Genomic DNA, 288,358 nt, shown 5'->3' with positions numbered 1-288,358 from the left:
AAGGCCTAGTATTCGTAACTTTTTTAATTTGCTATTTTTCATTCATTCTAGTTTGTTAAAAAAATATATTAAAAATCCTTTATTCTAGAAACTTTTCTTGTTAGTTGAACTAGCAGTCTGCAAGCTGTTAATAGCACTATGTACACTATCTTGATGTCCATATGTAAAAAATATGGATTATTTAACTGACTGTCAACAGATTGTCAATTTATGGCATGTTAATAGGATTAGCTCAATGGGTCATCGTCATCCATGCCTCTGCAAATACAAGAATGAAATAATAATAATAATAATTATGAATTATGAACAATTTAATTATAGATATATCATCATAATTCTATTCATTTACATTAGGTGCATTATTTGCTACTAATCAGCACTTTGGTGTGTATAGACTGAATGTAGTTGCAAGGGCTTTCTTTCATATTTGTGTACGGTCCGTTTCAAGTTAGTGTTCACTAATGAACTATTGCGCTATCATCAAATGCAGGCATCAAAACATCAGCGCCCGCGTGTCTGTGTCTAGTTGCAGTATGTTTACATATAAATGGTTTATTTCATTTAGACACAATGTAGCAAGACTGCGATATCGTAGAATGTACCGTTTCTTAATGGGTTATGCGTAGTTGTATAAAACAGAGCTGATACACACTAACATGAAATGGGCTGTAATATGCAGTTGTTATTAATGTTTTGTATATTCAACACGTATTTGGTGAATAGTTAGTGCAGAGTTGTTTTATGTTGTGATGTGTAAATTAATAACAAAGCTTGTTAACTTGAGATGTTCCAACAGAAGAGTGCTAAAATACTGTATGTATATATGTATGTATGAATGAATGTATGTATGTATGTATGTATGTATGTATGTATGTATGTATGTATGTGTGTATGTATGTGTGAATGTATGTATGTATGTATGTATGTATGTATGTATGTATGTATGTATGTATGTATGTATGTATGTATGTATGTATGTATGTATGTATGTATGAATGTATGTATGTATGTATGTATGTATGTATGTATGTATGAATGTATGTATGTATGTATGTATGTATGTATGTATGTATGAATGAATGTATGTATGTATGTATGTATGTATGTATGTGTGTGTGTATGTGTGAATGTATGTATGTATGTATGTATGTATGTATGTATGTATGTATGTATGAATGTATGTATGTATGTATGTATGTATGTATGTATGTATGTATGTATGTATGTATGTATGTATGTATGTATGTATGTATGAATGAATGTATGAATGTATGTATGTATGTATGTATGTGTGTGTATGTGTGTATGTATGTACATGTATGTATGTATGTATGTATGTATGTATGTATGTATGTATGTATGTGTAGGTATGTATGTATGTATGTATGTATGTATGTATGTATGTATGTAAGTGTATGTGTGTATGTATGTATGTATGTAAGTGTGTGTGTATGTATGTATGTATGTATGTATGTATGTATGTATGCATGTATGTATGTATGTATGTATGTATGTATAAATGTACAGTTAAAGACTGTCGACAGTAAAAATGGGTTAATACAAACTGTTTCTAGTCCCCTAAAAATAAAATGGATAAGTAGGCAGGTAGGAAGGAAAACCTTCTCACCAATGCCATTGTAAGGATCTACCTAGTAAAAGAGGTGTGTTTATACCTAAAACTATTTGAAACAAACTAAACAGTCACGAATTTTGTTAGAAGAATAGTGTATACAACCTTATAAATTAAAATAATTTTGAAAAGTTGGCACATTTACACATGTAACTACATTTCTTGTAAACGTTTTGTACCGTCGTTCTGTAGTCATATTAAACAGTCAATTTCAAAGTACCATACAACCTTTAAACAATCACGCAGAAACCAATAAGAAACTGGACATGGGTACAGTTTCTTGCTACATTTGGTCAAAGTGAAATGAACTACACATGCCACCATACAGACATCAAATGAACACCGCAAAGGACATTTTACGCACCCTTCATCGGGTGTTTGATACTAAGAAAAACATTGACAAAAATTTGCAATTTCTTATTGGTTTCTGCGTGGTTGTATCAAACAGAAAAGCTGCATGGTATTTTGAAATTGACTTTAATATAAAGGATATGGTGTCAAGAGTGATTATTTGGATATAAGCTTGTGACAATGACACCATTGCAAATAGTTTCAACATTTCAACAAATTGCGTTTGTTACGAACAATAAGTCGTACGATGGTAATTGGCCTCATTACAAATGTCCTTGGAAATCGTCGGAGGTATAATTATTGACAACTATAGACTCTAGGAGTGACGTTAGATCAGAGGTGACTTGCATGTACTAGTGTTGACAAAACAAATGAGGTCTTTCTCCCTAACGACTCCGTAATACAGCTACAAACATGGGTGATTTAAATGGTGATTGATGTGCGTTGATATAGCAATTCGTCAATATTTTACATATTTTTCTTCAGTTTTGGCGATCACATCAAATCTAATATCATCTCTTTTAACCAAAGCTGTGCCAAATATATATTATCCCACACTAACAAATTATTCCGGAATTAAAACCACAGCTGTAACATCTTGTTTTTATATGTTTGCCCACTGGTCCATATTTTGTTGTTTCCAACTAATGTATCACTCGGTCAGATCTACACTGAATACCGTAAACACAAACTATAATACGTCGTGAATTTTAAGCGATTTCGACTCATACTCATACATGTACTGAATGTTACATTCCCATCTTGTATTTTGTTAATTCTCAATGAACTGTTAAAATGAGGAAGAAATTATTCTGACTCTTGTCCGAATTACTAGAGTTTGAATGTATGTTGAATACCTCAGATAACTAACATGCCCGTGTATACGTACGTATGCACGCACACGCACACGCACACGCATACATACATACATACATACATACATACATACATACATACATACATACATACATACATACATACATACATACACACATACACACACACACACACATACACACATACATACATACATACATACATACATACATACATACATACATACATACATAAATGTACATGCGTACGTACGTACGTACACACACACACACACACACACACACACACACACACACATACATACATACATACACAGTACAGAATACTGAACGTTGCCTTTTTGAAGAGCTGTACGATTGAAAGATTTTTTTCTGTTACAGGTTTACATCGGGTAGGGCGCAGAATTAAAAACTGCTATAGCATGCGTTATTGTTGTTAGACTTACTTCAAACACGTCACCATTTTCTAAAAATATGAAAACTGAGAACAAGAAATGCGTTACTCATCACCAATTGATTACGTGCTCATCCGGTTTACAATCTGACCCCCCTGTAAAATAAATAGTTTGGTCCAAGTAATTGCCGGAGCATAATTCATCATGACAAACTGAACAGAGCTTCAATTTCCTAATGGGGTAAACAGAAAGAACGAAATTTTGTTGTGAGCTGCACTGTAATTCGTTTATTCGTTCATATAACAACTGACTATGTCTATTCGATACGGATTGAGACTTCATAAAACGTAATAATGGTGATGACCGACTACATGTTCCACGACTCCGAAGCATCATCAGTCGTCAAGTAACAACACAAGTGTTCAATCTTCAACGGTAGCGACATAACCAAGGTTAGAATTTCCGGCGAATTTTAATGAAAAAAACCACATCAGTGATATGTGAATGCCCCTTTAAATAATAGAGCTCCTCGTGGGGTATCTGATCACATTTATTTACATCCCGAAGATTCGAGATTGTGCATTCAAGATGGCGAGGTCGTCCAGGAAACACGGGAAACAGAATCTCGATCTCAAAGCTATAGGTAAGGAAACGCACACGGAGTGCTAAATAATTGCTTCGCCTTGTATATAGCGCATTGTTGCCGATGCTTTATACATGAAAATAATTCATATGATTCGTACACAGTGTTAATTTCAAATGTTTGCTTTATTTTTGGTGATGTATATTAAACACATTGTGTATTATTTTGTGTGATTGCCATGCATGATCGTGACAATTCAGTATATGGAGGCGTATCTTCCATACCCAAGTAGTTACTGTCTCCATCGTACATTTAAACAAAATTTTCTACCAAGCATTGTTACACGGTTTGTAATCAATTTACCACGCTAGTATAGCCAGTGTGCTTGCAATAAACTATAATAACAACTAATCACAATCTTTAGCTTCAAAAACATTCATTCGATGGTATTATATTGACTATAACAGTGACTGAACCGACATTGGGAATATATCACACGCATGGCAATTATTGTTACTTGCTCAATACATTAGCCAAATTACGGGGAGCACGTCGTTGAATATTAATATCTAGAATAAATAGAACTCGTTATTGCCTTTGAATACGGCACGAAACAGTCTATTGAATACATAATGTATGTAAATACTGCCATGTATGTGTCTTATACAACCATAATTTGAAAGACACTGTGTGCATAATGTAACGTGAAGTCGTATTTTGAAATATATAGTCACTGTAGAACAAGGTTATTAATTTATGTGTAAATAGGTGTATACGTATATCCCCTATGAGTCTAGCTGAGCAGTGAAACCACCTGCTCGAATAACATATCTTACAATTGGAAAGGTCAACAAGTGAATGTATATATACGATGACTTTCCAAATCGATGTTTTAGCATAGACTGTGTGATCATAGCGGGCATCAATATATAATCAATAATGAAGGTCATTATGTCACCATCATTTTCACTTTCACACTTGCTGCTTGTGATGGCATAGTGGGATAATTGGGTGGCGTCATTCATCCACAACAAACCAAATATATGTGTTCTTGTATAACAGATCTTATGACAAGTAAAACGCTCAAGAGACTTTGGACTTAGAGTGACCGCCATTTTGTAAATGCAATATCTCATATTTGAAAGTCTGACGGATCATTGCTTGTTTTATACCAAAATTTTCGCATTTGCTGACAATCATGTCTTGTCGACATGGTATCCAAATCTGACTGAGGATTCGTGGTTAAAGGGTTCCTTATAGCTAATGAAGATTACAAGTTCGCATGGCCTTCTACTTCTAAACACAACTTGTCTATTTTTATAATATCATAAAGATATTGTAGAACGTAAGGGGGTAGCAAACATGTATCAAGGTTTAGGAGTATATATATATATATATATACCTTTCTTATGTAACAGTTCACACAGATGAGATCATTTGGCCTTGTGTGTTCACGAATAAGTACATACATACATACCTACATACATACATACCTACATACATACATACATACATACATACATACATACATACATACATACATACACACACACACACATACATACATACATACATACATACATACATACATACATACATACATACATACATTCATGTACGCATGCACACACACAAATAAGTAGACAGACAGACAGACAGACAGACAGACAGACAGGTAGGTAGGTAGGTAGGTAGGTAGGTAGGTAGGTAGGTAGGTAGGTAGGTAGATAGATAGATAGATAGATAGATAGATAGATAGATAGATAGATAGATAGATAGATAGATAGATAGATAGATAGATAGATAGAGATAGATAGATAGATAGATAGTTTTGTCAATGTGGACAGTCGTTATGTACGTGCATATTTCATCATAACCGTAACCCCATTTTATAATAACAGACCAAGGAAGAAACGTCATGCATCGACAACAGCTTTTGTTCCGTTGCTAAGGGATTTACAATGGAAGGAAAACGCTGACAGGCATAACCTGACAAACAATTGTCATGATAGATTAATCACAGTCTGTTACTGAAATTAATCAGTTTTACAAATATACCGTGAATCATACACTTATTAAATTACCACAGTTACCATGCTGTAGGTTCTAATGATTAAATTTGTTAATCAATATTCTGATGTTATTCAAACTACTAAAACACTTTAACCCAGTGTCTAGCAACTGATAAAGCTCATATACTAGTGATTTGGATGAAACACAAAAATTTACACCATGGAATTAATTCTTAGGTACGAAAATAACGCAAAAAAAGCCACAGGTTTGGTTACATATCCATTATTCACTCGGATGATGAGGCAACTCAAATGTGTTGTCAATAAAGTTAGTATGCATTGTGTGTTTGCATATTGTACATTTGATTTAAACGAAAAATGGAGCCCCGATTGAAAGACTATAATGGTACCTTTTAACAGCGACACGTGACAAAGAGGCGTCATGATCTTCAGGCTGTACATCACTGCCCAATGGGCCAACAAGCGTTTTCACTGATCAGTGAAATTAGGACAGTAATCTGAGGAGTGTGGATAACCTTCTGATCCAACGGTGTAAATTTATCGTATTTGTAAATATTTTTATTACTTTCCTATTTAATTAGGAATGAATATTGAATTTTATCATTGTCGATTTCATTCCATTAGGTCGCTAAATATATTAAATATGTTAGAAAATTCACAAATTTGATGTGGTACTACTTTTTTTGTCGTAAAGTGTCCATTGGCAAGAAAAGGAGAACTCCAGGAAGTGTGATTGTGTATTTTCATTAACCTTGGGTTCTGGGGAGTTATTTCATAATTTCATATCTCATAAAGTTTGCATGATTGCCAGGACACACCAAATTGAAACTCTATTTCACCTCTTTTGTTCTCATACTGGTCCACCATTGCATCATGGGACTTATTAGCAGACATACATATTTAGTAGATGCACACTTAATATTCACGACTTTATCTAGCTAAAGGTAATAAGCACTTACAAGGTAGCATATGTTTATGTATCAATCATAAGGTCATTTCAATGACATATTTTCTAAGGTCGTTGTTAGTGCACGTGTAGAAATGAGGTATAGTGCAATGACCGAGCAGCAAGATATTTTCACCTTCCGACTAATGCTTATAAGCTCAGACCACTAAAAGAATCTCTTGTAGTGGTCTGAGTTGTAAGAGAAGTATACCAGTATAATTCGGCCTTGGTCACGTGACAGTGAACGGGTCTCTACATAATGAAATGAAAAGTTTAACGAACGTAAATTAGTTATGACGTAATGCACTATGTACTCAGTTGGTGCAATATATATAAAGCCCGACCCAAGTTCATTAAGCAGCTTACACGTACACCACGTTCACACCATCGAATGTTTAAAAAATTGTCATTACAGATAATTAAAAAAAATTGGTCCAATATAGTTAAAAGCATCAAAGAGCTGAATCCTCAAGCAACTAAACGTGTTTGGGAGATTATGATTTTTTTTCGATGGACATCAAATACACCTGTGTGTGGTCACAAATTGGCCAATCGGTTTTGAGGATGTGTTCACAAATTAGCATGTCATTGCAAGCAACGTTCCAGTTATTGGCCAATTCCTTTTGACCATGTGGCACTAAAGAAACACGTGTTTTCATAAATTTTGCCATTGTGACCTTTCTAGCTGTAGTGATTGTAGCGTTTGCTGTGATTTTGAAGGTTTTTTTCTGCTGTTTTTATGCTTTTTTGTCGTTCCGACTGGAAGCAAACGCTAGAAATTCCTGTAACGTTTTATTACGCAAAAAGATGGAAGCTATTCACATATGAATTGCAAAGTTGGGTGAATTTTTCTGCTTAATTACGCCGTACCTGTCAATAAAATCGAGCATTTCCTAACTCAAACATTAATTACGGAGCCCTCAATACCCGAGAAATGTTCAGAGGTACCCCAATCCCATCAAAATCGGCAAAAGTAGCAACGCATGCAGCGGTAACTTACGCTGACATCTCGCTCACGTCTTCAGAGTGATCTCGTCTATAGGATTACATTGAATTCAAGTCGGAACAACAAAAAGCATAAAAACAGCAGAAAAATTCTTAAAAATCACAGCAAACGCTACAATTATTGCAGCTAGCTTACCTCAAGCCACAAGTCGGTAGGATTGTAGGTGTTTAGATGAAAAAATAGTGTCTTCGATTGTACTATAATAACGGTCATTATTTACAGGAAAAATATAACATTGTTATTTCTATATATATCGTGTTATTTTTAATTATCTTTGTTTTCATTCATCATATTACATTATCAATCAATCAACCAATCTACCAATCAATCAAGAATTAAGAAAGCTCCAGACCCCAGAACCAAAGTATTGATTATACCTGTACTTATGATTCTGACATGTTTATTGTTCTTGTAGATTGCTGCTTCTGTTGTTGTTGTTGTTGTTGTTGTTGTTGTTGTTGTTGTTGTTGTTGTTGTTGTTGTTGTTGTTGTAAAATGAATATAATGGTTTTATCATTTGTCAATATTGCCGCGGGCACAATCAAACGTTATATAGTGAACATTAGACTATGCAATACATAACACAATATACATGTAGTATAAATGAACCGACGACATTGGAAAATCAATATGACAAGGCGTATGTTTCGTCTCTACAAATTATTCAAAGTCTTTCATTCCCTGAATATTTAAGTAAGGTCTGAAGACGAACAATGTCGTTGTTTTTCCTGTCTATCCTTTTCAATTACAAATGGAGAATGCATGATTTAAAAATGATTTAGGCCACCCAAACAAGTTTAGAATCGATTTTGACATGATGAATATAGATCAATACGGCGGATTATGATGTTATTACTCCTCTGTCAAATGATTGCGTCGCCTTAAGCCATGTTGACAGCAGCAGTGCAACTTTCGTCAAGGCCTTTTATTCGCACTAAATTTAATACCATTGTAGCTTTTGTTCTATAGCTACTATTTATTTGATATAGAATCCAACTGAGTAGAAAAAATGGCTGTTTGGCTGAAAAATCTTACTAACATTGACACAAATTATTATCTGGCTAAGCAAATGTTTTAGTAACTGTTGCAATATCTTATGGTCTTGCACATTAAACTATGAAAAACAATTGTTGCATTTTAATCCATTAAGGTGCCTGAAAACAGGTTTATGTTGTTACAATGTATTTGATTTGATAACATCTACTAAGATCATGGTACCTCACTCAAAGAAAATTTAACAATGTTGGTAAGATTTTGGTAATGACAAGAGATAGCGTTAGTAAGATTTTTGTCGAGCAAATCGATAAATTATAGCAATGCTAGTAAAGAGATTTGTCAAGTCAGACGATAAAATGTAGCAATGTTAGTAAAATTTTTGACGAACAATAAATTGTAGCAATGCTATTCAGATTTTGTCAAGTTGATAAAATGTAGCAATTTTAGTAAGATTTTTGTCGAACCAGTGGCAGACGATATTTTGTTTCTATTATGGTGTTTTGCATTGTATCTGATTACACTACTAGAGTTTGACCTATTACTGTAATTCACAGGATTGAGTCGTAAGGTATATTTTCTTACGTTCTGTGTGATCGTAGATATATAACAAAAGAAAACTACGTACGGTTATTTAGCGACTTCGTTGACTCAAGAACACATGCAATATAATATTGAATGTAGTTTTCTCGGTAATTGTTAATTGATTGGCCGCACCTTTCTCCCTTTCCTTATCTGTATTCACCCTCAGAACTGCCGTATTTATATAATACGTCTATTGCAAAATTATTGCGTAATTGAAAGTGCACTTCGTTGGAACTGCTGATGTTTTCGTATTAATCCTAGTAATGTAAAAAGGCGATTTTGATTTTGCAACTTTACAAAAAGTGACATTTGGAGAGAAACATAGTTTAACAATTTAAATAGAACACATCAAAATGAATTACTAGAAGTGTATTTCAAATGTAAGTAGACCCCAAATACATCAAGACATGTTTATATTCCTTTACAGAGAAAATGATGTGAATACTCAACTAAGGGTCAGTTACCTATCACAAATGATTCATACAATATACACGCCTACATGAATGCCAACTGATTATTCCACACTAATCCTTGTAACACGTAACAGTATGCCTTCCTGACAACATTCTCAGAGCGTGGTGGTTATGGCAACGAATCAACATGTATAATATATAATCACGCAAGACTTAGTGTGTAGAAATTCTTTCTAGAGTCCTGTGGCATACTCACGTAACCAAGATTAGTGATGCGCCTACAGTATAGTTTACGAAGCATCGTTATATATATTGAACCAGGTCTCATTTTTTTTAAATCTTTGATTCTGTTGCCTGGTGGAAGCATCATTAAAAAAAGAATAGTATAAATTTATAAAAATTTATTTAAAAAATACTATGCTTCAAACAACTCGTTTTGCTATCTTCAAATTTGGAAATCCCTGTTGTTAAGATCAGAATGACTTTATTTGAAATTAAGCATGTTCGTGCACATCTCATTTGTTTGTGATTGGTTGGCGGCAACATTCTGTATATTCAATCTATACCTTAGCAAGTACTTCAGGCGAGACTGTCTGGTCTCTCTGAGGTCTCTCTAATCCAAGATAAACATGTGTTAAAATGAATTTATGAATATTAATTTGTAAATCGTTGACGAATTGCTCCGATTGCTCTTTCGCTCCACGGGTATAGGGACGTCCACTGCCAACTGTGAGGGTACATTTTGACAGAGCAAGGGCAGAGAGCCAGTGATTGGCCAATTTGAAACCATCTGGTACTTCTTGTGGAATACGTGATTCTATTATCAGTTTTGTCATTCAGGGATTTGATGTTGATATGAGAGCTCGAGGATCGTCATGCCGTGGGCGATACACGTTGATGGGCATTTGTAGATAGTAATCTAGTTTGGCTTCTCGATGATTTCAGGAACAGTAAAATTGAATCCTCGTGTCCTCTAGATTTGTACGTCACCTTTTGAATAGTTTGTTTTGTCCACAAGACTTGAAACCGGCTTTGCGTGCCTCAAAATCCTACGTTGATTTCACTGACCACTGAGTTATCACTATTGCCACAAAGTCCGATTGTTAGTTAATACAGTCTTTACTAATTTGGCCTACCTGTAGACACGCAGGACTACTGAAACACTATTTCCGATTTTTTTGAATTTTCGCTCGTCCAGTACCACTGATTATAATATTTACACAAATTTTACTTTATTCTCTTGTATGTAAAGGGGGTTGTTAAACCTCGGAGCAAATAATTTACGATGAGGTCGTGTCACAAAAAATCGTGTTTCATGTAAGATGAGACTGGGAGACAGACATTGTATCGCGGAATTCTACCACAAAGCCCCGTTTCATCTGAGAGCATGGCGATTACCGTCAGATTTGCCATTGTCTGAATGGCAATAAAAGAATGTAAAGATATCATTCTACTTTTCAATCTTAATATCTACGAATTCAATATGGCTTTAAAATAAGTTATAAGATGCAAATACTGCATGGAAACGCCATTGTAATCAGCAACATCGTTCTAGAAGAAATTGACAAATGTCTGTTATCTCGTTGATGAAATTGAATATAACGAAATCTCTGGACGAGCAGAGACTCAGGGATGATATTTGGGGCAGCACAGCTTCATGTAAGTCATGCCTTGCTTACGATTCAGACAGAGACATCCTCTGGCGACCTCCATTTTGTGTTTTCAAAGACAACTTCTGTAGTTCTCTTTTAAATGGGGTGTCTCACCTTGAATTCCAGGACAAGCAGCTGATCAGTCTTCCTAAGGATTCATTCGACTGAAGATGTTAATTCTGTAGAGTTTGTGTATAATAATCGTTTATAGTTAATTTTTGACGCAAGACACGCAAGGTCAGATATATTTATTCGTCGCATTAGTTTTACTCTTTGGAAAATACCACACAGTGACTATTGCTTCACCGATTCACTGATATATCTACAACATGTTCTTCAAAGCTCAATCACATAGCGATAATATTCCGCCAGATGTGCTATAAATATTTATGAACTTCACAAAGGTAAAGCAGTACATTAAGCAGACGCACAGTCATTCTTCGCACAATAAATGGCAGACGGGGCAGTGATAAAGGTATTTTTTTTAAATAAACTTTGGATTTTGGAGAGTCATTTCATGATTTCACATCACATAATTTTCGGTCGGTTGCCAAGAAACACTGAATTGAAACTCGCTTTCATCTCAATTGTTCTCAAGTGGATCACAATGGGTCACGTTGGTTAGTATACATAATATATCCCGGGGATTATTAAAGGTACAGTAAAATGAAAGAGAGAAAGGACAAATAAAAAACAGAATTAAGTTACACTACAAAAAATAGTCATTAATTACAAAGATTGAAAAAAAGAACATTTCAGACGTAATGTTGTATGTATTTAGATTTTGAGGCGGAGTTGACGTGTTAAATAATTTTTTTTTTGTTTATTTTATTTTTTATTTTTTATTTATTTATTTACCATCCAACAGGCAGTGCCCAATAACAGGAGGAAAGTTCAGTGTTAAATGTGTTTAATAAATTGGGCGAGAGAATCCGTGACAAATTGCGTTCACCCCTTCTCAAACCCCGAACCAAAAAGGGTGTTATTGCTTATGTCTCGTGCAGTGTCCGGGGGTTTGGAGAAGGGGGTGAACGCAATTTGTCACGGATTCTAGAATATGGAAATATGTTTATTAATCATGATTCTTTTTAACTTGCTTAAAAGATATGAATATTTATTAGATGCACACTGAATATTCATGACTCTTAATAGCAAATTGCCTTCAGATAGTTTATGAAAATAACTTTTATTTCCTGCAGTGGCGTTCACCTTGAAATACACAACCTCCACCCAATAATCTAATTGATGCCATCGACAACTTTAACAAATATACATAACTGACAAGTACTTTCACACCTGAATTTACATATATTGAAGCTAACCTTTTCACACCTCTGGTTACTCAACACCTGCAGCAAATTTGGACTATTCTGTCAGATCCACTTAGACACCGAAGGAGGACAAGGGATTTGTCCGAAACATGTCTGTTTCTCAATCAAAAATTGGAAGAAGAGAACTTGTGTATGAATAAAATAATTGCATTTTCCAATTTGACAACATTTAATTAGGGTTACATGATTAATCTCAGAAAAAAATACGACTATATCAAGATTGAAGGTATTTTTGTAGGATGAGAACTTAAATGGTTCAACCCCCCCCCCCCTCAATTAAGTGTTTATGTACCATTGAATTATTGACGTCGCCCGTTACAAGACATTCAGTTCACATCTGCTTATGTGAGGTGTTACCTTTACTATGCAATGAAGTTGGCCGCGTAACAGCACAAAAAAAAGTCATCAAAATGTAGTAATCCGTCGTTGTTTTATTAAGCTTAGACGTTTTTTTATCTACAAACAGAAAACGTAGCTTAGGAGGATGTAGCAGTTGTAAGGAGAAGTACTGACACTCTTTAGTACTACATGTCACCTTTGAACATGGTTTCATTATAATTATGCTTGATTGTTCCCCTGAATCAATCTAAAAAATACCTTGCTAGACGCTAGACGCTGACGCACAATTCACCACTCTTCAATGTGACCTCGTTATGGTTAACCCACCATGACAATACGTTTTGCCATTGCTGGTTTAAAGTTGAGCGCGCCTCGGGGCCTATTTTTACATAAAAACAAAGTTTAAACACTGTTACATTTTATCGTCTGCCTCAACAAAAATGCTGTTTACCAATACTGCTACATTTTATCGTCTGGCTCATCAAAAATATTACCAAGAGAGATATTTGTGGAGCCACTCGACAAAATGTAGGACTGTTGGTAAGATTTTTGTTGAGCCAGACGATAAATAAAAATGTAGCACTGTTGTTAATATTTTTGTTGAACCAGATAAAGTGTAGCAGTGTTAATAAGATTTTTGTTGAAGCAGACGATAGAATGTAGCACTATTGGTAAGATTGTTGTTGAGCCAGATAAAGTGTTGCAGTGATGGCAAGATTTTTGTGGAAGCAGACGATAAAATGTACCACTGTTGGTAGACACCGTTTTGTTTCAGGTTTCGTTATTTTCATTGTAGTATATATTATGTATATGTATCTGTATTCTGACTTTAGCTACAAACTAGGCACTATTTACAAATTAAGCCAAGTGAACGTACTATACTTTAGCATAACAATCTTACAATTTTGATGTAACTTTGTTCACAAAAAGTACTAGTTAAAAACAAGAACAAAATCATCGTTCCAGTTTTTAAAATAGATTTCCATTTTCCATTTTAGAATCCAATACGGATGCAGAATGTCGTGTTAACGATATGGGAAAATGTAAGATTGACTATTTCCATGGCAACAAAACGACGAACGTTCAATTAAAAAAAAATCAAAAAGACCAGGAATAAGATTTCGTAGTTGGTAAAATGTTTGTCGAGGAAGACATAAGTTTTGTTTCAGGTCTATTGATTTTAATTTTAACATGGATTTAGATCAAAATAAGTTCATACCACGTGACAGAAGTGGGTCGTATGTAAAAAGAGTTTTTTTTATCATGTCTGAATTTATGATAAATGTTCAGTAAATAAGTAATGCAAAGGAGATTATCAAATTTTGCAGGCAAATGTTAAATGGTGGTAGCAAGAAACAGTCTATATCAGTCAATAGCAGGTATTCATTTTGTATGTCAACGTATATTCGAAAACATGTTTTTGTTTATGTAGACACATTCGCTTTATCCTCCAGATAAAATATTCAAGCTCTGAGCAAATCACTTTCTGCCTACATCTTTCAATGACATCTAGGTATTGCCTCACACCCCAGTCTGTTTTATAGGCCTACGCCATGGTTAGAGATAAAAACGTTATATTTAGTAACCCTGCTGGCGATCTTGTATGGTCATAAAAATCAGCCATCTTTTCATCATTCAGCTGTACAACATTTCAATCATGGAATCCACAATTTTTCTCCCCACATAGCCGGCGTACTCCTCACACAGACAGCGTTCTCTCCACATAGCCAGCGTTCTCTCCACACAGCCTGCAAAGTCAGTAATTCAAATTTAGTATATTTTATGGATACCATGTGTAGAAATTGATTTATTGAATAAGTCACCTGATACCTGTTATTGTTATTACGTCATACGCTGCCCACATGTTAAGATGACTCTTTGTCAAATTTACAAATTTTGAATTGCTGATTTTGCCAGCTGTGTATAGGAAGAACGCTTGCCAGGGTCGACCATCCAAAATAACAATATAGTGACTATATTATTGTCAACTGTATTGCTAATTTCAAAATGGCAAATGTAAAAATATCCAAAAGGCTCTTCTTTGACAAAAGATTTGAAGATGACCCTTCCAAATGTCAAATTAAAAAGACTACTTTATTTTTTTCCTCCATCTTCACCCCATTGGCGGAGTTTTTCCTGTTTTATTCTACAAATAATTAGGCGACAGTTGTGGATCTCTCCGACGTCGTACTATACATCTGTTCTATGTATAAGGCGTAGAAACACATCACGACTCCAGATTGCCACCTGTCATTAACTATGTAGATGATAATGAAATATTCAGAGCGGTCCCATGTGCTTTTTTCCCAATCTGCTTGAGAACAGAACATCTCAAAAGAAAAAATGTAAACGTTTTCAAGAAGGTGAAACCCCAACTGGACAGGTATACGCTGTCTTGAATGTGTTTAACTGACGGTAAGGATCACCTCCATCTATAAAGTAAAATGTGCAAAGCTTATGAATCATGAATATTTTAAATCCTATTCGTTAACAAAGTGGTTTCCTTCATGTGACACAAGATAAAAAATACAGTCAAATTACATGTATGCACAGAAGACGTGTTGTGTGTAGACCAACGACATCTTGATATGTTTTTTTCATGAACATATAAATTATTCAAATTTAATATTACTTCAGAAAATTTTGTTGCAATCGTTTGTGTGATATAAAAATAATAAAAATACACTGAGAGAAGAAACACATCTTTATGAAGTTCTTTTACTCCTCGCTGTTAGACTCTGTGAAGGCTCAAATCATTGCCAAATAAGTGTTCATTGTTAAATCCAACGAATGGTCACGTGTTTGGTAACGTGAAAGGCGAATGTCTTGGAGCATTCGAGACAACAGTTTTTTCTTAAAGTGTTTGCTAACTAAAAAAATGCATCAAAATAACGTCAAGATGTCCAAATAGGACAAAGTTTCGAAACAGAGTTCAATTACAGAGCTTTATATGAAGTTCTAATGAAGGTCTGCATACTGATTAACTAAAGGGGGGTTGTTTAAATGGTTTCCAAGAACCCAAAGCTTAAGAAAATAATAATATGTCCTGAAATAGCGTTCCCTTTAAATTGTAGGAAGCAAGTGGATTCCTCATGCTGTTAGGTAAATAATATTTGGACTTTTTTATTTTGAACTGGTAAATGATTTTCAATTTACAGTGCTTGTTAAAATTCTAAACATCAATGAACACAGAGGATTTTAGGCCTTCACAATAAATACGTTAAGAGAAGACAAGGATTGTGTAAAAGCTGTACTCAGACACCTAGCGATTTCAAGGGTTGACAAATGAGATAAACAGATTAGGAAAGTCTTACCAGCAATACCTATTATCGACGGATAATTGTCTACGTTTCCACCTTTCACAAGGCCATGGAATTAGGCAAAATAGTCCAATTGGACTTGGAAACCGGATCCAATTGAACGCTTATCATGCATGATTGGGGTATTTTAGTGGCGCCTGTTCTATGCACGTGAAAGTCTTCATATCATATTCATACATATTTTACTATTTCACTATTGATTAGTTAAATTCAAATTAAGCATATATCATATTTTTAATCCGGGTGCTGAAATCACGTGACACCTTTGTATGACGTCATTGCTAGATGGCCAGTGGTATTCATGTCTACATGGATAGTTCATCATGGAAGCACTGTGCTTAATACACGAGTTCTATTCTTCTAGTTAGATTTAGAAACAGTATTCGAATAAATCACTTGTCATTCGCTGAGTATCAACGCAGATCTGATCCAAATCTCAGACCACTATTAAACGAATTTTTAGTGGTCTGAGTCCAAATGTAGTCACAGAATACAGGTAGGGGTGTTGAACAAACTCTAGGTGCCCACTCGTCTCATATCTCTCTGGTGTCAATCAACAACGTATTGCTCTTTCCACACCTGTAACTTGTAGTCTCTTCATCACCTTCAGCTCTTTTATGACGAAGCAAGCTTGGATCATTCTGTCAGATTTAGAGCGGACACTGAAGGACAAATGACTATATCGAAACATCTCATATTTCTAAAAACCCAGGTGGAAGATGTGTCACCCAAATAATAAAATACACACGTCATCATTCTATTTCTCATGAACATCTCTGATGCAATGGATAGTGAATTCTAGGAGGGTGATCGTTTAGGTATTGCACAGACCGCGTGCGGCGGAAGCGGAGAGCAGTTGAAAAACAAGTTAGTTAACGAACTTAAAACCAAAACGACGACGACGACGACGACGACGACGACGACAACAACAACAACAACAACAACAGCAACAACAACAACAACAACAATAACCCAAGAATGGCTTGGATTTCAAATCACAACTATTACACACTTCGATTTCCCACTGTGTCATGTGATCTAACACAGTGACTACAGCATCGTGCACTACGTGACATGGTTGGCTTATTTCTGGAGATTTCAAAATATAAATGATTTGTGATAACTTTGTTGCTGCCGTAAACTGTCGTAAAACAGCCTCTTTGTGGCAGCGGTAGAATACGTTCCCCCAAGTACCACCTCGTACTTTCTCGCGGAAAAATAAAACTGCTGTCTGCCGCGAATGCATCTCCCCCTATCAACTATGCTTGTGACCGAATGAATTAGTCCGTATATGCCTCCTTATACATATACTTACGAGTTACTAGTGTAGGCACACACTTCGAAGATGTGCACTCAAAGACTTGTTAAAACGCCGGGGTATTTTATTACTGAGATTTTCTCAGGGCAGATTTTGAATTTAATTTTAGGATGATGCGATTTACATTTCTGTAGTACCGATGGTTTATATCAGTTTTGTAAATTGACAATATAATATTATATGACGGGTTAGCAGATTTAATTTGACGGTAACAACGTAAATTAATGAGATAAAAATGTAATGTGAAACTTAAATATTAGATTGACAAACACTCGTCATCGGCAATTCGATCGCTAATTTCCGTTCCCATTCCTCATAAAGGGGTCGAAGTAGATTTGCCGACATGCGATAAAAACAGTTTCTGTGTGGAGAATATATGAAAAGTAGCTACTCTAAAACTCTTATTAGTTTAGGGCCGGGGGATGTTCTAATAAATATAAACTTCATTTCGTTGACGCAAACATCTGCTTCGCTGTCGAGAATAACATAACGTTAAAAGGAGTGAAAGACATCGAGGTGAACGCTTGGGCAACAGACTGCATAAGCTTAATATGAGTAAAGAATTACTCACAACACGAACAATTTGTTTCCACAACAACTAATTTATTCACGCCATGATGCATTTATATTCTTGCGCGAATGGGATTTCAGATAATTATTTTGTGCGAGATGGTTCTTATCTCTGTACTCTTTTTCTCATGGCTAGAAGTAATCTCTACTTTCTCTCCTTGGAGCCCGTCTTATTGAAGACTTTAGTACAGGGTTATTAATTGATTTCACCTCTAGGTTGTCGTACATCCCACTACGCCTACGCAACAACGATTTGCTAAACTATCCAATTTAGTAAAATAATACATGGCGCATATTACATGTTACGCATGCTACATGCATCCGTTGCAATGTGCCGCTTGTCACGTATGCAAGACAGTATTGATAAACACTGTACACTTAGGGTGACCTTCCTTCTATATCATAATGTGCTTTTTTTTGTTGATTTATACATTTCTTCACATATCATGAACAGTAATGATTCAAGTCGTGGAACTTTCCATAAAGTTCCGGAAGACAATGATCTGTCATTCTTAGAAATATCTAAAAATGAAAGTTGTCGCATTTTTGTAAGGTCTGATTTTAAAAAAAGATAGGTCGGTAGGTTGAAAAAAATATCTTTAAAAAGTAAGTAAGTGTACATTTTGGTCATGCTTTTAATCTATAATCATACTTTATTATGTCTGCATGACCTAGAAGTGACAAGTACAGTCGGACGGAAACTATGAAATTTTTTTTTTGAAATGTCCCGAATTTTACGGCCAGACACACGCTTGTGGGGTCGTCATCTTCCCAGCCCAGAAGTGACGTGATTTTTGCCTAATCCTGCCATAGTTGGCGTCAATTATTTTATTATTTCGCTTGATTTAAGAAATATAGGTTCAGACGGGTCATGAGAGAAACATAGGTTGAAATAAGTAAGGCCGCCCTTTTCTGTGTTTTTCCAGTATTCCGGCATACACAATAATAGTTGGCCTACAAACGTTTCACAAATGGTAACAATATAACAGGTCTCTTGATCAAGGCCCAGGAGGCCTGTGACGCTAGCATTAATAAAGATAACACAATGTTAAACCCGAGATCAGAAAGATATCAATCTATCCACCCATACTCTAACATGAAAAATACAAAATGTAAGAAAGCATGATTTATAAAGATTATATTTTATGAAATTCAAATATCTGTTACCTTCCTTTATTTCACAGTACAACGCGATGGAAAGAAATTGTGGCTGAAGATACAAGTTACCTCGATAGCAGTTTTTTACTACAGTATTTATATTCTCAGCTTTCTGTGCTATCTCAACATATTCCCGCATATCTATAATTTCTTCAAGTATTTTTTCAAACCAAGAAAGATCGTGTCTGCTAACTTCACCTACAAATGTACAGCGACATACAAACCTTCCTTCAGTGAAAGAATAATGCAAATGTTTCAAAGTGGTGAGTACTGCATAACCACCTGTTACTCCGTGTGTTCGTCTACTGTGTTGTGTTTGTGTTGTTGTTGTTGTTGTTGTTGTTGTTGTTGTTGTTGTTGTTGTTGTGGTGGTGGTGGTGGTGGTGGTGGTTTGTTATTTATGTGGTGAGTTGTAACATTGTTACCAGTTTTATTTATACGTGGTGAGGCTGTGAATTGTTATTTATTGTATATCATTTCCCGCATACCAAAACAGATCATTTGCATAATTTATTACTTTCAGGTACAGTCTCCATTTCCTTACACAATGCAACTACTGAAGACCTACTCACTTATGCATAGATTTGTAAGGGCTTACATTTTATATTTGCAAAAATCGAAGAGTTGGGCAAAATAAAGAAACTAATAATTATTAAGTAATACATGTCTAAGTAGTTGCGTGTGTATGATCGGTAAAATAGCTGTTGTCCCATAGGACTAATAGAAGAAAACTCATTTAAGTTGGGTTTTTTAGGGGGAGGGAGTCGTCAGAAATCACGCAAAATAATACTTCTATTTTTGTGTATATGATTGATCAACATTCTGGACGTAAAAGAAACTAGGAGTAAAAAGACTTCTCTCGATAGCAGACCTTTAACACGATTTACTGCCCACACACCATGTCAATTGTGAGTTGTGATTTGATATGTCGCTTTGGATCTCGATCAACCGATATGAACATCAGAGCGAACATTTATATGACATATGTTTCTCTTCATATTTCTAGAAACGTTGTACAGAATGAAATTATTAACTTGGACACAATTGAGAGTGCCTAATAGACATGTAATTAATTTTACAACATCGTGGATTGACGGTGTCACCTTGTGTGCTTTAATTGATGCTGTTATACCAGGATCGTGTCCACGTTATGATCTGTTAAACCCGACGCAACGTGTCAACAACTGTCGTCTTGGATTCAAATTAGGTGCTAAGAAACTAGGACTACAAGAGGTAGGTTGTCGTTTGCTTTATATCCCTGGATAAATATGGCTTTTGACATTTGTAGACAGTGCAAAACATTTGCAAAAGAGAACTAGAGAATGCACACACACACACACACGCACACACACACACACACACACACACACACACACGCACACGCACACGCACACGCGCATACACACGATTACATACACGCGCATATATTCATAGTGGATGTAGCGGGTTTAAAAACTAAAAATAATGAAATATTTTATATTTCCTTCTTGATTCATAACAATATAATACGCAAAATAATGTCCAAGTAAGTGCGATGCGCATGTGTTATCAACACTAGATAACTAAATAAGCTAACAGAGGCGTAGGGAGATAATACCACCTCGGTCTATTCAATTTTTTTAAACGCAAAACAGGACTGTTTACATTTGTAACTATTAAAGTGGCCGTATGGACAAGAATTGTTATTTTTATAGTGGACATCAACTTTTAATTTATAAAAACAAATTACTATATTTTTATAATTGAAAAAGCCTGTGAAACAACATATACCGAGAACACTTGTTTGTAACTCTATAAATTGCAAATAATTACATGTAAAAAGTTGTAAAATGTTTATAATTATACGTACAATAACAGCGTGTTTGCACATTTTTTAAATAGCTTTTTGCAATTTTCATTCAATGCAAACATAGACTTTGTCGATGTTGTTGTCACATTATAGTACAGTTGTTTTATAAATTAAAAAGCCAAAATGAATACTCATTTGTCAACCATACGGCCACTGTAAAACTAACTCTTGAAAATTCATTTAAAAGGAAAACATATTGGACTTGACAATTTATTTTAATTTCCAGAGTTGTTTAAATAGTTTCGTTTTGAGAAAGGTCCGATTCCGATGGTGATATTAATAGGTATACTGGGAACAACCACAAATTATTCTGTCAGCGTTCTACTGTAATAAACTTGACGTATGCTTTTCCTCACGATTGATTCTGTGTATTTTTTACTCAGCCGATGACACCCGAGGTGATGGCCGATCCTAGGTTGATACAGGAAGAGAAACTCCTAGCTTACATAGCTTGCTTACGCTATGCCAGCCAACTGCCTCTGGAGGAAGAACAAGATAAACGAACAGTGGTCGTAGGGGATGGCAAAATCGGGTACAAAGAAAAGTGTACAGCCGCAGGAAGTGGTTTGCACAACGCGATTCCTGGCAGGAGAGCTAAGTTCAACATCATGACCAAAAGTAATCAGCTACCGTCCTTGATCGTACAAATTGTTGGTCCAAAAGGAGAAAAATCCCGCCAGAAGATTGTCAATCAAAATTTAGGAAATGGGGGTCTCCGTGGGAATTCTTTGACAGAGGGGGAAACTCAGAGCAGGATACTATTGAAGGACAAAATACTTCTCGACTATCAGTGCATTAAAGATGGCCAGTTTCATGTTAGCTACGTCCCTTCCAACGAGGGTTTACATGAAATAAGTATTATTTGGGATGGTGACCACATTCAGAACAGCCCATATCAAGTAAATGTAACCAGTCAAGTGGAACAGACTCCGAGGGAAAAGAAGACCGTATCGTTTGAAGATGAACATCCACCGATTCATATAACAGACCCAACGAAGGCACGTCGACAGTCATTATTGAGGCAACACAAGGTTGCGATGAGTGACAGCACTGACTCCGATAGCCACCGTGGCCATAGCTCGACTCAACCAAGTAGCTTCGATTCGGTAAGCTCAAGAGGGCGGTATACATATTCTGCAAAGTGGCGAAGCGATTCTGTTGGGGGTAGAAAGCCAAGTTTTGAACGACAGGGAACAGTTCGTACTCGTAGGAAAGTAATACGTCGAATCATAACAGGTTGTTCGCAGGGTAGTAGCCTCGATAGGATTACCTCGTTTTCAAGTAATTCGGTTGAGAGCGTTGACTTAAAGGAGCAATGCAAACATTCAACATCGTCAACATCTGTAGACAATAAACAAAACAAAGTTCAAGTCATTACATCCAAAGTTGTTGACTCTTACGCCAATAAAATGTCCAAAACCATCCTTACTAGTGTAGAAAAATGTTTGGCAGAAAACGCAACTTTAAACGTAAGAGACACCGAGAAACAGAGTAATGAGAGTGGGAAGAAACGTTTGTCTAAGGGGAAACGAAGTCTATCAAAGGAAGAAATGATGGACGAAGCTGCAGATAAACTTCTGCATCGGAAAATGTCCGAGTATGAGATAGCTGTTCCAGAAAACCCCTTACCTCGCTGTAGCGAAAACAGCTTTGATGATGAAGTGCCGCTTTCTCTGACAGACGACGAGGACGAACCCGTTACGAACATTCTGCTTCGTAGGAAAATGGAACGCTACCCTTCCTCCCAAGATGAAGTTCTTCGTGGAAATAAAATTGCCGTATCTCGGGAACCGTCTGTCGAGGAGATAGCCGACAAACTTCTACAGCAAAAAGTAGCAGAGTACAAAATACATGCTCATGGAAAGACTGAAAACGTTGACAGTGATGGAACTAAAGAACATAAACCAAAGCATGTTCCTAAAAATTTGATACTGAGCAGTAACTCATCAAAATCACCAAGCCCTACAGAAAAAGGCTCAAGATCACCGCTAACAAAAATGAAAAGCTTTGGAAAGATTTTTGATAATGATGAAGATCCATCGCTTGAAAAGTCCGAGTCGACAGAACTGACTTCAACGAATTTACACGAAAAAACAGAACCCAACTCGCAGTTTGACCAAGATCCTATTGTTGAATCTGTAGACCCCTGTATAGACGAAACAGAAAAACGTCGTGGATGGCCAATGCCTCTTACGCCAATTCGAGAATCGAGCCAGGAGTTAGTCACACAGCATTCTATGGACAGTCCACGTGCAAAGTTTTTCCCGGGAGCCTCAAAGACAGACTTCAGAAGGATGAAACCTGATATCTTCTGTCCATGTGTGTGTAATAAACAAGAAAGTGAGTCCAAAATAAACAAGGAATCGACAGACATCCAACGATATCCTATTGACAATGTGCCCAAAGATGAAATTGACTTTGTCAATGGCATAAACAACAATTCTACAAGATCAAGTTCAGAAGAGTCAGACGTGAAAAAGGAGGGTCCAAGTCACTCTAAAGATACAGCGGTGAAATACTCAAAACCAAGTCGACTTGAAGACACTCACCAAGAAGTAGACTCTGGCTATCAAAGTGATCAGATAGTCACCTTAGTCAGAACACCGTCGTTAGAAAAAATCATCAGACCGACACCACAAAGGCCAGGACATGTACCAAACCAAGTTGCAAAGTCAAGAACTGGGGTGTCCCGCAAAGTGAAAGTTGATGTAGCAACTCAATGTAACGCACAAGAAATCAAAGACATAACCGGTTGGATGAGCCGAAGAAGTAACAGATTCGTCACCAAGGCAACTGTTTGTTTGCAAACAGACATGGATAATGAAAGACCGCTAACAAATGGATCTCCTAAGGAAGGATCGCGAGTCCAACAAGGACAGAATTCGGGTAAAGGCGCCAAAAAAGCAAGTCGACAAAAACCGAAAAGACAATCGACGTTTGACAGTGGCTTTTCTGATGAAAGTGGACAAGTTGCCAATGGCAACAATAATAATAGCAAGGCTAAACAAGATAAAGCAGAAACTAGTCCGAAGTTCGGCGGTTTAGAGGGATTTTTAGATAAATCAGGAAGTGGTGAAAATATGACATTGGCCTACATAGCAAGGATGTTTGAACTTGAAGCCGGAAGTGTGAACCATAGTAATGAAAAGCAGGACATTTATGATGGCGGGTTAAGGAGTGGGACAGAAGGGGTTAGAAGTCCTAACAGCAGTGTTCTTTCAGATACACCTAGCCTTAAATCACCAGGACAGTCTGAACATAAACAGACCGACTTTTCATTTAATGATAGTCTGAGAAATTTAAACAGTCATATCGCAGAGGGCGTACTTGCCTTGGATATACAAATTGATACTAGCCGGAGACAAGACACTTTCTCAAGAAACTCCGAGACGCAATCTCACACAATACAGGAAAGTGCTGAATTCATTGACCGCTTCTTAACCGAAAGAGGTTTTGAAAACAGATATGACGAATGGACGGAACTGTTTGCTTCCCTGCATGCCGACAGTAGTTTCTCATCATCAATCCCAATGGATGAAAGTGATGGCAGCAGTCGTCAACTGAGTTTGTCAGACGCCCAGGAGTTGGCACTCAATGCTAAAGTCCCAAAATCATCGCAGTGCAAAGCTTATGGAGCTGGGCTGAAATTTGGATATGTCGGAGCTAAGAACAATTTCCAGGTAAGATATTAGTCTTGTATAAAGTACATAGAAAAGACAAAGAGGTGAAGATTTTGATATTGAACAATCTGATTAAACTCCGGTGTCCTTCTTTTGCCTGCATTGTCATTTGTTTGATAAGTGTTGGTCTTGGTAGCTTCCCTTACCAAGACAAAAAAGTGAACATGTGATACAAATAACAATTAAAGCAAGAAAACTAAGGTAATGGCGAAAAAATGCCGATCGGATTTCAGTCAGATTTGATTCTGAGCAGCACATATTCACAATTATATATGATAACAGACCAGCGTGGTCGGAGATTTTGTGTTCAACACAGTCTGAATGAAAATCATGACAGTTTTACATAATTTATGATACCCAAGGGAAAACCGCATCGAAGGTTTCGGGAACAAAGCAAACAAGTCCAGCTGAGACGGTCTGTTTGTCTGTCTGTCTGTGTCTGTCTGTCTGTCTGTCTGTATGTCTGTCTGTCTGTCTGTCTTTCTTGATGTTCATGTAATTATTGATGATGTGGTCTTTGCTTTCATCGAAAGTGTTCTATACTGTCAAAACCTCGGTCTGTATTCAAGTCCCAAATGTTGTACAACTGATAGTAGCTGTATAGCAGTACTTGTATTCTTCAAAATAACTTTTAATTCTAGTTATTTTGTTCAAGAAGTATCATACATCCATCCATTCATCCATCCACCCGCCCACCCACCAACCGACCCACCCACCCACCCACCCATCCAAACAAGCCATCCACCTATCCATCCACCTATCCATCCATCCATCCATCCATCCATCCATCCATCCATCAACCAACCAACCACCCACCCACCCATCCACCCACCCACCCACCCATCCATCCATCCATCGAGTTTGGTGTGAAGTCCAATAATTGTTTACATTGCGAACTAAACATTAAACGCACTAAAAATAAATACAACACCTTGTGACTTCTGCACATTTTATCTTGCTGTAAGTCCATCAGTGTTTGTATATAACGTTGTAGTGAGTTTTCAAGTATTTCCCCATCTGTTCATCAACAGGTTAAAACTGAAAACGCAGGGAATGGTTCCCTGACTGTCGGCGTGGTTGGACCTCAGTCAAACAGCGTTATGGAAACTGCGGTGGTGTACACAGGAGATGACATGTATGAAGTTGTGTATGAAGTAACACTCCCTGGTTATTACATTATCACGGTTAAATGGGCTGACATGAACATTCCTTCTAGTCCCTTCGTCACTCACGTGACATACTGAAAAACTGCATAGCGCCATCTACGATCACATCAAGTACACCAGTCCATGGTCATCACTCCGATCCACGTTGTACATTTACAGTTGGTCAAGCTGGAATCAACTTTTTCAAACCAACTTAATTCAGAGAATTCTAAAGGGCACCAGACTAATCTTGAAAAAAAAAGTATTGTTGAAATGGCAAAAAATAACTTTATAGTTTTGTATGATATATAACACATAATGTAAGTTGTTCCTTTCTTTTCAAGGTTTCTATTTAGAACTGCAAATCGGTTGTACTGTTAATCCATGACATGAAAAATTTGACTGAAAAGTTATACTAGTGGGTAGCAATGTACATAAAATTTGTTCTAAGCATTGTTTGATATTTTGTAATTGCAAAAAAATATAACAGTGTGTATATACGTGCTCTTTATCATCCCGACCATAATTTTTCTAGGAAATATCATCAAAATGTAGACCACTGCTGAGTAACAAGAGTATCTAAATGACGAACCGAGAATACATAATTACAAGGGAATACATGTACGGTCTTTCACAGTTTGATGTGACATGTTCTGTTAGATGTAAAAATTTAATTCACATTCGTAAATGGTTTGTAAGACGCCATGTTGGTGCGCCCTCATCGGCCATACCCTTTCTAAAGAGGAGGGCGGAATGAAACAAAAAGGTTTACATATTATTATTTTTATACTACTTTTATACGAAAAGGTACTTAAATTATAAACCGGTAGATAACATTAAATATCACTAAACTTGACAACCAAAGTATGCAAAATTATTGTACGTTTTTATCCTGATCGACTCAAAAACGTAAACATGTACCACGAAGTTCAATTCAGGCAAAATAACGAAGGTAAAATAGCAATGAACGATTAGCCGAAATCTACATCGGATTTTAATCAGATTGCATCTCGCCAAGTTTCAGACTCATTGACGAAGTACTTTTTGAGATATAAGTTTTTGACCAAAAATGAACATTTTTACACCTAATTTGCATATCACTCATGGAATCATTGTATGCTTAATATTACATCCCTAGATGCATTCCCATTAAATTTCAGCCCAATCTGCTCAGTAGGACCATCATATCATGAACAATTCTTAGTAAAAACACACTGAAGAATGTTTCACCCAAATTTCAGCCCAATCTGCACAGTAGTTTTTGAGTTTAAGGTTTTTGACCAAAAATCACATTTTTTGACCCAAATCACAAACCGGTGGTAAGATCATTTTGATTTGAACAATTTCCCAACTAGACACCCAAGGTAATGGACCCACCAAATATCATGGCAATCGGTTCAGTGTTTTTTGACTTTAAGTTGTTTACACACACACACACACACACACACACACACACACACACACACACACACACACACACACACACACACACACACATCCACACACACAGACAGACAGACAGACAGACAGACAGACAGACAGACAGATGCCAGCGATCACTATAGCACCTAAGTTCAGTTGTGCTAAAAATGTCGTGACATAGTTATTTTTTTACTAATAAATTGAAAGACATGATCACAGTCTTGATTTCAAAGCGCCTTTGTACATACTTTAATCACCTTTTCTCACAATGTGTTGAATTGTCTTTGCTTCTAAATAGTGTATATCATACTTAGTGTATATTATACATGTGTGTTTTCTACATCTATTTTAATCAAATTGGGGTTTCAGGACAGACATTGCAACTCTAAAGGGGAATGCCACTCTAAGAAATTCTAGAGTTCGAGAGTAATTTCACATTACGTAAATTTTACACAAAACATCAAATTGAAACTATATTTCACCTCCACTGTTCTCACCACACTGGTCCATCCACCGCTGCATCATGGTACTTAGCAGACCTACATATGCATTAGATGCACACTGAATATTCATGACTCTTAAGGCAACAGTGGGTCATTGTGAGATAAATAGAGGTGGAAAGGAGTTTCAATAGGGAATTTGCAATCCTGACTGAGCATGCTCAGATGCAAAGGACTATGGGATTATTTGTGGTTATCGTAATACCTAATCTGCAGCTACTGATAAGTGTGAGTATTACTTTGTGGCTACCTTGAAAATGAGAGTTAAAATCAGAGGGATACTACAAACCCTTTGATTTATCGAAGGCCCAAATAAACAAGGATATTCAGCCAGAAACACCACCGTGGTGTCGACACCTTACCATCAGTGAGGTGATATTTCCTTATCTGACCATTGAGGGCATTATTTTATTTTTATTCTATAACTATAGGGTCAGACAGGCCATGAGAAACATAGCAATAAAAAGGTCACTTTAAGGTCAAAAGATTGAATAATATTTTTCAAGATATATGTTTGTGTACTTTGTTATTTTGTTAGCTTTTACAGTCATTGTAATATTAATAAGGTCATGTAAATATTTTCTCTAATCTTATTTAGAATATGTACATATTTTTGTTGTCATTTTTGCTGTAAGTTTTTGAATATTGTAAAAAATCTGAAAAGTATATGTACGATATAGAGTTATTCACTGATGACCCATGAAATAATATGGGTATCAACAATTGATGTTATAAATTTATCAAGGACTCTGTTGAACACACTGAGATTTATTGCCTATTTTACAAATAGAATTTATGGAAAAGTTTTTGATGTTTCTTGCAAACCATTGTATATATCACCTCACAATTTTCATATGTAGTATTTAATGACATCACCATTGTACTTTTAAACCCAAACATAATGCATAAGTTGTTGTGCATCGCTAGGATGGATTTTTCCTTTGATAGAGGAGAGGAAGTTTCTCAACCTCTTTTTTTTATTTACAGAAATACACCAGAAAGTAACACTTAGGTGCATTTATATGTATCCTTATAAAATACATACATGTATGTGCACATATATATAAGCACACATACATACATACATACATACATACATACATACATACATACATACATACATACAGACATACAGACATACAGACACTTTTGGTGCATACATACATACAGACATACAGACATACAGACACTTTTGGTGCGCATGATTTTTAGACCTTTCTTCACGCATTTTACCATTTATTACAGCTGGTAGTGTTTTGTTCTATGTCATAATACATAGATATAATGTCGGGTGGTGACTTATACTAGTATATTGTATATATATATATATATATATATATATATATATATATATATATATATATATATATATATATATATATATATATATATATATATATATATATATATATATATATATATATATATATATATATATATATATATATATATATATATATATATATATATATATATATATATATATATATAATCAAAGTGAGTTGGTTGGAACTTGAGGTGCTAAGTTGTAACTCCGAGTTTCACGCTCAATGCGTTCATCAGACAACTGTCAGCTACTCGTGTTACTGTATTTATATGTGTAAGGTGTGAAAGAATTTATATATATATATATATATATATATATATATATATATATATATATATATATATATATATATATAATAACCAAGTTTACTGTTCATATTGATAATGTATCCCATTAACAGCACTGCTAACACAATGACTGCAGATAAGCCATGGCAGGTGTTTAGGAAATCTGCATCAACGACTTCAAAGAAAGACCATGACAAAAAATAGCTCACTTTTAAATATTTTATTAGACAAAAGGAAATGTGTGTGATCACATGGCTTCACTTTCTCTAAACATGTATATGCCTTATTTATTACGTGTGCAAAAGTATACGAACCTCAATGTTGTAATACACAGTTTCTATTTCAATGAAAAAAACCCACAAATTTTCTAGACGACCTGGTACTTACTGGGGACAAACTTCAAAGTTCAATTTCAGATGTTTGATTCATTCAAACATTTGCAGAACATATTGTTTCTATGAAATATATAAAGTCAAATATTTGTTGTATACTGTATCACATAATGAGCTAACTTTTTTGCTAAGAATCACAAAGACTAATGCAGCGACGTCAATGTCACTAGAGGGCATACTTCACTCAATGGTGAATTCCTTATTTTTTTCAAAAGCAAATTGAAAGCAAGTTGGTATTTTTGTACCATATTCTATTCTGTGCTACACACGTAACTGATTCTTAATATAGGAAAGCACATGTATATTTTCCAACATTGTGTGACTGTTTAAATAAAGAAATAGTTGGTAAAAATATTTCCTTGGTATGAAGTCTTCGTGTGTGTGTGTGTGTGTGTGTGTGCATGTGTGATGTTTAAGAAACAGTTTACTCGTAACCCCTGCAAAGAAAAAAAACACGCAATATTTAGGAAGATCCTACAGGTTGTGGAAATAGAAGGCCTTCAATATAAAGAACTGGTCTATATCAATAAAACCAATCTATAGATTGTACGTTAGTATGTACAATCAATCAATCAATCAATCAATCAATCAATCAATAACACCATTTTGTTCAGAGATGCTAGATGATTTAACCATACTGTATACTTTGTGAACAAGTACAATTACAGTGTAGATTAAAATCAAAGATTGTGATCTGGTCATATCTTTGTGTACAAAGTTCCAGAGCATGGTCTTCAAAGTATTAAAAACTTGACAGCAACTTAGGGATGATCGCACAATGTCTCACAAACTCAATAAGCAAACATCGTTCGTTTAGGACAAATCCCCCTCCCCCTCCCCGTGCCCCTACACAAACTTTCGCAAGTGCGACATTACATGTTTACATATGATGTAAACCATAATGCAAAATGTAGCAGTCACATCACTACAATCAATGCAATGTAAAAACATATGGTAAACATGAATTTCCAACCTTATGAACCTGTTTACTGAGACGATGGTAAACACATCAAAATACGGCCATAAACCTCGCACTGCATGTCACATTAGAAATAAATTTTTATCAACTTAAACATCTAAGTCGTAAAGACAGAATCTGTTATCATTGAAAGCGTGCAAGTTTTAGAAATTTGGTTAGAAGTGCGAAAATGAAATTCAGCAATCACATTGATGCCAGACCCTACCCCCCCCCCCCATGAACGAGATTCGCTTATGACCTTGTGTGACATTGTGTGATTGTCCGTTAATGTTAACACTACAAAACATGCAATACGTGTATCAATTATATTCAAAATCAAAACAACAAACTAAATGGTCTCAACAAAACTAAACTCTATAGGTTTCTTAGAAACTCTGACAAGATTTCACCATGTTCACATATCATTATCACATCTGCAAATGTAGAAGAAAAATCACTAAGAAGAAGAAAGGAAAGACTAATTAATTCTTTCAAGATCAACTTACTTGACATAATGTGCTATTTCCCAGTTTGCATCTGCTGATATAGGTTCCTCTATAACGGGTCCATCTTTTGTGATGTATGCTATTTCAAACTGAAATGAAACACAAACCATTGACGTCAGTCATTTCCATACACAATAAATGGAATTTTGAAATGATAAGGATTCTACATCATATGGATAACATTGTAATTAGGATTTCACTATTGGATGATTTACCATCTCTACATGATAGAACTACCATGTGATATGCGCATTACAAATTTAACCAATACACATACCATAATTTGATAATTTGAGAGCTTTTTACAACAAACTGTCTGTTCACTCGATAATAGATGGTGCACAAAGTGATGGGATCACAGAGAATGTGCCTACAGATCTTAAGTGAGAAAATATCATCCTTCATCTCTGTTCTGGGCCAACTCTTGATGTAAACAGTCTCTTAGATGTCACACTTGTACCAGTTAAGTCTCTCTATCAATAACAGTAATCATATCCCTAGGATTTGATGTCCTTGTTTGATGATATGTTGGGCTACTGTCACTGTACTAACTGTATCGCTAGGTCTGCTGCAGTAATGTTCATGTTCTTTCAATCTCACTGACAAGGTGTATTCCGATTCACCGATGTATGCTGCACCACATAACCCACAAGGTAACTGATAGATGACACCACTCTTATCTACCATCATTTGATTTTCCTTTCATCTATATCAGTAGCTACATGTGATATGAGGTTGTAGGACTTAAAGTGGTCATATATGGATGAGGATTGGAGGTAGTTATTTTGGATTTTTAATTTATAAAACAGTTTTATTATGGTTTCCTACTTGAAAAATCAATGTGAAACAACATATGCCAAATCCTTGTCTGGAACTCAATAAATTGCAAAAGATTAATTAATGTGTAAAATCTTTAACTTTTTACACATAGTTTAGCTTTTAATAATGCATTGAGTTATAAACACAGACTTAGTAAAGGTTGCTTCACATTGACTTTTCAAGTAGGAAGCTATAATAAAATTGTTTTATAAATTAAAAATCCAAAATAACTACCTCCAATCCTCATCCATATGGCCACTTTAATCAATAATAAAACTTTATTCGTCCAAATAAATTCGGAAATTTTTTGAATGGTCGCCACAAGAGCAGCACCCTAGTGTTGAAAAGGCAGGAGGAAACTGGAGTACCCGGGGAAAACCTGCGTTATTCGACAGGGTCAAACTGAGCATCACCCTTCTTACATGCAGACCTGGTTGAATTTTTAATCAAACCCGGCCAACACCTGGCGGGTTCAAACTCAGACTGCAGAGGTAAGAGGTGTACGAGCTAATCGCTCGGCCACCGACAACCCTAAAGGGCTATGTTTCAATCAATTGCATAAGTGTTATCTCAATACAGATTACATAGGAGAATTTCTGTTCTGGACCAAGTTTTTCTATATCTCTGCCAAACACCTACATATTAAATCCTAACCTGAGGTGGGCCTGTAACACATATATTCCTACTTACCCTATTGTATGATCTAGCATCTCTGTAGAATAAAACTTTCATACATCTTGTTATCACTTCTTTGGCTTCCTCTAGGGTCATTTTGTTATTCTTTTCATAAGCATCTCTAAGCATTGGCTGAAAATAAATAGAAAATGTCTTGTAATAGTGGATATCCATGGCAACCGAAGGTCACTTTTGAGACATTATTTCATCATCATCATCACCCCCCCCCCTCCCCCCTATCCAACTGCATATTGAACATTTTGTTCAACTTTATGAGTGATTTTAAATGACTATTCATTTTGTTGTATAAATTTAATTATTGGCTCCCATATCCAAAATTAATCAAAAAATGGTAAGCCAGTTACACAAACAAACTACTTCATCATCATCATCATCATCATCGTCGTCGTCGTCATCATTGTCATTGTCATCAATCATCATTATCATCAATCATCACCACCCCCAACCACCCACCCACCCACCCATCCACACAGCCATCCTCCCACCCCCACATCTGCAATCAAGCCATTGTATGTACCCCATCCAAGGTTGAGAAGCAGGAACATGTCTCAAAATCTCAACAAAATCAGGTAGGGTTTTCTTCAAGACATGAGATACATTCAGTTTATGACTTCAAACAGCATACAAATTGATATACTTCATTTCACTTACCTGTGCTAAATAACCACCAAATCCAGTGGCAATTGTTGGAGCTTGGTAAGCAGTTCCTATCAGATTGACATAGCCTAGGAATCTGAAATACATCAACACAAATAGTTTAATTTAACTTTTTTACTTGTTATTCTTGCAAGTTCTAGTGAAAACTTTTCAATTCTCATCAAGAAACTGAGTATACCACTGTCAAGTCATTAAATAACACTCTCTACTACTCTATTGTTACCTAGGTTTAACTAAAATGGATGAATGGCAACTCCTTGAATACATGAAATTTAGACCGGGTCTAAGACCAGGTTATTTACAGTATTTGCTAATTTTTCACTGAAATCAATACACGCCCTTTCAACAGGAAAGACTCTTGGAGTCTGAAGAACATAGTGTATGGGCATAACAATGAAGTATATTGCTACATGGATTTTTATTGATTTCAAGGAATCATCCATCATTTTATAAAGGACTTGGGACAACCTGGAATTTCCTCACAAATCTAAATAATAGAGGGTGTTATCAGGACTGAGAGAGCTTGATCAAAATACCAATTGGAAGGGAACACTATAACTTGTGGGGATAACAAGTAGGCAAGTCTTGCAACTACTTCACCTGTACTGTACATAATGCAGTTAAAATTATCGTTTCTACTCACAGAGTTAGTATATTCTGGAAAAGAAAGCATTGCCTCGTGGGACCTGAGCTACATACTGATAGCAAGGCAGAATAAACAAAGTTTTGCAGTTTTCGCAAGTCTCATTGCAGCAGTGAATGTTTAAGATTTGTTTGCTAAAGTTTATTCACTCTGAACACAAACTGTGTTGACAATTGTGTCAACTTTTTGAGGAAAACACAAATTGTTACATACGGTTCATCACCCTGCATTCCGCCAACAACATAGACATTCCACAATGGGTTGAACTTTGACCTTCGGTTATAAAGAACTCTGGTTAACCATGAAAAGATAGATTTCGGTGTGTAACCATGACCATCATCCAAACAATCCTCATCAATCCTGGAAAGACAGATGTGTGATCATTATACCATGCATGTGACAGGTTCAACGAAAAATATGGAATATATATACGCTGGTCATTCTACATCACAACATATGTCTATATCACTCGTTCTGCTGTGCTTGAAATGAGTCAAAACGCTCAAAATTGCCATTATTTTCCCCAATTTTTCTTTGATATTACTGGCACTGGTACAATTATGTTATTTAAACAATAATGTACGCCCTCCCAGCCCATAATGGACGAAAGCAAACTTTGAACGACATAATGGGCGAGGCGACAGCCGAGCCCATTATGGAGTGCAAAGTTTGCTTGAGTCCATTATGGACTGGGAGGACGTACATTATTGTTATTATTTTATAGTTTTGCCAATTCCAGTGAATTTGTAGACCGAGAAACGCAAAACAACGTATAATATACACAGCGCTGAACGTCGTCTGCCATGTTCGGCCCGGAAGCTGAATACTAATCACAGCGACACACGTACGTACACGTACACACACATATACACTCCAATGAACTGCTGTGAACACAAATTTGTTTCATGAATGCGTTGTATTTTTAAACAGTGGAAATGACAATCATAAGTAACGACATACATTTCGAAAAAATACGGGCCTAGTCGTATGAAGAAACAGAACAAATAAGCTTGTATTGTTATGCTCGTTCCGGGGCCGCAATGCCCAATAACGGAGTACATTATCAGTAATAATGTACAGCGATGACGTCACAAAATTCACTGGAATTGGTAATGCTATAATATAATCTCCAATAATTTTCTTCATTCAGCTGGAAAGTACACGTGACCTAGGGTAGCAACTCGTAGTGACAAACGCCCTTTAGGTCACTCGTATTTTCCTTGGCTTTATGAAGAAAAATATTGGGGAATAACATCTAATTGTATACTGCACTTGCATAATAATTTTATTCTCCATCAATCATTGTAATTTGAGAAATTTATGCATGAAATAAGTTTGAATTAATTGAATTAAAAGGTACTTATAATATCATTATATATGTCCAATCTGTTATTTATGGCCATATAGTAGTCTGTCACTGAGGCCTTTAAGTTTACTTGACTAACTTAGTGTACACGTTTAGTCAGAAGCAAATTTCACTCAACAATATGCAAGATGTGGTAGAACATAAACAAAGAGGCATGAAAACTAGGTTTTCCAAATTTACAGGTAACCAAAAATTGTGCCATAATGTTGTTCACATTATTTCTTATATCAAGACATGTTTTTTCTTGTCCACAGATTAAGGGAGTATTCTTATAAATGAATGCAAAAACATTTCTGTATGTACATGTAGTTCACTTCAGATTGAATGAAACTGGTTTTAATGAGCTCTTCCAAATTAATACCTTGGATGGAAATAAGAATTATATCTATTCCAAAAAGAGTGTGTTTTTTTAAACAATATTCTAAACCCAAACCAAACCTTTCAATGAAAATACTTAAGTGAATATGGCACAGACATAAGAAATATACACAACTTACATCATTTGTTCAATCTTATTCTTTAGGAACTGAAAATCAGCAATATCTCCTGAACCTCCTATGATAGTATTGTTGTTGATAGAATATACCCTTGAAATCTGTCTAAACCTTGCTAGTGAACCGTATGATCCTAGTGTATCAGCTGCTATCATTACGCCGCCGTCAAACTTCAAACCAATGACTGATGTACCAGTTGTCATAGGATCACTGAAAGTAATCATAATACATGGAAATTGTAAGTATGAGTATAATGTTTGGCAAGTGTGTGGACTGGCTGTACAACAAATACGCGTTTGTATTCAAGCTAGGTAGTTCCGCTAATGTCAGTATTGTTATATTGCAGGCCGACAGGCTGAACTATGGGTTACTTTGGGGGTCATTCAAAACGAGTCTTCTTATGATACGAAATGCTTCCTTGCATAAGATTGTCCACAAAATATATGCAGTGTAAGAGGCCATCATTACTTTCATGAAGATCACAGGAATTCAGTGAGGATGTTGGTCAGAGCAGGTCTTGGAGTACACCACCGTCGGACATGCATAATTCACGCCATCCAGTCTCATCAATTGCTTCAAAATGTCGAAGATGTGGTACGTATTGATCGTGAATTTTGCACTTTACTCCTTGAAGTTCATGCAAATTATGTTGATTGTTATACATACATGTGTAGAACATACAAATTGTTGCATTTTAAATATGGTCTAGCTACATATCTTATTTGGGATTTAAATAAACAGATCATTTATTTTACGCAGTGACTGTTTATTTTATTTCATTCCATTTATTAGTTGTGCTCTTAGTTTTGGTCTATGACTGTCCTGAAATTTACAGACAACCTAAGTCCTTGTAGACTCAAACTACAACTAAAATGTAAACTTCTCAGTGGTATCGGCGCATGAGGCAAGTAATGCATAGCATAGTGACTGTTCATTGTTGATCATACAAACCAATTTTATCTCTGGGGTCTTAAAACTTATTCCTATCCCTAAACCTTAACTCCAACACCCCGGCGTGACCATACATTTATATTTCAACTGCAATAACATATTGCATATCAAATTTCAAAGTTAACAATAATATAATTATAATTTATATACTCTTTTAAAGATTATGCTACATTCATAAATTTTGTTTTGTGCACTATATTTTAAAGGTTAATGCGAAAATACTCAACCTAAGACTTGTCTCAATGAAGTTGTAAGGTTTGTACTTTCTTTTAGAAGGTGTTACAGTGCGAACTATTAAAAGGTATAATATCATCAAATATATCAAAGCAGTACATTGCTGCTGACTCACGTCCTCAGATGTAAATGACAACAGAATATGAAAATCACATGTTTTTCACTGAGGAATAGAATAAAACTTTGGCAACTTACAGAGTATGTTTTATTGGTCCGCTTTGTGAAGATGTAGTACCTCCGGGAAGGTTGTAAAATGACCCAGGCGCTGGTCCATTTTGCCAAAATTGATGGTTCATGAAACCACTGTAGTCCGCCATGATGTATTGATTGTGCTCTCGCGAGAAATAACGTGATCAGTGTTAGAAGACTAAATTTATAAAACCTTGATCACATGCTGAAGGTCACTTCTGATTAAGTATTGATACTGATAACTTTTTTAGGAAAAGCAAAGTAAAATCAAATGGAAATTATACAAAAAAAAAAACACCAGAAAAATGAGAGCGGTGGGTAAAATAGACCAATCATCGCCTGCCTAGTGAAATGTTTGGGATCTCACAGGTGACCAATCACAAGCTATGACATAGCGGTGTATTTTCAAAGCGAGGTTTGTTCTCCTGGTTACGAATCACCATAACAGTCACAGGTAGCCATCTTTCGTGTCACGACTGTTCAGCTGATCTGGAGAATTTTCATAATTTCTACACCAGCGAAGGGTTATATTAGAGATTTTCCACAATGGTAAGTAAAGTATGATGGTTTCCATCAGGTCTGTGAAAAATAATTGCATTAGCACTATTTATTTTTAAGAAACCACAGCAGTATTTGACCGACAGCAGCGCGACTTCTCCGTCACGTCAGCTCTGATCAGTCAGGGTTTATATTCATATCAGTACCGAACGACACGACCTTTACAGTCGATTTGTGTGTTTACTGAGTTTCCATGAGATCCGATCTGAATCAGTTAATTTCTCCAATCACCTCATGACAGAAATAGTTTAGTCATCATCAGCAAATATGACTATGTTTTCAAAACACGTGTGCGTTGTGACGGGTTAGAACAAGTCCGAGAAACAGATTGTTATGTTACCGTGTTTATGAAGTGTAATGTAAACTACAGTCCTGACGTTAGTCGTTACTGATTTCGAACAGAACAAGTTTGGTGACCTGAACCAGTTTACCTGGACGCTCAAGGATTATTTAATTAATAGAAGACATTGTTTCAATTTCAGTGGCTGATAATTACTTAAGTTGTTCAAGTTCTCAGACGTAAATATTTAAATGTTAAAAAGTATATATACCATAACCAAACGTCGATCACAACCAAGTCACAAGTGTGCCTTCATTGCTGAAGGGCCAAATTGTAATACGGGAAATGTTTAGTGTTTTCAAGAATTTGCTTTATGCATATCACTGTCAATGATTGTAAGAACAAAGAGCTTGATTGATAAATAAACAATGATCCACTGTCATTGCATATTGACACCCCCACCCCTACCCATTTCTTTTGATCATCATAAAAGTGTTTATAACATTCAACTGGGACACTCTCAATCAAATTTCATTAAGTTACATCTTTTGTCTCATTCTTTACATCACATTGCCAATGGTTTTCATTTTAAAGTAGTCAACCATAATTAAGAAATTACGAAATTCAACAATGTCACTTCATTCGTTCATATTAAAAGATTTATCTCTCTTCACAATAACAGGCAACTGTTCGGCGAACGTTAACACACTCGCAGCAGCAGAAAATGCTGACTGAAAGCCGTCGTAAGGAAATTGCCAGGGAAGATACTGTGAAACGCCTCAGTAATGAGAAGATGCTGGAAGCTAACATGGCCAGTGATGAGAGAGTGGAAACCAAAAGGTTAATCAGACGTATGCAACAAGAACAGCATGAAAGAGAAACTGAAGAAGCTATTATTAGGGTAAGTAGTTAGTATGTGTGTACTTGCTAGATGAATCTATCAATGTCCTGTACTCATCAGAGTAGTGGTTGATTCCTGTATCTGTCATACAAATGTAGGATGTGAATCTCTATTTTAGAATGATTAGGAAAAATCAGTGAAGAAATCTAAGAAACAACCACACACAATACATAATCAAGATTTCAACACTTCATGTTTGATTTCAGAATAACTAACAAACAAACATGACATACAAAAACTTGTTAAAATGTTCTCAGTCCAATAACTTTTTTTAAGTTAATAAAAATATCCTTGAACACATTCATGAGGTCGGTAAAATGTATTAATACGTAGTGATAAGTACATTCTTGGACCTGAATAGGCGAAACGTTACTCATAAGTAATAAGAACCCCTGGTCGAGGTACAAGAACGTATTATTACAAAGTTAAAAATAGTTGACATTTTGGGAGTAACCCTTCTAAGAAGACACATGTTTCCGCCCAGAAAGTATATTTTAATTTTTACATGTATCCTATAAATTATAGTTCAGCCCTTGGCACTTTATTGAAAGTTATAGTTTATGCATTGATTAAGAAACTTGAACAATAATAATACCAAGACCACATAATGTAACCTGGTGATATAACAGGCCCAAGAATCCAAGATATTTTTGTGTAGCTATATACTGTAATATAATATTATCCAAATGCCTACCCATGTCAGTTGCATGGTTTTGACGTAGATGTAATTGCCATCTTAGAGGTAAAGAAAATTAGTATTTGAGTTGGTAAACATTGTGATTATGTCAAAAGTCAAGTTGTTTAGTAGTCAGTCGGTTGTCAAAATGTTTTATATCACTATATTATCTTCCAATACAGTCAGAACAAATTAGAAGACAACGTGAACTTGAGCAAGAACAAGAGGAAAGACTTGGCAGGGAGTTGGAAAAACTCAAGCTGGAATCACTGAGAGATGAAAAAATGAGACAACAAATCAGAGAAAACAGTCTAGAGCTGAGAGAGTTAGAGGCCAAATTGAAAGCAGGTTATATGGCAAAAGAACGAGCTGCACAGATTGCCGAGAAGGATGCTGTCAAGTACGAGAAGACAGTAAGAAGGAATATTTTTTTTAAAATTTATATACACCATTTGTGATCCAAGAATCATGTGGTTGAAACCAACTATACTATAATAGTGAGGGAAGAAATTGGACGACTGCTTGTAGACATTAAAAAGGAGAGAGTTATGCATGAAAAGCATTTTGAAGAAAAATGACCCATTTTATAGCTTAGATAATTTGTTACTTCCTCAAAAACAACTACAGAAATATTGCTAACCAGTTACTTATACTTTTAATCATAGATGGAAATTTTGATTTCATTGCTTAATTTTCTCAGGCTCGTGATGCTGAGATCTCACGCATGATGAAAGAAGAATCAGAGAGGGCAGCAGATGAAGAACGTAAGAAGGAACTAGAAAGGTGGCAAGAAAGTGTACGCTATCAACAAGAACTGGAAACACAGTTGGAAGAACAAGAAAGAAAGAAACAAGAAGCTTATGAAGAATTCCTTAAGGAGAAACTTATGATAGATGAAATTGTCAGAAAGATTTACGAAGAAGATGAAAGGTGAGTTGTTGTTTTTTTAGAAATTTTGAATGGCATAGGAGTTCATTTCTGAAGGGTATGTATGAGTGATTTAATTATTAGTGGTTTAGGTGGGATTTTGTATGTCTTTGAAATAACTCATTGATTTTCAGTGTTTTTGGCAAGGTTTGGGAATCACGGTAACAGAAATGGGGAAAGCAGTAAAAGTACAATGGTTTGCTATAGAATCTAGCATTATTGTGGTAGAACCCTGGTAAAATGGCTAGTGAACTCAGGTAGATTTTACCTACTTACCACCCTTAGCAAAAACACTGTCTTCTTTTGATAAAAGTTTGTTGATACAATGTGGTAGTAAAGGGAGAAAGTGCCTTTGGGGACACAATGTAAAACAACCTCAAATGTCTATCTTTGTAGAGAGCGTCAGCGAGAAAGAGAAAAACAAGTAGCAACTCAGAGATACATAGAGGAATTCAAAACAGTCCGGGAAGACTGGAAGAGACAAGAAAAAGCACGTTTGGAAGAAGAAAACAGGAGAATCCTGGAATTTGCCAAAGTGCAACAACAAAGAGAGGAAGGACGTATGGAGGCTAAGAGAGCTAAAGAAGAAGCTATGTCCAGAGTACAAGATGCGGTAAGCTAACCTTTTTGTAATTCTGCAATGGCATCTGAACTCGTAGTATTTTTTATAAGATTTTCCCTATTGATGCATTTATACACCGAGTATAAAAGTGAGTATATTTTCAGAAGAAAAGTTCATTACATTGAAAAATATCATTTTTAATGAAAAAGTTCCTCACTTTGACTTAACCAAGAAATTAAGTGCTCTTGTTGAGACTTGAAGGTAAAATACATCAAAGATCTCGCAAAGTGATTCAGGAACTGTAAACTGTATATTCCTATTGATGGCTCCCTGATTGTTTAAAGTTGAAGATCCAGGACACAAAGTTGACAGAATGTTTGGAATGTTGGACAGTAATTTGGGTGGCCCACTATCTGCTAGTGAGATATACAATTCAATATCCTAAAGATTACTGTGGATTTTATTCAATTTAAAAGTCACCTCTGACTGGAGAAGACATCAAATAGGAATGATTTTGAATGCCTCGCTTTAAAGTTTGTACGATGTACAGCAACAATAAGACAAAATAAAAATACTAATAAATGTTACTCTTCATGTTTTTTTTTGTTTACAGCTGAGTGAAGATATTGCTAAAAAGAAAGCATTTGAAGAAGAGATGGACCGTATTCGCAATGAACTTTACATTGAGGAACAAGAAGAGGCAGAGAGACAGAGAGAGAAGGAAGAACTTGAGAGACGAATCAGACAGAGACTTGAGCTACGTAGAACACATGCTGAACAGCTACAATTCAAAGAAATGCGTAGACAAGCTGAGTTGGCAGAGGAGGAGGAATTCAGAAAACAGGTAAATTTTATATATGGCAATGAGATATCATGATGTACCATGATCTAGCCAGTGATACATGATGAAATGAGAGCACTAGTAGAAAACCTACATTGTCCAGTGAAATCAACCAAAATGGCACAGTTTTGCAGTAATTTTCACAAATGATCAGTATCTAGGGCAACACCTAACTGCATTGATTGAAGCATAAATTTTAGTCACATACAATCGTCAATGACGATGATAAAGTAACTGTTCTCAAATTTATATACAGTGACTGCTACGCTCTTTTGAGCTGTTTGTCGGTCATTCCTAGGTCCTTGTCATAATTGATTCAGTCTGTTCGTCACTGAATTTACATCGAGTCAATAAATGGAATTTCACATTGGGCTGGAATGCATCATACATATTTTTGCTACTAAAGACATATTTTTAAGATGTTAAAATATTTTGTGATGTGTATCTAAAGATGTGAATGTTGACAACATGAAGCAACCTACATGAAAGTGTATATAAAGATATGTACTCTTAGATACATTTTTGTAACATTCTTATATTTTGATGTCCTTTCATTTCAAGATGCTGGCTAAGTTTGCAGAGGATGATCGCATAGAACAAATGAATGCCCAGAAACGCCGCATGAAACAACAGGAACACAAACGAGCTGTGGAGCAATTATTGGAGGACAGAAGAGCTCAATTTGTAGCAGACAAACAAAGAGAATTGGCAGATCGCCAACATGATGAAGATCTCGAAAGACTACGTAGACAAATTATTGAAGAGGAAAGACAGAAGCTTCTCCGAGAACATGCAACTAAACTCTTGGGATATCTACCAAAGGTAAATAAAATTCAGAGGTCATAGTGCATAGGTTAAAGTTACAGATAGGAATTTAGCCCATGATAAACTATTTCGGAAATTCAACTTTTAAAGGCAAGACACATGCAGTGTACCTTTTGGATCATGGTGTACTGTGATTTGTGTACAACTGTGGCAAGATTAGTTTCGATAAGCCAAGACAGACACAAACCCCAACTGTAATTGTTGCATGTATTCAAGTATGTAAAGCAGTGATAGTGGCACCCTCAGTTAAAGTTAAACAATATAATTATACTGTCATTGAGAGTTGAAATCAATGAAAACATACTCTGGAAGTCAGCAAAAAATATAAACAAAGCATCGGTCTTCCCATAGTCTTAACCATTCCTTTACAGTTGTGTAGGTATATCTATAAGTTTAATAAGTATAAGTTTTGCAAGACTAGATTCATGTAATGTCCTATTAGAGATGTCACCCAACTGGGGGTGTGTAATTATAAGATATAATGCAGAATGAGAGCCAGTTACAACAACTATGGCTATGATAGGGAAGTTGCAAATCCACCATATTGAATGTTGCATCATGGGAAATATAATAATTATCAATCGATCAGTATTGTCAACAGTATTTTTACATAGTTTGATAAGTACAGATAATCCCACAGTCCTTTGCATCTGAGCATGCTCAGTATGGATTGCAAGTTCCCTTTTGAATTACCATGATCCTTTCTAAATGTTTGTTTATTATGTGTTTTCTCCAATAGGGTGTTATCCGTGATGACAAGGACCTTGAACTCTTTGATGACAGTTTTAAGAAGGCATTCACTGAAAGACAAAGAGATGTCTATGATAACTACTAACTTTTTTAAACTGGAACGATGACCAACTCTAAACACTGGACTATATACATATTTAAGAATTTCAGTTGTCTGGAAAAAAAAAAGTTTTCAGATTTCTGTTCTGAAAACAATTCTTGGGGGGAGTATGATACAAACACTGAACACAAATACTCCTGAAGTTGTAAATACCAGTTTGACAACACTCTTGCAGTGATTGGATTTCTATTTTTTTTTTCTGTTGTTTTGCAATTTAACCAATAATTTACACACATTAATTACACTGTGAGCAAAGCATGTTGTATATATATATATGACATCATTCATTATCGTAAGAATTTCACAAATGGAACTTGAAGAATAAATAAGTTACTTAACCGAAGACATCAAATCATGTTACATGTAGCTGGGAGAAATTTACAACACTGCCCATGCTAATATTCATAGTGCTAGCTAGCTAGTTCCTTTTCTGTAAAACGAATATTTGTACTTAGAAAAAAAGTTGTAATAAAATATAAAAGATTTGATTGAATTAAACACACAATTCACGTTCTTTCACTTGTAGTCAAGACAAAAGAACACTACAGCATATATTTCCCAATATTTGTTTTCATTCAAAATGGCAGTTACCTAAGGGACCTTGTTACTACAAGTCAAAAGACTAACCGTGGCAGAACCACAATTATTTCTGGCTGAATGAAGATAAATATCGGGGGAATAGTATAATTAGACCTCAAGCTTAATTTATAAAAAAAAAATTGGGATGATTTTGAATATTTTGAGCACCACAGAAATGAAATTCATTTCTGTATTGAATGCATTCAACTTGGCTTGTATGAGGTTAATGTCTGTTACATCCAAAGGGGACTGTGACATTAGAGTACATTCCAAAGGTGACAAAATTACTTTCTGTTGTAATTTTTAACATATAACTATAAAAGTTGGAAGGCTAGTCCCAATGTCTTCTGGGTAAAATTACCCATAATGCATGGTTGATGATTTATAGCCATCGCCGGTCAGGAAATTCTGACAGGGTCCACATATGTTTGTACACTATAGCCCATTTTGTAACTGAAATAAAACGAAGGGGACATGTTGGAGTATCAACCATGTAAAGACTTTTCAATACTCAAGGAATTTCAATGACACTACTGTTAATCTATCTCCTTGAAGTGTAGGTATTTATGGCTGTATGAACCTGTACACCCCAAAACTATCACCAGCTGGCATTATCTAGCTACAACTTGACCAATCATTATCCAGCTACAACTTGACCAATCACAGTGCTCCTTGTATACTATCCTCAACCTCTAATGTTGACTGTGATTTCCAACATGGCCGACTCTGACACCAGTTAATTTTTGAAGAAGTTTGAAGGTGCTTCAACATAGTGGTGTTGACACAGCTACTAAATCAAAGTATTCTAAATGTTGTCAGTGGGAAGAACTACAGTATAGTATGATTATATCTTGTACAAGATATGGGTTGTTGGAACAATATAATGGAAGATTCACGAGTTGAGCAGCTACAGACACCTGTAGACTTTGGTGGGGAGAATGAAATGAGAATTTGTTTATAAATCAAAATACAATCTGGCCGCACAGACAGACAGCACACACACACACACACACACACACACACACATATGCTCCAGTAACTCATAATCAGGTCAACCATAAGTAGTCATCAATTTTACAAATCACTATTTTGTTTGATAATAGTTATTTTCTGACACCTAAGCCCATCAGTGTCTGTGGTCCACTAGTAATAGAATAGTGATGACATTGACTTCTAGTTTTCCTAGAAATAGTCAAAGCACGTAAATTTCTTATTTTCACTGTAAACAAATTGACTTGGTATAATGCACAATGTGACCCCAGCCAAGATGTGGATATTGGCATACCAAAGGTTTACATTTATTTTATTTTTTAAATTATGGTCTTCTGTTTGATGTCACATAATTTGGGTTGGTTGGTAGATTAATTAAAGGTTCTTCAAATAGTAACTTTCAAGCAAAGTGTATTGTCAGAAAATGTCAACCCGTTTTGTAGAAAATGGCTTAGAAATTTGAGACTAACTTTTCCAACATGTTGATTCATATAAAAGTATGGGGAATAGTTACTGTTATATGCATTGGCTGATTTATGTTGTGTATTTTCTCTTCATGGGTTAGGGGAAAAACTAATTTATTGTGTAAAACCTTGTGATGTTGAGTCAGAGTTTACAAAGAACACTGATGACCCCCCCCCCCCCCCTTGATCATTACTTAGTCAGTGTAAACTCAATTTAACGAAAATCAGTGCCTTTCAAAGAAGTTCCCAAAGTGCACTGCCTTGCATGAGTACGTATGAAAGTCTAACAACTTAAGATGATATCTAGAAACAAGAGAGAAGTATGCAGTTTGTATATTTTCTTCATAATATAGAATTTCAAAATGAATGTGTATATTAATAATTTTTGCATTATGTATTATGAAAACAGAGTTGTTGAATAAAAACTATAAATATTGTTTCATGTTTTTGAAAAGTATCTTACAGCTGTTACATATGGCAACCTTTGTGTTGCACAAGAAGATAGATTGCAACATCTCACACTCACAAATAACGGACAATTATTCACATAAGTTGTAAATTGGTACGAGTGTAATAATGTGATATTTATTATGACGATCACTAGAAAAATAACAAAAAAAAGTTACATGAAAGTTTCACCTTTTCCTCAAAGAACACATTGGTTAATTTGATACGGCAATACTGAAAACTACTCAACTACGCACAACAGACCATTCTAAAAAATAAAAACAAAATAATCTCAAGAAATAAACAAAAGTACATCGTTGCAACGACACTGACCAACAGAGGGCGCTATACTGAAATCTAAACATATATCTCTCTGTATAATTCTTATTTTGGGTATAAAACAGTTGAGTCCAAAATATCTCATAGCTCCCTCTCTTTCTTAGAAATACAGCACACATACATTTAACCAGTGCTAATTATAAGGTATCTGAACAAAAAAGATAAAATATGCATCTCTCAAAATATTTCAACTATATGTGGTTTATGTCCTCTGTGACCTTTTTTGCTCATCAATCAAGGTTACTTCTTTTAATAGTGGTCTATAAGACAAAAATATAAAGTCAACCATCTTTTGATGATAACAAATATTTCCTTTTCTTTTCTTTGTATATAGCCAACATGTTTTTTGGATCAGTGAACTCAAAATATGAAGGGAAAAAAGTGTAACTTTAAAGTTGCAATTGCTGTAACTGGAAGGTGGGGGGGCAATTTTGATACCTGATCTAACACGTATCATGAATTACTCTTGATACGGTACAAACATGGCTCCCAAAATGTTCCAGTTACAGTGACTGGAACTTTAAAAGCAGCAGAGTATTTTACTTCAAAACAGGGATTCTGTCACTTCTCGTTTACCATATCCTGGCACTACCGGCCAATGCACATTGACAGAACATTATAACTTTTCCATCTTCATCTATTTCAGAGAGTAAGCATACAGATCTAAAAACAACATTTATAAAAAAATACGAGTGTAGACTGCTTTGATCAAAACTTTGCTAGACTTTTCAAAAACTGCTTGCAAGATTTCCATGATCGTAAGTCTAAAATCTTTGCGGACTGCTGCAAAAGTCTAATGTCAACACAGTCTGTATTGCTAAAACAACAGTTTGGATATATTGCCCTTTATTTGTATAAACAAAAGAAGCAATAGGCCATGACACTAGATGGCGCTACATTGTAGCCACTCCTTACAGCAAAGTCTTCGTTAAAATTTGTTATCTATAATCATAATCATAACTTTTGGTATCAATCCATGTATATACCCCAGTAGCACACTACTCCCATGATGCAATGTGAACTAGTGCATGCATGATTGCAAATGTTCCAGATAATGAAACCAATGCCTTCGACAACTCTAAAGTCACACTACTCATTACTGGTCATTGTTCCCTGCTGAAAGCCTATACCTTACTCCATACAGAGGAACTCCTATCTCAGAACTAACAGCTGTTTCTGCTGTTCGTGAGTCTTACAAACCAATTTTGTTACTTTACAAAATTATGAAAAAATATGTAGTGGAAACTTTTTTGTGTTATGTTTACATAACGAGCTACAATTACAAGGACAGGCATTTCAACCTGTGAGTCACCTTTAGACTAGCCTTTGTAGTACGATGGATGGTTGACCTGGTACGCAAGGAGAGAAAGCTTGCTACGATAACCACCCACCCTTTCGGAGGCAACCTTTTGAACCAATTTTGGTTTTATTTTCAGGCGTAAAAAAAAAATTGTGTGGTTCCGGTTACATTCAATATAAAATAGGTGGGGTAGGTAGATTTTTCATTTTATTGCATTATATTTTTTTTTTCATGTGTGAGTGTCTCTAGTTCAAGTTTTCCATTGTTTTCCAAATGGTCTCTGTGTTGTTTATTTCTTCCTATCAGATGTACAGACATTACAGATTGGAAGAATAGTTTTATATTGTCCTTTTAAGTTGATGTCAGTTTCGGCACCCACTATTTCTTGCGAGACTTTTATTATTTTTCTCAAAAAAGTTTTTTTTAAAAGTTTAGGGTCAGCATGAAAATCTAGGTGGGGTCGGGTAACCAGAACCAAACAACTTTTTTTATTTCAGTGGCCTCATCTGCATAGCAATATTTTGCATTAAAATGACAGCACACCAGTTTGAACCAAGAAAATGGTGGATGGTATATTCTGATGAAATTCGTAAAAAGCTGGCTGTTCGGTCAACCTGGCAAGACAACGCATTCCATGTTCACCACCCAGCTACTATGAAGGCAGTACACAAGGTGATTCTAAGGTGAAAACGTGCACGTTTGTGGCCACTTTTGTAAAAGTAAAAGACTCAGAGAGTTTTTCATGTATTCTATTCATCACAGTTGCCAGTCATGAGACATAATATAATAAAACCATTGCATTCTGTCTAATTCACTGTCTACAGAGATAGCTTAGCTGAGCGAGAGGAATTACGACCTATGACCTTGAAAACTAACATAGACCAGACATGACCAGGAATGATTTTTTTTTTCACACTGGAGAAATACCTTGTTTTCCTGAAGGAAACATTCCTGAGTTTCTTGTTATTATCGAAGATTCATCTCAATTATTCTCAACCCTAAAGACAACAACTTTTGGTAAAGATTAATATTCCTTCAAGTCTCCAAAGACATCTGGAGAGTTGACCTGACCTGGCTCCACACAGAACACTTGCCAGGTTGTCCCATCTAGCTTCCTACAGAGGCTACAACCCTTCCAATTTTCTCCACACATCTAAAATTGCTCTGATTCACCACACAATCCCATACTTTTCTTTTTTAAAACTGAACATTGCTTTGGCAGATACACACACAACACAGTTACATATTCATAGACGCTGACCAATCAAGCCAAGGCTTCTAGCAGCACAATACTATGCACAGGCTTTTTCTAAGAAGCCTGCTGATTGGATAAAAAAGGACAGGTGAAACTTTACAGACACATTGAAACTGTAATCTATCAAAAATATTAAACATGACGTCAGTTTCTCTGCATCTCATTACTGAGAAACAAATTCAAAATTCGAGTGAGACATTCCTCTTTCCCAAATGAAATGTTTGGACCAAATAATTCAAACTGTCTGATATTTAGTTCTTTCAAAAATGTCATGGACACTTGTCATACACACCGTCTTCACACATTATACACGAGAGATCACTGTAATGTAAAAACTGACAGACACTACAGTTAATATACAAAATTACAGGTCAAAGGTGACAAACGTACAAACTGTCGATATCACAACACATAATATTTTTACCCTGTTATAATGATCCATATCAACAAAACACTCAAGATAGCACAGAATTTTTTTTTATCAATTTGATACTGCTCTTAAGTAAGAAAGCCAACCCCAAACCTGAAAAATAACATTATAAACCTTTTCGGGGGGTGGGGGTGGAAAACAACTTTTCTGATAAATGATGCCCTCTAGTGGCAAAGTAGAGTAAGGATTCAAGTGATTTGCTTTAGTAATTGTGATTTTAGTACTGAAAAATCCAAGTCTCAATATATAGAGGATGTTTATGTAAATATGATTAGTAACCTCTGACCTGATTACATCACAGCTTTATTGTGCCTATAGAGGGCGTCATTTGCAAGAAAAAGTAATGAACTTTGCCAAAGCCAGGTGTTCACATATTATGTAGGTCAGGGTCATGACTTAAATAAATCCCTTGCTATAGATATAGAGTACATTACACTTCTCTCCATTCTCAGCAGAGGGATTATTCCAAAGTGCACAATGAATAGGGTAGGCATGAATTCGAACATTTCAAACTTCACACTTTGAATAATTTTGCACATTACAATTTCCACGAAGTACATTTCTAACATAACCCTTCCAAAACAGTTTTACCTCATGTAAAAAGTACATTTCTACCAATTATGACTTTTTCAAACAAAACAAAACATCTTTACCTCAAATAGAAGACAAGGTCAGAAAATGTACACAGCAAGAAGAGGTTAAAAGATCATAGTCTATGTTGCAAGTAAAGGTCAAAGGTTACGAAAGGACAGAAAACTAGTTTTTTAAGGTCAAAGGTCACAAGAATAAATACATTGTACATCAAGAGTATGAAATCGTCTCAATTATTGCCGTTGAACAGAAAAAAGGACAGCATGAACATGATTTCAGCCGTGTTATTATTACAGGCTAAAAATGATAAAAATGATAATGTTCTGACAGTATTGCAACTGTTTTGTTTTAATTTTGTATCACAACTATACTGGTCATAATTTTGATGTTATAAATGGAAGTCAAGTTTTGTTAAGATTCAAGCTTTTAAATGGCTCTCAACAGAGCTGAAAGGAATGACGCAGTTTTAATTTATTCATTGCTATGCAAATAATATGCAAATACGTTTCCATGTGATCACTATTAACCAATCACATATGATATGCTAATGCTACAGAATAGCAAACTCTATGAGCTATTTCAGTCCTTTGTTTCCCTCTTCAGTCATGGGGGTAAGAATGGATGATGTCGGTCGACCGAAAAGATCACTAGTCATAAATGAGTTAAAGAAACGGATAACAGGAGTGCCCAAAACGACAATTTTTTCAGTCTATCCAACACATAGTTCAAAGAATAAAAACACAAAATTTTTGAACCATTGAAATTTTCTCATTTTTCACATCATACTTGCTATCACTCTGGTAACATTGTGAGGAATGCTAAGTTTGATACCTGTTCAACATATTTGCTTTGTCAAATATGACAGTTTCCATGAAAATAATTTTGAAGATCATGTGATTCTTAATGTTGAGTAGACTGACAGAGTCATCGTTGCTGGTGTTCCGATTAAACATTAGTTAAACCCAAACACAAAAGCAGTGTACACAACAACAAATTTTTCAGTTTAGATTTTGAGGTGAAATTCATAAAAGCAGCAAACTGTACGAGGTAAAATACTACAAAATTGATCAGACGACACCGGGCATATGTTGTGCATTACACCAATTATTGTTAAACAGATGCCTAGCCTAAAAAAATTGGCAGCAACTGTTTGCATCAAAATATATTTTTTAACTTCAGCCATTTTGGTGGTGTTGTGAACACAAATCAAATTCAGGCTAGACCTATACAAGAATAATCGCATTGACAATATAAAAGAAAAGACATTTATTTTTTTGACAGAAATTGGATAGGAATGTGCCCATTTGTGTCATTTTTACTGTGGGATGGATTTTTTAAGCCATCAACTCCATAATACTTCCATTCATACGGAAGACAACTGTACAAATTGATATTTATTGGACTATAAATTTTTTTTTAAGCTAAAAACAAGAACATGCAACATTATCACAAGAAATGAATCAATATTTGATAATTTTGGAGTTGACAGTAGAACCACTCCTTGGAACTACCACATCTTTAGTCCAAATTAAAGATAAAATTTCTCATAATCAGCAAAAATTGCCAGTGCTACAAACATACTTGAATAAACCAAAAATGTGTCATAATGCAGCCTGTTGAGTTTGTTTTATTTAGTGTTGTAACTTTACAAAATTGTGTTCAAAATTCGGATTTCTAAAAATATGAATACTGACGTGTAACTGAAAGCAGCGCAGAGCAGCGATAATTTGTTAACATTTTAAAATCAAATGAAATGACTGATGCTTTCAAGCCCTGAGAGCAAAGTTGAAAATTAATTTTTTTTTATTTTTTATTTTTTATTTTTTGAAATAGGAATTCAGCTGCAGTTGATGGAAAGTAAAATCTTGAAACTTGCTAAATGATTCATTTGTGCATTTTTAGCCAGAGTCACATTTTTTTCTAGACCAAAATACTGGAATGAGTTCATTTTTTCATTTATTTTGTTTTCACTGAAGTGTGTATTTGTAGGTGGTTTGCTGCAGGTCCTGACTGCAGATAGACATGAAGGAATGTTATAAATTGCTGTTTCATACTGTGCACAAATACACCAGATGTACCGCCTGGATATTTCATTCAGCCAAAACTGACCGACTCTGATAATTTCTGTCAATGGACACATCACTGTATTTATTGCAGACTTTGTTTGACCACACACGTTGTGCAGAACAACTAATTCCACACTTCATGTAAAAAATGTAACTAAAATCAAATATATTTTGAGATTTACAGCAGTAAAACAATGTGTGTGTATCAGCACTCCGTTAGCAGACAAAAAATAGTATTTGAAAACTTACACCCCCATTTTAATGTACCCATGATTGATTGTGTTGTTAGAAAAAAAAAAAAATAATTGTCAGTGTGTCTGGCCAGCTACAAAGTCACTGGATCAACAATATTTGTAGCCTCAAAGTGGTGACATCACAGTGTTACCACAAAGCAGTGACAGTACAAGTTATGTTGCCACAAAGCAGTGACATCATCAGTTGAAGCAGACCAAATGTTATGACATCAACAGATTGAGTAGTAACTCTGCCATAGGATTCCCAGCATACACTGCTGAATTCTACCCACAAAGCAGTGACATCATCAGTTGACGCAGACCAAATGTGATGACATCAACAGATTGAGTAGTTACTCTGCCATAGGATTCCCAGCATACACTCCTGGAATTCTACACACAAAGGAGTGACATCATCAGCTGAAGCACACCAATGTGATGACATCAACAGATATGATTCCAAGTATACACTCTTCATGGACACCAAACATAGCATGGAGTAAAACCTACCCAAGACTTCGTGACACGGAACTCATCCACAACAATTTATTTTGTGAATTTTCTCTTTGGTAAACATCTCTGACACCTACTTTCCTCTTGCTTTAATCTGTTGCTATGGATATGAACTGGCTTGACACAATGCTGCCCAAGTTCCCATACTTCTTTGTATGCGTATGCATTTTCAATGTACAAAATTTGCACACAAAAATAAAATAAAATTGACTAAATAATAGTGTATATTTCACATCACTATGCTTTCTATTCCCTTCTTAGTATTGTGTGAAAATAATTATCAGCAGTGCAAAAAGAATCTGCAGAAGAGATGAAATGAAAACATAGCTCAGACAAGCCAAGGATGTTTAGTAACACACTACTGAATGCAAAACTGCACTTTGTCTCTGCAAGGCTCCAAACACTTATTTTTTTTCTTCAAAAGTTAAAGTTATTGTAACTGGTAAAAGTACTGGGTCCACATCTCTGGATGTATTTCTGACTTCATCATGGCATTATCCACGGGTTGCTTTCTCCAATTCTTGCCACAAATTCTCATTTCTGTTATTCTTACATTACAACACATAAACCAATGATTTTGTTTCAACTCTTCTCCAATCAGCTGAACACCAAACACTTTGTGAAGGTCAAGGGTTAGGGGTCATACTTCGTAAGGTCAAAGAATTTAAAACCTGGAACAAATGCAAACAAGTATTAGTGCTGTCAGCAAACTCATCAGGACTTTGATTACTGCATTTTGTCTTTATCTTTGTTTATGGTATCAAGAAGTTTTGACCATCCTGACAGAAATGTCAAGATTCCAGACTGTCTTCAATTTTTATTTGAATACATTTTAACATCTTTATGTGGACTTATTTTTCTAAATTTGCAAATTCTTGAAAATTTGTTTGTAGATATATACACTTGAATGGTGAATAATAAAGAGAGACAAAAACAAGAGACGGTGATACTATCATTTCCAAATACCCTTACACGCTTGAGACACCCATCTAGTTACATAACCATGGCAACTATTAAACATCTGTTGAAACTGTGCTCACGTTTGAAATTACTTGGCCACAACTGGCACAAGTTTTGTCCCTGTCATAAAGGAAGTTTTAGTCCAGGACTGAAGTTTGACCAGGTCAAATTGATGAGTGAGAATCTTCTTTGTTATGTGTGTTTGGATTTAAAGTGACATATAGTCTGTAACTGTGATCTGTGTAGTCTATGTGTGACATACCACATGCAAAATAAAACATAAAACAATACAATTTTTTCATCAGAATTCAGAATGTGTAAGCACAAATTGGCTTGAAAACCAAGAATTGGTCATTTTGTGGCCCCCCCAAAAATATGACATGTCTGTAAGTAGGAGGTGGGAACTCTACATGATCCCATTTATAAAACACTGTCTTCATGTCTTCAGTGATTGGCTTAGACTGTACCACATGGTATAGACTATTGACCCACAGTGACCTCAATTTGCATATAGGGGTTGTTTTTTCACATTCTACTTTCCCCAGGGCAATATTCATGCACCACTGAAGTCTTATTGATGATTTGCTTTAGGAAGAATCTGTGCCTGAGAATGTGATGTGTTATAAAACACTTATTGCCTTGCCGTATTTGGGCACTAGCAGATGTCATATTACCCCTTGTGCTGTTATGCAGCAATTATTTCTCATAGCTTTCAGCCTTGGGAAACAGTTGCTGCATAACAACTCTCATGGTAATATAGGTCTACTAGTGCCCAAATAAGGTCAGGAAATAAGTGTATAATAGTTCAGCAATAAGATATTTGAACATGAAACAAACATTACGATTACTTTCAGTTACAGACTATACCCCTTTAATGAATATCTAAACGTAAGATCTGTAATTTTCTGTAATTATTTTTTGAAAATAAAACTCATCATTCAGTCTTTAATTTGAGTGATAATTGCTATACATAGGTACTCAATAATTGCCATTTATGTAATTGTTACAGCCCGTTTCATGTTAGTGTTCACTGGCTCTGTTTGATACAACCACGTAGAAACCAATTTTTACACATGCTACACTTTAAGATAGCAAGATTGAATGACTATAGTTTCTTGAGACATTCTGTCTACATGAAGTGAATTAACGTGTCACCATGCCGACATCAAATACAGACATCAAAACATCGGCACCTGCATGTCTGGGTCTAGTTGCAAATATGTTCAAAAAATGGTTTATTTCATTTTAGACAAAATGTAGCAAGAAATTGCAATCTTGCTATCATGTACCATTTTTATTGGTTTCTGCAGGTTTGTATCAAACAGAGCCAGTGAACACTAATATGGAATGGGCAGTATGTAGACAATATCAGTGAACAATACCAGTATTTTTCTAGAAATAAAGTATATATCTCAAACTATTATCAAGCTTTCAAATCATAACACAGACTAAGTTTGGTTAATGTTGACAAAGACGGTTAGCCATTGGCAATAGCTGCAGTTTAGTTACTTTCATGCAGTGAGTGCAGGGTTATGAAGTGCAAATACAGGATTTGAAACTTTGACTAAAATTCCAGGGTATGATGTTACAATACAGAAGGCTGCGCAGATGAAGTTTAATACTTTAGTTAGAAGGAGAGAAAAAACCCGGAACTGTCAGTGATAAATGTTATTTCTTTTAATTTATACAAAAAGAATGATTTGAGAAATGACGAAGATGAGCTTGTTTGAAATGATAGACAGAAGTCTAATTGGGACGAGTGTATTTTCTTACTGCAGCGGGTATTTTTTTTTTTCAGCCACGGTATATATTCAGAGATCTGCCAAACCACGGGTGTTAACTATAGGCATTGTATGCAAAACCTCATCAAGAAGTTGCAGCGCTCTGTGCAAATGAATCTCTATCCAACATGGAGTCTGTTTGATGCTTTGTCGTGGGTAGTCAGGTCCCCAACCCTTGACGAAACTCATGCGAAGAATACACAAACGTCGCAGATCATCCACACCGATCCCTGCTGCAGCTGAGTATGCTGGAAAAAGATAAAAATAATAAATTATTAATTATTACAACGTGATATTTCATCTAGACAGTATTCTATTACGATGTGTTACTTCATCTAGACAGTGTTATGATCTGTAACGTTCTCCTTTGCAATAAGCATGAGTAGAACTCCAGAGAAACCTTGTAAGCCACATAAACGTAGCTTACCACTCTTAGCATAGCAGTATACTTAACTATCAATTCAATAGTTTACTGTAAAGCAGTGTGATTTGAAAACAGGCACAAAATTGCACTGGATTGTACGAGTAACTCTTGTGTCAGATGATGTCAGTAAGATGATGGGAATCAACAAGGAGAATGGAGCTTAGACTCTCTCACAGTCCTCAAAGCTTCGCATAAATAGCTAAAACTTGGGTTGTTTTGTATGTATCTACTGCATAATTGTACTCGTATACTAGTATCCCAGGATCCCTAGCCCTGTACTGTGTGCCCTCATCGATCACATAGGGCTAACCTTTTGTTGATGTGTTAGGCGAAACAACCCAAGTTTTAGCTATTTATGCAAAGCTTCAAGGACTGTGAGAGAGTCTAAATGGAGCTATGGTGTCAATCAATATATCAATCGATCATATTTACTGGTTGACTCAACTATGATTCAGCTCACAATACCACTGCAGTATCAAAGCACTGAGGTGGAACTGTTGCTGCTTAAAATAGTCAAATTTTCAATTGGAATACTGAACAGTAAGGGTGTACTGCTAAGTATGCACCAGGTGAAATGACAATCAAGATGCAACCAACAGCAAAGGTTCTAGGCTAACAACATGAGAACGCTACACTGAAACTTTGCCTTCTATGTTCATAGTTGCATAAATAGTTGCTTATTCTTTTGCAGTTATATATTGGAAACATTTGCATCAGTATATTCTTGAATCCAAAATGGCCGCCAAATCATCACGTCAGTGCAGTATTAAGGTCGTATCTGCTATGACACGACGAAATACTGTGTCAACATGATGGGAAAAAGAAATATTACTGATTTTCTTGAAAACAGGATCACAAATCAACAAATTTTTTATGTTATTTCAAAAAGTCCAGAAATAAGCTTTCACATGGCAAAGTCTGGAGAGATTTTAAAAAACTTTCAATTTTAGAGAAAATGTATTAGGCCATAGAATGACTAGGTTTCTATAGCCCTGTACTTGCATACTACATATAGTGTGTCATGATTTAATGGGTTACCATACACTAAATCTATAAAGAATGGCAAGCCATTTTTTCATCTTGTAAACGATAAAATATGCACATAAGAAGGTTACTATTATACTTACAAACAGCAGGAGCTATTCCTCCAACTGACTGTGGCCCCGGTACATTGCCTGCTACAGCTGCGGCTTGTGCTGCTGCTGCAGCTTGGGCAGTTGCTGCTTGCTGTCTCATTTGTTGATGGCATTGGTGGAGATCAAAGACCTGACAAGACAAGATATGAAATACCATTATTTTCTGAGTGTGGGGAGTGGCAGTACAGAAGAAAACACCACAAGCATCAGTGCAAATACCCCAAGTAACCACACTGGCACTTCTGTATACAGCCTGGAGTTATCCAAAACATCAAATTTTGTACAAGAAACACAACTGTGCCTTCACATGATTTCTTGTGTATGTGGAATGATTGCATATTCATTTGCACGCAGGTGTACAATAATGTTAGCAGGGGTGCAATCCTGTGCAAGTACCAACAGTATGTATGCCAGGAATGCCCACAGTGATTTACTCTTTCAGCCAAAACAAAACTTAAACTCTATCACTTACTTTGATGTAAGCATTTGGATAAATTTTGTGTACTGCATCGCCAGGTGCTCTTCCAGCCTCTCTGTCCAGATAATAACTTTGCACAAAGACAGCATGGTCGCTAAGACAACGCACCCAAACATCACCCTCACCTCGTAGGTCTAATTGCACTCCTCTACCAATATGTAACCTGTAAAGAATTAATACAACAGAAATGAAAACTACAGTAAAATGAAAATGATCATCTCTCCCTCTTGGTCCCTCTGTCTGTGTGTGTGTGTGTGTGTGTGTGTGTGTGTGTGTGTGTGTGTGTGTGTGTGTGTGTGTGTGTGTGTGTCTCTCTCTCTCTCTCTCTCTCTCTCTCTCTCTCTCTCTCTCTCTCTCTCTCTCTCTCTCTCTCTCTCTCTCTCTCTCTCTCTCTCTCTCTCTCTCTCTCTCTCTCTCTCTCTCTCTCTCTCTCTCTCTCTCTCTCTCTCTCTCTCTCTCTCTCTCTCTCTCTCTCTCTCTCTCTCTCTCTCTCTCCCTTTTTTGATGTTCCTCTTTCTTGTCATTTTGATGTCTAAAATCACACGTCTCATTTTACAAATTCCATTTTAACCCTACCTGGCTCTTTCACTAGCCTCTGTCCTGTGTACATTCGACAACTGTCCTAAACAGAATCTGTCACCGCCCGATGGGTCCACATAACCATCAACTGTCACTGTCGGACAACTTGACAAAACTTTGAAAATTTCTCCAACTTGTTGATCCAGTTCAAAATAGGCTATGGAACACCAATGCTCTGGACCTAAAAACAATATTAACATAATTAATTATAAATCTATTCATTTATTACAAATTAACTTTCTCACAAAAACATTGGAAAGTTGCCAACATTAAACGGTACTTTCACTACAGGCTTTTATAAAGACAATGTTGTAAAATTTGGTATCTGGCGAATCATTTCATGATTTTTACATCACATATATTATGCATGATTGCCGAGAAACAGAAACTTGAAATTTGTTCCTGATTGTAGAATAAGAATGGATACTGGACTCCATTAGATAGAATTAATGGAGCTCAAGTTACCTTTTCGAAATTTAGTCCTATTTGTTTGATTGGAAGTTAACAAGTAGTGTGGAGTCATGAATATTCATTTCCAGCTATTACATATGTATGTCGGTTGACTCCCATGGGGCAATGCAGGCCTATGGCAAGGACCAACACTGGACTAATGAACATTAGCTGTTTTTTATTTCATTTTTTGAATAAATTGAAGTGGTTTGGAGTAGTATCATTTTCATTTCAGCAAGAGGATGCTCAGAAATTACACAAAGGTTTGGTACTTTTCTTATTTTGTTCTGTGAGACACAGTTAACAATGACGACAACTACACAGAACTATGATTGTAATGGAGTGTTAAATATCTCATCTTAATCGCTTTTGCCTGACTCACTGATTCCAATAACCTATCTGTCTGTATGATAATTTACCACTCTTTTCCATTAACTCTGTCCATACACATACATCATTTCCTTTGTACGACAGACAAATTCATCATAAAATTTATATTTAATTATCCAGGGATTTTAATCCTGATGTCCTAATAAACATTCATATCAAGAGAATCAGGATATCGTAGGAGTTTTGAACAGTTTGAGAGGAGAGAAAGTGTGATTGGTGGCAACCAACAACACATTGCCCGATATGTCAAACTAAAAACGATGAAAATAATTACTTCAAGGTAGAGCCTCCTTTATTTTTTCAAATCCTGAAAGATTGAAAATCCAGTCACAAATATACTTTGACTTGAAAACATCACCACATCACCACACACACACACACACACACACACACACACACACACACACACACACACGCACATACACACACACACGCACGCGCGCACACACACACACACACACACACACACACACACACACACACACACACACACACACACACACACACACACACACACACACACACACACACAATCTATAAACACAAAATATAACACATACCTGGATGATTTGATAGTGCCTGACTAAGAGCTTCATTTTGTAATTGAGAACCTCCTTGCCAATATGGCGATGGTGGCACACTGCCACTGTGTGTTTCCATGGTACCCCTGTATGCTCGAGTGCTGTCACCTGTCCAAGTTGTGGTATTTCCTACAACACAATGGTGGAAAAGAGTGACAACATATACAACCGTTTGTTGTGTGTGTGTATATATATATATATATATATATATATATATATATACTCACCCAATAACGATAATAATGATAAATTAAGCTGTAACAGTAACACTAAATTATCAAGTAATCATAAAACACCCACACACTTAATAGGTCTGATGACAAATCCTTGAAAACAAAGCAATCATTTTCTCTTGTTAAAATTTTAATTTCATACAAAAAACAAAACAATTTGTCATGCCAGTTCAAACCCTGGTCAATTTTCTATTTCTTTTTCAGGCACAAAAATTTGGAATAACATCCTAACAATTTTTTTTAAAGGCCTTACAATGTTCTGCATCTGTTTTAAATATATTTAGTCCCCAATGGATACTGCCAAGAGAGGATTTATAAGTTTGGTTCCGTCCGTCTGCCTGTTCGTCCATCCATCGTACATCAGCACTTTAAAAAAGAAATCGAATCCAAACAAAAACATCACATTGAATACTTACCCCTGAATTGTTGATTTTGACTGACAGATGTCTGTGTTGGTGAGGTGGGTCCATGTCCACTTTGAGGAGGGGCTCCTGGTGGGGGAGGTGGGTGAGAGTGAGTCTGCGGTGGTGCTGGCGCTGGTGGCGGTGGTGGTGGGACTGTTGGTGGTACTGCTGGTGGTTGTGCTGTTATGTATGCTGGTCTCTCTGGTGGATGTCCAGTAGGTGGACCACCAATATGTCCAACCAGAGCACCTAAGAAATACGGGATATCAGAAGATCATTACTTTACCACTGAAAGTACAAAGCTGTTATCATATAATCATTACATATTTATACAGTAATAATGTTAATTTTTATATATTACATTATAGTGCTTTCCGACACTGTGCTCAAGTACTTTACAACTGGCATTTCCCCTGACACACACACACACACACACACACACACACACACACACATACACACACACATACATGTACATACATGCGTACGTACGTACATACATACACACACACACACACACACACACACACACACACACACACACACACATACATACATACATACATACATACATACATACATACATACAGATACAACTGTACTGTACACTACTTTCTAAAATGCCAGGAGAGCAAACAAATCTGTAAGCACATACACACTGGATTTTAACTTCACATCTTCCATATCTCTCCTTGAACATGAAAGCACAAATGAAGTGAATTGAATATAACATACAATGGTTAGTTGCTAAGGCTGAAATCATTTTACAGGGGATTCTAATTATCTTTCCATAAAATGGGTTACCATTTAGAATCATATTAAATACAGGGAATCCATACATCCACACTATATATATATATATATATATATATATATATATATATATATATATATATATATATATATATATATATATATATATATATATATATATATATATATATATATATATATATATATATATATATATATATATATATATATATATATATATATATATATATATATATATATATATATATATATATATATATATATATATATATATATATATATATATATATATATATATATATATATATATATATATATATAGTGGATGTATGGATTCACTGTATTTAATATGATTCTACACTGGTTGATTTTACCTACTTACCACCCTATTAAACTAAAACTGCAAAGAGGGAGGGTAAAATATTCAGAATTAAACAAAAATACAGAAAAACTATGAGAGAGAACAACGTGAGCAACATGCTTGTGAAAGACAGTTTGACAGTTCCATCACTGAAAGCACATGCAGAATTTATTGTTCTATATTGTAAGCTTGCAGTGGTGCTCTTAACACTACAAAGAGATATGGCAACACATCGTAAGCCATATTTTTATCAATTTTTGTTTTCAAAGTAAGAGGTGCCATTTTCATCACAATATTATTTAGTCGTGGTTTCCAACATAGCAGTCACTATGTTTTCATTTCAAATTTTTTATTTTCTGTTTGAATTAGAAATTTTTCATGTTTGGGATCTTCCAATTTCAATTTTTTTCCACTTTTTTTTTGGTTGACAAAGATTCCAGAGTTGAAAAAGTGTGCATGTACAGGGTGTCTATCATCAAAGACCAGTTGTATATGACACCATCGAAACAAAATATCTATGTATTACTAGATAAAGGACACCAAAGATGGAGTCGTGTGCAGACACCAACCAAGTTACAAAGTCAACCAAGTCGAGAAACACACAGAGAAGAAATATACAGTACTGACAATAGTTTGACTGGCGTTCGTAAGATGATGCAAGCCAGTAAACTCAGCCAAGTTGCATGCACACACACACACACACACACACACACACACACACACACACACACACACACACACACACACACACACACACACACACACACACACACACACAAACACAAACACACACAAATCTTCTGATGACAGTTTGACTGACATTTGTAATGTGACAACATAATCAGGTGTGAACTGCATGAAGTGGTTCTCGTATTTCAGGAAGCTAACTCGGAAGTAAGGAGACACCAAGCAATTGTCTGCCTTGCGGCCAGTTTGGCCAAGCTCTATGACATTTACAGCCAGGCTTACAATGACATTACATACATGCAGCCTACAGCAAAACATCTGATGCATACAATCAACAAATGTTATTGCAAAAGCTTTTAGGCGTCCTTTTGTTGGCCAATGAGCACTTACAAACTTTTATTGAAAGTTGTACATGCAACAACAACTTCTAAACGTAGCAGTAGCTGGCAGTAAGCGGAGCAAGCTCTAAGTTTTATAGTTTTATTTTTCTAATTTGACATTTTTACATACATTGTAAAAAGACAGGTGTTAGCACTATAAGACTAAGTGAAGCATTTAGCGAGGTCAGCACATCTAATCTATAAAGTTAACAAATATTTGGAGGGGTTTGCCTGATTTTTAGTCGGTATGATACACATGTAATGACAGTAAGCATTATCACATTAATTTTAAAACAAATTTAAAATATGAAATTCAAAATTTGGACATCAACTTTCATTTATCAAAACTTTTTCACTGAAAATGAAAGCCCTTCAATTTTCTCCAAACTGCCATTTAAAAGTTTTGATACCGGTTCTTTTGAAACAATACAAGAAAATTTGGGGTTCTGAATTCCAAAGTTATGGAGCAATACACAATTTTTTTTCCATATCTCATAACATTTCAAATTAGCAGTTTATCTTTTTCATATAAGAGAAAACAGTTCACCAACATTTACAAATTTTTTTTTTTTTAAATCAATTTCTCCCTTGAAATTCATAGTTTTTAATTTTGCACATAGAAAAATGTACACACAAAAAGTGTTGTTTTTTTTAAATTTGAATTCTGAAACTTAAATTTCTACTATAAAATTTGTAGTTTTTATACATAAGCATGCATCTTTATGATACAGACATTTTTTACTTTAAATTTAAAAAACAATTCATACAGGCAATTTTCAACTTTTTAGAAATTCATACAGGCAATTTTCAACTTAAGATTCCATAATTTCCACAGGCTGCAGTAACCTCTGAGATAAGGCAGATTTATTTATATAAAGCAATCTAGCCAACTATTCTACGGCAGATGGCAGCAAGCTGAGGCTAGAAATGTGCTTTCTACAAGTTCATAAATGCTCACTTTGTCTGTCAGGATCCGTATTTGGAGGAACAGACTCATTGCCAATAAAACCATTGGCTCCAGTTATACTAACTGGGACTGGTTGTCCCGGTGGGCTTCCAACATCTGAAGAGGGGAATAATAAGAGTTATTGTACAGTATCTGTCAATATCCCATTTTTGATTGGTCAGCATTTAGCTATGTTATATTCTCATTGGTCAGCATTTACCTATACTATATTCTTATTGGTCTGTGTGAGGTTTCATAGTTTGCATCTTTTGGTTTTACAGTTTGTATCCTGTCATCCCTTAAATTCTGCAGGGCTTGAATTTACTGAAACAGTATAGTCTTGGGCACATAGACTACTAAACATTGTATCTACACTACCAAATTAGCAGTAGCCCAGGACACATAGACTACTAAACATTGTATCTAGACTACCAAATTAGCAGTAGTCCAGGACATATCGACTACTAAACATTGTATCTAGACTACAAAATTAGCAGTAGTCCAGGACATATCGACTACTAAGCATTGAATCTAGACTACAAAATTAGCAGTAGTCCAGGACATATCGACTACTAAGCATTGAATCTAGACTACAAAATTAGCAGTAGTCCAGGACATATCGACTACTAAATATTGTACAAATGTATCTGGACTGCAAAATTCACAAGGTGGTAGTCTGTTAGAGCAATGGAAATTAACAGAAAACTGTAGCTGAAACAGTTCACTTGGCTATCTGACTACCAAGTGTAGAAGTTAAAATCAAGCTCTGTGACTCTGCATGTGGGTAGACATGAGAACTAAACAAAATTTCAGCTTAGAGAACTTAGAGAGGAAAGAGGCTTGTTCAAATTGAACCCCAATGTCATACAGATCTTACATGTGCACTTCAGAATTTACAACAACAACAAAACTATCTTCCTCTAGAAACCCACAGAAAAGTATCTGCGTATTGTGGTGCAAAGATTGCAATAATCAGTTAGCCTTTTTTCGGATACTCCTAGATGTACTTTTAAGGACAAACAAACTCAAAAAAAAGTTATATTTCTGAGAAGAAGTTGCCTGAAGTCGTTTACATTTAGTCATTATATGACCCATTGCAGATGTCACTGAGTGCCTCAAGAGAAATTTCTCCTTTAGTGATTAAATTTCAACCCAAAATATCTTATTTTAAGATTAGCTTATGGGCATCAAATTTATCAAATATTCCGTCCTCAATGTTATTGTCATATCTTTATTGACATAATCCTTTAACCAATGCTTTCCTGAAATTTTTCTATTTTACCATCAACTGGTCTGCGAAACCTAATCAATTTGGCATGGCAACGACAACTGTTGTCTCAGTGTTATGCTTTGTACATTTGTACATATTTAAACAGTCGTTCAACAAAGTCTTGCTTGAAATGAAACCTTTCTAGTTTAACCAAGTAAAAGTAATGAATCCGACACACAACTGTTGTGTGTTTCTATCTACTTCTATTCTATTCATTATCTGCATTTTGGAATATGCAACATTACACAATGCACAAGCCAGATTCAACAAAAAATATGGGATATATACTCTGGTCATTCTACATCACAACAACACATGTCTACGTCATTGGTTCTGCTATGTTCAAAATACAAGTCAAAACGCTCAAAATTGCTATTCATTACTTTCACAAATTTTAACACCGGTACTGGTGATGGTACAATTATATTATTCTCCAACATTTTTCTTCATTCAGCCGGAAAATACTTGTGACTTCAGGGTTGTCACTACGAGTTGCTAGACGAGTATTAACAAGGGCCCCTTAGGTCACTCATATTTTCCTTGGCTGAACAAAGAAAAATATTGAATCTAATTATACCATGTACAAGCCAAGTTATTGTCTTTGAACACAAAATATGGATTGTATACCCTGGTCGTTCTACGTCACAATAACCCATGTCTATGACATCTGTTCTGCAATGCTCAAAATAGGAGTCAAAACATTCCAAATCGCCATTATTTTCCAAGATTTTTCATAACTTATGCTTGAGGAGGTATAATTATATTAATCCCCAATATATTTTTTTCATTCACTCAGACAATACTCGTGACCCATCTCACGACTCGTAGTGACAAGGCCCCTTATAAAAAGAAAAAAAACTTTTCTATAGCTCTGCCAAACTGATTTTCATACCCACGTTTCAATCCTCATCCACACTGCGCTTTTAAAGGCCAAGGTTTCAATCCCAGGTTCTTAACATTAGCGTTATCCTATCAGTGGAGCCACAGGGCTTTAATAGGATTATTCTTTTGTTCTGGGCCAACTTTTTGTATAGCTCTGCCAGACTGCATTTTTCACACCTAAAGGTTAACGCTCATCCTAAGATCTTTCCCTTAATTCAAAGTATTAGCTACATCATGGCTCAATATATCAACAAAAAGTTTCGTCTTGCCACGAGTGGAAATTCAGCCTACTAAATTATGCATAACCTCAATCAAATCTACGATTTTTAAATGAACAATTTGAAATATTAATCATGTTATTCCATGTACAGCTCTTGGTTGCAATTTATGTATGCCATATGGTAGATGCACACACAAGACTGGTTGAACTCTACAAAGCTACTTAGAGAGAGAGGGGTACTTCCAAAGTAGTATCTTTGATGACATTATAAATTCACGCACTTCAAAAATGACAAATGGCTAACTGAGACAGTTTATGATAGCATTGATAAGGCTCATTAGTTTCAGACTTTCATTCTTAAAAAACTTCAACTAAATTAGTTATCTATCATTTCTTTGCAAATTTTACTGCAAAAAAAATGTTCATGTTCAAATGTAACATTGGTTTGGTTCTTTGGGTTCACACTTATCATGTTAAAATCTGAAATTAACTTTTACAAATTTAGCCATTTGTCATCTCTTTGACAAATTTTTAGCCAAAAAAATGTTCATGTTCACAAATAACATAAATTTGGCTCATTAGTTTTAGAATTTCCTTTTAAATCTGTCATAATTCTTTATTTAAATTTATTTGTCATCTTTTCCGCCAAAATTTTGCAAAATATTTTCATGTTCAAAGATTATAGATTTGGTTTAATAGTTTCAACCTTTCCATCAATCCATCCTAAATTTGATATAAATTTTGACTAAATTACTTATCCATCATCTTTTGACAAATTTTCACTAATGAGAAATTTTTATACTTCAAAAGTACACTAATAATCTACAGTTCAGCAGCTTCATACTTCCCAAAATCTCTTATCTGAATATTTGGCAAAAAAAAATTTCATTCTCATTTTGGACCTATCAGTGAGGTTTCTTTGTTGCAATGCTTGTACATTTCAGAACGTGTTCACAAATAAGATACTTCAAAAAGGACATTTTTTTTTCTTCTGAATGACTGTTGACATTGAATGAATTGTTGACATTCCTGTTACCCTTCACTGCTCTAAGTAATGAGTGATTAAGAGCATGTACAAAACACACACAAAACATTTCAGCTGAACATTTTTTTGACAATTTTTGAAACAATTTCATATTCATCTACAGCCAAAGCTCCTCCAAAATCAAACTGACAAGTCAAATTTGGTTGTCGGACACAAAAAGACTGAGTATTTTTTCAATATAATTTCTGATATTGAAGAATTTCATTATCTTTGTCTCAAATCTCTCTCAACAGTACATTTCAAACCCTACATATAGGGGTTCAAATCAGACTACCGCTGTTATTTACTTGGACAGCTGAATTTTTTTCAATTCCAGATTTAAAGTATATAGACTGTAACAAAGGCTACATTTTGGTTAAAGTCAGTAGATAATAACACATACATTCATAACATATTTAGGAACAAATCACCACGGATGGCAGCATGATAAAGTTGGTTGAATATACAAATACAGACTTAGTAATCAAAATTCTGTTGTTGTCCGAATATTTTTAGTAAAAATTATGTCACTGTATAATTTTCCTATCATATCTGAGTACATAGTCACACTTCTACCAGATGTTAGCCCGGATTAAAAATGTAGTTACATGTAGCAGCGTAATGAAATATGAAACAAAAGTAACCACACTCTCATAAAGTTGCAGACTGACTCCATTAAACTTTAAGCTTCTGCCAAGCAAGAAAGTTACAGTTGTGGTATGGTTACTTAGAACACAGATATAAATATTGATACATTCATACATAATATATACATATATTGAAATAATATCTCCATGTTTATGAAAATTTGGAGTTTGTTCACATTCAGCTTGGTCATGAATATTTCAAAAGAAATCAATATGATAAAAGCAAACTTGGCTGTCGAACAATTTCATATTAAAGAAACCTAACCTTCAGAAGACTCATGTTCAGAAATGTCCTCTGATTCACATCTGAAAGGTCAAAGGTCAATTATTGCCCAGTTTGATCATCGAATCACAAAAAAAAAAATGTGTGGTGTCCCAAATCCTGTCTTCCATCATTTTAAATAGCCATATGATGGTTTGGGAAAGATTTCATTTTAAATCAGGGGAGCTTCTCTGGTCATCAGAAACATATGTGAGTGATTCGAATGGAGCTAAATATTGCTAGTGATGCTACATTTTCAGTGCCCTTTGGAACTCAGTTTAGATTTTCAAGAGTACACAGTCGTGTACGAATTGCATTTTATTTCAATTCCACCTCACACCTCAAAATAAAACACTTTGAGTCTCAAAAAAAAATAATTACATGAATTCAGACACTTAAATTGAAGGAAAAAAACATAAACTCAAATAGCAGAATAAGGGATTCAAGATTTTTTGTCTCGTAGTTGAGATGTGTATAATTAATAAAAGTCTAACGGAAAAATTGTAACCTCAGATTTATTTGTATTTTTGGTTGGAAATACCAATATTGCAATATTTACCCATCTATCTTTTGGAAAAAATATTGGAAATAACGATTTGTACAAACAGTTCTGAAAGAAATGTTTAAAACAGATGTTTCAAACAGGATTCCCATTATTGATGTTTTACAATTAAAATCACCAAGTCCGAAACCAAACTTTGTCTCGCTCAACGAAAATCTTATTAACACTGCTACATTGTATTGTCAGGCTGAACAAAAATCTTACCAAAAGTGCTACACATTTTCTTCTGGCTCAAGAAATATCTCTGTTGGTAAGATTTTGGTTGAGCCAGACAATAAAATGCAGCACTTTTTGTCAGATTTTGGTTGAGCCAGACAATAAAATGTTGCATTTTAGTCAGATTTTGGTTGAGCCAGAAGATACAAGTCATTGAGAATGACATAGTCCCCGCTTTGATTGGGTTTTAAGGAATTATCACTACTCTGATCACGCAACAACAATTGTGAACCTAAATCAAACAGACTTAGATATGTTGTGTCTGCTTGTTGGACATGGAACATGCCTACAACAATAAAGGATTGGTTGGGTATGGGGGATCATATCATGATGAAAATGGATATGCACATGTATGTCATAGAACACTGTCCTGATACCAACTTTGAATGAGATCTGTTCAAGCATGTCTGAGTTATGGCTTTGGACATGGAAAATTCACAAACAAAATAGCTGCCAGGCAGCCATATTGGATCGTATCACGACAAAAATGGATATGCACATGTATGTTATAGAACACTGTCCTAATATCAACTTTGAATGAGATCTGTTCAAGCATGTCTGAGTTATGGCTTTGGACATGGAAAATTCACAAACAAAATAGCTGCCAGGCAGCCATATTGGATTGTATCACGACAAAAATGGATATGCACATGTATGTCATAGAACACTGTCCTAATGCCAACTTTGAATGAGATCTGTTTAAGCATGTCTGAGTTATGGCTTTGGACATGGAAAATTCACAAACAAAATGGCTGCCAGGCGGCCATATTGGATCGTATCACGACGAAAATGGATATGCACATGTATGTCATAGAACACTGTCCTAATGCCAACTTTGAATGAGATCTGTTCAAGCATGTCCGAGTTATGGCTTTAGACAGGGAAAATTTGCAAACAAAATGGCTGCTAGGCGGCCATATTGGATCGTATCATGAAACAAATTGACATGCATATGTATGCCACTGTATGTTGCCCCAGTGCCAAGTTTGAAAAAAATCAGTCCAGGCATCTCCAAAAAACGGCTGTGGACGGACGGACGGACAGACGGACGGACAGAACCCAATCCATAAGTCCCCGTCCCGGACTTTGTCCGGCGGGGACTAAAAATGTAGCACTTTTAGTCAGATTTTGGTTGAGCCAGACAATAAAATGTATCACTTTTAGTCACATTTTGGTTGAGCCAGATGACATAATATAGCACTTTTAGTCAGATTTTGATTGAGCCAGACAATAAAATGTATCACTTTTAGTCACATTTTGGTTGAGCCAGATGACATAATATAGCACTTTTAGTCAGATTTTGATTGAGCCAGACAATAAAATGTAGCACTTTTAGTCAGATTTTGGTTGAGCCAGACAATAAAATGTATCACTTTTAGTCAGATTTTGGTTGAGCCAGATGACATAATATAGCACTTTTAGTCAGATTTTGATTGAGCCAGACAATAAAATGTATCACTTTTAGTCACATTTTGGTTGAGCCAGATGACATAATATAGCACTTTTAGTCAGATTTTGATTGAGCCAGACAATAAAATGTAGCACTTTTAGTCAGATTTTGGTTGAGCCAGACAATAAAATGTATCACTTTTAGTCACATTTTGGTTGAGCCAGATGACATAATATAGCACTTTTAGTCAGATTTTGATTGAGCCAGACAATAAAATGTATCACTTTTAGTCACATTTTGGTTGAGCCAGATGACATAATATAGCACTTTTAGTCAGATTTTGATTGAGCCAGACAATAAAATGTATCACTTTTAGTCACATTTTGGTTGAGCCAGATGACATAATATAGCACTTTTAGTCAGATTTTGATTGAGCCAGACAATAAAATGTATCACTTTTAGTCACATTTTGGTTGAGCCAGATGACATAATATAGCACTTTTAGTCAGATTTTGATTGAGCCAGACAATAAAATGTATCACTTTTAGTCACATTTTGGTTGAGCCAGATGACATAATATAGCACTTTTAGTCAGATTTTGATTGAGCCAGACAATAAAATGTATCACTTTTAGTCACATTTTGGTTGAGCCAGATGACATAATATAGCACTTTTAGTCAGATTTTGATTGAGCCAGACAATAAAATGTATCACTTTTAGTCACATTTTGGTTGAGCCAGATGACATAATATAGCACTTTTAGTCAGATTTTGATTGAGCCAGTTTCATTAGAGGAACTCAAGGAATGTGACACTTCATCATTCTTGATCTGGTTGTATTTGTTATTTGTTTTTTCTTTGTTCTTTATTTCACAACTTTCCCATCAGAAAAAAATGGATGACTCTTACCTGTACTATGTGGTGGTGGTGGAGGTGGTGGTGGTGGTTGTTGAGGAGATATTATTGATAATCTATTTGGAAAAGCATCGGCCGGTGAGGATTGAGAGGCTGGGTGAGGTAGTGTCCCTGGTTGGGTGGTATGTTGTATTGTCTGTAAGGTGCCATTACTTGTACCAGGTTGGCCTCCTTCAACTTGTACACACTCATGAACAAATTCATCTTTTACCAGTCTGCTAGGTGGTCCTGTACAAAGAGATGTACAAATTACATGTATATATACTACACTGTGGAAATGGGGGTCGGTGTAGCATTTCACTTATGGGACAGGATATATTTGTCCATAAACATGCAACACCTTCAAATCCTCAACAATAAACCCATCATAAATGAAAACCACTGAAACATTTGAGTCTGGCTAGAAATGAACAAACTGTGATTGACAGGTAACAATACACGACTTGACTAGATCTCAAATATCAATATTACTGTACGTCACATATTAAGTTATAATATGAAATATTCATTATAACAGAGGGCTCTAGGGACAAGTCTAAGATTTCAGACGACACTGTAGGAGTTGGACTAGAAGGACATGTAACAAAAAGTTTACACTGACAGACTTAAAGTAACTTTCCACTTATAAAGCCACTATCAGATTAGGGTGAGAAAAAGTTATCTGGCAGAGCGATAGAAAATGTTGGTCCAGAACAAAAGAATGATGGTATTGCATCCCTGTGTGTCCACAGATAAGACAGTAGTTATCCAAGTGCTTGGGAGTGATTCAAACAGAAATTAGAAGCACATTCTTGCAAGCGAAAATTCACTTATTTGACACAACTAACAGGATTTCTAGTTATCAACCCCTGTATTAATCTGAAGGAGCATGGCAACAATTCTTAAAACTCGCCACAAAATAAAAAGTATTTACTTGATACCAGACATGTTAACCACTCAAAGGAAGCTGAAAAGCAGCTCACTCAATAAAACAGAAACATGTTTAACAGACAATACACACGAAAAACAAACAAAACCTGAATCTAAAATCATTTATGATTTAATCAAAACCAAAAATAAAATGATCCATTCCGCAAATTTGATATTATCATTATTATTGTCATCATTTTGAAAGGCAACACACTTTCATTTGTAACTTACTGTATAAATATCCCTGACAAGACAGACATCAGCAACAATTAGAGATAAACTTCCAAAAATTCTTTCAACTCTGAGAGTAGAAATTTCATTTGTGCTAAAGCAGCCACAAACATTTATTCTCACCATATATTATGAAAATGCAAATTCACACACAAAAGAATTATCATTCACAAAATATCTGTGACTTGACAATTTGTAACTTTGACTTTCCTCCTCCTTTTAGATCACATTACAGCTAAACTAGGGAATGCTCACCAGAAAACTGTACATAACACGATCAAATGTCGATCATTTGATAAGTTGAGGTGGTTGTTTTACTCACTACACAAGTTTTGATTACTTTCATTCTCAATAACAATCAAGCTGCATTCAGTTCTAAAAGTGTTGTTATCTATCAAGTAAAACAACAACCTAAACTTCCAAAATGATCAACTTTGATTGTAAATGTATATGTTACATATTTGTACAAGTAGTCTTCTGGAGAATACTGTCTGTTTTGGCTGTAAATGTAATTACTTCAAATGTCTTGTCCCACAAGCTATTGAGTTTTGGTTTGTTCGTGGGTTTTTGGTGGGTTTTTTGTTGTTGTTGGTTTTTCTTTCTTTTTTTCTTTTTTTTTTTTGGGGGGGGGGGGGGGAGGGAGGGGGGTTTGTTGTTATTTTTTGTGGGGTGGAAGAGGGGGAAAGCTTTAGCCTTACATCTCCTGTCTCCTTTGTGTGGAAACAAAAAATTGTTGATTGTGGTGATGAAATGGTAGAAACCTAAAAAGTGCAAACGAAGCCATAAAAATGTCTATATTACTGAATACTGCAAACAACATTTTGTCTACATCGAGCTGAATTACATCTACACACTAACATGTTATCCATACCCTTCGTACAACATATATTATAGTGTACAAACATTTTTCCCACTTTCAGGATTCACGAGTTTCTTCTGAAAGTCAAAACATGATATAATATAACACCCTAAAATATTACTGATTCCTTCACTTCTGTGTATTGAGTTTTCATATGCTTAGCAATAACACTCTATCATATCTGTTGATGGCTCAAAAGTAGCAATATGGCACATAGACATCTAGACTACCAAATAAACAGTAGTACAGGACACAGATTACTAAACATTGTATCTAGCCTACCAAATAAACAGTAGTACAGGACACAGATTACTAAACATTGTATCCAGCCTACCAAATAAACAGTAGTACAGGACACAGATTACTAAACATTGTATCTAGCCTACCAAATAAACAGTAGTACAGGACACAGATTACTAAACATTGTATCTAGACTACCAAATTAGCGGTAGTCCAGGACACATAGAGTACTAAACATTGTATCTACACTACCATATTAGCAGTAGTCCAGGACACATAGACTACTAAACATTGTATCTAGACTACCAAATTAGCAGTAGTCCAGGACACATAGACTACTAAATTAGTTTTAGCACTGCTATATGGAGCTAAAATTATATCTTTATCGGCCATTGTCACAAGCTTACAGTTAGTATATCATAAAAACATAACATGAAGCCCGAGATAGACAACAAAATTACAACCACCATATTGCCACATTACAACTACCGTTAAGAGTTAATTAATGGTGGTTTTGTTGGAATTGTTTTCATGATGATGTTTAACTTGGCACCTGAAAAAGACAACCAAAATCTAACCATCAAACTTGACAACATCTCTAGGAGCTGATAAGGAAATGGTGGCTTTGTTGGAACTACTTGCACGGCAAAGTGTAACTTTTCCAGCAACATTGATTCTCAAGTGTTATTTTAACATGGACCTATTGAGGCAGACTTGCGGTAGCTCTTTTGTGTGTACTTACAATGTTCTGCTTTCATTGCGAGGTGAAAGTGGTATTAGCTTATGACCTTAACAAATTGCCACCATTGTCAGAACTCAGTCAAGCCAAGCACCACGTCTTTCCATAACAGACAAAGACAGAATTGTTTCAGCAATAGCGAAAACTGATAATATTTTAGATAACCTCAGCCGAAAATCATTTGAAATATTTTGGCTTTGCAATTTTGTTTTGGCAATTTTTGGCTTAGAACACACTATGCTGATAATACACAGACTGACTCGATTCTTGGCATTTACCTGCAACTTCCTTGAAGTGCCAATAAGATCGGTGATGGTTACAGTAGAAAGCAGCAGACGACGACCCACTGCTATTGGATGTACCTTCGCCTCGTCGTTGTGGATGTATTTTCGCCATCTGCACGTATGGTGAATAACGTCTGTGAGCATGATTGGCCGCAGATGCTGATTCGCACATTTTTCCAGGGAGACGACTAATTCAGAACGAAAACGTCAACTATAATACGCTAGTTTTGTCGGGATGCAGCTCTAGCCTCGTCTCCATTCAGAAGCAATCAGCTGACATTTGGAGAGCAAAGAGGCATAGACATGCTCGGAGCTATATTGCAACCAGAGACTAGGGATTGGTTTAGAATGATGATTAGCCTCCATTGTACATCAACCATTGAGGTAATTGCTGATTGGGCTGTCCATGAAGCAACATATGGTCACTGTACAATACTTTCACTTCTGTTAACAAGACATACACAAAAAACATGCAGAGACTACTCTAAAGCTGTCAATTCTGGTTCACACCAATACAAGAGTTTTTGCTAAGATTTTAGGACTTCAGTTTGGGTGCCTTGTCTACATCTAACACCACCAATACAACAGTCAATGAGTCATGATTTAAGGACTTTGGTTACCCAATGGGTGCCTAGTCTAAAATTATCAGTTTTATTTATTTGAAGTTCACACCAATACAAGAGTTTTTGTGCAGATTAAAAAACTTGGTTCTATCAAAGAAGGTTTTGGATGCCTTATCTAAAACAATCAATACACCAATGTGATTTCATTTGGGTATCTCGTCTCAAACCATCATCAATTCTGATTATTCGTACTTCACACCAGAACAGATTTTTCACACCAGAACAGATTTTTCTCCAAAGATGTAGGGACTTCAGAATGACACAAAGTCTGGGGTAATTACTCTTTGATTGTCAATTCTAATTATTTGTAGTTCATGTCGTCACACTGTTTTTGTTCAGATTTTCGAAAGACTTAGGTGTAAAACAAGGCTGACTACTTCCTAAACCTTGCTACTGGATAATTGTAGTAGTTTTGCTAAGATTAAAAGAACTTTGCAATTAATCACACAAAGTTTGTGAAATCCAGGAAAACCTTTCACATTGTCATGAACATGTTACAAACACTTTGGTTAGGAATGCTAGGAAAAAGCACAGGGAAATTTTTACTGGAATTAGGCCCAATAAAAATGTGTTTGATTCCGGTTACCCGACCCAACCTAGTTTTTCACTGCTGACCCTAAACTTTTTTTTTTTTACATATTTGAGGAAAAAATAATAAAATCGCGAAAATTGTGAAGTCTCGCCAGAAATAGTGGATGAGGAAACTGACATCAAGTTAAAAAGAAAATATAAAACTGTTCTTCCATTCTTTAATGGCTGTACATCTGATGGGAAGAAACCAATAACACAGAGACCATTTGGAAAAACAATGGAAAACATAACTACCTGAACTAGACACTCGCACATTAAAGAAATATAAAAATAAAACAAAAAATCTACCTACCCCACCTATTAAAAAATTGAGCATAATCAGAACCACACAAATTGTTTTGTTAGGCCTTAGAGAACCTAAATAGTACATGTGGGTAGAGTCCAGTTGAGTGGGGATTTGGGGCTCTCTTCTTTCTCTACCCACCTACATGTAGTATTTGGTTGTCTTTTACCTAACAAAGCTTTACTGTAGCCAGAAAGCGGCAGTAAATCCTTATTAGGTTTTGAATTTCTCTGGCTGTGAGATGAAAATTTGAGTATTTAATAAATAGACATTACTAAACCTTCCACACTTTCCTAGACAGGAAGTGACGGTTTAACTCCTTGAATAAACTTTCAATAAAATAACAAGTCTACCTTTGGTATCATCCACACAAGCGACGAGATGTTCACAGTGTAATATTCGTCTTTCAACCAATGACTTCATGTCAATTTTTATCGACCATGTTGCTTTCCTTCTCAAATCAAAATTCTGGAAGTATTTATGCTTACATTTGGCATAGTTACTGCTTTCCTTTTTCATTCAAGGAATAATTTGGCATCATACTGTATACTTTGTCCATCAATTCGGTTTTTAGACACTTTATTTATCCAATTTTTGCGGCATCTCCACTAGATTCTATATTTCGCTGTTGGGTAAGCAACCCATAATTTCACTAAATTCAAACACAGAGCTTTGCATTTGAGAAAAAAATCCTTGTCAAAAGTTTTTGCTCTTCCAAAACATTCTGCTCCTTACAAGTTCGGGAAATCTCGTGATCTTTTGTTACATTGTACAATTGTGGCTTTGCCACTATGCTTGATAAACGATAATGTGTCTGGACATAAAGCAACCATTTTAAAATGTCTTACAAATTCTTTATCTCCACAGTTCAGTATTATATTGCCTGGATTTGACACTTGCACGCTAATGGACGTCCATAATTCCCTAAATATGGTAACAAGCAATTTTAAATGGGCTACCATCTGTTGCACACACTAGTACCACACACTTTCTTTTGATTGGTACGCAAGTCTTACGGACATACATCTACCCCTATCAATGTTTTGTACTTCGTTGTTATCCCGGACACACTGTACATGTATTTATTGAAGCATTTATTTAATGTCTAAGACTTGTACACAGTCACTCATGGGTTGAAATCACAATACTGGGTTACACTTCCATAGTAGTAGTACCAATCACAGTACTGAGTTACACCTCCACAATAGTAGTACCAATCACAGTATTAATACTAATAATACTGAGTTACACCATATTAGTAGTACTAGTACCAATCACAGTACTGAGTGACATCAACATAATAGTACACAGCTGAACCAATAGTTGATTCTCACAACCATTTGAACACAGGCTTTACTGTCTTGCTAGCATAAATATCTCTTGTCACATCATAATCATAACAATAGCCAACACATAATAGTATATCTGTATGTATACAAAGCGTCCAGCATGCTATTGGCCATAGATCTACAGACACACATACACATTACTGTCTTCTTAAATTCTCCGCACCACTACAGCAAAGGAGGATAAACATGTTACATTTCATAATTTTATTGTACCTTTAATACTTGAAACTGAAAGTATCTTTGTTCAACATAACCAGTCAAAACCAATAAATTATTCATGTAATTTGAGTAAGACAAAATCTCTTGATTGCGTTCTGGGGCATCATTTGGGAATAATGTGTTCCCCGATTTCAGTACCCCGGGGCGGTACATTCTTCCAGGAAAGCCACTCTCAACAGCATTGGATTTTGATCATTATTTCGGAAGTCGCTCATCATCGTTAAAATAATCTCCGTGTATTCATAGACACATTGTACTGCCCACAGAGTTGATTTGCTCTAAACTTCGAGATGCTTTAGCTGAAGATTAGTGTTAATGTCTACCAATCGTTGATGGCAGAGATAGATTTTTGTAGGGTTTCACAGTTTGATATTTCCCAACGGACTTCACTTGATATCTAATCCTGCACAATATATGCTTTTTGCACAACCATCACCATTCTGGCACCAGTCTCTTCTTGGCCCACAATACACACATCTCAGTAGCCTACAATCCAATTGAATGGGGATTTTGATTTCACTTTTTGCATACCACGCCTGGCATTTTGCTCTCACTTTTCGCGTACTACGCCTGGCATTTTGATTTCACGTTTTGCATACCACGCCTGGCATTTTGCTCTCACTTTTCGCGTACTACGCCTGGCATTTTGCTCTCACTTTACATGTACTACGCCTAGCATTTTGCTCTCACTTTTCGCATACCACGCCTAGCATTTTGCTTTCACTTCGCGTACTATGCCTGGCATTTTGCTCTCACTTTTCGCCCACCAAGCCTGGCATTTTGCTCACTTTTCGCGTACCACACCTGGCATTTTGAATTCATTTTTCGCGTACCACGCCTAGCATTTTGCTCTCACTTTTCGCATACATGCCTGGCATTTTGCTCTCACTTTTCGAGTATGATGTCTGATATTTTGCTAACAACCTATTGTTCCCATGAAGCCATAGCCAGAAAAGTGTCAAATTTTTTTTATCATGTTTTTAATGTCAAAAGCGTCGTCGCGAAATTAAAACCAAATCAGAGGGTTAAGCTGTATGACTTAAACATAATTACCATATTCAATGCCACTGTGGGAAATCATAATCTTATTTTAGGGTCTAGGTGCAGTTGGGGAATGATTGAAGCAAAGTCCACACCAATCTGATTAAAATCCGATGTAGATGTCGGCTAATCGTGCATTGCTATCTTACCATCGTTATTTAGCTTGAATTGACCTTCGTAGTACATGTTTACGTTTTTAGCCTGATCGCCTCCTCTACGATCAGGCTAAAAAATGTAAACATGTACCAAGGTGGTCAATTCAGGCAAAATAACGAAGGTAAAATAGCAATGAACGATTAGCCGACATCTACATCGGATTTTAATCAGATTGAGTCCACACATGCCTGGATTCCAGGCCAACACATATAAAGTGGCATCATTTCATCGTAGAAGCGCACATCAAATACACAAAGATTCAAGATAATTTCCAATCTGAATTTTCTTGTTTTCAACCTGACCCAAAGGATTTTAATTTCTATTTACTTTTCATATTTCTTTTGAAAGTCTTGCCTTATACAGGGAAAAAAAAAAAAAAAAAAAAAAATTATTTTTAAAATTTCAACGAAAACAAACCAACCCATTGATCTACATGTAGTCAAAATCCACGATGTTCATGAGATTATTTTGTTGAAAACTAAGCAGTGTGTATTCCCAAAACAATCAAATAACTTAGAAATTCTTGTGAACTGTTTCAGTGATTTTAGTAAGACTAAAACAAGTTTGTTATAGGTTTGCAAAATTAAATCCTGTTTTGCCCAACGAGAAATTGTTTGTGTACAAACAAATACCCCCTTGAGAGAAAGAGGATTACAGCCGAAGAAGCTATAGTATTGCTGTCATAATTTTTGTATTCCCATTTTTGATTTTAATAGTTAATGTTGTTTGACTCACTACAAGTACAACATGTATGAAAATCACATACAAGTATGTCAAACTGTAGTCAAATTTGCAATTTGGTGAAAAATAAGTAATCAGGTCTTATAACCACTGGATAGTTCTTTACAGAGATAAATGCTTATTTCCCAAGAAGTCCAGTGGGGCCTGGCCTTTGACAATGGGTACAGTGTTAGTGCAGGAGAGAAAACCAGAGTGCCCGGGGTAAACCTGTGTTGTTCAGTAGAGTCAAACTGAACAATATTTCTCTTTCTTAAAATATGGCGAATTTTATGGAACCCAAATTAGGGCTCAAACTCTGGCAACAGTGTCCACGATAAGAGGCAAGTGATTTAATCACACTTTACCATGGCAAACAACACTTGTTTACATAGGGACATCAATCCAGTGTAAACACAACCATTAACAACTAGTAAACAAGTCATGTCATCCATCTAATCAGAAGATTTGGTATATTTTTTCAATGGGTAAAAATTACTGGAAAGTTCCAGTTACTGTGAAGTGTGTACTACACTGATGCATATACAAAGTAACACCAACAACTAGAAGACTTGTAATTCACATAATCAGAAGGATTTGAACCATTCTGTGTAAAAAGATTTTGAGTATTTATTAAATTCACAGCAACTGGGGATTTCATAGTCTGTGCTGTTCCAGACAAGTCCATCACTGATACATAGATAGCAAAGTTAGCACACTTTCTGATCTCACCACATTATAGGTTTATGCCTTCAGGCAGTTTTCAAATAAAAGATCGATGCACTAAGAATCTGTATGCTAGCATTAATACCAGCTGTTCACAAGTTTCAGCTCATTATTCTAGATCAAAATCTCACAAAAATATCATTTATTTTTGGCGACTTCATTTGCTTCATGTGGTCAATCTTTTGTCAGTTGAATAGCAAATACAAAGACAGTAGCAGAGTTACTTTACGTCATACATACGCACATTTGATGTAACATGGTTTAAATTATTCAAAACGTGAGATTGATAGATGACAAATCTCTACACTACATTGGAGACAGGGACATGAAGAGGTGAAAGATTGCAGCTTGTGGATGTCTTACTGTATTTTAACTCTCTTTGAGTTTATCATTTGACATGGTGATATATCTTATTACACTATCGTTACTAATTAAAGGTGTATAAAGAGAAATTTGTACATTTTTATTTTTTTTGAGGGGGGGGGGGGGGGGGGGGGGTTTGCTGCATAGTCAACAACATCAGGAATATTCTATTTACTGAAATTTACTGAGCCATCGACTATCCTAAGCTTGCAAACACCACACTTGCAAATGCGAAGGACATGTGATATGGTGAAAATTTTTTGTAAGTTTTTTGCCGCAGTGGCAAGTCAAAATTCTCGCTAACCTTGGACAGTCAAAATATCATCTGCAAGCATTTGATTGCCAGGCCAATGCCATGTCTTTGTCTGTTTTTGATCTTGCGTGATATTGCTCATGTAAGTTATCATTTTGGTAACATCAAACCATGCAATGTAACTGTGGGTCTGTTAGCAAGATTATCGTAAATGCTGTAGTGAACATCAAGGCATCACTGACCAACATAAGTTCGAAATAGTTACACTATTTTGAAAGTTCAGTGTACAGGTCCATATGTGCGATATGAATGCCACAAGCATATGTGGACCTTACAGTTGAAGGACTAGTTTCGACATTTAAATTCTTGGTACCTGAACTAGAGTATTACTGCTAGGTGCAACATAAAAATAACAAACATTCAATTTCTTGGTCGACAACATAACTTTCGCTTCATATGCTTCACATGCATTACTATAGCCTATAGGGTGCGGGGAAACTAAGTTGATCTTCTTGTTCTATTATGATGCTCTGGGCATGAGGTAAAAAACTCCTGCAGGTATCGAGAATTGTCCAAAAGTATAAGAATATCAGATAATATATTATATTATAATACAATAATAAAAGACGAAAATACCTTAGATTCTAAGACATTCCTAAAACGATAGTGATTGTATTACAGCATGGAGCAATATATCTATTTAAATTTGCAATGTATAAGCGATGAACATGTTCAGCAATTCACAGCCCCAAATTTCTCATGATGTAAAATGTTTTCTTCCTCAATTTTTATTAGAATTCTCTTTAGGTAACGTGCACTACCACCACGCAGAAATATGGCGAGCACTTAGTAGACATGTGGCTAGCACTTAGCAGACATGTGGCTAGCACTCTGTAGACATGTGGTTAGCACTCCGTAAACATGTGGCTAGCACTTAGTAGACATGTGGCTAGCGCTTAGTAGACATGTGGCTAGCACTCTGTAGCACTCCGTAGACATGTGGCTAGCACTTAGTAGACATGTGGCTAGCACTTAGCAGACATGTGGCTAGCACTCTGTAGACATGTGGCTAGCACTCCGTAGACATGTGGCTAGCACTTAGTAGACATGTGGCTAGCACTCTGTAGCACTTAGTAGACATGTGGCTAGCACTCTGTAGACATGTGGCTAATTCTGTATGCAGACACTGGTTAATATTTTTGCTTGCATTCTTCTGGCACTTTGGCAAGGATTTGGTAGATCCATGGCTATCATTCAGATACAATATTATATAGTACTTTTGCTGGTACAGAGGGAGTACTTGGTAACACATATAACACTTTATTAATATGAAAAGACTAAGAGAGGAAGATAAACATTGCACACTGATTTGGTTCGTGTTGATATAAACTTTGCCCTATATTTCATACATAAAGAAATTACTTCCTTTTCTTTCAACAGAATATTTGTAAAAAAAAAAAAAATATTTAAAAAAATTAGAGAAAAGCTTCCGTGTCAGTATCATTTTTTCACATGCGACTAGTAACACAAAAAGCAGACAATCAACCTATGATGAAATCCTACATCAAGACTTTTAAAAACATGACAATTTACCATGTAAGCTGCCAGAAGCAGATGTGGTTTCCGATTGCATTTCTATATGATATAGATCCTAGCAAAATACAACAAACATCTCCTTAACAATCAAAGCAAACTGTCGTTTCCCCATTCTCATGTCAAATGTCATTTTTTAGCCGCCGGCAAATCACGAGCAGTTAATTCACAAAGATCAAGGTTTTCCTTCCTACAGATTTCTGCCATCAATGTTTTGTGTGTACTCTAGTTTTCTGTTTGTATGAAGGGATCTTTTTCATTGTTTTTTTTACAATAAAGATATTGTAAAAGAAGGGTGGGGTGGGGTGGGGAGGGGAAGGGGCATAGGGGAGTGGAAGGGAGGCTTTATTATCAATATACATGCCCATGTGAGCTGTAATGCATTGGTACACCTTTGTCTCTTATAAAGTGGTACACATCTTCATAGAAAACACAGTCACCTTGACCTAAAATACTTTACTTCTACATGTATGTGACTAATGGATGAATTGGATTTTTGTCGTTAAATTTTTACACAAAGTAAAGGTCAGAGTGAAATAGACGGACACTGACAGAAAATCAATACCTGGTAATATTGGGACAGATAAAGTACATAAAGTGTATGTTTTTGTTCTTACACTACATGTACACATATTGGATTTTTAACATGAAACATGACCATTCACTAAGAAGTGATATACATCATGTATGCAGCAAAATATCCATATGTGTATGTTCCTTGTTGTGTTTCACCTTTGGACAAGATTTGAAAGAAATTGATCACACTTTCATTCCACAAACTGGGGTACAGATAGCACAATAGGCAAGAAATGGTTTGATTAATGGTAACTGATCCTGAAGGTCACGGTCAAGGTCAAACATCAAGGTCGTGAAAGAAAGATCACACCTGATAATATGGGGTAGACACTTGGAATGGAATCTCTATGTATTTATTGTATTACATGCATTTAATAAATATTGATTTTAACACAGATATGGGCACCATTTGGGCATATTTGCATATGCTGTGGAACAAAGTGATGTGCATAAGTCCCATATGATATGTCAACTCACATCTGTGCCAGGTTTAAATGGCATTGGAAATTGTATGTCAGAGACCTGATGTCTTGCGAACAGACAAATGCACACATGCACAGATGGACTGATGGACACAGCCCATTCTAATAGCCCCCTCCCCCCTCCCCCTCCCCCAAGCTTAAAATTGAATACAGTCTTACAGAACTATACAAAAATACAAAACTGTAGTCTTAAAGTTAAAGACAGCCAATCAGACACCATTTTGACTGAAATATTATCTTGAGATTTCCATATATGCTGGTCAATATTATATTACATGTGGAATGAGAAATGTAATTACAAGTATTAATATTTAAACAAGTAATACATACAAATCAAGTTTTCATTTCATAAATCGCATATTTGATACATGCCATAATGAGTGTAAAGAAAAACTTGCTTGAGGCAAAAAAATAATTTCAAATGTCATCATATTTCATAATGTTTGCATTGAATGACAGGTAGTTGTTCTGTATATACATGATGTAGTTGTCAAAATAGTAGATTGATATTTGATTTGATGATAAACTGATTGCCAACCAATCCATCCCCGTCCTACCAGTGAGATGTATTTCCCTGTCACGATGTTTGAGTTATGCTGAAATGAGCCATTATTAACTGTTATAACACATCAAGATTAAATATTGTTTAATTAATTAACTAAAGGACACACTGTCAAAATGACCGCAAGATTTTTTATCTACTTGCCATCTTTAACAAAAATACTGGTAGGGAACCCTGGTAAAATGACTGGGAAAGTCAAGTAGATTTTACCTACATGTACTTACCATTCTTAACAAAAACACTGGTAGGGAACTTGGTAAAATGACTGGGGAACTCAGGTAGATTTTACCTACTTACCACCCTTAACAAAAATACTGGTACAATGTAGGGAACCCTGGTAAAATGACTAGAGAACTCAGGTAGATTTTATCGACTTACCACCCTTAACAAAAATACTGGTAGGGAACCCTGCAGAGAAACTAAAGTAGATTTGATCTAATTACCACCCTTAACAAAGACACTAGTAGGGAACGCTGGTAAAATGACTGGGGTTTCAAATAGATTTAACCAATTACCGAGTTAAAAAAAAACAATGGTTGGAACCCTGGTAAAGTCACTGGAGAACTGGACAAGTTGACCAACTGGAAGCCATAACAACTATGCCATATGGTTAATAAAAAGTCTCATATTTCTCTGAGTCTGTGTAAAGTTTTCTACGGCTGGTCCAATCTAGTCAGCAAATACGACATTCATGCTACGCTATCAGTCAGTCAGCACTCACAAGCCTGATATGGCTGAACAACATGACATATTTACAGTCTACATCAAATCATGACATGTATTAGTGTTAAAGAGTGCATTGTACTGGATTTTCCCTCATCTTTTGCCGAAACTTAGGCCAAAAAAACTTGATTCATCATAGCAGCACTAAACCGTGGGGGTCTGGGTTTTTTTAGAATTGTGTATACATCAGTATGTAGTCTGTTCTTTGTAATTCACATACCAATTTGTTCACATTTCAACATCCTGGTGTCTTACACTGTCTGTGTTGATTTACAGATCCTGAAGGCATATTGCATTTATGTTTTGTCACAGAGAGTTTTGTTTAGGTAGCCTGCAGAGAATGACATCACCAGTATAGGTGACTCTTTTGTAGTGTTTTTCTAAAGATGCAGAGAAGCATAAAATGGCATGGGTTTGGGTTTCCTATGTTGTTTTAGCAGAAATACACTCAAATTTCTTTTCAAGTCGAATCACAAACAGATAAACTTCTCAATAATATGTTTTTCAGCAGTACATTTGGGAATGCAGTCACATTTAGAGGAGGCAGCGGGTGAGGAATGGATGGGATATAGTCAGTGTGCCCTCTAAGCCACTTTGACATGCTACTGACGTACACAATTCTAGTGACGTACACAATTGTAGTGATGCACCAAAATTTGGTGTTCCCCTGTCTCTTACTATGTGGGGTGGTGACTCACAAGAAATGCAAGTTTTCATCATACTGACCCACAACAACAAAATTTGGCAATCATTAGAGGGCACACTGGATATAGTTGTGAAATTTAGTTACCTTCATATTAGGCAGTAAGACTCTTGGTAGTGGACACTGCTTCGTTTGACAAAATTTCAAGTTCATTTTCAATGAAATCAGCTGTGTGACTATTCCTTTTCTATCACAAAGACATATATTGTTTTTTATGATCTTGGATTTGTCTATTTTCAGAATATTTTGTCTTTGATGCACCATTTGTTAAAAAGTGCCTACTGAGCATTGCATGGTTAAAACTGGAACTTTGATGACATTAGTCAGGATGAACACAGTGGGGTCTGTCACTAAAAATATGTATCTATCAAACAACGTTGTCTAGAGGCTGCTACTCTAGTTCCTATACAGTATCGTTACCATTTACACCTCCAAACCATGTTGGCATCCAGACTGAGCGGCTACTGTAGTACCCAGATGAAATTTCAAATTCCCACACACTTGTTAACATCCCAATGTCTTTGTTAATCAATCACAGAATTCTGCCCAGTTACAAAATGTTTAAATATGGTACATTTGTCAGATCAGGATACACCGTTCACATCATTCTACCACTGTTGGGGGTTTACTCATTTGCATGAACAGATATCTGTTCATGATTTTTCATTGGGCTAGATGGAGTGAAGAGAGATCTTGAGATTCGAGTCACAGATAGCCTCTACACTATTAAAGTTATAACAATGTTACAGAAGAACAAAACTCTTGTCATCTGCAGTTGGAAAAACCATCAAAATTCGCCACATGAACACTACATTAAACTCGCAACATGACTGATTTTACCAACATTTTCTTTAAAATCATTAAAATACAAAATACATACCATTAGTTTCCTGTCTTTCTCATTTATACTTGAACTTTGGGCACTACAACGGTGACATTGACCTTTAACCTTTAACCTAAAGAGTTTATCATTTGGAAGTGGTCAAAATGGCACCTTCTTCCAATTTCAGTCACAGGGCTTGAAATGAACTTTTTTCTATGGTAATCCCAGTGGGCTACCAATTTCAGAAAGTGGTAGCCCAAGGATGGTGACCAATAGTCTCATATTCCTGAACTGAAAACAGAGTTCCGCTATTGGAAATATGTGTATTATTAAAATACTTTCATATCCATAAATCTTCCATCCTTTAAATCATTGCATAACCAATGGTACATTGTAGCCCGAGTGGGCTAACGGCTACAAATTATGGTAGCCCAATGACCAGAATTGGTAGTCTGTGGACATGGGACTACCGTTAATTTCGAGCCTTGACTCGATTTCATGATTATCTGCTTGACCAACTGTCAATACAAAGACATGATACACTATTACATACAATTCTTTACATATACATACACTTTAATCACCAAGTATATGGAACTCCTAATTTTATTTTCAATGAACTATTAAGATCTACATTTACCAGTATCACATAGTAAAACATGTGTTTACAAGCCAATGTTTGATTTGAATCCCATGTTATCATTTCAGTACTACTATTTTACCAGTGGAGACACATACAACCATAGACCCTACTCTATGATACTACACAAGATTATTCTCTTGTTCTTAACTAACTTTTTCTATAGCTCTGCCAGACAGCTGTTTGTCACACCTAAAGTTTTATCCTAGTCTGACATTGGCTCGTACAAAATCCTTCAGGGGACTATAGCAAAAGTCTAACATATACACACCATATACATGCATAAACCTGAAGAATGGTTATGTTATCACCTACCTGTTTGATGTAACGTCAACCCAGACAAATCTGAAACACAAACAGAGTATAAAGTGTGAGTTGATGAATTTCAAAGTCATATGTACGTCACATTGATTGTGCAGTTGCCCATAATGTAGAATTTATCTCAGCAATATTCTTTATACTTTTAGGGTTACTCTGTTCAAGAAAACAAATTATATGCTCAAAGTTCATGAATTCCCAACAATTTTCTACAAGATTTTGTTTCATCACTGAAAAATATTGCAAAAGTTGTAATAATTTCAAGATAAATTTTTCTGTTCGAATCACTTTGTAAAACTTTAGAATATCCATGGTCATCAAACCCATTCAAGAACTTTGATACTGCCCTCTATGTCAAAAGTGATGAATGCTGCTGTTTATGTTTAGATAACATCTGCTGAAATAGGTCAAGCTGTCTTGTTTAGCAAACATGATTTGTGCTTGTTTTGACATGTCTGGGTCATGACTGCATTACAAAGGTGACTGGCCTCTCGGTAAAGTCTATATCCTGCCAGTTCCCATTGTTGGAGTTCAGTTACCAAATACAAGCACAGAACACTCAGATCTGTTATTCAAACACTCTTTTGTTGTATTTGGCAGTGTGTCAACTTTGGCTGACTTTGTTGACTGTCCAAATATTACAACCCAGGAAAACCCAAAACATCGGTGTTCCTCCTTGAGCTGTATTTCAAGCATGAAACTAGCCTTGTGGAGAACTGTGGTGATTGATTTCAATTGACATAACTTTCACACACCTCCCTCCACTAATGGATCTACTTTGTGGTAATACAGTATGTACACGGTGTTCTAGAACTTTTTAGAGGAAAAGACCAGGCATATTTCTGCCTTGAGTATACTTGTATTGTTAGAAACTTATTTCTGTCTTTAGTACACTTGTATTGATTACTACTATCAACTTACATATGACTTTGGGTGCTTAAATTGCACCTTGGTAATTTACCCAACTTTGAAATCTAGCAAAGTAGGCCTACTGCACTTGACATGTGTTTGACCATTTTAGGGATTTCCTGCAAGGGTTTCAAATTAAATTATAGGTAAACCTCTAGTGATGATATCATAGCACAGAGGAAATCTGGATGCCAATGTGGTCTCTAATGTGTGAGTGGAGGTGTAAATCATAACGATACCATATAAAGCCAGCCTATCACTGAGTTAAGTCAAGGCGTGATACAATGCATTCTCATTGTGTCTAAAATGCAGACCTGATGGCTAATTTCCTTGAAAACTTCAGCATAAGTGCAAAGCTGGTCAGAAATTTCAGTTGTTTTTGTTCAAAATTAGAGGATTTTCAGCTTTTATGAACCTCTCACCCAAACTTGGTTTACGCAAATACTTACCAATGCCAGGAGAAACGACACGTTCATAGTGGTAAGGATTGACACATACACTGTCACACTTCAAGTCAAACGCATACTGGCAAAATTTCATATGTTTGAGTTCATTCTTGTGAAGGTCTGGCCATCGCCACAAGCGAGCGTAAATGACATGTGGGAAGCCCTTTCTACCAGCAACCTGTAAGAAGATGGAAAGGAACAGACACATCAAAATGAGAACTAAAGATATAGTCCATAAAAATGAAAATGTTGAATATGTCCAAACAGAATTAACTGCATTTATACCATGGTTGTTCTAGTCATGAAAACACACGTTTACATAATTGGCTTTGCAATGCTCAACAGTCTGCCCCCTTAGCCAATATCATATGCCACTGACGCACACATTTTCAAGTGACGCACCAAAATTTGATGTTCCCTTACTATTTCTTACTATGTGGTGACTCGAAATGCCAGTTTTTCTCATTTTGACTCACAACAACAAAATTTGGCTATGATTAAAGGGCACACTGATACTCAACATACAATCTATGGGTCAAAACATTCACAATTGCCATGATTTCCTGTATTCTTTTCTAAATTAACCTGGCACGTCTATAACAATGTTATTGTTCTCCAAGCTTTTTCTTCATTTAGTTGGGAATTGGGAATTAGTCATGACTTATGAATTTTGGACAGAAAACAAAAACAAATATGTCCGCTACAAACTAATTTGCATATCATCAAGGTATACCGTACAGATTAGACTACAGATATGCTACAGCTGTCACTATAACCAAAAATTACACCATGAACTAATGCTGTCACTCACAAAATGAAGTAACACTGTCACTCATATGCAATCCAAATACAACAATAGCACATAGTCTTCATCATGTCAATCCTATTTCAAGTCAAAATCTCTAACCCTACTCTACACACTTCCTATTACGAAAACCTTTCATTCTATTTCCTGTGATCACTTGTACTTTCCTAGGAATATTTCTCGACAATAAATACTTCACTAGCTCTGATTGACTGATCTACTCAAAGTCTATGAATCCCTGTGAATATAATCGCCGAGATTGAAAGGAGCTTATTAAACGGGAAAATCTTCTTATTCTGCAGTCACGAGTTTCTCCTCTTTCGCGAACACGTTTAGTGCGGTTTTGCAGAATAAACCCGTATAAATCTGTATAGAAGAGTTAACACTGTAGAGGAAGGCTGTATAAATGACCTCACAAAACATTATCATTTTTTGATCGTCTTCTTTCTGAGTAACAAAATTCTCATCCGACAAATGTGCTTTATACATGTAGTACAATTGTGCAACATAAACTACATGTAAAATACATTTGTACAGGAATGAATGTTTGGACTCTGGGTTCATAGTTACAAGTTAAAATTTCTATTCACAGAGTCAAAAAATTTATTGAAAGCAAATCCCAAAATTGAATTATTATTATTATTATTATTATTATTATTATTATTATTATTATTATTAGACTTTATTTAAACTCGATAGACTGTTGAGCCAAAGGCTCTTCTCACAGTGTTGAGATAAAAATATACAATATATACATTAAAAATACTAAACCATTAAAACAAATACAAGGGTGAGTAAAATGGCAAAAGCCAGAAGAACAGCCAGGCGACTACTAAACTAACTGTTTTCTAAAAGATGACATTTACATTTACGTTTAAAAGACTGAAGAGTGGAGCATGATTTGATATCAATACTTAAATCATTCCAGGTTTTAACACCATTATATAAAAAACTCTTCCTAAAAAACTGTGTTCCATGTTTTGGGATGTAAAGTTCATCTCTGTCTGCTGCACGTGTGTTACGAGTGTGCACTTCTCGAATGCCTCTAAAATCATTCAGATAATTTGGAGCCAGGCTATTCTGGACTTTGTACATTAAAACAGCTTCATTGTAAATGATACGTTTTCTGAAAGGAAGCCATTGAAGAGATTCAAATAAAAACCCATCGTACGTCAGTAAAAAATCGGGATTCACTTTCAACAAATCTTTTGACAGTCAATAGAAATTTCACTCGTGAACTTAAAATAATCTACACTGTTGGGAGGCTGGTACAAATGCATTGTAGTCACAAAACATCGACACTTAGCAATTATCCTGAAAATATTTTGAATTCACAACGTGTATTTCTTGTATAGCAACATGCCTAAACACCGGAACACAATTTGTACATATGTATGCTTCGGGCAAAAACTTCTCATGCATTGTTAAAATATGAAGGTGCATATACCGAGTCTCAAAATTATCATGCTTTCGCTTTGTTTCATATAAAATCCTCTTTCTCGACTCTAGAAATAAAAGTTTTTTTCTATTCATTGAATTAATCGATGATAAAACTTAGATTAACAGCAGAAAATGTTGCCAGTACCGATTGACAAAGATTGCCTGAATACATCAAATAAACACATAAATAGCTTTTTAGTATGCACGATTCCATCATTTCATAGACTGACATGTTCATATTATCTCAACATCTGCCACTTTTTTCTATTACTACTTACTAGTACAGGGATGGAGAATCACACACACACATAAACACAGACAGACAGACAGACAGACAGAGACAGACAGACAGACAGAGACAGACAGACAGACAGACACACACACACACACAGACACACGCATACACATACACATACACAGACACATAATATACATGATGTGTATATTGTATAGGATGGTAAACTATAATTTCATGAGATTTTGTACCTTTAATTGCAGAGATGGGGGGGGGGAGATGGTTTTTTGGGGTGGTTTTTTTTCGGGGGGGGGGGGGGGGGGTTAATTATCAAGGCAAGACATGTAAAAATGTTTGCAAAACCACAACTGAACAATCAGGAATTGAACACGAAGGTCATAGTAACCTGTGTAGTAAATCATCTTTCGACTAATCACCTGCCTGTGAATAATTTGTAGAGATTTTCATCGGTCAAGGTCCTCTGGAAGTGGACTGCCCATAAAGATTAATAAAGCAAACAAACGTAGATTACAAGAATTCATAAAGAATATATCACTGCCTATTCTCATTGAAATCCAGTAATTCTTAGACTCATATATATATTATATGTTACATGATGCGATCTCAAATATTTATGTTTGCCTGCAAAAAATGGCAGTACATGTTGATCATTATATACATGTATACACTGGATTAATCATCGCAGTCTATCGGGTACAGCTATTGATTTCCTGGCAAATTTTAAATACCATGTAACATTTTCTAAAGCCAAAAGTGAACCTGATAGTTATGTGATATGCTTTACAAGGTTTTCCTTCTGGGCATCAAATAATATCGTCTACGAAAAGTCTGACAAAAATTATCGTCTGTCGTGAAATCACGCTACAATCTGTCAATCTCTTTGCTTCAACTGAAATCTCTCTAGACTGATTCCAAAAGACAGTTGAAATTATCTCCCATCTTGAAGTCGCGTTGCAATCCATTACAACACCCTAATTCCTTACAACTAAAATCACTCTCTCTCGCTCTCTCTAAATATATTAATTCATCGAGATGACAAGGCATAATTGGCACATTGACAAAAGTATCATTTTCCACATTTTTTTTTTACAGCAATCACAGCTAAACGTTGTGATTCCAAAAATTCCACTCAATCAATACACAGTGATGAATACAAAACCTAAACATTTCAAATTGCCATGGAAATACATCAGAGATTGATGGAGGATGTGGGTGTTGCTAGGCAACTAAACACAAAGGAGAAACCTTTCTTCATCATGAGTAGACAAGTGTTCACAGCTTATTCTTTCTTATAGAGTAGCATGTACGATACATCTTGCTATTGTTGGATGTACACTTGGAAAGTAACAATCCTATGACCTTTCAACCCTTACACTATTGACCCTTGACCCAACATGTTTGAGATTCATCAACACAACTACCAGTTATACTTTTTATACTGAGATGCTATCTTATATACAATCATTTATTTTTTTTATGTTATTTCTTTAGACTTAGAGCAACACTAGCTGCAACTGGAATGTTTCTTAAAACTGTTGTGTTAGATAAATTTTGTTATTTCTGGTAATCATATTAATATCGTACACAATGAACAGTGGGTTAATTCATTTGTGCTGCTGTACACGTACGTGTATTGTGGTACAAAAAAATCCAACCAAATTGATTTTTGGGTCCGCATCCAAAACTCAGCACCCCTAATGCAATCATGATTTCAACATGTTACTGCACTATTTCAGGATACAATCAACCCCTTATTAACATGTACAATGTACATTATCTAATTATTGGTATTTTAACAATTTTCAGTGAATATATTGTTGGTTGTCTATACGAAAAAAAAATGACACTCTAGTTCCATGTATATAGTATATTATCTATGGATGCAAAAATTTGTAGATAGTACAGTCCCACATAAAATCACCAACATTTTGATTATTTTGTGTGGTTTTCTTTTAATGTATATGTTATCTGTGAAACTACATCAATTTCCATTGTAAACTTTTGCGATTATTTGTGGTAATAAACTTATTATTATTAATAAAAATTCTTTACAATATTTGGACAATAAGCATATCACACTATAAATGTGAAGTACATGCAATAAAATGGTACTATGAATACTGATATTTCTCGGCGTGATCACTGTGATAAAACATCAATGAAAACAGCTTACAACTATATTCTTGGGTTAAAATGACACAAACTGACAAGTGAATATCCAAGTCCTGAACATCACAGTGGTGTTTAATCACAGGCAATGACTCACCAGGCACTAATAAAACTAATTTTTGTTTATCCCATTCTCAAGTCCGGCATAGTGACTCAGTGTTCTGTATTTTCCGAATTCAAATCTAACAATTTTATCCAGTTTGACAGACACACACTTGAATGTTAAGCCAGCTATAGGAATGTAAAAATTTGATATAAACAGTTTTCTGCTGTGTAAAATAACACTGGATCAAAATTACAATGACGGTATATTGTAGTGACTCAGAGCTCATCAATACTGTGTTTTTCAAACGATAAAATAAGAATGACCGATTTTACCCAATTTTACCGATTCTTATATTTTCATGTGCTTTTCTCACCTCCGTGTAAATAGTAGATGCAAACACAACATATAAAAGTTGCATTTTCATTTGAAAACAACGTCATGTCAATTGTAAGTTACTGTTTTGACTTTCTACAGTAGAAATATGGAAGGGTTGCTGAAAGACTGTGTAAGTAAACATTATGTTTCCCAAGAACAATTTAGATAGCTAAGAAACATGCTTCCCACAGACCACTAATCTCAAATATAAACAATACCATCCCACTCCAACAGATACACAGGCACAGACACACACCTGCACAGCATCCTTGGAACAAGGAAGGTATTTTATGTCATCAAATAGCTGGCTCAGATTTTGACACATACAAATTAATGAGAGCAAGAATTTGAGATCTGTTTGCATGGTTCCCCATGGTGACGAGTGTGTGCACATACAGTGCCTGCTTGTCGGCAGGAGTGTGGTATTGTTTGTCTTTGTAATGAGTGGTCTGTGGGAAGCCAGTTTCTTATCTCTCTAAATTGTTCTTGGGGAAACATAAAATGTGTATAATACACACAGTTTTTTGGGTGACCCTTCAATGTTTCTGATGTATTTACAACCAACTATAATTTCACACTTAGTTTATTAAACACATCATGATGATGCTGGAAAGTCTCTTCTCAAGTATACGCATTCATAAATGGATATCACATGCTTACGGCGTCTGATTATTCATTTATGGAGATGCTGCCAGTTTTCCCGGTAATAAAATCATACATCAGATGGGTTTTCCCAGATAACGTGATGCACTTAATAAGGTTCATTAGAAAACAGAGGAAGCAAGCACATCTGTTGTCTGTATTGTTAATGAATGATAAAGTATATGTATTTTTTCCAATCAGTGGCAACCTTATAATAGCTTCACATCACCCCGGATTTTTTTCTTTTTTAATGTTGAGCGTATATTATTTTTATGACTTGCCCCACATATCAAAACTCAGTTTTAGTATCAAGGCTGTATCCTTTACCCATAGAAACAAAAAATTGAAACGACATACATGTCAAATATATACAGATTGGCATTTCATTTACTGTATCTTATTTATTCTTTGCATACTGTCTGAACATGAAAAGGCAAAGAATTCATTGCACTTCTTGTTCTCATTATTAGCCGTAGAATCTAAGCGTATATCAACTTCAATACTTTCCCATCATAGCTTGCCTGTTTTCGGCATTAGTGGTATGCCGTTTACATCTCTCATACTATGCTCCTGTGGAGAATGTGAAAACGTTGGAAATTACGGTTTGAAAATGTATGTCAAATAACTTGATTTACAACTGGGTTGTAATCAGGTTATATAGGATGCACAGAACTGTGACGATATTCAAATGAAGTCATTATGTAAATGTACACACACAGCAGAGATGAAGACAGGAGTTACAATGTAACACATGAAGTACATGTATGTGAAGTGAGCGTGTGATAATTTTTATGTAATTATGCAAATTATGTCATTTTTTATGTAATTATGCAAATTTAACATAACATAGCAGTGTTCGATAACGACTTCTAGGGGTGTGGCTTACTTGCACATTTTCAAATCATAACCAACATTCAAATCATAACCAACATTTTCTTATACAAGCGTGGTAGGACTTGAGATAAACGTAAAAGTAACATAACCTCCGTAAACATGCTACATTATAGAAGAAGGAAAGACGATCTCATTATAGCAGAGTCTTAAAACCTTGGCAAAAACAATATACATTCATTTCTTCCAGACCAATGGACATTGATTTCTTAGTTTCTAGTGTCCTGCCATGGTCCCAATCCTCATCAGAATAACCTTTCATATTATCTATTATCCCATTTTGTTACTTTTACTTCCGTTGAATACACTACAAGCATAGTACAGGTGTACAGGTCCACTAACGTATTCCTAATCAGTGCCTAGGGCTGCCTGCAAAAACTATGAAATATTAAAATAGTTTTTTTTTACTATCAGGATTTGTGATAACAAGGGCAGATGACTACGGATTTACACACAAGGGATAAGAAGTGAAGGTTACTTTATCTTACGATTTACAGGACAAGATGAGCATTCATTACTTAGTCTTGATCTGTATGTACATTGGATGTCAAAACCAATAATATTTTTAACAAAACAGCAACAGTATTTTTGTAAAGTGCAGTAAGCAGGTAATAAAATCTATCTGAGTTCCCCTGTCATTTTACCACGGTTCTCCACCAAAATGATGGTACAATATATTGGAAACTATATCAGTTTTACCATATGTCCCCTTTTTGTTACTGGGAATCCACAACCTTAGCACAAACACCGATCAATATTATCGGATACTTGAAAATGAGAGAGAAAAATTTTAAACTACACTTTTTTGCTTCATGTTATATGTATGCCACGACCCATTTCTGTGCTCCAACCAGTATATTTCCATTATGGGGGCAGATACATGTATACGAGTCTTGTTCCTAGATATTACTGCCTATTTTCACAGTTGACCTGTTACTTTTAAAATTAGCTACAACCCTGCATGAAGAGTAGATTTTATGTCAATCATCACAAAAAAAATTTAATCCACAATGTTTGCATTTATAATGGTACAAATATATATATATTCATGCGAAGAAAAATAGAACGACACAGAAATGTTAAAAACTTGTGTCTCCCCAGCGTAAAATTGGACCACCTTGGCTGTATGTCAATATCCATCATAGAATACTGAGAAATTGATATTGGACTCCATCAATAACCTTGAAATGATGGGTTCACATGAAGATAACATCAATATTTTTACAACCAATTTAATATTTGATGAAATATGATCAGTGTCTATGACAATAATATTTTTTGGAGTCAAACAACAATTGAGATTGACAGATGTTATGGTATCAATAGAATTCAACTTCCCATATACTGCATATTTTCTTTGTTTAAATCCCTTTAAATTTTAAAAGATTTTATGACGTTTGACTTCGATTAATCACAGACTGTATATCATCAATCAAACCATATACTGGATTGTTCATTGTTGTTCTCATCTGGGAAGAAACATTTCTTGTTCAACACACGCATAACACTTCATACAATGTATATTCCACAATTCTTATAGTACAAGTACTATAATCCCATCTAATATGTCAATATGCTATACCCATCCTCAAACCCCCCTCCCCCCCCCCACCCGCCACCAGCGTGCCCTTTATTGATAGCCACATTTTGTTGTTGTACTTGTAGGTCAGTATACTAAAAACTGGCATTTCTTGTGAGTCACCACATAGTAAGAGGTAGAGGAACACCAAATTTTGGTCCGTCACTAGAAATTGTGTGTGTCAGTGATGTGTCAAATTGGCTTAGAGGGCACAATGCCCCACCACCCCCACCCCCCACCCCCCACCCCCTTCTCTTGAACCACTGCTTGACCACCTACCAACTGTTCCCCTTCCTTCATCCCCCTCATTTCTTTTCAAACACATGACACTATTTGTATCAACATCATCAAGTCAATTGGTTGGTTGGCAATGATCACTGAACAGCAATGACAATGACAACTGTACTAGTCAAGTCACTCCCCTCCCCCCTCCTCTCCTGATATATAGCTTATCCACCCCTTCCCCTTCCCTCATCTCCACACCTTCCCCTCAGACCCTGACAATACTGTACCACCAAAATTACAACATCATCATGTCAACTGCTTTGTGATAATCACCAAACTCTTTACAAAGAAACATTGGTATCTGTCCTTCCATATCTGCCTGCCTGCCTCCCTTCTTCCCTCCCTCCTTCCTCCTGACACACTACGTGACCACCACCTCCTCCTCCCCTTCCCTCACCCCCATCCCTTCCAATTAACCCCTGACACTGTATTTTACCACCAAAATTACAACCAACATCATCGTGTTGATTGCTTTGCAATAACCAGCAAACTCCTCATAAAGAAGTACAGGTACTTGTAACTTAGCTTACACACCAAAGAAAATCAATACTCTACTCACAGGGGAACTACATGTAGTGCAGTAGTGTGAAGTGTCAAAATTTGCATACTGACTATGGCTCATAGAAAAGTAGTTTACTCAAGAAAGTAATCACACAAATACTCCTGTAGTGACAGTTAGTCTGTCTTGTTTTGACATTTAGATTACACCCTATTGTTATACCTTTACCTGGCAGTATATGCACACAGGTCGATGACCCTACTCTAATTCATGTTAATGTACTTGTGACCAATATTGGAGGAAATCCTCTAACCCAATAATGACTCGCACAATATCAGCTTCTAATTTTTTGACAATCTGTTTAAATATGACTTTACCAGGTCTTAGCAATTTCCTTTGATCCGAATACCCTGTTCATGTGACATACATGACACATATCCTATCTGAGAGGAAATTTCCTTTTTTTTTTTGAAATTTTGATGATTACATACACCTTTGTTTAATCAAAAATTTCTTTTTTGTGTGTCAGTATATGTGTGGTTTCATGAAGGGTCGCCAAAAATCAGGATTTCTTAAAATGCACACATCCTATCAATTGACACATGACCTTCTCAACATCATATACTGCTGAACTGTATTTTACCTCTCATGTGAATACTTGCCAAGCAATATATACAATTGGCAATGATTTGACCTCTTTGAGTCGATGTATTTCAGCAAACTTAATTTGCTGAGAAACAATTTTTTCCTGTGAATCTATGCATGTAGTGTTATCACTGTTAAACCCACACAGACCTTCATCCAACGCTCACTTTTTTGGAGAATTTTTCTTGAATTTATAAAATTTTCATCAATTCCGAACATCCTACACTTACATATCACTTTTCGTATAATTTTTCTTAAATTTATAAAATTTTCATCAACTCCAACATCCTACACTTACATGTACATATCACTTTTCGTAGAATTTTTCTTAAATTTATAAAATTTTCATCAATTCAAACATCCTTCACTTACATATCACTTTTCGTAGAATTTTTCTTAAATTGTATCAAATTTTCATCAACTCCAACATCCTATGCTTACATGTCACTTTTTGTAAAAATTTTCTTAAATTTATAAATTTTTCATCAATTCCAACGTCTATTTTTCCTTTTCTTTCATTATTTGTTCATATGAAATAAATTTCTGCTGAAATAAATGAAGTATAAAAACTTCACACTAAATATCAGATATTTTTTACACACTGCTTTAAAAAAACAAAATTCTGAATAGAACTTATGACATGACACAAAACGGACAACCTAACATATTTGTCACAACCTTTCGGCAGCCATGATTTACAAATCATTATTCATTGAAGCAAGACATTTTAAGAGCTCTATCTTGAAATTAATCAAAACTCCTTTGAGGCCTAAAGGTCAAAGGTTACACTACAAGCATGTCAGCTTCCCTACAGGTTAAATGAATGTATTAATATTCCCTGTCACTTGCTAATCAAATTGATTGCTTCCACAAGACTACTGCACACATTTCATATCCTTCCATCTTTCAAAATTCGGGATTACCCACACAAAACAGAAAAGTATGGCTTCTCCCATGGAAAAAGTAGGGGGGTTCATATAATACTTTAATTGCAGGAGTTTATTTATATGTTATTTATCTATTTATATTTTTTGAGGGGAGGGAGTGTAATTCAAAATTTTAATTTGGGAGTAACTCAAACCCCCCAAAAATGGTATGGCTTCTCCCATTGAAAACGTTGGGAGTTCTAAGATTCATTGCATTTTTTTTGTCCTTTTTCTTAAAATTCAAAAATGTGTAATTCAAGTTTACACCAGAGAACAGTTTTACACAAATGTACAAATGTACATGTAACTAGATTCAAATTGAACACTCACATCACCTGTCCTTACCAGTGAAATTGTGACCTTTTCTGCCATAAATTATTTAAAAAGTACATAAAACCACAATATCAATGCATTTATAGACACACATTTTCAGTTTTACTCATACGAGTCATACTACAGAACAATCCTCGGTGCAAAAGAGGTCATGGCTTATAGTAAAGTGCACACTTCACAGAAATGGTTATACCCAATGCCAGCTGATGGACATACACAGGGTCCAGTGTCCCCCCCCCCCCCCCCCCCCCCCATTTTCTAGTTTCTCAATTCTAGTTCCCCTGCTATATAAGCCTTAAATACCCAGTGAAATAATCAAGTTGACAGTTTTCTTGATCATTTTAAGTGCAATATTGTCATTAATCTAATGTGGGTATACTGTGTCAATGTACTTGAGGAAGATTCATATAGCTATTAGGGTTGTCTCTAAACTTTCAAACTCTAATAAATCAAGAAAAAGTCTGTTTATAGATCAAGAACTCTCTCTCTATTTCTCATTTCATTGATATTGAAACCCATACAATACAGGAAAATATTAAAACTATATGGATACAGTTACTGTTTTCACCAACACTATATCTTACTTCCGACAACTTTCATAATTTCCTGTTATATCACAAGATTGGTAAAAATAATCTCTCTCACTTTGATAAACATCTCTGTGAGTTGATACAACATAGATCTGACTGACCCCATTGTAGACCTAGTTACTATACATATACATATAGTCATTCTCGACTTCTCTTCCTAACAGACAAAATTTCCTGCTGGGGAAGGGATGAACAGCGCATGTCAGTTGAGATCCAACACACACACTGACAGGCGACTGTAATTGGTTTACTTCCTTCAGTATACTACAAAACTCAACCTCTAGTTTGAATGTACAAATGAATTTATAAGTGACGTGAGGATGCGATAGCGTCATTACGTTTATATCAATGCTCTAATAGCAGAGACTATGGTTGTTTGGTAGCAAAAACGGAATTCTGTGCAAGAGGAATCCATTTGACAACATGGGAGAGATGATTGCAATTCGTACAGAACTAGAGTCAAGCTGTTGAGGCAGTATAAAACTGAAGTGACAGCAGAGCTAACCATGATTTACCTATCCATGACATTTTTTTAAGTTTTTGGATTTAATCAAGTAATTTGGGTAATCATCTTTTCTTCATTTTGAAAAGTCTTTTCAGCTCTTAGATCTCGTTTTAAAATCCTACCCTATTCTGGAAATTGTGAACCACTCTGTTTTTATCTTCTGACCATACTGTTTGTAAAAGTGAGTTGTTTATGTTTTCAAAACCTACTTCTACTAATGTACTAACGATAATTTGCATAGCTGTTACTTGCACTTACATGTTATATTTATGTAAAGTCCGAATACTGTCCTTTTCTTTCGTTTGTGTCAGTTCTTATTACATTCTTGTTATCTTTTACTGTTTGTACATGTAATGTAATATTAATAATAGAAACAAAAGTCTATTTAGCAGTTATCTCAAGCAAGATACATGTGTGTATGGAATAGCATTGTTCCGTACAGAATCTCAATCTGAAAACAATACCTGAAAATGTTCCATATAAAATCTCAATCTGAAAACAATACCTGAGATATGTTTACTGTGCAATAAAACTGTTCTAAGTTTAATCTTTTCAGAAATAGACTGAATGTAAAAGTACTTTAACACCTCACAAAGCTTTTGCAAGGAATTCAATTCAATTTTTTGTAGTTTACACAAAAATTTCAACATGATCATGCAAATAAAATCGACAGTCAAAAGATGAAATCTGGCATTTGAGGTCAAAGGTCACACAATGATAGTGCGTATTAACCTGAAAATAATACGAACCGTGCCAGAGATCTAATTCTTGCCCTATTTCCTGCAATATGCAGTTTTATAGGGATTTATACAACTTCAAAGAGCCTTGACCTGTTTTATACACAATGTACAAATAGGAATGAAATATTCTGGTTACCACCAATCCATCATATTAGAAAGTACATGCATTAATATCTGGCTCAGATTACAGTGTTACGCTTGAATGGCTGTGTTGAAGAGCAAAAATGCACGGCTGTGGTTTTCAGCCTTTTGATGAAGGGAACTCGGCCTTTTGTTGGTGTGGTGTGGTGTGCAGAATAAATGAAATCTACCGACATACCATAGTTTCATAGCTATTTTACTGGGGTTTCCCACAAAATACAGCACAAAGTATAAAAATATATGCAAAATTCACCAAATTTTACTGTCACACAAACCTTATTAGCAAAAGCACTGCACTTCAGGTTCCATGAAATGATAAAAAAAAATAATTTAGTAGCATTTTCTTTTTTTTTAAGGACTTAGTTGTAGTCAGCAAAATCTATTAGGTTATTCTCCTTACACACCTTGAAATTCTTTCAAATATTTTCTTTAAATTATTCTGCGATAATCATGATTTATTAGATCTAGTGTTCCATTAAACATTATATCTAAACTAAACACTACTAAATACCTACATGTAGAAAGATGATCCCGAACAAATTAGTTTGCTTTCTTTAGTTTCAACGATTATAACATCTTGCCTTTTTGTTGTTTGTAAACGATTCTTCACATGACAATCTTCCTGAACAGAATTGATGGAACTGATGTGATCTGGAATGAGGTCAAAGGTCATATAGTCCGATGAGATTATGCGTGCCTACTGATGTTTTGATAGTATCAATACAGTACATCGTGTATTTTTACAGCAGATCGTGTATTTTTATAATTTTTTCATATCTACTATATGTGATGAAAAAGCACAGTTCAAATTAACACACACCGTCCTAGCCACCCAGGCCGCCATTCTAGGCAAGTTTCTGTCAATCTTCATAAGTATTCGACCAATCTAATCTTTGAATGACAATATTTTAATCACACATTCACATTGAAGAGAAATGACTGATCCCAATGTCCATGTTTCAACATTGAAAACATGCATATTATATGCTGATCATTATGAAAATCACTATGCTAATTATTTTGTTATTGATATGTAAATTGTATGCTAAACATTGTCATTGATATGTAAATTGTATGCTAAACATTGTCATTGATATGTAAATCATATACAGAATAGTTGCTATCCTTGTAGTTGAACTTGTAGTGCATTCTGGAGAGAACATTACATCACAGTAATAATGTTGTTTGTTCAAAAGTACCTTTACTCAAGTACATGTAGGTGACACCATGACTACTCTCCATAACTCGCAGCTCCACTGCTGTATCAATGATAAAAAAATATCTGGTACTGATGAGGCCAAAAAAAATGTTTGGTTCCGGTTACCCGACCCCCACATAGTTTTTCACTGCCGATCCTAAACTTTTTTTTACGCATTTGAGAAAAAATAAAATGAAATCACGAAAAATATGAAGTCTTGCAGGAAATAATGGATACAAAAACTGGCATCAACTTAAAAAGACAATATAAAACTTCTTGCAATCTACAATGGCTGTAACACAAAGACAATATGGAAAACAATGGAAAACATATTTACCTGAACGAGAAACTTACACATGAAAAAAATTAAAAGGCCTAATATCAGTACAATGTACCAGATTTTTTGGGGGGGTTTTTTGTTTGTTTGGGTTTTTGGGGGTTTTTTGTGGGGAATGCAAACAAATTTTGTGACCTCAGTACTTAAAATGATTAATAATATTTAGAGATAATATCACATGTGAAACAACAATTAAAATATAACTTAGCTGTCACTATTTCCACAGCTGTTACTTTTATACAAATTATACATGACATTATATTACATAAATCTACTATAGTTACTAAAAACACAACATCAAAAATTGTCGGTGTAATTCATCCATTTGTTTTCATACTACTACATAGTTTTCTTTCAAGTCTATCAACAGATGGCTGGACTCAAACAAACGGCTTTTTAGTAGGCCAACATGGAGTCACTGTAATGCCACATATATAATATATATATATTTCAGTCAAACATTTCTTTGAATATATCCGTTTCCTGCAACACCAATAATGAATTATCGACGAACAGAATCCTTTTCAAATTTTTTTAAAAAAAAAACAAGCCTTCATTGAACATATAACCCCTCTCCCCACCCGGTGTGTCATGTGGCAAAGTTATTGTGCAAATTTGAATGGTGTCTCTAGATACAAAACTAAAATTAAAAATCTGACATAAACATTCAATCCTCATTCATAATATGGCCACTTCAACTAAATAAGGTAAACGATGTTAGAGCTAAAATATATATATATATACATTTACAAGTATGCCACAAGTATATACATATCAGCAAAATACCAATTAGTATTTTTTTTACAAGCCAGATTTTTCATGAACGTTAATTAACGAACACGATATTTTCAGATTTTTTTTTTAATGGTTTTAAAGCCTATAAAGGCAGAAAATCTTAACAACCTAACAAGAAATATGTTTATTTTAATGAGATTTTTTTTTTAATTGGGCAAATATTAAGGTTCAGTGGTCTTAATAATCAGAGAAAGAAGACAAAAATCTTTAAATGTGTTTTTTTTTTAATGACACACAGCTGTATAATTTTTTGTAAAGTGGCCATATGGATGAGGATTGGGTTTCTATTTTGGATTTCTAAATTTACAAAACAATTTTATCATGGCGTCCTACTTGAAATCAATGTGGTATGCCAAGTCCTAGTTTGTAACTTAATAAACTGCAAAAGATTAATATATGTGTAAAATGTTTGTTATTGTATATACAATAAAAAACATTTTACACATTTTTGTAAAAAGCTTTAAAATTTTTTTTACACATTTTACACATTTTTTAAAAAAGCTTTAAAAAAATTCCTATAAATGAAAAATCCTCATCCACATGACCACTATAATGACACAATAGGATACAATGATGCACATTATCTCACAGAAGACTAAACATCTAGTCCTATCTATCAACGACTAAATGATGTTTTTTTTTGTATGCTATATATAATTATGTACAGTGATTATCACAGCGGGGATACATGTATAGTTGAATTTTACATACATGTCTTTTGTGAAATCATCTCTCTTTCGTTAGTCAATCAGTGCAGGGAACGAACATCTGCAGTAATGAATAGTATGCCATGTAGATGTGAAAGTCCTTTTTTTTCCGTGTCATATCTGGTCAAGGTCAGGCAATGCAAATTGTAATCATACAAAGCATGAATCCGCTATGGTGTATTTACTTTGCATGTTTTTACAACTTTGAATAAAATTCTTTTTGATTTAAATAAGGTATGTACTATGTTGTGCTGTGCTGTGCTAAAGTACAGTACTGGATTGCACTACACTGGACCACATTGTCATGTACTGTACTGGCACATGCTATGCTGTGCTTTACTATAGTGTACTGTAATTGCATACATGTATGCTGTGCTGTGCTGTGCGGTGCTGTGCTGTGCTGTGCTGTGCAGTGCTGCACTGCACTGCATTGTACTGTATTCCACTGTGGTGTGATTTACTATACATACATACTATCTCTAGAAATATCCAATTTTCACATATCTTATGTTACTGGTCTGTACGATATAGACATTCATGGCACACTGTCAAGAAGCTTGATTGGGCTGAACAACACGACATATCTTACAATCTAATATCTCACAAACAAACAGCATACTTTGCTTTCTCCCCTTGTGGCTTACACAAATAGAAAACATTAAAATCTTTCCTTCTTTTGGAAATACAAAAGGAAAATGAAACAATGTGAACAAAGGGTTGATCAAGACATCTTGTCTATTCCAGAGATGTTCCCTTTTTTTGTTTAAACCCTTCTGTCACACAAAAGCTGTGTGAATGGCTAGTGATCAGGTATGAATACGAATTGATTTTGTCAAGAAAAACAACCATAACGAAGAAAACTGAAGATGAACACTTGAAGTGTATGTACCGTATCAATCACATCCAACAATGAGGAACAGATTATGAAGTCTACCTCAAGGGAAATCTTCCAGCAGTATAAGAAAGTGCTGATAACCATAAAATCATACATTTTTTACTCCCTTATAAAAATTTCACAAGGGAGCCTTATGCATTTGTAAAAACAGACATTTTTTTTTACAAAGCAAGTTTTTGAAACGTAATTGCATTGATTAATATCACAATTTATAATTTTTCAGACATTTTCTGTACTGTCATTCCGATCCACTTTTGCATTTTGTTTTATACATTTATACATGCAAAAATCAGGCTTAATTTGACATTTATCCATTTGGTACTACAGTATGGTAGGCAGATTTTAATGCAGTGAAATGCTGCTGCTATAATTTTCTATTAATTTCCACTGATCTAACAGACTACCGCCACTAAATCGCTCAATAAATTTGATCATCTAGATATGATGTTTGGAAGCCCTGGATTATTGATAATTTTGAGCCCTGAAAAATTCTATTTTTAATCTAACAATTACTAATCAACTGCCAAATTAGCTGCATGAAGTACTGTGATCAAAATTATGCCCTGCTGATTTTTCAAATAATTTTTCTTTGTAATTTACATTTGAGAGTAAATATCAAAGACTAAAAGTTCTATCCAACTGTTCTATCCAACTGTTCTCAAAAACTAAACGAACAATGTTAAGCAGCCATTTTGCTTTTATGTCTCAACTATTTTTCATAAAGTTACAACAAATTATTTTTTTCAGTCAATCTCTCAAAAACATCAACCTGCACTTTACAAAAGCACAATGTCCTTATCCTAGATTTTTAAATGTTTTGAACATTTTTTCAATAGAGACTTCTTTGTATATCAAATTGTTGTATAATTTACGCATTAAATTAATGATTAAATTTGATTAGTGTGAATATCAATTTTCAAAGTCATTGACCTCCGAAATTCAGTACATTCAATATTAAGTAATACACCAGTCATGTGATTGGTGGTTGGATGTTCTAAAAACTAACAATCATATATCCAGTAATGATTTATTGACATTCCAATCAGATTAATTGAAAATAAAGATGGTCTTCAATTAGTTGTGATGCTGCAAAGTTAAGAAGGGCAATCTAACGTGATATTAAATACCATCCTCTTTCAAAGCTTTGCTTAGAAACAGATTCTGATGACAGATGAGATATATGTACAATCTACATTCTGGTCTAAGTATTGTCACTACACCATAGTGAATTTAGCAGAGTGTGGTGTTGTAGTTGTACCTGAGGAGTTTCGCTGAGTGCAACGCGGTAATGTCACAGTACAGGAGAGTTTAGCAAAGTACAGTGCTGTAAATGTATGGAAGAGTTTAACAGTACAGTGCTGTAAGTGTACAGGAGAGTTTAATCGTTTACAGTGCTGTATTAAAGTGTACTGAAGAGCACAGTGCTACATGTACTGGGGAGTTGAACAGAATACAAGTACATGTACATGTACGGTGCTGTAATTATAGTGGGGAGTTTAGCACAGTACTGTAATGTAACTGTACTTGGGACTAGCAGAGTACAGTGCTGTTAAACTTAAGTTAACTGCATTGGGGAGTTTAGCAGAATACAGTGCTGTAATTTTTAAAGCAAACTTGATACTAAATTAGCAATCAATTCCCATGTATCTCCTCTCCATACCCCACACCCCACCCATCCACTCCACACCCCATCCCATCCCACTTCTATACATCACCACAGTACTTCTCTGTCTCTGGTTGACTGGCTAAATAAATGTTTTACAATGTGAAAATTGTAGAACCTTTTCATCAAATCCAGACACATGGCTGGCATATGGCAAATAATGTCATTCCCAAATATTTGTTTTTTCCCACCTGAATATATTTGTCAGACAGGACATCTTATGTCAGTTGTATTTGTCTCGGCTGAATGAAGAAAAACACTGACAGAGTAATAATATCTATCAACTTAGTTACTTGAAGATTAAAAACAGCAGGGCTACTTGTAGTTGTAGGCCTGCCATTACGACCATATTATGAAGCTAAATCATCACTTCTTTTGGACTGCAAACAGTAACCACAGTATGTTGAATGATCAAGAACTCACAAGTAGTAAACTACATTACTGACTCGCAGAATAAACTGCCATTCTTGGTTTCTTTTTTTCAAAACTGAAATTAAACAACGCGCTGAGAACGAATTCATGTTGAGGGAACAAAACGATCAACATCCAAAATGGAAAAAAAAATTGTTTACATGATTTCTGAACAATATCAAACTATACATCAGAATGTGAATTGTCGATGTCCATGATCTATCCTTCAATGTAATTGAAAGACAGGCGGAGGACAAAGGATAGGAGGGAGGTGAAGGGGTGGGGGGTGGGGGTGGTAGCATCCTAGCCCCTATGAGCATTCTCAACAAGTATCTCAGTAATTACATATGGTGCCAAATGGATGCATGGATTACAACTTTAATTATTATCATTGTTAGCTGAAACAAAAGTGAGACACCCAGCAACCAATATTGGCATGTCTGTAAGACAGCTGTGACCACCTTTGAGCCCCTTTGCAACCTTCACAAACGAGGCATGATGGTCTTGTCAAATGACATGCGTTAAATGGATTAGAAAGCTTTCTGGATTAAATCGGGAAAGTTAATGCTTTGCATAATACCATTGTAGCGGAAAATTATCTACCCTAACAGTTCCCATAATGGGACAAGGACAAGCCCATTAGGGGTGTTTGTCAGCTGTCTTAACCTACAATAAAACGCTGTACTAAACTCATGTTAGCTATTTTTTGTTGTACATACAACACTACCCCTATACAGTATTATCAATATTATTATGCAACACAATGAAGAGTCCATCAAGTGAGAGCCTGGGATATTCCCATACGATGTAAGAATGCTCATTTCTTTATCCCCGGAATAAAGGAAAATTTCACCACTGGGCTAAATTTCCGACATAGACTGAACAGCCTATTGTGTGTGACTTGTAAAAACAGACATACCTTGTTATAGGTCTAGCTTAGGGCCTTCGTTGGTAGTTTTTGATAACATACTCTCAACTCCGTTGAGAGGACATAGTCAAAATCGACCAGCAAAGGTTCTAAGGGACAATCGCACCATGTCGCACAAGCTTGATAAGCGACCTTTGTTTGTCTAGGAAGGGGAAGGGGTTCTGGCATCAATGCGATTGCTGAACTTCATGTTTGCACTTCTAACAACATTTCGAAAACTATCGCGCCTTCAATGATAAAAGCTTCTGTATTTACATCTGAGATGTTGATACGGGGATAAAAAATTTACTTCTAATGTGAGATACAGTGCTGGGTTTCCGGTAGTATTTTGATGTGTTTACCATCATCTCATTAAACGGGTTCATAAGGTTGGAACTTCATGTTTACCATCATATTTAAATACAGCATCGATGGTAGTGGTGTGACTGCTAGTTTTCATCATGGTTTACACAGTATATAAACATGTGATGTCACACTTGTGAATGTTCATTTTGGGGGAGGGGGTTTTGTCGTACATGAACGATGTCCATTTATTGAGTTTGTGCGACATTGTGCTATCGTCCCTAAGCTATTATAGTATTAAGTAATCTACACAGAAATCCATGCCTGGGGGTAACAATTAAAAGCACTTTCAGCAGTGTGGAACAGCACTTCACAAAAAAAACGAAAAGTATAGGCACTCAAGTCTCCAAAAGCAATGTCTAGCTTCAACCTTTCACTGTACTGTAATGCTTTCTCAGCTAATACACCTATTGCATCATACTATTGAATTATGAATGTAAAAAAGTACACTGGTAACTGTAAAAATAGCAATCAACAACAGCGGGATGCCACCAACAGGATCATGCCCTTTTCCTTGCGCTATTCTTCAAACACACACAATTAGAGATGGTGTGCGTAGGGTTACAAACCTTGTGGTACCCTGTTACTGTTATTTTCAAGCTCCATGCACTCACAAATTGATATCCCCTGCATGTTCTACATTCTAGCTCCATGTCTGGGAAGCTTTTGTTAATTCCAAGGTAGATTTTGTTAATTCGTTACATTTTTCTAGAACTTAATCATACATTTTACAAGTTTGAAATATCATCAGTGAAAATATAACACGCTCAAAATATTTCTCAGAAGCAAATCCAAAATTTTCACCAATGTCATCATCAGCATAATCATGGATGTACTACAAAGGGCTGTTATCACTGCTGATGCTGCTGTTAAGACAGTAGCAACAAGCAGTCATCAGAGATGACTCAGTCCAGTGGGGGCTAAAAATTTGAGATTCACTTCCCAGAAATTTTCTGACTCTGTGAGTAGAAATTTTCCTTTAATACTATGTACCCAGAGTCCATGAATATTCATTCTCATATAAAAATTAACAGTTCTCTTTTGAATGAAATCCCATAAAATCAAAATAAATTTACATATCTCTTACAGGTATACAAATAAGTGCTTTGCTATGCAAATTTCACACGCCAATTTTTAATACCTTCCTGAGACAAACAAGAACTCTCGCATTTTAATATAATGTTTCTCTATCTAAAAATTTGTGATTGTATACACAGAATTTCCAATGTCAGGCACATGTTGGCCACAATTTTACGATAGCTATTGTCCATTTTTGGTTGGCTGCAATGCAGACCAGGTGGTCTGATCAATCACTTCCAAAAAAAAATTTTTTTTTTTTAATTTTTTTGGATGAACAAAAAATGAAATTATCACTCTACCACTTGCACTTTCACCGAACTATTACAGTCAGCCAATGAAAATATTCATCGTTGTTAACATGCCACACTTCTGTTGCTCTTATGTAAGTGACAGCAATATGGTGCACAAGCAGCGATGAATCATACAATGTCATCAACGATATGCATGTATAGCAGGTTGTTTTGAAGAAAGTGTAGAGGAATCCCAGACTTGACAAAAACGTTTACAAATACAGACAACTTATATAGCAAATATTCTGACAAGCAAAGTAGAAAATATGGGTGTAATGTTACAATCAAACGACTTCTGAACTCATATAGGTTACAGTTCTAATCAGAAACCCTTCAAGTCTCAGAGTGTCAAGTTTCATTCTTTCAAATTTTCCACTTTCTCCTCCTGTTAGAATTCCTTTATGGGCTATTTTTCAGTAACACTCATCTGTCAATATTTTCCCTAACACAGATGCACTCAACATCTAATCATTTCTCTTCCCCAAAAATGTTTTCAAAATTGTCACGTCATTCACGTCGTTTGTTAACTATGCGCTAATGTTTCAAAGAAAATCTTTGCTCTCATTAACTCCCTAGGGAGAACCCTCATGGGATCAAATTTTACAGTCCGTTTTTTTTTGCAGCTTGGTAAAATCATATCTGCCAACCAGCAGTGCTACATTCAGGTTGGGATTCTAATATCAATGGATGAAATAACGATGCCAATTGCACCCAGACATAACTCCAGATTACTCTCACATTTCAGTCCTTGTTGTATGCTATAATCTGAACCATATCTCAAAATGCTGCAGGGGAACTCTGGTCATCAAATATATTTTTTAAATTGGCACAAGCTGAGTTCATATGCTTTTTCACTTGGAAGAAAATACTGACATCTTAGATTCTTACCAGAGAGAGAAAACCTCACTAAAACTATTCTACTAGTATTTTGATATCATCAAGAATCGCCTTCTGCATTGTTAGCACAGTTTATCACATAAGGCCTAAAAAAATTGTGTGGTTCTGATTACACTCAATTTTAGGGTAGGTAGAATTTTTTTTTTTTTTTTCACGTGTGAGTGCCTAGTTCAGGTAGTTATGTTTTCCATAAGGTCTGTGTTATTGGTTTCTTCTCATCAGATGTACAGCCATTACAGATTGGAAGAACAGTTTCATATTGTCTTTTTTAAGTTGATGTCAGTTTCCACATCCACTATTTCTCCCACGACTTCATAAATTTTTGCAATTTTATTTTATTTTTAAGTTTAGGGTCGGCAGTGAAAAACTAGGTGGGGTCAGGTAACCAGAACGAAAGAATTTTTTTTTTAGGCCTAACCCAAGTTTCTGCCACATTTTAATACATCTATGCACAACTCATGCCTTTGCATTGTCTATATATAATGCCTACATACATGTATGCGCTTTGGGTTCTGCCAATAACACGGGATGGTTAAGTATGCTGCAGTAAGTAGAATCCAAGTATAATTTGTTATGGAGCAAAAAATAGCCCAAAAATGTATACCCTAAGTTTATGCCACTTTATGTTGAGCCAAAACTATTCTCAATTTGTATTGCTGCTCTATCACTAATAAATCCATATATAGTCAACTTTGATGTCCTGGTGATACAATATTGATGATAATTTACGAGGTAATAATATTAATCAGAACACCATTAAACTATTCATTCACTTGCTATCTTTATTCATACATGTATATGTTCTTGCAGAAACACGATTCTCACAAAACAACAACAGTTCAAATTCAATATTATGAGAAGCCAACATTTCAATTAAAAAAATTCTTTTACCTCAAGTAATTCTTAGTGTTTCCAAATTTGAACTTATACATGCGTGTATAAAATAAGTGAATTTCAATCAGTAAATCCTTTATTTCATAAGTTATTTTGACACAATTTTTCATGACAAAACTGTAAAGCCGATCACTTGTAAATCTGCATTCATCCATGTAATCATTATTATTATATTAATATTAGTATCAAAGTGGCACAAGCTGAGTTTATAAGCTTTTTGCTTACGTGAAAATACTTACAAAAATGTTGATTTACTCTTCTGGTATAACGTTACAACATACCTTTCATGACATTAAAATTTGTGTTATGGCATTCTTAACACTGTCGATTGCATAGTAGGGAGTTAGGATGAACATTTTTTACATGTATAGTAAATTATGTCATTGGGTCGTTTATAAGTTATATCCTAATACCAGGTTTGAGTTCAGTCGCAAGTGATGGTGAAGTATACATCAGAAAGTAGAATACTGTGAGTATCTTTTAATGTGCAGAAAAAATTACATCTCAAAAAATTATAAACCCAGCTTGTAACCTTCTAACATACAGAGTGACCAGAATAACATTCAGGTCAAATGTCTTGTATGTTATTAAAACTTGTCTTCTGGCATAGTTGATGGGATAATAGTTATCTTTGACCTTTTAATATATGTATACAATGACAAATATTATTCATTATACCTAAAATGCCATTCTTGTGTTTTGCCAATTTTATAGCGAGTGGCCATAAAGTATTCTTCCATAAGTAGAATTCTACTAAATGCATTTCAATGTGCAGGAAAGGTTACCCCAGACCACAGTCTCTCTGTCACTCACTGGTCTGGAAACGTTGACAACTCATAACAAATGGTGTTTCAAGACCGATGATAAACGGAACTGTGCCCCAAATCACCTTGACACAAACGGCCCATCTATCATTGGTCTGGAAACGTGGTAACACGAAAAAGGCGTTTCAAGACCAATGATAAACGGAACTGTGCCCAAATTCAGCTTCACACAGACAGTCCATCTATTATCACTAGCAGTCTGGAAATGCAAGTAACTAGAAAAAGGCGTTTCAAGACTGATGATAAACGGAACTGCGCCTAAAGTCAACTTGACACAAACAGTCAATCTATCATTGGTCTGGAAATGCAATAACTTCAAAAAGGCGTTTCAAGACGTAAACAGACTGTGTCCAAACTCAGGTTATGACCCTTTAACAACATGGACAAAAGACATGCCAACTTATCTATTCAAACTTAGGGACACCTATGCATTGGTTGGTACCTGCAGGAAATGATGTCGATTAAAATGACAGATCTTTAAACGTCAGATACACTGTATTAGGTGATCACCTCTCAACCTCTTTCCTTGAGCAGGACATCTATATAGATGGCACAGATGTCAACTCTAGTATTCTGTGTCAGTGATTCTATAATGATAAGGGAAAACCGTTCCTGTAATCACTCCCTACAGAGACCACCATCTAAAGATAGAACAAAAAAGAGGCCAACGCAGAACAAGATCATAACCTCTGAAGACATTCATTGAATCTTTAAACTCAACTATGAAACATGTTCCTGTACATGCATATATTTCGGGAACAGAGTTCTTCTTTTCAAATCTGACTCTACATACATTGTATCTCTATATTCACTAAGAATCTTCAAAAAGTATTCAGTTGTTTCAAAATTTGTCTTTCAAAAAGTGCAAATGAGGTCTAGTAATATACATGTAGCTGCAGCCCAATTGAATATATTTTTTATTTATTTACTACAAAGGCATAACTCAATTTACTAGCTAAATTCTCAGTACCTGAAATAGACTATTACTGCCTAAGCACATCATAAAATTAACGAACATTCAATTTCATGGTCAACACCATAACTTCTGCTCCAAGCGCTTCACATGCATTACTATAGGCTGCGGCATGTATGAAAATACATGTAAGTCAACCTTGTTCTATTTTGATCTTCTAGCATGAGGTAAAATACTATTGCAAGGTACATGATAATGTTGTTCACATTACAAGATCACATCTAGACACCTGAGGAACGTCACTACTAACTGTCATAATTAAACCCATCACTTTCAGAGTCTAAGATTTTGTGACAAAAAATTCTATTTATGCAAACTTAACATATCATTACAAGCAATGGGTCATTAAGCCAATAACAATTCTTCATCTACACATCCCTACAAGATTCACACTTGAACTATCTCCCCAATTGTTTCCTTCTACAATGACACTGAAGAAAGATTCCACAGCGACACACAAGAAAGATTCTACAACGACACTGGAGAAACATTCTACAATGACATGGAAGAAAGATAAACCCTACTCTTGAGATACATATCTCATTATGTATATAATCACAACGAACACCTGTGCCGCTCTATAAGAGAAGAAAAACAAGCACGACTTTACTCTTGAGATAAATACATCACTATGAATATAATCATAACATAATTTGAACAACTGTGCATCTCCACATTGACAAACAAGAAAAATAGACTCTTGAGCTACATGCACTATCTTGAATATAATCACACAGAACTCCTATATATCTCCACATTGACAAATAGGACAAATAAATTCTTGAGATACATATGCACCATTTCGAATATAATCATATTGAACACATCTGTCTATCTACATTGACAGTGGGAGAGAAACAAGTCACTCATGAGATACTGTGTACATCAACATCTTAAATATAATCACGCTGAACACCTGTGTCTCTCTACATTGACAATGCAGGAGAAATGGGTAAAATTAACAAACTCCACTCTTGCGAGACATATTATCGTACCAAACACCTGTGTATCTCCACATTGACATGGGAGGAGATACATTCTGAGAGTACCAAACTCTACTCCTCAGATACATGCATCATTATGAATATAATCAGAGTGAACACCTGTGTTTCTCTACACTGACAGTGACATGGGAGGAGAAATAGATGAAATTAACAAACTCTGCTCCTCAGATACATCATACATGCAAATATCACAATGATCACCTGGTCTCCATCTCTGCAATCAAGAAGTTGAGAATATATCAAACCCCTGAGATCAATACATCACTATCGCAATAATCATACAATGATCATAAATTACTTGGTTTTGATTAAATTGCCACATTATTCAAATTAGCAGATGCATTTTATAACACTGTGATTAATTTTGGTATATAAGGTTAAACACCTTGTACCAGGTAACCAGAAAGACTTACAAAGCTACAGAGAAAGATTTTAGAAGATTTCAGAAGTAACGCACCATGCCTTCAATGTTGACACATACAAGTACAATGTGTGTATGTATAACACATCCATAGATGATAGCTACTTAAAGCTTCACTATAGATGAAAATATTGTTTGAGTGATTATTTTAAATTTTATTCATCAGATGAAACTTAAAGACAACTTATTACAAGTATACATTGTATATTATTTTTATATGCTAAACAGAAATGGTAAGGAAATAAAACAATATGTATGTTTAGTTTTGAAGAAATTATCAAAATATAGCGAAAATATTGTATTTGTATTCGTACTTGAACTAAATGTGATTTACACTTGAACTTGTTTTTCCCGTACTGTAAAAAAAAAAAAATCCACTGGACTTGTCATTAAAATGAGAGCGGATGATGGTGAAACAGTACCTGACAAGAATGCATAGGTGGAGTGACCATACAAAAAGATGAACATTTGTATCAAAACTAGGGAGCTAGGATTACAGATTGGAATAGAGTTGGACCCCCTAACATACACCTGATTTGTATAGTCAACTGAAACAAGTCAGTGTTCTCCACTTTCCTTTGGACCCTGTCTTTTTTTCTTTTCTTTTCTTTTTTTTTTGGGGGGGGGGGGATGTTTTCAAACATATATTCCTCAGAGTAGAACTGCCACTTGCGTATACACTTGGCAGGTCAATTTAAAGTTCGAAGTATGTGTATCAAAATTAGTTCATAAAAACATGTACATGTATCAAGACAGACAACTTGTATTCAACATGTTCATTGTAGTTGACGGCCAAAATTCTATTTGGCTTCAAACAGACATTTATATTTGCACTAAGCAAAATTCTAACATTTTTATTACATTTTTGAATGAGCTGTCTTAATTGCACACTAATTAGCTGGCAAAATCGTTAAGTTGCTGTCTGGGGGAAATTACTGCGTTGACTATAAATAATTATTAGCCTACACTGCAGTTATTAAATAAAGTTTAAACATCGTCACAAATCGTATTTCAGGAAATCAAACATCTTAATTTGAGTCACGCAAGTTCAAAGTGTGTGTACAGCATGCAAGTATATCTCAGTAACAATTACATGCATGGCAGTACTATTCACGGTGGATAATATGATAAACCTAAATGAGAAATAACATACAGAAACAATTTGCTTCAGCTGAATACCATTTTCTTGGCACAACTGCTTTTTTTTAATTGCTTAACATCTTCGCAAAGCTCAGAGGAATATTGTTTTCCTTTAAATAGTAAAAGATGTCACCCTTGGGGACAACAACCGAGTTCTTGTCCTGCCGTTCAACTTTAGTTGTATCTGTTCTATGAATACAAAGAAGATGGCGATAAATAAATAACGGTGTCAGTCTGACCAACATTACCAAGGCGAAAAAAAAAGTTTGTTTCCGATAACATGACTTCAGAAAATTGGATATGTCGGTCGGCATTTTATTTTATTTGACATTTTTATTATTTTGAATTACTTCAAACTAAAGACGAGATACTCGGTCACGATACTTCCGTAGCAGTTGATGAGGTGTAGAAGAAGTAAATGAAGACAATTGTGTGATTCAGAAGTAGACAAACACAATATGCAGACTGTGCTGTTATAAGATGAAATGACATCGTTTCTCTTTGGAATGTGATTTCAAAAAAGTAACCAAAGATAACTTGGCATGAAAATCTACAATGTGCAGGGAAATAAGTAAATTGCCATAATTTCACCTTTTTGCATGCAAAATGGTTAGGTCAGAAGTCTAAACTACAATACAAGGTTGGCTGGGTTATTGGAAACACACATTTTTTTTATTTGGCCTCGGAACCAACTTCAAATCTTACATGACATGTTCATTTATGATTCATTTCTGTGCGGAATGGCTTTATTAAAAGTATGATGTACAATATCTACTTCATAAAATTAAAAAAATTTAAATTCAGGGTTGCATTATGCTGACAATGACTTCTCCTCTGGGAAACAATTTTTATGTGTTACAACTAAATGAGAAACTTGTCAATTAAAAATTGTGAAAATGCAGGTGTTAATTAGAACAGTCATTATGTTAATTGCATATATAATGACTTACTTACAGTGTCTAAAATTCTGAAGGTTGCAAACATCACTTTATAGACACTGACCTCCTATAGTATGTATTTCACAATGCTGAAATGCAAAATTCACCAAACAATTTTAGTTTTCGACTGCCACCACAAGAACGGCAAGACTTTTACAGGTACATGTAAATGTCCAATGATTACAATTTGGTTGTCAAAAACAAGTTTCTGACGGACCTCTTGACAAGTTTATCCTAGGCCTGATCCTAAATAATCGCTATGGCTCCTAGCCACTGATAAGATCTTAGTAAAATCAATGCCCATGGGATCAGAATATTGGGGTTTAAATGTTAAATAAGAATTGTATATATGAAGGCCTACATGTATTTCAATTAATTCTACGGTTTACAAAAGCTGATATTTACAGCCAGAAAAGTGACGAGCAAAAGGTTAAACACCACACAGAACAAATTTTATTTAAAGATCTTTAGCTCTATACACATGTACAATTGTAAGGGTAGTAATGGTTTACTATATAGTCCGCATACAATACACTGGTAGGTGTGTACACCATCATATTTATGAGCTCTCATCATGATTGGCAACATTAGAAGTGATGTGTAAGTTACACTGGCTGAGATCGACCAAAATACAGAAATTATGACTGATGTACAATGTAAGGAGAGCTGTCAGCATACATTTCAATGTAAACTCTGGCAACCTTCAACTCTTGTCCTTGCCCCTAAAGAAACAATACTTGGCATGTATCCACGACTTCTTTCAGCAAGGGAGGTGAATATCCTTTAGGCTATAAAGGGCCACTCCTTTTCATTCAATGAATCCATCCCCAAAATTTCAAAGAAATATCAAATTCTGTACGCCCATTTGTTCCTTTTGACAACAATATCTAACAAATTTCAGGAAATCCTATGTGTCGTCCTTTGTAAACATCCAGTTGTTCATATTTCTATCTTTTTTCCTGTAAAATATGGCTTATCCAGATGTTACTAAAAGTAAATTTGCTACATACAATGGTGTTATTCTGTGACTTTAAAATGGTTATATTTACATAAAACAAAACATCCTTTGTTATGTAAATTGCCTTGATCTAACCATTTCTTCCAATGAAAACTTGAGTATTTATGAATATTAAACAAGAGAATAATTCAGCTATAATTTTCAATTTTTAATGGCACTATTTATCAAAAAACGTGGATGTTTTCAAATAGTCACAAAAATTACAAAAACGTAGGTTTCTTTTCAAAATTTAAGTGACATCATTTATACTATAGTTGATATTGAACTTCTAGGCTTGGTAGTCAGATAACCAAATAAACTGTTTCAGCTACAGTTTTCTGTTGATTTCTATTTAGTCTATCAGTCTACCACCTTTTAAAATATGGTAGTACAAATACAGGTTTAATAGTAGTCTCTGTGCCCTGGACCACAGCTAATTTTGAGCCCAGTGAAATAGACAGCCCGTCACTAATTCTAACCAATCCTTCCAATATTCAACCCTTCCATAGATGTATGAAACCGGCATTATTTTTGTTTTCATATATTCTTTATTCTTATTTTTGCCTTATTCATATTGTTGCCTGTTGAAACATGTTCATGCTAGATCACCTAAGCTAGCATTCAACCACAATCACTGACCAAAATCCCACAAATTTCATCTTTGTTGACAAACATGTGCATGGTCTCGGCTATCTATCCAGACTGTTTACACACTGACACCAAGCCAGTGTACACTGAGTATACCAGTAATGATCAGGACACATCTATGTAATCTGAATTCGATAACGAAGCAAAATTACAAAAACTGGTTCCAAAATATCCGTTTAATCAAATTAATCCTATGCTTTATCAAAGTTCAAACCAGATCTGTCAAGCTCTGAGCTATTAGTTCAGTTAATTACAAGGGTTGGGCAATTTCCTGAAGATTTTATGACATTTTCAAACCATAGCACAGAATGAAAAAGCTACTGGGGCTTCCACATTAGCAGATACATACCTGATACAACCCTTTAATTCTTTGTCACAAGTACTCACGGTGTTAACTTAATAACTACTTTATTCCATTTATCACAAACCAATCTCCCATCAGTCGTAAAGTACTAATGTATAATAAAAAAAAATATTCCACAATGCTGGTTATACATCTCACTGGTCCTCAATCTACTAATATCAATATCCTGATTAAAAATATTTCACTAGTCTGTCCAGTAATAAATGGTGTGCATTCACCTAGCGCCGCGTCGTTTGATTGGATTTGCACAAGCGAAGATTCAATTTATTTAAACTAAAATATTGGCACTCGCTAACTAATAGCTGCATAGTATGACATGCAGTGACAGATTCTGCATGGCCTCAAGCGATTTGTGAAGCGTACGAAAAAGCAGTATGCACTTTGCTGCCAACAAAATGGATGTGCAATTTATTCATTGTACTCTAGCTTTATTTGGCCTTTGTTTTGCAAATTACTAGGCAAGGCTTGTTTGGGAAAGTGCTTTGTTGAGACAAAGACCAATTTCTAAGGTTCACTTGAAAGCTTTTTCTTTCATTTCCACATCAATGAGAAGATGTATTTTTGTAACAAAAAAAAAAGGTACCTACAAAATATCTACCAGAATACATCATACTAAATTCCTCTCAAAGAGAAATACAAGCAGCTCGAATATCAAGATAAAGAGACAGGTTTTCAAAGCAGTACCCTAACTATCTTGTCATACAAATACAAAATGAAAGATCCTTGTCAGTAATATGATATTAATGCATTTATGTTAAAATTTTTATGTATCATATCAATAATATTAATAAGGAAGCTAAATAAACAATTAATAGACACGAATGATGCCTTTGGCATGTTTTAAATACAATTGAGTTCAAATATGTCGCAGAAATCTAATAAATTTTAAAAAGGGTGTGGAACGCTTTGCTTACTGTATTTCACTTGCTTTTCTTTTTTGTAGAATAAACAACATCCAGAGTCACTATTTTACGAAAATATATTTATTAATATGTTTATTTATATTATTTTATTCCATTGATGTAAACTCTAATGAGTCTCGGCCTCTGCTAGGTTCTTCTAAGTTGCCTTTTTTTTTGTAAGCTACCGTAGATTCCATCTTGCACTACATAACACACAAAATACATTTATACAACCTATTTTAGGAAAACATGTTTATTTCAGGTGTCATTTTCACTCCACCAAAACAAACTCCAATGAATCTATTCTGTTGGAAGTTGCTACTTTAGTATGATACCACAAATTTGATCTTGAAATATGTAATATACAACCTAAACTCATTATCTTACAAAAATACATTTATTTCAGGTGTAACGTTCAATTCGTGGAAACAAAATTTAACCTCAATGAATGTATGTATTCTATTTTGCTTTTCTATGGAAGAAGGCTTTGACCTTGAACTACATATGTTTGCAACATGCAGTCACTATTTTACAAAAATATGTTTATTTCAGGCGTCGCTTTCATTTCAACGAAAGAAACATAAAGCAATGAGTCTATTACATTCTAAGTTGTCTTTCTGTATGATACCTGGTAACAGTGGTTTTGATCCCACATACTGTAACATTCAATATGCATAATCACTATTTTATAAAAAAATTAAAAATCTGTTTATTTCAAGTGTGCCTTTCATGTCAACAAAACAAATACCAATAGCTCATTGTATCGAAAATTCTTCTTTGCTTTCACACTCCTAACAACAATATCTCATAATAAACTGCAGTTGTTCGGTTTCAAAGGCTACCAATAATTAGGTAACGTATATATTGTGGATTGACAAAGAGAAGCCATGATGTAACTACATGTGGATCACATTTTATACATGCCTTGTAATAACCATTTGTGTTATTGGTGTAACTGGGTAACTTGGGGGGTTACACAAAATTTTAGTATGTCTGTCAGTGTTATGTATGTATTTCTTGTTTCTCTTCTCGTTTTGGTCCAGTTTGTCGTTGTCGTTGTCTTGTCATTTTCTTTTGAGTAAAAATAAAACATTATTATAAAGATTTTAAATTTAAAAAATTTGGCATGTCACAAGAAAGTGTTGTGCACCAGTGGAGCATCCAATTGACTCTGCAGCTTAACACACTGATCAAGACCACTATTGAACTTCAGGTCAACAACAACAACAACAACAACAACAACAACAACAACAACAACAACAACACACTGTAGTTGCTGAAGACCTTTTGATACCAATTATCCAGGTCAGTGAACCCATCTCCCCTAATACGTCCACAGTGAACCCCATCCAGTATCCCCCCTTCCACCACCATCATCACCACCACCACCACCACCATTCAATAACATTATCACCACATAAATACAATTCCTGTACTTCAAAACAAGTAGTCATATTCTGTTCTTGCCCATTTAAACTTTGACTCTTTTTCCTGAACTTGTTTTTGTTCATTTGACAATAATATCTCTGCAAAGCTTATAGAACACTTTCAATTACGTTACATTACGTTACATTACATTATATTACATTACATTCGTCTCAGCTGACAGGTATGCCTGCATGAAAAGTGAGTTCATAATTTTGATAAACATATGATGACAAGATATTCTACAAATAGTTTCATTATCTGGCTAACAGGAGGCACTTACAGATCAGCATTTTTTTTGTACATTTGAATTTGGATGTGCACTATGTGGTCAATGCATATGAAATATTCCCTTGTTGAAGAAAAATATTGCAGGACGTATTAACATTCTATAGTTTCATTTCTGTCATTTGGGTATGAGTGTGTTTGTGAAAGAGGGATGGATGGAGCGAGAAAAGAGAAAGGGAGGGCAAGGAGGGAGAATGTGAGAGAAAATGAATGAGTTAGAGAGGGGGGAGAGAGAGAGAGAGAGAGAGAGAGAGAGAGAGAGAGAGAGAGAGAGAGAGAGAGAGAGAGAGAGAGAGAGAGAGAGAGAGAGAGAGAGAGAGAGAGTGAATGAATGAATGAGCTACAACATGTAGCAAGAGAGAGTGATCGTATGCAGTATCATTGTGTAACTTACCACCGATACATGAAGACCTTGTTTGCTTTCAACAAAAGTCATCATCATAAAATAAAGGTGTTTAGAAGTTAAACAGCCCACCATACGTCAAACCTACCTGAAGACGTCCATCCAGAGTTCGTTGAATTGTTACACATTTACTGGGGTGTGCCCCATTGGTTGTAATAGCAGTAATCAAGCTATCGAGTTCATCCCGTTTCTCTTTCAGTTTTTTCACCAAGCTTTCAATAGCTCTTTTGGCAAAACTTTCCGACTCTCCGCCCTGTCTATGACACATAAGACTGTGTACGATGCTAAGACATGCATCGTTGCTTGTTACGGCGTTCGACATTGTCCGTAAAATTCCTCTTTTTTTCCGTATTCCGAAACACAAGAGGTCAAAGTCAAATGATGCTGTACGCCCTCGACTCGTAAATTCACCAGAGTGTTTACACGGTTCAAAGTAAAAGATCCATCCTTTTTGTGCTTCCCAGATTGCCTTTAGTTACCATAAATCTTGCTCGCTGAAATGTAATAGCAGAGAAATTACTACGGCACCTGATAATACAGCGTTTGGAGTGAAAGTTGACAACAAAGAGGCCTCGCTCGTCACCTTACCAAATGTCAACACTTCAATTGACGATCACACAGCGATCGATATGGGGTCATGAAACACATCAACGCGTCTTCTGCTCGAAACAGTGCCACAACTTCACACTATTCCTCGCACAACACACCTACAAGATCGTAGATAGATTAATGGATGTAGTAAAACAATTACCTACGAAGACTGAAACGTGGGATGTGTGTCGGAATGTCCAGGCAGAGATCTTCGAAGCAGTTATGAAAAGATTTGCACCGCGTGTCGTCGAATAGCCCCAGTCGTCCAGACATTCCAGGACTGGCAATGTGTCGATTTCACCGGCAAAGATTCTTTGGATATCGTTATCAACTGACAATGAAACTACGGAAGTTGAAAGATAATAACCTAAATTATTGGCGTCCGTTCTAAAAATAATGTTGAGGTCACTGAAAACTGAGTAATTGGGTCGATAATAATGACTTTCGTGCAATTCACCTTGGACTTACTTCACTGGCGCGACATAGCAAAACATTGAAATACGCATGCGCATTTAAAAGAATACCCAATCCGCAGCTGTGTTTCACAACACGACTGGTACTCCTTGTTCATTGACCAATCGATGCCCTGCTTTTACAGAAATCCCAATTTCCCTGAACTCGTAATGAACTTCGCTACTAAGTCTTGTCATGTATGTTGTTCTCTGTGTATAGCGAATAATGTACGTATATAGTCAGCCTGATCGATCATTCGATCACCAAAGGTGATTCATTTAAAGCGCCTACACTCCATTTTTGCTTTGCCTCGTTGTATGTTCAGTGAGTCACCATTTAGTTATACAAATCCCTTTCCGGTGTTATTTGAGCATGTAATAAATACACTTGATCTTTTTTTGTATGTCATCCAGGCCTTGTTGTTTTGTAGGCTTCACCGTCACGTGTGAGTACGTAGTCAGGGTCATTGGTGGGAGGAGGGGTGAAGAGAGAATGCGGAAACGAAGCTCGGAAATGAACGTGGTTTTATCAATACGTTAATAGCTATCCCCGGTAGCTATCGCGTTTCGGCGTCCGTGGCAACCTTGTTAAGGGTGGAGTAATTCAATGTTCTAAAAAGGGTGAATACAAGAATCAAACGTCAAATACCAATATTTTATATTAACATCTGGGCCTAAACATGCTGACGACCCTTTCGACCGTTAAAAAGATCACGATCGTTTCATTTTTTTTTTACAGATCGCAAGTCAGTAGTGGAGATTAGCAGCAAGTACATAGAAACCGGTATTAAATGGAAGAACGTCTCTGTGGATGATTACAGTCTGAGATAATGTATGAGTCCAGACCAGAGAAAAGGTCAAATGAACAACTATACAAACATGAAAGCAACATAAGTATAACAGATGAAAAAAAATAATTATTCTTATCAAATTATTGTGATAAATGTGGGTTTGTTTTCATGGTTGTTTTCATATACATACATATATATATATATATATATATATATATATATATATATATATATATATATATATATATATATATATATATATATATATATATATATATATATATATATATATATATATCCCTTCACATTATCATATATGTAGTGGTTTTTCGTTTGCCGTCATATTTTCAGAAACTCGCGTAGGCCTCGACCAAATCTAAAACCAGAAGCAAACTAAATGCCTTCCGCAAGGACAGAGGCCTTGTTCCTACACACAAGTTGTAATTGTTGGAATGCAAAATTCTGAGCTGTAGTTATCATACTTGATCTGTCCCGTATATGTAAATATACCAAACTATATGCACAATAAGCTTTAAAGGACATATGCACTCTGTTATTATCATCATGGTACCCGTATACATACGTTTTGAAGCTTACACTCTTGCCTAATTATTGAAAAGGCAAATTATTCAAACTACAAACCTTATTTATGTCTTGTTATGGTTGATGTATGTATCAAATTGTATGGAATTTGAAGTGTGCATTCTAAAGATATAGCCCAATTAATGAAAGTCAGTAATTATGGAAATTACACATAAATTACTCATTAGAAATGACAGCTCCTTCAAGCTTTTTTTGATATGTCCGCTTTATTATGGTTGCTGTATATACCAATGCAATTTTAGACATTCTTAAGATATTGCCTAATTACCATACATGATTAATATGCAAATAACTAATTAAAACTAACGTTTACTTAAATAAACTCTAAAGGACTTGTACTTTGATATTTTGCAATCAAAGTACCAAATTACATGAAATCTGAAGCTTTTTTTTATTCTTAAGATATAGCCGTTAATTATGCAAATGTATCAGTAATATTCATATGATGTTTACAAAAACCTAATTAGAAATTAGTTTTTAGATATCATGTCCAGACAGACATATTTCGAGTACCACCGTATAGATTATCTTTTCATGCAGTTAATTTATACACCGTCTTCGTTCTGAGTGCATAAAGGAATTGTCAAATCTTCTACATGTAAGACCTTGGGATTGCGAGTTATTTTTCGTTATTTCCATTCGTCTGTGATAGTCATTTTCACTATGTTAAACGTCACCACTACTGGTGGTCTGAGCAACTACACATTGAAAAAGGGGTTCTACGTATTTCTACATAACAACTATCGTGAAATATCAAACGAACACAGTTAGTGTATGAGGTCTTTGTTTTACTACATGTAGGCTTTCATTATTTCGAATTCACGCCCATTTACAGTATGAGTAATTATCTAATTACGTACCACTTTAATTATGTGTTTTTTTTCGTAACAAAGTTATCTAAACGTCACTTTAATTTAATTTATTAATAATTAGATAGACTGCATTATATCGTTCACACACACACACACACACACACACACATGCATACATACATACATACATACATACACACACACACACACACACACACATACATACATACATACATACATACATACATACATACATACATACATACATACATACATACATACATACATACATACATACATACATACATACATACATACATACATACAATTACAGAAAATTTGTTTAGGAGTAATGGTCACATTTTTTTCTTTCTGGTGACAAGTCGGGCCGTTAGCGCTGAGTTTTGAATGGTGTAGAGCGAATGAATTTCACATGCAGGATAGCATAACAGTAGCATAACCGGGAGAAATTCAAGAGAAAATTAACGTGTTCAAATTCAAAATGAGAAAACTATACTACGATCATAATCTGTATAAATTTTATAGTATACATATACGCCCCCTAACTATAAACGGTGTCCATGTTGCATGTACATTTCGAATAATAATGAAAGTAATAGACCCGACTTTATACCTGCAGGCTTCCAAGAAAAAAGGAGCAATATGCACAACATTTTGAATAATATTCATTATCTTCGTAGCTTCAGAAAGAAGACATGCTGCTACTAGTCGAATTTTAACTTATCTCCTACCAAGGTCTAATAACATCTTTATTGACTAGTATGTATGTATGTATGTATGTATGTATGTATGTATGTATGTATGTATGTATGTATGTATGTATGTATGTATGTATGTATGTATGTATGTATGTATGTATGTATGCATGTATGTATGTATGCAAGTATGTATGTATGTATGTATGTATGTATGTATGTATGTATGTATGTATGTATGTATGTATGTATGTATGTATGTATGTATGTATGCAAGTATGTATGTATGTATGTATGTATGTATGTATGTATGCAAGTATGTATGTATGTATGTATGTATGTATGTATGTATGTATGTATGTATGTATGTATGTATGTATGTATGTATGTATGTATGTATGTATGAAATGAGAGACTGGGATGTAGTGGTAATGATATCATCAAATCATCGTTACCAAGAGAGTCATAGTATTTCCTATACTATTTATCGCAAAATGTCAAATTTAAAGGAATTATCATTTATGGAATGCATAGACAAAATGCAAACGTAACTCAAAAAAAAAAAGATTTACCGTCGCGCGAATTTGCTGGTTTCTTTAGTTTGCATCAGATATTTGGTGAAGTTACTATTTTTTATTTATTCGTAAGAATTTTTCGAGTTCCATATATTCGGAAGTTGACAAGTTGATTCTTTCAATCCACGAGAGGTACTAATACATGTAATGTTCAAGTGAAGCAATAGTAGAAATATAGCACTGATGGCGCACTTGTTGAGAAGTCGAAGGGACTGTCGGCTACAAAATGACTGAGAAATATACGTACTGTCTGTGGGCACGAGTGAGAGACGAGGTCACTGTGAAGTCATTCTGCCACCTCTTGATTCGTTCCATCATACCAGAAACGAACATACAAAACAATTAAGGGGGGGGGGGGGTTATAGAATTTCAGGTACGTACGCAAGCTAGATCTTCGAATCTCAGTGTCGACAGTTTTCCATCTGTGAACCAATAGAGGCATCTATATGTTACTCACAATTTTGTAAAGTATCAATTTGAAAGTACTTTTTACGATGATATATAATTTCCCACGTAAACATTTGATAGTCTTATCAGTTTACCACTCATTGATAACTGTGATTTTAAGAACAATCTGGACTCACTGGAAATATTCTACGAACATTGACTTCTCACTACAGCCATAAGGACATGGCTTGACACTTTAATTTAATTTGTTTTGCTGACCAGCTTATAGGCTCTTAGCCTTACCCAGCTGATATGATGCGTGGGAATATACACAAAGAACTTGGTCGTTGCACAGGTTGATATCTATGTCACATGCGGGCGTACATGAGTAACAACAACATATAATAGGCAAACATCCTGGTTAGATATGATTTGATCCTAATCACACCAACATCCATACCAGACTTTTCGTTCAGAATCAGGAAATTTATATGCCTATAGAGGGCGCTCACCTCTCATGTCTGACTGTCGGCGATAACCGTGATCTGCCCAAGAAGTAAAACAACGGTTGTGTCCACCAAAGATGCTAATTCTCAAGCGTGTAAATCAGGTGTTTACATCTTGTTTTTTTGTGTGTATTTACAAATACCTCCTGGTAGAAAGACGATTATTTAATTACACTTTCCATTTTCAGAACCAACATATTTGATCACTGTATATCTGACAAAATTCACATCTTTTATGAATGTTTCCCAGCACAAAAAAATACTACGTAAAAAACCAAACAAACCCTCAAGTCATACAAACATGAAACAAATGTGCACATAAATGCTTCCTCCCCTCCACCCATGCCTTGTACCTGTCTTATTTAACTAACTCAGGTCACACACAATAGAGTACACACATTCAAGACTTGTTAGTTGGTAAAATATTGTACTTTTATGTCATAATCCATCCGCTATAGACCAAATATTGTGATTAAGTACAAAATAAAGATAAAATAACAGCTACTTGAGGAGTGTCTATACAACGTGTATCACCAACAAGGCCTTACAACAAAAAGACTAGACATACATAAAAGTACAAGGAACTACTCATATATTGCATAAAAAAGTTTGTCAAAGGACTGTAAATAATAAACTAGACTAACAATGAACTGAACATAGAATGAAATGTACCACATATGATCCTACAGGTTCACATTTCTAAAACGAAATTTTTTTTTTTTCAAAAGTACACTACAAAATATTAATAATAACAATAACTTTGTTGAGACTTTGCTTCCTCTTTTTGGCAATCTTTATGAAGGCCAAAGTAATGAATTCTTTGTTCAACGCATTTGCTAATTTAAGGAAGTTGTACGGATAAAAACGAATATAAATGCCCTTTCTCTTAAACAACAGGGTGATGGTAAAATGTTCTATATGTATGCACTCTTCCCGGTAACGTATGGAACAAGTGTGATTTTCATATTTCAGTTCCTTCAAGACAACCTCAGTGCCATCACAAAAAGGATTTTTTTTACCATTTATGTATTTGTATCTTTTGGACATTAAAATAACATGTAACTACAACGCTAAAGAAAGATCAATTACTTTGGCTTTCAGATTGCTTTAAAAACCTGAAAAAATGACAATCTAAGATCCAAAAATTTAAAATGCATATATAAAAACACCTGAAAGATATAAATAATAGCCACACAGCTCTGTACATGCATCAATAAGGCTAGGCAGGAGGTTATCTGTGGCTCTGAATCTGTCACCACGTCTAGAAAATGAGGTCATGATCCAAACGCTGTTCATGCATAGGAGTAAACCCAAAACTGTTGGAACGAGCGTCCTGAGCGAACATCACGTAAATGCCCACAATGAACACCAACTTATTGGGCAGAATTCTGTGATTGATATACGCAAGCATGATTTTAATTACTGTGTGGGGACTTTGATTTTGAAATTTCGTGCCAGTTCGTCATTCCTCTAGACATGGAGAAGGATTCAAAGCCAAGGATAGCCTCTAGACTAAAATAAGGCTAGCCTGCCTTTGTTACTGTTAACATACAACTGGTCTATCCTGGTCCTATGTACAGCATTACTCACATACTTGAAATGATACATCAGTGTTCCCTCAAAGCCATATTGGAAATAAACGCAGAGAATTTCCCCCTAATTTTAGCAATTTTCTCAGCGACAGCATGTGTTTCACAAATCAATTGCAATTAGCAATTTTCTAGCATTGCAATATTTCTAGCTATCAATTGGGAAAAAAATTTTCTTCAACATGATCAAAAGAAACCTATATATGACAACATAAATACATTGCCAAAGAAACTGCAGACTTGGCGTTTTGACGAGTTATGCCTTGCACAAAATTTCTCTGTACTTGACTATGTTATGTACTTGAAAATGAAAACTGGCCACATATTGGATTTTGATATATCCGGAATGGTTTGCAATGCACTTTTCATTTCAACTAGAGGGAGCTCAGATCCTTTACATGGCTTTATTGCCATTTTCATGGAGAACACTGCGATATCTTGACATTGTCATTTTACTGGCGAACACTGATTATGCAAATTGAGGTTTAGTTTTCTCTACACTTTAGCTACTGCATTTGCACAAGTTCCATTCTGCAAGTACACAAATACACCCGGATTTCAGTTTTGTAAAAAAAAATTTGTCTAAAATAATTATTTGCACTTTATTCATTGGAGAACCCCGTTTCAAAATAATGAACTATACATACCAGCATGAGATGCCTCAAATGGTGTGTAAAACTGGCTTGCATGTCATGTACAAAATACTAAAAGGTTGATTGACAGTACTCTACACTGGTAGAAACATACTGCGGGTTGTTTGTTTCAAGAGCTTTAGTTGCAAGTTGAATAAGTGCAACTGTTTCCACAAACAACTGACAGGTGGTGGTGTGATGTTTTTGACTCACTTTGACACAATTGACATTAGCCTTGAAATGTGACTGTACTACTCACTCAGTACAGCAAAACATGTAACATTTCAACCATTTGAGGTACCTCAGCTAGTTAATTTCTATCGGTATTATCTATCTACTCAGTGTTATCAGCCTCTGCCATATAGGCGTCTAACTCGGCATCTAGAAAACCTTTGGTCTTGGACATGTACTCATCTAACTCGGTATCGAGTGCTTCTTTGGACATAGGTTTACCACCCATTCCTCTACCACCACGCCCTCTTCCCCGGCCCCCTCGCCCACCACGACCTCCTCGTCCAACACGCCCACCCCTACCACCGACACCACCACCACCACGCCCCCTGAAACCTCCACGCCCCCCTCGGAACCCTTGGCCACGACCACCTGTAGATATAAAAACAAAGAATGACATTAATCAGACACTTACACTTGAACTGCACGTCTTTCTTCATATCCTGTCAACTTACTGTTAATAACATCATTTTGCTAATTACTTGGATACTTAGTAGTCTGTTGACATCACAATCTGTGATTTTACTTCACTGTCTCACTAACTGCTTGTAATGCTAACAAAGGCAACCAATTAATTTAGCCCCCCACCCCCGGCAGGTATCAGTATGCCTGTTTGTAGATATTTACATTTACATTGCTATATGTAAATTATGTCATTCAAGTGATCATTTGAATGAGGGCACATGTACACATTGAGACCAATCATTTTTAGTGGGTTTTTTTTCAAACCAATCAGTCGAGTGTATAATTTTCAAACCATATTAATCTGCTGCTGGCAATATAAGCGCTTTAGTGACAGTGTAGCAAAACCACAGATCACAATGTAAACTGGCTGATAAAACTCTCCCATCATCCCCAAACACAAAATTTACAAAGTTATCAATTTCTCCCATGGTTGAAATAAACATGAACTGTAACTATAGTGTATGATTGTAAAATGTAATCAATATCAACTTATCTCACATAAAGTACATTTATTTATCTCAGCTGTCTATTGAGAAATACTTGCAACATAAGGGGTCTTGTCACTATTATAAAGGAATAACAGGACTCCTTATATTGCTCATATTTCCTTCCATAGAACAAAGGAAAAAATATTTTGTATGCACTTTTAAGTCAACTGTGCCATATCAAAATGCCAATGCAATGTTCTCCCTGCAAGTTTTGTCACAGCAGGTCTTAGCAACCAATAAGTAACAATTCTATAGTTTTTGGTTGGAGACGAGTGTGGTCTTCCTGAATGGAGTATATGAAGCAATTGCAAAGGGAGTCTCGGTTACCCAGACTCTCACTGCTGGGGGTTCCACTATATGAACACCCCCCTTCCCCCACTCTCGTGAAGAATGGGTGTATGAAACCCATTCTTCATACTTCAGATGTATCACTTGCTTGAGACATGCAAACCTGTCACAAAGGAGCCTGCATCAACAAGCATGTAATATTGGATGTGAAGTAATCCCAGAATGCACTGCTTGGACGCAGAGCCAATGCGAAAAATGTAGGATGAAGTTTCCCCAGAATCTCATCTTTGGGGTGCCGTAGTGGAGCCCCAAACAGGTGGGAGTCTGGGTAACCGAGACTATCGTAAAGGGTCGATAACAACACTGCAACCTCTTTACAACAAATACTTTGGGATGTGCAATAACGATGTGTTCTTTAAAATGAAACATTTGCCATTTTTGAAATACATGTGTATAAGTTTAGGAGACATCCAGAGTTTGTTATCAAGAGATTACAGAGTATTATAATCATTACCAATAACAATAGCATGTCGTCTTTTCCCATTTTCTTACCCAATCAGAGTGAACCTTATACAATATTTCACGTTAAAAAACCGAATGTAAATCTTCTGTGAAATTTTAGAGATTGAAACCACAGTTCTTAACAATGGTTTTTTCGTTGTATCACGACAGCACTCATAAATTTCACAGAAATTTGACATCTTCCTGAACATGTTCAGGGAAAACATTGCAATGTACAGTGTAACATTCAAGTGAAAAAGAATAGTTGAAATTAATAGCAGGTGTTATATATAGCTGTGGTAGGACAAAGCAATAGGAGAATTGTTAAGACAAGGAAGGGATTGCAGGTAGTGCTTGACAGGTTCAAAACCGTGTGTTTCCCAAAGTATGTGACTGTAAGCGGTGTAAAGATTGGTGACAGTATAACTGTTGATTCATCAGCACACTCAAATCTCTATTTTTAGTTTCTAGCATTCTCAGTTTTAGTAATTCATACAGCTGATCAGTGCTATTACACAGCAAACAATTTGTGTTACTGTAAAAGTGTTTGTGAACGAAAGGTTTCCACTTCACATGCCTAAGTATGGTTATTTTGTTTGCACCTTTCACCAACCCAAAAAGTTACTTCATAATACCCGCAAGTGTATTTCAAGCCAATAGTAATAGTGAGCCATGGTGCATCAAAAACAGTGCGCTCGCTAATCAAGAAGAAATTCCAGCAACTGCATTGTGCTTAAATTTTTTGGAATCACAACTAATTCAGCATGGTTAACTACTTTACTGGTAACTTTTTTCGACAAATTCAAAGACAAATTTCATAGCAGCATATCCTTACAATGCATTTAAACTTTCTATTCAACTGACTTTACCAAAGTATCATAAAATCACTGAACCCCATGACATTCTGAGTCTGAGAGAATAGCCATGGACAAAACACAATACTGTTATTACTGGCATACTGCAGATAGAAATGTGTTGAAATGATAGATACAGCCATTGGAAACAGTATTAAATGCAACTAGAAATAGAGGGATGTCTCAACAGCACACACTAGGAATCTACAAAATATAATAGATTCAACGCACCCCTTCCTTGCCCAAATCCTCTTCCTCTTGCTGGTGACCCACCACCCCCATAAAAGCCACGTCCTCCTCCCCTACCTCCACGACCTCCTCGCTGCCTCATCATGCCACCCCGGCGCTGTCCCCTTCCTCTCATACCACCCCTCCCCCTGGGAGAACCTGCACCTCTCTGTGGAATTCCCAGTCGTCCTCTGATATTACTTCTGCCAAGTCTTTGCTGTAAGCTCCTCTGAAAAATAAATAACTCAACAGAGTTACGGCCCAGTCATCCAGTGGAAATACTTATCCCTCGTCTTTGCTGCAAACTTTTGAGACATCTTGTGTTCTGTCAGATAAACCTTTCTGAGCAAATTCTTTCTGTCCTGTCATAGAGTATGGGGTTCTAAATCCTTACCTCTTCCGATTCGAATGCGGCTAAGTGCCTGATGAAGTCTAAACCCCTTTTATACATGCCTTCCAGTGAATATATCACAATGTAATCATACAATGACATGGTGTATAAAATCTATATCTCCTTGCCCTTCTTTAATAATGTGATGAAAACTAATCAGACTTCAATTTTTAACCAATCTTTTTTTTATTTATTTATTTATTTTTGTTTTTGGTGGGGGTTACTAACCTGTTTACCTCCTCCTCCTCCAACACCACCTCCTCCAAGTGCAGCTGCTACTGTTGGTCTGTTTTCCATCTGTTGGGCAAGTCTCCTATTCTTGGCCGATGCAATTGCTTGTTGTTGCATAATTGCAGACCTCTGTTGTTGCGTCATCTGCGGTCTCTGCTTACTCAGTTTTGTAAATCTTTTAGTTGAAGGGAAAGGTGAGGGGTAACATGATTGTCAACAAATCTCTCAGAGGGTTTCATTGTTTTGTTTTGTCTTGTCTTTCAGTACAAAGAGTATGCAAGAAATTGTTGGTTGGTAAAGAGTAGGATAGGTGAAGATGCAGGAAGAGGAAGAAACAATGACGAGTTGATGGGTGGTGAAAAAAGAAGAAAAAGATTTCGATGGAAGGGAAATGAGATAGAAAATGGATGGATTGAAACAATTGAAGCAGACGCAGGAATAAGCATAAACAAACAACACTATGGTAGAGGAGTGAAAGAATGTAGAAAAGAAGCATGATTTTGAGAAAACGAAAGTCACTTCAAAGAGATAGGTATGGTACACAAAGATAGTACATTATCCTGGACTGTACATATGTATTAGTTCCAGATGCCTCTTACCGAGTACAAACCATGTACTGAGGACAAGGAACTGAAGATAGAGAGACCCAACTGCCACTTACTACTCTAGTCATGCCGACCACAGCACACTAAAGATGGACAGTGTGAAGTCTCAAATTGCTCTGATGTCAAAACCCTCTATATATCACAAGGTACACAAAAACCACACCACAAAACATTATATTGTACAAACTAAAAACACTGATTTTTTTTTTTTTGGCTGAAAATGAAGTATTGCATGAAAGTGGACGTTTGTGCATTGCAGTATGTCTCTGTTCACAACATGACATTGTTGAAACACATGAAAAACTCCACGGAGTTTCTTGTCACCCAAACTTACTGCACTTCAACCTACAGTAAACCAATTAAAACACAGTTTACTGAGGCTGAAGAGAAATCTGGGGCAGTGATATCTATTTCATAGTCACTCAACTCTAGTGTTGAGCGTACATAGCCCCATACTTTCCTTAACAGGGTTATCTTGAATAGGTACAACGATTATTTGCAACACCCCTCACCGTTCATTTAGAGATACTTTTGTTGTGCTTTTGAGCACAATTTTTGGTGCAGCTGCTTGATTCACAGATGTACTCCGTAGTAGTGACATGTTGATGTGCTGGATTGACAAATTACCACCGACTGTTTATGGACTGCAATAAAAACACAAGTTGTTATTGTAAACCAACCATGAATGTGTCACAGACTCTTCATACATCATTACATGTACCAGTTTCAATAAACCTGAATTAACAGTAAATCGATATTGGATAATAGTGTACAGATATAGTTTCATGCTGTATTTCCAGTAATTTTTGTCATATCTGTAAGTTTGGTGTCATCAGCAGTCAGTTGAGGCTGTGAGTATACCATGACAGGTATACTACTATGTACATGTATGTGCAGACTGGGTAGAGTTGACTTGTGGGTGTGACTCCCTGTGACGACATACCTTGTTCAAGTCATAGGAGGTACTCCTATCAAGTTATACTTGGAATCTCTGCATGCACATTTATTATCATTATCATTAACTACACTAGCATAGGCAATGTTGGGGTGATGGGGTGAGTTTGGAATTGAACTAATTCCAAAAGGCAACACCCTAAATTAACCAACTGGCAGTAGTAGTAGAGTACAAAACAATCGATTACCCGTGTAATTTGTAAACATGTAACTTCTCGGGTTGTAACTACAGGTCTGAAATTACTGTATACGGAGAAAAACTGTGCAGTATTCCAATCAAGTACTTAAACATATTTCATGAGCTAGGTAGATTGACTCAGAAGTACGTGTCAAATCATGAATTCGTAGAACAGCTGACCCAAGTTTTTTTTTCTCCACTACGAATTTCCACGGATAAACCACTATCGTCATCAAAAACTTAACAAATGTGCTTTAAATTATACATCAATATATAAGCTGTAAAAAAATTACCTGATATTTTAGTGTAAGGGTCGAAGTGTAGGTGGATTAGCCAGATATTTTCAGCAATCTCGAGGACCTAGTCACAACAGTAAATTAACGATGGCGTCTTTCTTTCTTGATCTCGTTAGAGGGCGAAATCTTTTCCACCTCGTTCTGTAAAGATCTATAACTGTTTTATTATCTGATCAATATTGTCTTATATAATATTCAATAACATCATATTTCTAGATTTAAGGAAAATATTGTATGAAATGTGCTAAATGAATCATTTTACAAAGATTTCATTCGATGTAATTTTCTTTAAAGTTTTAATTAGTTGCGATCGAGGTTTCATATTGATCTGTAATGGCGGCCTCCGTTCCTCTAGCACTCTATTGACTCAGTGCCATTTGTTGATTTGTCTCTGAATATAATTTCTTTTCGTCGAAGTTTAGACTTAATTAAGTGTATCGCTGTAACAGTGCGCAGAGATATCTCGAGATACGATATTCTGAAGATACTGAAAGACAACCAGGGCCTGGACAACTAGCAACGATTGTTTTCATATTATCATTGTCAGTGTCACCGAGATAAGTCATAACACGATGAGTGAGGATGGACTGGCAGTGGGCAGGGAGCGTCGTTTCAACGCGGGTAACCGTATGTCAAGGTTGTTAGACGAGGAACAAGACGAAGATGACGACTTTTACAAAACCACCTATGGTGGATTTGACGAGGTAATTGCGCCCATTTGTTTGTTTGATTTTGTTTATTTTGAAATCAGTTGTCAAAATTGAGAGAGAGAGAGAGAGAGAGAGAGAGAGAGAGAGAGAGAGAGAGAGAGAGAGAGAGAGAGAGAGAGAGAGAGAGAGAGAGAGAGAGAGCGAGCAGTAGTAGTGAATAATTATATTTGTTTACATTTTCACTGAAATCCAAGCATGTTTTTACATTTCAACAATTTATTTATTATGTATGAATAATATTCCTTGCCAGCATACAAAACAATGTAGAAATGCTTTATTTGATCATAGACCCTTGATTTGACACTGTTGAGTTAAATCACAGACAGGTAAGTGTGTAAATGTACAAATGAGTTCATTGATGTTATTCTAATATTGTCTTATCAGGAATCTGGAGATGATGAATATGAAAGTGATGAAGATGACAGTGAAGATATGGTGGACTCGGACTTCAGTGCTTCTGAAGATGATGAACCCACTAGTGACCAGGAGGAGGAAGGGACTAAGAGAAAAATGAGAGTAGTTACTAAGGCATATAAGGTAATGTGCTCAATATTTGTAGAGTTTTTGTTCGTGAGAATTCATATTTTCAAAATAGATGAATGGAAAAAGGGAAATGTAACTTTAGTGTTCTCTCCAGGAAGTATTGTAGAATTAGTGGAAATTTGTATATCAAAGCATACTGGATTTAACTTCTTATTGCACCAAAATTTTGCACCATACTGTTAATAGTATTGTATCTTACAAAAAGTCATACGGTCACCATGGAAACCATTGATCAAATAAAAATCAAGGGAAAGCCATGTTTGATGCAACTGCGACTGAGTGTAGAGTCAGGCATACTTGGTTGGTATAATTCAAATCTCAGTGAGAGATCTGAAGGCACAAAATGCTTATGATGTACCATGTGAATAGATATAAGGTATCATTTGAGTGCTCATTAACTGACTGAGTGAAAGTCCATCAAAATTGAAATTAATCATACCATTTCACCAAATCTGCAACAAAATTTGAATATTTTGAAAGCAAAAACTTGTTTTTAGTATGTGTATGAGATGAGATACAGTATCAAATTAAACTTTTGTCCCAAAATACAAACTTGAAAATTGTACCTGAAATTCTTTACTTCAACTTTCGAAATTTCAAGTTTGTGTTTTGAACAAAAGTTTAATTCGATGCAGTGGTTTACCAACACAGATGGATTTTCATTATATTTTTTTATTTGCCAGAGGTTGAAAAGAAATGAAAATTTACATATCAAGTGAGGAAAACGAATTAGTTAAGTAAACACATCAAAATATAAATAAAAAATAAAATTTCTGGTTGGACCACAAAAATGGTTTACTTTGAAGAGGTGAGATAGATAAGGGAATGTTATGTTAGTTAGGTGGATTAGTCATTAATGCAAGAACTTGGAATTAAGTCTTGGGGCTTTCCACTTTGGGAATAGATGTAGTAACTGAATACAGGGATACAGTTTTTATACAAAAGTTCATTTTTTCATATTATAGGAACCTAAAAAGGCATCCAAATCAGCAGCTCCCACAAGAAAGGCTAGTGAACCTAAAGCCAAAGTTAAACCTACTGGCACTGCACAACCAGTACATGTAGGAGGACCAGCTGAACCACATACCAAGGAAATTTCATGTATGTATACATTATGTAACTTGCACCTCATATGCACTCAATTCAGAGAACTTATTGTGATTCAAAGATGTGTGCAACTGTAAAAAGCAGTGTGCTTCATGTCGTGAGAAACCAGTACTTATCAGCAATTTGTAAAATACCCCGAAATACATCTTTTCCACTTTTAATCTTCAGTGCATCTTTTTGTGAAAAAAGGAATTGCCTTTGTAGAGTTTGATAGCCTTGGTGAATATTAGTGTGTGTCCAGTTTCAAGTCTTACCTAGAAGTACAAAACCTGACCCATTATACTTTCGTGTGTATTACTGTTTTGTACTGTATAAACATGTCCATTTGAATGTAATCAGTATAAAATACATTTTGTGAATGGATAACTGTTGCGAACTACATGTTATTCATTCTATGATTTGGACAAATGCAGTATATATTATAGGGTTAAGTATTAATTTCTGTTCTAGTATATATTATATTGTTATTATCTATTCCTATTAATAGTAAGGAAATCAACCAGACAGAGAACACAAGAAGCCTCCTTAAGACAAAAAGAAAGAGATGAAAGAAGTAAGAAACTTAAAGAAATGCAAGCAAACCGAAAACAGCCTGAAATGAGACGACTAACCCAAGAAGAATTGCTAGCAGAAGCTAAAGTTACAGAGGAACTTAATTTAGCATCTCTACGTAAGTTGATGGAAATAAAAGTCATAACTGTGATTTGTGTTGTTGAGGGTGGTAGAGCCTTCTTAAGTTTCATAGGCATTTGACCAGGTCTGTTTACATTTGGGTTTTTTATCTTTTGTTAAAAGGCTGATGATTGATATTGAAATTGTCAGTCTCTGATAGCTTGAAGGTTTTCTAGTTGGTTGATAGTCATTTGTATCCATTTCTAAACCCACTCAGTCCTTTTGTACTGTGACAGCACATATGTTATGCCATGCATGTCTTTAGCCCCTAACGGATTGAAGTCCAGTGGGGCTACTGAAATAGGTTCCAGCTGTGCATTTCTGCGTCTGTCCATCTGTGGCCAGCCAACACTGACATGGTGATGTACAAGTCATTTTCATATAACAGAAAGGTGACATACCATAGTGGGCATATGCACATCCCTTCCAGTGATCTCTTCCTGTCATGGCCTTGTCAAATTTGAATGAATGGCAGCTATGTCAAAATCAAAGCCCTTTCATGCATATCATACTCTTTGTAGTATTTGAGTATTTCTGCTGATTCTTCCATATCTTTTACAAAGGTGATAATAACATAGGACATACATGTATACACATATTTAACCTTTGTACCACATTTGACTCAATTTGCGGCCATATTTGTCTGAAAAAATGGTGGCCATATTTGGCTGAAAAAATAATGCAAGCCTAGATCTTTTCACCCTTTGGACATTTTGTGATTTTACAGTCTTCAACTTGTTCCCAAAGATTGATTTTAATGAATTATTATGCCTGGTGCCCTGTTTATGTATCAAGTGGCGTTTTAATCACTACTTATTTTCATGTTTTTGTTTTCCAACAAAAGAAGTGAAAATAAGTCTTTCGTGAAAATTTCCAGATTGACAGTGTACTGTTAAACAACAGGTTTGGGTGTTATGTCTTCAATAATGACTTGTTCATTTTGTAATGAAATCTTAGAATAAACATCAATCATAACGGTCTGAAACCCTTAACATCACAACATTGTCACTATTTACAGGAGCATATGAAAGATTGGAACTAGAAAAAAAGAAAAATAAACTTCAGAAGAAAGCATATAAAGGACCCATCATTAAATATCACTCTGTTACCATGCCGCTGATTGAAGAGTTGGCAGAAACATCACAACCATCATTACTACCAGAACAGATCAATGTGGTAGGCAATGGGTAAGTCATCCAATCTTAATTTCTATCATGAATAGATCTTTAAAAACAAAAGTAAATTTCATTTTGACCATAGAGGGCGCTAAAAAATCAAATTGCCCTGGCCTCATCTAGTAAATGTTGGTTATTTTACTCACAGGAACAGGAGTGTAACTATTAATGAAACATTTTAAATCAAAATGGATTATTTTTAAATTCATGTAAAATTACTCTTTTTTCAACTGTGTCTCATTTGCAGGGAGGTAGAAAAACCAAAATCAAACAAGAAATGTTCCAGAAATTTCATCACTTTCACAGATGAAGATACATTTGACAAATATTTCCCAAAGATCAAGAAAAAACATCCAACGAGACCCTACTGCCCAGTTACAAGACTACCAGCTAAATACCTAGATCCTATAACCAGTATTCCGTATGCGACATCACAGGCTTTCAAATGTATTCGGGAAACTTATGTACAGGAACAGGAAACAAAGTGTGATAAAAGACTATCAGAACTAAACTCTTGGCTTGAACAGAAGAAGCGACAAAAACTAGCACAGAGTTAAAACAAAAATAAAAGTTACTCAGCAAAAAATATATTTATTTGTGTTAAAAGGCAGGGGGGTTAAAGGCTAATGTTTGAGTCCCACAGTTGTGGATTAGTGCTGTCTTATCAGTGGAGCCTTAGGGATTACAAAGGATTGTTCTTTTGGGGGTTTTTTACCACTCTGACCGACATCTATTTTTTACACCTAAATGTTCAACCAAATCTGACTTTGGCAGTATCTGCCTCTTGGCAACAAAGAGTAGCACAGTGGCGTGAGAAAGCCAGCCCAGGTGGCAATATTTGTCAATAATTGCAAAGATAACTATGGCTGTGGAAAGATGTTGTATTTCACTTTGAAGCTTGGTATGCTGACTTCGATCAGACGTTCATTGAAAATAAATTTGTGATACACGTAAACCCCTGTCTAAGTTGCATTCCTTGACTCAATAAGTTGTGATTTGTACATGGATCCCATTGTCTATAGCTCGGTGAAGGTTAGGCCAATATGAGAAACTCTAATACAGAAATTTGTACCAGTTTTGGTTGTGGGGTGGGTGTTGGAGATACATCTGTCCATGGAAGCATGGAGGGACATCCATATTCCCAAATGGAAAAAGTCAAAAGTGGCAGCTGTGTTATGTCAATAGAGTGATTCAATGTAAATCCACACGTCTTTGTTATCTATTTTAGTATTAGTATCTGTGGATGGCATGAAAAAACATCACATGGCCAAAATTTTAATTGACCACTATTATTATAGCAATGCAGCTGGTGTATGTTGCATGGTTTTTTTTTTCAATAGGGAAGTTGCAAACCTGCCAGGTTGAATGTTGCATCATGGGAAATGTGATAATAAATGCTAATCAATTAGTATTATGAACAATATTGTTTGTAACCACAAATGATCAATTCATAGTCATCCTGACCATTGTGGGAGGTTTATTTTATCGGTAGCTCCAGATTAGGTAATACGATAACCTCAGATAATCCGATAGTCCTTTACGTCTGAGCATGCTCAGTCTGGATTACAAGTTCTCTATTGTGAGGCTTTCAGATCAGATCCTTCATATAACCACCACCATTACAAAAGAAGTTGGTTAACTTTTTGGCATACAGAATCGTTTCATCTACTGCACACATTAAAAATACACAAGTTCAACACAATAACATACGAGATTTGTGCTTTTATGTGATTCATGGCCATGGTATATTTCATTACATAGAAAAATAACAGCACTTTTTTTGGGGGATATACAGAACAAATTGACTGCAAAATGACTGAATACTGACTGAACATATACCCTAAAATGAAAAAAAAACTCTGTCTTGTTAGTATATTAGATACATCTTTGAAAACTTTTACATATTTAATGTTATATTTCTATTTATAAAATAACAGTTTTGTGATTCTGTGAGGACGCAATAATCAGAAATACACATAACAAATTCAATCAAACCAAGATAATGCAAATCGTAGGCGGGAGAAATATCTCAATGTTGCAGGAAACAAAGTCGGTTGAATATTTTGACTGGTTGAGAATGCAAAGAACTATTCTGGGAATGATTATTCTTTCAAAGGTGGTGAAAGTACTCAACTATCACTGCTTCTGAACAGCACACCCCTAGTGGCCAAATTATATAATCTTTTGTTTTTCTGATAAATGGAATATAGTGCTTTCACAACTACATTATCACACATCTAAAACAGAGACATAACAGACATGCTAAGAAGAAAGTTACTAGAGAGAAATTAAAATATGTAACTTGACATGTATAAAAGCAAGTTTACCTATTCTGGAAAGTTTATACCTTTTCTTTTTTTTCAATATATGTTGATCCATTTGTACAAAAAATTTATATCTTCAAATTATAACCTCAATGATATTCCAAATCAAAAGAGGAGTCACACAGAAAGGTGATGACCACTTTTTAATATTACATTTCAATGTATCATCTGTTTGCTGGGTTGGTGGGTGTATATGGTGGATTGCACTCAATGGTATCAACATACATGTGCCAGTAAAAATCCCTAGGTCTGAAAAAAGTTCACTATTTGAAACACCATGTCTCCTTCTTACATATAACTGTACACAGCTTGATTTATGTGACTAAACATGCAATAATTTAATGAACTTGGTACATGAAATATTGGTAATCATTTCAGACAATAAATCCGATATTCCAACCATCACATACATGGACATATTCATTATACTTAATCCATACACTTCACACTTAACAAAATGGCCGACTAGCTGAAGTGCGCCACCAATGGTATACACACATAATTCTTTTGTTACAACTCAAATACACAAGTTCGAGGTACCTCTCTTTGTATTAGGTAGTTTGGTCCTGATATGTGGTTAAGTGCAAACAAAAGGTTCAAGGCTAAGGAACAAATGAAATCTCTTTCAAGCCATCTTGATTTATCCAAGTTGGCATTCTTTACATTCTAAATGGTCAAAAAGATAATTTGTCTGTGTGCGTCTATTAGTGTCTACAATTCGATATACCTAAAATATTTCCAATTTTTCAAAACCTCCAAAACGTTTCAACATCTTTCAAAAGACAACACATAGGTAAAGATAAGTCCAGTTTTAGCGACAATGTCTATATTTTCAAATAGAATTCCTGTATATATATCTCTCTCTCTGAACTTGGAGCTGAATTTATGAATGGAATGATATAATTTACAATGTGGCAAATTAAAAAGTAATTTAAATCAAGTCTAATAACAAAGTTTGACAAAAAATAAGAGGACAATTCAACCTCAAATTTAGCACATAATTTTTGCTAAACCTAATATTTCCAGTTCATATATTTTGACATAAATAAGAGATATTGATATCACCAGAAAATACCTGTAGATCAAGATCAAGGTTGAATATTTCAACTATAAACACTCATTTTAAGACCATCATTGGATGTACAAGTACATGTAATTCTGTAATAAAATTTGTCCTTGAAAATATCAAACTCCATTTACTAAGTATAATACTTTCACTTAGGCTTATCTCATAGAAAGACAAGTTGTAATGCACAAAATCTGCCAAGATGTTCAAGTCAACGTACCTGAAATTTCTAGCTTTTTTTGGTCAATTGAAAACCCACCAACAGAATGTATTTTAATTCAAATATCTTGAAAAAGCCAACACATGGTTTGAAATTAGTTGGTGATTCAAACAGTTTTGGACTGAATAACTACTACAGTATCAAAGAACACTCTCAAGAGTTTATTTCCATGATTGTAGAATTACCACCCAGCAGTGTCCTGTACTATTGTTCCACACATGCTTTTATAGCTATGCCAGGCTGTGTATAATTTTCGAAATGCCCCATAAAGCAATTATAACAAGTTATACCATGCACGAGCCAAGTTGAACAAAAAATATGGAATATATATGCTGGTCGTTCTACATCACAGCGGCATGTATCTATGTCATGACAATGCACATCTACATCACTGGTTCTGCTGTGTTTGAAATATGAGTCAAAATGTTCAAAATTGCAATTATTTTCCCCGATTTTTCTTTGATATTACTGCGGCTGGTATAATTCTGTTATTCTCCAATATTTTTTCTTCATTCAGACAGAAAATACTTGTGACCTAAGGGGTTGTCAGATAAAGGGCCCTTAGGTCACTCATATACGAAGAAAAATACTGGGGAACAGTTTTGTTTTCATCGTGTGTTGAAATATGAGGTATGCCTATAGTTACTGCTTAACAGTTTCTAATATGAAATAATAATACAGGTAGTTTTCATCCCTAGTCTTTCTATTATAGTCTAGATGCTATCCATATGTTCTGAATCTAAAGTTCTCGCCACTCTCGTCTCGTCAAATGGATCTAATCAAGTGAAAATCTCGCTTGACCACATGCTGATAAACGTCTGAAGAGAGCATGTCAGTAGTAATCCATACATTGACGGACGCTTGTAATTGGGTAATTCATTCCCGAAAAACACAATCCTGATATGCAAATTATGTTTACATCGTAACGCCACCTTCAAGTTTGAATACAAGTCGCGTGTGGATGTGATAACACCATCGGGCTCAATTGGGTGTTACAGCTGTTAGTAATTTAAAACTTAGCAGGGAATTAATGATGTTCTACATGCATACATTTGACTAGACATAAGTGGCGAGATCCTCAGATTCAACACAAACGGATAGCATCTAGACTACTCTATTATGGAGGGACTGTTTTTACCGTAATATTACGACCTTAGACAGAATGAATATCACAAATCATACATATCTCAAACACTGTGTACCAATTACTGACAACTACTAAATTACTAGCTAATTTTTTTTAAAGATTTTTTTTCTGTCTTTAAATAGACATTAATTTTTAATACAACTATTTAATTTATGCTTAAAATAAATTACCTTTAAAGACAAAAGCTAAAAAAAAAAATTGACCCTCAAAGTCCCAATTTTAAAAGATGTACAATTTATACCCAGGCACAATACAATTAAATTAGGGGTTGTGAGGATGAATGGATGTAGTGGAAAATAATGCCAATGGCACCGAGGTACAACTGACATGTTTGTCAATTGATTAGAGTACCAGGGAAGGTTAAATTTGCATTTAAAGGGAAACTCCAGTCAGACTTATTTCTGCCTTGAGTACACTGGTATTTATTACTGCTATCAACTTACATGTGACTTTTGATGATAAAATAACTTAATCGACTTTGATAATCTGGTAATGAAGCTCTATTGCACTTGACATGTGTTCGGCCATTTTGGAATATCCTGCAAGGGTTTCTGGGAAACCTCTGGTGATGACATCACGAATACCCCAAATCTTTTTGTCATGACAACTACTGAGAAATAAGCCTGACTAGACTTTTCAAAGTGCAAGTACCAAGTTTAAGTTTGTCAACTGAAAAATGGAATCTGGAAAATCTAAATTTCAGTTATTGTTAGCAAGAGAGGACAGCAAAAAGATTTAGTAAGTTTTTGAAATTGTTATTGAAGAAAAGACAAGTATTTCAGAATGGGGAAGCGTTAGCTCTAAGCCGATTCATAAATATAAACATATCGAAATCACTGGGGCTCCTGTAGCAGCATGATGCAAAAAAAGTCACTTTTTATAAATGTATCCTTTTCTGTAACTTTAATGCTGGGGGTCAAAGGTTATGCTAGTAAGGAAATGTCTGATTTCTTATTCCTAAAAATTGATCTTCCTAGAAGAATTTCTTTGCATTTGCTTCTTGTTTATGCCTGAAACAGAAAAAAAGAAAAAAAATTAACTGTCAGAACGATAAATTGTACATATAAAGAAAACTGTCAAAGAATTTTTCGATAACATTTTTCTACAGTTCCTGTTACAGCTGGGAGTTTAACAGGGGCACAGTATGTTTTCAAACTGTTGACTGGGAAGTGTTTGAGCCAGAAGGCTGTGTACTAAATTCTTCTCACCCACAGAACATGAGGAATGCTGCAACAACTGGAGTTCAAGGTCCAGAAAGCTTGTACTACAGGTAATAAGATTTCAAGTATGACTACTTGCCCTCAAGAGTGAAGGAACACAGAGACTTTGTGTTTTCTGAGAATTAAACAATGTCATTTCTTGACACATGAAAATATTTATTTTCTTAGAAAAAATTTACACATATTAGTAAATAGAACAAGTCATTGAGAATGACATAGTCCCCGCTATAATTGGGTTTTAAGGAATTATCACTACTCTGATCACGCAACAACATTTGTGAACCTAAATCAAACAGACTTAGATATGTTGTGTGTGCTTGTTGGACATGGAATATGCCTCCAACAATAAAGGATTGGTTGGGTATGGGGGATCATATCACGATGAAAATGGAGTCTGAGTTATGGCTTTGGACATCGAAAATTCACAAACAAAATGGCTGCCAGGCAGCCATATTGGATCGTATCACAACGAAAATGGATATGCACATGTATGTCATAGAACGCTGTCCTAATACCAACTTTGAATGAGATCTGTTCAAGCATGTCTGAGTTATGGCTTTGGACATGAAAATTCGCAAACAAAATGGCTACCAGGCAGCCATATTGAATCGTATCACAATGAAAATGGATATGCACATGTATGTCATAGAACACTGTCCTAATACCAACTTTGAATGAGATCTGTTCAAGCATGTCTGAGTTATGGCTTTGGACATGAAAATTCACAAACAAAATGGCTGCTAGGCGGCCATATTGGATCGTATCATGACAACAATGAATATGCACATGTATGTCATAGAACACTGTCTTTATACCAACTTTGAATGAGATCTGTTAAAGCATGTCTGAGTTATGGCTTTAGACAGGGAAAATTCACAAACAAAATGGTTGCTAGGCAGCCATATTGGATCGTATCATAAAACAAATTGACGTGCATATGTATGCCATAGCATGTTGCCCCTGTACCAAGTTTGAAAAAAATCGGTCCACGCATCTCCAAGAAACAGCTGCGGACGGACGCACGGACGGACGCACGGACGGACGGACAGACGGAACCCAATCCATAAGTCCCCGTTCCGGACTTCGTCCGCGGGGACTAATTATATGTCCAAAAAATGTTCATCAACTTGGTAGATCAAATGATGTACACAGGTTAAAATGCACAAACAGTTTAAAAAAACTGTAAGTGTGGAGCTTTCTATATATCTTGGTCGACAATCCTCATCAGAATGACAAATTTCATAGTTACAGCTGACCACTAGGTGGCAGTATAATCAACCAATGATAAGATGTAGAAACAGAATGATACTTACTTATATGAAACGTATCCTATTACAACTACTACTTGTAATATCAATAAAACATAAAAATGTACAGGACTAACACATCCACTTTGTGCTGGTATCTCAGGACATTGTGGTGCTTGTGGCTGCAATACAAAAGGATACCATGGAATTAGCAGAGTTTTAGTACCAAGAAATTTACAAAAGAATAAATAAAATTCCAAAGTTTGTTTTGATATTCAAGTTCAAATTCACATGTGCATAAAATTAATGAGTGTCATCACACATAAAAGTGCCCTGACATAAGATATAGAACAGAAAACACTGTTTGTAAAACACCACATCCTCACTCATACACCAAAAATGTGCCCCCACTTTTGGTTCCAAATGTAGAATACCTTTGTCATATAAGAAACAGCGCCCTCACTCACTCAACACAAAAGTTTACTCACTTTTGTTTACAACTTATACCCACACACAATGTAATTTAGTGTACTTACCTCTGGCCTGCTTGAGAGATAAGAGACATCTCTCTTGACTGTTTTTAAATTATCTTGCAGCTCATGTACAATTAAATTCATATCAAGATTACCAGATTTTTGAGCAGCCTGGCCTTGATTTTGTTGAATATATGTAGCTTTTTGTTGTACATCACCAACTAAAGTTCTGGGGAGACAAGTATAAAGAAGACACATTATAACTGATACAGTTAACATTTACATACACTGACTTTCCTGATATAGTAACATTTACATATACTGAGTTTCCTCCACAAATATTTCTCAAATAATCCGATTTTAACATACTTATATTCAAGAATTCCTCAACAAATATGAGCAATGTTTAAGTAATACATGATCTAGTCCAGTTGCTAAATATTGGGTTCGATTTTCTACGATCTCTCTCTCTCTACGTATAGTCAAATGAACATAATCTGATCGAAAAAAAATACTCTAGGTAGAGCAGCTTTAAGATGCAAATACAAGTTATATGTAAAGGGGGTGACCTACCTAATTTCTCTAACACTATTTGAAATTTCTCTTTGTGTGTTAAGCACATTATCTACTTCATGACGTTTGATGGTATCTACAGGGGTGCCACCCCCTGCTTGAGGTGTTCCTCCACCCCCTCCGCCAGCCTGCAAGACTGACATTTGCGACAGCGTACGTTCTTGTCGTCCTACGATTTCATCTAATTTACGATGCAAATCTCTGCAAAAGAAAAGTAGAGAAATTGGTCAGGAATATTTCTGTATAGATGTTATTATTTGAGATATAGTCTTTGATTCAAGTGAGTAATACAGCATGGTTTCTGAATATTCTTCAAGCAAGATATCTAAGGTTGAAAAAGAATGAAACACTCACATTGAAAATTTCGGGTATTAACCCTGGTGTGTTTTATAGAACAAAAGTTGACATTTATACAATGCTTCACCAACACATTCATTTTGAATCCAACGTTACATCCAATATGAAAAAGGGGGTTAATCCTGGCTACAACTTAAAAGGGAGAAGATTCAATGCCACTTTTAATAATTCACAACTGATACAATATATATTCTGATCACACTTATATCTATCCAACAGTGATAATGGTTCTATTACACATAATTTTGTTTATGATATTATTATAACCAACTACTTACTTAATAGTTTTGTGGATGCCATGTTGACCTTCATAGATTAAACGAAGGTCACGTGTTCCAACATCTTCAAACTGTCACAAAAAAAAGGAAAAAAGTCACGTTTTCAAAGACGTCAAAATGGCAACATTGATCACTCAAACATCATAAGGAATTCTGAACCATACTGTTGCTAATTTGAATTGTCTTATTTGCATATATAAATGTATAACTAATTGCATATCTATTATTTTGAAACGTTTGATTAAATGTAGGAACTCAAATGTCAATCGCATACCAAATGTCTAGTGAACAGCGCCCTCTAGAGTCTCATTACATTGCAGTTGAAATAATGATGTGAAAATAAAACAGATGATGATTATGCTAGATTTTTTTCCTTTATAGTATAAGAGGTGTGATAAACCAGGACTATGAGTGGATTCAGAGAAGGGATTATAAAATTGACTTTTACACACATAATAAGTGTAATATATAAAAACAACTTACCTCGTCTAAATCTTTTCTGACTTTGTCGGGATGTTGTTTACGAAATCTGTTGAAAGCAAAATAAGAAATACATTGATAACGTTAACAGGCAAAATCAAAGACATCAGGAACTCAATAGAGTGCTTGTTACAATGGAAAGTAATCACTGAAGTAAATGCAGTCCCTCTGTTTATGAAGTCATAAAAATCTGTTTGTGTCGACAGAGCAAATGCCAAGCTCAGCATGCCAGCGCTGGCTGTACTTTCTTGTGAGTGAACAAAGGAACTACTACGGAATACTATCATGACTATGTTTCTAAATATCAATCTCTGTGTCACAGTCAACACAAAGTACTACAACCCTTGAAAGACATCGGCTAAAATTTTGGATATGCTTCCAAAAAAAAAAGTTTTAACTTTGAGTCAAAATTTTTTCACTTGTAACTATGAACCTGGCGTCCAGAAACATTCATTCTGACAAACATGTAGAAAACACGGATTTCTGTCTTTCTAAACATTAATCTCTGTATCAAAGTAAAGATATAGTTTTCATATTTTATGACTTACTCTTCTTTCTGTTTTTCTAATTTTTCATAATATTGGTCATATTCATCTGTGAATTTTTTTCTCTCTGCCTCTGAAATGTGACCATCCGGTTTGGGCTGTCAACGAAACAAAGACATGAAACACGAGTCACTTGGATGTTGTATGCACATTGCACATCAAAAGGTTCTCAATAGTTTTGAATGAAACATTTTTCATAATCGAACAAAAGTATACAAATAACCAATAAATACAATTAAAATCACAAAACCTGGAACAAAAGTTTGTTGTTGTTGTTGTTGTTGTTGTTGTAAATCCTATTTATTCGTTCATGCAAAGCATTATTTTGATAATTATTCTTATCACATTTTGTTTATTTTTCCGCTACCCGAGTTTTACCCAGTATTTTCGACTTAACTCATTCTGTAAGGGTTGTGGGCTTGACTAGTTCTGTAGAACTATTCCTACAACCCCCACCAGGTCCATGTAATTACTGATGTACATGTATTTGATTGAATATTCTTTGACTTAATTTAATTTATATATTTTGTTAAGTTATTTGTTATGTATGTTTTTTTCCTGGTGAAATCAATAAACCAAACCAAAACCAAACCAACCAAAGTAAAATGTAAGTGATAGTAAGATTTTTGTAGAGCGAGAGGGTGTTTGTTTCAGGTTTAGAGATATTCATTGTATTTGAAACACAGAAATAAGATAAAAGATTTTGACATCCACTTTCACGTGACTAAAGTCAAAACATTTTCTTTGAGACATGATAAATCACATTCAAGTTCATTTACACTTTGCATACGACTTGGTACATGCTTTCTTTTGACAAAAGTTTTGGAAAAAAAATTATTTTTTGAGAGTCATTTATTGACATTTTTTTTTTATGAAGTGTCTAAACTTTACTTTGGAAACTAGTGTTAGTACAATCAAAATCATTTGTCATTCATAAACTTGAGCAAAATTTATGATTTATTTAAAAATAAAATTGAAAATATTTTATAATAGGGAGAGTTTATGACTTACTAGTTCACTAGCTGGAGGGGTTAAACTGTGTGTCAAGAGCTTCAAAACATCATGATCATCTGAAAAAAGGATATGCAACACATTTTAGTACATGTATGGCCCAAAGCTAGTCTGTACGGTATGCCATGATGCCCACCTATGGAACTACACTGGTTGAAATGAAGAACTTCATCACAAGTTCCTGAAAAACACAGACGAAGTTCCTGAAAAACACAAGTTCCTGCAGACTGTACAAGAAAGATGATTACCTGCTAGACCTCCTGTAGCAGCTGAAATACCTAAATAACCATTCTTTGGCAGCATAACATTGTCAGCCCTCATACACATCTCATAGGCAGCGCCCTCTGTCATGCCACTATGGAACCATAGCTGAAACATAGCAAATTAATGTACAGTCAATTTTCCTGTTCCAAGATGTATTGCGCGAGAGGACATCGTTTATGTTGTGACGTTTAGTCTTGTTTTGTCTTTATTACATTTGAAATAACAGTTTGGTCAGGAAATGATGGAAATACATTTTGATGTCTTTGATTATGAGTGATTATATAGAGCAAGGGTGAAAGGCCATCAACGACAGACAGTGATTTTACAGGTGAACCTTGGGTACAGTCAAGTGACAACCAATGAACCATCCCTCTGAGTAGCGGGTGCAAACCCCTCAGCGCGTACATAATACATGGCATTGTATAGAGAGACGCACATTAGATCTTGGAACGGGCAACAGGTCTATTATCAATTCTGTCATGCCACTATGGAACCATAGCTGAAACACAGCAAATCAATGTATTATCAATTCTGTCATTTTTAAGTAGAAAACATCAATCAATCATCTGAACAAATGATGTGCTTTATAAAGATGCTACAGAACATAATTCAGGATAACACCATTTCAGAAAAAAGTGATACTTCGTTATTACCGGCACACTATTAAATCACTTGCTCATCCCAAATGATTACAGGAAAAGGTATTTTCATAAACTTTGGGTCCTGGAGAGTTGTGTTATTGTTTTACAACACCTACATTACATGCAATTTCTGAGAAACATCAAGTCGAAGTTGTCCCCTATTTGCAGAAATTTGCTGTGGGCAACATTGCATCATGGGAGTCAGCAGAAATGTTTATGCAGTGGTTGAACAATGAATATTCATGATTTCTGAGTGTTTATACCTTCAGTGCAAAGGTCTCTGAAATATGCATAATGAAGGTGACGTAAAAACTATGAAGTGACTCTCCAGAACTTAAAAGTTTATGAAAATGCCAGGATTTCCAGGAGTGACATGAACGCCAACAGCAAAAAATCATGAATAGAGAGATAATGAGTTTACTTACTGTAAGAGTGTTTTTATAATATTCAATCTTGGCGCGTACAGGATAAGGCTTGTTTCTGAAATCCCGAAGACAACCTCCTAATTGCTGTGACAGTCCATCACTGTTATGGTCATAGGATTTCATACCATCATTGACCATAGATAGAATATACGGGTTATTTCTTTGATTATCGTTATCAAATGAATCAAAGAATACACCGAGACCATTCCATCTATCTGTGCTACCATAAACTGGACCGGATTGACCTTTATCTACCCTGTACCAGAACGCCTGTATAGAGAGAAAAACATATATTTCAGTCAATGTATTTCACCAGTACTGATCAGCTACATTTTCTAGATTTCAATGTTATGTAGACATTTTAACTTTTGAGACACTATATACAATTGCTATTTTAATAGTGAAGGCAAACTGACGCTTTCATCCACACCTGTGGATTTGTCCACTAGTCTAATGTTCTGGGTTGGTCACATGACTCACCATTGGAATCATGTGACAAAAGAATAGAATCTCAGATGTGTGAGAGTTGATTTAAATATCGAAATTAATGGTAAATTTTTTACCATAAACCACGCACTGTATCTCACATTAAAAGTAAATTTTAATCAACATCTCAGTAGTAAATTCAGAACTTGTTGTCATTGAAGGCGTGAAAGTGTTTCGAAATTTGGTTAGAAGTGCAAAAATGAAGTTCAGCAATTGCATTGACACCAGACCATCCCCCCCCCCCCCCTTAAAGGAACAAAGTTCGCTTATTGAGCTTGTGTGACATTGTGTGATCGGCGCTAAGGATTTCTTTGTGTCACTATCTCACAGTTCAAGTGTAATGTTCTATGTGTGAGTAGATAGGGTCAATGATGGTTTGTTAGCCAGGAAAGTAAATGATAGCAGTATTTTAGTGTGTTTACCCCATCCTGTTTTCACATTCTATCGATAGTAGTGGTGGTGTGACCACTACAATTTTCATCATGGTTGACATCATATATAAATGTGTCAATGTCGCACTTGTACATGTTTGTTTTGGGGAGTGGGAGGGGGGTTTTGTCCTAAATTAACGAAGTACGGTTATTGAGCTTGTGCGACATTGTGCGATCATCCCTTACCAAGCCATCAGCTCCAACTCTACCCCTACCAGACACTCTGAAAACAATCTCAACTTCCCAGTTGTCAAAAGGAACTGTATTTTTAGTCCAAACATATCCTGAAAAATGAAACAAAGAGAAACAAAATTACTCTGACAGAAAATGATTTACACAAAATGATTTTTTTTTCTCGTTGTATAGTTAAAACTAAAATACAAGTAAACAACAAAACTGAATGTAGCAGTAGTGTGTAATAAATTTACCACAATATTCAGGGGTAGGTAACAAATATTAGTCTAGAGCACGATCGATTTAGTAACAAGTACAAAAATACAAGTTGCGGGAAAATTCTAGATAGTACCTGGTACAAGTCTAGTTACAAGCAAAGTCTATATTGCGACGAACACAAAGTCCTGATTTTCCCAGCGTCCAGTGCGTATTCAACATGGCGGTAAGTAACATTGACAATCCTGATGGTAAGAATCAGTCGATTTCTACTACTAAAAATCGAAAATACATATTCCTATAGCGTGCGTTCTGGGAAGAATTGGTTGGAGGAACAACAGGGAAAATTTCATTGATCGATTCCACCGCGTTTGTGGGAGGAGTTAGCGAAAAACTTTTTCTACCGACGGATGTCCTATTCTAAAACACACGTCGAATGCATGATATTCGTACCATAAAATATGTTTACACACAGATGATTCAACACTGTGCAACAGGGTGTACGTTAATATAATTAAGCTAATTATGTCTATTATTCAAAAGTTCCAAAAAATGTACATCTTGTGCAGCTTTAATGTACAAACTGTAAGATACAATGTATACAGCCAATAAAATTTGTAATTGCTGTGAAATCCAGTTACAAGAATATAACTGCTATATTTTCTTAATGTATTTTTCATTCAGCAGGAAAACACTCGTGATATAAGGATTGATGTCATAACTGGCTTGGAATAACAAGGCTCCCTAAGTCTTTCCTAATTCTTCGGCTGAATGATGACAATTATTATGGAACGGTACATATAAATCTGAGATTCAAATGTCTTAAAATCTAATCAACAAGTTATATGATACAGTTATACACAACAGATATATGCTAACGAATTCAAACTATAAATATACATAAGAAATAACAACAAATATGTGAATAAAGAGCAAACTAAGGGGTTCACTTAATGTCGTCTGCTAAAAGAGACAAATTAAATTCTCTTCTTTTTTTTCAAAAAAAAGGTCACACCACTCAAATACAAAAAATATTTTCCTAGATTTGATCTCTGTATTTATGACAGAAACAGCTATACTTTTATTCCTTTATAAACATAGATAGCATGTCTAGGATAGCTATGTTAAACAGGCATTCTACTTGTTACATTTTTCACGATATGCACAATTTAAATTCAGGGGAAGAACATAATACAACAGGAAACCTGAATTCATGCCAGAATAACAAACAGATGTGATCAGGTCATATGTCTACAGGCAAATAGCCATATATGTACATGTATTAGCCTATATACTAGTACCTATGCCCGATTACTAACTCATTTAGATTTTAGTAGCTTACCAAGTGATATACACCATATTCAGGGACGATAATATTTCATCTATTTTCGTATAAACTTTTGCATAATCAAATACATGAACAACTATACATGCACTGATTAATGTAAAAGCAAAATATCGGTTACACAGTGTTTCCGTTGATCAAATGTCACAGACAATTTATATTCAACACATAAAAAAATGGTTAGTGGCTAAAAACTAGAACAACCTTTACATCTCAAGTGGTAAGCCAAACTACATTCATAACTCCTCGTGCCCACACACAGGAAGTGAAAATGAAGTGAAAATGTACAAATTGAAAACAACGACACTCTGGTAAAAGGTGACGTAGATTACAGTCTTGTGGCATGTCATGCAATATACAGACTTTCAATCCGTCATGTTCTGAAGGAATATTTTCAGGTTTACCAGATTCATATCAATTTGACCTTCCTCAATAAGTAATTATAGATGAACTACTAGTAAATGTCAAGAAAATATCTTAAATATATTCGATTCTATCTCCATTTAAGAAAGCCTGTTCAGGTATAAAACTAGTCTGAAGTTCAACCCATCGTTTGTATTCAATACTGCAGACAAATGTACGAGTACAGACATCACTTCACAAAAAATTATCCATGCGAAAATCTTACGAATGAAAATTAAGCGAATTTTTTTAGAGAGAATTCATTTTATTTTCAATCACGATTAAAGATATTATACTTTCCCTTTTCAATAATTTAATCACTACTTTAAAATAAGACTTTTGTGAATATTTCTGGAAAAGCCATTTCATTTTTGTAACAATTTTCTCTGATAACTATCAGACAGAATACACTTCACCATTTTGTTAGGAATACAGGTCATTACTAGTTTTATGATCAACAGATAATGCTTCCATCTCAGTGAAAATCATTCCATCTAACGGTAATAATGTTGTATTCCCTCTGGCTTCCTGATACGTGTATAACTGATTTCTATTCAGTCCCTACGGATAATTGTACACAGTCATTGTAAGTAACCCATCAGACTAGTCTCGTTCTTACAATCTCACGATCTCCCCAGATATCACAGTATTGTACCTGGAAATTTTCGCTACAGACCTATTTTCGCTTATTTCACAGGAACGCAAAAATAAGAAGTGACTAAAATATCTTCTTGTACATGAAAACATGGACCAGTCTGGAAATTACTGGTAAAAATTAGTCTTTGAGAACTAGTTGAAGACTGCACAATTACAAAATTTTCTGGTGAAAAAATCTTGTTTTCCAGAATATCATCACTACAGCATTATATACAGTGAACGTGACAGGAAAGAGACAGCTCTGAATTTTCTCAGATATTGTGTCACTGAAAAAAAAATATGTTAAATTCATATCTGCTATAATTAAGCAAACAAATCTAATTCAACTGATATACGTTTCAGAATTAAAATTAATTTATTAACTGCATTTGTAATATCTTTTAGTAATTATTTCTATGAAAACAGATATTATGGACTACATGTAATTAAAGTCTATACAAAACAAATTAATCAATGCATTTTACATTTTGTGGAAATTACTGTGTCACTAAAAAATGGAATGCAGGTTTTTAATTACACTCAAGTTTAGCTTAATATACATATACTATTATTGGTAACATATTTTTATCTTATTTATTCAGCGTGAGCATTTTGTTCTGTAAATACTGCCCATTTCATGTTAGTGTTCACTGGCTCTGTTTGTTACAAGTACACACAAACCAATAAGAAACAACACATTCTACACTAAGATAACAAGATCTCTTGCTACATTTTCTCTACATAAAATAAACTATTTAAACATACTATAACTAGACACAGACAAGTGGGCACCAATGTTTTCATGTCCATGTTTCATTTTGACAAAATGTTGCAAAAAAAAACTGTATTCATTTAGTATTGCTATCTTAATCCTGTTTTTTAAAACTTGTACTTTTTTTAGATTGCAAACAAATACCCCCCACCCCCACCCGTACAAAGAGGATTAATTTGATTGGAGTGTAGCATACATGTATACAGTTTCTCATTGGTTTCCATATGTTTATATCGAACAAAGCCAGTGAACACTAACGTGAACGGAGTAGTATGTGTACGGTAAACAATATGAATGACACTGAAAATCACATACAAACTTTTCTATTCCCTTAAATGCTGTCCATGTTTCCCATATTTTCCAACACATATTAGTAAAATGAAGAAATCTCATTGTAACTGGGTGGTTTTGTTTCAGAAAAGCCGTGTAGGTTTCTGAACGTCATCATCCAGCCATTGCTGTTTTTCACAAAGAATCAACAAGTCACTAAGTTTTCTCTGTAGCCGTCTTGCAAATATCACATAAGCTATATAATTTATACTTTAAAAGTATTGCCAATCAATTTTTGATCAAGTAAAAATCGGTAGGTAGTTTAGCTGATTCAGTTGGTATAGTGGGACACTGCTTGAATTTCTTGGGTTTTCATTTCATAAATTTGTTGAAACTTGGAACACAACCTGTGTTATTACAATATCTAGGATGTGGTTAAAGTTGAAAATAATTTGATTGGACCATATCTTTTCAGAAAAATTTCAAAAGAAACTGAATATGAATTCATCTTGAAAACTTTCGTAAAGTAGTGTGAAACTAAAATATTGAGATTCAACAAAGAGAACTATGTTTTACAAGAAATCTTTTCAATATAAAACATCCTAACATCCTAGTATTATTAATTAGTTTTTTATTCAATTTCCTTTTGTACACGTTTTGTTGGAAACATGCATGCAAACTCATAATGATCTGAATTATCAATGATGAGACTTGGTTTCCTAGCAACCAACACATGTAGCTCTCATCAGTAGGATGTTTCATATCCTATCCTTGTTAATTGTTTGTCATTTTAAGACTGCAAGGATAACAGTTACGAATCAATCAATTTTCTGAATTCACTCAGCTGGCACCAATGGTGACAACAACCTCATTTGTGTACCTAGCTAGTATCTCGGTGTTCATGACTATCTACACAGTACATTGGAATATCTGAAATGCTAATGACCCGTTCTAGCAGTGAATTTTAACAAGCCATAGCAATTTCTTATGGAACTAAAATTTTACGGTTCCCTTATCTCTCAATGTATGGTGACTAAAAAGTGTATTTGACATATCCTAAATTGCTAGTCCGCCAAATTTTTACATCTGCCAAAATAAACACAACTACAGTATAACAGTAAGGCCTAGTAAAAAAAAAATTGTTTGGTTCCGGTTATCTGATCCCACCTAATGTTTCACTGCCAACCCTGAACATTTTTTATGTATTCAAGAAAATAGTAATAGAATCGCGAAAATTAGGAAGTCTTGCTAGAAATAGTGGATGCAGAAACTGACATCAAATTAAAAAGACAATATAAAACTGTTCTTCCAATCTGTAATGGCTGTACATCTGATGAGAAGAAACCAATAACGTAGAAACCATATGGAAAATAATGGAAAACGTAACTACCTGAACTAGGCACTCACATATGAAACCAGATGTAAACTGAATGTCTTCCGTAAGGGCTAAGTTTTGAGATTGTCATTCCTAAAAGCACACAGACAGACAGACAGACAGACACACAGCCTTCCACCCATAAACATATCTCTTCCTTACGGAAGAAAAAAATATATGTAAAAACAATAAAATAAAAAAATCTACCTACCCCATTTATTCTAAAATTGAGCGTAATCCAAAACATACAATTTTTTATATTAGGCCTAAATATATTCCTATCTGTAGCTCAAATGAACAGAACCATTCTTATAAAGGAGATAGGAAATATCTAATCTGTCTATCTACAGTATGCATGAAACAGTAAATGTCAACATAATCCCAGCCAAGTCACATGGGATTAGTGTGATCTATCATTTAAATAACAAAAGTGAATTTTAAATAACAAAAGGGATATAATTTGCATATATTTACATAATAAAAGAATACAGCTCTTAAGTTTTCTAAAAACCAGGGTTTTTTCTTTTCTAACACCAGGATCCCACTACAATGAATAAGCCAGGCTAGTATGCCATCTTATGAGGGGTGAACACCTTACATTTACCTTGTATATAAGCTGGTTTTTTTTTTGTCACATGACAGTGTTAGTACAGCTTATATGTAGTTATATACATTACTGCCCCAATATGGGTGTTTGCACTTGAGGGGCGGCATGTTAATCCACTAAAAAGTGAGGAGGGTAGATCAACTCCCGGCACAAACCTGTACTGACATATGTTATTTGTAAAACAAATTTTGCGAAAAAAGCTATTTCAAACAAAAATGAATAATCCCAGGTTACTGAAGATGTAAACTAATATCTGTAAAGATAAATCAAACTAATATTTTAGCCAAGCTATTAAATTTCATTCTTTTGTTGTTGGAAACAATTTATTTAATGAAATCTGATTACAGCCTAGTAGGATAGAAATTCAAAAAAATCTTTTATTTCACAAATGAGTTGAAAATGTAGGTATTCTTTGGAATTCACTTTTGACATTTCCAATTCCCTATCTAGTCTATAAGATGTGCAATGCCAATCTCAGTTCTGGCATTTTCAATTTCTTGTCCAATCTGTAAGATACAACATATAGTGCTGCCCTAATCTGCCAATACCCACAGCCTAACAAGGTTGGAATGATATGATGTATCTAGATTACAAATTTACTGTATATCCATGTCATAACCACATTTCAAATTGAATCGACAAAAACTACCTATGAATGACAATAATCCATGACAATAATCCCCATACATTTCCCTTCATGTAAATGTCAAATGTCACTGCGACAGACTTGCAAGACAGTCTGTACGAGTCCAGGATGAGATTTTCAAACATATACCTCCCTTTTGGACCAGTCACTGCCCTAGGGGGTCTTTACCAGAGTAGTGACCACTCCTAGCATATTCACAGATAGGGAGTACTGATTCATTACATTCATATTCTATTGATTGTGTTTAGAAAATCATAAAACATTGGATTGGCCCATCTGCAACTTCCCGTTTAACCGACAATCTTGACTTGATTCAAACTTCCTGTTGCCTTTAATATAAGTGTATTTCCATTATCAATGTACTGTGGGAATTAGATCAGCTGTCTGAATAGTGATAACATCTCCATCCACAGATAGCCATTCTAAATACTATCATGATATGCACAGTTAGTCTTAATCTACCATCGGGTGATGAAATGACATTGACAACATGAATTACTAATACTATAATTTATAATTGCAACATACATGTATTGGGAGCTGAGCATCATTGTTGGGGGCATACTGGAAATTCTACCTTCATTAATTATGATCAGCAAATGATCAATCTATCCCCATACTGTGGAAGACATTCTAATCATGTATCTTAAAACTATTATCACCTCCTAATAATTTCATATTTGTAATTCCTCAAGATTGTTTTCCATCCCATTAATAAAGATTCCACGATTATATCATTGCAGCGCTCTACGGAAATAAAGATACCACGATTATATCATTGCAGCGCTCTACGTAAAAGGACCCATATGTTGCGTGTTTTTTGCAAAATTGTTTGAATAAAAATTTCAATGCAAATATTATCACTGTATCTGTTCTCATGTTATATTCATATGACATTATAAAATGTACTATTTTCACATAAGGGTAATTATCAGAAACAAATAATCAGTCTGTTAGACAGATATTAAAATGGATCATTTTTCATTCCTTCATACAGTCAACTTCATTTAATTTTGGAGGCAACCAAGAGGTACTAAGGGGTCATGCAAAAAGGGGAATATGGTAAAAGGTGTGTGGAATATGGTAAAACTGGCATAGATTTCCATACATTGTCCCATAATTTTGATGGGGAACCCTGGTAAAATGAAATGGAAACTCAGTTTTGGAAAGCAACTATGACGACAATAAAGACGATTTTTCAAACTGTTTACTCATTTGCCCCCCCCCCCCCCCACCCACCCCAAATTTCCTAGCCCAATCTAGTCTCTTTAGATCATAACCTTTGACCTCATTTGCATATTAATGACTACAATTTCTTTGATGTCATCAGTTTGTAGGATGAAGGAAACTTCAGCTTTCCTCATGATATTAGTTATTAAGTTTCATTAGGAGAATACTATAGGTACTTCCTTATATGCAGCAAAGACCACTTCCAAAAAATATATCAACATGGCTTAAAGTTCCTTTAACATTCAAATGCAAATTACGCTATAAGCAAAAGTAAAATCAGTGTTTTTGCTAAGGTTGGCAAACCCCGGTAACAGAAAGAGGAGGAATGTGGTAAAACTGGTATTGATTCCCATACATTGTACTATACTTTTGATTGGGAACCATGGTAAAATGACGGGGCAACTCATGTAGATTTTACCTGCTTAAAAACACTGAAAATGTTGTGAGGCATAATACATTAGTTAGACAATCACAGTCAGTACTATATAACATAACATACGGAATATTCAATTAATCAGCTGAAAAAGGATCTCTATTGCTTTTTTTTAATCTTAATTTTTTTGGGTGAAATTATTTCAGGAAATTGAAATACAATAAACTGCCCCTACATAGAGTAGGCTCCATCTGCTGGTTTTACATCAACTCATACACACTCTACTACTGTGTATATCTACATACAACACTAATAGAAGCTAATGTTGACAAAAGCAACCATTCCCATGACCAGCTGGTATGAAGGTAATAACACTATCTCTGATTACTTCAGCAAATTCAAAAATAAATCTCACGAAAATAAAAAATGTCATCTTTTACAGTGATTGCAACTGCTGCTACATATTTTTTTTATGCCTGACAAGTGAGCAGTAGATATATTTTCTCATTATTAACATCCTGCTGTACTGTGGACTGTGTGCTATTGGATATAATATATTCATAACTGGGCTTGTGTCTATTATGAGAACATACAAATGTATTCATTACATACATGTATGTGTAAATGGCTCATTCAATACTCTCAATGGCGATGCCTCTTTTTTATTAAATAGGTAGTTATGAAATCAAATTCGTGAATATGCTGCATGTTTGAAAGACAATACCCAAGAGTTCTACTTTGCATTTGAGGATGGGCTGAAGTACTGTAAGCTGATAGTATACTTTGCCAGAGTGACTGACAGTTCTCAAAATGTTGTTTAAGAACAACATACTGGGTAATCATATACCAAATTGTTTTGCCAAATTCTAGTCTCTTGGCATATATTTTTTTTCTTTCAGAAATTATTTTCTCACAGATGAAAAGTAATATTTTCATTTAATATTTACTGTACACGGGCAGGGCTGAGAAAGACTGTCATCTACTAGTATTTAGTCAAACTTCGATTTAATTATTATGCAATTACTTTTAAGTTTCATCCCTGGCGACAGTTCTGTAATTTTAATGATATTTTTGTTACAGTACGTGAATAAAAGATATGAACTTATAACCGCCTGTCTATTCAGCGCGGTTCAAGGGTTACCACAGCTGCGAGAGCCAACTGTGCAGTGTTGTTGGTACACGTGTACTCTTTGGTTGAATTCTGATGCTGAGCCAACATACGTTTCCGCTCAAGTCTGAATGGCGATGCAAAATTAAAACCCAAACAGCAATAACTGTATATTTTTCTTCAAGCGCTGCTAACTTAGCTAAAGAAACACAAACTTTTTAAAAGACTGACATATGTAGTAAAACAGCGATAATTAGCCGTGGGCCTAACAGTAACACTTTAAAAGGCATGTTCCGGAAGCATATGGTACAAAAACACAGCCATTTTCTCGGACTTGCAGTGATACTCACCCCTTTTACTTCTTAGAGAAGGTGTAACTCGAACTTGTTCATCACTAGCAAGAGCACCTGGGAATGGCAAAGAAAGTAATATCAAAATGATGGCATAGTATATCCGTTCATTCATAGACATCGATCGATGTAATCCATATTCGTATGACAATAGGTACGTGATTTCAGATGGAGCAGAGGCGAACGATACTCACTTCCACCGTATTCCCAAAATGGAACACTATTATCTTTTTGCACCATATGAGGCCCCTTGAAACTGTACTTGTACTCAAATCGTCTAGTCGGTACGTCAGCTGTGGTATCGAAAATAAGAAGCGAAAGGATCACGAAGGAGGCCACACTCTTCATCGCCGGGGACGCCATGTTGGATTCTCTCTCTGCTACAGTTACCTCGTTCAGTGCTGGTTCTGTTACAGGCTCACCGTTTTTAAACTCGAAAAAAATATGATTTCACCCCAAAAGTAAATAGAATATGTCAAATTATTTTCTTTTAGATAATTTGGACAATTTTTACCCAGTCGATTCTCAGTCCAAGGGACAAAAGTCTTAAAAGAAGTGGATGTTTTTGATATTGAAGGGTACGTGGTAAACCGTTCATTGGAGAAGCGAATTTCCGAACTATAAGGAAGACGAAGATGCCAACTTGGCGATTTGTGATTGGTCAATGCTGTTTGTTATTTATGTATTACTTGTTGACATGACCTTTGAAGAGATACAACACCTTGATGAGGTCAAAGTTTGAACAAAAACAATAGACCAATCGAATCGGATCTTGACAGTGAAATACATGATGAAATCTGTATATGCATTTGTATATACTGTTTTGGAACATACCTGTCGAATCAAAGAATACGTCAAGGCAGAATTTCTTTATAAGATAAATATACAACATATATAAGTTCAAGGCCGTGTAAATTATTGTGTCTATGAAAGATGTCATTTGTTCTAATTTAATTTTTTAGATATCTCTATATCATATGATTTAAATGAATTTGCATTCTGAAGTTTTTATTCAATGTCGCCAGTGTACAGTACAATTAATGATCATGTTGATGACAAACAAAATTGTATTAATATGCAAATGAAGGTGTCAGAAACAATGATTATGAAGTAAATGTGTGAGGATTACATCATTGCTAAATGCAGTCTGCAAACTAAGTTTGACAATCAAATAATTTGATGTAAGGATAATGATAAATGTGTAAATGAAGCTAATTTATATGCATAGTTTCAAGAGAATGAGCAACACACAATATTAGCTCAGAGAGAGAAAGAGAGACAGACAGATAGAGAGAGACAGAGAGACAGAGAGACATAGACAGACAGACAGACAGACAGATAGATAGATAGATGGACGGATGGATAGATAGATAGACAGATAGATAGATAGACATAGATAGATAGATAGATAGATAGATAGATAGATAGATGGATGGATGGATATAGATAGATAGATGGATGGATGGATGGATAGATATAGATAGATAGATAGATAGACAGACAGACAGACAGACAGACAGATAGATAGATAGATAGATAGATAGATAGATAGATAGATAGATAGATAGATAGATAGATAGATAGATAGATAGATACAGAGATACAGAGATAGAGGGACAGAGAGGCACTGGCAAAAAGGAGCTGAGCAGTTACATTGTTGTGGTGTGCATGCACCTAATTAGCATACAACTATAACATACAATCACACTGGCATAAGATAAATTTTCCATTGAAGAAAGCAATTAATATTTAATTCACAATCTTGTGAAGATACAAATGTCTGAAAAAAAATCTATACTAAAAGAAAAGTGTAAAGTATACCAATAAATAGTATATTTTCACCACCAATTAACGTTTATCAAAAATTTCCAAATTGCACAATATTGCTTACCTTGGCCACCGAAACCACAATGTTTAATAAAACTCATTTGCATAAACAGAAGATTTAAGTAAGTTTAGCAACATAAAAAGTACCCTTTTTTTGAGAAATTGTAGCTACTCTTTGATAAAATTGAGATGTAATTAAGACTATTTGATTTTCTCTGCTTATTGATTGTACGGAATAATAAATTTCTATTATTAAAAGACTAGATTTTCACTTTCATAATCTTGTAAGATATTAAACATGAAAATGTTGTAACATCAAGTATGTATATATCCATGACTAAAATTAAAAGCTTGATCCCAACTGTCAATTCATTATAGCCATTTTTGTTTAACAACAATGTCAATCAATATGCAAATGAGACTAATTTTATGCAATGAGCTGTACATATTTGCATACTGTGCTGTTTTGATGTCTCTGTCACTAACAAAAAATCAATTGATCCGAAACAGGGTCAGATATTTATTTTATGAATCAATATGTAAATTAAACTAACATCGTGAAGAGTTTTCTCATGAATTTATGAATTAATGTATAAATTACACCAATCTCATACAAAGGTTGCAAATACTGAAATATTGTGCTGTTTTGATGTGTCTGTCATGGACAATGAATCAATTGAGCTGAAACATGGTCAGGTGATTATAAATTAATATGCAAATTACACTTATTTCATGCAGATATTGTGCTGTTTTGATGTCCCTACTCTGAAAAATGAATCAATATGCAAATGTACACTAATTGTATGCAAAGATTTACAAATATTTGGATATAGTGCTGTTTTGATGTCCCTGCTTTGAAAAATGAATCAATATGCAAATGTACACTAATTGTATGCAAAGATTTAGAAATATTTGGATACAGTGCTGTTTTGATATCTCTAATCAGATGGTTACAGTTACCATATTTCCATATTCCTTTATTGTAGAATTCAGAATGATACAAATCATATCCTTTGGATCCAATGTTAAATTAACTTAACTGATATTAAAAGTTTCTGATTGTAGGCACAAGAATTTTGTAATTATACCTTTTCTGAGCATATGATGTAATTGAAATTATCCCCTCTCACATATATTCATATTGATACATATAAGAATATTGTAATATATTACAAAAGTATGGAATTGTGGATACCATATTTTAATTTCAGCTGTCTTACAGGAAATGTTTCAGATATGCAGCCACTTGAAAGCAGAATTGTCACATCTGTACAGGGTGCTTAATATGCAAATTATTCAAATTACTCTAAAACCTAGACTGAAGTAATAATAAAGTACTGTTATTTGTCTTTGTTTTGGGCTATGTCTGCATAACTCTAAACTTGTTAAAAAAATTTCCATTTCATGAGTAAAATTAATAGATTTTTTTGTGTGAAAAAAATATGGCTGGAATCTAATTCCCCCCAAAAGAGCATGAAAATATCTTTCCCGATCTCTGTGAACTTTTTATATCTAAACACTTTGTAGGAAGACTACATTTAAAAACAAAGAAAAAGACCTTCCTGCTTCAAGTATGCTCAGGTCAGAGGTGAAACTAAATAAAATTTGCATAAATAAGCTCATTTGACAGCCAAAGAAAGTGACTGTCTCATTTGACAGCCAATGAAAGTGACTGTCTCATGCCTCCACGCAAGATAACCACAGTGATCCAATGTCATATTTCATTGGTTTGTTTGCAAGCCCAATAAAAAGAACATGATTTTGTATCAAGCAATACCCATATTTATTCAACCACTATTGTTATGAGTTTGCGTTTTGTTCTGATGTTTTTTCTTGTAGTTCTTTGGTAGGTCTGGCCATTAGCTGTCTCTCCTGTTCTAATTCTCTTTCTTTCTGTTGTTCCTTTTTTAGGTTTTCTTTCATCTTTTCATTTTGCAGTTTCAACGCTCTTTTCTGAAACGATACCAAGATATAAAAAAAATGATTATTATGCAGTATATCAAGACCACTATGTAATAATAATACAAGTGGTCATATTTATTTGGAGGAAAGTTGTTCCAAACCTATCATATACAAGCATTTAAATTTCCCCCTAAAGGGACCCAATAAACTATATCTTATCTGTTTACTTTATTCTTGTGTTTATCATATAAGAATTTGTCATGGTCTAACCTAAAATTGAAAAGGTCATAGTTCTGTAAACTTGACCTAATGGTTAACTGATGTGTCTGAATTGGAGGGGAACCTTGACTTGTTCGTGATGTTTACAGGCATTTTATTCTAGTATTTACCCATACAAAATTGGTCAAGGTAACAAAAATATGTCGTTATGAACAAAAATGATGATAATTGGTACAAACAAACAATACAAGACATGAAATTTGAACTACACCATTGCTGCCAATAAAATTCTAATTCAAAAGTACAAAAAGGGTATAAAATTGTATGTCAGTTCAAAACTGTAGCATCTCCTCATAGAATAAACTATCAATGTTGTGAAGATATTTTCAGGGATGGCAAAGACTGAAAATGAACACCAGCCAATATCTACCTCTTCAAATACCCCTTTAGTTAACAGAGGGAAACTAAAATGGATTCAAAAATACTTCTAACAATGTTTTGATTGAGTTTTCCAATGAGCACAAAATGTTGTTAAAGTGAAAATCTGTAAACATTGTACAGGAAGCTCCTTACCTTGAGTTTGGCAGTTTTATCATGTAGGTGGACCATTTCTTTTCTGATGCCTATTAACTTCTGGTGGTACCTCTTTGCCTCTGCAAACTGGAAAACAAATAATTTGTAGGACAAAATGTAACATAAATCGCTACCTTGCATTGCCACATTTTTACCAAAATCGATGACTGTTTCTCAGTTATACTAAACAAACAATGCTATGGATTTCTAGGAGCAGATATGGGTGACCAAAAATGAATGTGTCATTAAAAGTTGATAATTAAAAAACTACAACAACAATTTATAACTTTCAAACTAGAAAGTATAATGTGAGACATGAGAAGGACAACTAACTAATTCAAAGTTTGTTTTGATTTGCAAATGTGGAGCTGCATATGCAGGTAGAAACGCTATACATGTACCTCAGCTATACATGTAATCTTGACGAGCGCCCCCAAGCAGTCATAACTGAAATACTTTTGTTTATAGTTGTTGTCAATACCACACTTACCAGATCAATTAATTCTTTCATTGCATGGCATTCATTGAACTTAGCATTTTCTTGTTGAAGAGTTTCCAGCAAGATTGCTTGATGCCTCCTACAAAATCAAGAAGTAGAGAAAAAAATATGTCAACAGTGACAGCAGTAAACAAATAAATCAATTCACGACAGCTGTAGGACACACAGGGGCATATATTCAATGATAGTTGGCATTACAATCACAAGCAGAAACATCATTAAATGAACTTACACGGAACATTCATGAGAGAGTACAATATTTTTTTAAAATTCCATCCATCTGATAGATTTACCCCTGTTACGTGTATGTATAGTGTTTCATTAAAATGTTTTCACAAGAGGGTGCAGCGATCACTAACACCCTCTGTACTTACACGATAGAGAGAACCTCAAGTTTTGGGGATGTTTATCATGATATCATTTTTGCACAGAACTATGACAGTGGTTTGGAATATGTTTTCATTTTACCAACAGAGTGCTAAGACATTACAAGAGGGCTTGGCCTTCTTTTTTATTTTGCTCAGGAAGAACATTAATGTATAGTACAGCTAGATAAGAATTGCAAAGACTAGTTATGATTGATTGGTACAGTGTGAACATTTATATATTTTCTTGTCCTGGATAACCAATTCTTTTTTTTTTCATTTCCACTTTATAATTTGATTTAAACATTCTGTCATTCTTAAAATCAAAATTTAGGACAGTATACTTACGTTAATTCACTTAGTAACTGTTTTGTGCTGTTCATTTGAGGAACAAAGCAGCTCAACATTCCTTCCGTTAATTTTGCATTTGCTTCTGGATTATAATTAATCATACTCTCTGAAAACAAGAAATAATTGATTGTATCAGAAATCTGCTATGATATGGGACTTTCATCCGTGATCCCTACATTTTTTTTTTTTAGAATTCATCTGTCTTCAAAATAAGCTTGAACCTAGCAATAATTTTTGTCGTGGACACTCTCCATGTACATTTGTATTTTGACATTGGATAGGACACGTTTAAGACATCAAATCTAAAACTGAATGCTATTTTCAGAAGAAAACTAAGACTCACTAGCAAAGGACTTCCCTTCGATTGCGCCCCCACATGGTGAATCAGAGAAAACTAGTATGTGACTTATGGGTTTTTAGGAGATGATTCCTAGTTTTAGTATCTGATTTAATTGTTCCAATATTTGACTTCCGTCTCTGTCCTACCCCTGCAAATACAATGGTTGCCAGCTCAATACCTGTATGAATGAATGAGTGTGTGTGTGTGTGAGTGCGTGTGTGTGTGTGTGTGTGTGTGTGTGTGTGTGTGTGTGTGTGTGTGTGTGTGTGTGTGTGTGTTATAACCTACCTAATTCCTGTAAACTTATTGTAGCCACAGCATCATCACCAATTTCAATAGTAGCTTCAGGAAGTCCATTTCCAGATGATTCTCCTCCCTCTAAATCGGTCTCCTCCTTTTTCCCATCCTTTGTCTCTATGGCAACATCACTATTTGTTGAATCAGATGGCTTGTCTTGTGGAGCTGATGTTTCAACCTCTGTCCCTGCTGTTGCCATTGTTACAGACTTTAAGATATCTGTGAAAGTGAAAAATGCCCACAAAAGTTATTGAAAATGATGCTATAGTTGGAACAGTAATTGATAGTATCATAGACACCGAATCAATCATGTATGCGACAATTTTCAGATAAAGAGCGTCCTTACCATGTGATTGACATAAGATAAATTCAGTATTTCTATGGGAGCTAAAACAGCATATATTTAGTAAAACTCTAGATTCTCTATATGCACCGGAGAAAGCTAGTCTTTTTATACAGCTGTAAATGTATTCTTACAAAAGAAGGGTATAAACAAGAGAAATGAATCACAGTGAACCGATAATTTCCGACCCCTCCCACTTCTGTACATAACAATAACATACGCAACACCACAAGTGAAAACAAACATTAAAACTCTCGTAACACTTTTATATTTGTCTAACAATTACAATACACAGTTCCGTTATAAAAATCAATATAAAAAGTACAAACGGTCGTCAACTTCTCAAAGTGCGTATGCAGAGAATACCAGTAAACACATAAAGGTGTGCTACTTACCTTGACGGTGTCTCACGATCACTGAACTGAATCAGCTGACTTCCAGACGTAGAGGGGACAGACACACAGAGAGACTTGCCAAAATTGGTACCTGGATAATTCGGAATGGTATCGTGTTCCCAGATTATGAGACTTAGCTCAAGAATAACTTCCTAAGTTTCCTGTGTCATTATATTAACTCACACACCTCCAAAATACATTTGTACTTCACGACACTGTGAAATCGTATGAGAAACTTCTTTTTTGCCGACTTCCCCTTTTCACGTATGCAGGCAAGTTGACCTGACCTCATATGGGCGGAAGTTACCTCGAATGTCTGTACTCTTTCCCATGATTCTTGAAATAATGTTTAAAGTTATTTCGCTTGGTTTATTTATGTCTTAGGCTTGAAGAAAATTAACTTAGAAGATGACTGTGAAGTATATTTATCACGGTTTCAATAAAAATTTTCGGGGCAATATTTAGAGGAATTGTGGGAAATTTACGACAGCAATCGCCATCTTTGACCTCGGTTCATTTCAGTACAGTGTTGGAAGTTTACATTCCCATTGAAAGTTTTACAGCTGAGCATCGAAGCGGTTGTTTCAACTGTCTTTGTCAATTGCTCGGCGGTACACGGATAAATTATCATGTAAGTCGCAATTTTAATGCATATTTGTCCACTGTTTCGTGATTACTGATACAGCCAGAAGACACCCATGATGATATTTCACAACTTCGACTTTGATGTACGAGTTGATTAGATGACTCATGTTCCAGTCATACCCGGTGCATGACTTCCTATCCATTTTAAATGTCAATCTCACATTTGTCTGTAATTGAAGGATTTGGTGAATTATGGTAACGTGGGATATTTTCCCGTGTTTCATCGTTTCTGACAATTGGTACGGTACCTTTGTCCATAGTTTGATATAGTCTATATAGACAAAAAAATCCTCACTTTAAGACATGACAAATGTACACCTTCCTAGCAGCCGATCGACCTAAAATGTAGGCACTGCACAGCAAAGTGTATCTTGTTATTTATAGGGAATATTGACTATAAGCTAAGCCAACCTCCCTCCTCACCACTCCAAATGTATAAAAATGTCAAATACCCACGCCTTTTGTCTGGTACAGATTTCAGATCAAACTTTCTTTATAATCATATACTATACGTAACTAGTAGTAAAAATACACAGACAGTTGACTAAGCTGTATAGCATAATATATTTGCATAATCGACTATAAATCTTGAATTTAGGGAAAGTATATTTATTGTCGGTATCTTGAAAATTTGATATATTACAGCCACAAAATGATATCAAAAGTAAATACCCAGACCTTTGTTGTTTGGTGTGAATGATTGCAGTAAATTTCCAAATCCACCCTGTCATAAATCAAAAGTATGGCATTGTACTGATGAATCACATGATACAAAGCAACCTGTAGTTTGGACAGGTTTTTCTGGCTGTCTCATTGCAGGACTTACTCCATATACAAGCAGGACTGTCACTCAGGGTATTATTAAACCTTATAGACAAAAGAACATTCTATTTTTAACAGGACTTGAACTGACATGAGATTCAATATCTTCATTGTTTTTGGTAGTGTTGATAGAGAAGGTACATGTTGTGATGTCGTTGACAGACAACACACTTTATTTAATATCACAGTTGGACTTAATTGTACACAATTAGAAGGGATACTAAGGGGACAGAATTTCAGAATTAGAAACATTTAGTACTGTCTATGCAATGCTTAGCCTTTTTTTTTGAAAATTACTGAATCTATAATTACCTTTGTCAACTGTGGTTTAGTTTATAGTTTCAAAATTTTGTTGTCTATAAATACAAGTTTCCCTTATTGTTTACTCTTTGCCACTGCCTGTACAGAAAATCTAACAAAGATTACAGGATGGGCACTCATGTAGAAAACTATAGAGGCTGTGTTTTACGATGATGTAGATAGACATGAATAGCAAATAGCAGCCTGTGAATGATATGGACAAAATGGCACTTCTACTAATATCCAACCAACATCAAAACACCACTAAAAATGATCATTTATAGTGAAATTGGAATTCTAAAAAAATGAATAAAGGCATTGACGATTTTATGGTAAAATTAATTTTCATATATGATATGGGCACCTAGGATAACATTAAACTCTGTTTGACCAAAGCCCAGTGACAGAATTTCAAAAATAACAAATTGGGATATTGAACATTTATGAAACCCAAGATGGTGACTTCATCTCTAAGCCTCCTTTATCTTCCTATGTGTCATAACTTCATTAGCATATTGATTTATAGTCAGATGTAGATGTGTTATACTTGTATATATAAAGACAACAGATCATAATGGACATAAAAGTGAAATATTTTTTTCACAGGGAAGGCCTGGATTTCTTGGAAAGGTGATTAGCAATGTACACCAATAAATTGCTTCCCACACAGAGAATTCAGTTTGATTATAGAACGATACTTATTTACTTTGAAATTAAAATAAGTTGAGAAAGTATCATGTAAAGTAACAATGTGTCAGTTTTCAGTGATCAAATAAAAATATCATCATCAATGCATTTTTATGAACAAATATATATAAAATTTATATCTTTTCCTTCTAGATCGAAGTTTATGTTTTGAAGAAGACTGCAACTTTCCAATCAAAGGGAAATTGATAGAGACTTGTAATTGATAGCATAAATGCATATTGAAACTATGCCTTTGTAAAGTGTAATTTTTTGGAAGTATCAAGACTTACCATGGCAACAGGGCCAGGTATGCAAGCAGCCATGTCTGAACCAGGAGTATTTGAAGCACCAAAGTCATCTAACCCTACAAAGAAGTCTTGGCAAGAACTGAGAGCTGCGGTCAAAGAAACCCGGCGTATGCAAACATCGTTGGCAAATAAAGTACCGCTAGAATTTGTTTTTCGGAATATTGACACTGAGAATGGTCCAGTGGAACGTTTGTACTTCCTTGGGGTGTATTCATCTGGTAGAGAAAATACTTTACTGTATACTGACATACAGAATGCTAATTCCATGGAAACAGGGGATGGACAGTTGGCTTGGCATCCAATGCTGGAATCATTTCAAGCCACTCCTCATTTAGGAATGTTTTCCAAGGAAGAACAATTACTGAGGGAAAGGAAGAGGATGGGAGCATTTGGGATTACGTCGTATGATGTTGCATTGAAATCTGGTCGATTTGTCTTCCCAGCTTGTAGTAGTTTATTTACATGCACAGATCCAGGGTTAGAGGTCAGTCTTTATCTTTGCATATACTTCTAAATTGTTGACCATAGATATTCAAGGTTTTATTGACTTTATATTTATACTTTGCATGTAGATCATTGAAAGTGTTTGAAATTATGTCTCTTTCATTCTGACTTGTATTATTATAAGTAGTCTGCATATCTCTCTCTCTATCTCTCTCTCTCTCTGTCTCTGTCTCTGTCTCTGTCTCTGTCTCTGTCTCTGTCTCTCGCTCTCTCTCTCTCTCTCTCTCTCTCTTTCTCTCTCTCTCTCTCTCTCTCTCTCTCTCTCTCTCTCTCTCTCTCTCTCTCTCTCTCTCTCTCTCTCTCTCTCTCTCTCTCTCTCTCTCTCTCTCTCTCTCTCTCTCTCTCTCTCTCTCTCTCTCTCTACATTATTCAGTGCATCTTATCTGTTTTTCTCTGCATCTGCTTTTCTTTATTTCTGTCTTTGTTGTCCCTCATTTTTTATCTCCATCCCTCTTCCAAACCCACTTTCTCCTCTCAGTCATGTCACACCTCTATCTTCTTTTTTCCATGTCTCACCATATTTACATCTTCAAATTTATAGAACCAACCAGTTTTCCCAGATGAAATCGGAAGTCATTGTGATGGGCCTAGAATGGATGCAGAGCTGTGTCCTAGCAACAACAGCATCATAGCCTTCATCAATAATAACGATCTATGGATTGCAAACATTGACACTGGAGATGAGAAAAGACTAACCTACGTACACAAGGGCAATGGTAGGTGTGTCCTGATTGTGAATATGTGATTCTAACAGCTAGCTTGCAAGGATAATGTCTACTATATGCTGCAAGCAAAGTAGTATCAGCCACAGTTGTATGCAGTGAGTTAATACACAAATATCGATTACATTTATACAGCTAGTGTGGTCTCTGTTTGTCATGTTATATACTGTACAGATGTTAATCTTATCAAGTTATCTTTGGTGACAGCTGACATTAATTTATCTGTGCACACTCATTGTTATAATCTTGAATGGCAAAGTAAACAATATACAGCAGATTGAGAGCAATTTACCAAACCTAAAGTTCAGTCCAGTCTGTTTTTACTGAAACTTTGTGGTTCACCCATTCAGAACTCATCATACAGAGTAGGTTGTATGTATAGCTTAGTAATGAATGCTTTGTTTAGCAAAACTGGATTTTTGTAGAACCAACATACTAAAGCCATAGTTTTTTAAATATGTCTATTGCTTTATATACATTTAGGTAACACAACAACAAAAAATAGAAATACACAGAATACATACATACAAAGAAATTTGTTCATTAAATCAGTTTTGACCAAAATACAAAATGTAATCAGTTTACATAGTCAATAGATGGACACCACTTTCTGAGATGGACGTCCAACTTGTCATTAATTCTGGCAAGATACAATTTGTTTTCATATAATTTTTTAAGAATTAAAACAAGACCTGTGAAATATGGAAATTAATTAGAACATTTTGAAAATATATACATACAAAAGTCATACTTTTATAATCAAACTAAGGAGTGTTGGTTACACATTAGGTCCCCTTAAGTTAGATTTGATTTCTATTGCTGATAGACAGCAATTCATGATTGATTGCAGTCGGGAGAGTACACTTAGTCTTTCAGAACAGAAGTGTTCAAAACTGATGTTTGAGCTGTTGTTTATGTCATTTTTATAGAACTTTGATTGTTGTGCACTTCTGGAATAAGTCTGTTTTGGTCTCCAGATGTTTGCAGGTTGCAAATTGTGAACTGTCAAGCATGGAATTTTGCACCATATGGATCCTGTATATGAAAAAAATTATGATTTGCATAAAATTTGCATAAAGTTAATTATATCCATATTTGGGTATCCAGGTCAAACATGTTCAAACCTATTGTGAAAGCTTCTGTTTTCTAGTTATACATACATGATGTAGACATGTATGAACAGATTAGAGAAGGCTCTCAAACTTATTTATTCACTGAATTTTATCAAAAACTGCTAATATTTACATAAGATAAAAGTCTGTTCAATTCAAATGCCTTGAATCGTGGAATATGTTAAGAACAGGATACACGTCAATAAACTCAATAATAGTATTAATTGTAAGCGTTGAAACATTGTAAAAACTCCTCTATAACAATGCCAATTTCTCGTACTCTACATTTCAGAGAGAAAAAAACTATTCACAGCTAGTTTGGAAACATACTTGATGATTTACAACTACATTTGTTCCAGTGTATGGTTACTACAGCATCAGAGAATTATATAAGGCATTGTTTGCATTTTATACCAAGATGTATGTGTTCAAACATAAAATACAGAGTTTATTCTCTGGTCCCTTTATGTCACAATATTGAACATCTATGTCTTAAGTTCTGTGGTGTTCACAATACCAAGTACAATGTTCAAAATCACAACTTTTTCATGAGTTTTTCTTAGACGAGTCTTGCAAACCAGAATAAATAGATTGAATTGTATTAATTGTACAGGGCCTTACTAAATAGTATAAATTTTATTAATCATACAGGTGCCAAATTAGCAGAGGATCCCAAGAGTGCTGGAGTAGCATCCTATATAGTACAAGAAGAATTTGATAGGTACACTGGTTACTGGTGGCAACCAGGCTCAGTAACCAATGACGACGGATCACAGACTATCAGAATCCTTTATGAAGAAGTCGATGAGAGTGATGTAGAAATCTTACATATCACGTCACCAGGTGGTGGTGATAAAGATGTAGATGAATATAGGTATCCAAGAGCAGGTCAGTTACTAACATTTTGCTCCCAAAATTTAAACTTCAGGAGCAGATTGATCCTAAAAAAATTTTGCTCAAAAAGTTAACATCCTGGGCTGCAATGATGTTTGGATATTATGAGAGATTATTTAAAGATACAAGTATGATTATGTTTAGGAGTTTTGGTGTTTTATGCAATATTTTGATAATTTGTGCAAGTTATGTAAGGCCAAAAAAGGGTTGTTTCATATTTTTGTCAAAAGTGGTGCGATGACACAATTATTTTTTTTTTTTAATTCTCGACAAACCTGTCATTCAATTGACCCTTTATGGAAGATACTGGTCTTTTTATTTAGTACTTTAGAGCAAGTGTGTATGTTGGGCAGTTCTCATTTGCTTGTCCATGATTGGTTCTGCAATTGTCTTCACTGAAGTAGGGAGGGTTATTTTTGTGTTCCCCCACCCCCCAACCCCCACCCCAGATCTACAGACTGCATGGGCTAGACAAACAAGAATAAAAAGACCGACACAAGGGTATTTAAGTGATGCGCGTGATGACCAGAAACAGTTTCGTTCTTTCTTTTTTGCCTAATATTGATGGGTTTTTTTGTCTATTTGATCCAGGAACTAATAATGCAGTGTGTAGTCTGAAACTTCTTGAAATTACAATAGAACGAGATGGCAAGGTAAATCAAATATACATACACTTTATTCCCAGCTATGCCCTGATGAGCTATAACTAACAAGACTCATATCTAGTTAGAATGGATCTTATACAAGTTAGAGCTGAGTTGTAACAGGATCCTTGCATTACAATGATTTCCATGTGGAATGGAGAAAATGCATATTTCATGCAATACACCTGACAGAGCTGAGAGTCTTTATGAAAGTCCACAAAGTGCATTATTTAGAACGAAAAATTGGAAATCATGGAGTAATGCTTATAGATATACCAGAATATGATATTTCTAATTGTGTGTTATAAAATATTGAAACACTGTAATCGATATTGTAAAATTTAATATTTCTTGTTTTGACCAGATTGGTCCTGTTGTTGACAAATATTTACCTGAGCCACTTTATAGTGTGTTTCCATGGTTACCAGAATACACAGTAAGGTGTGGATGGACATGTGAAGGAAAATAGTAAGTTGTGATTTTAATTTTTTTTAAGTTTTGCTTTGATACTGGTACATTGACATAGAGGGCATTACAGTGTTTCATCCAATTGTTGAAATATATCCAAAAGTTCTTTGTTTTTGTGAAAACATTTAGTACTTTAAAGTTAAACCAAAAATTGTGTAAGTGCTGTTGATATGCCCTGTTAGCATACATCCCTGGAAGTGATCAGTCAAATGTACCATTAAGGACAAGCTAGGGAAGGTACTATGTAGAGTAATGAATGTTTCACTCATTTTGTGTCCTGCCACTCAATACTAATGAACTAAACAAAGATGAATCAAATATTGTTTCTCCATTTTCTTCCCCTCACAGTGTCTGGGCAGAGCTGCTGAGTAGAAACCAACAGAAGATGGTGTTAGCACTGATTCCTGTACAGTGTTTTGTACCTGTAGAGGGCGACATTGATATCAAAACTACTCCACTGACAGAGCACCAAATACAGGTCATTTATGAAGAAGAGTCTGATGTCTGGATCAATGTAAGTCAACATATATCAGGATTTTATCCACCCTTCCCTTGTACAAACACCCATTATTTGGGCAGTAATTCTTAGTACCTGTAATAGAATTCTACCACCTAGGTTTGTCATAAAGATAACACTATTTGTTTTCTTGGTTAACATCATAACTTCTGCTCCATGTGCTTCACATGCATTACTATAGGGGCGTGTATGAATAAATCGACCTTGTTCTATTTTGACCCCCTAGCTTGAGGTAAAATGCTATTGCAGGCAACAAGAATTAGAGATCATTTCCTAATATTTTTCTGAGTAGAAATTTTCAATACTCAGTATGAACCCAGAGTTCCATGAATATTCATTCTCGTATTAATCAATATCGCTTATTTAGTTAATAACATCATGGCTTTCTGACTGATACTGCTACAATCACAGAATTTGGTTCTAAAAGTTGTATTTTGTGTATTCTTTACCGAAAGGTCCATGATCACCTGCACTTCTTTCCCCAAACTACTGAGACTGAAATTAGTTTCATTTGGTCCAGTGAGAAGACTGGACACCAGCAGCTTTACTACGTCACCTCATCACTGCAGTCATCATATACTATCAATGGAGTACCTGACCCATTCATAGAAATCAGTGACAGACAGAATAGTAAGTAATGGGAAACATAATAGCGCCCTCTATCAGTTCAATGGGAACAGAAGTATAAGTCTGTGAAAAACAAAAATAGCGCATTCTGTCAGTTCAGTGGTGATAGAATCATTAATATTGAAAAACAGGTTATTCAGAACAAATGCTCTGTCTATCAGTTCAGTGGAGACAGAACCATAAGTAGTGTATAACAGATCATTTACAAGAATATCGCCCTCTATCAGTTCTCTAGGGACTATAAGTAGTGTATTAAAAAGAGGTGCATTCATTAGACAAAACATTTTCTTATTGTTTGGCCAGGGTGACCTGGCCCTTTTTTGGACAGTTTACACATGCTGCACATGGAAAACAAAACACAGCAGCTCATTCAAACAGAAAATCACTTGTTTTCTTTTGTCTCATTGCAGGTTTTTTACATGCCAGGGTATTGAAATGTCTAGCTGTCACACCAAACAACTCAGTGGTAGGAGGAAAAGAGGTACATTGTTCCATTCTGATATGTAGATGTTATTTCCCAAGTATTTTTTGTTTTGTTCATCTAATGATCATGATTACATGATGGTAACGTGACAGTTTATGTCTCATATATTGTGAAACTGGAAAGCATCATTTTGTCGGTGTTGAGAAGTTCCAGAATACAAACCTAAAACATAGTTGCATGTACGTTTGTTTTTTTAGTAGTCAGTACGTCCTTTGTGTGGTCAATTCTACAAGTTTCTCACTCTGTGTGTGACCTTTTTTTCACCATTATCAAAATGAGGGCCACGACAACTTTAAAGAGCCATAAGATAGGTTTATACCTGTTATGGAGTAGTTCTTCATATATATTAAAATATACTGTATTCAGGTGAAATTATAATGATACAAAAATTTGACAAGTTTTTATGAGCTGTTTAAATATTTTTTTTTTCTTCAGATTTGGGTGGATGAAGTGAAACAATTATTGTATTATATTGGACTACATGACACACCGCTAGAGGAACACTTGTAAGTACTAATAATATAAACAGTGGAGATTGATGTATATAATATTAGTAGTGCTGGAAATAGTAAAAACAAAAGATCAACCAATCTTGTCAAAGAGGGCGCTTTTTATCATTACAGAATTTACTCGCCTTTATTACACTTGGTTGTTGGTGTTTGCTGGAAAGCTGTATGTTTTTGTTTCCCTTTGAAAAGCTGCTGATCATTATCAAGAACTAGCCAAATTTGAAGTTTATTTGTTTATTTATTTACCATTTAACATTGTGTAACAGATACATGATGCATTAACATTTTGGCCATCGCCAACAATTATAACGACGACAGACTAACAAGGAAAAAAAATCATGTCTTGTAGCAACTGTAGAGTTGCTGTTTTTTGGTTTTCTTACGTATGAATAGTAAAAACTGTCCATGATCATTGTCTTCACAAGTTCAGTTTTTCACTTGGCGATGTCATTCATACACCTTTTGCATTATAGGTATGTGGTGTCCTACAGCAGGCCATCAAACCCAGTACGTTTGACAGAACCAGGCTACTCACATACCATTGAGATGAGTGGGGTAAGTCATATATGCATCCGATCAGGGGAAAAAGATATGAATACGTAAACATTGAATTGTCATAACAAAATACAATGTATAGATTCAGCAGTAAACTTTATGGTCTAGATACGGTTTTACTGACAAGGTGGTATGGTGGAAGGGTTCGACTTTAGGAGGGCCCGTGAGCCGTATACACGTACTACCAAAGTCTGAAAAACCCACAACTGGACTGTAAAGGTTTTCTCATATACCCCCATGGTGTGGCACAGAAACATCATTTAAATCACATAATCACATGATTTGAGTGTAAGACGTTATTTTATGCATAAAAATAAAGATGTTGACATGGAAAAAAAGCCAGAGTGAACAGATATTGACAAACACACCACTTGCCATATTTGGGCAAAGTTTACCAGGGCTTGATATGGAAAATTACTGCACAGGTTTGATGCATGCGCTCTGCATTGCATTACACAGGAAGTGATACAGGGGTATATGATAATAGTATATTTTACTCTGATAAAACTTGCATAGATTGCCATGATTTTGTTCAGTAACCCTGGTAACATACTTGAGGAACTCAAGTAGATTGTCGTAACAAAACTTTGGTACTGATACATTTAGTGAATGTTTCTCCATAGTTTCAATAATCATCTTTCTGAAACAAAACTCTGAGGTGATAACTACTGCTTTTATTTAGTATGTTTCTTTTGACCTTGATAATGAAAATTTTGATTTTTTTGTCCTTCTGCACAGGATTGTAATTCATTTGTTAGTGTATTTAGTAGTATATCCAGTCCACCAGCAGCTAAAGTTTACAAAATTATCCAGTTAGATGGTCAACTATCCGCACACACAGTGGGGACACTATTAGAACCGGCAGGTAAGACATACTGCCCTCTAGTGGCATATCTCTATCAGCACATACAGTGGGGACATTGTTAGAACCGGCAGGTAAGACATACTGCCCTCTAGTGGCATATCTCTATCAGCACATACAGTGGGGACATTGTTAGAACCGGCAGGTAAGAATACTGCCCTCTAGTGGCATACTTCTCTCAGCACATACAGTGGGGACACTATTAGAACCGGCAGGTGAGAATACTGCCCTCTAGTGGCATACTTCTCTCAGCACATACAGTGGGGACACTATTAGAACTGGCAGGTAAGACATACTGCCCTCTAGTGGCATATCTCTATCAGCACATACAGTGGGGACATTGTTAGAACCGGCAGGTAAGAATACTGCCCTCTAGTGGCATAGTTCTCTCAGCACACAAAGTGGGGACACTATTAGAACCGGCAGGTAAGAATACTGCCCTCTAGTGGTGTACTTCTCTCAGCACACACAGTGGGGACACTAGAACCGACAGGTAAGATGTAATGTCCTCTAGTGCTATATATGAGGTGAAAATACTTGCATAAAACCTTAATTTAGCTTTTCCAGTATAAAAATGTGTGCCTTCTGATGGTATTGAAAATTGTCTTCTGGTGCTGTTAGTACAGTTGATGGCATGATAGGGGTTTCCTCATTTTAGTACATTGTATATGTATGCAAAATTATGTCATTGAATTGTTTACGTATTTTACCAGAATCCCAGGTTTGAGTTCAGTCAATAGCAAGTGCTTTAGTAAATAGAATATTACCTTTTAGTATTTGGCAGAATTGCCACCAAACCATATAAAGTATGCCCTTCATGAGTAAATCTCAATATTTTTATACTTTAAGGGTCTTTCTCATTTTCTTACATCCACAGCTACATACAACCATTATCAACCTCCAGAAATCTTCCAGTATTTGAGTGAATCCAGTGGATATACAGTGTATGGTTTACTATACAAACCTCACCTCATAGAGCCAGGCAAGAAATACCCTACAGTGGTGTTTGTGTACGGTGGCCCACAAGTACAACTGGTTACCAATTCTTACAAAGGTATCAAGTTACTTCGGCTGCATACGTTGGCATCCTTAGGTTATGTCGTTGTCGTACTAGATGGCAGAGGGTCGTGCAATAGAGGACTAGAGTTTGAAGCGAGGTTAAAACACTGCATGGTAAGTATGAGTTTCAGTAGATTTGTTGAGGTTTGACTATGCTGTAGACTGTAAGATACGTCACTTGGAGTGTCCTTATTATCCCCCCCCCCCCTTACGACTGTATGTACACGGTAGATAGCGAAGTGCAAATCAAAGCAAAAGAGTCCCACCTACTGTTGCCAACAGATGGCTCATATATGTATATATAAATGTGTTGCTGATGTTTGTTAAATGTAAACGTCCACACATGTCTAGGAGCTATCTGCCATCTTCTCTAATTTTGATTTCACACACCATGTCCAGTGTGGGCGTGAACATGCAGGATGAAATTGTCAATAAACTGAAATTCAACATTTTGTTGTAGAACAGTTATCACACAGTTCCCCTTCACTTGTTTGCGGAGGGGTATGAGAAGCGCCCACAATGACTATCTTTCATTAAAAAAAATATCGGTACCATGCTGGGGTAGCTGTAGCTGCTTTTGCATTCCCTTTTGTCTTATTTTGCACTTTCATCGTATTTTGTGTAGGGTACAGTAGAGATAGCAGACCAAGTTGAAGGTCTACAGTGGATAGCTAACAATAAGGGATTCATAGATCTGAATCGTGTAGCTATCCATGGCTGGTCTTATGGTGGATACTTAGCACTCATGGGACTTGCTCAGAGACCTGATGTCTTCAAAGTAAGTAAGATCACAGTGTTGTCACTGTTTTGATGTAGACATGGAGACAATAAACTTCTTGTGGGTAGTGAGCAAATTTTTGCTATATTACATGTTCAATTTACTTGCAAGGATTCAAAAGTGTATTTATATCTAATTTGTGATTGAAACCACACATGCTGAGACCCAAAGGATGAGTTTGAACTGAACTAATATCTGAGGTGATCAGAAGGAGAGCTGTTTCTCAAGGGTCTGGTTAGCTCTGACTACGTTGTAAGAGGGGAGAGGGGTGCTCATTTGCCACATAATTCCTTAATACTCTTCAGAAATCATAATTGATGAAATTTGAATGCATCTCGCCACAATGACCACAAGTGTAACTTTGGCCTGCTTGCTGATTTCAGGTTGCAGTGGCAGGAGCTCCAGTGACATCATGGCATATTTATGACACCGGTTACACAGAGAGATACATGGATACACCACAGAATAACACACAGGGTTATAAAGAAGGATCTGTCATCAACTACATCAACAATTTTCCTAATGAGTAAGTATTGGTATTTTTGTCTTATGCATATATATAAAACTTGTGAAATATGCACACTTTGTGTGAAATACCTAGAATTTGTTCCCGTTATTTTTCCAGTACAGCATAAAAGTCCTGTTTTTCTTAACATGTAGTTTTTTATGTACAAACAAATAACCCCTTGGTAGAAAGAGGATTCTAATGGAAATGACTTTCTATAATGCCAGCATTTTCTGTGTATTTCTTTGTGGAAACCGTAACATGTGAAATGTAACCAGCAGTGTATCTGATGACTAATGTGTCTCTTTCGAGAAAACCTTGATCCCTCTGAAGTATTATGAAACTTATTACTCCATAATTTGTGTGTACTTTGTTGTGGACAAGATTTTATTTAGACACCATTTCTTGTTTCTTCAAAGGTGATTCTAAAAATACGAAATATTGCTTCTGATCTTTACTGCACTGTTGTTTGCACTCACTTACAGTTTGTGTATATGTGTGTACCTGTGTCATATTTGTTAGAGGTGATTATACTGTACAGCGAGATATTTTTTGCTACTAGAAAATTTTGCGATCTTACAGTCTTCGGCTACATTTAGTTGTCAAAGACTAATTTGTACTAATTACCAACCTGGTACAGTGTTCATGTACAAAAAGGCAATTTTAATCACTACTTAATTTTGCCGGGATTTTGTTCCAGCAAAGTTATTGAAAATTAGTCTTTAGCGAAATTTCCATGTTTACAGTGTCTTTGACTGTGTGATAGCTAGACTGAGGTATTTGTTGTTGTTTGCATTCCACGATGCTAGTTTATATGTAAATAATGAGAAATCGTTTAGTCTATGTGATAGCATGTAGAAGAGTTCAAATGGAACATGTTTGCAATTCTGTTGACGTAGCCACAATTTGAATGCTGTGTGTCATTGATTTCCTGAAGACAATTTTGATGAGTCAGTTGTGATAAAATTCGATGGGTATCCTGAGAATTTAGTTCACATATTTTAGATTAATTTTAGCAACCTGAACAGTACTCCAATGAGATGAAACTCCAAAAAGTAGATATATCCTGATTTAGTATCTGTAAGGTTTATCACATCATAAAATTGTCATGTCTACTATATAGTAAAATTAAAAATGGATAGTTTACATGGTTGTGGTATATTTTATTGAACAGTGCCCTCTTGTGAGCACATAACCCAAATCATGCGAGGGCAGTATACTGTGTATCAAGGGAAGAGTACTATATCAAAGAAAATAAACTTAGGACGATAATGATATGCTGTTTTCTGAACTGTAAGAAAATGGACTGAGTCATCTTGAACTGATTTTATTTATCATTCCCACATGTGGCACTGCCTGCAGTGATATATAGAAAACGATATTAGAAGCTCAAATCGTATTTCAATTTTAACCTCGTCTCTGACCTGTAATGATACATTTCCATAACATATTAATTTCTACTCACAAACAATATGATAAACAGCCATGTACAAAAGACAAGGGCAAGGAAAAAATTTGTCATAGTCCTGTGTTTTCTATCAACGAAGTGTTAAAGAGGGCCCCAGGCCCAAGCACTCATTTAATTTCGAAGAGTGCTCTTGATGAAATGCAGACTATAGTCCACTATACACCAAATTATTTCATTCAATGATAAAATGGTATCAAAACTCCCACCAGACCAAGATTTTCCTTTCCTGTAGCAAACTGCCAAAAAAACTTAAAGAAGGCGTTGACCAAAAATGTTTATCATCGATAGATCAAACTTACACATGTTAAAGAATGTGTTGCTGTTTTCTGAGCCCACATGTGAAAATTTTCAGGAGAACAGTGTATCCTTTTAGATCGCTTGCATGCATAAACAGACTATAGAAATGACTCATGTCTGTATATCAGTCAGTATGCAGCCATTTCTCTAACATGTGAGTCAGTATATCAATCAAACCTAGCATAAATGTTATGTAGTATAGGGGGAATATGCATATCACTTTTTTTAACGATCCTGATATTTTATGTCCTGAATTTAGGCTTTGTTTGCACACACACACACACACACACACACACACACACACACACACACACACACACACACACACACACACACACACACACACACACACACACACACACACACACACAATCACACACACACACACAATCACACACACCATGAGGGGTTGGGGTAAAAAATGCAAAAACAAAAATATAAATAAAAAATACTATACTAGAATTTAACACTGGCCAAAATGTAGACGAGTGCACAGACTATGCAATAGATACACTTTTGTGTCCAAGCTAGGGAGCCTGGTTTAGATGTAAAATACCAAATATTACTGTACTATACTGTGATAGCTATAAACGTACATCAAATTATGAATGGAAATAACACAGACACTTACCGGTATCATAAATCATGTACTCACAATTAATTTTTATCAGAAGTCGTAAAAAATTTGTAATGTACCGTCTGTAATGTGATCTCATATTGTATCATCTCTATGATATCTGTTGGATGATTTAAAATGCCTGACACTCGTAAAAGTTGTCCCTCCAGAAAAATCACAGAGGGGGCAGGGATAATATGTGTGAAATGAGCCAATGTGTAAAAATACTGCTGTAGGCAATTCTAGTATTTTACATATTTCATAGCAAAGAGTAGGCTAACTATATATATTATAAATTTGTAATTAAACTAGGGAGTCAGGTTTAGGGCTATGGATAGGGTTAGACTCCCTAGTATAAAACTGATTTGTATCATCTACAATTTGTGTACTCTTGTCTACATGTGTCCCCGATTTGTGCAAAGATTACAACTTAGTCTGTATGCCCATATTTCAAAGAAGAATTGAAAGGGACCATTTTTGCGAATATTAACTGTAATGTTCAAATGTTAGGTGTGTTGAAATCATGCAAGTACAGGATGTATTGAACGAAAAAAAATTTCTTGCTCATGGTAAAAATATGTTAATTTAATGCTATATTAAACCAAACTGTAATGTCCTAGTTTAGGCATGGCTTCATTAATTTGATGACAAATTAGTAATATTGCAGTGTGTCTGTTTACCAGCCGTAGCCAACACCATTTCTGTGTATGTTCACCCAGCCATACCCCCATCCCATCTATATGTTTGTTCACCAGCCATAACCCACCCCATTTCTATGTCTGTTCACCCGGCCATACCCCACCCTATCTCTGTCATCATCCAGCCAAATCCCACCCCATTTCTATGTCTATTCACCCAGCCATACCCTCACCCCATCTCTGTCTGTTCTCCCAGCCATACCCCACCCACCCTTTCTTGGTGTCAATTTTGAAAAAGAACTAATTCCAAAAATATTTTAAATGCCCCAAATGTTTTAAAAATCACACAACTATTAATTAAACATATACACAGAATATGGATAAAAACAGTTTTTCTAAATGCTACGTATTAAAGTGAACATTTCCCAAATTTGGCAGCAGTTTAGAGTTACTTCAACTAACACTAGGACATAGCTAGCATTTCCCAAAAGATCAACACATTACAAATTATTTTGATTAATATATATTACAAATGAAAGTTTTATCTAATTGTCACTTTGCTTCTAATCTAAGTTTGACACACTTTCTGAGGACGTCTAATTAATTGTCAAATAACTTTCCACACCATGTGTCTAATCCACCTTTCAAATACTACACTCCCATGAGACTAATGACGAGAAAATGTAATTAGTAAATGGAATGTAATAGTAAATTAAAATGCACTTTTATAGCAGGATCAATTTCATATATGATTAATTTATGGTGGTTGGCCTAATAGAGTTAATTAATTAATCTTTCTAGTAATTTCCTGCTGAAATTGACGATAAGTAAGTTTTCCATCATTTTCCAAATGTTATGTGAACCTGCAATCGTTGAGTTTTTGAAATTTTTGGATGAGGCTATTGGAATGACCCGTGTCCATATCTCTGTCTGTCTGTCTGTCTGTCTGTCTGTCTGTCTGTCTGTCTGTCTGTCTCTGTCTGTCTGTCTGTCCGTCCGTCCGTCCGTCCGTCCGTCCGTCCGTCCGTCCATCCGTCCGTCCGTCCGTCCGTCTGTCTGTCTGTCTGTCTCTGTCTGTTTCAGCATGTGACGTTGGACTATTCAATTGTAAACTTGTTATTGTCTATGTCCCAGCAACATAATCTATCAATGGACATTGAGTATAATTACACACAGTAGTGTATTGTCTCTGATGACAAGTTTTCCTCTGGTGGTAGAACTCCAACCTCATCCAGTGTTTACACTATATTGATCACAAGCTGACTGTATCCAAATAGCAAGGGACAGCTATCACCCACTTGTATAATCTATCACATGCAACAACAGTATTTCTAGTTTGTTTGTGTCTATCTTAGCTTGCCAATAGCTTGCTTTCCATGGTAATAGTACATTTAGCAAAATGTCAAATGTCAATTATGTCAAATGATGTATTAACAGTGTTTTATTTGAGAGGAGTAAATATAATCTACAAATTTCTCCAGACACTAAAACTATTCTTCCATCCACCACTATGACTGACTATATAGGACACCCTAAAATATGATTATTCTGAAATTCTGAAATTTATTTATTTTGCATTTATAGGCCATAATACATATACAAACAAATAAAGCAAGACAAAAAGTATAATGATCGTATACATACATGGAATGAAAAAATACAACTGAAAACGAGTCAGGAATAAACATAAAGTATGAAATGGAAAAGTTTTCTCTCAATCTAAATGCCTTATGAATATACATTGCAAGTTGTCTTAGCTGATATATACGTGAGGGACTGTTTTTACAAATTGTCTCTGCCAAATAACTAAGTATTACTGTCTTCCAATCTCTGATAGTAGAATTATAAAACCCATGCCAAAACACTTTAGGAAAGTAAGACTGACATTTTGCAGTCCAAAGCTCTCAGCTTATCAAATTACAAATTTAGTTCTAGTGATAATGATAGTTTTAGGTTCAGTTCTTCCAATACTTTGTTTCCAAGGTCAACATCGTTAAAAGTCAGTTCCAAATTGAAAGTGTATCGGACCATGACATTGACAGCTGATTTGTAATTCACACATGGAGCCATACTCTGTAATTGAGAGTAATCCAGATGTCAGGTGTTAAGGTTAGATTGAAAATTTGAAAATTACAATTTGGTTAGGTTTATGATGTGAGAGATAAACTGACCTTGAGATAAACTGTATGATGGAAAGGTTGTCCTCACAAGAACTAGATTGGAACACTTGACCTTGAAGTTTAATGTGATGGTATCTTAGTGACTTTGCGTTATACTTTATCAGTGTACCATGATAAAGTATACCATTATCAGAAGAGGGATATATCATTGTGAAATGCATTAAGTTGTCATGCTGTGGGGTACAAAGCGTGAATACATGTATCTTCAAGTTGGTCATGAGACAGGGTTGTTGCTTTCACAGTAAATTGATCTATGTCGTGAAGTAGCTGTGTGTCATTCTGGTGTCTGTATTGAAATGTGTGTGTGTGTGTGTGTGTGTGTGTGTGTGTGTGTGTGTGTGTGTGTGTGTGTGTGTGTGCATGCATGCATGTATGTATGTATGTATGTATGTATGTATGTATGTATGTATGTATGTATGTATGTGTGTGTGTGTGTATGTGTGCATGTGTGCATGTATGTATATGTGTGTGTGTGGTGTGTGTGTGTATGTGTGCGTGTGTGTAAGCAGCATTCATGTGTTTGCATGCTTGCAGGCAGGCAGGTGGGGAAGGTAGGTAAGTAGGTATAACTATACATAGTAAGATATTGAATGAAACTCACCCAGATATTTGAAATGACACTGTCTATTTGTTTGTTTGACAGAGAAAACCGTTTGTTGATAGTACATGGATTGATTGATGAAAATGTACACTTTCACCATACAACTGTTTTAATCAATGCTTTGGTGAAAGCCTGCAAACCGTATCAATTACAGGTAAGGGGGAGAATTATTGTCAACGTTCTGGTGGTGGGGGGGGGGTGACTGGGTGAGAATGAGGGGGGAGATGTCTACAGTGTAGATACTTAGTAATAGTACATCATAACTGTATATCTTTACCTATTGTGTTTCTACTCAAAATATACAAGTAGTTGACATGCAGGGACGTTCGAATACAAAGTTTGTACATTGAAAGTTTTCTTTGACATAAAATATATTATTTTCACATCAAAACCAGTATACTCCTAATGTTAGTATGAATTACCCCCCCCCCCACCCTTCCCTCACCCTCTTTTTTGGATCAAAAGATGGGGTGTTTTGCTTATACATGTATTGTGTATGGGGTGTATTCTTCTACAAACCCAGGAAAGTTAAAGAGAGTGATGAAAAAAAGCACAACTCAACTTCAATATTTTTGCAAATTCTTCCCAAATTTATTACCACAGACATTACCAAAGTTTTACTGTCAAAAAGGGATTATTGAATTTATTGAAAACCATACGTTTTGTCAGATTTCCGTCTTTTTATGATTTGGGTTCGAAAACGATGCAAAAATATTTAATGTGTTTCTGTTTTTGTTTTTGTTTGACAGGTTTATCCGATGGAAAGGCATGGAATTAGACAAGCAGAAGCAAGCGAACACTACGAGACTATGGTCCTCAGTTGGTTACAACAAAATCTGTAGATAGTTTAGATAGAGATGCAATAGATATAGGATAGTGAGCTGTAGTAAGTTTAGTATTTAGTGGCAATAAGGTAGAATAAGACTTATAGAATAAATGTAGTGCACTGTGTTTCCATCTAAGTAGGAAATTGAGAAAGAAAAATTTTATAGGAGTACAATAGATATCCCAGAGACTTCGCTATCTGGCTGGACAATATTGACGAACAATATTGTCAAGCCAGGCAACCAAGTCTGTGGCTTACACTTTAGAATGCTTTGGTTGATCATATACAAGGATCTAGAAGTTCAAGATGTCCAAAATTTAATGGTTTTGTGGTAATTTTAGTGTCCTGTGGAAAATTATTCATGTTCGAAGATGTATCTGTGGTTGTTACAACGTATGTGTCTCAAATAGGGAACTGCAGTGGCCATCTTGAATAATGCATCATGGGACATTGTCAGCCATCTTCAATGATGCACCGTGGGAATATGTAAATGAGGAGTGTGTAAATCAATTTTAAACTTGAACGAATCACTGTTGTAAACAGCCTGACAAGATAGTTCTTAGCCACAAATAATCAAATCTTAGTTACTCAGATCCTTGTAAGAGGACTGTCCTTTCAGTCGACCCAATATTCAAGAATTCATTATCAGAAATATCCATCAAAATAGCAGAGGTCAGTGTCAGTATTTAAAAGATGATTTAACATAAAACGAATTACAAAATTTAAAAACACTAGCATTGAAAATTAGTAGACTTCCATTACAATGCTGCAATAGATAAATCCAGGTTGAACCGGCCTCTTCTTGACCGATGTGTGAGGGCGCCCCGTCATGGCATACCTTACAGACTAGGTTGAATGTGACCTTAGGCAGGTATCTAATGTTTTGTTTGTTTAACAGTATAGGAAATGAAATACCTTGTACATAGCATGGATTACAAACTAATAAAGTACAACTTCAATTTTAGATGTGTAGATGATTGATGTATTGTAGTAAACCAGGGTAGGGTTCATTAGCGGTACAGTAGAAATATGTGTTTTCTGTTTGTTTTGTTTTATCCTGTAAACCTTCAAGTGAGATCCAAATTGTATAATGATTATTACTGTATGCTCACACAGATCTGAACTGACCGTCCCACATTTTAGTGGCGTAGATCGTCTGTATGCATTTGAAAATCTTATAAAGTAGGTCTTTTGTCATTAGTTGTTTCATTTTACCGTTTTTGTGTAGACACTAGATTGTAAGGTACATCGTGTTACTCCACCCTCACCGGCCTTCTCTCTCCTGGCTGTATCTAAATGCCTATCATTATGTACCTATCTGTGATTGGGTCTAACCAGCTCTGGTTGGAAATGGCAGGAAGGGTGGGTGGCCAGCTCGGTACAGACATGAGAGGGGTTGAACGATGTGTGAGGGTGTCCCGTCATGGCGTACCTTACAGTCTACTGTATGTAGATACTTGAAGAATTATGATGTAGTGAACAAACAAACAAACATGGTGGGTCAAGGGTCACACATTAAAGTTATGCATATATTTGAATAAATTACTCAAGCAGTTCTGTTTTTTCCTGGAGGAAATACCTTCAAATGCAAAGGAAGGATAATATCCATGAGTTGTGAATATGTATGCATTTTATCGATAAGAATTACTGAATGAAGGAAAGAAACATCAATTTTGAAAAAATGAAATTGATGTAATAATGTACCGCTCAAGCAGATTTAAAAAAGTAACAAAATTTCTTGTACTGTTTTTTCAGGCAAAGTATGAAATTAATATATGCAAACATGTGATAAGAAAAAAAAATCAAATTTTTGCCTTTTTTTTTCATTTGATTACCATTTTTAATTCTGCAAAGTTCTGCGATAGGTTTATTGCCTGAATGATTTCAAGGAATATTTTTTCTAACTTTGTAAAAATTGAAATTTTTTAGTTTGTTTGGACTTTGTTGTGAATAGTTGATGTATATCTCAATAACAGCTCACTCTTGTCATATCAGTGATTTGACATTTTTGAAGACAATGGAATCAAAGTCTCGGTACCTGAAATAGAATATGCCTATGCGCATCATAAAAAAACAAAAACATTTGATTTGTTGGTCGACACCATAACTTCTGCTCCATGTACTTCACATGCATTACTATAGGTGCATATAAGAATAATTTGACCTTCTTGTTCTATTTTGACCTTCTAGCATAGGTAAAATGATATTGAAGATACCAAGAATTGTAAACTTTTTTATGAGTTCAACTCAGTCATTTATAGATATCACTCAGTTTACTATTACTTCAAGTGCCAAAGTAATTATTACTAAGAAAAACATGCTATCGGCAAAACTAAGATCGACACAAACTAAAACCATTGTTATTGCATGTGGTAGATTACACAAGTGGGTGATTGCGGTGTCTTGATTATGTGTATACAATCACCCTGTAATCAAGATAGTGTAAACACCGTATGAGGTTGAATGTGTGGCCACTTGAGGGAAACTTGCTATTTTAGATACCGCCCTACTGTGAATGTAATTACGTCAACGTCCATTTGTAGCATAAGTTGTAGTTTTTGCCAATTGTTTGCCGATAGCTTGATTGCCGTAGTAGTAAAAGCTTCTCACACAATACACTTTCATTTTATCAGCAGTAATTTGTGAATGGAATGAAGCAATAAAATGCCAACTAATGAAAGCCAAACTGACAAAATGTTCTAGTTCAGAGGTAGTAGATTACAAGAGTTGTCATTGAGAGTACTCCTGTTATCACTTGCTACAAACACGGTTAGTGAAATATGAGTACCAACATTGACAAATTTTTTTGGTCTAGTTCGAAGAGTGCAACCATTCATCTCGGACGACCACTATAGGCAAATTTTTAAGTGGTTTGAGTATCCGTATCTGAGAAAGAGAGAATGGGAGAAATGTTGCCAAATGCAAAATTTTGTATGATTTTCAGTCAAACTTCAAATTATAGTAAAATTTATCTAACCTACAACTCAAGCTCACATTGATATACATTGTATCATGGTTTACACCAGACGGTTTCTCAGACTATGCAAACCTGACCCTTCCCTCCTTTCCTCCCCCACTCCCCTCTCTCACCTATTTTCTTCAACCAACATAATATGCAGTATTCTTCATTGACAGAAAGAAGTTATTGTGTGTGAAAATTTCTGTCATTTAAAACTGTCTTACAAATCTGTCACAGTGACCATTCTGAAAAAGAAGAAGAAAATTCTGTACCACCATAGCGACATTTTACCCAGGATGCAATATAATTATAAGTGGACCCCCTAGCTTTACATAAATTTTAATTTCAGGTAGTATGAATTTCCCCACTTGCTGACAAACATACCTTGTGTATTTGAACAGTTTTGATCATAAGAAAATTAATTCATTTTGCTTCCCTGCAAGTAAATTTTAAGATTATGTTTTGAGGAGTTTGTAACTCCATATTAGAAAAAAAAAACTTAATTGACTATCACAGCAGTGAATCTTCTCTATGTATTGTACAGATTCTTGAGATATTATCACAATTCTGTGTTAGTGCATAAATGCCTTCTTTTTTTAAAAAAAAAACATTGATGTAAAATTGTCCTGTAATGCTTAGTGTGACGAAGAATTGTATTTTGTGAAATTTACATAAAAAACTATTGAAATAATTGCTGTAATACATTGAAAAATAAAGTATTGAAATAACTGATATTTGTGTGTGTGTTCTGGTATGTTTGTTTGGCCTGTACTCCACTAGAAAGGTCAAAGGTCAAGCTGTAGGAATGGCAGATGGTACCATGTTGTTGAAGTCTATCTCAAATTAATTGCAGATTTATAGACTAATGGTAAAGCTATCAGAATTTTTATTGCTAGTTAAATGGTGTTTTATTATTACACAAAATAACATCTGTGACAGCTGACACATGACTCAGTTAAACTATATTTCAAGAAACACTTGAGATAAATGCAATATCTGTTATATAACTTCCTAAGCCAGATCTAACATTTAAAAAAGGGGGGGGGGGGGGGGTGAAATACAATATTTGTTCCTCTACACTGTCTGATGTTTAAAAAAAATTAGGATTAACATTTGAATATAAAAACAGTTGACTGGCAGTTATGGAAAAGTTGGTCTTAAACAAAGAATGATTCCATTGCTGTATCTGTATTTCCAGTGATAGATGATCGCCTAGTCCTGCTTGTAGATGGTGCATGGGTCTAGATTACTGGAATGACCCTCAACACCAGAAGAAGGGAGGGACAGTTGTTAGAATCGAGTCTCAAAGGACTCCATATGCAAGCACGACTAATGATCGCCCAGATACTTTTTTTATGCTTTCAGTATCACAATCTTGCCATTGGTGCTGTTTTTCACCCCCCCCCCCCCCCCAATATGGCCATAGAGGGTGTTATTATTCTGTTAAATTTGTTTATCAGAATCACTAAATACATGATTGGTTGAGTCATGAGAAACAGAAATAAAGAGGGCCATTCTTAAACATGGACAGTCACTGTAATACGAGTTATGTCCATATATATAAATCAGGTGTATACTAGGGAGTCTAACCCTATTCCTGTAACTAACTGTAACTCCCTAGCCTGACTACAACAAACTTGACTCTGCTACAGATTACTTGCACAGACATCAAATCATTGTAAACCACTGTCCTATTAAAGCTGCACTAGCTGTAACTGGGATATCAATTTTATGATCAGATAATTATTCATAGAAAATTTTAGAATACCAATAATTAGACATTGTACATGTAAATAAAAGGTCAGTTTTATCTATATGTAGTACAGTAACAAGTTGCAATCACCATTGCATTGGGGCACTGATTTTTAGGTGTGGACGCAAAAATAATTTAATCGGATTTCTTCCACTATATCAAGTGTACATAACCTCACAAATATGTCGAGGGGATTCTATACTGTTCATTATTATGAGTAGTCGATCATTATATCTAACAAAACAGTTTCAAAAAATGTTTCAGTAATGCAGCCAGTGCAGCTTTAATACAACAAGACTATCTCATGTACTGTATACTCCCTCTGTACAATAGTCTCTTGACTTCTGAGAATCAGACAATATGTTATCAGCAACCCATTACACAACTAAACTGCAACAAAATAGGATCTTATAATTAAGTCTCAACTCATGGCGGCATATTCCTTTGTTGAGGATTGCCATATCTGACCTTTTATCTGACATTAACAGTCATTTTGTTACGTTTAAGCTAAAGGCTATTTGGAATCATTTGCATTTAAATCATATAATTATATTTTCTCAAGAACATAAAACAGAAATTGACAATAAAATATGCCCATTGTGTTTTATTTATGTAGTAGAGTCCATAAAATAAAATTACTTGTAGTTTTAGACTAATTTAAAATAAATCGTGTTGAATATCTCAAATATTTCACTTACCTTTTAGACTATATATACCCAAAAGTCATATATAAATTACATAACTGTACACTTATTCCAACTTCTGTGCCTAACAGCGGTGATAGGATGGTGAAAACACATCTCTCCCCTTGCTCCCACCCCCACCCCCCTCTACCAGGTTTTTTCTACTTTATCATTCCTAGGGGAGATATTTTCTTCATGACAATCACTTTCAAAGCCTGCTGAATAACCCCTTCACCACAGATAATTTCTCTCTCTCTCTCTCTCTCTCTCTCTCTCTCTCTCTCTCTCTCTCTCTCTCTCTCTCTCTCTCTCTCTCTCCCCTTATTCCATGATTGAGATGATATATCTACATGTGATGTCACAACACAGCGAACATCTTACTGACCTTTGACCTTTGCACTGACTTTCACCTTTGCACACATTAAAAATTGACAAGTCTATAATTCACACTTTGTAGTTTTATTGTGTTACCCTGCAAATGATGCAGTCTCCAAAAACCATTTGTAAATGTTACAATAGAAAACTAGAGATATACATTATAATACAAAGTAGTCAAAACAGACAAGAAAAAAATTGATAAATCTTGCTTTGAAGTCATAATAATAATAATAGTGTGTAGACTAAAACAATTATACCCTGGCAAGGGTGTTTATACAGTTACACCAAGTCACAAATGAGGCAATCAGATTCCTGTTGGAAAATTTTCACCATTTTTCTGGGAAACAAACGGCATAACCTTCAACAACCTATGTTTCTGATTGAGACTCAACACTCTCTAAAATATATTCAGTAGCTCACAGTTCAGAATTAGTTTTCTGACAACAAACTAAAAAAATCTAATTTTTCCCCTTTTTTCAAGAAAAAGTAGCATATTATACCATCAACAACCAAAGCTCCTGATTTAGAATCTAAACTCTAAAAACATTGACTATAAGTGCAAAGTTACTGTACTTTTTACAGACTTTTTCATATAGAGTCAAAATTGTGCTCTCGCTCTCTTTTTAGCTTTACCCATAGTGGAAGAAATAGGTCAATTTTACTACTTATATACTCATCAAAGTCAAATATTTTTACGATGTTCATTTTTCAAGATGTGATGACCTGTTCTTTGAGTAAATAACACTTCTGTTTGCTCATTACTTCCATAAAATTCATTACTTATTTAATATATAAACAGAAATACAGAAAATAATTTCAAATCATAACTGAATGTCTCTTGGGTTCACTGTAACAAAGTTAATAACAAGATTGCATTGGTTAAATATTAAAAGCCAGGAACATCATAAAATCTGTCTCTTCAGCTCTGTATTCAATATGTCACACTATCCCCCCCCCCCTCCCCTTTACTTTGCTTGACGTCCACAAAAAACTTGGCTATCAAAGCAAAATGTACTTCAGACCCAAGTCCTGCCCAGACTCTACTTGCACACTCCATCTGATTGTTTCACATCTCTGTTGGATTAACATTCACTATTTTGCAAAATACACAATAACCTGGTAAACTGTGGACCCAGTATGTCAGCAATACTGGTAATAACAGACACTACAACATAGGATATCTTTTAGTTTGGATAAGCAAGACATCTTTAGGACCTGAGTCCTGCCCATACTACGCCTGCACCATCCATTTGTATGTTTGTTTCACATCTCTGCTGGAATGATTTCTTTATTTTTGTGGCAAATGATGCATCCATGCAGTTGTGCTCTTCATAGACATCAAAATAAAGATATCTCTAACACTGAACATCATAATATTTTTCATTCTGCATAATTTCCATGGTACATTTTATAGCATACTGCGCTCTCATTGTTGTAAAACCAAGAGACCTGTAGGCCACTTGTGGCAATTGTGTAATGCAGTTCCTTTTTTAGTAAAACTGAAAAATACTCTGGTTTAAAGTGCAAGAATGTGCACATTAGAACAAAGAGTTGGGTATAATTCTTGGCATATTGGGTCTATTGTTCTCAACTCAAGATCAGCTCAGCTTAATTATTTTGAAGTTAATTTGTAACCTTGCACTTCATTATTTATGCCAAGCTTTTAAAAATAATGAGTCTGACATTGTAACTAATAGTGTACAAAATACAAATTATCACAAATTCATATTTGACACAAACTTGAAAGAAGTAAACAATTTGGTAAAAGTTGCTAAGTAACTATTAATAGATTATTATGAGGTAAAAAAAGTGCATTGAAGTGAGAGTAGTTTTGTTGTGGTACAAGTATCATTATTAACTTTGGTTGTTGAAAGGATTTTGTACAAGTAATGACCTTATCTGAAAACTAATGCAGTGATTGGACGAAGAAAAACAGCCAATGAAAAGACAGCTAATAAATATGCAAATTACAATGTACATCTGGTTAAACACTAATCGGAAGAGTTTTTTAAGCATAATCATCTAGCATACTTTATGAAAATTGATTTTTTTTTGTTATAAACAAGGTGTTTTTCTCTGTACAGTGAAAGTGGAAAAAAAGAATTTTTTTTGGAAAATGTATCCAAAATGACAAAACTCTGAAAAACTTGAGATGATAAAATCAGTTTTCTCAAAAATTCATCAAATTATTGTATGTATAGTGTAATAAAAGTATGCTAGAAAGTGTTTTTTGGTGATCATGGAATATATTATAACATAAACACTGTGAAAGTAAATAGTAAATCGCAACCTGCAAACAGTACTGTACATCAGCTACCTGAGATATCATTTATAGTCCATAACCTGGTTTAATTGTTGATGATTATTCATGCAGACCATGTACAGACCAAAACGACAATTCTGAATGCAGTAAATGTGAGCTGCCACATGTAGTTAGAGAGAAAAATAACTTATACACTAGCCTGACGACAAAGTAACACTTCATTAGTTTAGGTCTATGATCCTTTACTTGAGCTACCCTGAATAAATGTCTGTCTTCTAAGAACAGCATTGAATTTACAATCGTCTAAAAAATAAGAGTTTTTCTGTATCCTTGAAAGCAGATATCATTAAACCAGATAACGGACTATTTCAAATTCTTCATCTCTGTCGTGAACATGCAACTCTACAAGAAAAAATGGAACACTAGATTTTTGTACAAAGAAAAAAAGATTATTTATTTGTAGTAAGTTTGTGTTTTTATTTACAGTGAATACAGTAGTAAACAAAATTGACGATATAAATAAATAGTTTTTTTTTTACTATTGTCAGCATTATTGAAATTATTGAAATACATTATTGGTTGTTGTTTTTATTCACATTATTTTTATGTTTATGTATTTGAGCATCAGGAAGTTTCCTTGTTTTGAGCGTTCCATTACATCTCAGATAATCTACACAAATTTCAAAGGTTTGGGGAGATACAGATGGAGTAATTTTTTTGATCGAGTAATTATATTTTGTTTCATTTTTGTTCTTCATAATCTTACTAGATTCAGCTTTGTAAAAAATACAAAAAAATTTCTTCAATTCACAACTTATCACCACAATGTATGGATGGAAGTGCAAATAAAAATATTGATAATTTTTGGAAACTCTGCACTTTCAACACAAAATTTCAGCACTAAAAAACTGATGAAATATAGATACATTTTTCTGATATGCAACAACCAGAAATTATGTCTCATTTTCTAGGTAAGTACACCCAAAACTTAGACAGCAGGTGTTATAACTGTGCAAAATAAATATTTCAGATCTCCATTCTAATAAAATATGTATTTGGGTGTTAAAGTGTGACAAAGAATCAACTGCCTATGAGTTACACAACTTACTTGGATATCTGTCAAAAAATAAAACTAATCCAAAATATATTTCATTTTTCAAGGCAATATTTTCATACATGATGTGAAAGCCAATGAAGACATCTTTTCTTTTTTTAGGTCTCCACAGGTTTTTGGTGGGTGTGAGTAAACAGCGCCCTCTATGGCCATTTGCTGTATATATGCTCAAATGAATTCAGCCTGAATTGTGCTTCCCCACTACTTTTCTATTTCAGTATTATTTGAGTTTGTTTTCTTTCACCTAACTGATAATTAACAACATCTTTTAATGAATATGTTTTATTTTTTCTGCTTTTCTCAGGTTAAAATAAATTTAGGAACATGATAAAAGTTCAAAATTCACTTTTCTATATAAGCTGCTCTCAGGAGATAAAAATATTCGGATTTTCCAGGAACACTCAGAATTGTTTGCATTTCGCCAATTTTCACGCATTTCAATCGTAGCTAAATAATACTCAATCAAATTTCTCTCTTTGGAGCTTTTCTCTCTCTTATGTTTCCAACTATTAAAGGCATAAGTTGAAAAAAAAAAAAGTATGTCACATGCATGCTTGGTCATTTTTGGTTCAGCCTCACTTTATGGCATTTTTGGTAACAGGTCGTCTGACTTGGCTGGTCTAACAGTTTATCGTACAAGGTAGTGAATTCGCTGTATAGGTCATTCCAGACTGCAAACAGGAAATCGAGAGTACAGTACCCTCATTCAAATTGGAGGTATCATCGCCTCATAGCTGTGTCCCTCAAGGTATTCTGTAGAAGTGTAAATCAGGGTATGTGTTTTGTGTTGTTCAGACATTCAGGGGAAAGCAGCAAAACTCTATCATTAACTGGGTAACCTACACCATGTATACCCCTCAAGGTACACACAGACAGGAAGTCAAGTGCCATCATGGCAAATTTTGGAAAGGCCTAGATTTTTTTAAGCTGTGGCCAAGTAATCAACAGCAAACCAATCATCATATTTATAGTTACTACTTCTGTCTTCACTTCTAGCAACACTTTCATTGTTTACTTCATTATGTGGTCACCCCTGTCTCTCCTAGAAATTGGTATGTCCCAATACTGTTCACTTCTGGAATATTCCATTCACTTGGAGTTATGGGTTCCACAGTGTGGTGTTTGTGAGCTTTCAAGTGTATACTTTCACTGATTTTCCCACGAAAATAATTTCGTTGTTACTTAGTTGTTGTCAATAGAGCTATACATATAAGTACACTGCAGTCATCACTGTTGGCAGCTCTTCATAAAAAATTGACATTTTTCCCAGATAAATCCATATGCTCAAGGAAGAAGAATGAGATTCTTTCCTTCCAGGATTTCCGACTGAACTTTATCCGTGGAAGTGGAGACATCAGCCTGTATGGAAAGAACGGAACAGATGAAGGCAAGACAGGTGGCACCAATGGCTGTATAGAAAGCCCAACCTGGATGACATTCCGCGATCTGGAAGGCTCCGGCTTCCAGTCCACACAGGTCTTTAATCCGTGGTGCTCCCCATCCGGCAGGATACAGAACGAGGCCAACTATAAGGAGGAGACCTGGAAATGAATAAAGAAAAGAAAGAAAGAATTAAGTTTGGTTTAAATTGGTGATAATGAGACAGCACTAAGAATTACAAAATTATGACAAGACTTTACTGAAATACCATTTACATAAATATTTTCACACTTTCAGGTAGTAACGTTGCAATTTCTTTCTTGCTACACTTTGTCTAAATGAAATAAACCATTTGATCACACTGTAACTAGACGCAGACACACATGTGCCAATGTTTTAATGTCTGTATTTGATGTCTGCATGGTGGTACATTAGTTCAATTGACAAAATGTCACAAGAAATTGCATTCATTCAATCTTGCAATCTTCCAGTGTAGCATGTGCTGTGTCTTCTTGGTTAACATTTCAGCATGGTTGTAAAACACAGCAGTGAACACTAACATGAAATGGGCTGTAGAAGTTGATTATATATGCAACTGTTGCAGTCTTGGTTAAAATGTGGGAAAGTTAATTGAACATTAGACATCTGCATCATACGATCTAACATGTAGGAAGCATACAGCATTGGAATACAAATACCGGTATATCACACATTATGCAGAAAAACAAGGCTAACAGTTTTCCTTACATCTGGTAAAAAATGGTGATCAGTTTGAGCTATCTATATTGAATGAGAAAATCATCAATAATTTCACATTTTATTTTATTGCTTTCCTTCATTAACCTACAAATTATTCATAATCGATAATTTCATTTTCCTATAATTACGCAAATTTGACACTTTTATTATGTGTGTACACTGACAGACTATGCAATTATATATATCAGCCTGACTTCTATAGTTCCATTGCCTGGCCGCAATCATACTGATTTCTATTCTAGTCAGTGATAAACTCACTATATTGATATTTTCAGCAAATTGAGATATTACGAACACATGCACGTTTACTTGTATGGGGGTGCATTACAAGTTGATTTAAACTGAGCGGAAATTTTCCACCCAAATACAGCTATAAATCCTGATCAGCGTACTACATGTTTGTTAGTTTGCTTCATTTCCTCTACTGTGAACATACACATTGAAGTCAACGCAAGCAGATTGCAATCATAACAGGCAAGTGAGTTCTAAGTTGTGTACACAATGCTGTTACAATAAATCCCTGGGGCATTGCATTGTCAGAAAACTGTCAATCAAATATGGAATTGTTCATTTTATTTTCCAAAGCTATTTTCCCGGAATCGATCAGTCTTCTCCAGGTTTTTAATGAAGAATATTGAATGTTCATTCCATTAGACCCGCTGGCACTCACTTAATAAGGTTTAATCTACACCTTGTTCCAAAAAAGGCAAGTTGTAGATGAAAAAAAAAAACGTGAATGGAATGAAATGTTTTATTAAAAGCATGTACTTCAAATACGACGAGTTGCTGATGAAAAAATGTGTACTGAACGAATTCTACTTCAATTCCAACCTTGTTCCTGAAACACTAGTAAGTTATCGGCGAAAACGGCAAAAACGTGTACAGAATAATATTAACCCGTACCTCAAATACATTTCATCGTAACTGACAACAAAAATGTGTGCATGTACGCTATATAAACCATCTATATCAAACACCGGCATGTTGTTAATGAAAGAGTGTGTACAGAATGACTCTATTTTCAATTTCAACCCTGTTCTTGAAACACAAGCTATAGTTTGCGGCAATAAAACGTGTACAGAATAATATTCACAGTATATCTAAAACACAGCAAATTGTAACTGACAACATAAATGTGTACAGAATGTTACTGTACTTCAAACCGTTTCAATCTAAAATACGATGAGATGCCGATGAAGAAATATGTAAAGATCAAACTCCTACTTCATTCAATTTCAAGATCCTTAAACAAAAGAAGTTGTTGACAAAAAGCATATACAGATTAAAATTAACAGCATCTGAAAAACAGCAAAATGTCAGTGATAAAATGTCTATAGAATTCATCGCTACGGTGATGATACACTTCGTTTAACCTTCTACCTCAAACAAGATGAGTTGTTGATCAAAAAACGTGTACAGAATCATACTTTTGTTAACGGTTAACTGAGGTTATGTGGAAATAATTCTATCATTCCAATGCATACCAATGAAGGCATATCAAATACTTTGTCATTCCAGAATATACTAGGCGAGGCAAAAATTTGGATTTTATATGAATTAATCAGTTGAGTCGTTAGAAGGATTAACCGAGGGATTTAAGTACGAATCCTACTAATCCTCGTAATAAATTGGCAACGTTAATCTTATATGGAACGAAATGAAAATTAATAGATGATGGGGGGGGGGGGGGGGGGGATAACAATTGTGTTAAAGCTTCATTTTGCTGTCAGTGTTTCACAGGAATTCCTGGGAAACCCTGGTTGAACATGCAAACAATCAAAACGTTACGAGTTAAGAATAGCTGAAATAGTGTACTAGCATTAGTTCTTCAACTTTCAAGACTAAAGGTAGGCTTAAAGGGACAAATACCAAATTTCACATACACATCAAAAATAAATTTTATAACAATATACAGTCTATTTTAATTTATAATTATGATCAATAAACTAAACTAGTATACAATTTTGACAGAGAACAACAAAATAAAATCATTGAATGAAAATATGGAAAAATTGTCTGCCAGTAATTGCTAGCGAGGTATAAATAGTTCTTTCAATTATTAGACTGTATGTTGACATTTGATGTAATCTAACACTTTAATACGTATGTATTTTTACATTTTACATACTTGTTGAACATGACCAGTATGTAATTATTGTAGGCAAGTGTCAGTATTGTTGGAAATTATAACCAAATGAATAAATTGCATATTGATGTCACTTAGAGTGAACAAGAATTCAAATTTCTTCAAAGTACCCCTTTGGCAGCCTTCAGGTACCAGAATAATTATTGTCATTTTGAGAAACAATTTGCAGATAAGAAATTGCAGCACAACCACTGTAGTCACTTGTTCAATTACAGCTAAAATGATATAGGCTTGGGTATGTCACTCATGTAACATGACATTTAATACACACACACCCTCAGACAACTTCTAATGTAAAAGAAACCATGACATAGGTGCCGGGCCGGCCGTGTACAGTGAGGATGTAAAAGTAGTCAAGTTGAAATGTTGATTATCAGTTACAAAATAAATACTTGCAGCCATTAAAATCATCAAATCCATGTGTAATGTTTTCATTTTTGGAAGCCTATTTTTACTGCACTGTGAAAGAATAGCAATGCTTATCAGTGTTCAATGTGATTGGGCAAAGGATCCTTCTGTGTTTATTGTGTCTCTGTTATTGTTAGTCTAGAGTTGAAATATGTCTAGCTCTGTGTCAAAAAAACGTAATGATTGACCCATGAGTGAAACACCAAGCCTACACCATTTTAGCTATACAAAATTATGGGAAACTTTTGTCGGGAAAACATCGACAAATAACAGAAAATGGTTGATATTCAGGGCTTGAAATAATCAGTAGTCCGGGCCGGGAGTCCAGGGTTACATGTAGGCTACCATATTCATAAAGTGTTGTCTGTTTTATAGCCCCATGGAAATGAATAGAAACCTGCAGCTGAATCTTTACTTGGTACAAGATGTGGAAGTTAAATTTGAGCACCAATGTGATTGTAGAGGTTACCATGGAAATTACAAACTAGAGTTACAAGAAAATCTTCATATGCCAGCTGCTATTTACAAATTGACAAGATAATTTACTATCTTTCTTATTTTCAGAATCTTATGCAACTTTACAGTTTATTGTATATTGGCTTGTCTTGTGACCTTTAACCTTTAAGGAGAAACCAAATCTCTGGAGAATTGTACAAATTGTGAGATATAATGGCTACATGAATTAATGTTTATTTAATATGAGAATGAAGATTTCAGATTGATGGGTTGATAGGAGAGTTTAACACGTCTGACCTAAAAACAGGCTTTCTTTTGAAGATTTGATTTGCCGCTTTCATTGTAGAAATATACATTTCATTACTGTCCCTGAATCATCAATTTGTTTGACTGTCAATCATTCAAGTCTTGCACTTTCCTTGTTTAAGACTCATACGAGGAAGAAAGGGTTGGTACATTAAAGCTTGTATGTGAAGATTGTATTGGAATGGATGAAGGGTGGATGGATGGACAGATGGACGGATGGATGGATGGATGGAGGGGGGGAGGGAGGGTGTGGGTGGGTGGGTGGATGGATGGATGGATAGATAGATGGATGGATGGATGAATGGGTGGATGGAATGGATGGATGGATGGATGGATGGACAGACGGATGGGTGGGTGGGTTAGTGGGTGGGTGGATGGATGGATAGATGGATGTATATATTGATGGCTGGATATATGTATGGATGGATGTGTATGTAAGTATGGATAGATGGATGTATTTATGGATGGGTGGATGGATAGATGTATGGGTGGATGGATGGATGGATGGATGGATGGATGGATGGATGGATAGATGGATGTATTTATGGATGGGTGGATGGATGTATGGGTGGATGGATGGATGGATGGGGAAGGAGGAAGGATAAGAGTGATGGAAGGGATGGGTAGATAGAAATAAGAAGAAATAAACTGAGTCAGAATCAAAGACTAAAAGGGATAAATGACTGATGGCAGGGAATGGTTGGATAACGACATGCATGGAGGAAGAGAAGGAAAACGATATAGACAGGAAACTTTGGAGATGACTAAATATGTAGGAAGATAGAGATAGAGATATATACTGTATATTGATGAAAGGATGCATGAATGAATAGTAGTGATATAATTATAATATTGGATGACTTGACATTTACACACCCATCAATTACAATGAAATCTTAAAAATAATCCTCATATCCATCACACCTGTCAGTCAATACCAAATGAATCATACCTATAACGTGTTACATACTTGATCTATCTGGCCTCTAGGAACGTCATCTTTATGCTTGTTGGTCAATTCCACATAGCTGTTTTTTTTTCAATTTTCAAACTTACATTGAAACATTACAAGCAAAAAGTACTGCAACAACCTATTATACATATATGTGTTATCAGAATATCTATGGATGCGTTACCTCGGAGAGTAGGATGGGTTTAGTTTATAGCCATGAAACATTTCATAATTTATCAGCGTTTATCAAAATGGACTAACTACAATGTAACATTGCCTCTAGGCTTATAATATCACCAAGAATTAATACTTCAATGAATCTGGTATTTATTAATGGCTATAATTTCAACCCTAGAGGATATGAGTTTATGAGGGGTTTTTTTGAGAAAATAGGCTTCATGAACTTTAGACTTGCTAATAATTGCCGACTATATTTGCAGTTATTTATCACACCACAACATAGGACACCATCAAAAGTCACATGATTGTTGCCATGGTAATGATGACACTTTCAATATGCAAAAACAAATGACATCAATTGTCACATGGTTGTTACCATGGTGACGATGACCTAAGACATGATCAATAGTACATCTTGAAAAGCTGTGTGTCAATAATTTATGGTGTGAACTACATTTTGTATTTCCTTGATTTGCGCAATTCATGCCATCTGAACAAACTTGATTGAAATATTGAAGCATCTACATTAAATATTGATTGGAAAAGCAATTAATTTTTTAAATAACATATAGTGTGTAACTTGCATGTACTACATGTTTTGTTTAGACTTATCAAGTTTTTAGACTGAAGTGAAATGTTCCAGTCCCAACATTCCAATTATAGAGTACAAATTTCACACTGGATTAAGTACTTAAAGACTCAATTAGTGTCAAATATTTTCTTATCTCTTGCCTACAACTTACAAAATTGTATTTTACACTCAAGTCATCTATTTGTTTACTACTCCTTGTCAAAGTGCACTTTCTTTTACTTTCTTTCTCCAGCTGTGGGAAGTCAAAATTCAAAATTTCATTTTACAGACAATTTTTTGACATTAGAGCAATATGTACTGGACATGCAAGCCACAATAGTGTAACAGTATATGGTACAAGACATTCAAACCACATACGCACACAGATGTATGTGACACTCAAACCAAATATTAAGCATATACATGTAGTGTTGGACATGCAAACCATATGCAGGGTACTGGAAACTCAAACCACATATTTTAGCATGTACCGTAGTGTTGGACACTTGAACCACATACCGAGTACTGGAAACTCAAACCACATATTTTAGCATGTACCATAGTGTTGGACACTTGAACCACATACAGAGTACTGGACACTCAAACCACATACGATATTAAGCATGTAGTGTTGAACACTTGAACCACACACAGCATACTGGACACTCAAACCACATATACATGTAAAAGCATATAGTGTTGGACACTTGAACCACATAGAACATACTGGACACTCCAACCACATATAAAAGCATGTAGTGTTGGACACTTGAACCACACAAAGCGTACTGGACAATCAAACCACATATAAAAGCATGTAGTGTTGGACACTTGAACCGCAGAGCATACTGGACAGTGGACACTCAAACCACGTACATGTACAGAGTACTAGACACTCAAAACACACGAACACATAGTGTTGGACACTTAGATCCCATTTTAAAGCTGCACTGTAGCTGCTACTATACTGGTTTTTAAAAACTTTTTTTAGATATATGAAATACTTATAAGTAACATTGTACACCCTGAACAGTATTGAATCACCTTTGAGTAAACATAGTGCGGTGCACTATATCCGACTGATTTCTGGTCCACACCCAAAAATCAGTGCCCACTATGAACCACAATTCCAATTTAATTATTATCATACTTACTTATTGATAAAACAGAGCTATAATTTATAACTTTATCAAATATCTAAATATTGGTATTTTAACAATTTTGGGTGAATACACTGTTGGTTGTCTGAGAAAAAAATAATATTCCAGTTACAGCTAAAAATTAGAGCCCAAAACCAGATATTGTCTACCTCTTCAAGCTTTGCTTACATGCATGTGGAGCTGAAAACTACAGAATGACGTAAACTAATCTCTTTCAGCTTTTGAAAAGTTGAAACCATTTAAGTTTCAATGAAGAATATTGTTTGTATAAACCCCATACAACCCGGGATGTTATTCCATACTTTAAATGGTGTAAGTTTACAAAGGGCACAGTTCCAGGTTTCTGAATATGAAGAATCCGGCTCATTTCACCACAAAAGTATGTGTAATTACTAGCAGGGGGCTGTCAAGTGTCTCAATCTTTCTCACATTACAAAGTGATCAGACCGCAAACATTTATGAAACCAGTGACAGAGGTACAGAACAAGGCGGCCATGCCTCTTGAGCACGAAGGTATTTGGTCCAATGAAAAAGCAAATAACAACTTCTCTTGAGAACTGCTTTTCACCAACTGTCGTTCACTGGTGAGCAAAGATTCAAAAAATTGTTCATCAGCATGACTACAAATGAAGATTTATCCTATTTTTTTTTTGAGTAGATGACTGTTTAAAAATCAAATTCTAAATAGTGGTCGTCTCCTATTTTACATAATTAATGTACTCTGCACATCAGCAGTAGAAGATGGGGGCTATTACTAATATGTTGCTCCTGACAACTGATCAATATGACCTGATTTATGTGAGAGTGCAGGTGTATATGTAAAAATAAGAGATGTCAGGATGCAGTACATTGTACAATGAATTAATCATCAAGTTATCAGCACAAAAAGAGCCATGGTATGAATGGTTCACATGTCCTGTCATACACTCTTTTACTTGACAATGTACAAGACTTTATATTACTGTCAGTATAAGTTACTTCCGATAAATTAGCAGAATACAAAAACAACTGACATTCTATACTTTTAATAACAACATAATACTCTCTCACAGTGTAGTTCTGGGATGTTTTTAAGTCACTAAAAGAGATATCTCATATCTATGGCATCTATGGGTGTCATTACGACATGACCACAAATGACATGACCACCTAGGTTATATACACCAGTAGTGCCCTGTAAGATAATTTGACGCGCCGCTGATCAGTCACGCACACAATTTCTAGTGATGCACCAAAATTTTGTGTTCCCTTATCTCTTACTATAATGTGGTGATTCACAAGAAATACCAGTTTTTCTCATTTTGATTCACAACAACGAAATTTGGCTATCATTAGAAGGCACACAAGCTATATACATGTATATATATGGAATACACATTAACACTGTCAGAAGTCAACTCTAAACCACGCCCCCATAATTTGTAAGTTTAATGACATCCTAACTGTGGTCAGCTAATTATATCACTAATTAAATGACATTAAATGAATTTAAATAGTTATTTACATCCAAGGGAGAGATAAACCCATTACACTTTGTGTTAATTATAGTCTACACCAGTATAGCAAAGTGCAGTACAACAGTTCCGTAATGGCTTACCTAAACAGGTTTCCATGGTAACATTACTACATGGAAATGCAACAAATCATATGAACATGCAATTCATGTTCACAAATTTATTGCTGAATTTTAGCTTCACTGCTATATTCAAAGCATCATGATTGTGAAGTAATTTTGCCTGTCTGTGTGTGAATTATTTGTTTCATCAAATCTTACATTGTGAACAGAAACTGTGTAAATTTAAATATACAAGCTCAGAGAACTTTACCCCAAAAATTTATCAAGTTGCTCAGTTTTTCTAAATGTTAAATTTCATTACAATTGGAATGAAATGTACACTTCAAAGGATTACCTTTAGAAAATATTTACAAATATATACACGTTTTTCAACATTTGTGAAGTAGTTATTTGAGTATATAACGACGTTGTAGTGTTGGTTATATGATATATTGGTTATACAGACAATCTAGTGTAGTGAAACACATAGATGAAGAAGCAAAGTAGACACGCTGTAATCGGAGACATTTTACAAAACGCCATTAAAAAGCTATCAGACTTGGGTATTGTGAAGTCCTGTAGTGTTTTTAGTGTGAGAAAACTCACAGTTCCAGCAGACGACTATTTATGTTAAAATACCGCAGCACAACAAGCGTTGCATATTACAGAAAGAAAACCGCTGACTGAAACGTGATTGAAATCCGTTCATACTGTTAAGTTTATTGACTCACCCATGGGACAATTTTCGTCAATCGTACCATGCATATCTGTATTCACAAATTTGTCCAATATTCTTTATTTCGTAGGGTTTTGCATATTTTACCGAATTGAATTTTGGAGACACAAGAATAACCAATCTCTTGAGAAACGCAGCAATTCAGCTCATTTGCACTTCAAAAGAATTTTCTCTTTTCACTGTGTAGAGGTAATTTTGTACGGTAATCATCATACCAACGTTGCAATGAAATGCTCAATTTCATTCGAGTGGTCGACTATCAAAATACACACTTCAACTAAACTTAATACGCCCATCTTTGTGTTGAACTTGTAAATCTGTATTGACTTGACCCACAGGCTGCCAACTGAGCTAACATTCATCACGATTTCTTGTTTACCCTGACATGTTATTTTAGGTTTTTTTTGTGAATTTAGCTGTAAGGAGGACTTTTTTCAATTTTTTGTGTCACATCATATGTGATTCCAACAGAATAAGTAGGTCAATTGAATGACAATTTTTGTTATTTGGTTTGTGAATATTCCCATCAGGAATGTTTCTCTAGATTTTGTGTCTTATACAAAACAAATATCTGGTGAGTCATGAAAGGCAAAAAAAATAGGATTATCTCTGATATACACATGTATATTTTCTTTGGAATTGTACTTATGAAATAATTATGTAAAGATTCCATAGCATTGAAAAAATATTTGGACACGATACAGAGAGATTTGAATATATATATATAGTTGATTTAATATCACTTTACAATCTAATTCTCAATTCTTTTCTCTGTCTCTGTCCTTCCCTCCATCCCTTCCCTCTCTCTCCGATCCTCTCTGTAGAATGTCTCTCTCTCTGTGTCTGTCTGTTTGATTGTGTAGATCTCTCTCCCTTTCTTTCTCTTTCCCTTTTCGTGTCTCTCTCCATTGTCTGTCTGTCTGTCTGTCTGTCTGTCTGTCTGTCTGTCTGTCTGTCTGTCTGTGTCTCTCTCTCTCCCTCCCTCCCTCTTTCTCATTAAACATATCATCCAGCTAATATCAATGGGTTTTCCTCCAGCACTTATCCAGTACACCAAAAATATCACTGATTAAATTAAAGTCCATAATTGAGTTTAACAAAAAACAGAAAATAGCAGTGCAATTCATTTGTTCTTTTTTTTTCCTAAAGCTATTACAATTTACGAAATCAATCTGCCAAAACTATTTTGCTAAACCAGAGTGATAATATAAATACACTTTCACTAATGCATCAAATTATCATTTATGCATTATTCACCTAAATCATATTATCTTGGGAAGTTTTATCAAATTTCTGTTTTTCCTGGAGTGCAATATTTCCATTTCAATCTTTACAAGTTGACATTGTTGTGACCTGGAATGGCTATAACTATAAACTAAAATCATTTTCCGATGAAAAATACGAACTACAATTCTTAGCCAAATTTATGGGCTCATTGAAAAGAAATTACGTGAAAATTACACATGAACTAAATATCTTTTGAATTATGATGAGTATCGCGATAATCACAGTAAAATTTTGAAGGCAATATAAATTACAAAGTGTAAAGCAACATTTTGTCCTAATGAGTGTCAGCGTTTTTGAAAGTCATTAATAGTAGTCACTTTTGGTTAAAGGGGCACAAGCTGAGTTAAATTTTCAACATTTTGGGATGTCATTTTTTGCTGTATTTTTAAAAGATATACTCACAGTATTCTGCTAAGGCCTAAAAAAATAATTGTTTGGTTCCGGTTACCCAACCCCACCTAGTTTTTCACTGCCGACCCTAAACATATCTTGTTATGTTTTCAAGAAAAAAATAATAAAATTGCAAAAATTGTGATATCTTACAAGAAATAATGGAAGCTGAAACTGATATCAACCTGAAAAGACAATATAAAACTATTCTTCCAATCTGTAATGGCTTTACATCTGATAGGAAGAAATAAAAAACACAGAGACCATTTAGAAAACAATGGAAAACCTGAACTAGACACTCACACATGAAAAAATATATAACAAAATAAAATAAAAAATCTACCTACCACACCTATTCTAAAATTGAGCGTAATAGGAACCACAAATTTTTTTCATTAGGCCTAACTAAAGCATACTTACCCATCACTTGCAATGGACTGAACCAAATCTGACATTAAAATAAAAGATCCGATGATGTAATTTATGGTACATACTAAAAATGTTGTGAAATTTCTATCATGTAATCAACTGTTCTAACCATGCTAGAAGACTATTGGGATGCAATACAAGGCATGCGATAATGTTAACATTATACTAGAAGAGTTTAATTGAAATTTTATACAAGTATTTTCACTCGTGTAAAAAGTTTGTAGATTCAGCCTGTGCCCCTTTAAGGTATACTAACTATATATACAGATAGGTACAATCTACAAGTTCCCTATATGTTTTCTACTGAGTTTCCCAATTGGAAACAAGTTATGCAAATCCATGTAAATTTTACCTGCTTAACCCCTCCCTGTCTGTTGTTATCGAGATTCCAAAATCCTTGGTAATTCCAATTTTACGTATTTTTTCTTTTTGAATAAATTTAATAAAATTACTGTCAAGTAAGCACTGCAAGTCAGTTACATGTAAGTTGAAGTTGCCTCCTAGGAGAATACACCACAGATTGTCAGCAAGAAGGCTGGGAGGGAAACACTTAGAAAGCTTTCAAGTGCAATACTGGACTTGATTTAATATTGGCTTCGAAATCTGATTAATTTCCTGTCAGTTGAAACGAGGCCAAGTTCAACAAAAGGACAGCCGATAAATTTTTCCACTTGACAAAATTGTCCTTGGTTGCCATAAACAGCAAATCAAAAACTCTCTTCAAAAAATCATTCCGATTATTATAAATTACCCTAAAAACCTAATTTTTATCAAAATTTGAAACTAAAATTAAAATTTCAAGAACATAGGGATATTAAATATTCTGTCGTAATACGATTTTCAATTTACGAATGTAAATAGTCAGTTTGTCACATCGCTTGCTAGAAACCTTGCTACCATTTCTCATTATCGCAGATAATTCTCCTAATTCTCAGTAAATTTTCTATTTTCATTGCAATTATCAACCTGTCATAACTTTCTGATGATGTGACCTATAGAAAATACATTCTAACCTTTCATATTAATTGGAGGAAAGTAATCTCCGCTTGCAATCAAACTTTGACCTTTTGACCTCAATCAGGTGAAGATCATACTTTATCATTTAGTGATCTCTCATTTATTAGAGAATTTATTAAATCAAAATTTGACAGCAAAGTGGTAGGTTTGTCATTTTTTTATTGAAAATTAACGAACTCACTTCGATCTATTTCAGAAAGTACGTCAAATGGAGAGTAGTCGTACCGCGAAATGCACTTTAGTCAAAATATGACACGGCTGATGAATGAATTGCAACGGTTTGATGAATTGTCAATTTGGATAGAAGCTTTTCAATCCTGTTGCTATGGTAACATGAATATTTCAAGAACCTGTGGAATTGGTACATATACATGTATATTAAATGAATGCGTTATAAAAATTTGACGTCAACGACTTTGTACGGATGAAAAATTTATACAGAGGAGCTCGCACAGAATATTAAATATTGGTAACATTTGAAAACTTGTTTTCAGAGATATAGTTCGTTATTTCTTTGTGACACTTGATGTTAATAACTTTTCAGATAAGGGGCACACCAAATATATCAGAGATAAGAAATAATGAAAAAAAATTACTTTTTGAAATATTGTTTTACCCCGGACCGAATTTTGGTCATATTCTTTAAACACTTATTGGGTATATCAATAAAATTCATATTGTACAAGTGGATGTTATCGGCACAAATAAAGATTCTCAAAAATGATGAAATTTGGAGATAGATCTAGATTCTCCTTGTGCTATCCTGTTCAAACTTATTTATTGAATAAAATGAAACATCTGTGAACTGAACTGTACACGGTAGTGGGACAGAATGCAATAGCAAACAACTTTATAATTAGAACGGCAAAAATTCACCCCAACAGCCAAAATAACTGTAAATGAATGGATTAATTTATTAATTCCCCCCTTGATCCAATATTTAGTTTCATAATTTCTCATATATGTCTATACTTAACTCAGATGTTGGGGGATGGTTTTATCTCAATCTTATCTTTTGAATGTTATCTTATCTCATATGGTCTTATCTTCTATCTTATCCCTTTAATCGATCGCTGACCTCATATGACCTCTTCATATCAGGGGGTCGTCCTCCATATAATTTGCACTGTACTTATTATTGTCTATTGCAGCATTTGAACAGAAAATGCTGCATATACATCACCAGTAATGTATATTAGACGTCTATGTTATCATTTCTGAGGTAGCAAAGTATACATTTAAGATAAGCAAAAGAATTTTTCAAAATTTAAAAACTTAAAGCATGTTCAGAGTTAATAGGTTTCATTTTAATACCCATACATGTACCCCAATATTTTTCCTTACAGCCAGTCTCCACCAACACATACATACACACACACACACACACCAGTATATAATACACCCATACATACATACATATATACATACATACATACATACATACATACACACATACACACACATACATACATACATACATACATACATACATACATACATACATACACACATACACACACATACATACATACATACATACATACATACATACATACATACATACACACATACACATACATACATACATACATACATACATACATACATACATACATACGATACATACATACATACATACATACATACACACATACACACACACACACACACACACACACACACACACACACACACACACACACACACACACATATATATATATACATATACACAAAATACAAGTGCTTACATTTCCTACATATATGTATTATGTATCTATATAGGAACTAAATGGTAAACTTATCATAGGTAGTAGAAGTTTGTGTAGAACATTGTTTCTAAATTTAGCAACAAATGAAACAAAGAAATCAATAAACTTACATGCTGATTATGATAATGTAAATTATAGCTACATCAGTATGAGACTAATGACACTTTAAATTAATAATTAGATATCGATTATAAAATCTTGTCCTCTTGTGTTTTAAATATAATTATGTAAATGATAGTATAATTAAACCATGTATAAAACTGAGTCTATATGTTCTAAAACCAATACCTGAATGCTAATCTGGTTGGAATTCCTCGACTGAATTCACATCAAAATGTTCTGATTTTTCAAATTTACTTTCGCTTGATAAATTCTGCGCAATCTTCTAATTTTACGTATTATGAGATCCTCAAATCTTAGCAAAAATGCTATGTACATGGACAGAAGAGTAGCTAAAACTGAACGTTTTTCTTTTTCTTTTTAATTTCAAATATTGTGACGTAACTGTATTTTCACTGGCATCATTTTTGTTCTTTTCACGATCAATTATTTGGGCGTAATTGTAAAACGCTTTGAGCATGGCATGGGAAAGCGCTATATAAGAACCCAACATTATTATTATTATTATTATTATTAAGTTTGGTTTATATGGATTGGGGGATAATTTTTGCTGCTTATTACTGTAAAAGTCACCTGTAGTATTCTGATAATACTGAAGTATATCTACTTTCCTTTCATGTTCCATAACTTGAACCTAGTATTCCGGCATAATAATACATAAACATTCAAAAGACATTCCGCCCTGTTCTCATTTGGAATTTTAAATTGGTTCAAACTTCAATCAAAATTGGTTCTCTTCTCCCTGCATGCCCTACAACGCATTTGAACCAATTTTATTGAATCGGATCGAAACCCAGGTGGTTTCGAACTGATTCAATGTAAATTGGTTTAGAACTGACATAATAGCAAAAGTGAATCAATTCAAATCCATTCCTCTGTTTTCTCTTGGGGACAGAAACTCAGGTTTCAGTTTGAACCAGTTTTAACCAGTATTAACCAGTTTTAACCAGTTTCATATTAATTCAAGTTGGGACAAGACTATATAATGAAGATCGAACACTTTGCATCAAAAAATAAAATTCAAACTCTATATAAACCCCATCAAAAGAGTCAAATTCTCCTTTCCCAGCCTGGGAAGACATGAAATGTCTTAGAATATAACGTGTACAGGTTCCACTATTACGTACACTTTCTTATTTATATGAAAATTGATTCCCTTGAAAGTGAAAATCTGGCATTAATTTCATTTGCTCTAGGTAATAGCTGAATCACTCTTTCTCTAGAATTCACTAGGTTATACTCTCCCAACTAACAAGTCTCGCATCTCTGACTCATTCTACCCGCTTACAGAACAAAGAGCGAATATTTAATGATAATCTTTGATTGTTCAATGTCTCATCTTTCACCTTTCTCTCTAAGACTTGTTCATATATCTAAAAAGTGCCGATCGACTCCAGACATTTAGTCGACACAATAATCTGTTATATAGTGCCAAAATATTTTACTAAACCCAAGAGATACATATCTACTGAATAATTTGAATTAATGGGAAGAATCATGTCATAATTATTCCTCAATTATCTTACAGATAAAAGAGAATCATCCCACAGAGTCGTCATTGTAAATAAATTTGTCCCTTGAAACCATGGCAACCTATCCATCATTGATACATACTACCTTTTTGGTAATATTTCAAAAACATTTCTTTTGAGTTTTGACGTAGTTTACAACCAACGTTATCAAAGCTTACATGACAAATTGAGCTGAATCGCTTCACTCTAAAAGATTACTCATATCTCCGGAAAATTATGTGAATTTTTTTTTTATCCTTTGTAAATTAGGTTGTTGAGGAATCATCATTCTTTGTAAAAATGCATGATGGGAAATCCTGAAACTGACTATTTCACAGCAAAAGAATACTGGCAAGCTATACTGCAATGACACATTGGGATACCTGTATGCAAATGCATGCGAATATTCACTGATGTACACGAAATTATGTAAAAGCACAATATTTGACAAAATTTGTTGTTTCGGATTAAAAAATGTAATATTAACAGAACCCCCATGATGTGCGAGTGTCAGTAGTGTAGGTACTCAGGGTATTTGTGTTCTTATCTTGCAGTGTTTTCCATAGTTCACTTGTGAAAGTGTGGCTGCCATGAACAAGACAAAAATTCATACATGAAAAAAAAATATTTGTTATACATGTACAAGAACTGTCCTGATGATTTTTTGGTTATGGCTATAAAAAATATACAGTTGTAACAGAGTTAATCATATTCACATTCTCATTTGAAAAAAGCATCACTCAAATGCTCATTTACATACTATTTGCATACCATGACAATTAGCATATTATTTGCATATTGTGATGATGACATTGAAACCTGTAAAACTGGGCCATCCTGACACAATAATCTGATTCTAGTCTGAGTACATGTGAATGAAGTCAGACTGCGTGAAATGATGCAGACTGGATAGTTTCCAGACTAAATTCCAGACTGCAGTCACCATGGAGACCTCTCTGAACTTTAAAAGAAAGAAAAATTCCCATCCATCCCTAAAGTACGAATCAATTGTGTCTAAAGGGAAAATATACCAATCAACAACTTGGATGTAGACTCAGTACGTGTTCTGCATTATGTTGTATTAAGACCAATAACAGTTACCTCACTTTTTTTTTTTACAAATTGGGCACAAATGTATAATCTTTCATGTGCAACCAAACATCTGGAACACATTTTAAGATGTTCTACTAGATTTCAGACACTCACACCGAAAAAAAATAAAAAAAAAATTTCCGAAACAGGTAATAGAGACGAACTACAAGTTGATAAAATCTCCTTTCCAATGTCTACAATTACTGTATTATTACTAGGATTTGTCTGGGAAAGGACAAGCAACTTGGGTGATACTACTCTAAAAGCAGACAAATGCGTGTACTTTCCCCACCATCTTGAATTTGTAAATAAAATATCAGTGGGCTTTTCTGAAGTTTAATTTTAATAACACTTTAGCCTCACAGTTAAATGCAATATCTAGTTTAATATATATCAAAATGCTATCAAAAGTTCATCTACATCACAATTATGAACACTTTAATCAATACATCGAAATCCTGTTTTTCCCAACTGATAGTTTTTTTGTTTGCTTACATTGTATACTGCCACCCATCCTCCCTACTGGTAGAAAGAGTTTTAAAAAATAACAAATTGTTAACATTCAAAGCCACAAAAAAGTGAGGTCGTTTTAACACTTTGACCAAAACTTTCCTATATATGTTACACATGATTTTTAACATTTGAGAACGTTCAAAGCCACAAAAAAGTGCGATTGTTTTCATTTGGACAGAATTATAACTTTAAAAAAACACCAGCTGGTGAGTACATGCTACCCAATTCTATTACACAGGAACTAATTACACCATCCTTGTTTCAAAACACTACAGCTTGGAATTTCTCTGTTCAATGAACATTTGGTATAAATTTGTGAGAATTGAAGCAGATGTCATGGGCTGTTCACTGAACGATGATACCAATCTCCATGTTTTAAAACTACAGGAGCTAACGATATTCATAAACGAACTGATAACAGACATTTCAATTCGAGACAAATATCCCCCTGAAGCTTTGCTTTGCCAAAAAATAACCTGATGCTGACATAATTAACAAACGTCATCCATGTTTGATTGACCCCAGAAAATGTTCAAATTGTACCATAAATTATTTAAAAGAGACCCACAGCATGCATAAATGTCCATCATCAGTTTTAAGGGTTGATTATGGTCGATCTACTCTTTTCTTTTCATTTCCTGAAGTAGCATTTGGAGTTTAATTACAGGGCAATGTAAGTTTATTAACTTGTATAAAAGGTAGTTGTGGGATATAAGATGAAACATCTGCTTTCTATCAATAAAATGGCATAAATTGTCGTGTAAATCTAAAAGTGACAGTTATCTTTAATATCTTTCAAGCGAAGAACAGACAACAGCGGCTATAGTCTGGATGCCAACAAGGTTCCTAACTATATAAAACCATGTGAGTGTAAATCGTAACGATACCGTATCGGAACTAGACTGCAACAGCTAGGACATTAATAGCATGAGAATTCTACGTAACACGGACCATCACGGTGCACACACATTATTCTACTGTGAAAAAGAAGCTTGTCAACTTATTATTCAGATAGACACAAACTAAAACTATTGTTGTTTCATGTGGTAGTTTATAGAAGTGGGTGATAGCATTGTCTTTTTTTGTGTGTGAATACAATCACCCTGTAATCGAGATAGTCGGAAGAGTTGAACACAATTTCCCCAAGACACACACTGTAAGATCACGACAGTCATCAGAAACGCCACCCTACTGTGAGTACAATAAAGCTAACATCCATTCAATAGCTTATATCAACTTGTTGCAAGAACAGTTTTAGTTAGCTGAGAGCTTTGTTTCCACTGTTGTAGATGATACGACACTGAACCAGTACTGTTCATATTTTGAGTCAAAACTTTTACTATTAAATGTAGAAGTCAATTAATGTAAAAGAAAAAGTTTCAATTATTTTTTTAAGTGAAGAGTATAGACAATGAGACCTTAGATAAAAGACAACCCTGACAATTCTGAATAATACAATGAAAAAGTTATTAACGACCAAAAAAAATTGTTTTTCTTTATGAGTAATTGCCATGTGGTATTAAAGGGATAGGGACATCAAATTTTGTCATGCCAATGAAATTGTTGTGTCAGCCTTGCACCATTTAAAGAATTTGGCTTTTACACTAAACTTTGTAACTTAGAAGTAGGTATTATCGTAACTATGGCACAGATTCATGTAGTGTATTGTAGTGAATTTTGAAGTAAAGAGAACAATTTCAAGTGATGTAATAATTTTATCATTGACAAAATTCACATTGTTTTTAGTGTGGGTTTTAACCCAGCCTCACTACTATAGTAGCTGCTACTTACACCTGCATGCCCCAGTACCCAAAGACTGCACTGTCTTCTAGCATAAATCTTCAAGTCACTTTTTGTAGAGCCCATTTCATGTTAGTGTTCACTGACTCTGTATGATACAACCACACATAAACCTGCAAGACACTCATGCACTTTCTACACTCTAATGATTGCAATTTCTTGCTACATTTTGTCTACATGAAAAGAACCATTTTAAACATACTGCAACTAAACACAGACATGCAGGTGCCAATGTTTTGATGTCTGAATTTGTTGTCTGCATGGTGACACTTTAGTTCATTTCATTTAGACACAATGTAGCAAGAAACTGTAGTCATTCAATTTTGGTATCTTTGTGTAGCATATGCAGTTTCTAATATATGTAATAATTAAAAAAAAAAAAAAAAAATTTGTTTCTGTGTGGTTGTATCAAACAAGGTCAGTGAACACTAACTTGCAACACGCTGTAGAATCTTGCATGAGGTGACTGCACGATGCAGTATTTAAGAAAACCGTTATCCATACATGTACATAATGTTGTAATTTGGGCTTTGATTCCTCCATATAATCCCTGGTATGCTAAACATCCTATAAAACATTTAACATTCTCACAAAGTTTACCAAAACTGTTAAATTTCCTAAACTTAATGGGTGTAACTTGTAATCAAACTTTATGTTGCGGTCCTGTTTTTAAATTTTATTGAAAGACTTTTCTTTACTAGGTCGTCTATAAAACTAGGCCGACAAAACATTCAAAAAGTTTTAGAAGGACTTATTTGTTTCTGTTTTCATTTCTAAGGAGAACACGATCTGATTTCTTTTTTCTTTGTTTCATTGTCTGCAGGCCATATTGATATTCAGATCGTATGTCAGTTTAACATGTTGGTAAACAGATCATAACACAATACAGTTACTACTTAACACTAAGAAATTCTACAATGATCCGTCGTCCATCGTAACACACAATGGGTCGAAAAGTTCAAATCTGTTTATGTATTGAATAAGTTGCTATGCTACAATACGTTTGAGTTTTGTTACGTATCGCATAAACTTTTTTTGTATGTTTCACGTTCAACTTACAAGACTAATGGAGAGTATGCTTCAATAATCCAAGAATCAATTGCACAGTACAATATAAATAATTTGGAACGGTAAATTGGAAACGAATGTGATGTTTCAATCTGTCCACTATGAACCTTGATCACAATATGATTTAATTATTCAGCGTTAATGTTTACATGTATCTCTGAAATGGTGGAATAATATGTCCGTAAATTGATGGTAGTTGGTATCCTTAGTCCAGTGTTCATGATGGGTCTCTTCTCTGTCTGAGGTTCCAAAGTAATTATATTGTACTGTCCAACTTAGAGACTGTCTGAGAGCACATTAACAAACAAAAATTCTAGCTTTTACATGCAAGAGTGGCATTTTACTAAAACTCAAAATAGTTAAATTAAAGTCAATAACATGTTAATCCACCTCCAGGACTGTTACGAGATTATTTTTAACTTGAAAAAGTTACACCACCAAAATTTACCAATTTGAAAATAAAATGATATTCATTTTTTTAGTCAAGTACTATAGATCATTCATAAACATCTCTCTCATTTGGGTTGGGAAAGGAAAGGGTAGGTATATTTCCTTAAATTCTTATATTCAGTGGTGACTAAAGAAAATATGTGAATCCGTTGGAAGTATATTAATTGGTTTTGTTTGACCAAATTACCAACAGGTCAAGATCGTATATGTATTAACAATCCATACTCAAAGTCATTGAAAAAATTCTATTTTTCTGTTGAAATATTAGCAATATAGTATATCTTTGGTGAAATGGTGTACATTTTAAATTCTTGAATACTACTTCATTAGCTTGTAAAGGACATGGGAGAGGGTTACATTTAACTTGCATAAACTTTTTACCATCTGTGTATGTCAGTGTGTATGTGTGTGTGTGTGTGTGTGTGTGTGTGTGTGTGTGTGTGTGTGTGTGTGTGTGTGTGTGTGTGTGTTTTTGGATGGGGTCCTCGAGCTGAGCTCTAGAGATAAAGAGTCTGGGTTGTGTTGGAAAAACCTTGAGGATGTCTAGTGATTTATGATGTTCAAAGACAACGGTCAATATTCTCCAGATGTGCAAAAACAAGGACAGATTAAAAGATTTGTAATTTGTTGTCATGGTCAGTGTGATGGACAATCCTAGTCACGTGTGTTGCCATGGTTACTGTGATGGACAACAATGATCACATGAACAGATCGTAAGATTTGTAACTTAATTTGTTGCTGGAGGACATGTAGCTACTCAGTATGATATTACCACCGACGATATCAGCTAAGACTAATGATCGAGAAGCCAGATACGGCTGAACAAGACGTACCTTACAGTAAGACAGGTTATCAAATTCATAAAAGTCACATGGGTATAGATTGAAAGATGGGACAGTTTGATGGATATTTTCAATGTCTAAGATACACACTCGACTCAGAGATTGACTGACCTTGGCTAGCAGCAAATGATTCACTTTACAAATTATTGATTTGAAAAGAAATTGTCTGTTGAAATGAAACTTGGAATACAGAGGCTCAAAAATGACAATCGGTGTATGGAAAAATAATTGATGGATGAAATACAAGTCTTTTAACGAAAACTTCAAATTTGATCAACTCACCTGCAACTGCTTGTAGAAGTCCTGAAATTGTGAATATACTTTTCTTGCAAATGCTTCGTATGCAGCAACTAAATATGGCTGTAATAACCACCATACAAAGTAATGTGAATCCGAGTCCTATAAACACAACACTGGCCTTCCAATATCCACTCGGAAGTTCTGAAAAACTGTCGATATATGGAGCACAATTATCACTGAATTTTCCATATTCATGTAGTTTTGTACATCTGTTGTAGATACCGATAGACGGTACATAATATTCATCCGAGTCTGCATCGTCGTATATTACCGTCGTATCATCTGTTAAAGAATCTAGTCCAACTTTCCGCCTCGGTCCTACAAGCCACTGCGGCGTGATAATGGCAGCTGCCATTGCCAGCGCCGCAGCAATACTTAGAAGCGTCCATAGCAGTGAACGACAAGTTACTATAACGTAACACATGCTGCTAGTCTGTCTCTTTCCAAATGCAATTGGAAATTATAAAAAAAAATCTGCCCTGGCAGGAATTCTTAGGTGTTACAACCCTCTCTCTGTTGTACACTCCCTGGTAGTTTTCACAGTTCTTTTCTCCACCGACAAGATGATGTGTTCTGTAAAATGTTTTCTTCTGCTATGAGTAATCCTCACGTGCTGAGAACTCACTTGAACTTGCTTTGCTGTCTAGTCGTGTGTGGTCAATGATGTACAATAATTTATTCACTTCCTGCAGAAGAAAAGCAAAACAAGATATTTAAATTTCATGTTCAAACATATAAATAACAGTTTTGAAAGTTCAACAGTGTTTACCCAATGAGACCAATGAGCACTTGTCTGTTTAATAAGTCTGTTGCTATAGTAACAGTGTCCTCAGCACTTCCTGTCTTGTGCATCCCACTCAGTAGTAGAGTTCTTGTTCACTTCCTTTGTTTTTCTTGGCTTCAAGCACTTGATTTTTAGTTCTGGATTAAAAGCTTAGAAATTCTGTAACTGCCCAAAGGTATACACAACACATACCGTTTTCAAAACTTAATACCATTTTCAACTTTCAGTGGGGCAAAATGACAGATGGTGTACTTTTAGTAGATCCTTTGTTTGTAATCAGAGAGGTTGGATGGCCTGGGATCCAGACACACAAACTTCGCTGTGTTCTCAGATCACACACAGACATTGTACCCCTGAAAATCTCGTAACAAGTACTTCAGAAATCTAATGGTTTTTTCTTGAGTTTCATAGATTTTTGTAAAGCAACTTGGAAACAATACGCTGAGTTCACCAACTCACATAGTCTGGTTTCCAAATTGCCCTTTTGTAAATACAGTATGTTGAAGTACATGTACAGGTTCAAGGACATAACATGTGTAAACATGACATGAAGATCACATCAGAGAAATCACAGCATCCAGATTTATATTTGCATAAACATTTGCATAAACATTTGCATGAATATTATTTGCATAAATATTTGCATAAAAGTGGTCACTTTCAACAATAAATGCAGTTGTCGTCTAGGCAAATACTACTTAGGACCACGATAAGCCTTGAAATTTTTATTTTATGCACAAATATTTGCATAAGTAATTGGATAAAAGTGGTCGGTTACCCAATTACTTTCAATTTTTTAACAACTAATTTTTTTCTGTCCTTTAGGCACATAGGCAGTAGAAGAAGAACTCGTATTGAAATTTTTAGTGTACAAATATTTGCATAAATATTGAAATCAAAGTAGTCACGACTTTTTTCCATTTATACATTCTGGTACAGTAATCATCAATTTTTTTAGCAACCAATTCAATTAACCTCCAAGCAGATACACTTTTAGTCTACAGGCTATGAAGCTCAAGACACATCTCTCTCTTCAGAAGACATTCTCAAAGCAACTGATAGCCTCTAGGCTAATACACAGTATACACAATTGGGTAATTACCTGCCTTGAAAAATTTAATTTATAAATATTTACATAGAACTAAAAGCGGATGACATACTTTTCCATGTACATATATATGCCTTGAGCACAATGGATTCTTTACGCAACAACTTTATCTCTCCTTCAGGCATATATATGAAATATATACAGTTGGGTAATGATTTCTAATGTTTAGAATATAAAATATCCAATGAAAATTTACTGTCACATATAAATATAAGACATTGTAGCCTCGTTAAAATAAACCAGTTGGGGGACATAAAAACATCTTGTACTTTTAATGTCTCCCAAAGCATTTGAAAGACACAAGATGTTTATTAATATAGTGTACGACATGTCAAACTTATTAGCACTGCTGTACATTGTGTTGAAGGAAGTATGCCCGAGCTCTAAAACTGCTGTGAAATACCACTGACTGCCACACACAGCAATTTCTTGTGACGTCGCACCAAAACTTGTTCCTATTACTTTACTACGTGGTACTACTGACTCATAACCATGCCCTCTAACTTCTGAGCCAATTTGATGCACCACTGATGCGCAACAGTTTTCTGAGATCTTGTACATTACCGTTCCACATCCCACTTGTAATTGGGTGATTGCGTTTATACGGAAATCATAGGGAATGAATGCAGAAAATAAGAGTAACAGATTCAGTCAGTAGGAAAGTAATAGAGCTATCCCTGCATCAATGATCTCAATATCGGGTGAAGAGGTGATTTGATACCATGTGTAGCATTCATTATAGCTATGTGTTCCATTAAGTTGATCTGTTCCCATATTACTATCTGTGATTTCTAAGAAGAAAACCTACTTTTTTATCATTTTGACCAATGATAACATTTGTTTGCATTTATATGGCACATGAGCCTCAACATTGAGGAGAACATATGGGAATGATTGTGATATATTTTGCAACTGCTAAATGTATATAGTTTTGAACAATAACAAACAAACCAACAAACTACACTGTAGGTTCAAACACATTCTACAGTAAACAATACAGTTTCTGAACAATGTACAATTCAACTCTTGACACCTTGAACAAAGGGCATGTATAATTGCTTAGACTACTGTTTTCCTAAAGAAAATATCACATGAATCATGCTACTACAATTAACAAATGTATCAATTTATGCTCTAGACAATAAGATAACTTTCCATAGAGGGCCAATGTTTTCAAGTCAAAACGTTGTCATGTTCACACTCTAGACAAGGAAAACAACAATCTAAGAAATACTACACGGATTGGAATTTTAGATTTTGCTTGTGATTGGAAAGCAAAATCTGAAATCCCAGTCCGCATGGATTCCGGGCTACTCTTGATACATAAACCCATAATACTTACAACTCCAGCTGGGCTGATACACGTGTTACCACAGCACCACCAGTTACTGAATGTTCGTTTGACCCAAGCCCTGCAACCAGCGCAATAATTCTCACCACCCAACACTTCTATCAAGGACAAGGTTGACCCAGTTACGACCCATGGGTGACATTCAGTGCTCTGCTGGGTTCCACAACAAACAATCTGACCATGAAAACTTCCAAGGCATGGCATTCCATGTATATCACATCAGATTAACTTTTTCCACATGAATGGGCACAGAGAAAACAACAGCGAGCTAAACACACCGACATGAGACAACCACATTGTATATACAGTCAGTACTGAGATTAAAAGATTTAGAGTTTAAATTACAAGTATACATCTAGCAGGATGTTTTTTTTTTCTATTCTGTGACTGTTACGATTTATATAGTCCAGAGGCTTGGCTATCCGGTTCATCAAGTTGTTCACCAGAAAATCCGGTATGTTCAGATAACCAAGTCCATGGACTACGTTACAGAGTACTATGAGAACCGTATAAATCATCTGTTCACATGACTATATGAGCTGCAGAAAATAAAACCTATAATTTTTTCATATAAATATAACCTATTTTCAGATATATTTATTGTGCTTTGTTCTTTCTGAATGCTGACAATGTGATCGCTAAACTAAAGTGTAAATTGTAACGATACCATATAGGAACTACACTATATTTATTTTAAAGGGTCACAGTCTATTAAACTAAGACAAGCTGTTTTTTGGCTAAAAGTCAACATACCAACTTTACAGTAAAACCTATTTAAAGCTATCACATAGCCCAACTCATAAATTTGTCTTGGTGTCACTATCTCAAGAAGTTGGTACATGAACTCCATACCACGGTGGTGGTGTTGTGTAGAGATTGAGCTTCTTGAGATACATGTAGTAACATCAAGTTAGTCTGCTGGATTGGCTATCATGGTGAGAGATAGGCAGTGATTTTTATGTGCAAAACAGCTTATACATTGAGACGGAGGTGTTTTTTAATTAATTTTTTAGTAACTAATAAATTACATCATAATTTCATTTTTATATTACATCTGAATTTCTGGTGAGTTTTTTATCAGTTGCTACTACTACTTAATAGTATACGGAACTCAACTTGTCCAAATAGAAGACTTGTCATGGTCTTTCCATTTTTTAGAAGATGACAATAAATTAAAATGTCAGCAGTTTTATCTCTTTAATATCAAAATGACCACATCATGATAATAATGGCGATAAAATTAGATATTGGAAGATATGAACTTGATTGATCAAAAAACTTTTTTTCCCATGTTTGTACAGATGTTTACAATTCCAAATTATAATTTATAACACTTTGGGATGACACACTCCACTTAAAAGTCAAAGGCCTAAAAATTTGATCTGATTTAGTACATCTGGAAATGCCTTACCCTTTCACTTTTACTAACCCTACAACCATCACCCCCACCCTTCCATCCTGTCAGATTGTGGCTACAAAAATGTCAACAGTGTAGAGGTCAGGGGTCAATGGCCTGGAGTAACCCAAGGTTACTGTATCAACACATTATCGATCAATCAGTCCAGGGAGACTGCAATCATGTAAGTACCTGTGTAGATAGATTTGCATTTAGAACGTTTTCAATTCGATGAAGGTTTACAAATTTGTCAAACTGCACACACCCAACTGCTCTCATGGGAATTAAATGAAAATGATTTTTTTTCTTACTTTCAATGGCTTCATTTTACTAGAAATGTTACGATAGTCGTTAAAGTGCAAGCCCAGAAAGTTGGCTATTATGGTGAAGGACATTGTCAAGTTGACAGCAAACCAAAGTACTTGTAATTTCATCATTTGTGGCTCTTGAGGGAGTATTTAGTAGCTAATTACCTCCAGATCAATTGTGTTCTCCAAAAGTATAAGTATATTCATATCCGGGCCAAGGCAAAGTCATGGTTGTTAAAACTCAGATAAATAAAATAAAAATATGAACTTCCTTAGTTTTTCCCATATGCTTTCAAATTATAATTTCAAAGTTACAATTTTAATATATCGAATATTTCATCGTTTTCGAGCAATTTCATTTCTGCTGTCACCAAAAATTTAGTTTTTATTTCATTTCCATTATAATGAAAATGAAATATATTGACAATCCAAATGTATAAATGAAAGAATGCTATGTCATTTCAGCACACAAAACAGAGAAAAAAAAAATCTACAGAAAGTCCGAACAAAAATAAACTATTTCTCACATTTGCCCTAAAAGGTATGTGTAAACTATGGATAGAAATACATACAAAATTGAAGTGTTTTATGGTAGGACTATTCCGGTAAATAACTCTAGATATCAAAATTCTGACGTACAGATATGCTTTCCAAGGCCAGTTATTCAACTTTTCAATATATATAATTCATAACGACGGACTCACCTGTCATAATTCATAATTATTTCACTATCAACAGAGTCTGATTATTATCTGATGACAGATATTAAATTTATGATCCGAAAATGACTGGGAGGGGTCAATGCCCTGATATGATATTGATTACACTAGAACCGCTGCTGTCGTGGTAATGGTACATTTGGAGATTAGAAATTTGTCAGACACAGAGTCTCCAATGTAATCTCATCACCTAAATCAATCTTGTGACGACATGCAACATAGGAAAGGGAGAGGCAAAGACACTGTAATGTCATACAATGTTATCTCAAGTCATTGTCTGGTGATTCCATGGAATATAAACTGTGGAGGAAGGGATGGTACTGCATTCTAATGATAGTCAAGTCAATGTCATTATTATTGATGTTTATTGTTCAAAAAGTCATTCTAAGTCACAAAATCATACTGTATAATATTTAATATTTATTGACAAATATTGGAATTTCACATTTGTACCCGTTTGTCATCTTTTATTTGTATATGATATTTGATCATTGATATATACTGTTTTGTCAAACGTTCTCCATTCTATTCTATTCTATTCTATTCTATTCTACTCTATTCTATTCTACTCTATTCTCATTTAGTCTACTCTTCAATCGATAATCTACTCTATTCTACTCTAATCTATCCTCATCTCCTATATTCTATTATGCTCTGTATTCTCCTCTAATTACATCAATTCTATTCTATACTTTATTCTTTAATCTCATCATATCTATTTTATTCTATTCTACTTTTCTCTTCTCTTCTTATCTCTATTCTACTCTATTCTAACCTAACACTCCTGTATTCTATTATACGGTATATACCACACTTTTGATAATGCTACCAGAGACAACACGCAATATACTATTCCAAGCTGCATTACACCACAATGTATCGCACCACACCACACCACACCACACCACACCACACCACACCACACCGCACCACACCATACCACATCACATCACACCACACCACACCACACCGCACCGCACCACACCACACCACACTCCTCTACAGTCCAGGGCAAACAGATCATTCTCAGTTCTCTTCTAATTACACTATAAATTTTCCCTTTACAATATATTGTCAGCTCAGTTAGCATGGATTCAATGACTTTCAACATTAATTTGCATTCAGACATTCAATACAAGTCAATACATAAAATCTACTCCTTACTCTCATTAAACATCTGTTTCTATGGTAACCATTCTGCAGACTACCATATAAATACATCAAGGAAATCAATATATTTACATAGTCTTTTTACAAAATATTCCCTGCATCAATACCAACCTACATCAAATATTGGGTGTCAAGATTCTTTAAGAATCTTCAAAAATTTTACATTCATCATGAATACATTATATGGTATTAAGTCCTAAATAAACATTGAAGACTGCATTTAGGTACATAATAGTAAATGATAAATTCTGTAATATTTAGTTACCATGACAATAGGTTATTTTGGATTAAAATTAGTGGCTGGATCTATGTTTAGATATCCCTTCACCGAATTAGAATTTACCCTGAATACATATCATCAGAGTCTTAAAATCAAAAGGACTGTGTTTAGGGTTCCTTAGAAGTAAATGAAATGCATCAGTATTTAGTAACCATGACAACATGTTACTTAATTTTGGGTTAAAATAAATCGATGAATTCATTTTTAGAGATCCTTCTAAAATATTATTGAGTAACCGTCGGTGGCTATGAATGCTATAAAAATCATATGTATGAATCAATCTGAGTTCAATGACTCCAAAGCGAAGATTTTTTTCCTGTCATGTGTTTTTCTTTCAAAAGACCTAGAAATTGTAGCACCCTCGGAGAAAATGCAAGGTTTTGTGACAAGGAGAACTATAAAGTGATATTATCCTTTGAATATTCACCAGATGTCAAACCCATTTGGATGTGACCGCCATGTAAAGTATACACAGCCTACTGGCTGAATGTGACATCACACACACACAGCAAACGAGTAAACGCCTCATAGATTCAGTCAGTCGACATGCTAAAATGTAGGCAAGTAAAATCTGAAGCAAACCCAAATAATGAACATATTGTATAGCATTGATCTCCATGGGGAATGGAGACAGTATTGCTGAATCAGCATTTTCAGACACAAATTCAAACGAGAAAATATTTTTTCATCAATACTACCTTTTGTTGTACGTATACAATGTTTCCATCTGCCTGTCTCTGCAAATTCAGTTATGTTGACTCAGCTTTTCTGTACAAATTACACGAAAGCCATCGCACAAATCTGACCACTTTCTAAATATTATTTTACCTACCTTACAAATAAAATTTCCAGCAGACAACAATTTTTCCCAGCACACAAGACAAGCTGAATACACAGTCAGTACAACCTCTACAGCTCTCCGTACTGAAACAATTGAAATTTTCACAGCACAGAAAAACTCAGACGATCTTTTCACACGTCTGACAGCTAGACATCTATCACTTGGTGATCTACGCTGACAACCCCATGACTCAGTAAACCGTCATCTACAATTCCCACAGTGCTTGCCAAACTACTACAAGAGTGTGACCTTTGACCTAGATACAAATCTGCCTGGTAAAACACAATGTAAACATCCTAGGGACAGTGATTCACACCTCTCTGTATGTGTGGGAAAAACCTTTAATCCAATTTATTAACAGTTAATTGATTCTGGTGTTTAATTTCACTCTTTTTTGTATCTATATAGCTGGTAAAAGACAAACTACAAACATTCAGAAATTCCAATGCAATGTTTAACAAAAATGTCATGTTTTCATTAAATATACCTATACATTTAAGTGAAGCATACACCATGTGTCCTGTATACCAATTAAGTCACCATAGCAACCTAACAAATCATCTGAAACTGTTGACATGGTAACAAGATAATTGCAGACACTGACAAGATTTAGGTTTATTAACAAGATGAAGTTCTCATATTTCAAAGTAGATTTGATGATAATGCTTTTGTTTTTGTTTTTTTATGGGGGAGGAGGGGGGGGGTGAAATTCAGCCACATGAGAAAGCTAACTTGAAGCTAGTACCCTGACTCAGCAGTATACTTATAATATCTGTTCAGAGAAAACAAACGTTAAGAACTGTAAGACTTAAGTTTAAGTCCAAGTTCATGATAGACAAAATATAATTTCTGATAACCTAATTAAGTTGTGGTTCCTTTGTTCCTTATTCATAAACTTTGGAAATTAATTATTTTGGGGATCAAGGGAATTCTAAATTCTTTTCTTATCAATAGCTGCGATTTCAGAAGCAACATGTCTAAACTACACTTCAAAAGAATCTGTTTGCAAGATTACTTGAAACTGGAGCATGTATGGGGGACTATATTTTGTTTATCATGAATATTCAATTTAAATTTGCATCTAATTAATAGAGAAAATGACCATGAAAATGGAAAGACACACTCATACGCCATGCATGATGGCAGCACTTTGAACTCATGTAATTTTTGTCATTCTCTGTTTCTAGACGACCACTTCCCTGCAGTGCACTAAAAAAAAGCTGAGAAAAGCTTAGACAACAACATAGAAATGAAAATGTTATGTTTACGATTTCCAGCATGGTAATGTGTTAATACACAAAACCACACCGTAGGAGGTCACTTTAATCAAATTTGGGCTGTCAATCATTATTATCACCATGGTTACATGAATATTCAATTTAGATTTGCATCTAATTAATCCCATCCAAGTCATTGAGTAAAGTGCTGTTAGCTATTATACCTCTAATGGTCAATCACCGATAATTATGACAATTATATCAATTTGTCGGTACCAGCTTAGAGATATTTATCTAACCCTCTGGCCATTATCCACATCAGGTGTAACTTTGACCTAAATACAAATAATCGAGAGGAATTTTTTTCCTAAAAACAAAATTCTAAATCAAACAACATTTAGAAAGAATGAATACAGAAGAATGATTCAGCCAAAAAAAATCTAGAGCCTGCATACATATATACGGAAGTAGGGATACATTTCTAAATTCTACAGAATATAGTCTGCTGACTGTTTCCCGCCAAAACAATGACATATTTCCTGACGGCTGTTTACAATAAAGTGGGAGATGACGACAATATGAGAGTTCAATTCTCATAAGCCAGTGGCAGTAAATTATTTTTCCACTGACACAACTTCAGAGAACGTAAGTTAGTGTTGTCGTAAAAAGGTCAGTTTATGACAATGAGCTCAAGACAACGAAAAGACACACTGGTAATATATATATACAACTTACAAGTGAACTGTATTTGGTCAAACTTATCTAGGCTTTTCAAACTTTCTGGAAATTCAAAAATTTTACTGTTGAACATTTCGAGAATTTTACAAATACTTGAGAATGGCATAACATAAACCATTGAAAGCCAGGCAAGAGAACTGAAGCATGGAGAAATGTTATTGGGTGTTGAATAAAACTTGACCCAGATAAGGCCAAGATGTTCACAAACTTGAAGTCATAAATTTTCAAGATAAACCTGAAAATAATCATTTCGAAGATGTACAAAAAAATGATTTTATACGTAAAATTATCACAGTAATTGTAATTCAGTTGAGAAAAGACAGACTGCACCTACCTCGTGGTTTGCATCAAAATTTTCAAATTTAGCCGTTAGTTGTAACAAGGGCATGTACGTCTCCACTGATCCTTATGTGGGTACACTGATAATGAATCTATTGAACAACAACTACTTCAACTGTAAAAGGTCATGACCCTGTGAGTCCTGTTTCGCATCACAGGAGGTATTATCGCTATAATAACGGAGACCCCTATCTCCTTGCCCTGTCTAAATGTCAAAATCAAGCTGTTCTGGATGTGTGCATATACTATAGTATATGCTGACAAAAAACAAACTTGTCTGACACCTTTTTTGATGTTTTCACTAAAGTTTTAAGAACTTTGGCATTTATAGACAAGAATTATAAGATGACTAATGGATTAGCATATTTGAAAATTTGGTAAAATACTAGAAAAGTAACATTTTACTTTTATTGCCAAGTTAAAATAAACTAATTACAAGCACTGTCAGACTACAAAAGAAGACTCAGTCATCACAAAATTGCACGTGTGAAACACCTTTTGTTGTAAAAATTGAAAGATCGTACCTGTAATTCTTTTCAGAGTGCAAAGTACACAATTGTCACATTTTGGTAACGCTATGGTTGTTTGCTAAATTTAATAAAATTTTGAAAACTCAGTCACTTTACAAAAATGATGAGGAAAAGATAGTACATTTTGCTCCTGTCTTCCTGTAGTTGCATTACCAAATGCTAAAACTCAAGAATAAAATCAAAATTTTATCTTCTTTTTGAGAAATTGTCAAGGGAACACAATAGTTCTCTCAAGTTCAACAGCACTATTATTAGACCAAATCCCACACAACGTGTGAACTTGTTTATAAACTGGTGTTCTTTTTCATCAATCTCATTGCCAAAACAATATTCACTGTTGTTCTTACCTTGGCAGGTACTTTAGTTCGAGTGTAAAAGATAGAATTTCAACAAAAATACAAATTCACGGTCAGAGTGTCAACTTTGTTCAATAAACTGTCAACTGTGAAATCACACACTTTGTTATGTGTAGTATGTTGTCCAGCACACCCTAAACTAATCTAAGCAACTTTTTTCACAATATACATGATATGGGGAACTGTCTGCTCTTTCATTTACATTGAATAGTGTTTTTGCAGTTATTGTTTGTTCAGAAACGTTATCTCAGCCTTGCCAACAGTTCGACAAATTCTCAACCTATTGGTAGCGAATTGCTTTCACTCAATCCTTTTACACAGCTATGGTTATACCTTCTAGGTTTACAGCATTCTTCAGAGGGTATTTCAAAGGCTTTTATTAGAAAGCTAGATGTTAATTTTCAGACAGAATTGTTCACATTTCTTTAAATTTAAGCCTTTATTTTCAATTATCTGCGAAGCAAATCACTTGGATTTAAAACTTATCTAGAAAAATTTCAAAATCGAAAAAATTTTCAGACTAAATTTCTGATGCACAACATTTTGTGACAATAGCTATAATATAAAGTTCTCTACGAAACACTATCACTTATTGCATGTATTTATAACCATTGTTGAAAAGTACTTTGTACTGTAAATATTTTGTCGGGAATTTCAAATCTGACATATCTTTGGTACTTTCTATTACACAATGCATCTTTTGAAATGTTGTTTTCCTTCTAGATTTTGAACATTTTTTTTGTGCATGCAGTTGTTTGTTTGGAATTTTTTAATGTTAAATTTTCAGGTACACGTAGTCTGTTGTCATGGTCACCATGATCAATTCCAACTTCATTTCTACTTCAAATTCCAATGTCAAGTACAAACTAAGTAAAAGTTCAAGCAGCTGCATTTTTTGTGATAAACCTGATTTAGTCTCCATTTATCAACATCACTACTAACCATTGTGCCATTACCGGGGCAATTAATTCACTACAGAAATGACATGTCACACAATAGTCTGTCCAAACATAGCACATATCTGTACATATATTTTAAGGTCACATCAACTTTTGGTGGTTAACACTGGTTAACACTATTTAAGGGATTAGTATTTATTACCTCAACCAAAAAAATTCCTTGAAAATGTCAAAGTTTATGCTGTGATAATTATAGCAGTTAACTAGCATATACCAGTTTAGATTTTCATTATTTTTTTTCTCTTTTACTTTTAACCAACTAACTAACCTAACCAAGTAACCCCTGTTTTGACTATTACACAACATTACAGTACCTCTCTGTAATATCCTGACTTTGTGTATCATCAGAAATCACAGGTTTACATGCCTCTTAGTGACAGTACTGAAAACATGTTTCAAATTTTGTTACATTTATAGCAGAAAATATGTACTCTGGCTGGACTTAGCGGAATATTATTGTTTACAAAGATTTTCCTTTCCTCAGAAATATGAAACAGAAATTTGTGTATTAGTAGCTAGTCTAGATGTTAATCATGACTTCAAATCTCAGTATATGTCTTCACCCATGATTCATAGCCACGAAATAACCTCAACTTATCGATCTGTAGCCCAGAGACTAAAGCCGATATGGCTTGAAGATAGGAACCAACATGTCAAGGGAGATAGCACACTTTTCACTCTTTATTTGGCTTCAAGAAATAATGTGTCAAAAGTCAAGGTAAAAAGGATTTCTGAACAAAAAGTGAAAGTGCAGAAAACAAATTCCGACCCCAAAAAATCACTTTCTTTCTTTGTTCTTGTCCTTCTGTGATCTTTTAATTTACAACTTTCTCTCCTGTGATCTTACGACTTTTCTTTGTGTGACCTGAAGCCTTTAACAAAAAGTTCTGTAACCCATTGTATGGCGTTTTTTTACATTGTGTACACGGCTGAACGAATAAATAAATAACGACTGTTAAGCGGTAAGTGTATACCAATTTGGTGCACGACTATGGTTGTTCCAGTTCACCAAATTACAGTGGAGGTTCGTACCAACTCATTCAAGGTTATCATTTATCACTTGTAGTGTTCCCACTTGTATCACACAATGTTGTCACTATTTTTGACATGCTTTAAAAACACAGCAACCATCAAACATAACTCACAAAGATAAATAGAAACACAGTTTTCACCAAGCCATTACTACTGGAGTGAATTAGTACACCAGTACCTACCACAATCTCATCAAGGTCACTTCAGTAATGTATCTAAATTTGATCAGCTGAGGCATGCATAAAATTGTTTAACCCCTACAACCCTGGTGATACTGTGTATGTGTTTCAATTTCTATATACATTTAACCTTTGGTATATACATGATATAAGGTTAAATGTATAAGTGATACAACAACTGTCTTATTTATAAATATCCAACATATAACATTTAAACACAATCTTTCACAAACCGCTGATTACACTCTGAGGTATAAACTATTACCAGCAATGCTACATCTAGTCTAGTTCCTATACAACTCATTACGATTACTACGATCACCTCCACTCACGTATATGGAAAGTCATTATTCTACTATGGCACAGAAATCTGTGCTACCATCAATTGCATTCATAGAAATGTGATGATGTTATCGCGTCCCCTCATGATTTTAGTTTCAGACTCGAGAGGTAGAGTTCGGTTAATGAGTGATAATATCTAAGGAACTAACCAATTGCAACTGTCTGTCAATTTGTGATGGATTACTACTGACATGGTCGTTTACCCTGTATCCACTGGGAGGGGGGGAGTGGCGGCACAGATTTCTGTGCTAGAATAACGACTTTCCCTATATGTGAATCGAGATGATTGTAGTAATTGTAATACGTCATATAGGAAGGAGACTAAGCTGCAACAGTCAAGGGACGCAGTGCAACTTGGGACACTAATTTGTCAAAACATCTATGTCTCCCACGTCAATGAATCATCAGGTCAAAATAAAATACTTGTACAAAACTCATTCACGTCGATTTATACCTCAAATGCGAGTAATAAAACCACGAATTTACCAATGTGCAGTTTCTCCAACTACAACCTTTGCATGCACCCAAAAATTACATAATTAAATTCTTCATCTGATTTCCCAAACTTATACTAACTGCAGATCTCATGGTAATGCAAAGGGTGAACCTTTGGAAACCTTTTCAATCAAACAACAATTGATGCGTAATACGTACAATTTTCTCACTGAATAAACTTATGGGAAAATGTACAAATATGATGCAGACGCTATACTTTTTATGCATATACGTTGATGTTAAAAATGAATACAATATACACAATTTTGTAAAAATGGAATTTATGGCACTGACATTTTGATGTTCCTGCACACGCAACATATACACTAAAGGTAACAAATATACTAATATTGTGAACATATCTGGCTTGACAAGGCTGTTCTGCTCTGTCAAATAACCAAGATGACGATAGAGCCAGATAGTATTGTCTCTAGACTAGACTATTTATGTATGACGGACCATTTCCTGTAGGGTCTATGGACAGACTGAGTAAAAATGTTCATAGCGAATGAAATGCGATGTGAACATGTTCCCACATGTATATCCATCACAATGGTAAACGTTAATCATATATTATTTGTACACAATCAACAACTTGTAATAAGTTACAAAATTCACAGCTTGCCATTTCCACTACGTACTGTACCAATATTTATGGACACGATGACTTACCTGTTGACAATGTACACTGTATGATTAACTTTCGATGAAAATCTTCAATTTAAAAATTTCCTAAATGTGAATGTTATTGCCTTTACTAATGCTCTCCTGTATTGCTCTATCACTGACTAAATTCACTTTGTTTAGTTCACTCATTACAGGATAACCTTTCCCTACTGTTACAATATCTATCGCATGTCATATCCATAGGGCGTATCGGTGCAATTAATTTGTTCTTAACCCTCCTGGGAAACTTTTTTTATATATAATTCATTCAATGCAGCATATTATGCACAAGTTTTCCCTAAATGTAAATTGTAGTCTTTACCTAACAGCATGAAGATATGTATAATCAAACACTCGGTTACTTATTTCAATGGACAAAAATTTACGTAAGAACTATCAGCTGACAGATGTGTTTCTGACGCATGTACCAGACCTGCTTGCGGCCATATCATTGTTTAGCAAGCGTTTTGCCACTGAGTTATGCCAATTTCATCAAATGTTACATGAATTGCTTGACAGCACACAGTGTTCAAAACAATATCAGTTACATGCTAATTTGCATATTCAAGATGCCATGTAGTAATTTGCATAATTATGAACGATGTCATTTCTAAGCCAGACTAATTACAAGGTATATTTGGAATGTTCATGCATGGTTAGAGCCTATAGTAACTTATTAATAAGTTATAATTATAATTACAATATCGTGTATTTTGAAATATCGTGATATCGAATAAATATTCACTCTTGTAGTTATAATATTCTTCCATTGCTGCAAGTTGTCACGTAGGTTTACATGTTTTGAGGACATTTTCATCTTCAACCAAACTTATAGCAAAGACGGGGGGGGGGGGGGGGATATAGACAATTGAAAGGCATAGACAATGTAAGGGCCCATAAATGTGGACACAATGGCGGGGCAGACAGTTGAGCTAGGGGGACTAAAGTGTGCATGCAGAGGGACGAAAACAATAGAGGGGCCTAAAAATGGTCACAGAAAAGTGACAATGTGGAGGGGCATAGATAATGCAAGGACCCATACAAATGACTACATGAAGACAGACAATGGAGGGGAGAATCTTAAATGTAGACACAATGGAAGGGCCTGCATAGACAATTGCTGGGCCAGAAAATGGAGACAATGGAGGACCATATAGACAATGCAAGGGCCCATAAATGTGGAAACAATAGAAAAGGGGCATAGACAAAGAAGGGGTCCTACACTTCCATTGTGACTAAGGATGTGATGTAACACAAACTAAAAGTAAGAAAGCTGACAGTTAAATTCCAGGGTAAGCTGAAACCTAGATATTTTCACTACTAGAAAATTTTGCGATTTTACAATTTCCAACTAGTTCTCAAGGACTAATGTTTACTTATTATCAGACTGGTTATTAGAAGGCATTTTTAGTCACTACCCTACTTATTTTATGATTTTGTTTTGTAGCGAAATAAACAAAAATAAATTTTTACTGATAATTTCCCGGTTTACAATATTTCCTTTGATGATTTGCCTTTTCTACTACCCTTCTATTGTCTAAATGAATACAGGTATATGAGTGATTACTAAATGTTTGGCCACAGTCCTTCTATCACATGATACAGAGACTGTGGTTAGGTTTTGAGAACCTCAGTTAAACAGAGGAGGGGGGGGGGGGGGATCTAGTGAAAATTTGCACACCATATTTATTCCATACCATAATTTTCTCATTCTCTGAAATATTTTGTTTTTGAAGAAAAAATCACCTAAAAAAACACAATTCAGTATTCCACCAGAAATTTTTCCTAGACTATAGCAAACTGACTTGAAATTCTATACTTTTAATAGCTAATATCACAGATGTGGTTTGATTGACAGATATATGATTTGATAGTGAAAAAAAATATCCCATTTCATTGATTTTTTACAAAGTTGTGAAAAGTACAGTTGCTATTGGAACAAAATACCATTTCAAATTCTCTAAGGAAAGACATTGGAAACCATTTCTGGATCCCCTAATAAATATTCCATAGCTAGTAAAGATGATTTTGAAACAAAATATGACTTGGTACACACCCCTTAGCAGGTATTATAGATAACATTCGTAACCCAATACACTCCATACATTTCCAAGTACGCAAAAAATGACAAAAACTTGTGTGCTCAAGTAAATATTTCTTCTAAGGTACCATAGACATTCGTAAGATGATCTCCAACTATAAATATTTCCATGCTAGTTGAACAGATGGTATCTGATACAAAATACTAAAACCAGCCAAATAAATTCCCTGGGTTGTCAAAATTGATATTTCATACTCATCTAAGCTCTAGTTGACCTTGTGACCTTTTCCCTGCCCTAACTTCATACATGTGTTTAATTTGGTGAATTTTCACACCAGGCTAAATGCATTATGTAACATAATAGCAAAGTTTTACTCTCAGTGTGGCTAGGGTTATAGTTCTATTCAGTCTGTCTTCACTGTTGGGTTATTTAATTTCAATGTTTACTTTAGGACACTAGTGACTTATATGTACAAATTAAGCTTAATTTCAAGGTTTGATGACACATGTAATGATATTAAAATCTACCATTGATATGTTCAGATAGTGTGCACATGTATAGTTTAGTTCCATGACGGACAGTATACACACTTTTACTGTAACATTCCAATGTTTTTCTACATACATGTGCAATACATAAGCATTTCGAGTCCTAAAGATGCAATAGAATCGCTGCCTGTAAGTTTTATCTTTCCTGGGATACAGCAAAATTAAAACAAAAACAAAAAACATACCACATTTTACTCTGGACTCTCATTATATAAATTGTTATTATTTTTTTAATTTTTGTTTCCTTTTTAGTATAAGTTTCTTAGTAACTAAATGTTGGTTTGCTTTCCAGATGATTTGCTGACATTTACAGTGTTTTTACTAAGGGCGGTAAGTATATATAATGTAGGTAAAATCTACTGGCGTTCCCATGTCATTTTACCTAAGTTCCCAAACAAAATTATCATAGACTATATGGGAAAACACTACCAGTTTTATCCCTTTCCCATATTCTATTACCAGGGTTCCCCCAACTTTAGCAAAAATCCTGTTCCATTCACATTTTCAGCAAAAAAGAAATGTCCAGCCTGCAGTGTCTCTGGGTTTTATGTTTAAGGGCACTAAGTAGGTAAAAATCATACCAGAATTAATATCATTTTCTAATAAGTTTGAAATTAAACTGATTACTCCTGTAGTACAATGACATGTATCAGGGGAGTCTGAAGTAAAATTAAACATTTCCAGTCAGTAACATGAAACTCAGACCTTGCCAATTGAACCCAAACAACAGACATGCATTTTCTTGTACAAAAACCCATTATCCAAAATTCTTTTGTGTCTAGTATGGTCTTGAAGCACAAAACTTGAGCACTTTACTACAATGTATGACTAAATCTCAGTGGGAGTATATAGCAGCAGGAGAATGGTCATATCTATTCCACCTACTTACAAGTCCCCTCAGACTTGATCTGACTTTTCTTTGGGGGGGAGTTTGCAGACTTCCCTGTTGTTGATATGATCTCTCACACCAAAGAGCTTTCACTGTGAAAGGCCATAATAGTTGCATTTAAATAAGGGAACACAGAATCCCTGTTGGGACATAATACCACTAGGTGCATTAATGGCTTTCTAAGTCACAAGGGAGGAAACGTTACAAGTGTTATTACTTAAGATTGCCAGTCAAATGTAACAGCAGTGTAGAGTATTATTACATACACTTTACATCACCAGTGGAATTCTGTTGATTGAATGATTGGTAAAAGGAAGTCTTCTAGTTACACTTTTTTGGATGACCGAAACGTCCTTACTATATAATCAGTGGTCCTTCAACATAAGTGTAGCTCCATGCAGCAAGTTAATTGTACACTATCTATCAACTAGTGAACCTTTCATATTTCATTTTATTTTTCAAAATTTGTACCATACCACACTCTCTGGTAGTGTGTGTAGTGTAATAAAGATTGAATTGAATGTAGTGTACATAGTACTATTAGGAGTAACTGAGTCAATTAAATTTCCCTGTACTTAGTATTTTATGACATCCCACCAAAAAAATGTTTAAAAATGTTTAAAGACAGTAATGTCTGGCATAGCTAAAATTTTGATCCTGATCAAAAGGTCGTCCCAATATAGCCCTAATAATATGAGAACCAGGGATTGAATAATTGGCCTTTAAATGTATGTACAGTACTTTGTAAAATATGACCTTTTAGAAAGTGATAAAAAAGGGAAACTTTTCTTAAATGTTGATGACTTTTTATAGAATAGCAAGATAATTTAACTAAACCCCCCCCTCCCCTTCACAAACACCTCCCTTTTTACAAAGGTTCCCCTCTTAAATTTTGGTTAATTGCACCACAATTTGTCAATTGGGAACAAATTACCCTCCTTTATTGCGCTTTACCAGAAAACACTTAAAAAATCTTTTTGATGTTTTATGAGAAATTAGAAGTCACTGACAAAGGAATAAATCAACCTGCCTAATAAAATCACTGTCATTTAGCTGCAAGGCTTTTAAAATATTTAATTTGATTCATGGCACGATTTGACACTGTGAAGCCCATGTCATTGTTGGAAAAATATCAAAACATGTCACTCATTATAAAGGCATTACTTGTAAAAGTGCAAGTCAAAACATTCCAGAATTTTCCAATAATAATGAAAATTTAGTGAGTTCCTTACCAGTATATCACACTGCATTTCATAAGACACTGTTGTCCACTGGCACTAGCAGACTGCACATTGAGCTGACTGCAGACTGCACACCCTGTCAGTGTTATTTCTACCTCCATGTTTGCATGATTTTAATTATTTCAACAACCTAACCATTCACCCCAATTTTAATGAATTTATGTCAAGTAATAATTTGAAATTAAATCTTTAAATATTACCATATTAATTTCCGCAATTTTAATCGAACTACAAGCACTAATTATTACTCAATAGCCAATTATGAAGACATTAATTATTCAATAAATGTAGCTATTCAATTATCAACATTACTGTCACTTCACTGTTCTTGCCTTGACATGCTTATGTAATGATAGCACAGCTACACATTTTCTCTGAGAAAAGAGGCATATTTTAAAAAATAACATAGAATCTACCAAATTAGTAATCTAGTAAAATTTACAGTATGTCTACTACTCCTGGTTAATTAGTCACTTTTAATATATTGTACGGTTTTTTAAATAAACAAATATTGCTATTTCAAAACATGAGTACGCGGACACACCTTATGGACACGGGGATTTGCTAAGTTTGTTGATTTTTAGATTAAAGTTGTTGGCTTAGCTTCTGTTTACAAATGATTGGGTTTGTTTGGTTTTAATATATGTCAATATGCCGATACCGCTCGATAGAGAAACACAAAGGTACGCACTATTATATAGTGCATTGGTATGAAGACCTCCCTGGTACAAACGATGCCAGGTCCTCACCCGTTCACACACACAGCGCCTCTCAACGCAATTTACATCATAAACATGCACATCGTGTATTGTAAAACGTACATGAAAAATAAAGTAATACACACAGGAAGACTATTACGTAACTTATTTTAAAGATAACCTTGATCAGCGTTTGTCATTTGACTTGATCAGTATTCCGACATATACTCTATAGTATTATTGTAATAAATTATGAAGTAACACAAAATGCTATTGCTACTCTTTCGTATGATTCACATACAACTTTTGTATTTACAAAAATGTTAAGTCTCCACCGCACACATACACATTCGAGCAATGATTAAATTTGAATGACTTCGCAAAAATAATATAATAGCGAAAGAAAATTCGCTACTTTAGTAAATAATAGATGTCTATCACAGCGAGGTATTGTCTTTCGTTTTGTTTTTGTCTAATTACACACCGCTGCGTTTGTCATCCTGTGAAGTCATCGACCGTTCCGATGATGATCTCCCGCGCCTTTCCCCGGCCCCAAGTTTTTGCTACAAAACTAACTGAAGATATTTGAAACGAAACGCCCAACGCAACCAATTATTTACAGACGATCGGATTTAAAATTTGCTGTATTTACTTCCAGAAATACAGTCGTCGAAAAAAAAGTTTACTACTTACGTTTTTGGAACGGCTATACTGTCCACCAGTACCGTATATTGGTAGTAGCACAGTACGGAACCGAATACATACTAAAGTGCTTGTTCATTCAGTACATTGCTCTTGCTCAACCGGAAATGGTGCGTGCATAATATTAACATATATTAACATAGTAAATCATTCATGTGACGAATGGAAATCACTTTACGAAACAAGTACCGCAAACCAGCTGATAACGTCCGGGTACATCAATGCCAATACGTGCAATACATGATATCACCACGTAATAAACCTTTGTCTTGCTGACGTCACAGACAGACACAGAACTCCCTTTATTTCTTTAGGATTACCTGTAATCTAAAATTATACCTGTGTTGCGTCATCGCCATGGGGCATCCCACACCTGTACCGTGTCCGGCCCTGGTGCACCATTATAGCCAGCCCCTCCCACCCCCATCAGCGTGAAGAAGCGTCGAGGATACTGTGTCATGACCGTCCTGTTGCCATTCCAATCAACATGTTTTTACAGATACAGTGGATTGGTGGTATTATATACGGGTTGATTTTTCTCAAATCAGAAAAATAAACAAACATGTCTTTAATATATAAATCAAACTTTGAACCAGTCTGCTTTGACATGTGATACATGTATTAGAGGCGGTGGCTTCAATTACCATGGTTACGATCATAGTTGACCAAGTCATCACAAACTACCCGATCATTAGTATATAGTAGTAACATTGACCTGCTTTTTTATTGAAATTTAAATTAAGTATTACGACATGTGTTTACTTACACAAAATTTAACTTTGTTTGTATTTTCATCTAAATTTATATTTAAAAATTGTAACAAAGTTTAAAGTTATGTTCGTCTTTCATTTATAACGTTTTACTTCCGTTTGATTTAGACCTGACATCGCAATTAATTTGTTTTGAAAACATTCCCATTTTCTAAATTTAAATGCTATAATAATTTAAAGCAAAGTATAACATTTCGTGATTTGTTTTCAAGTTCATGACAACATAAGAATGTAAAGGATTATGGACAACATTGCGTGCCGACAACCAACACATTTTTGTCTGAAGATCTTAAAGGGTCAGTCCATTGACTATAAACCCTCTATCGTAGTCGAGAGTAAATATTCTCATTTTTCTCCCTTTAGTTAACCATTTTCTGCTGACTACAAACATCAATATATTTACTTTGTCTTGTCGTGTCTACTTGAGTTCAAAATAATCCTTTATCTTATCTTATGAAAGAAAATGGAACAATGACTGATTGGATTTACTTGGTGACCTGTGGTGGCGCTCGTCATACATGAATCCCAACGTGTACTTGTGTTCATTCGGCAAGCCATACCACCCATTCGCACAAATTACAAATGCAAGAATAAATATCAGACAACGAAATCAATGAATACATAATATTGGAAAGTCGTGCAATAGATTTTACAACAACATCACTAACAACAACAAAATATAGACTCAACCCCATTTTAGCAGGTCTCCATGCAGTGAGATTTCACCCTGTAAGGAATTTATCGTATATTTGAACTAAGGATACATTTTAAAATTACCTTTTACCAATAATCTACACATTTCCCACATAAAGTACAAACAGGGGAGTTCGTGTTTGGTTATTAGATATGAAGTAATGAGATAAATTTATGTTTTCATTACTCGCTGTCCTTATGAAATGATTGAAAACGATCAAAATAATATCCCTTATTTGTTATGATAGATTGGACTATGATTCTTAAGACTAAATTTGACAAATTTATCATTAGCGTGATTGATGGTGATGATGATAGGAATGAGGGCGTCAACAGTCTCTAGTCGTTTGGGAAATTTGAAAAACGTGCCTACTGCAGGAATTGTATGATGTGTTGGCCTTCACCTGTGTAAAAAGTAAGACACTGTGACCTTCACCTTAATTCACCTTCAATAGTAATAACGCGAGTTTCCGACGCTGAATTACGGGTAATAGCTTAGAAAAGTTAAGGAAATCTCTGTTTCCTGGCTCTTTGTGTCTCGATCTAGGTCACCCTCTCGGTGTCTGTATTTGACTGTGGTTTAGCTCTGTTGCGCTCTTTGTTATCTCTCTCTCTGTCTGTCGCTAACCAACACACACACACACACACACACACACACACACACACACACACACTCTCTCTCTCTCTCTCTCTCTCTCTCCCTCTCTCTCACTCCCTCCCCCCCCCTCTCTCTCTCTCTCTCTCTCTCTCTCTCTCTCTCTCTCTCTCTCTCTCTCTCTCTCTCTCTCTCTCTCTCTCTCTATCTATCTATCTCTCTCTCTCTCAATCATTGGTTAAAATCTAATTCGACTGTTCGTGTATTAAATCGCCCATATATTTCTACAATTCATTCATATAAAAAATCAAAAATATACACATATCATAAAGAGTGCAAAATTTGACTTATATCTATTTACATAATTCAACATTGTGAATTAAAGAATTTGTTTTGAAAGTCGAAAGTTACATATCCTATCAGTAAAGTTCAACTTTGTGAGATCGTACAATTTATTCAAACAATTACAGAATTTCAATTGAGGACATTGGTTTATTGTTACAGGTGATCTATGTAGAGTTATAGACACATCAATATAAGCTTATATACCAGAGCTCAAGTGGGCTTTGATCGGTGTAAAACGTGACTATTTATGCAAATTGATGGAAAGGTCTTCATTTCTGGATGATCTGCGCATATGAAATCGCAATCCATCCCTTCCTCCGTTCGTGACGATGTGTCTCTTTCATTCTCTTTGCATTTATTTGCCTGTGTCCGTCTCCCTCATCCGCTCTGTGTTTATATCTATGTGTCTCTCTCTGTCACTGTTTCACTCTCTGCTTGTCTCTGAGTGTGTGTGCGCCTCCCGTCTGTCTGTCTGTCTGTCTGTCTGTCTGTCTGTCTGTCTGTCTGTCTGTCTGTCTGTCTGTCTGTCTAATGGTGTGCATGAACATGTCTGCCAGTATCTGTTTCTGTTTGTTTGTTTGTTTGTTTGTTTGTTTGTTTGTTTGTTTGTATATATATATATATATATATATATATATATATATATATATATATATATATATGTATGTATGTATGTATGTATGTATGTATGTATGTATGTATGTATGTATGTATGTATGTATGTAGGTAGGTATGTATGTCTCTGTCTCTGTCTCTGTCTCTGTCTCTGTCTCTGTCTCTTACACAAGGCGAAATGCAACTTATAAAGTGAAATCTGGACGGGATAATTGTAGGTGAATATTCCGAGTAGTCATGTTTTTTTCTTTGAACGTTGCCAGTTCTGCAATTGAAAATATCACCCTTTGTTGTCTATTCCTCTTCTTCTCGAGGCAGGTTGCGAAAATTGGCGCGTGTCAATGTTCCCTATACAAATGGAAGTCGTGACACATTCAATCACATTGTAATTCCCTTCTCAGACTAGTTAATCACTAAACCCTTCATAGCTTCGCAACACATCTTCAACAGATAGAAATTGACAACATCATCAAATAGAAATTGACAATATGTCCTGTGACGAGTAAAATCGTTATTTTTATACGTCAGAGCAAATTCTATTCTGTCAATTTGAAAGTAAGTATTGTTGTAGATGATTACCAGTGTACGTGCTATGAAAATTAAATTTTGATGTTCATCTTAAAATTGCTGTAAAGTTTCTGGACGGGTTGTACTTTATTATGACAGAGAGAGAGAGAGAGAGAGAGAGAGAGAGAGAGAGAGAGAGAGAGAGAGAGAGAGAGAGAGAGAGAGAGAGAGAGAGAGAGAGAGAGAGAGAGAGAGAGAGAGAGAGAGAGAGAGAGAGAGATTGTCTGCTGATATAATTGTCCAAAGAAATTGACACACAAGTAAATTCCAGGTGAAGGTCAGTCATGCCGTGATATTGCATCATTTTCTCTATATACAATATTGCCAACAGGATTAGGGATTTCACACTCTGTCATTAAAGAACTTAGATTTCACAGAACTTATTGCTTATATATACATTTATGTACATTGAAGTACTGAATTGGCGCGTTATATATGAAACTGACAGTTAATTCTTGAAATAAACCATTATGCTGCTGATATGTTTAAGTTATCTGTAATGTACATTTCAATCTACGTTATCAGATCGAATCAATTACGACATGGTTGGGTAGATAATACAGCACCCTAGGCAGTGCATGGCAGTAGAAATAGACATGTAATTGTATGTCAGGTCAGGTCAAGTTGGGTCAGCCCAGGTCAGATGAAGTACAAGTGTATATATCATAGTTCCACTGATAGAGAAACTATGTTTATATATTACCATGTAACAGCAACACTTTTGTGTATGTAGTTTTCACTCTTGCATGATGTTACACGGTTAAATAGTTGACAAAGAGTTCCATTTCGTTTTGAAATTAAAATTGTTGATTAAGTTGATGACCTACTATTCTGGCAGAGCGGTTGCATCACTCACTGTCAAATTGTATCTTTTGTACCATATCACACATTTAAACCATTTTCGGTTATATTAACTGCCACTTAAGCGGTTTTTTTTCGTCTCGTCTGCACGTGTTGTCGCATACAAATATATGTCCATTTCATCGTTTAAATATTTCACGGTGTGTACATGGAAACGAACACGGATCTTAGTTCCTATTACGTAGATTAAAAGATACCGCTCAAATATCTCTATATTCTGTTACGTTATCACGGAAATCATAAATTTACAAATCGAAAATAATACCAGTTATCCTATTCCGATCTGATCGGCTACGATGTTTCTATTTAAATAATTCCCCCGAGAAGTCACACTATGAAATATTCATGTTGTGAATTAAAGATCGTCCGGAAAGTGGAACAGTTTGTAATTGAGTCCCCATTTTGGATAAAGTCAGCTAAAGGCACACACAATGCACTAGTTACGACCACTATGATCATCTCTCATCAACTGTAGGAAGGACATGGATCGCAGAAAACGTGGACAGGTATAGGACACTGATAGTACACAGGCATACAGGCGAAAACTTTATTTTAATTAATTATAAATCTTGAGTTTTACCTCATACCTTGGGACTGACTATTTTACACAGCGTGATATAGGTAACCCCGTGTTTGGTAACCGATACCATGGATACTGTGTAGTGTTCTTTGTTCATATATTTGATAATCAAAAAATACCTGGTTACCATTTACGAGACGTGATTCGACATATTTTTAGTATATGGTTATTGGAAGTTGGAATAATATGGTGGGTTTTTTTAAAGTATGACCACCAACAAAATAATATTATATATTGTGCCCCCTTACAGTATCTAGTAGGAAAGCCAAGGAAAATTTGATCTGTATTTGTACATTTATCTATCGATTGGTGAAGCTGAGTATATGCAATGGAGGAAATATAAACATAGCAGACATATCCTACTCAATAAGATCGACACATTCCCGTGAGACATGTGTTTATTGATCGCTACACTGATGTGTTTGTTTGCATCGAAATCGAAATTCCATAAAAATGACAAAATCAGACTGTTTTACAACAGAGCCAGAAGAACAAATTTCGAAAAATGATTTAAGATTGAAATCTATGGTCGGGTGCATACCGTGTAAAGCGCAGCAGTCGGCGAATTCCCCCACGTGCACCTCGGGGTCCCACTCAACGAAAACCTGGACGCTCAAAAATACTTTTTCCCCACAATGAACTGTGGTGTTATGTAAAGCCAAATTCAACGCAATGATTGGAACTTGGGATGGATACATGTAGGCGCATATGGTAAACGCGACGTACCTTGTTTGTCAGTAAACAAAAAAATATCACTTCGTTCGGACATGCGCATTGGGCGACCACTGAACTTTAATTCAAGTTTGAGTTTTCAGTCGCGGAAGTAATACAAACACAATAGACCCAGCCTTTCGATTGCTTTTCAGACACTTTAGAAAAACTACAATACCGCCAAACACTACTCACTCAAACATTGCGTTTAAGCCAATTACGTCGAAATCGTTATTGTAGCTCAGACAACCAGAAATGTACGGGAACAAAAGCTTGCCACGTTTCCCTCCATAAATGGAAATGAACATGTCATACGCTGTTCATTTCAAAGCAAAGATCACTGGAATGAAATGTCATACGGGGTTCATTTCAAAGATCACTGCGTAGGTCAGAGCAAGAAATTACTTGATGAAAGCATCTCACAGAATCAAGGAATACAAATTGAAGAAACTAGAAAGTTCCAATCGAAGATCCATTAGAGGATGACAAAACCAAACTAGCATTATCCAGGCACAATAGAAACCGCTCTCAGAGAACATAATATAATTGTTACTAGTTCCTGTCGTGTCGGACATCACACTGAGCAGCAGAGACAGTATTTTTTTGTAATAAAGTAGATATAATGGAAGAATCAGATTTGCCCTTTAACGAGGCATACATATAAATCACCGGAGCATTGTTATAATATGACAGAGGCACGTGGAAAACAGACTATGTTTGCGATTAATCTGTAGCAGACGTGCTCAAGGCAGTCATCATTATGAACGTACGAAGAGAGGTAGATAGTTGAAACAAAATCAATGGCTTAGCTAGCGCTTAATGGTGATACATCAAGTTTACACGTATATAGCTTATGTCTGGTAGAATGTCGTTTTGTCTCCAATGCGATTTAGCACGTGCCGGAACACTCAAAACTAAATCTCAGGTTACCTAAGTGTCTGAATGTATCGAGTAAGTATTTCGTTTGATTGGCAAAGCTTACCTCATGTTATTATTAATTTCTTGTTTAAAATAATATAATCAAATAAATATAAATAAAATGACAATAAATGAGATGAAAATTGGATGAAAATAGAGTAATTAAATGTTCATCAAACGTTTATATATTGCGAAAAAGTATATTAAGTAAAAGCACATGTATATATTTTAAAGATGTAATTAGTTTAATGATTTACACAATGGAGCAAATAGACTGTAATCAGTAAATATGTGTGTGTCTGTCTGTCTGTCTGTCTGTCTGTCTGTCTGTCTGTCTGTCTGTCTGTTCATCTGTTCATCCGTCTACTCATCCCTCCCGCCCTCCGTCCCTCTATCCATCCATCCATCCTTCCATCCATCCATCCATCCATCCATCTATCCATCCATCCATCCATCCCCCCTCCCTCCTCCCTCCCTCCCTCCATATATATTTTTTCTACATTAATAACCTTGTTATACATTAGTTTCTTTTCATACCAATACAGTCGTTTAAAGGTGATAGTACGACTACGTACGTGAAATGTTGATAACATGAAAACAAATAAATCGTATGCTGTCAATTGTCTGAAATGTACATATACACAACCGCACCCATTATACAATAACAACTCATTGTCTTGGTACAATACTTCTCAATTTCTATCAAATATAACGTAACGGTTACGAAATTAACATAAAGTTACGTGTATATTTCAACACCAAATAAAAGATTCGTTTCTATTTATGGAGCACGGTCCTACCTGGGTATTAAGTGATACACATATCCATCCATTGATTACGCTCCTTTTGTAAAGGTAATCTCACACAGCCTTGAGTGGAACAAGGAAATCCAGTTAATTTGGTCCGTCGAGGTGCTTCCACGGAGAATTCGTAATTCTATGAATCCCCCCAAATCACAACCGGTTCGTTCTGATGTTATCGCCGACGAGACTCTGAGGCGATCGTCTACTTTGATATCTATGTTAGTTGCATTTCAAGCAGATGTGTCTCGCACGCGCAGTAGACGATTCCACTATGTGAATAGGTGGGGATTTGTAATATGTATATATTTCATACCTTGAAATCTTTCACATCGCCCTTTCGAAATAATTATTCAAAGAGTATATAAATTCCCATGTTATAAATTCAACTAAAGGAACATCTACCCATTGGCGTTTTGAAATTGAAGTCGGTCTGCCGTGTTTGAATAATATATTAGTCTGGGAACATACTTCATTTCAAGTTTAGGTCTTTCCTTCGTTTTAAAGAGAGCTTTGCCACCAAAGTATTGCATAATGGAATCGTCCAAAATTTCTATTCATATTTCTATACAAATGTTTCTATTGTCTCTGGAACTTGTCGATTACATCTATATTGTGAAGGTCGTTTTGGTAATGTATATTTCACAAGAACTATTGTCTATTTCACCACTGGCTCATTTCCTTTCAATTTTGAACGCCACAGACAGAAGGGATGTAGTAGTGAGAACTAGAACAACTTGATGCCAATCAAAGTATCAATCAACAGAAGAACAAAATACTTTTCAGTCAGTTGTACAATGCATGAAACATGCACTAAAACTATGAAATTAACAAGTTTGGATTGTGAAATCGACATAGTTCAGAATTTCGTGAGAGTTACTCATTCTACTGTCACTGCCTATCATATCCATCACGTGTACACTTTGATGGATAACGATAACGATGGCAAACGAAACGCTTGAAGCCTATAACCAACCACAGACAATGAAAAAAACCTGTCAGTTTGTTCAAATTCTCGTTTCACGACATTCGTTAGTAGAACGGCATTCATTTCATATATTTTTGGTCGATTGAAATCATAACGATTTTGCTGATAAAGGCCTGCTCCATGTTCGTTATTTGTTTACTACAATGTGGAGACAAGTGGAAACCCGGGACGGAGTGGAAACAACGCGTTCGCCATTTATATGCAAGGAATTATATTTATTCCAATATCCCGGTAAAACTATAATATTAAGCTCGTTTATTATGTATGGTGGTTTGTTAATTTATACGAGAATATGTTGAATCCGGACAGATTCACCCGTTTGAAAGTTATTTCCATGACAACAGAGTAATGTTTACTCGAGACTACCGTTAGGACAATGGGAGAGGCTGATCTGTTTCTTCCTTGTCGTTTGTGAACCAACATGAAACGCTGTCAAGCCAGAAGATGTTGTTTCAAATAACATATACATATATATACGACAGTGTAAAATAACAACGGTAACTACTTCTGCCAGCATCAAATTCGTAAGACCATGGATTTATTAGGGGAGATACGCCCACGGTAAGACCGTGGTGGTAGAAGGGGGGGGGGGGGAGATACCTCCATAGTAAGCTTAGACATACGCTGTTATCGTTTACATTCTCACGTGAATTTTCAATTATTGCATTGTCATTTAACTTGTAAAGCAACATATACATAATACATTTACTTTAACAATGCTACGGTGCCAGTATAAAATACCCACGTCCATTAGCGTGATGTACGATTTAATAATGCATGCATGACAGGCCAACTAGGGACATAGCAACGTTAATGTCTGACAGTATATGACTACATTAAAGAGCCTAAAACTCAGTTTAGCATTGAAATCAAAACTCAAAAAATAGAGGCAAGCGAGCGAATGAGAGACAGTCAAACACACATACAGACAGAGATGGATGGGAAGTTCCTAATATATCCCCTCCCCCCCAAAAAAAATAAAAAAATAATAACTTCGCCAACGCGAAGTAACATCGATTTTTGTTATAGCGATCAATCATATTGTATTATCATCATTTTAGGAAACAATGAAATGTCCGCCTTTTATTCCTGCTGCGCAGATGGGGAAGTCAAATCGGGTCGTGCCTCTCGGGAAAATATCAAATTATACGAACCATCAAATCCTATATACCAAGTATCAGCACCATAAAGCTGGTCCCTGATGAGAGGCAGTCTTACTACTGGTGTACTAGTCACATTGTTTTTTGGATACAATTTGCAAAGATTAAGCTTTCACCACCTTTTCTTTTATTTTTATTGTCATTGCAGATAATTATGAATTAATGAATGAGAAATCGTATCTGCAAAATATTCTCTCAATTTCTCTGGAACAGTTATATTGTTTCATGAAATTATATATATATATATATATATATATATATATATATATATATATATATATATATATATATATATATATATATATATATATATGTACATCAACATCCCCTGACGAGTGATTTACTCACGAAACAGGCTTGTAGAGACGAAAAACCCGACTTGATTTTCTCCTACCCTCAACATACTAGTATACTCCGCTCTGCGTGCAGACGTATCGAGCACTGTACTACGGACAAATCTTACCACTGACTTCCTATATATATATATATATATATATATATATATATATATATATATATATATATATATATATATATATATATATATATATATATATATATATATATATATATATATACGCACGCACACACACATACATACATACATACATACATACATACATACATACATACATACATACATACATACATACATACATACATACATACATACATACATACATACATACATGTATATAGTTAAGTGCGCGCGAGCGTGTCTATAAGCTTATGTATAGTATTATCTGCAGGTTCCTAATGTTAAATGGAACGTTTTATATAAATCGAAAGTGGAAGAAGATAACTTGTGTATTAATATAAATCGAGGTTTAAAAAAAGTCATTTAGTCATTTATGTTAAAAGGCTATGTCCATGAAAATTAAGATATTGACAGAGATAGTCCACCTCATTGACCAGAGGGAGATTTACAGAAATACACTAGATATAATCTAGACGTTCTCACTCGTACATAGGAGCTATGCTATATACCAAAGGAACACGTAATTTTCTTAGATTATGTGGTGTTCATTTGGAAAATATTACACGAACCCTTCCAGAAATGCATCTATACACTTTCTTTTCAGGTACAATTTTGAGATAGTAGTAGTAGGTGACATGTATTCAAGTCATATTTTGAGCCTGTAGGCAAGGAAAACAACAGTCTAAGAAACACTACGTCTCGCTATGCTATATACTGGGTATACCGGTGCGGGGTGTACCATCATTCCTGGTGGTTTATTCTGAAGTATATGCCATTCGTAAAAAGATAGTGACCTGTTAATGTTCGTTGACCCCCCACCACGAACCTTGTGATAAACTTTTAGCCATTTAACAATCAATACTATCTATGGGTACTGAATTCATTATTCATACAAATTGTTAAAGCATTCACGAAGTCTGTATTTCTTAGTATTTTAAGGTAGAGTGTGCCTAGCAGACATGTTTCTCTGAAAATAAAATTTCTCCAAACGTTGTTATATGAAAATTTCCCATGGCCCCTTTGAAGTAATAAAAGGAATTTAGGGGTTCCTTGATTTGTTTCAAGGAAAAGGACAACCATAATAGAATTAACACGGTAGTTGGCGGCCATATTGGATTTTACGGCCATATTGGATTCTAAAATGGTGTAATTTGGACTTAATCTGACCTCTATTTAAACAAATTGTATGTATGTGACCACTCACTTTTTTCCTTGATTTAAACTGAGAATTGATTTCAATTTTCTTGAACAAAGAACAGAACAAGTTTGGGAAACAGTTTATTACTGAGACGCATATGTATACAACAGATCACTTTATCCTTGCTAACCAATTCGGCTCTCAGTTTTGTTGGTACCTTAGTTTTCTGATGTACGAGTGCGACCTCTACGTCCAGAATTACTGTATATTTGAGGGATATAGTCCTGATTTAAAAAAAAATAATTCTGCATTATTTTAATATCATATAAAAGAATCTTAAAACATTTTCATCACTATAGCAACCGAACAATGCTGCAGCATCTCAAATTAGGTAATCTAAATGAGAATATTCGATGATGCAATTTGGGGTGAACCCAGAAACAATCATCATCAATAACATGAAGAGAAATGAAATGCATATCATAAAAAGTAATGGTGATTTAAGACTCACGGCTATACATAAATCAACACTAGCAGACTTACCAATATAAGTTTTATGTTACTACGCATGCGCATGTTTTTATTTAGATGAACGAAAATGGCGTCTTGCGTCGGACGACTGTATATAACTTTGAAATATTCGAGATGTCCATAGAATGGATTGATTCAGAGATTGATTGATATAAATCCAAAAGTACTTAAAGAGATTAAAATCTATTATATATACATCTCCATTTGCCTTGACCGGCAGCAATGGTAAGAATCGCTGTATTATTTACTGTGCAATGAGTCGTAGATAAGTAGTTTATATCTCGTCTAAGTAATCATTTCTCTGATGAAACTCCGGCGACGTGGCCAGACATTGTGACGTCCTTTTGGTGAGAAAGCCGACTGAATGATCCCAAACAGCGCCGCATTAACTGGATACGAAAAAAGTCGTCGGAAAAGCTAACACGTTGTCTGCATTATTGTATATCTTTAGTCACGGACACTCGACTCGCCACACATGTTTTTGAATTCAATAAATTAGCAATGATTTATTTAGATCAAATAAAGCCAATGATATAATATATATTTTGTAAATAAGGATTGAATTGTACAGGTTTCTAAGACGGGAAAATTCAGCTAACGATAATAATCCCTTGGGTTCATTATTACTAGCTGAATTCGTTCAGTGCTTCAGTGGTTTAAACGATACATTTTCAATAATGAATACCAACAAATCTGTTTTCAAAAATATCTTTTGAAACACATTGACGAACAAGATCGGGCGGATAGACGAAAAAATAATGTTGACAGAGTCCGAGAAAGGGGAGAGTAAACTAAAAAAGAGGGGATAGGTATAAATATGTATGTAGAGAGAGAGAGAGAGAGAGAGAGAGAGAGAGAGAGAGAGAGAGAGAGAGAGAGAGAGATTGTGTACATGTATTCGAATACAAATTCAGGTTATACAACCTCTATGTATTTGACTTTCAAAGTTTATCTGTGTTGAAGGGGTAATGCGGCAAGCTTTGAAGGCGATTGCGGTCAAAAACATACCTCCTCTGGGACTGATAAAGTAAGAAAACCAGGTATTAAGTACTAATCGTTGCATATCTATCTTGAGGGATTATTTCTAACCCTGCATGTAACACGAGACAAGTTAACCCAGGTCTCGTGATTATATACAATATTGCAATTAATACTACCGTTGAACATTACTTAATGTAGAAGTTTTGTACCGGGGTATTTTCTGCTTAGGCAGAACGGATTAGCAAAATATTCGCGGGATTATGTTCGAGCGACAGTTCTACATGATTTTGTCGGACTCGTCGCTGTCGATGATAACTGTTGAGCGCTACTTATACAAGCAAATTGACCTATAATCGAGTTGTGTTGTATGCTATGTTTAAAACCTATCAAAGTGGGCAAGTGTACCATTCACCACGCAGTTTTCGAGATATGAATTTTCGACCAAATTGAGATTTTTAGATCTAATTTGTATATCACTGATGCAATCTGTCTTTGGATCATCATAGTATTATCTGAATTTGACGTTGAGGGCACCATACCGTACCCACATATGCTACATACAAACACGATGACACTACAAAAACTATAGGCAATCTTCAGCCATTGCTGTACATAGTGTAACATTGCAAACTATTGACAATTCTCAACCCACTGTCGTACATATTGTAACAAAAGCAGAGGCTATTCATATACAGACACATACACATATTGCCATATTACGACAACTTTTACGTTTTATTTGTAATATTTTGTAAAACACATAATGTATTAATTTATTCTTGAATATATATACTGTACAACATCAAAACTATATACAATATATATGGTGATACAATGGCATTACAAACCTTACAACAATAAAAAATGAAAAAAAAAGACAAAAAAAAATGAAAATATTATTACCAAAATCACCCTAACTTCATAGTTCAGCATTGTATTTGAATTGCAAGATTCCCCCTTCACTGTTACAACTTACACAGCATTATACAGGATATTTCATATCATGATTAAATAAGGTTTAAAAAAAAAGGTCAAAACTTCACATTTTTCCACTTGTCAGCTTAATTGGCAAGAAAATTGAATAGTGTTTAATACAGATTTAGCAAAATTATGGAAAGCTATTCCCTTGATATTTCTATGTTAATATATGATCTGTATATTTGATTTTTGGACTTATTTTTCTTCTGAAACATTACGTATTTGATCTATGCATATATATATATATATATATACACAATCTATCCTCCAATATTTTTCTTCACTCCGATACTTGTGATGTAGTTTATTCAAATTCTATATCACTAGCAGGCCAAATTGTACAAGTTGGAACAGAAAATATAGGATTTATAACACCATTTTACATTATCACAATGGGTGTATACATCATTGGTTTTCGAAATGAGTCACCACATTAAAAATCGTCATTGCTCGCCCCATTTTTTTTCGGGAATTAAGCTTGCGCAGGTACATTTTAATATTCTTCAACATATTTTTTTGAACTCGGGTGGAAATTACTTGTGACAATAGGGGCTCACAACATCTGTGACTTGAAGTTGTAGAGACAAAGGTTCCTTATGTCACGTCTATTTACTTCAGCTGAATGAAGAAAAATATTGGAGAAATAATATCGTTAGGTTTGGGAATAGAGATGGTAACTATCAATAATCAAACAAGCTTTACGGGACACTGATAAAATCACTTTATGTGAAATTTGAATAAATCATGAAAATTTGTGAAGTTCTGAACTATGTATTTTAATATCTCAATATTAAATTTTGTTCATAATTGTATTATTTGCTACACTTATGAAGTTACTTTTAAGCAGTATTTTTAAATACATCTGTTGTTGAACTTGATAAACATAGATGGACTTTGTTGTTTGTTGGCTTTGGAAAGGACTGAGTGTGTACATCAATCATGGTTGTTAATATTCATCAGCTCTAGAAATCAAGAGTCGGGAAGGTATTTCAGGCATTTCGTTCTGAAAATGATAATCAAACTTTATTAGATATGTGTTTTTAAAAGAATGTCCATGTTCCAAATAATGTTTATGACAAGCTGAGGAATAACTGTCTTCTTTAGAAGCTAATTTCCTTCCGCTTTTAAATAAAGCGTAGAAATTAAGTTGTCGTTAAAACTGACTCATTGACAGGTTCATGATATTGCAAAAATAACTTGGCAACCTATCACAAAATTGATGTTTTCACGAGCTTATCTTTGAAGATTTTTCTTCATGTTCTGATCTGATCTAAAGACTCTGAAAGAATTGAACAATTACTGCCACAATATACTGTGTCTGGCAATATCTATCATTTGAGAAGATGCATTTTCCTGAACATACCAGCCAAATACACTGATGGGGAGACTTATGGTAGTTAAAAGCAATGCAGGCGCAGTTGGTGTGTAAAGTTAACGTTTTTTCGCATCTTCCATGACAACTTTTGTAATAACTATCATCGTAATTCCCACATTTCTGCATCATTTTCTAACAGTATCAATTCAGTTTGATCAAAGTTAGACCTATTTCAGTTTAATACACTGATACATCTAAGAATCAGATTCTTGAAATCAGTTCAACAGACTTGAGTTTACAAAAGTAGACCGAAAGAGTTATCATTGTGGGTGTTCTATATTGCTGTCATTAATGACAGAATACCCACTGTAGCCTAGTGCACGTACCCATCTAGGAACAAGAAGTATTGCCAATGGACATCAGATGTAAAACTGTGTTCAGTTATTGTAAGTGACAGCAATGTAGAGTGGCCACACAGACAACTCTATCAGTCTACTATGGTGTACTTCCAGAGTTGTGGGTTATTATTTCAGCTATCACTCTGACATGTGGGCACATCAGGAAAATGCTATCGTATACCTTGACTTCCATGGAATATTGACTGAATATCTACAATACATAAACATCTACACAATTTCAACACTGCCACTATTTCCATCAATTTGAAGTAAGAGAATTTAGAATTCACATGGTAAATAAATATAAGACAATAAATTGCATTGTTAATATACTTTGAAGCAAATAGTGGCAGTGAAGTTGTGCAAGTTCATGATGCAATCACTGATGTCGTTGAGGGCGCACTTCCGAAAGTGGGCAGACCACCATTGGCAGCGTCTGATTTGAGCTCTGCTTTGTCAAGTGTGCCCCCAACAATGGTATCATGAAGTTTATTTGTTTTCTCGGTCACAAATACTTCTTCTCCATGACAGTATCTCATGATAAACTTGTGAAAAAATACACAGAATTACCACACATATATATTAATAGCAAACAAAACTATGGAACTGGGACGTCACATCAGACTTTGTTTCTAGTATAAACCCATTCCACATGTCTGTGGTTGAACAAACTGTACACAGTTGAATGAAACAAGAATAGCGAAAACAAAGAATCCATCTCTGCTTTGTTTAAAAAAGTCGTAATAACCAAACACCTTCTTCTGCATTGAACAACGCAGTGGTTGAATTACACAAGTCTACATTTAACTCTGCTTATAACATCACTACAAAGTCTATATCTCTTTTTTAAAAAGTTGTGAATTATATACATGATTTTATACTGACCCCATCCCTTGATATTTCAAACTGATATCTGTGTGGTAAATATATATATATTGCATTTAAGCTGTTATCATGCATGCTTTAAGTTAGACCGACAGATTCATCTTTGTTTGCGATCTACCCATGTTGCTGTCGCTTACACCAACAGTAACGTGGAGCACAAACGCTGATGAATTTTTCAGTCTTGTTTTAGGTGTATTTACTGACATTTAATGATTATTAAGTTTGGAAATATCGCTGGGAGCAATTCCCGACAAAAAAAAAAAAATTGAAAAAAAAGAAAAAAAAAGTGCTGAAATATGTAAGTTTTCAAAAGTAAAAATTAATAATACCTAGATTCCAATGTGAAATACACTATATGGAATACAAGATCATAGTAAAAAACAACAATGGTGAGAGCAGTTTCGATACTATAAGACAGACACAGACTAATATCATGATGGTATTTAGATGATTACATACATGGGTAGTCTAGAGGCTATCTGTGGCTTTAAATCTCTTGGATTTTTGAAGCCATGGATAGCCTCTAGGCTAATACGTAGGTGATAGCATTGCCCATCTAACCACACTGTAAATGTAACACTGCGAAATATCAAACCAGAGCTACTGATATTTCTTCGCAAGACTGTGAATTATTATTATTATTATTGTAATCACCTCTTGATTTAGTCTGTAAGGTACGCCGTGACGGGGCGCCCTCAACCATCGGCCAACCCCTGTGAGAGGAGGCCGGTGAGGGCGAAACGTCACGACGTATCTTACAGTCTACTCTTGATTGTGCATGCGCAGAGACTGTGGTTTACAACGATGACTAATGCCAAGGTCTTGCAATGGTTTTAGTTTGTATCTGTCTTAAGGCTTATCACCAACTCAAATCATATTGTTCTACAAATCTGTACTTTTGTAAAAATACTAGTACCCCAGGCAAGGCAAAATAAAGGAAATCTGGTAAACAATCTAAAAATGAGTAATGACAAAGTTATAAAAATGATATATACATGTATATGACCTACATCTAAATAGGTTTTAAAGTTTAAGTCAAAGAAACCCGATGGAAATTAAAAGACAAAATGTACGTTACACTGTAATAAAAGTATGGAAGAAAGATCTATGTCAAAATAAGGCACTTTGTAATAATCACCAATAAATCCATTGTTAATAAAATGTCTCTTGATTATAATACATATATAATGAAAACAGTAAAACTGAAAAAAAACCCAGGTTTATATATATTTTGCTTTAAATATCTTACACTTGCAGCAATGTAAAATGAGATCATATTATATATTAGAACCCGCACATAAAGAACAAAACACTGACAAAAAAAAACCCCAAAAAACAAAATTAGTGCGAGTTGAACAGTTTTGTTAGAAACTCACTTTCAACTAATACAAAACTAATTTTTGAAATGAGAGAAAGTTGACTTTGTTTATTACTACTGTAAGAAGCTACTTGAAACAAATGTTGATTTCTGATGTTGTTACTATAGCAACAACCTAGCAACTCTCAAGTAATATTCATTAGGGGTATCCCTATTGGTTTCAAGTTTAGAAGTTTTTTGACCTCCCCCTAGCATTCAAAATAATGGCAATATATATTCAAAGGATAAGGGATCACCAATTCTGTTTATATACATGGTTAATATTTTGAACTTAAACCCTTCAAATTAAGATATAAAATGATTTTTATATTATAAACAATCACTCAATATAATCATAAATGTTGTAAATACATATTTTTGTCATAATTTAAGTACTTAAAGTTGAGTATATCCATGATTTCAAGTAGTCAAATTTCTGTTTCCAATGACGACATGTACCTTTAGGGGATGAGTACACAGACGTTAATAGTCACTGGCGATGATTCGACAGGCTACGCCAAACACATGCATAGACTCTGAAAGTGCCATCGACTGTATTCTAACATCTAACAAGTACATATAAATTGAACTATCCAAAAATGTGAAGAAGTAAAAAGGTACATCTATAAAATCTAACATATATTATATATAAGTAAAATATTAATATAATATTGATTCTACACAAAACTCAATTTTAGTAGCAGTACTCTCTAATTGAGGTGAATTCTGTGCCAATGGTTTTTTTCCTCTTTAATTTATACCCACAGTCTAAGTTTATAAATATAACAATGGAATGCATTTCAGTTTTTCAGCACATCGTATTTGAAAGACATCACAGCAACTCACAAGAAACATGGGGATATAAAAAATTGATATCTTGTAGTTATTTTCTTATGAGTAATACTTATAATGATATATGTGATAGCTGCCAATATCTGATACGGTGTTGTTGCCCCCCCACCCCCCCCCCCCACCCCCCACCACATTAGTACGGTTTACAGCTAAAGAGGGGTGCAGGTACATGCCTCATTATGGCATTCTGAAAAAGTACTTACATATCATATTTACACCACAATACATGCATATCACATGCACACCTCATGCACACAATGTACAAATCACATGCACATTACATGCAAAGTCAATGCTATTCAAATGTCAATTGTAGAGTAACTTGTAGCTATCCAACAGAGATGCTTCTGTTATTTCACTCAGAAACTGACACTGCAGTTGGTCCTCTAAACTCATTCCTTGATCATCTTGAAACAGCGCTGCGAGATGCTTCTCTGCGATAGTATTGACAGCCTTGGCACGTGCAAGATCCAACCATGTCTTCAACTTTGTTTCTTGTGTAGACTCATCAGTGACATCCTCAAGTAAGTTAGCAGGAGGACCCCATAACAGACACTGTAACGTTGCGACTGCTCTCTGTGTTGAAAGTCGGTCTACTGGATCCCTTCTCAGTAACTCCCCTGCTACTGTATTGAGTCCCTCAGAATATTGAGATAACTGAGGCAATACTGGTAAATCCGATGGACCATAATCTTGTGTTATCAGCTGTGTTTTCACCACAAATGGACTCTTTTCATGTAGAAAGTCATAAATCATCAACCCCACATCAAATTCCTGTCGTTTGTTTTCAAAGGTTTCCAACTCTTCATCATCAGTATTCATTTTGGCAGATCCGAAATTCCCAATAAGCAGTTGGCATCCCTTCCCTGGTAGATTAGATTCCGATAAGAAAAGATTTTCCATTTTGAGTTCACCATGGGCGATATGATACATATCCAAATGTTGGATTCCATGGAAAAGCTGCAGTAGTAATAGGCACACGTCGTGTTCATACTTTTCCGGCAAGAATTCATGGATTTCCTTGGAATGTTTCACATAATGATCAGCTTGAGCATTAGGAACTTGGCTGGTAACAATGGCAGACGTTTCTATGACGTTTTCCAGTGGACTGCTTGTACCGGGTTCATCCTCTTTCACATTTTTGGGAGATCTAGGGTCAATTCCTAGAACAGACTCTGGAATGTAATCGGTGAATACAGTTGCAACTTGGAGTATGTTTGGATGGGCTGACAATGATCGTGACACCTTGGTGCCTTCAACAAAGCTGTCGTTGTTTTCTGGCTTTGTGCAAAGCTGGAAAAGAAGGACACAGACTTGTTAATGTTTAGGTAAGCAATGATAAAATAAAGGTAACACTTAGAATAACACCTATTAATAAAGAGTTACTTTAGTTTTCTTGTATGTGTATCGATTCCTATAATGCATTTTTTAATTTTTTCCTTTTCCAGCCAGCCTTTCTAGAAAACAGGGATATGGTTCCTATATAGCCTATTTTATGACCACACTTGTACAGTCCATGGTTTATTAAGAAGATGATCTGTGTGTACAACTGGGTAGACAACAAGTATCAGGTGATGTACAGCATTGGCCTTCAGGGAGATGTGATGGGAGGTGGGAGGAGGAGAAGGACATTGCTACAGATCTTAATGCATTATCCTACCTGTACAGCCAGGGGTTTATTAAGATGATCTTTGTGCACAACTGGGTAGACAACAGTATCACTTGTTGTACAGCATGGGCCTTCAGTTGTCATCACCAAATCCTGCCAGCTAATCTCTCCAAGGACAAACTGTTCTTCCTGCTTCGACTTCAACATTGTTGCCATGCGTTTTAAAGTGTTCAGATTAAGGTCATTAACTTTACTATGATGTTCATGATTCACACTCTCTGCCAATGACGATGGACTTGTTGAATTGTTCTCAACTGTTTCTTGTGGTGGTGATGGTGGCGAATCTGCTTGACTGGTTATTGCAGCCTCTACAGGTTGTTCAAACTTTGATAACTTATCCCTTACGTTACCTGGGAACATTATTGGGCTTGTAGATCTATCAATCTTAACTGGTGTGACTTTCGGTCTTGGTGCTGGAACTGGCCTCTTCCCTGTTTTTGGACTGTCTGCAGGTTCATCTGATGAGGATGACCATCTCTTCTTCTCACCTTGTCTTTTGGCCAATGCTGCAGCCTGTTTTAACATAGCATATAAATTTGCATATGATGGATCACCCAACTCCCCATCCTCAATGCTGATTGGTTGAGCTTCTTCATCAGGTGCCATAATTCTAACTGGTCTTCTAGGAGCCTTGTTTCCTTCCAGCTTCTCACTACTATCCCCTGCATGTTTCAAAGCTGATTTCAGATGCAGTTCTTTGTCAGTTTCTTCAAACGTAAACTGGACTTCAACTTCCATGTCATCTAAAGATTGCATAGCATCATCCATTCGTTCATTGCTATCTGATCTACCTCTAGGAGCTGGTGATGGTCTTTCATCAAATGACAACTTCCTCGGTGGTTTGGCAGGGGGTGACTTCCCTAGTTTCTCACAAGGGGGCATGGGAGCAGGTCTTTTCTTATCATATGGTATTTCATCATATATATGATCCTTTCTGCCATGGCTTGGTGGCGGAGGTGCCTGCCTCCTTGATATTTCTTCAAACCCTGTGGTTCTATTCCTACCCCTTCTCTTTGGTTTCTTTGGTTGAATGACTTCTACACGAGCAGCACCTGCTTAAAAAACAACAACAACATACATTGTTATCCTTTCACACCATGCTCTTTAAAAGAGAACACAGGTCTGGACAATTTAAATTTTTTTTTCAGAATTATTTCGGTTTGTTTTGAAATGATCTTTATAACAAGTTATTGGAAAAACTGTCGTGGAATCAATTTGGAACGTAATTTTGAAGGGCAAGAAAGGGTGCTCTCTTACATGCTATTTTTCTGACACATTTCAGTGGTGTACGGACTAATGTTCTGAATGAAAGATTTATCCTGTTCAGCTTTTTATCAACTTTTTAGGCCAAGGACATTTTATCATACCAAGTTGTAGTAATGATAAGAGTGCTTACTGTAAGAAAATTCTTTAACAAACACTTTACAGTATACTGTTAAATTGAATTTCATAACTTTACCTGTGTTGTGAAATCCAGGATCTCCATCACTGCTGTCTTGGTGTTCTTGTAATCTACGTAAACTTGGTGGGGAAAGTGAGTATGCTTTCTGTAAAGCTGGCGAATGTCTGGATGAATCTGATGACAGGTGGTCTGCAGCAGGTGACAGGCCATTTGTTGTCTCATCAGCGCGTACTGGTGGTGGTGGTGGTTTTCTTGGGGCTCTGCGTTTCTTGTTCATGTCTTGGTCCATTCTGTGTGGTGATGACCGAATCAAACCCCCAGCAGAGGTGAGGTCGTCATCAATTGAAAAACTGAGCTCACTGTGTTGTTCACCATGAAATTTGTCAAACACATCTGCTGCTATAAGTTCTTCATCTGAGAGGTAGGGTTGTTGGTTCAGCCATCGGTGTACAGCAACTCTATTGACGGGTCGCTCGGGACTAACTGGCTCAGGATCTCTTTTCTTGCCCAGGAGCTTTCTAAAGTTGAATTTCAGTTTGGGTTTGTCATCTTTCTTTGGTGGACTTGAAGAAATTGTTGGGTCTGTTATCTTGATAGGAGTTGGTCTGACGCGATGATCATCTCTCGGTGGAGTACTTGTTATAAATGGAGGGTCCTCACTGGGTCTGGGTATCGCAATAGGAGGCGACATCGCTCTAGTTGGTGATGTTGCTCTGAGACCGCTACTTTTACCTGTTGGTGTTGCTTTCTTATTGTAGTTGTGAGGTGGTGGTGGTGGAGGATATCTTGGCATGCTATCTGTTACTGCATCAGGATGTCTGGATGGTGACCTTGTCCTTGTATCTTTCCTACCTGGTGACAATGCTCGCTGTTTCTTTTGTTGTGGCTCTGGGATTCTGGAAGGTGACAAAGCTCTTTGCCTTGTATCTTTATGAGGTTGAGCTGTTGGTGGTGGTGGAGGGGGTGCAACACGTTTTGGTCTTAGCTTTATTTCTTCTTTTGCTTCTTGAGCTACAGTTGGTACTACCTCCACTGTTTTAGATCTCTCTCTTCTGTGCCCTTTGTTGATTTTTACACTCTCAGATGAAGGCATGGACGAAGTACGCCTCCTTGGTGAAGGTGGTAGTTCGTTGGTGTCATCAATTATTTTTTCAAGACTATGTTCACTAGTTGATCTCGGTGTAGCAGAAGTCTCTTTCAAGAGATCATAATCTGGTGCACTCTGTGCACCACTCACATCAGGATCAGACACTGATTTTTGTCTCAATGTTTCATAACCACTTGAACTTCCTGATGACAATAGACTAATTGGTCTCTCATATCCCATGGTCAAGGTATCTTCTTTAGAATATTTCTTTTCTCTATTTGGTTTATTATCAATTTGGTTCACAATAATATCACTTGTTCTCTTCATATTTTCCTGACTTTTGTCAGTTTTTACCTCAGTTGGTTCGATTTCTTTTCTTGCATCCATCTTATCTGAAGTTTCTCTCATTTCAGTCTCTTTGCTAGGCTGGCTAACACCTGGTTGTGGTTGAGGTGATGCTGATTTCTTTTGATGATCTTCTTCATTAGGCTTAACTTGATCAAGATTATCGTACCCAGTAATGACTGCAATAGCAGCATCTAGATCATCGTCCTCATCATCTTGAGCTCCGCCAGATTTTGGCAGATTGTCGTACCCACCACTACCAATAAAAATTGCAACCTTACTTGGTTTCTCATAGCCCTTTTCCTGAGATTTTGTTGCCATTTTTTCATCATGCAACAGCACAGGGAATGGAGGAGGGCTGATTGATGATGTAAATCGAACAGATGAGTTTGTTTCTCCAGGAAATGCAAAGCTTGGTTTAGGAAATTTTGTAGGCGAGTCCTTATGAGTTGATGTAGTTGGTGGTTTAGATTCTGGTATGCAAGGTGGTGCATCTGGGTCTGTTTGATCTGGGTAACATTCTGGGGGGTTGCTGACAATGTCAACCACTTTATAAGGTCTGCATGGTGGGGATTCCAAATCTACTACTCTATATGGTATCACAAAACCACGTGGAGATTTCTCCTTTGGTAAAACAAGTGGCTCCTTTGTTGTCACTGTAGTTTGCTTCATATCAGTTGTATTATTAGAGCTGGCAGATGGTGGATTGAAATGATTCACTGTACCATCAGCATTTACGATGACAACAGACCCCGGTGTGGCAGAACTACTTTCAGGCTGGGTATGATGATCAATGCTATGGGCAGTTCTTGTTGGCTTCCCGAAGAATATTTCAGAACTGATTTGACTGTTTGTCACAGACTGGCTGTGTGAGGAGACTTCACCATTTGCATCCTCTGCTCCTGGAATAGATATGACTTGTAGTTCTTCACTATGCACTGACTGAAACAGCTCGGGGTCAGAGTTATTTCTGTCTTCTTTGGTAAGTGGTTTGACAGATGGCCGGTTATGAGGCTCTCCAAGTCTCTTTGGAAGAGTATCATGTTTGTGAGCACCACTGAAAACAGTAAATGCAGTTTTAGAAAGTGTCTCAGATGCAAATGTTGATTTTGATTCTACAATTTTCCTTCGTTCTTCAACATCAACAGATTCAGAATCTGCTGCAATTTTTTTGTCAGTTTTAGGTTCTGCTGTAAGCACAGAGGCTCCTGTTTCAGGATTGGATGTCGATGGTTTTGTCTTGGAAATGGGTCTCAGATTTTTGGCGATTCTCTGGATTTCACTTTCTTGATGTTGTTGTTCATTACCGGTACTAATTTTCCTCACAGGAATTGCAGACTTGTTCTTTTTGAGATTCACAGTCACTGAAGTTGAGACACTCTGTTTACTTTTCTTGTCTGTATCAATTTTGCTTTCAGGGTATTTCTTAGTTGCAATGTTAGCATTACTTGGCTGTACAGATTTCTTGTTCTGTGACAAGGCAGTGCCTGGTTGTTTCAACTTTTTGCCAGGATCAGCGTCTTTTTGGGGTCTGTTCAATATCTTTGCAGAGCCTGGCTCTTTGCCTTTCTCTACAGAATCTTTTAGTGGTCTTTTCAACACTTTAACAGGCTTACTGCCTTTCTCTGAGGTGCCACTTTGTGGTTTGTTTAGCAACTTAGTGTTACTAGGTTCTTTGCCTTTCAACACAGAGTCATTCTGTACCTTCTGTGGCACATCAGCACTAGGCCCATTTTGCACTACTGAGTCAGAAACACTTAAATTGTTCTTCACTGCTGAATGTTCCCCTGCAGAATTTTTGGAGGAACTTGGTTTGGAGACTGGTACTGAGGATATCCTTGCTACCTTAGAAGATGAGTCTTTGGCCTCTGTACTGTTCACAGGTTTTAACTTAAATGACAACAACTGTACACTTGTGTTGTCTGTTATACTGCCACTTTCAGAGTTAGTTTCATCATTAGATGTACTCTTACTTCGAATATTACTCCTGTCTGTTGAATTTGAGTTGTCAGCAGGTAAGCCGCTGAGGTCATTTTTCCTGACTTCCTTCTTTTGTCGGGATAATGGCATTTGTCGTCTGAGATGACTACCTCTGGTGGTATCACTCTCAGCTGATAGATTATTTGATTGTTCTGCTGTTGCAGATGTTGATGCAGTTTCACCGACACCATTCGTAGCTGCTGCTTCACCTAATGCTTGTGTTCCTGCAAAGCCATTTTGTACGTTGAAAGACTTCAGGTCAATAACCTTTGCAGCAATTCCTTTATCAAGAGTTGCATTTTGAGTGTCATGTTCAGCTTGAGTTTTGAAACACTTTGCACACTGTTTACTCTTAAACTTATGAGGTTCAAAGTGGTGGAAGTCCTCTCCATTTAGTTGGTTTTCTGCCTTGTTCTCAACTTTTTGTTCGTGCTTCATGGTTACTGAGCGATCCACAACACAAATTAAAAGATGAATTCCCTTGGCGTCTACTTATCCTTTTTTCTGAATAGGTACACTGGTGAGTTCATTTGTTGCCATCTGAAAACAACAACAACAAAGGCGATAAAAGACATGTTAAAATCAGTATTCACTGTACACCAATTGTACCAATGTTACAATTAGTGTTACAAACAGATCATTGTATGGAGGGATATAATTATGCAAATAACTGTATAGAAGATAAAGAAGAGATTATAATCTATTCTGATGACAATCACTATATTTAGAATTGGAGATTTTGATATTTTAATGATGTTTATTGGTGCAGAGTACCTCTATTGTCTGTCATATAACAATGGCGACAAGTAAATTGGGAGGATTTGCAGGAATATCCTGTAGACACAACAACACTTACTTCACATTATAATAATCTCGTTACGAAGTAAACTTTAGTCTGATTTTTGTTTCTACTTGAGTTTACCTTGTAGACAGTATTATCACATGGAAGTATTTCTAAAAAGTTTGCAAGTAGTGCAAATGTCAGTTCAACTGTTATTTATTCAGTAGGCACAAGTAAATGTTTGTGCTTGGACTTCATGTGTGCATTACTTAAAAGTTAAAATTAAAGAGATGTTATAGTCAGATTGTAGCATTTATTATAACATCTTGAAGTTCTGATTATGCATCCAGTCTTTTCAAGGGCTGAAAAGGTATTAAAAATATGATGCTTTTCTGCTCTTTTCAATATCATCATATTTCTGATACCTTTTCAGCCTGTCTGTGCACAGCCGAAACATCAGAAAGATTTAATACAATGAAATTCAAATGACAAGCGTGAAAGGAATAGACACAACTGTGATTTTCAAGATCAATTCAATTCATAAGACCCCTGTATGTAAATAATTATACTCTTTGGAAAGTCCAATTCAAACAACCAACAGCTAAGTGTGGTATCTGATAATAGGAGGTCGTAAAATGGATGTCTTGTGTTCAATCTCAGTCTAAGGTTCAATTCATTATATTTCAAGATTGTCTATGATGAAAATATTGTTTCTAGTAACTCGGGTCGACTTCAGTCTACATATTGGTATTGTATTTTATGACCTCCTGTTATCAGATACCACACTTGGCATTGATTGTTTGAACTGGACTTTCAAGAGAGTGTAAATGCTTATATACAGAGGTCTTATCAATTGAAATTGAAATTGAGTTTATCTTTCATTGTAAATGCTGGACTAAATTTGACCTCAAAATCAGTCTAGTCAGTCAACTTCATACATTTGACTAATTCATTTCTCGTCAAGGTATGGTGAGCTATGCCACAGTACTAAAAGTGTGTACATGTACATTGTTTTTGGCATCACCCCTAGTGTAAAATTGACAAGGATACCAAATTGTTCACACTTTTTCTTATTTGTGACACTTTATCAAACAATAGACAATTACTTGTCTCTATTGTCTGTAATTGAATCTTCACACCTCTGATAGTTAAAGGTCCCACCATGGTCTCACCAAACTGTTAATATAATATGATCTCGGTTCTGTACAAGGAAAACATGCTTTGACCATGGAAGTGTATTAATATACCTTCATGCTTTGATGCACAGTACATACATGTGTAATTCAAATATATAGGCTTACATATGTCCCATGACAAAAGTGAAACCCTTTGCATTCAATCAAGGTCTTTGCAGATACCTAAAATGATGCAATATGCTATGTTACATGTATATTATCCAAACTGTTAATATGGCTCACAACACTGTCCAAGGAAAATGACTGCACTGGTAAAAGACATCTGACAGTGCTTCCTTCTATCTGCTTGCTCCAGGGGCTATGCATTGGTGCACAGTGATTGAAATATACACATGCCACATGGCAAAAGTAAAGCCCTTTGCACTCAATCATGGGTCTTTTCAAATGACTCAAATACTACAATGTACACAGAGTTATAAAAAAGTGTATCAGTGTACCATGAATGTAAACTATTGTTACATCTACAAATGTATTGACCTGGGTTACCCAAGTTACATGTTTCCATGACAACATATATACATACAGAAAAGACGGTGAATGCTTACATTGTATTTACCTGCAAGTGATAAAATTCTCTTTAATCTATACATCATTAAGACAGGATTCCTTTGCGATAATCTTGAATCTTACTTTCATGATTGCCCTAATTACATTGTATCCTAAGGGGTCAGTGACAAGAGTAACAACTATATAGTTGAAGTACAAGTTCATGTTTGTTTCATACTACCTGGACTGACTATGTTGGAAGAACTTTTAATCAACAGGTGGCTACCAAACTAAAAGTACATCAGGCTCACTAAGGTGAAAATGAAACACATGTAATGAGTGCCTCATAAATTTAGCTGGGAATAAATCTGATATTAAGGTTGGCTAGTTATTCAACATAATTACTTCCATGATTTGCCATGGGATGGTGATTAGATCAAGAGTTAAATACAAACATGTAATACAAAGGATTAGAGGGAATAAGATGAAATTGAATGACTAGATGCCCTATAAACAGAGTTTAACCAGATTGACACGGAAATGTACAATCAAAGCAACAATTGGACATACATGTAATGAAAGAGTACAGCTTACGTGTGATCAAAGGAGTGTGTTCTTTCCTGGGGGATAGGGCACCCATCTGACAAACTAGACATAAATAACAATCATGAATGATGCGGGACATTAAATGTGTCACAGCCTGGACATTAGCATCACAAATACAGCTGAGTACATCTTTCTATCATACTAGGTAAATGTACACTGACGTATTGTATCTGTGACTTGGCATGGAAATAGTGCATCCTATGACTATGAGCCAACATCTGTCTCCTTCCATTCTTTAACATGTCAAATAGGCTATTGAGTATTTTAGCCTTGAAATACATCATAATCGATATCAGTATTTTGTTCAATCTAAAAACATACAATTATATCAATATGCAGTACATTTTAAAAGCACACATTTTAACAGCAGCTGGTTCAGCCTGTATTCATAAATTTCACATTTTTTAAAGTATCTAAAATCCTGGTACTTATTTCTGTTATGTACTGAATGTTTTTATATTGATTTAAACTGGCTAAGCAGCATGTCAAAATTAAGCTGTATACTTATATAAACTTTCTCGACACAAAGCAATGAAATAAAAAAATATGACGATGTACAGTTATTGCAATTACAACAGAAAAGGTGAAAAAAAGGGGTAGCACCAAGACTGAAGAACATACATGTACTTGTTGTGTTCAGTAATCTTGTACTGAACACAACAAGTACATGTATGTAGTCAGGTCTTGAAATTAACAGTAGTCCCATGCCCATAGACTACCAATTCTGGTTATGGGGCGACCATAGTTTGCAGCTGAATGCCCACTCAGGCTACCACTGATTATGTGATGAGGATGGAAGATTTATGGACATGAAAGAATCTTAATTAATAATACAAATATTTCCAATAGAGGAAAACTTGCGATATGTACACCATCTTTTTCAGATGTTTCTTTGCTTGCTTGAAATGCATTGATTGAACATGTCACATGTCTTATAAAGAGTCATGTATCAATGAGACATTAGTCATTTGTGGCACGACATTCATCGAGTTGAGCCGTGACATATAGTCGTGTTGTGGAGGCTTATTTTGGACAATACAGTCCTCACAGGAATTTCAGTACTTTCAAAGCTGACATATTTTGGAATGTAATCCTCCTTGTTTCTGTTGTCTTTACCCTATTTTTTTTTTTGTCATCTGGTATGCCAACTTTGAAAAAACACAGCCACAGTAAAAGTTTACCATGAAATGTATTTATATCTGTTTACAATTGTATTTTTGAGGTCATTTGTTAATTTGTACATTGTGGAGAGGAGTCCTTGACCACATAATCAGTTCAAAATCTGACAGCAATGAAACAATTAGTTTCAAATGTTTCTTTTCACACCTTCACATTTGAAATGTATAACCATGAAGGACTCTCCTGATAATACTAATGACTTTGTCCTCCTGTCGTTTCAACCAGAGCTTCACTGTATTTCCTAATTCAAGTAATTGCAGTAATTATGACCTTTTTAATACTTTAAATTTCTATGGAGCCTCTATTCTAGAAACAAAGGAATCTATTTCATGTTGGTTTTAAATCCTAACCAAAGGTAATCAAAGTATACAATAGACACCAGCGGAAAGATAAACAACAAGGCGGAGCCGCGTTGTTTATCTTTCCACTGGTGTCTATTGTACTTATGCCCGACAAGTTCACAGGATAGCAGGATTAGTCCATCTCACCCTTGCTAGACTAGATTAAGATAAAGTACACACTGTCTCACCCCTTGCCAGGCTAGGTGATGATAATACTGAGATAAAAATGTACACATTCGGATGGGGACACACACAGCATGCAGTGTTCACGGCGAAACAAATAAGCCATGCAACATTCACAAGCCCTGTTAGGGCTGAACAACGAGACGTGTCTTATTTTATAGTGTAGCTCATATGAATATATGTGTAAAATTCGTGTTTTAAATGTTTACCGTTTCTTTTGAATGGTTACAGTTGTGCCCTTCATCCTTAAACCCTTACTGTGCAGTCACTACTCCATTCATGGTACAGTAGTATGACTTATTTTTAATACTACTCGCCACAACTATTTTTCTCCGTAATTAAGTTCTCCTCGTAATTTTGGCAAACTATTTTGGTCCTCTTGCATTTCATTCTTGAGACCCATGGAGGCTTCCCATGTGCAGGCATATGGTTTCTGACTTTGCTGGACTGGTTTTACTTGAACTACAAAGGTCAACCCAATTCACACCTTCTAAATCCCCCTTTGTCTTACACTATCCAATACTGATAAGACTTCAGCAGCAACTCAGACAAGGAGTTGGTTATAACCCGCTACACAAACTTTAATATTAGCTCCGGTAGAGGACTGCTAATCCCGTACATGTCAAACAATGTGTCAACATTATGACAGATAAAGGGCATAAGGACAGGTATTCATTCCTAAATTCCTTCATCAGTGTTTATCTTATCAGTGGAGCCGTAAAGCTTACACAGGATCATTCTTTTTCAGGACCACTTTTTTGTAAAACTGCTTCACAACTGTTTTGCAAACCTAAATTTTAATCCCAGTCAATCTGAACTGGATCTTTAAATCCATGGCTAATTTATGACTGTATAATTTGAACAATTCTGCTTTTGTTTTTTTTGGAGGGTTGAACCATATATAAAAGGATTCTAAAAGCCTGTATTTAGATTCCAAGATATGGATAGACTGTTAGTATTGTGCTGAAACCAGGAAGTAACCTTCAGTAAACCCTGGAACAGATATTTTATTATTTGCATTCATGTCACAAACACTTCTATAAATCAGTCATTTTGTTTTTATCACATCTACAAATCTCACAACATTATTCTACAAACCTATGTATTTGAAAACTTGCCAAGTCTGAACATTTTACACACCATGCATCAATTGTCACATACACACCATTTGTTTACAGTTTACAAACAAATCAAATTACACTGTGTACATTTTACAACTGAAATAAAAAATAACCAAAATTGCTTGTTTCCATTGTATAACCGAACAATATTTCAATTCAAGAATTTATATCTATTTTCAAATCGACATCTTAAATGTCTATAAGGCCAAATAAAGTTGTTTGGTTCCGGTTACCCGACACCACCTAGTTTTTCACACTGATCCTAAACTTTTTTTTATATATTCAAGAAAAAAATATAAGAAAATCGCAAAAATTGTGAAGTTTCGCAAGAAATAGTGGATGTGGAAACTGACATCAACTGAAAAAGACATATAAAACTGTTCCAATCTGTAATGGCTGTACATCCTAACTACAAAATTCCAAAAATTACACAATTGTGCATTTTGCAATATAGTGTGTATTAATTATTACTATTGGTTAAACACTTCATACATTAATTTTTAGTACAGAGCTGTAACTACATAAGTAGCTATCTTTAAAATTTGATATCCTAACAATTTAATTACAGCAATGATAATAAATTTTTAACCTTTAAAAGCAACAATGGTGTCTTAATTGTATAAATCTGACATCAGGTTTTAATAATTCACAGAAATTATTTTCTATTGAGCTAACTGACGCAAAGACGTTAGTTTTTGGACGACCAATAAAAAGTTATGATCTATCTCTTGATGTATACGATGTACATTTTGTAAATCATTCAATGTTACTATGTATTAATTATTACATATGTACCAGAGATTACTTGTACTGGTGTGAATACATACTAGTGGTATTTTCACCGCAGTGCAATACCGAACATATTGCATGCCTGCATGCTCATGATATACAAATGTGGACGTGATCTTTTGCTACACATGAAATCGCATGATCGTGTGGCATGATTTTTATGGAAATTTACCGTTTCCTATAAACATACGGTGTATGTAATATTATATTATAGCATTACCAATTCCAGTGAATTTTGTGACGTCATCGCTGTACATTATTACTGATAATGTACTCCGTTATTGGGCATCGCGGCCCCAGAACGAACATAACAATAAAAGCTTATGTCCGTAATGAGAGATGAGATTTGTTCTGTTTCTTCATACGACTAGGTATTTTTTCGAAATGTATGTTGTAACTTATGATTGTCATTTCTACTGTTTAAAAATACAATGCATTCATGAAACAAATTTGTGTTCACAGCAGTTCATTGAAGTGTATATGTGTGTGTACGTGTACGTACGTGTGTCGCTATGATTAGTATTCAGCTTCCGGGCCGAACATGGCAGACGATATTCAGCACTGTGTATATTATACATTGTTTTGCGTTTCTCGGTCTACAAATTCACTGGAATTGGCAAAACTATAAAATAATAACAATAATGTATGCCCTCCCAGTCCATAATGGACTCCAAAGTTTGCTTTCGTCCATTATGGGCTGGGAGGGCGTACATTATTGTTTAAATAACGGAACCCCATGACACAGGAGTTCCAGTGCGGGTACTCAGGGGTATCAATGTTACATTATCAAGTTTTAGGATGTCAGTTACAGAGATATACTCCAGTTAAATGTACATCATAACTAAACAAGTACAATGTACATGCCTATTTTACACAGTTGTTTATCCATAAATGATGATTTTGATCAATGAGAGGAACTTCATATTCATAGCTAGATTTTACCCATATTGAGGCAAAACAGTATAATTAGTTTACATGTTTTACATTCCAATACTGTTCTTTTAATAAAACATACGAAATCACAATTTTGATCAATGAGCGACCTCATTGATACCCCTGGATGACCCAGGTTTATTTGGAAAAAAGTACCAACATTACTTCCCGTTGAGACCAAAAAGTACAAAATTGATAAACATCACATGAATATGTATGACATTCCAAAACTTAAGAATCACATGAAATCATAATACTTTGGTGTATTTGCAAGTATACACATGTCTTTTGTTTTGGTGACCTCGGTGTCACCATGTGGAAGATGTCCTAAGGTAACATTACATTGTCTATAGACCTGGACCTGATAGATACAGGCCAACTGAAACGTGATGTCTCACGGAGTCACTAGTGGTACAGTACATGTCTGAACCTGGCCTAGTATATACTGTGATATTGCTACATTCATTCACTACATAGATTCAGCCAGTAGACAGACTAATACTGGAAATTTCTTTAGATAATTTAAAATGTAGATTAAAATTTGAAATGTACATCAAGTGCTCAGTCAGGGTGGTAGAAAATTGTGAAACATAACTCATAATAATCGAGTTCTCAATAGTTTGAGACTAAGACCTACACATGTACCAGCGTTAATACATTTTATTTTAAACATGTACAAAACAGTAAATATTTCCCCTGATATTTTCCTGTCTGTTAATGTGTTACAGAACACAGTGTCTACAGCAACACTTGTGGTATAAACAAAGAACTCTAATTTGAATTGGTTTTAATTAATGGTAAATACAGGTGATACAAATGTAGCTGGACTGAATGGTACAAACAAGCATGTTCCCTGTAAACATCACACCATAAAGTCATCCACTGAACTAATTCAAAGAACAATACTGTCACTGTTGAACAGATACAGGCTGTAAATACCACTGTGGACAAGTCAGATCTAAGTTACACCAAAATTGAAACTAGGTGTTCTACATGGTACACCAGCTGATCAGAACAACCGCTACTTAATAACGTTAGCTCGTGTGTTTACATTCAATAAATTCCCTTCCTCCAGCACACGACAGTTTCTACTCTATTATAATATGAAGAAATACTGTACGAAAAAAATTTCAACAAAAGTAAAATCTGAGTAAAGGTGAACCCACCTGGATTGAAGCTAACAGACAATGGATCCATACTGGTTTTCACAAGTCACTTGGGGAAACTACTTACAGAGCTGTTTTTGCACTTAAAAACATACCAATGTGAGACAGACCTACTGACGACTGTTGACAATACAGTGACCACAAATGTAATGACAATAGTATATCGGTTGCACTGAATTAGTATGTAGAACAGCAAGTCACGAGGTACTGTACTTATACATATGTATTAGGCACATCAGTCTGAGTACAATGGCCAGGGGTCAAAACAATAAACAGGGCTGCCATGAAAACAACCTCTTCATTGTCTGTCTGTGCGCAAAGTCTGACCTAGCAGATGAAACTGACGTACCTTGACTACAAGTACAACCTACCTTGGCAAGTTCAATGGTGTTTTTGAAAAAAAAAAAAATAGTGGGAGGGAAGGATTACTGCATGGACAAAAGTTTTTTTGTCCTGATCGTGACATATACAAGGGCATATGGGCTAATTGTTAACATTGTGTGGTACAGCCAAATTCCACTGTCACTTCTTATGAAAACAAACGAACTCTGATGACCTGCATATTCACATACCTTTGTTGTCTCCTAAAACGGACCTGAACACTTTAGAACCTCATTTTACACCCGAGTACATATTACACTACATTTTGAATAATTCATCACAGAAACTGATGTTTTATGGATGACATAATACTACTGATGGTTACGTATGACAGGACATTTTGATGTCAATAAGACAAATCAATTCTGTACTTTTTCTTGATGGATTGGACATGTAGATATAATAATATAGAGTGTATTGACAAGGTGTCTGTTCTCTGGAGAAATCCTGACCCTAACAATTATTACCCCTGGCACGGATCTATAGTAGCACAACTACTTCCTCAACTCTTGGGCAGCATACAATCCAATGCAGCCTCTATAACTTAAGCGCATAACATTAAAGTTTTCACATTACAACCTCTATCCTACCAGGTCCCTAATTATATACAAATGTAGCTGGGTTACTAGTCATTTGTCATTCAGAAACAAACACCAACAAGGCTCGAACCTACACAACCTGCAGATTCCACGCCGGCCACTGTAGCCATTCAACCATATGTGTTATCAGCAGAGACCTGTCATGCTTTTAGAATATTATGACATTTCATTGCCACAAGGCATTGATAACTACAAAGCGTTTGAATTTTTACAATCTTTCTCTCTGACTCAAAATTTCCTGGAGTGACGCAAGATTTTGTCCAACCCTGTGCAACTGAGTGATCGGTGACTGACCTGGTGCCAGTGGTACTTACCTAGATCTAGGGTAAACGTCAATAACTTACTTTATTGCGGCCACAACTCTACACACACAGTGGTACAAGTGGGATTTCAACCCACACCATAAAAATCACTAGTCCCATTCTCCGCTATTCAGATATATACATGTGTTAAAATTGTCACTAATAGTAATACTGTTATGCACACCTTTTTGTCAGTTCAGTCATTTGTACTGCCATGCCAACCTTGTACTTTGTTAGAATGACACATTCCCTATAGTCGTAATTCCAAACATGTATACGTATTTATTGCTTGATACAACAGACACAATCGTGTCAGTATAGTATCTAAACGTCACAAGGAGAACTGAAACCACAATAGAATGATGTTTCACCTTGTTGCCCTGCATTACAGTGTATGTATACATCCTGAAGTGATGTAATGGCTACTTGTATCAAGGCTACATTGCCATTAGGGTAATACCATAACTGTTTACACAGCACCGGAAGAGACAACAAAAACATTACATTACCTGGACGACTTCTAAAACTAAACTTTTCCTCTGAGGCATCCACATAGTTTTATCAGTGAACACTTTGTCTACAATGTCTACCACGACAAGACATGTCCTGTGTGGTAAGTACAAACAGAGAAACGTTCCACTTTGACAACTTTCTAGATGACTGATTGATGCTGTTTAAACTAGGTTCATTGCACAGCTGAAGCTAAATTATTGATCTGATCATTTATCATTCACAAGTCACTGTAAAGGTGGTCTAAACACTAGCATTATCTCTTGCTGCATGCCACATGAATTATTCATACAATATCAATAATGAGTATACAATAAGTGTAAATATTACAGGTGTGTAGGAAACTGAAATGGTGGCGTAGAGGAAGACTACACTATAAATAGAATACACCTACACGCACCAGTATTTTAACAAACCACGGTGAAAATATGAAATGACACAAGACAGTGTTGATGACACTTATAGTTTTAGTGAGGGCTATAGAACATTTTTAGTGTAGCTGGTTAAATAGTACCGTAATTATAGGCGGAAAACTATTGCAACCACAAAGCGGCCGCAGAGGTGGGTATGGGAGGGTGGTTAGGGGTTTGCCCCCCTCCTACAGTGTGTGAATTTTTCATTTTGAAAACCTCAAAGGCCTCTCCTTACACTATTTTGACACAATATTGATGATTCAATTGTTGATGTGACCCAATATTATTGAGGTAAGGAATACTTGCTAGTGAGTATAAGTATAATTGTTCGATAGCAACCACAAACACTAAAATATTTTACCCATAAATTTCATAGCTTTGGGGACCCTTTTCACTATTTATCCAATTTGATAGCCAGAAATGTATTGCTGACAGCCGGTTGTTTTAGCCGGCTTTCAGCTATTTTCTACATCACAAAATAGTGAATGATGACAAAATTACACGGGTGAAAGGCGATATGAACCCATTCCTACCCTGCCAGACCACTTAAAGGCCCAAGTCAGACTAGGATGAAAATTTGGGTTCTGAAAACTGATGTCCGACAGAAAAAGTTAATCCAGAACAAAAGAATAAATTCTACATTGTATGTAATTCTTATGATTGTACTGATAAGATAAGACTGACTTGAGGATTGAAACCTTGCCGTTTAAATTACAGGTACCACATTTTAAAAGACACGAATTGCAGAATTTGCAACAACACCTGGATGTGTTTTCATCACCTATACATGTAGGGTTAGGCCTATGTGTACAATAAAGGAAATCACTATAAAGACCTGATGAACAGTCCCGTCATTGTGCACACCTAGACTTTATAGAGATGGAACCAGACATTTGGAATCTGTTCAAAATTGGATACAATAGACACCAGTCTAAATAAAGTGCAGTACTCTCCTTTTATTGATGGATCTGCATTTGAATCATTCAAGGAAACATTACCCTGGGCAAAGGAACGGGTTGTTTTATTCTCTTTTGATAGATTGTTAGCGAAGGTTCCTTACTTTAATGGGTCTAGTCTGAGTGGTGACATTTCACTATCACCTTAGGATGTGAATGTTGTGCAAAGTAGTAACGCACGTGTTATGCCACACTTTCTGCAACATGCATCACAAAGGCTTAAGCTGTCAAATTTGAAACCTTATGTGTCCATGCTGTGCTTTAAGATTACATGATAGTCTAACATGGCTATTCCTGTATATCACAATTTCCCTGGAGCAACAAATGATAGAACAGAATCTTGTCAAATATTTATTTGAAGTCTGAAGATTCTAAAACACCAAAAGAGATATGGTCCTAAGATTTTTTGTCAATGTGTACAATCTTTGAAAGAACATGGAATAAAGTTACTGAAAATTCATACCCCCCTCCCAACATACCCATTTTCAAAATGTGTGAAAACAACACACAGAATAACAATAGTATTCACCCTTCCCCCATTTCCAATTAAACAGTACACACAGAATAACAGTAGTAATAGTATTCAGGTTCAGTGCACCTTGCAGAAAATATAATTTTGGAAACAAGAATGAATGTTCATACATGTAGTTTCAAAATTTGGGTTTCACTTTCTGAAATGTTTGTGACTCTGAGTAGTAATTTTCAGTAGTTTTGGATATCATGGTTTAATAGCATCATTAGCTATTATGAAAGATTATGACATTCTATCACTCAGGCAAACTGGAAAGTAAATGGCCAACAGCTAGATGTAACCATATACATACATACAACTGTAAACAATTTGGAATGCCTGCAGTGCTGCATGGCAAATTAACTACTTATACTTCATAGCTACGTATATGTTTCAATGTAAAATTTCTGGTCACTTATGCATGTACTCCTGTAAACATTGAATGATCTCTTGCATTCAAGGACAGAAAATATAATCCATGTTCCCCTAGAAATAGAACTGATCATACAAAATATATCTATCACTTTCAGTATTACAATGTACCCAAGAGACTTGGCTATCTGGCTCAACACCCTGGTTGTTCTGGCAAACAATATTGTTGAGTTTAGATAGCTAAGTCTATGAGCTATTGCAGCATAGACCCTAATATCACTCAAGGGGTTATGCTTATAGCTATGTGTGAACCTTTTTGTTCACGGTCCAAATTTCAATTCTTTTTCATATCATATATGTACATACCTACAGTGTAAGCTTCCTACACTCTGTAGCTCAAGCTGTGTGTGAAATTTCTAGAGTTTTACAGCATCCACCCAACCTATATAGTGAAATGTGATATTATGCAAACACCAGACACTCACAATAAATAATTCAATATGCATAATTCATTATGGAGCTCGGGAAAACAAATATTATTAGTCTTTTCGACTGCCGTTTTCCATCAATCTTCTGTTTACTTTCCTGATGACATCCTGGATTCACTTTCAAATTGTCTGGAGTTTTAAAATTCATTTTTCATCATAAATATTTTTTTTTTGGAGATAATTATCTGTGATTATCATGTTAGACTATACACTATTTTTACCATGACCCTGACAGTAATTATTTAAAATATTATGTATCAATTACAGAGACCAGATTTGAACCAAACACACTAAATGCAGACACCAATCTTTAAAACAAACAGACAAACAATAACAACTGCAGGAGCAGCAGTAAAAATTAAAACAACATCACCATCGCACGTTTTATCCTAAGTACAGTATAAAATAAGAAATTATGTAATCCATTTTTCATGGTGAGACTCACCATTGTGCAATTGTTGTGATTAATTGCTGATTACAACCCCTGGGAATATAATATCAACAATTAGAAATACTAATGCAAAAATGAATAACTACTCCAATATTATACTTTTGAGCCTATAAATAAGTGAGATAATAAAATAATAACCAGTGAAATCCATATTTCAAAGTGTATTTATCTTAATTTTGTAAGACTTGGCATAATGCAATATGCTGTAACGGATGAGAGAACCCCTGGGAGTACTACTAGTCATGATGGAGTCATGATGGGTGAATGGTTAGCGTGACCGGCTTGGAATCTACAGGTTGCAGGTTCGAGCCCCGTCGCTGCCTGCTGTTTGTTTCTGAGTGTCTAAAGTCCTTGGGCAAGATTTGAACCACGACTGTGCCTCAGTAAACCCAGCTGTATAATTGGGGACCTGGTAGGATGTAGGTTGCAATGTGAAGGCTTTAATCCTATGCGCTGAAATGGCTGCATTTGGATTGTATGCTCCCCGGGGAGTTGAGGAAGACTAAAGGGCCGTTGTGCCGTTCTGATCCGAGCCAGGGGTAATAATTGTAAAGCGCTTTGAGCACGGAGTGGGAAAGCGCTATATAAGAAACCAACATTATTATTATTATTAATTCCATGCAAAAATGAAAGAACAACAACATTAGTATAATCACACATTTGATCCTAAGTGAAATATGAAAATTTGAAAGCCATGAAATCCATTTGACAGTTCTTTAATTTTAATATTGTAGGATTCAACATTATGCACTGCATTGTAATGAACTAGACAACCCCCTGGGAGTATTTTAGATCGACACTCTGCAATGTCTGATGGACAGACATATTGATCTGAGACTGTTTATTAACTCTGACATTCAAATTATAGCTGACTGGCTGTAATTTAATAATATTGATTTTAATTAGTCTTGCGTTTGAACATGTAATGAGCAGAACACTGTATTTTGCATATGATTGAAGACATTGTGCAAATGAGTGCAGGTAGCTATACTACTGGGGCGCAGTAATCTTATTCCGAGACGTACATTACTTGTTCGTGTAGTAGTGATAGACTCATTAAATTTCATTTGAAATTATAGCTAGCCACCATTTCAATTATCAATATTGGCTTTGTAGCTGATGGACATGTAAGGCGCAGGACAATACAATCTGCATATCTTACAGGTAGCTTTACTACTGGGTGGGGTAAACTTTTCATATTCTAAATATTTTCTGAGGTATATTTCAATGTGTAAGACAAGAGTGAAAAAAAACCAGGTAAATGAATATAACAATTTTGAATTGTAGTTATTCTCAATGTCTTACTTCTGATGACTAACGAGAAGTAACCCTTATTTGACATGCAGTTTCTGAACAATACTGTTTTTGTAATTACAAAAGAACACAGAAGCAGCTCAAGTTTTCAGCATTGAGGGTTTGATCTGTATTTGTAGACGATCTTTATCATGACAAATTCCATAGTTACAGCTGACCTGTTTTTAGTACGCATGTATATGTATGTTTCTATATTGCAGAAAAATTTGAGTGGTGAGACAACAGTATCACAAACATATGTAGTCTGAATATATTTGGTATCACAAACAGTATGTACAAGTATTTCAAATCTTTATGGCCACCAGTGTGCCCTCTTAATTATGATAGACAAATTTTGTTGTTGCGAGTCAAAATGATAAAAACTGGCATTTCTTGTGAATCACCACATAGTAAGAGATAGTGGAACAAATTTTGGTGCGTCACTAGAAATTGTGTGCATCAGTGGCACGTCAAATTGGCTGAGAGGGCACACTGATGGCCATCCTTATAACTGAATGTTGATACTACTACCAGCAAGTTATGATATTGCTATGTAAAGATGTCTGAAGAGTGGCTTTTCAATTGAGTACGTGTTTCACTTAGCATTCATTTATATATGTGGACTACATCATACATGTCTATAAATATTAATAGATTTGGAGCAAATGTCCATGGCCATATTCCTGTTCAAACAACCTGTTTAGAAATCTAAAGCATGGTATCTATCATAATCTAGGTGAAATGACTATTAAAGACATGACATTTTCTGAGCCAACACAATACAGAAATCAAAATCTACAAAACACATTCCATGGAATTAATTTTTGATAAGGGATGCACAAAAAGAATTTTAACACAATATATATATTTGTTGCTTTCATTTATAAATCAGGAATGGACTTAGAAATGTTTTACTATCATACGATAAATATCTAAAGAGAAAGACACAAGACTCAACTGTATAAATTTTATGGATTGACACGTCACCTAATTTTCACAATACTCCGGATGAAGGACTAAAAATTACCAAACTTACCATAACTACTGTACGTGCTTATTCATAAACAGGAAAGACTACAACCTGGTGATGCCATGTCGTGCGTGCCATCAACAAACATAACAATGTTCTACTGATTGAACCAATTGTATAGCAGGAAGTGAAAGTTATTCTGGGTGATGTGGTGAGGTCAAAGGTTACGGCACCTATATTGTATATCACAAACTCCAACACTGTAATTGAGGAAATTCAATCGGCAGGAAAATGAAAGTGACTCACACGGTATATAATATTGTTAGGTCAGAGGTCGAAGGTCAGAGAACTTCAATTAGACTGAACAGTCACCACGACGACAGACAACTCAATGCAGAAGTATCTTTTTTCCACTACAATGGAACAATGACAGTGTAAAACCATCTGTTGGTTCATTTGAAATACATGTTGAGTAGAACTAAGAAATATAATTAGAACACACTAATCCATCCTGTTTTTTAAAACATATAATTGTACATGTTTCACTGTGCAGTTTTATTGTTTGATATATGAAATTGCAAAATAGATCAAAGCAGCTACATTCTATTTTTAATATTTACACTATCTATGGAATTCTGAACCTAACAATTTTTTTCTTTCAATGACTGAGGATGTTAGCACCCTTCGAAATTTTTAAACATATTCTTTCATACAATGATAACCTATTTACCTATAGTCTAGAAGGACTAAAGCTACTTACTATCCTAAACTCCCATTACATTTTTTAATTTATGATCAAAAATTTGAAAAATCAAAATTGCAGGTGGGATGCTGAGCTGAATTAATCTACAGGTAATCTAATACAATGAAAACAAGAGGAAAGGATTACAAACAAACTCTTCTATGGATAGTCCATCTACTCACTTGATCGGTGACTTTGCTGTATTCATTCATTTTTATAAATTATAGATACATGCATGCTTGCATCAAACTGATACTGATCTGTTTTCCTGACATACATGTAGGAACCTCACCTGATCTATGACATTGTATACTGGAGATCCAGGTTGCTGTTACTCCTGGGTGAATCTGTGATTCTGCTATACTCAGTCACTAGTTCATCTTATTTTTATTGTAATATAGTGAACAAGTCTAGCAGAAATCACACATTTAACCAGTATAAAGGCTAAGTTACTTTGGGTATTACATTTCAAGCTACAGCTGTGTAGTGCATTTAATTCAAAAAATATATATTTATGATCAGCTTCACAAATATGAACCATACAGCATGTTATTTTCTTTGTAGCAGTTAAATCCCATATAACATGCAGGATCAATTTTTTGTTCTGGACTAACTATTTCTATAGTTCTGCTAGACACCTATTTATTACACCCAACTGTTAATCATAATCTAAACTGGCCTTTAACTTATAAGTTTTTTATAAATACATTTCGCAGGAATCAAAGAGGAAGTGAAACACTACTTTGAAAATATTGACTTCTGAAACGTAGCTGATCTCGGGGCAAAATAATATTCTCACTCATATCAGGTTGTGTTGATTTACATTACAGTATATTAAAAACATAGCGTGATCTGTATCGAATTACAAGATACTGATACAATTCATAAACAGCTTCATTTCACAAAGTTTTGCCACTGGCCATGTGTACACTTTAGGGAGGCTGTGGCTGGTTCTGTTTAGAGTTCCTACCCTCATAAAATACATACTGTGTGAAGATATATTTGTTGCATTCAGTTTTTATAAACAAAATAATCTGGATGGTTTAATAGATAGTTTTATCAGTTTTTGGATACCGGTAGTACTTTTTACTAGATCATGTGCTGCCCATGCGCTATTGAATATTGAAAGAATATTGGCCAAATCTGATGACCAAGTCTAAAAGTTAAATTTGTGCCATGAAGTACTCTATTTCAAGATTCTTACATGTACATGTAGATTTCATTCCTGAGGAGAGTTTGACCATCTAGCTGAGAATTAAGTCAGTTATCAAATATGACAAACATATGTATGAGAATTAAGTCAGTTATCAAATATGACAAACATATGTATGAGAATTAAGTCAGTTATCAAATATGACAAACATATGTATGAGAATTAAGTCAGTTATCAAATATGACAAACATATGTATGAGAATTAAGTCAGTTATCAAATATGACAAACATATATATGAAGAATCTATCTTGGAAACATGTCTGTTTTAAGACATTTCAGATCTTTACATTGGCAGGGGAGCATGGATTCCAAGCTTGCAAAACACACGCAAAACAAAATTGAACAAATTGAGGCCACACTTACCTTCACATCAAAAGTTCACCATGAGTGTATGAAATCTGTAAGTCACCACTTTCTATAATTGTACAACGTAGTATGAATACAGTCTGATAATTGGACAAAGCACAACAATCTGCACTCAACACAGAACGACGGTCCTTGTACTCCCTTCAAGACTCTGAAAGAAAATCCAAAGAACCAAAGTTAGGTTGTCAAAATAATAGAATGAATGATTCATGGCATGTGGTTAGAATGAATGAATCACTGACTGGGAAAAGTAAACAATTGTGAAATACACATACACAATGCTGAAAATAATAAACTGTGGTGGGTGGAGAATGAACACTTGATGGGACAGCCTTAAAGTTTTATGAACACAAGTTATGAAGCCATACAAATTCTTCTTCTGCTTTCAAAATTGAGATAACTTTTTTTTTCTACTTTTCAGAACAATTCTTGCAGTATCTCAATCTCAAGATTTTCCAGTGCAGAATGTTAATGTTCACCGCACATGAGATGAGAGAGATATAGTTTTAAGTTTCTACAGAGTGTATGAAATGATGACATATTTCTGGAGTACACATACATTACATGTATATATCAATCATCCCTCTTACTAACACAGTTAATATGAAAATCAGCGACATAGACAAGTGTTGTGATCCTGCCACTTCGTTCACTGACCAGAAATCCACAAATCCACCAAGTGATCGTGATCAGTACAAAGGTAGTTTATTCACTCACTCACAGTTACTTCCTGTTTGACCAGGTGAATTACATCATGTAGTACATAGCAATCATATGTAAATGAATCAACATATACCATGGATATCCACAGTACACATTTGTAGGTAACTATACCATCAGTATACAAACATCAACTTCTAAACCAAACAGTGATGAGTCACACCCACACACATAATTACAGAATTCAAGTTCACGGAAGTCGTGATTACATGTGATTTGCTAGAAGCACTGTGCACGGTAATCTGAAAACTTTTGTACAAATTACGAACTGTATGATTAATGTCTTTTTGTACTTTGCAGGAATGTCTGGAGTTTGAACGCTCATTTTAACATATTGAACCCTTTCTTGACCCAGTGTGACCCCCCCCCCCCATACTATGGTTTGTATGAACCTTAGTTGTCATTCAATAAAAGTTGGCACAAAAGCATTGAATGACGATATTCACATACATGTATTATGAGAAACAATGGTGTACCCCTCACACAGAGTACATCTACATGTCAGATATGTTTAGACTACCAGTATTTCAATGTATCACTCTGACATGTGCATATGTTATCAAAGCTGGACTCTAACACATCATATGCTATGTTTTAGACTGACTACCAGTAGCATATGTTATGACTACTACCACTTTATCTCGATGTAGGTCATCAGGTGTGGCTTGTTATGCAGTCAGTGAACTTGGAAGAAAGAAGGTAAACATCATTAGCCTCAGGGACAAATTGAGATAGTTTGTTTGACAAAGGTATATACATATACCATACAATGTAGGTTAGACCTTGACAGCGTCATACTTCAACTTGATTTGCACGGTAATACAAAGGGGATATACCTTTTGAACAACATCCTTATAAACTTATTCAGGATGTAATAAAACACTTCAAAATTGTTGACACTTTTGCTGGGGAAATAACCACTTTTGATACCAAGAAAGATTCATCGGTCTCAACACAAACTTTCATTAATGAGGACATTACCTCACATACATCAAAATATACATGTATGTCATTGCACTGTGGTGTGCACTGTATTAACCAGACTGTGTCAACAACTCTTTGTACCTGGGCTGAGTCAACCTAGTCTAGTTCCTATACGGTATCGTTACGATTTACACCACAAGCCATGTTGGCATCCACTCCTGGTTTACAAAGACTGATGTTTTTATCAAACTGTTTACAAACACATGCAGAGGTTGTAGATATGATTACTGACTTGGGACATTAAATAATGTGATTGTGAAAACCAAATTAATGTATCTGGTATTAAGATGTACATTAGATGCATCTCTGCAAAACCCTCTGTCATGTGGTCCCCAAGTTAATGTAATATATTAAATACATTTTTTTTGGTCTACAAACAGTGACACACATACTAATGGTACCCATTCAGAAACAAAACTTAATGATCTGTGACATCACCAGTTCAACACAGGGTACTAACAATTTGTTGTAACCCCTCAATTAGTCGGTCACTTTACATGTACATGGATGTAATCTATTTTCACACCCACTGTCTATGGTAATTGCCGAGACACTTACACCATCAGCTATACGTACATTGTACATGTACCTAGTACCTGTACCAATTCATTGACCCGTACTACGCAATTTATCATGTGTGATTTATATTCTACATTTCCTGACTGACTACGACCCCTGCCTATTCTGTAAACCCAAACCCATGGTGAATGTACAGCACTATGTGTACATGTACGGAGAGACTGACTAAGATATTAGCCTCCACTTTTCGGCTAATGATAAAATCAAAATTTGTGGCTTATCACTTCTTGAGCATTATCAGTTCCTATAACAGCTTGAAAAGTGTCAGTGCAGGAAATGTTATCTTGCCAAATGAATTCAAGAGT

At 35.2% G+C, this 288,358-nt stretch overlaps 10 protein-coding genes across 13 annotated transcripts; 3 read left to right on the top strand and 7 right to left on the bottom strand.

The window, feature by feature from the left end:
• Positions 1–29,913: 29,913 nt before the first annotated feature.
• On the bottom strand, positions 29,914–38,094 carry LOC144447282 (proteasome subunit beta type-4-like). Its single transcript, XM_078137206.1, has 7 exons — positions 37,581–38,094; positions 36,204–36,410; positions 34,554–34,700; positions 33,692–33,773; positions 33,035–33,151; positions 31,526–31,614; positions 29,914–30,498 (listed from the first exon to the last, which is right to left on the bottom strand). The coding sequence occupies exons 1-7, from the start codon at positions 37,700–37,702 to the stop codon at positions 30,486–30,488; spliced, it is 777 nt and encodes a 258-aa protein (XP_077993332.1). The 5' UTR covers positions 37,703–38,094; the 3' UTR covers positions 29,914–30,485.
• Positions 38,016–46,430, top strand: LOC144447280 (meiosis-specific nuclear structural protein 1-like). The gene is made up of 8 exons (XM_078137204.1): positions 38,016–38,123; positions 39,095–39,313; positions 40,172–40,402; positions 40,690–40,919; positions 41,313–41,529; positions 42,092–42,322; positions 42,881–43,141; positions 43,884–46,430. The coding sequence occupies exons 1-8, from the start codon at positions 38,121–38,123 to the stop codon at positions 43,977–43,979; spliced, it is 1,488 nt and encodes a 495-aa protein (XP_077993330.1). The 5' UTR covers positions 38,016–38,120; the 3' UTR covers positions 43,980–46,430.
• Positions 46,431–53,599: 7,169 nt separating this feature from the next.
• On the bottom strand, positions 53,600–122,616 carry LOC144447055 (mothers against decapentaplegic homolog 4-like). Its single transcript, XM_078136936.1, has 12 exons — positions 122,230–122,616; positions 88,514–88,688; positions 87,153–87,182; positions 71,147–71,380; positions 63,778–63,882; positions 60,630–60,866; positions 59,960–60,109; positions 58,557–58,740; positions 57,975–58,143; positions 57,494–57,632; positions 55,935–56,190; positions 53,600–53,872 (listed from the first exon to the last, which is right to left on the bottom strand). Exons 1-11 carry the CDS (start codon positions 122,461–122,463, stop codon positions 55,973–55,975), a joined length of 1,875 nt encoding a protein of 624 aa, XP_077993062.1. The 5' UTR covers positions 122,464–122,616; the 3' UTR covers positions 53,600–53,872; positions 55,935–55,972.
• A 5,374-nt stretch (positions 122,617–127,990) lies between these two features.
• On the bottom strand, positions 127,991–135,610 carry LOC144447340 (uncharacterized). The gene is made up of 5 exons (XM_078137308.1): positions 135,503–135,610; positions 134,590–134,721; positions 133,494–133,647; positions 132,854–133,079; positions 127,991–130,398 (listed from the first exon to the last, which is right to left on the bottom strand). Exons 2-5 carry the CDS (start codon positions 134,676–134,678, stop codon positions 130,130–130,132), a joined length of 738 nt encoding a protein of 245 aa, XP_077993434.1. The 5' UTR covers positions 134,679–134,721; positions 135,503–135,610; the 3' UTR covers positions 127,991–130,129.
• Positions 135,611–135,833: 223 nt separating this feature from the next.
• LOC144447463 (vacuolar protein sorting-associated protein 72 homolog) lies at positions 135,834–140,628 on the top strand. Its single transcript, XM_078137494.1, has 6 exons — positions 135,834–136,209; positions 136,600–136,752; positions 137,724–137,859; positions 138,353–138,535; positions 139,556–139,724; positions 139,960–140,628. The coding sequence occupies exons 1-6, from the start codon at positions 136,078–136,080 to the stop codon at positions 140,267–140,269; spliced, it is 1,083 nt and encodes a 360-aa protein (XP_077993620.1). The 5' UTR covers positions 135,834–136,077; the 3' UTR covers positions 140,270–140,628.
• An 862-nt stretch (positions 140,629–141,490) lies between these two features.
• Positions 141,491–162,767, bottom strand: LOC144447262 (protein ERGIC-53-like). The gene is made up of 13 exons (XM_078137175.1): positions 162,599–162,767; positions 162,405–162,461; positions 153,087–153,184; positions 151,984–152,253; positions 150,902–151,022; positions 150,654–150,712; positions 149,646–149,740; positions 149,101–149,146; positions 148,618–148,688; positions 147,983–148,183; positions 147,473–147,638; positions 147,003–147,118; positions 141,491–145,479 (listed from the first exon to the last, which is right to left on the bottom strand). Exons 1-13 carry the CDS (start codon positions 162,765–162,767, stop codon positions 145,443–145,445), a joined length of 1,506 nt encoding a protein of 501 aa, XP_077993301.1. The 3' UTR covers positions 141,491–145,442.
• Positions 162,768–164,208: 1,441 nt separating this feature from the next.
• On the bottom strand, positions 164,209–169,774 carry LOC144447449 (biogenesis of lysosome-related organelles complex 1 subunit 6-like). Its single transcript, XM_078137480.1, has 6 exons — positions 169,516–169,774; positions 168,769–168,996; positions 168,138–168,246; positions 167,416–167,503; positions 166,926–167,012; positions 164,209–166,184 (listed from the first exon to the last, which is right to left on the bottom strand). The coding sequence occupies exons 2-6, from the start codon at positions 168,974–168,976 to the stop codon at positions 166,032–166,034; spliced, it is 645 nt and encodes a 214-aa protein (XP_077993606.1). The 5' UTR covers positions 168,977–168,996; positions 169,516–169,774; the 3' UTR covers positions 164,209–166,031.
• Positions 169,775–170,032: 258 nt separating this feature from the next.
• Positions 170,033–192,792, top strand: LOC144447053 (dipeptidyl peptidase 9-like). The gene is made up of 17 exons (XM_078136934.1): positions 170,033–170,146; positions 172,123–172,761; positions 173,323–173,497; positions 175,267–175,503; positions 176,101–176,162; positions 176,518–176,621; positions 176,970–177,135; positions 177,594–177,768; positions 178,176–178,246; positions 178,685–178,755; positions 179,232–179,313; positions 180,052–180,178; positions 181,053–181,348; positions 181,860–182,012; positions 182,396–182,538; positions 188,360–188,471; positions 189,067–192,792. The coding sequence occupies exons 2-17, from the start codon at positions 172,261–172,263 to the stop codon at positions 189,157–189,159; spliced, it is 2,568 nt and encodes an 855-aa protein (XP_077993060.1). The 5' UTR covers positions 170,033–170,146; positions 172,123–172,260; the 3' UTR covers positions 189,160–192,792.
• A 3,048-nt stretch (positions 192,793–195,840) lies between these two features.
• LOC144447251 (LHFPL tetraspan subfamily member 2 protein-like) lies at positions 195,841–242,500 on the bottom strand. Of its 2 annotated transcripts, none has more exons than XM_078137165.1 (3): positions 242,414–242,500; positions 221,475–222,178; positions 195,841–199,834 (listed from the first exon to the last, which is right to left on the bottom strand). In XM_078137165.1, exons 2-3 carry the CDS (start codon positions 221,914–221,916, stop codon positions 199,578–199,580), a joined length of 699 nt encoding a protein of 232 aa, XP_077993291.1. In that variant the 5' UTR covers positions 221,917–222,178; positions 242,414–242,500; the 3' UTR covers positions 195,841–199,577. The 2 variants fall into 2 exon arrangements, with proteins under 2 accessions (XP_077993291.1, XP_077993292.1); XM_078137166.1 differs by lacking the exon at positions 242,414–242,500 and adding an exon at positions 229,441–229,632.
• A 13,382-nt stretch (positions 242,501–255,882) lies between these two features.
• LOC144447019 (uncharacterized) lies at positions 255,883–286,408 on the bottom strand. Of its 3 annotated transcripts, none has more exons than XM_078136881.1 (5): positions 286,330–286,408; positions 285,768–285,921; positions 264,067–267,961; positions 262,599–263,662; positions 255,883–262,231 (listed from the first exon to the last, which is right to left on the bottom strand). In XM_078136881.1, exons 3-5 carry the CDS (start codon positions 267,857–267,859, stop codon positions 261,245–261,247), a joined length of 5,844 nt encoding a protein of 1,947 aa, XP_077993007.1. In that variant the 5' UTR covers positions 267,860–267,961; positions 285,768–285,921; positions 286,330–286,408; the 3' UTR covers positions 255,883–261,244. The 3 variants fall into 3 exon arrangements, with proteins under 3 accessions (XP_077993007.1, XP_077993005.1, XP_077993006.1); XM_078136879.1 differs by having other exon boundaries at positions 262,599–263,659; XM_078136880.1 differs by lacking the exons at positions 285,768–285,921; positions 286,330–286,408 and adding an exon at positions 283,515–283,576 and having other exon boundaries at positions 262,599–263,659.
• Positions 286,409–288,358: the final 1,950 nt, after the last annotated feature.

This window comes from Glandiceps talaboti, chromosome 16 (genome assembly GCF_964340395.1).
Source record: "Glandiceps talaboti chromosome 16, keGlaTala1.1, whole genome shotgun sequence".
Lineage (NCBI taxonomy): Eukaryota > Metazoa > Hemichordata > Enteropneusta > Spengelidae > Glandiceps > Glandiceps talaboti.
Note: the sequence above shows the minus strand (reverse complement) of the source record. Positions and strands in the feature narration are given on the sequence as shown.

Excerpts from the sequence above, each read along its gene's own strand:
- LOC144447282 (XM_078137206.1), bottom strand. The coding sequence starts at position 37,702 with ATGGCGGACTACAGTGGTTTCATGAACCATCAATTTTGGCAAAATGGA. Across the intron at positions 36,411-37,580 it reads GGACCAATAAAACATACTCT|TGATCCTATGACAACTGGTA; the intron begins GTAAGTTGCCAA and ends GATTACTTTCAG. Across the intron at positions 33,152-33,691 it reads TTGGTGGTTATTTAGCACAG|CCAATGCTTAGAGATGCTTA; the intron begins GTAAGTGAAATG and ends ATTTATTTTCAG.
- LOC144447280 (XM_078137204.1), top strand. Across the intron at positions 42,323-42,880 it reads AGGAGGAATTCAGAAAACAG|ATGCTGGCTAAGTTTGCAGA; the intron begins GTAAATTTTATA and ends TTTCATTTCAAG. Across the intron at positions 43,142-43,883 it reads TCTTGGGATATCTACCAAAG|GGTGTTATCCGTGATGACAA; the intron begins GTAAATAAAATT and ends TTTCTCCAATAG.
- LOC144447055 (XM_078136936.1), bottom strand. The coding sequence starts at position 122,463 with ATGTCGAACGCCGTAACAAGCAACGATGCATGTCTTAGCATCGTACAC. Across the intron at positions 63,883-71,146 it reads ACCACCACCACATAGTACAG|ATGTTGGAAGCCCACCGGGA; the intron begins GTAAGAGTCATC and ends TCCCCTCTTCAG. Across the intron at positions 60,110-60,629 it reads TCAAAATCAACAATTCAGGG|GAAATACCACAACTTGGACA; the intron begins GTAAGTATTCAA and ends ATTGTGTTGTAG.
- LOC144447340 (XM_078137308.1), bottom strand. The coding sequence starts at position 134,678 with ATGTCACTACTACGGAGTACATCTGTGAATCAAGCAGCTGCACCAAAA. Across the intron at positions 133,648-134,589 it reads AAAGTATCTCTAAATGAACG|ATTTACAAAACTGAGTAAGC; the intron begins GTGAGGGGTGTT and ends TTCAACTAAAAG. Across the intron at positions 130,399-132,853 it reads AGGATTTGGGCAAGGAAGGG|GTGGTCGTGGCCAAGGGTTC; the intron begins GTGCGTTGAATC and ends TTATATCTACAG.
- LOC144447463 (XM_078137494.1), top strand. The coding sequence starts at position 136,078 with ATGAGTGAGGATGGACTGGCAGTGGGCAGGGAGCGTCGTTTCAACGCG. Across the intron at positions 137,860-138,352 it reads ACATACCAAGGAAATTTCAT|TAAGGAAATCAACCAGACAG; the intron begins GTATGTATACAT and ends TCCTATTAATAG. Across the intron at positions 139,725-139,959 it reads ATCAATGTGGTAGGCAATGG|GGAGGTAGAAAAACCAAAAT; the intron begins GTAAGTCATCCA and ends TCTCATTTGCAG.
- LOC144447262 (XM_078137175.1), bottom strand. The coding sequence starts at position 162,767 with ATGGCGTCCCCGGCGATGAAGAGTGTGGCCTCCTTCGTGATCCTTTCG. Across the intron at positions 148,689-149,100 it reads TCAGAAAAGATTTAGACGAG|TTTGAAGATGTTGGAACACG; the intron begins GTAAGTTGTTTT and ends TTTTTGTGACAG. Across the intron at positions 145,480-147,002 it reads ATAGGATACGTTTCATATAA|GCATAAACAAGAAGCAAATG; the intron begins GTAAGTATCATT and ends TTTCTGTTTCAG.
- LOC144447449 (XM_078137480.1), bottom strand. The coding sequence starts at position 168,976 with ATGGCAACAGCAGGGACAGAGGTTGAAACATCAGCTCCACAAGACAAG. Across the intron at positions 168,247-168,768 it reads AATAAGTTTACAGGAATTAG|AGAGTATGATTAATTATAAT; the intron begins GTAGGTTATAAC and ends TCTTGTTTTCAG. Across the intron at positions 167,013-167,415 it reads TGAAAGAATTAATTGATCTG|TTTGCAGAGGCAAAGAGGTA; the intron begins GTAAGTGTGGTA and ends TTTGTTTTCCAG.
- LOC144447053 (XM_078136934.1), top strand. The coding sequence starts at position 172,261 with ATGGCAACAGGGCCAGGTATGCAAGCAGCCATGTCTGAACCAGGAGTA. Across the intron at positions 177,769-178,175 it reads AATCAGTGACAGACAGAATA|GTTTTTTACATGCCAGGGTA; the intron begins GTAAGTAATGGG and ends GTCTCATTGCAG. Across the intron at positions 178,247-178,684 it reads CAGTGGTAGGAGGAAAAGAG|ATTTGGGTGGATGAAGTGAA; the intron begins GTACATTGTTCC and ends TTTTTTCTTCAG.
- LOC144447251 (XM_078137165.1), bottom strand. The coding sequence starts at position 221,916 with ATGTGTTACGTTATAGTAACTTGTCGTTCACTGCTATGGACGCTTCTA. Across the intron at positions 199,835-221,474 it reads ACTTCTACAAGCAGTTGCAG|GTCTCCTCCTTATAGTTGGC; the intron begins GTGAGTTGATCA and ends ATTCATTTCCAG.
- LOC144447019 (XM_078136881.1), bottom strand. The coding sequence starts at position 267,859 with ATGAAGCACGAACAAAAAGTTGAGAACAAGGCAGAAAACCAACTAAAT. Across the intron at positions 263,663-264,066 it reads TCCTGGATTTCACAACACAG|CAGGTGCTGCTCGTGTAGAA; the intron begins GTAAAGTTATGA and ends TTGTTTTTTAAG. Across the intron at positions 262,232-262,598 it reads ATAAACCCCTGGCTGTACAG|CTTTGCACAAAGCCAGAAAA; the intron begins GTAGGATAATGC and ends CTTCTTTTCCAG.